Below are 279354 nucleotides of genomic sequence, written 5' to 3'. Positions count from 1 at the left end.
GCGGTGGGCAAATAGGCGTACCTGTACATCTCCTTTAAGATACTGTGCCCACGGGACCAGAAGACTTGATGTCCACCGGTCTCCCAGCGATCGTGTCACGGAGCCTCAGAACGGGGAACTGCCTATGTAAACGAGGCATTTCCCCCGTTCTGGCTTGTGTCATGACAGAGATCACCGCTCCCCGTCATCGGGAGCGGTGATCGCTGTCATGTGACTTGAAGCCCACCCCCCCACAGTTAGAATCCCTCCCTAGGACACACTTAACCCCTTCATCGCCCCCCAGTGGTTAACCCTTTTCCTGCCAGTGTCATTTACACAGTAATCAGTGCATTTTTATAAACTTCTGGTTTTCAAGATAAACTGCACCCACAATTGAACTCCCACCACTGCGCTCTAGGACAAACTAACCCTGATGTGCACAGCTGCCACTTATAATAAATCTGTGAATAGTATTTAAATCTCTATTTAAACCATAAAATAGTGAAAAAAATTGCTGTGCTAAATTAAAATAATCAAGAACATAAACGCCCTCTCTATATACAATGTGTCAGCATATATCAAAGAACTGATTTATAAACATAACATGCGCTATGCCTAATAAATCACCCTTGTGACAAGTGTAAAAATTCCTTTTTAAACCTCTATCCACTCAGTGAAAAAAAAAATATATAAATAAATGAAGAAGGAAAAATCCCCATTTTTTTTTTAAATAGAACAGTCCCAGTTTTGTTTATAGCACAAAAAATAAAAACCACAGAGGTGATCAAATACCACCAAAAGAAAGCTCTATTTGTGGTGAAAAAAAGGACATCAATTTTGTTTGGGTGCCACGTTGCATGGCCGCACAATTGTCAGTTAAAGCGACGCAGTGCCGAATCGCATAAAGTGCTCTGGTCAGGAGGGGAGTAAAATCTTCCGGGGCTGAAGAGGTTAATATGAAATTCGGAAGCCAGAATGGCCAATCCAGGATCCAACAGGATTTCTTTTTAGGAACCAACTCCATTGACAACAGCTATAGAAAACTTAAGATAGGTATCATCTGGCTACTTGGTCCCTGGGATTTGTCCAGCCCTGGTTTGCATCTCATTTCAATCAAACATAAGGGCTTAAAAAATTTCATAGGCAGTTGCTCAGCTATATGCATGTACATTCCTTCTGTGTAGGAAAAACTAACATTCTTATGCCCCGTACACACAAGCGGAATTTCCGTCTGAAAAATCTTGGATGGTTTTTCCGATGGAATTCCACTCCGGTTTTGGCATACACACGGTCACACAAAAGTTCTCTGAACTTTCGACAGTCAAGAACGCGGTGACGTACAACACTACGACGAGCCGAGAAAATTAAGTTCAATACTTCCGAGCATGTGTGGAATTGTTTCCGAGCATGCGTAGGAATTTTGCGCGTCAGAATTGGTACAGACGGTCGGAATTTCCGATCGGAACTTTTTCAGACCAAAAAATTGAGAACCTGCTCTCAATCTTTTGCTGGCTGGAATTCCGCCAGCAAAAGTCCGATGGAGCATACGCACGGTCGCATTTTCCAACCAAAAGCTCTCATCGGTCTTTTGCTGGCCAAATTTCCAATCGCGTGTATGGGGGTATTAGAGCCCTTTCACAGACAGCACGGGGGGGGGTTGTCGGCGGTAAAGCGCCGATAGTTTTTAGCGGCGCTTTAACCTTGTTTTAGAGGCGCTTTTCAGCTGCTAGTGCGGCGCTTTAAACCCTCGCTAGCGGCCGAATAAAGGGATGAAAGCTGCTGCGGCGTCCCAAAGATGCGGCTTTCAGTACCTTTTTCCACGCCCGGCCAGCGCACCGCTCCAGTGTGAAAGCACTCGGGCTTTCACACTGGGATTGCAGATGAGGCAGTTTTTCAGGCGCTATTTTTAGCGCTAAAGCGCCTGAACAACACCTCCGTTGTGAAAGGGGTCTTAAAGTTATTTCCGCTACTGAACAAACATTCTTTTATTATAGGTAATAGTAAAATACTGCATTATGGCCACTAGATGCATATGATAAGCATGATCGTTATATGTCTTTGTAACAACAGATACAATTAAGTTAAAAATTATAGAGAACGCTAGATGGAATTAGCAAATGAATGTAACCAGTGGGTACCTGCCCAATGTTACTCTAGTCCTGGGCTATAGAAGAAAACAATATAAATAACCAATAGATCTACTGGATCTAACACTTACCTGTCACGAGAACTTTGGTTTTCTGAATCGGTCCGCTCCGTGCACCGTTCACAATTACGTGGATCTCATATATCCCACTGTCCTCCACAAGGAGAGGACTGATCACCAGAGAGCAGTCCTCTTGAGCGGTATGGGTGGGATGTAGGTGCACTCTCAGGTTGTGGGGCATTTCAGGATGCAGCTTGATGTCATTGCGCTGCACGATAGTCCTATAACTATCGGATCCGTCCGGCGTGAATCCCCATTTAAAATCAACCTTTTCATCGCCAGTCACTCCTTCCGTGGTGAGGTCACATGGAATGACCATTTTGGAGCCGGCCCTAACCTCCACAATTCGATAGGGAAGGTTTGCAAGAGGCATTGCTGCAGAAAGAAGGAAAAATGCGTTTAATAAGGAAACATATTATTACATCAAAATACAATGAACAAAAAGGTTTTGAAGGTCACAGGGGGGACATGGCATTCTTCTTGGGTTTAGATATCCTTTAACAATTTTTATGATTTTGCACACATTTAAAAATAATTTTAGGCCTGAAGATTACTTAAAACCTCCAAAAATATATTTTCAGGAAGCAGACCCCCTGTAGTATGAATTGGTGGTAATTTTAATAGACCCCCCCCCCCCCCCCCCCGATGTCTCAACTGCACTCCATTGAAGCTAATGGAGGGCAGAGTGCACTGAAAGTGACAATAACGAGAAGTTATGTTATACATGTTGCTTCCGGGTTCTTTGCAGCGAGGGGGTATGGGTGAGCGAACATTTGCTGGTCTCCCCCCCTCTACTCAGCGACTATCCCCATACAGGTCCTGGGATCTCTAGTTAGACAGCGGAGCCCAGGAAGCATTGGGGCGGGGGGGTCACTCATACATGGGTTGGCGGTAAAAAGGGTTAATAGGCGGCAATGGATAGTAACATATGTGGTTTGTCACTGTTGCACTGGTGTACGCAATTTTAAAGCGTTGCATGTTTGATATTTATTTACTCGGCGCAAAACAGAAAATGTGGGTTATGTATTGTGGATTTTTTTGCATTATAACTAAAAAAAAAAAAAAAAAAATGAAAGGTCTTTTTTTCCAAAAAAAAATTGCATTTACTAAAACATAGGTACAATATTCTATTGAATTATTTCTATTCTCCATACTCATTCCTGAAATAAGAAGTATCTTCATTTTAGTCAGCTTTGTATCATCTACTAATTTTTACCTTATAGCTTATTTTAATTTATTGCTTATTATTAATTATTAATATAAATGTATTACTTATTCATTTATTACTTATTATTAATATAAATTGTATTTCTTATTCATTCATTACTTATTATTACTTATTATTAAATATTAATATAAATTGTATTACGTATTCATTTATTACTTATTACTTATTCCTTTATAACTAATGAAACTTAATTTCTATTATTTTCTATTCCCATCAAATATTGTATTTCCACATAAGATATTACTGTACATCTGTTGTTTAAACTTCTGAAAACATATTAAAAACATTTAAAACAGAAAAAAAATGCATTTAAAAAAAATTACACCCACCAAATTATTCTCTAGGGTCTCTGCTTTAAAAAATAAATCCATTTATATATATATATATATATATATATATATATATATATATATATATATATATATATATATATATATATATATATATAATGTTCTAACTAATTTGCTAGCAAAAAAAAAACCACAAACTGTCTTTACATGTAAACAAGAACTCCAGATAACATTGCAGGAATAGGATCTCCACCTTGGGCTCCCCACTACTACCAATACACAGCACAACCATTGCCAATCGTTATATACACTTACCTTGCTACCCAAGAGAAAGTGAAGGAAATATATATATATATATATATATATATATATATATATATATTTATATTTATTTTTAATGTGGTTTTGTGTCACTATGTGCTGTAAGGTGAATTCACAGACTGAACACACCAGGACATGAGTGGCTGTTTTCAAACCAACCGCCGTTTTGACAGTTAGTTCAGTGAGATTTAAAAAAAAAAAGTTGTATTTCTAAAAATAGAATTCCTCACCCACCCCCACACCCACCAGACACCAAAACAGAACTAACCCAACAATTTAGACATTTCCCCAAAAAAGAGCTGAGATTAGAAATGAATATATAAACTTACCTGCTGCCAGGTGCAGACAGCACAGAAAGATGAGCAATCCTTTGAAAAAGCTCATTTTCAATTTTATCACAAAGATATTAATGAAATGTGATAAAGATATTAAATAAAGATCCCTGTAATCGCTTTGCTCACAAAAAAAGCCAAATGTGGCAAAGATAAGAATCTGGAGAAGTGTAATCGCAGAGCAAATCACACGAGTACTGATTGCTCAAGTCAAAAGCTGTACTGACACTGATCTCCCAGCTGGATGGTTCTTTTATAACAGCCACCTCACTATGATGTCATAGCTTCAGACCAAGTTAACTGACACCAGACCAAGCTAGCCGATCTCAGATCAAGCTAACTGACGTCAGACCAAACTAGCCGATCTCAGATCAAGCTAACTGATGCCAGACCAAACTAGTCGATCGGTTGACCATTTTTTTTTTTTCCAAAAGGCTTATTTTAATTTATTACTTATTATTAATTATTAATATAAATTGTATTACTTATTCACATATTACTTATTATTAATATAAATTGTATTACTTATTCATTTATTACTTATTATTACTTATTCGTTTATTACTAATGAAACTTCATTTCTATTACTTTCTATTCTCATCAAATATTCTATTTCGAGATAAGATATTACTGTACATCTGTTGTTTAAACTTATGAAAACATATTAAAAACATTAAAAACAGAAAAAAATTGCATTTAAAAAAATTACAACACCCACCAAATTATTCTCTAGGGTCTCTTTAAAAAAAATAATAATAATAATAATAAATATATATATATAATGTTGTAACTAATTTACTAGCAAAAAAATCTTTCATCTTTGCCGCTGCCATGTATCCCGGAGTGACTTCCAAGTCTCACTGCTCCGGCACTGCGATTCGCCAGAGCCACGATGACATCCCTCCCACGCATGCGCACAGGAGCCGACACGAGCGGCATATCGCAGTGATCTGCGGCCTGCTCAGTGCGCCTGCGCACCGCTGTCTACGGTGCATGGGCCATAGACAGCGGTGCCTGTCTTTTTGTAAATATCTCCTAAACCGATATTTCTTGGACCTACAGGTAAGCCTTAATCTAGGCTTACATGTAGGTCAAAGTGGTTTGTAAGGGTTTACAACCACTTTAAACAGAGGCCAAGATAGCAGCTTCCTTGGCTAAAAACAATAAGATGGTTTAGTTCTACTTTAAATGTGGTGGCTGCATTAGTTTTCTCTTTTTATTCACCTGGTGATCTGGCCAGTAACACATCCCCAGTATTAGAGTGCCCCACTCTGGATGAAGGAGCACAGGGGGCACAGCAGGCAGTAGCATTGTCAGTCTGTGAAGCCAAACTCTAGCTAGTATTTGATAATATTTCATAATATATTCTTATATTTTTTAATATTTTATAAGCCATTACAGCAGAGTTTTTTTTTTTCTTTTGGGATAAAGGTTTTACATTAATAAATAAAAGCCGATTCCTGCAAGCACCCCAAATACGGTATATAGATCAGCACCACAGATACGGTATATAGATCAGCACCACAGATACGGTATATAGATCAGCACCACAGATACGGTATATAGATCAGCACCACAGATACGGTATATAGATCAGCACCACAGATATGGTATATAGATCAGGTATATAGATCAGCACCACAGATACGGTATATAGATCAGCACCACAGATATGGTGTATAGATCAGCACCACAGATACGGTGTATAGATCAGCACCACAGATACGGTATATAGATCAGGTATATAGATCAGCACCACAGATACTGTATATAGATCAGGTATATAGATCAGCACCATAGATACGGTATATAGATCAGCACCACAGATACGGTATATAGATCAGGTATATAGATCAGCACCACAGATATGGTGTATAGATCAGCACCACAGATACGGTATATAGATCAGGTATATAGATCAGCACCACAGATACGGTATATAGATCAACACCACAGATATGGTATATAGATCAGCACCACAGAAACGGTATATAGATCAGCACCACAGAAACGGTATATAGATCAGGTATATACTGTAACATAGATGTGATGGTCCAGTCTTCAAATTCCTATAGCAATATAGTGAAGGTGTGATGGGCAGATCGTCACATACTTTTGGCCATATAGTATAGATATGAAAGTTTGTTTTTTACATACTTTTGGCCATATAGTGTAGGGGGGATGGTCCGGTCTTCAAATGCTTATAGCAGTATAGTGTAGGTGTGGTGGTCAGATCTTTACATACTTTTGGCCATTATGTGTAGGTTTGATGGTTAGGTCTTCAAAGCAAACACTGGAAAGTGAACCTCCGCCCCAGCATGGGCGTCCACAGAACGTTTTTCAGGGGGGCATCATCTTAGGGTTACCCATGAGCCGCCCCTTTTTGAAAGTGTCATTATCATGGTCAGAGTCTGCAGACATAGTACAGTCCCTGGATAAGTAATGGATAATGGCCGACAGGCCCTCTTACCAGACCCAGCGAGACTACAGCAGTGATGCCTCTGGCTGGATGATCGCTCACTCTGGGTTTCCCTGGGGTGCCTCTGGTCAGTAGTGTAGCATGTCTGTACCCTGCCAGTGGCTTAGCCTTTCTCTCTGGTGGTGCTGGGCAGCGTGTCTCCCTCTCTGGTGGTGCTTAGTAGCATGGCACTCTCTCTGGTGGTGCTGGGCACGTGGCTCACTCTCTGGTGGAGCTGGGCAGCATTGCTCTCTCTCTGGTGGAGCTGGGCGGTGTGGCTCTCTCTCTGATGGCACTGAACAGTCTGTCTCTCTGGTGGGACTGGGCAGTGTGACTCTCTCTCTCTGGCTTCCGCCAAGCACACTCCTCATTCTTTGTCCTGTGGCACTCTCTCCCTCAGCTTTTTTCCAGACAATCTCTCAGTCGCTCTCTTGATCAAGCGGTAGCCTCCTCCCTGTGATAAATGGGGCCACAAATCTTGGGATTACATGTCCCATGATGCTGTCTTCTCCTCGTCTCCTTTGATTGGCTCTCAGTTATGGCAAATGGGGAAGGAACGGAGGGGGCAGGAAGCTGGGCGGGGAACCTAGTGAGAGCCACTGTCTCTTCTCCTTAACTGGAGAAAGGGGGGTGAGCAGGGAAAACCTCTGATAGCCTGCAGCTCGCCTTTCTCCTGTCACAGCACCACTGAGTTCTCTGCTGGACTGAGCAGGGAAAAGAACCTGCAGTCACACTACACTGATCGGGGGCTTGACAGCACCTTGATGGTATAGAGACACCACTGTGCTGAATTTAGCAGTGCTGATCCGACCCCTGATTCCAGGGGGCAGAGTTGCCAACCCTGCAAGGCAAAATTTACTGGCAGGATGCCAAAAATTTACAAACGGCACCAATTTTTTACTGGCACTGCAAAAAGGTACCTAAAAATTACAGTTTTCAGTGCTAAACAGTGCAAATATCAATATTTAAACTATAAACATATATCTAGTTCTTTTAGCAATGTGTTTAAGTTTAAAGAGGAAGTAAACCCTGATGTTAGTAGAGCAGTGGACGGTGTCAGTAGAGCAGTAAATGGTGTTAGTAGAGCAGTGAATGGTGTCAGTAGAGCAGTGAATGGTGTCAGTAGAGCAGTGAATGGTGTCAGTAGAGCAGTAAATGTTGTCAGTAGAGCAGTGTACAGTGTCTGTAGAGCAGTAAATGGTGTCAGTAGGGCAGTGGACGGTGTCAGTAGAGCAGTAAATGGTGTCAGTAGAGCAGTGAATGGTGTCAGTAGAGCAGTAAATGGTGTCAGTAGAGCAGTAAATGGTGTCAGTAGAGCAGTGAATGGTGTCAGTAGAGCAGTGAATGGTGTCAGTAGAGCAGTGTACAGTGTCTGTAGAGCAGTAAATGGTGTCAGTAGGGCAGTGGATGGTGTCAGTAGGGCAGTGGACGGTGTCAGTAGAGCAGTAAATGGTGTCAGTAGGGCAGTAAATGATGTCAGTAGAGCAGTAAATGATGTCAGTAGAGCAGTAAATGGTGTCAGTAGAGCAGTGTACAGTGTCAGTAGAGCAGTGTACAGTGTCTGTAGGGCAGTAAATGGTGTCAGTAGAGCAGTGGGCAGTGTCAGTAGAGCAGTAAATGGTGTCAGTAGAGCAGTGGACGTTGTCAGTAGAGCAGTAAATGGTGTCAGTAGAGCAGTGGACGTTGTCAGTAGAGCAGTAAATGGTGTCAGTAGAGCAGTGGACAGTGTCAGTAGGGCAGTGGACAGTGTCAGTAGGGCAGTAAATGGTGTCAGTAGAGCAGTGGACGGTGTCAGTAGGGCAGTGGACGGTGTCAGTAGGGCAGTGGACGGTGTCAGTAGGGCAGTGGACGGTGTCCGTAGGGCAGTGGACGGTGTCCGTAGGGCAGTGGACGGTGTCCGTAGGGCAGTGGACAGTGTCCGTAGGGCACTAAATGGTGTCAGTAGAGCAGTGGACACTGTCAGTAGAGCAGTGGACACTGTCAGTAGAGCAGTAAATGATGTCAGTAGAGCAGTGGGCAGTGTCAGTAGAGCAGTAAATGGTGTCAGTAGAGCAGTGGACGGTGTCAGTAGAGCAGTAAATGGTGTCAGTAGAGCAGTGGACGGTGTCAGTAGGACAGTAAATGGTGTCAGTAGAGCAGTAAATGGTGTCAGTAGGGCAGTGGACGGTGTCAGTAGAGCAGTGGGCGGTGTCAGTAGAGCAGTGGACGGTGTCAGTAGAGCAGTAAATGGTGTCAGTAGGGCAGTGGACGGTGTCAGTAGGGCAGTGGACGGTGTCAGTAGGACAGTAAATGGTGTCAGTAGAGCAGTAAATGGTGTCAGTAGGGCAGTGGACGGTGGCAGTAGAGCAGTAAATGGTGTCAGTAGGGCAGCGGACGGTGTCAGTAGGGCAGCGGACGGTGTCAGTAGAGCAGCGGACGGTGTCAGTAGAGCAGCGGACGGTGTCAGTAGAGCAGCGGACGGTGTCAGTAGAGCAGTGGACAGTGTCCGTAGGGCAGTGGACAGTGTCCGTAGGGCACTAAATGGTGTCAGTAGAGCAGTGGACGGTGTCAGTAGAGCAGTGGACGGTGTCAGTAGAGCAGTGGACAGTGTCAGTAGGGCAGTAAATGGTGTCAGTAGAGCAGTGGACGTTGTCAGTAGAGCAGTAAATGGTGTCAGTAGAGCAGTGGACGTTGTCAGTAGAGCAGTAAATGGTGTCAGTAGAGCAGTGGACAGTGTCAGTAGGGCAGTGGACAGTGTCAGTAGGGCAGTAAATGGTGTCAGTAGAGCAGTGGACGGTGTCAGTAGGGCAGTGGACGGTGTCAGTAGGGCAGTGGACGGTGTCAGTAGGGCAGTGGACGGTGTCCGTAGGGCAGTGGACGGTGTCCGTAGGGCAGTGGACAGTGTCCGTAGTGCAGTGGACAGTGTCCGTAGGGCACTAAATGGTGTCAGTAGAGCAGTGGACACTGTCAGTAGAGCAGTGGACACTGTCAGTAGAGCAGTAAATGATGTCAGTAGAGCAGTGGGCAGTGTCAGTAGAGCAGTAAATGGTGTCAGTAGAGCAGTGGACGGTGTCAGTAGAGCAGTAAATGGTGTCAGTAGAGCAGTGGACGGTGTCAGTAGGACAGTAAATGGTGTCAGTAGAGCAGTAAATGGTGTCAGTAGGGCAGTGGACGGTGTCAGTAGAGCAGTGGGCGGTGTCAGTAGAGCAGTGGACGGTGTCAGTAGAGCAGTAAATGGTGTCAGTAGGGCAGTGGACGGTGTCAGTAGGGCAGTGGACGGTGTCAGTAGGACAGTAAATGGTGTCAGTAGAGCAGTAAATGGTGTCAGTAGGGCAGTGGACGGTGGCAGTAGAGCAGTAAATGGTGTCAGTAGGGCAGCGGACGGTGTCAGTAGGGCAGCGGACGGTGTCAGTAGAGCAGCGGACGGTGTCAGTAGAGCAGCGGACGGTGTCAGTAGAGCAGCGGACGGTGTCAGTAGAGCAGTGGACAGTGTCCGTAGGGCAGTGGACAGTGTCCGTAGGGCACTAAATGGTGTCAGTAGAGCAGTGGACGGTGTCAGTAGAGCAGTGGACGGTGTCAGTAGAGCAGTGGACAGTGTCAGTAGGGCAGTAAATGGTGTCAGTAGAGCAGTGGGCAGTGTCAGTAGAGCAGTAATTGGTGTCAGTAGAGCAGTGGACGTTGTCAGTAGAGCAGTAAATGGTGTCAGTAGAGCAGTAAATGGTGTCAGTAGAGCAGTGGACAGTGTCAGTAGGACAGTAAATGGTGTCAGTAGAGCAGTAAATGGTGTCAGTAGGGCAGTAGACAGTGTCAGTAGAGTAGAGGACAGTGTCAGTGGAGCAGTAAATGGTGTCAGTAGGGCAGTAGACAGTGTCAGTAGAGTAGAGGACAGTGTCAGTAGGACAGTAAATGGTGTCAGTAGAGCAGTAAATGGTGTCAGTAGGGCAGTAGACAGTGTCAGTAGAGTAGAGGACAGTGTCAGTGGAGCAGTAAATGGTGTCAGTAGGGCAGTGGACGGTGGCAGTAGAGCAGTAACTGGTGTCAGTAGGGCAGTGGATGGTGTCAGTAGAGCAGCGGACGGTGTCAGTAGAGCAGTGGACGTGTCAGTAGAGCAGTGGACGTGTCAGTAGAGCAGTGGACGTGTCAGTAGAGCAGTGGACATGTCAGAAGAGCAGAGGACGGTGTCAGAAGAGCAGAGGACAGTGTCAGAAGAGCAGAGGACGGTGTCAGTAGGACAGTAAATAGTGTCAGTAGAGCAGTAAATGGTGTCAGTAGAGCAGCAGACGGTGTCATTAGAGCAGCAGACGGTGTCAGTAAAGCAGCGGACGGTGTCAGTAAAGCAGTGGACGGTGTCAGTAAAGCAGCGGACGGTGTCAGTAGAGCAGTGGACGGTGTCAGTAGAGCAGCGGACGGTGTCAGAAGAGCAGAGGACGGTGTCAGTAGGGCAGTAAATGGTGTCAGTAGAGCAGTAAATGGTGTCAGTAGGGCAGTGGACAGTGTCCTTAAGGGCACTAAATAGTGTCAGTAGAGCAGTGGACGGTGTCAGTAGAGCAGTAAATGGTGTCAGTAGGGCAGTGGACAGTGTCAATAGGGCAGTGTATGGTGCAGTGGACGGTGTCAGTAGAGCAGTGGACAGTGTCAGTAGGGCAGTAAATGGTGTCAGTAGAGCAGTAAATTGTGTCAGTAGAGCAGTGGACAGTGTCAGTAGGGCAGTGGACAGTGTCAGCAGAAAAGTGGACAGTGTCAGTAGAGCAGTAAATGGTGTCAGTAGAGCAGTAAATGATGTCAGTAGACCAGAGGATGGTCAGTAGACCAGAGGACGGTGTCAGTAGAGCAGCGGACGGTGTCAGTATCAGTAGGGCAGTAAATGGTGTCAGTAGACCAGAGGATGGTGTCAGTAGAGCAGTGGACGGTGTCAGTAGAGCAGTGGACGGTGTCAGAAGGGAAGTAAATGGTGTCAGTAGACCAGAGGACGGTGTCAGTAGAGCAGTGGACGGTGTCAGTAGGGCAGTAAATGGTGTCAGTAGACCAGAGGATGGTGTCAGTAGACCAGAGGACGGTGTCAGTAGAGCAGTGGACGGTGTCAGTAGGGCAGTAAATGGTGTCAATAGAGCAGTAAATGGTATCAGTAGAGCAGTGTACACTGTCAGTAGAGCAGTGGACAGTGTCAGTAGGGCAGTGGACAGTGTCAGTAGGGCAGTGGGCAGTGTCAGTAGAGCAGTAAATGGTGTCAGTAGAGCAGTAAATGGTGTCAGTAGGGCAGTGGACAGTGTCAGTAGGGCAGTGGACAGTGTCAGAAAGGGCAGTAAATGGTGTCAGTAGAGCAGAGGACGGTGGCAGTAGAGCAGTGTACAGTGTCAGTAGAGCAGTGTACAGTGTCAGTAGACCAGAGGATGGTCAGTAGACTAGAGGACGGTGTCAGTAGAGCAGTGGACGGTGTCAGTAGAGTAGCGGACGGTGTCAGTAGAGCAGCAAATGGTGTCAGTAGACCAGAGGACGGTGTCAGTAGAGCAGTGGACGGTGTCAGTAGAGCAGTGGACGGTGTCAGTAGGGTAGTAAATGGTGTCAGTAGACCAGAGGACGGTGTCAGTAGAGCAGTGGACGGTGTCAGTAGGGCAGTAAATGGTGTCAATAGAGCAGTAAATGGTGTCAGTAGAGCAGTGTACACTGTCAGTAGGGCAGTGGACAGTGTCAGTAGGGCAGTGTCAGTAGAGCAGTAAATGGTGTCAGTAGAGCAGTAAATGGTGTCAGTAGGGCAGTGGACAGTGTCAGTAGGGCAGTGGACAGTGTCAGAAAGGGCAGTAAATGGTGTCAGTAGAGCAGAGGACGGTGGCAGTAGAGCAGTGTACAGTGTCAGTAGAGCAGTGTACAGTGTCAGTAGAGCAGTAAATGGTGTCAGTAGGGCAGTGGACAGTTTCAGTAAGGCAGTAAATGGTGTCAGTAGAGCAGTAAATGGTGTTAGTAGAGAAGTTAATGGTGTCAGTAGGGTAGTAAATGGTGTCAGTAGGGTAGTAAATGGTGTCAGTAGAGCAGTGGACGGTGTCAGGTGTCAGTAGAGCAGTAAATGGTGTCAGTAGAGCAGCGGACGGTGTCAGTAGAGCAGCGGACGGTGGGCAGTGGACGGTGTCAGTAAGGCAGTAAATGGTGTCGGTAGACCAGAGGACATTGTCAGTAGAGCAGTGGACGGTGTCAGTAGGGCAGTAAATGGTGTCAGTAGACCAGAGGACGGTGTCAGTAGACCAGAGGACGGTGTCAGTAGAGCAGGGGACGGTGTCAGTAGAGCAGGGGACGGTATCAGTAGAGCAGGGGACGGTGTCAGTAGAGCAGCGGACGGTGTCAGTAGGGCAGTAAATGGTGTCAGTAGACCAGAGGACGGTGTCAGTAGAGCAGTGGACGGTGTCAGTAGGGCAGTAAATGGTGTCAGTAGGACAGTAACTGGTGTCTGTAGAGCAGTAAATGGTGTCAGTAGGGCAGTGGACGGTGTCAGTAGAGCAGTGGACGGTGTCAGTAGGGCAGTGGACAGCGTCAGTAGGGCAGTGGACAGTTTCGGTAGGGCAGTGGACAGTGTCAGTAGAGCAGTAAATGGTGTCAGTAGAGCAGTGGACGGTGTCAGTGGAGCAGTAAATGGTGTCAGTAGGGCAGTGGACAGTGTCAGTAGGGCAGTGGACAGTGTCAGTAGAGCAGTAAATGGTGTCAGTAAAACAGAGGACGGTGTTAGTAGACCAGAGGACGGTGTCAGTAGAGCAGCGGACGGTGTCAGTAGAGCAGCGGACGGTGTCAGTAGGGCAGTAAATGGTGTCAGTAGACCAGAGGATGGTGTCAGTAGAGCAGTGGACGGTGTCAGTAGAGCAGTGGACGGTGTCAGTAGAGCAGTGGACGGTGTCAGTAGAGCAGTGGACGGTGTCAGTAGGGTAGTAAATGGTGTCAGTAGACCAGAGGACGGTGTCAGTAGAGCAGTGGACGGTGTCAGTAGGGCAGTAAATGGTGTCAATAGAGCAGTAAATGGTATCAGTAGAGCAGTGTACACTGTCAGTAGGGCAGTGGACAGTGTCAGTAGGGCAGTGGACAGTGTCAGTAGGGCAGTGTCAGTAGAGCAGTAAATGGTGTCAGTAGGGCAGTGGACAGTGTCAGTAGGGCAGTGGACAGTGTCAGAAAGGGCAGTAAATGGTGTCAGTAGAGCAGAGGACAGTGGCAGTAGAGCAGTGTACAGTGTCAGTAGAGCAGTGTACAGTGTCAGTAGAGCAGTAAATGGTGTCAGTAGGGCAGTGGACAGTTTCAGTAAGGCAGTAAATGGTGTCAGTAGAGCAGTAAATGGTGTTAGTAGAGAAGTTAATGTTGTCAGTAGGGTAGTAAATGGTGTCAGTAGGGTAGTAAATGGTGTCAGTAGAGCAGTGGACGGTGTCAGGTGTCAGTAGAGCAGTAAATGGTGTCAGTAGAGCAGCGGACGGTGTCAGTAGAGCAGCGGACGGTGGGCAGTGGACGGTGTCAGTAAGGCAGTAAATGGTGTCGGTAGACCAGAGGACATTGTCAGTAGAGCAGTGGACGGTGTCAGTAGGGCAGTAAATGGTGTCAGTAGACCAGAGGACGGTGTCAGTAGACCAGAGGACGGTGTCAGTAGAGCAGGGGACGGTGTCAGTAGAGCAGGGGACGGTGTCAGTAGAGCAGGGGACAGTGTCAGTAGAGCAGGGGACGTTGTCAGTAGAGCAGCGGACGGTGTCAGTAGGGCAGTAAATGGTGTCAGTAGACCAGAGGACGGTGTCAGTAGACCAGAGGACGGTGTCAGTAGAGCAGGGGACGGTGTCAGTAGAGCAGGGGACGGTGTCAGTAGAGCAGCGGACGGTGTCAGTAGGGCAGTAAATGGTGTCAGTAGACCAGAGGACGGTGTCAGTAGAGCAGGGGACGGTGTCAGTAGAGCAGGGGACGGTGTCAGTAGAGCAGGGGACGTTGTCAGTAGAGCAGCGGACGGTGTCAGTAGAGCAGCGGACGGTGTCAGTAGGGCAGTAAATGGTGTCAGTAGACCAGAGGACGGTGTCAGTAGAGCAGTGGACGGTGTCAGTAGGGCAGTAAATGGTGTCAGTAGGACAGTAACTGGTGTCAGTAGAGCAGTAAATGGTGTCAGTAGGGCAGTGGACGGTGTCAGTAGAGCAGTGGACGGTGTCAGTAGGGCAGTAGACAGCGTCAGTAGGGCAGTGGACAGCGTCAGTAGGGCAGTGGACAGCGTCAGTAGGGCAGTGGACAGTTTCGGTAGGGCAGTGGACAGTGTCAGTAGAGCAGTAAATGGTGTCAGTAGAGCAGTGGACGGTGTCAGTGGAGCAGTAAATGGTGTCAGTAGGGCAGTGGACAGTGTCAGTAGGGCAGTGGACAGTTTCGGTAGGGCAGTGGACAGTGTCAGTAGAGCAGTAAATGGTGTCAGTAGAGCAGTGGACGGTGTCAGTGGAGCAGTAAATGGTGTCAGTAGGGCAGTGGACAGTGTCAGTAGGGCAGTGGACAGTGTCAGTAGAGCAGTAAATGGTGTCAGTAAAACAGAGGACGGTGTTAGTAGACCAGAGGACGGTGTCAGTAGAGCAGGGGACGGTGTCAGTAGAGCAGAGGACTTTGTCAATAGAGCAGCGGACGGTGTCAGTAGGGCAGTAAATGGTGTCAGTAGACCAGAGGACGGTGTCAGTAGGGCAGTGGACGGTGTCAGTAGGGTAGTAAATGGTGTCAGTAGAGTAGTAAATGGTGTCAGTAGGGCTGTAGACAGTGTCAGTAGGGCAGTAAATGGTGTCAGTAGAGCAGTGGATGGTGTCAGTAGAGCAGCAGACGGTGTCAGTAGAGCAGTAAATGGTGTCAGTAGAGCAGTGTACAGTGTCAGTAGGGCAGTGGACAGTGTCAGTAGAGCAGTAAATGGTGTCAGTAGAGCCGTGGACGGTGTCAGTAGAGCAGTGGACGGTGTCAGTAGAGCAGTAAATGGTGTCAGTAGAGCAGAGGACAGTGTCAGTAGAGCAGTAAATGGTGTCAGTAGAGCAGCGGACGGTGTCAGTAGGGCAGTAAATGGTGTCAGTAAGGCAGTGGACGGTGTCACCCAGTGAGAACTGTATATATGGATGGTGTCTGGGGGAGTGAAGAACTGTATTTATGGCGGGACTCTATATATGGATGGTGTATGGAGGGGGGTGTATGTGTAGTGTATGGGGGGGGAGGGGGGTGTATGGTGGGGGCGGGGTGTGTCTATAGTGTATGGTGGGGGGAGGGGGGTGTATGTATAGTGTATGGTGGGTGAGGGTGTGTATATAGTGTATGGTGGGGGAGGGGGGTGTATATAGTGTATGGGGGGGTGTATGGTGGGGGAGGGGGTGCATATAATGTATGGTGGGGGAGGGGGTGTATATAGTTTATGGTGGGGGAGGGGAGTATGTATAGTGTATGGTGGGGGGTGTATATAGTGTATGGTGGGGGAGGGGTGTGTATATAGTTTATGGTGGGGGAGGGGGGTGTATATAGTGTATGGTGGGGGAGGGGGGTGTATGTATAGTGTATGAAGGGGGGTGTATATAGTGTATGGTGGGGGAGGGGGGTGTATATAGTGTATGGTGGGGAGGGGGTGTATGTATAGTGTATGGAGGGGGGTGTATACAGTTTATGGTGGGGGAGGGGGTGTATATAGTGTATGGTGGGGGAGGGGGTGTATATAGTGTACGGTGGGGGAGGGGGTGTATATAGTGTACGGTGGGGAAGGGGGGTGTATATAGTATATGGTGGGGGAGGAGGGTGTATATAGTGTATGGTGGTGGAAGGGTGTGTATGTATAGTATATGCAGGGGGGTGTATGGTGGGGGAGGGGGGTGTATGTATAGTGTATGGTGGGGGGAGGGGGATGTATATAGTGTATGGTGAGGGAGGGGTGTGTATATAGTGTATGGTGGGGGAGGGGGATGTATATAGTGTATGGTGGGGGAGGGGGGTGTATATAGTGTATGGTGGGGGAGGGGTGTGTATATAGTGTATGGTGGGGGAGGGGTGTGTATATAGTGTATGGTGGGGGAGGGGTGTGTATATAGTGTATGGTGAGGGAGGGGTGTGTATATAGTGTATGGTGGGGGAGGGGGATGTATATAGTGTATGGTGGGGGGAGGGGTGTGTATATGGTGTGTGGTGGGGGAGGGGTGTGTATATAGTGTATGGTGAGGGAGGGGTGTGTATATAGTGTATGGTGGGGGAGGGGGATGTATATAGTGTATGGTGGGGGGAGGGGTGTGTATATGGTGTGTGGTGGGGGAGGGGTGTGTATATAGTGTATGGTGGGGGAGGGGGGTGTATATAGTGTATGGTGGGGAGGGGGATGTATATAGTGTATGGTGGGGGAGGGGGGTGTATATAGTGTATGGTGGGGGAGGGTGTGTGTATATAGTGTATGGTGGGGGAGGGGTGTGTATATAGTATATGGTGGGGGAGGGGGATGTATATAGTGTATGGTGGGGAGGGGTGTGTATATAGTATATGGTGGGGGAGGGGGGTGTATATAGTCTATGGTGAGGGAGGGGTGTGTATATAGTGTATGGTGGGGGAGGGGGATGTATATAGTGTATGGTGGGGGAGGGGGATGTATATAGTGTATGGTGAGGGAGGGGTGTGTATATAGTGTATGGTGGGGGAGGGGTGTGTATATAGTGTATGGTGGGGGAGGGGGTTGTATATAGTGTATGGTGGGGGGAGGGGTGTGTATATAGTGTATGGTGAGGGAGGGGTGTGTATATAGTGTATGGTGGGGGAGGGGGGTGTATATAGTGTATGGTGGGGGGAGGGGTGTGTATATAGTGTATGGTGGGGGAGGGGGTTGTATATAGTGTGTGGTGGGGGGAGGGGTGTGTATATAGTGTATGGTGGGGGAGGGGTGTGTATATAGTGTATGGTGGGGGAGGGGTGTGTATATAGTGTATGGTGGGGTAGGGGTGTGTATATAGTGTATGGTGGGGGAGGGGTGTGTATATAGTGTATGGTGGGGGAGGGGGATGTATATAGTGTATGGTGGGGGAGGGGTGTGTATATAGTGTATGGTGGGGGAGGGGAGGTGAGAGTACTATGAAATCCTGACATGGAAATAACTTACCTTACAAGCTTGGCTGCAGTCCCAGTGATCTCTGCACACATTCCAGAGCAGCAGGGAATGGGGAGGCTCCGCCCACCTCCTTGTCCCTTCTGTAGCCAGCCAGGGGATTGGAGAAGAGCACCTTGGAGGCTCCGCCTCTGCCTCTATGTCCGACTCCCGTCCTGCACTCAGACAGCTGAACAGGAGCTGAAATCAAGCAGTGCTACGCCACTGCGGATTCGAAATTGAGGAGACACGGCCGCGCAGGGAGCCACTGACGGGTCTGAAATGAATAATGTGCCCGGGTCTCAGGTGGTCAGAGACCCGGGCACATGTTTCAAAACCCGTACTGTCCGGTTGAATCCCAGACAGGTGGCAACCCTACTTGCAGTGCAAGGGGGAGCACAATCTGTGGACCCTGATGCAGTTGGGATCTCTGATGTAAAGGGAACACAGTGGACTCTGATATAAGGTGGTCTCTGGTCACCAGAGCCCCCTCTACATCAGAGTTCCCCGTTAGATCATGATTTGCAGCGTTCCCCTTTACACAGGTTTCATGCAGACTCTGATATAGGGGGGAACTCTGTGCTAGCTGGGGTATAGTAACCCGACCTTCATCTCATTGCAGAAATATACATTTTTTTAATTTTGTTAAACTTAAACACATTGTAGTTTAACCACTTGACCACTGGGCACTTAAACACCCTTAATAACCAGACCAATTTTCAGCTTTCGGTGCTCTCACATTTTGAATGACAATTACTCAGTCATGCAACACTGGACCTATATGAAATTTTTGTCCTTTTTTTCACACAAATAGAGCTTTCTTTTGGTGGTATTTAACCACTTTCAGACCGGACCATTTCGCTGGTAAATGACCAGAGGTCTTTTTACACTTTGGCACTGCGCTGCTTTAACTGGTAATTGCGCGGTCATGCAATGTTGTACCCAAACAAAATTTGCGTCCTTTTCTTCCCACAAATAGAGCTTTCTTTTGATGGTATTTGATTGCCTCTGCGATTTTTATTTTTTGCGATATAAACGTAAAAAGACCGCAAATTTTGAAAAAAAATGATATTTTCTACTTTTTGTTATTAGAAAAATCCAATAAACTCAATTTTAGTCATACATTTAGGCCAAAATGTATTCAGCCACATGTCTTTGGTAAAAAAAAAGTCAATAATTGTATATTTATTGGTTTGCGCAAAAGTTGTCACATCTACAAACTAAGGTACGTTTTCTGGAATTTACGCAGCTTTTAGTTTACGACTGCCTATCTCATTTCTTGAGGTGCTAAAATGGCAGGGCAGTACAAAACCCCCCCCAAATGACCCCATTTTGGAAAGTAGACCCCCTAAGGAAATTGATAAGAGGCATGTTGAGCCCATTGAATATTTTATTTTTTTGCCTCAAGCGATTGAATAATGACAAAAAAAAAAATTTTTTTTTTTTTTACACAAAGTTGTCACTAAATGATATATTGCTCACACATGCTATGGGCGTATGTGAAATGACACCCCAAAATAAATTCTGCTGCTTCTCCTGAGTATGGGGATACCACATATGTGGGACTTTTTGGGAGCCTAGCCGCGTACGGGGCCCCGAAAACCAAGCACCGCCTTCAGGCTTTCTAAGGGCGTAAATTTTTGAGTTCACTTCTCACTACCTATTACAGTTTTGAAGGCCATAAAATGCCAAGATGGCACAAAACCCCCACAAATGACCCCATTTTAGAAAGTAGACACCCCAAGCTATTTGCTGAGAGGCATGTTGAGTTCATGGAATATTTTATATTTTGCCACAAGTTGCGGGAAAATTACAAACTTTTTTTTCTTTTTTTTTTTTTTAACAAAGTTGTCACTAAATGATATATTGCTCATGCATGCCATGGGCATATGTGAAATGACACCCCAAAATAAATTCTGCTGCTTCTCCTGAGTACGAGGATACCACATATGTGGGACTTTTTGGGAGCCTAGCCACGTACGGGGCCCCGAAAACCAAGCACCGCCTTCAGGCTTTCTAAGGGCGTTACAGTTTTGAAGGCCATAAAATGCCAAGATGGCACAAACCCCCCCCAAATGACCCCATTTTGGAAAGTAGACACCCCTAAATTTAGGGGTACACTAGTCAGACTAGGTAATAAATGGCGGGTGCCCTGAAACTATAAAAAAATAACTAACCAACCAGCGTCACCTGTAACAGTTATATGGTGATCACTGGTGAAAGGGTTAACTAGGGGGCAATTAGGGGGCTTTATGCGGTAGTATATGGGGGTCCCTGGCGCTATAAAAAGCTGCAGCGAACCTAAATACCTACCTGCCTAACTAGCGTCACCTGTGACACTAATACGGCGATCAGAAAAATGATCGCTTATTAGGCTGGGTTCACACTGGAGCGATGCGGAAACGCCGCGAATCCGCGGCGGGTTCCCGCATCGCATGCCTCCCGGCGGCAGTTCACACTGCCCTATGCGAACTGCTGGGAGTGTCAGTGAAATGTTACTGACACCCCCAGATCAGTTCGCATATCGCAGTGCGATCTGCAAACTCGGATCGCATGGTGTGAACACCCATGCGATCCGATTCTGCTGCGGGCCAAAAAAAGGGTCCCGTGCGAATTTGCGGCGGGTGCGGCGGGTGTGGCGGGTGCGGCGGGTGCGGCGAATGGCTGAACTCGAATCGCACAGAGATCGGATGTGATTTGCACTGCAGTGCGGTGCGAATCACATTCGTTCTCATAAACCGCTGCAATGTGAACCCAGCCTTAGTGACACTGGCGACGGGGGGTGATCACGGGGTTAAACCTTTATTGGGGGGGTTAGGGGGGTACATTAGAACTAAAGGGGGCTAACTCTAACTGCCCTAACAGTTATTACAGTCACAAATGACACCAATGCAAAAAAAAAAAAAAAAAAAAAAAAAATGACATTGGTGTCACTGTGACTGGGGGGCAGGGGTAATTGGGGGGGTGATCGGGGGGTAAAGGGGGGGTGTGAGTGTGCCTGGCATGTTCTACTGTGTGTGTAGAGTGTTGGTGCAACTTACTGATCCGCTCTCCTCCGTGTCGGAACGAAAAATACCGACACGGAGGAGAGAATACATCACTTCCTCTCCTGTGTTTACATTACAGGAGAGGAAGTGATGTCACCGGGGATTTCTATTCGTCGGGAGCGATCGCGAGGGGGTGGCCATGAATGAATGGCCGTCCCCTCGTCCGGGATCGCTCCCGTACGAATACCGACCGCCGCAGGCACCGGGCGGGGGCCCGATCGGGCCCCCGACCCGCGGGAGGCAAGGGACGTACATGTATGTCCTTATGCCTGCCCGTGCCATTGTACCGACATACATCGGCGTGCGGCGGTCGGCAACTGGTTAATCACCGCTGGGTTTTTTATTTTTTGTGCTATAAAAGAAAAAATACAGAAAATTCTGTAAAAAAATGAATTTTTCTTCGTTTCTGTTATAAAATTTAGCAGATTAGTAATTTTTTCTTCATAAATTTTGGCCAAAATTTATACCACTACATATCTTTGGTAAAAATAAGTACAAATTGGTGGATATTATTTGGTCTTTGTGAAAGTTATAGAGTCCACAAGCTATGGTGCCAATATCTGAAAATTGAGTACTGACAGCCTATTTCAATTCTTGAGACCCTAACATGCCAGAAAAGTACAAATACCCCCCAAATGACCCCTTTTTGGAAAGAAGACATTCCAAGGTATTTAGTAAGAGGCATGATGAGTTTTTTGAAGTTGTCATTTTTTCCCACAATTCTTTGCAAAATCCAGATTTTTTTTTTACTTTTTTTTTTTTTTTCACAAAATTGTCATATTATCAGTTTATTTCTCACACAGCATATGCATACCACAAATTACACCCCAAAACACATTCTGCTATTACTCCCGAGTACGGCGATACCACATGTGTGAGACTTTTACACAGCGTGGCCACATACAGAGGCCCAACATGCAGGGAGCGCCATCAGGCGTTCTGGAGCACCCAGGACAATTCTGACATTTCTCTCCTACATGTAAAAATCATCATTTATTTGCTAGAAAATTACATAGAACTCCAAAACATTATATATGTTTTTTTAGCAAACACCCTGGAAAATACAATGATGGTCGTTGCAACTTTTTATCTCGCACGGTATTTGCGCAGCAATTTTTCGAATGCTTTTTTTGGAAAAAAAAACTGTTTTGTGCTTAAAAAAAAAAAAAACACAGTAAAGTTAGCCCAATTTTTGCATAATGTGAAAGATGAAGTTACACTGAGTAAATCGATACCTAACATGTCACTCTTCAAAGTTGCACAGGCTCGTGGAATGGCGCCAAACGTCGCTACTTAAAAATCCCCATAGGCGACGATTTAATTTTTTTTTTTACTGGTTATATGTTTTGAGTTACAGAGGAGGTCTAGGGCTAGAATTATTGCTCTCGCTCTAACGTTCGCAGCGATACCTCACATGTGTGGTTTGAACACCGTTTTCATATGTGGGCGGGACTTACGTATGCGTTCGCTTCTGCATGCGAGCACATGGGGACAAGGGCGCTTTAAAAAAAAAATATGTTATTGTTCATTTTACTTTATTTATTTTAGTTTGACATTTTTTTCCCCAAAAATAAATTTTTTGATCACTTTTATTCCTATTACAAGGAATGTAAACATCCCTTGTAATAGGAATATGGCATGACAGGTCCTCTTTACAGTGAGATATGGGGTCAATAAGACCCCGCATCTCATCTCTAAGCTGGGAAGCCTGAAAAAAAAAAAAGATTCTGGATTAGATCGTATTGGCGAGTCGGTAGAAGTACCGGAGGGCGGCGGGAGGGGTGGGGGGGTGTCTATGGCTGGGTATTGCAGGGTATCACCGACTATGGCTGGGTATGGCTGGGTATCTCAGAGTATGGCGTTGCAGAGTATTGCATTGCAGAGCATTGCAGGATATTGGAGGGTGTTGCAGAGTGTTGCACGGTATTGGCAGGTGTTGCAGAGCATTGCAGAGTGTTGCAGGGTATTGGTGGGTGTTGCAGAGCATTGCAGAGTGTTGCAGAGCATTGCAGAGTGTTGCACGGTATTGGCGGGTGTTGCAGAGCATTGCAGAGTGTTGCAGGGTATTGGTGGGTGTTGCAGAGCGTTGCAGAGCATTGCAGAGTGTTGCACGGTATTGGCGGGTGTTGCAGAGCATTGCAGAGTGTTGCAGAGCATTGCAGGGTGTTGCAGAGTGTTGCAGAGCATTGCAGGGTGTTGCAGGGTATTGCAGCGTAATGCAGAGTATTGCAGCGTAATGCAGAGTATTGCAGCGTAATGCAGAGTATTGCAGCGTAATGCAGGGTATTGCAGAGTAATGCAGAGTAATGCAGGGTATTTCAGAGTAATGCAGAGTAATGCAGGGTATTTCAGAGTAGTGCAGAGTAAGGCAGGGTATTTCAGAGTAATGCAGAGTAATGGCAGGGTATTGCAGAGTGTCTGCAGGGAATTGAGGGGTTAATTTTCGGTGAGCAGCGATGTGGGCACTGCAGATGCAGCTCACATCGCTGATGACACCGATCTCTTCCCCCTCCGCTGTTCCGATCGGTACAGAGAGGGGGAGGGAGGAACCGGCGTCATAACATGACGCCGGTTTGTTTACAAGTGATCACTCCGTCATTCGACGGAGCGATCACGTGGTAAACGGCTGCTATGAGCGGCCGTTTACCGTGATCCGTGATGCGCCGGGTCCTGTGGACCCGGCGGTCACGGATGCTCTCGAGTGCGCGCCCCAGTAAAAAATTGGTGCCGTTTGTAAATTTTTGGCATCCTGCCAGTAAATTTTGCCTCGCAGGGTTGGCAACTCTGCCCACCCGGAATCAGGGGTCAGATCAGCGTCTCTATATGGGTCTGGGCAGCCCGCACCCGGGTCCCACCTGCCAGTCAGGTGACACCATCAAGGTGCTGTCAAGCCCCCGATCAGTGTAGTGTGACTGCAGGTTCTTTTGCCTGCTCAGTCCAGCAGAGAACTCAGCGGTGCTGTGACTGGAGAAAGGCGAGCTGCAGGCTATCAGAGGTTTCCCCTGCTCACCCCCCTTTCTCCAGTTAAGGAGAAGAGACAGTGGCTCTCACTAGGTTCCCCGCCCAGCTTCCTGCCCCCTCCATTCCTTCCCCATTGGCCATAACTGAGGGCCAAAGGAGACGAGGAGAGGACAGCATCATGGGACATGTAATCCCAATTTTTATGGCCCCATTTATCACAGGGAGGAGGCTACCGCTTGATAAAGAGAGCGACTGAGAGATTGTCTGGAAAAAAGCCGAGGGAGAGAGTGCTACAGGACAAAGAATGAGGAGTGTGCTTGGCGGAAGCCAGAGAGAGAGAGTCACACTGCCCAGTGCCACCAGAGAGTGAGCCACGCTGCCCAGCACCACCAGAGAGAGTGCCATGCTACCAAACACCACCAGAGAGAATGCCACGCTACCAAGCACCACCAGAGAGAGTGCCACGCTACCAAGCACCACCAGAGAGGGAGACACGCTGCGCAGCTACACCAGAGAGAAAGGCTAAGCCACTGGCAGGGTGCAGACATGCTACACTACTGACCAGAGTCGCCCCAGGGAAACCCAGTGAACGATCATCCAGCCAGAGGGATCACTGCTGTAGTCTCGCTGGGTCTGGAAAGAGAGCCTGTCGGGCCATTATCCATTACTTATCCAGGGACTGTACTATGTCTGCAGACTCTGACAATGATAATGACACTGTCAAAAAGGGGCAGCTCATGGGTAACCCTAAGATGATGCCCCCCCTGAAAAACGTTCTGTGGACGCCCATGCTGGGGCGGAGGTTTACTTTCCAGTGTTCGCTTTGGAGACCTAACCATCAAACCTACACATAATGGCCAAAAGTATGTAAAGATCTGACACCTACACCCAGGGCTGGACTTACCATTGGGCTTGACTGGGCTCAAGCCCATGGGCCCCGCTCAATAGGGGGCCCCACCGAGATACATTGTTGAGTGTACTCGGCTCTGCTCCGCTCACAGTCACGCCCAGTCCCGCCCTATGACGGACATAACACAGGGACTGGGCGTGACTGTGAGCCAAGCTGAGTACACTCGGCTACTCTCGGGTCCGCTTAGGACTGCGAGAGGACCGCAGAGCCGCCGAGAGGACCTGAGAGCCACCGAGAGCTGCCAAGAGGACCCGAGAGCTGCCGAGAGACATTTTTAAACTTCAAGACTGCAATAACAAGGCTACAAATGACACTGATAAGGCTGCAATGACACTGGACAAGGCTGCAGATGGACACTGATAAGGCTGCATTGATGGGCATTTAAATGTAAGTTTTTTCCTTAAACTTCCCTCCTAAAAGTTTTTTTTCCTTAAAATTGCTTCCTAAACTTGGGGTGCGTGTTATATGCCAGCGTTTGTTATTTGCCAATAAATAGGGTAATGTATAGACGGTAGGGCCCAAAAGTGACTCAAGCCCAGGGGCCCCCACCACCCTAAGTCCTGCCCTGCCTACACCTTATGGCTATTGGTATGTGAAGAGCGGACCATCACCCCTACAGTATATGGCCCAAAGTATGTAAAACCTAACTTTCATATCTACACTCAACAGCCAAAAGTATGGAAAGTTCTGACCATTACATCTACACTATACGGCCAGAAGTATGTAAAAACCTTACTTTCATATTTATACTATACAGCCAAAAGTATGTAAAGATCTGACCACCACACCTACACTATACTGCTATAAGCATTTGAAGACCGGACCATCCCCCTACACTATATGGCCAAAAGTATGTAAAGATCTGCCCATAACACCTTCACTATATTGCTATAGGAATTTGAAGACTGGACCATCACATCTCTATCTCTATCTGTGGTGCTGATCTATATACCTGATCTATATACCGTATCTGTGGTGCTGATCTATATACCGTATCTGTGGTGCTGATCTATATACCTGATTTATATACCATATCTGTGGTGCTGATCTATATACCTGATCTATATACCGTATCTGTGGTGCTGATCTATATACTATATATATATATATACTATATATATATTTAGGGTGCTTGCAGGAATCAGCTTTTATTTATTAATGTAAAACCTTTATCCCAAAAGAAAAAAAAACTGCTGTAATGGCTTATAAAATACTAAAAATATAAGAATATATTATGAAATATTATCAAATACTAGCTAGAGTTTGGCTTCACAGACTGACAATGCTACTGCCTGCTGTGCCCCCTATGGTATATATATATATATATATATATATATATATATATATATATATATATATATATATATATATATATATATATATTTATTTATTTATTGATTTATTTTTTAAAGAGACCCTAGAGAATAATTTGGTGGCTGTTGTAATTGTTTTTTAAAATTTTTTTTAATTATTTTTTTTAAAATAATATATATTATATATATTATATATTTTTTTAAAGAGACCCTAGAAAATAATTTGGTGGCTGTTGTAATTTTTCTATTAATGCAATTTTTTTCTGTTTTAAATTTTTTTAATATGTTTTCATAAGTTTAAACAACAGATGTACAGTAATATCTTATGTGAAAATACAATATTTGAGGGGAATAGAAAGTAATAGAAATTAAGTTTCATTAGTAATAAACGAATAAGTAATAAGTAATAAATGAATAATTAATACAATTTATATTAATAATTAATAATAATAAGTAATAATAATAAGCAATAAATGAATAAGTAATACAATTTATATTAATAATAAGCAATACATGAATAAGTAATACAATTTATGTTAATAATTAATAATAATTAATACATTAAAATAAGCCTTTTGGAAAAAAATAAATAAATGGTCAACCGATCGACTAGTTTGGTCTGGTGTCATGGTGTCAGTTAGCTTGATCTGAGATCGACTAGTTTGGTCTGGCGTCAGTTAGCTTGGTCTGAAGTTATGACATCATAGTGAGGTGGCTGTTATAAAAGAACCATCCAGCTGGGAGATCAGTGTCAGTACAGCTTTTGACTTGAGCAGTACAGTACTTGTGTGATTTGCTCTGCGATTACACTTCTCCAGATTATTATCTTTGCCACATTTTGCTTTTTTGTGAGCAAAGCGACTACAGGGATCTTTATTTAATATCTTTATCACATTTCATTAATATCTGTGATAAAATTGAAAATGAGCTTTTTCAAGGGATTGCTCATCTTTCTGTGCTGTCTGCACCTGGCAGCAGGTAAGTTTATATATTCATTTCTAATCACAGCTTTTTTTGGGGAGGAAATGTCTAAATTGTTGGGTTAGTTCTGTTTTGATGTCTGTGGGGGAAGAATTCTATTTTTAGAAATACAACTTTATTTATTTTTTGAATCTTACTGGGCTAACTGTCAAAATGGCAGTTGGTTTTAAAACATCTACTCATGTCCTGGTGTGTTTGTTCTGTGAATTCACCTTACAGCACATAGTGACACAAAACCACATTTAAAAAAAACTTTCTCCTGGGTAGCAAGGTATATATGTGTATATATATATATATATATATATATATATATATATATATATATATATATATATATTATATATATATTATATATATATATATATTATATATATATTATATATATATAATATTTTTTTTTTTTTAGAGACCCTAGAAAATAATTTGGTGGCTGTTGTAATTTTTCTATTAATGCAATTTTTTTCTGTTTTAAATGTTTTCATAAGTTTAAACAACAGATGTACAGTAATATCTTATGTGGAAATACAATATTTGATGGGAATAGAAAGTAATAGAAATGAAGTTTCATTAGTAATAAATGAATAAGTAATACAATTTATATTATTAATAATAATAATAATAATAATAATAATAATAATTAATAATAATAAGTAATAAATGAATAAATCATACAATTTATATTAATAATAAGTAATACATGAATAAGTAATACAATTTATATTAATAATTAATAATAAGTAATAAATAAAAATAAGCCTTTTGGAAAAAAAATGAATAAATGGTCAACCGATCGGCTAGTTCGGTCTGGCGTCAGTTAGCTTGATCTGAGATCGACTAGTTTGGTCTGGCGTCAGTTAGCTTGGTCTGAAGCTATGACATCATAGTGAGGTGGCTGTTATAAAAGAACCATCCAGCTGGGAGATCACTGTCAGTACAGCTTTTGACTCGAGCAGTACAGTACTCGTGTGATTTGCTCTGCGATTACACTTCTCCAGATTATTATCTTTGCCACATTTGGCTTTTTTGTGAGCAAAGCGACTTTTATCGTTATTTAATATCTTATTTATCACATTTCATTAATATCTTTGTGATAAAATTGAAAATGAGCTTTTTCAAAGGATTGCTCATCTTTCTGTGCTGTCTGCACCTGGCAGCTGGTAAGTTTATATATTCATTTCTAATCTCAGCTCTTTTTTGGGGAAATATCTAAATTGTTGGGTCGGTTCTGTTTTGATGTCTGGGGGGGGGGGGGGGGGGGGGGGGGGAATTCTATTCTATTTTTTTTTAGTTAGAATACAATTTATATTAATAATTAATAATAAGTAATAAATTAAAATAAGCTATAAGGTGAAAATTAGTAGATGATACAAAGCTGACTAAAATGAAGATACTTATTTCAGGAATGAGTATGGAGAATAGAAATAATTCAATAGAATATTGTACCTATGTTTTTGTGAATGCAATTTTGGAAAAAAATACATTTAATTTTTTTTTTTTTAGTTATAATGCAAAAAAAAAAAAAACACAATACATAACCCATATTTTATGTGTTGCGCCGAGTAAATAAATACCAAACATGCCACGCTTTAAAATTGCGCACACCAGTGCAACAGTGACAAACCACATATGTTACTATCCATCGGCGCCTATTAACCCTTTTACCGCCAACCCATGTATGAGTGACCCTCCTGGGCTCCGCTGTCCAACTAGAGATCCCAGGACCTGTATGGGGATAGTAGCTGAGTAGAGGGGGGAGACCAGCAAATGTTCGCTCGCCGATCCCCCCTCGCTGCAAAGAACCCGGAAGCAACATGTATAACATAACTTCTCGTTATTGTCAATCTGCCCTCCATTAGCAGATGAGACATCAGGGGGGGGGGGGGGTCTATTAAAATTACCACCAATTCATACTACAGGGGGTCTGCTTCCTGAAAATATATTTTTGGAAGTTTTAAGTAATCTTCAGGCCTAAAATTATTTTTAAATGTGTGCAAAATCACAAAAATTGTTCAAGGATATCTAAACCCAAGAAGAATGTCATGCCCCCCCTGTGACCTCCAAAACCTTTTTGTTCATTGTATTTTGATGTAATAATGTTTCCTTATTAAACACATTTTTCCTTCTTTCTGCAGCAATGCCTATTGCAAATCTGCCATATAGAATTGTAGAGGCTAAAGCCGGCTCCAAAATGGTCATTCCATGTGACCTCACCACGGAAGGAGTGACTGGCGATGAAAACATCAACTTTAAATGGGGATTCACACCGGACGGATCCGATAGTTATAGAACTATCGTGCAGCGCAATGACATCAAGCTGCATCCTGGGATGCCCCACGACCTGAGAGTGCACCTACATCCCACCCATACCGCTCAAGAGGACTGCTCTCTGGTGATCAGTCCTCTCCTTGTGGAGGACAGTGGGATATATGAGATCCACGTAACTGTGAACGGTGCACAAAGAGGACCGATTCAGAAAACCAAAGTTCTCGTGACAGGTAAGTGTTAGATCCAGTAGATCTATTGGTTATTTATATTGTTTTCTTCTATAGCTCAGGACTAGAGTAACATTGGGCAGGTACCCACTGGTTACATTCATTTGCTAATTCCATCTAGCGTTCTCTAGGATTTTTAACTTAATTTTATCTGTTACAAAGACATATAACAATCATGCTTATCATATGCATCTAGTGGCCATAATGCGGTATTTTACTATTACCCATAATAAAAGAATGTTTGTTCAGTAGCGGAAATAACTTTAAGACCCCTTTCACAACGGAGGTGTTGTTCAGGCGCTTTAGCGCTAAAAATAGCACCTGAAAAACTGCCTCATCTGCAATCCCAGTGTGAAAGCCCGAGTGCTTTCACACTGGAGCGGTGCGCTGGCCGGGCGTGGAAAAAGGTACTGAAAGCCGCATCTTTGGGGCGCCGCAGCAGCTTTCATCCCTTTATTCGGCCGCTAGCGAGGGTTAAAAGCGCCGCACTAGCAGCTGAAAAGCGCCTCTAAAACAAGGTTAAAGCGCCGCTAAAACTATCGGCGCTTTACCACCGACAACCCCCCCGTGCTGTCTGTGAAAGGGCTCTAATACCCCGTACACACGATCGGAAATTCGGCCAGCAAAAGACCGATGAGAGCTTTTGGTTGGAAAATGCGACCGTGCGTATGCTCCATCGGACTTTTGCTGGCGGAATTCCAGCCAGCAAAAGATTGAGAGCAGGTTCTCAATTTTTTGGTCTGAAAAAGTTCCGATCATAAATTCCGATCGTCTGTACCAATTCTGACGCCCAAAATTCCTACGCATGCTCGGAAACAATTCCACACATGCTCGGAAGTATTGAAGTTAATTTTCTCGGCTCATTGTAGTGTTGTACGTCACCGCGTTCTTGACTGTTGAAAGTTCAGAGAACTTTTGTGTGACTGTGTGTATGCCAAACTTGAGTGGAATTCCATCGGAAAAAACATCCAAGATTTTTCAGACGGAAATTCCGCTTGTGTGTACGGGGCATAACAATGTTAGCTTTTCCTGCGCAGAAGGAATGTACATGCATATAGCTAAACAACTGCCTATGAAATTTTTTAAGCCCTTATGTTTGATTGAAATGAGATGCAAACCAGGGCTGGACAAATCCCAGGGACCAAGTAGCCAGATGATACCCATTCTGGCTTCCGAATTTCATATTAACCTCTTCAGCCCCGGAAGATTTTACCCCCCTCCTGACTAGAGCACTTTATGAGATTTGGCACTGCGTCGCTTTAACTGACAATTGTGTGGCCATGCAACGTGGCACCCAAACAAAATTAACGTCCTTTTTTTCACCACAAATAGAGCTTTCTTTTGGTGGTATTTGATCACCTCTGTGGTTTTTATTTTTTGCGCTATAAACAAAACTGGGACTGTTCTATTTTTTTTAAAAAAATGGGGATTTTTCCTTCTTCATTTATTTATATATATATTTTTTCACTGAGTGGATAGAGGTTTAAAAAGGAATTTTTACACTTGTCACAAGGGTGATTTATTAGGCATAGCGCATGTTAGGTTTATGAATCAGTTCTTTGATATATGCTGACACATTGTATATAGAGAGGGAGTTTATGTTCTTGATTATTTTAATTTAGCGCCGCAATTTTTTTCACTATTTTATGGTTTAAATAGAGATTTAAATACTATTCACAGATTTATTATAAGTGGCAGCTGTGCACATCAGGGTTAGTTTGTCCTAGAGCGCAGTGGTGGGAGTTCAATTGTGGGTGCAGTTTATCTTGAAAACCAGAAGTTTATAAAAATGCACTGGTTACTGTGTAAATGACACTGGCAGGGAAGGGGTTAACCACTAGGGGGCGATGGAGAGGTTAAGTGTGTCCTAGGGAGAGATTCTAACTGTGGGGGGGTGAGCTTCAAGTCACATGACAGCGATCACCGCTCCCGATGACTGGGAGCGGTGATCTCTGTAATGACACAAGCCAGAACGGGGAAGTGCCTCGTTTACATAGGCAGTTCCCTGTTCTGAGGCTCCGTGACACGATCGCTGGGAGACCGGTGGACATCGAGTCCTCTGGTCCCGTGGGCACAGTATCTTAAAGATGTACAGGTACGCCTATTTGCCCACCGCTGCCATTGTGCCGACGTATAGGGGCGTGCAGCGGTCGGCATGTGGTTAATTTATCCACCCCGTTCTAAACTAAATAACCCCAATGCGTGTCTGAGCCATATTTCTTTTTACCCCTGAACATTGCCCATAAAAATGTGTTAAAATGCTTGCATAGGCACATTGACTAACATGCAGATGCATTCAGAGGTGTAATAAATGCAAAATGCCACGGAAAACTGATTTATTTTTCACATCTGTGTGCATGAGGCCTAAGAAAAGACACCGAGCGCAATACAAATCTGAAAGAGTTTTTGATCCTCCCACACTGAATGCACGCCCAAGCTAGAAAATGTTTGATCTGCTGCTTCACTGTACATTTGTATGACCTCTCCTTTCATTTGTTTTATGCAGATTCTCCACTAATGAGTTCTGGCAAGAAATTCAGTGCAAGGCGTGAGGCCATGTTCAAGCTTCCAGAGTCAATACCGAATGCGAGGTCTGGGGACGAAGGACAGACCACTGGAGAGGAATACAACTCAATGCATATAGCCACGGATCATAAAGAACAAACCGCGGTTGTGGAGGAAGGACAAGCAAGGCCTGTGAAGGAAGGACAAGCAAGGCCTGGGAAGGAAGGACAAGCAAGGCCTGGGAAGGAAGGACAAGCAAGGCCTGGGAAGGAAGGACAAGCAAGGCCTGGGAAGGAAGGACAAGCAAGGCCTGGTAAGGAAAGACAAGCAAGGCCTGTGGACAAAGGACAGACCAGTGGCAAGAGATTAAAACCAAAGCGTAAGCACGCGGTTCACCGTCCAGTCACTACCACCATCGAGACAGAAACCGAGTACGAGGACGAGGACGAGTACGAGGACGAGTACGAGTACGAGGACGAGGACGAGGAAGAAACAACAACGGTTCACAAAAAACCAAGGAACCAAGGAAAGACCACTGGCAAGAAATTAAAAGCAAAGCATAAGCCCACGGTTACCCCTCCAGTCACTACCACGGCCACCAAACAAACAGCAACTGTTGGCAAAGAATGGGTTCTGCTAAAATACGTTGTCATTCTCTGTTTTTTCATCATTGCCATAATCTCATTAATATTCATATTCCGCTTGGGAACAGCAATCTACAAATGGTAAGTTGATTTTATATTTTCTATAGTATTTTATCAAAATACAAACCAAAGGTCCATTTTCTCTATTACCAGCAGTTTGCCCTCAATGTTCAGTCCCCAAATTTTAGCAGCAAAAGCTCCTCTTTGAGCATAGAGTTATCTTTCACACACCAACGATAGATCTATTTTTGCTAGTAATAAGGGCATTTTATAGCTTTAGCATGTGTGACAGGTGGATGGCTATGAGGCTGCAGGTAATAATAGCAAATGAGTTCCTGATGTATACCTGTAATTACCTTTTTTTTCCAAATGCCACATACACACGATCGGAAATTTGGCCAGCAAAAGGCCGATGAGAACATTTGGTCGGAAAATGCGATCATGTGTATGCCCCATCGGACTTTTGATGGCTGAATTTCGGCCAGCAAAAGATTGAGAGCATGTTTTCAATTTTTCGGACATGCTCAGATTCAACTACGAGACGAAAGCTATTGGCTACTGGCTATTGAACTTCCTTTTTCTAGTCCCGTCATACGTGTTGTACGTCACCGCGTTCTTGATGGTCGGAATTTGGTGTGACCGTGTGTATGCAAGACAGCATGAGCGAAATCCCATCGGAATTCCGTTGGGAAAACCATGAGAGATTTTTATGACCAAAATTCTAACAATTGTATGTGGCATTACAGTTTAATTTGCTGCACAATGTCTGCATATAAAATGTAACAAGGTCTATGCCAGGACACATTGACAATGGCAGCAGTATACCGTTAAAGAGGAACTCTCCTAAAATTGGTATCTCAGGCTTATATAGTGGAAAGTCAAACCTAAATTTAAATATGTCTAAACCAGTGGTGAGACATTCAATTCAGTGTTCCCAGTTCTTGCAGATGTCATAGCCAGCACAACATCAAATGATAATGGCAGAGCAAAGTAACTTAGAAATTTAACGGAAGGGGCACACTGGTTAAGCCCCCGTAGAGGGCAGATTTTAGGTGGAGTCAGTCTTTATTTCTGCTTAGTTCTGTTACTTTGTAAAGATTGCTTATATCGTTCTTACACTCTTTTTTTTTACATTTACAGTCGAAAGAGAAAATTATGGAAACAGAAGGCGTCAAGAATGGAAGAAGGAAGATTGGAACAGGATGATGACAGTGAAGATGAATTTTAGGGGGGCATTGTGGTTCAAGGGAGACAGGAGGGGCTGCTGCCCCAGGCGTTGTGGTATAATATAAGGTGGGGGGCTGGAGGGACGCCCCAGGTGTTGTGGTTTAAGGGGGACAGGAGGGACGGCTGCCCCAGGCGTTGTGGTTTCATGTGAGGTGGGGGGCTGGATGTGCGGTTGCCCCGGGTGTTGTGGTATAATGTGAGCGGGGCTGAAGGGGCGAAAGCCCCAGGCGTTGTGGTTTAAGGGGGACAGGAGTAGCTGCTGCCTCAGGCATTGTGGTATAATGTGAGATGAGGGAGACAGAAGGGGCTCCTGCCCCAGGTGTTGTGGTATAATGTGAAGTGGGGGGCTGGAGGGGCTGCAGGGGCTATGAGGTGGGGCTGGAGGGAAGCCCCAGGCTTTGTGGTGTGATGTGAGGTGAGGGAGCTGGAGGGGCGGATGCTCCAGGCGTTGTGGTTTAAGGGGGACAGGAGTAGCTGCTCCCTCAGGCATGGTGGTATAATGTGAGGTGAGGGAGACAGAAGGGGCTGCTGCCCCAGGTGTTGTGGTATAATGTGAGGTGGGGGGCTGGAGGGGGCTTTCCTAGGTGTTGTGGTATAATGTGAGGTGGGGGGCTGGAGGGGGGACTGGCCCAGGCATTGTGGTTTAAGGGGGACAGGAGGGGCGGCTGCCCCATGTGTTGTGGTATAATGTGGGGGGGCTGGAGGGGCGGCTGCCCCAGGCGTTGTGGTATAATGTGAGGGGGCTGGAGGGGCGGCTGCCCCAGGCAATGTGGTATGATGTGAGGTGAGGGAGACAGAAGGGGCTGCTGCCCCAGGTGTTGTGGTATAATGTGAGGTGGGGGGCTGGAGGGGGCTTTCCTAGGTGTTGTGGTATAATGTGAGGTGGGGGGCTGGAGGGGGGACTGGCCCAGGCATTGTGGTTTAAGGGGGACAGGAGGGGCGGCTGCCCCATGTGTTGTGGTATAATGTGAGGGGGCTGGAGGGGCTGCTGCCCCAGGCGTTGTGGTATAATGTGAGGGGGCTGGAGGGGCGGCTGCCCCAGGCAATGTGGTATGATGTGAGGTGAGGGGGACAGGAGGGGCGACTGCCTCAGACGTTGTGGTTTAAAGGGGATAGGAGGGGCGGCTGCCCAAGGCGTTGTGGCATCATGTGAGGTGGAGGGCTGGAGGTGCGGTTGCCCTAGGCATTGTGGTATATTGTGAGGTGGGAATACAATGTTCCAGCAGGGAAGGGGAGGGGGGATTCCTCCATCCACCTTATTTGTCTGGATGGATGGAGGAATCTGTATGGTTTTTATTACATCTACAGTATGCCTAGCTTTAGTTAGCTGCCTAGTGCACACTTTTAACCACTTCAAAACCAGGCCAATTTTGACATCTCTCTCATACATGTAAAAAGCTGAATTATAAGAGGTGATTTCACCACCACAGTTAAAAAAAGAGCATATGTGTGGAAGCATGGGGGCAACAGGGGTGGAGGAGCGATTTGCTCCTAACTTTTGCGGGAGGATGCCCCCATGCTTTGGCATATATAAATGGTGCACGTATGCCCATGATTAGAAGTGGGTGGATGAAGGGAGGTATTCTAATGGTGGGCATACCCACCGCTCAATCTCTTTTTTTCGTTCAGCCCACAGGCTGCATGAAAAAATAGGATTTTTTTGTACTTACCCTAAAATCCTTTTCTCTGCAATTCACCGACTGACACAGCTTCTCTCTTTAGACCATTGGGTTGTTATGCCACCTTCAGAAGTGGACTAGGCATTACATGTTAACATGTGATAATAAAACTACTGCAGGCTCAGTACATCAACAAGCAAAAAAAAAAAAAGAGCATATAAGCATGGGGGCAGCAGGGGTGGAGTAACTTGCTCCTACTTTTTGGGGTGGATGCCCTCATGCTTCAGCATATATATATTTTAGGCACAGGATGCAAATGTTTTATTTTTTACTATTTTTTTTTTTGTATTTGCTTTGCAGATATGGTAAGCCTTAGGCCGCGTACACACGCGGGGACTGTTCGCTCAACTTTGTTCGTCAAACAGTTTCAGCGGACAGTCCGCTCAAAATTAGCATGGACGGACATGGCCACACTCGACGTACGAACAGTTTGCTGAAACCGTGCGCGATGACGTGAACGGCACGTACGACGGGACTAGAAAACGACGTCCTATACACTGCAATGCAACCTTCGGCGTATAAATTCTTTCTGAGCATGCGCGGAACTTTGTTTGACGAACAAGCCTACACACGAGGGGACTGTTCGCTGAAACAAGGTTTCAGCGGACAGTTTTTCGGAAATTCCGAAAAACCTTGTTCAGCAGACTGTTCGCTGAAACTGTCCGCTGAAAGCCCACACACGAGCGGACTGTCCGCTGAAACACTGTTCAGCGGACAAAGTTGAGCGAACAGTCCCCGCGTGTGTACGTGGCCTTACTGTTATACTGTAATGTTACTTGTATTGTAATGTTATTGTTAACCATCATTTGATTAGCAGGTACGCCATTCGGCTGCAGCACGGATTTATTTATCTTGACAGCAACAGCGTTTGCTTCCACCATACATAAAGCCATGACTCCAGCGCTGTCGGAGGTGATTTCACAACCACAGTTAAAAAAAAGAGCATATATGTGGAAGCATGGGGGCATGGGGTGGAGGAGCGATTTGCTCCTAACTTTAGCGGGAGGATGCCCCCATGCTTCCGCATATATAAATGGTGCACGTATGCCCATGATTAGAAGTGGGTGGATGAAGGGAGGTTTTCTAATGGTGGGCATACCCACCGATCAGTCTCTTTTTTTCGTTCAGCCCATAGGCTGCATTAAAAATAGGATTTTTTGTACTCACCATAAAATCATTTTCTCTGCAATTCACCGACTGACACAACTTCTCTCTTTAGACTATTGGGTTGTTATGCCACCTTCAGGCGAGGACTAGGTATTACATGTTAACATGTGATACTAAAACTAGAACTTTCTAGTTAAGCCAAAGGGGCGGTCCCTTAGGTAACAACCCCTCAGCATGCTACTGCAGCCACAGTATATCAACAAGCAGTATAACGTAAAGAAAAATATGAGGGGCAGGTGATACCTACTGTGATAGGTAGTGAGGAGTAAAATCAAAAATGTATGCCCTTAGAAATCCTGAAGGCGGTGCTTGCTTTTCGGTGCCCCGTACGCGGCTAAGCTCCCAAAAAGTCTCACACGTGGTATCCCCGTACTCAGGAGAAGCAGCAAAATGTATTTTGGGGTGCAATTCCACATATAACCATGGCATGTGTGAGCAATATATCATTTAGTGACAACTTTATTATTATTCAATCACTTGGGACAAAAAAAAAAATATTCAATGGGCTCAACATGCCTCAGCAATTTGCTTAGGGTGTCTACTTTCCAAAATGGGGTCATTGGGGGGGGGGGGGTTGTACTGCCCTGCCATTTTAGCACCTCAAGAAATAAGTCATAAACTAAAAGCTGCGTAAATTCCAGAAAATGTACCCTAGTTTGTAGACACTATAACTTTTGCGCAAACCAATAAATATACGCTTATTGACTTAAATGTATGACTGAAATTTAGTTTATTGGATTTTTCTTATAACAAAAAGTAGAAAATATCTTTTTTTTCAACATTTTTGGTATTTTTCTGTTTATATCGCAAAAAAGTAAAAATCGCAGAGGCAATAAAATACCTATAAAAGAAAGCTCTATTTGTGGGGAAAAAGGGAAGAAAATTTTGTTTGGGTACAACATTGCATGATAGCACAATTACCAGTTAAAGCAGCGCAGTGCCAAATTGTAAAAAGTCCTCTGGTCTTTGACCAGCCAAATGGTGCGGGGCTTAAGCGGTTAACCAGTTGCCGCCCACCCTATAACACATTTACTGCTACAGGGCGTCATATACACGCGATACGTGCTCCCTGCACAATGCCAAGCCTGGGGAGCGAGTATCTGCTGGCCTGGCGGTGCCGTGATTTACTTCAGAACCAATCAATTTACGGGTCCATGCCAATGATTTTTGGCCTGGACCTGCTGATCGGTTCTGACGAATCAGCAGACAGCATGTGCCTCTGTTTACAAAACATAGGCACAGGAAGCGATGCAATCTTAGTTCCTGGAGCCCTCTTTGGTTCAAGCATGAGAAGAGATAGCATTAGACTGCGAATAAAAGCAGTACACTGACACCAGATCACATAGTTGGGCAAATTTAACCCCCTGATCGCGCCCCCCCCCAGTTAACCATTTCACATCCCTGTCACAATGTCAGGTACAGTGAACAGATTTTTTGCTGATCACTGTATTAGTGTCACTGGCAATGCTAGATAGCATTAGCAGAAGTTAGCGTCTATCCTAGATAGCACCAGTTTGGCCGCCACATATTTCCTAATGAAGTTTATCCCCCTGATTGCCCCCTAGTTAACCCTTTCACTGCCCTGTCATTGTCATTAGTACAGTGTACAGATTTTTTTGTGATCACTGTATTCGTTTCACAAGTGACGCTAGATAGCGCTAGGGTCAGCGCCAAACCCAGATAGCATCAATTTGCCAGCCACAAACTCACCAAGACCCCTTTCACACTGAGCTGCCCCGGGCGTCAGCAGTAAAGCGGCGCTATTTTTAGCATGACCTTGTCTAGGCGGTCGGCCCTTAGACTGATCACGGCACACTTGCGTAGCAACGCAGGATTGCGTACCTGCGCAGTGTGGGGAAACTGACCCAGTGACATCAGACGCCGGCCGCTGTCGGCGTGTCCTAATGTGCACGGGTTGGGGAGCATACTTAACGGGGCTTCCAGACCCGTTTGGTGTGCGGTACAGCCCAGGGGTGGTATACTGGTCGGTGTGGAGTTTGAGGTAAGATTTAGCCCCCCCCCCCCCCTCTTTTTTTGCAACCTGCTGCTGTCTCAGACTACACTGTCTTATCTGACAGTTTGATTACCATGTTTTTTTTGGTCATATTACTTTACAGTGTCCCTTGGCTGGATAGCCATAGACACTTTCTTGCTACAGGTTACATCTCCTCCACTACGGTTGGCTGTGTCCTGTCCCTAGTGTCTACTCCTTTCACCTTGACCTACTACCACCCCTGGTAATGTGTTGTTAATTTTACAACACTTATTGGTGAATTTTTATACCTATGCAATCCGTCTGTATATTCCAATCACTCTTATCCCCCCCAACCCTCCCCTCCCTTCCCCTTTGCCCCCCCTTTCCCCTTTTCTCCCCCTCCCTCCATCTCTTCCCCCCTTATTTTCCTTTCTTGTTTTTCTTCTTTCTCACCCCTCCCTTTCCTCTACCCCCACTTCCTTCCCCCCTCTCCCCTTTCTTCTTCTCCCTTTCACCTTCCTCTCCCCTTTGTCTCTTTCACTCTTCCTTTCCCTCCCCCCCCCCTTACACGGTTCACCCCCCATTGCCTTAATTGTCCCCACTATCTTGTGCAGCAACTGGGCCCTATTAATTAGATTACAATTGGCTTGTCTATTTACCATTATCATATCTATCCTTAATTAGATGTGGATCTTTTTATTACAATGTTTGCTGTATAATTATATTCCTTTTGATGTAATTATTGTATATTTTATTGTATGTATTTTCTGACTTATAGATAGTCCCTCCTGAAGAAGCTGTTTCAATCCCCAAAACTGGTAGAGGACCAGATTGTCTATAACCACATCAACAGTCTCCACTGGGGTGATCCCGTTAGCAGTTGTCTGTGGTTGAATTGTATTAATTTGTTCTTTGTACATGTCTTTTTTATATTTAATAAAATATATATTTTTTATATAAAAAAAAAAAAATGGTCATTTGTGTATCAGTACCAACATAGTCCTGTATAACCCGCTTGATGGGAATATATCCATGGCCAGCTACAGCTAACAGTAACTTGATTTTCAGGCCTAGGCAAATTGTCATACATCCCAGGAGTCTTCAGTTAAGCACACCCTCCTGCCTGCATGCCTCAGCTAAGAGCAGATGGATTCCAGGAAGTAAATGCTATATGAATCATCTGCCCTTACTCAATATGGCCACTGCCAGAAGTCCTAGTTTTTTTTTTTCAGTGATTTCTCAGCAAAATAAAGCATGCAGTCTTGAACATTAACCTTTCGCCAATTGCGCTTTAGCCAAATGACGGCTAGCACGGCCGGCTAGTTCTGGGAGGGCGTCATATGACGGCTCCTGTGATTGCGCCCACCGGGCACCGCTGATCACAGATTGAGGTAAACAGGTAATACAGACACTACTGATCACAGGTTGATGTAAAGAGTCAATCAGGGGCTCTTTACCATGTGATCAGCTGTGTCCAATATCAGCTGATCATGGATGTAAACAGAAGGTGGTCATTGGCACTCCTTTCCTCACGCTGACAGCATAAGGAGAGGAGAAGAGAGCTGATAACTACCTTGTGTAAAAGGGACAAGTACATCGATGATCAGGGCACTGATTATCAGTGCAGTCCCAAGAGTGCCCACCAATGCTGTCAATCAGTGCCCACCAGTGCCGCCTCATCAGCAATGGAGAAAATGTACCCATTTGCAAAATGTTTAAAAAAAGTGACATTTTTTTTTGTCCAAATTTTTGGTGTTTGTTTATTTAGCAAAAAAATAAAAAACCCAGTGGTGATTAAATACCACCAAAAGAAAGCTCTATTTGTGTGAAACAAAATGATAAACATTTCATATGGATGCAGTGTTGCAATTGTCATTCAAAGTTCAACAGCACTAAAAGCTGAATATTGGCCTAGGCAGGAAGGGGGTAAGAGTGCCCAGTAGGCAAGTGGTTAAAAATGAATTAGATAGTGTTCTTTAGTTTGTGGCGCTCAGATTTTTAAACATGAAGGTCAGGTTACACATTACGTCACTTCTGACGTTGTAATCTGTCAAACTAAAATTCCCGTATTCTTAGTAACCTCTTCACTTTCGACACGAGACTAGCATGCCACAAAAATCAGACGTTCTGTCATCCAAAAATCAAAGCGTGTGTACGAGGCTTTATACATGTCCTGTGGACAGATTCTCCCAGCTGTGGATCTCTGCAGCTCCTCCAGAGTTACCATGGGCCTCTTGGCTGCTCCTCTGATGAATGCTCTCCTTGCCCGGCCTGTCAGTTTAGGTGGACGGCCATGTCTTGGTAGCTTTGCAGTTGTGCCATACTCTTTCCTTTTTCAGATGATGATTGAACAGTGCTCTGTGAGATGTTCAAAGCTTGAGATATTTTTTATAACCTAACCCTGCTTTAAACATCTTAACAACTTTATCCCTGACCTGTCTGATGTGTTCCTTGGTCTTCATGATGCTGGTTGTTCACTAAGGCTCTCTAATAAACCTCTGAGGGCTTCACAGAACAGCTGTATTTATACTGAGATTAAATTACACACAGGTGGACTCTATTTAATAATTAGGTGACTTCTGAAGGCAATCGGTTCCACTAGATATTAGTGAGGGGTATCAGAATATAGGGGGCTGAATACAAATGCACGCCACACTTTTCACATATTTATTTGTAAAACATTTGGAAAACCATTTATCATTTTCCTTCTACTTCATAATTATGTGCCACTTTGTGTTGGTCTATCACATAAAATCCCGATAAAATACATTTACATTTTTGGTTTTAACGTGACAAAATGTGGAAAATTTTAAGGGGTGTGAATACTTTTTCAAGACACTGTACATACTTTTGCCGTATAGTGTAAGTGTGATTGTCAGGTCTTTACATACTTTTTGGCCATATAGTGTCAGGTCTTCGTATACTTTTGGCCGTATAGTGTAGGTGTGATGGTCAGGTCTTTACATACTTTTCAGCCGTATAGTGTATCACACCTACACTATACGGCCAAAATTATGTAAAGATCTGCCCATCACACCTACACTATACGGCCAAAAAGTATGCGAAGACCTGACAATCACACCGTGTGATAGGTAGGGATAGGTGTGATGGGCAGATCTTTACATAATTTTGGCCATATAGTGTAGGTGTCATTGTCAGGTCTTTACATACTTTTTGGCCGTATAGTGTAGGTGTGATGGGCAGGTATTTACGTACTTTTTGGCCGTATAGTGTAGGTGTGATGGTCAGGTCTTCGCATGCTTTTTGGCCATATAGTGTAGGTGTGGTGGTCAGATCTTTACATACTTTTTGGCCGTATAGTGTAGGTGTGATGGTCAGGTCTTTACATACTTTTTGGCCGTATAGTGTAGGTGTGATGGTCAGGTCTTCGCATGCTTTTTGGCCATATAGTGTAGGTGTGGTGGTCAGGTCTTTACATACTTTTTGGCCTTATAGTGTAGGTGTGATGGTCAGGTCTTTACATACTTTTTGGCCGTATGGTGTAGGGTTAAGGGTCAGGTCTTTACATACTTTTTGGCCGTATGGTGTAGGTGTGATGGTCAGGTCTTCGCATACTTTTTGGCCGTATAGTGTAGGTGTGGTGGTCAGGTCTTTACATACTTTTTGGCCGTATAGTGTAGGTGTGATGGTCAGGTCTTCGCATGCTTTTTGGCCATATAGTGTAGGTGTGATGGTCAGGTCTTCGCATACTTTTTGGCCGTATGGTGTAGGTGTGGTGGTCAGATCTTTACATACTTTTTGGCCGTATAGTGTAGGTGTGGTGGTCAGGTATTCGCATACTTTTTGGCCGTATGGTGTAGGGTTAAGGGTCAGGTCTTTACATACTTTTTGGCCGTATAGTGTAGGGTTAAGGGTCAGGTCCTCACACACTTTTGGCTGTATAATATAGACATGAAAGTTGGGTTTTTACACTCTATAGGCCATAAAGTGTAGGTGTGAAGGTCAGGCATCCCCGTACTTTTCCCCACATATATTATGACTAGTCAGCGGTGACTGGCAGACCTGTCAATCACGATCTTTTGATTTACTTAAAAGCTTCAGAAGCAGATCAAGTTGCTGATATGAGTATCCCCAGTCCATCCAGCTCTGACCCCCGTCTCCTGACCCCCGAGTCCTCCAGCCCTGCAGGTAATAGCAGAGGCAGCCGGAGTGCAGCCTGTTAGCATTGCATTGTTGTGAGTGACTAAACAGCTCCTAGGGAACAGCATACATATATCAGTGACACACGCAGTAGCAGCCTCTGTGCTGGGGGGGGAGTGACTGCTGATTGAAGTGAGAGGCTGGATTTCACCGCCATTGGCTCCACAATTTCCTGCCTACCTTGTGCTAAAGCATCATTATCTGTCTCACCCTGGCAACCAGTGTGCCCTCAGTCCAGGGACAGGACGGGGAGACAGGACTGGCATACTGGGGGATCCTGGGAGTGGGATCACACCGGGGACAAAGCTGCTCTTCTCACATTTTATTATTTTGTTGTGTTCTTTTTTGCACACTGCAGCTTTCTGGTGCCTTTTCTCTTTGCATGCTTCAGCGTAAGACCAGAGGCCAGCCGCCAGCATGAGTCACCCATACATCGGGTAAGTGGCTACCAAGTATTGTAGGAAATTCTGCGTCCGCCAAAAGCCCGCTCTCTGCCATCTCATCAATGCACGACGCCTCGTTTTTAACCCCCTCGCTGCCTGTCCCTCGCCACTCCAGTGTACCCTACTTGTTGGAGGCAGCGGACTTTACATCCGCGGGTCCGAAATTCGGTCAGTGGGTTTAAAAGATAAAAAAAAAAAATGCAACGCCAAGGTTGTCAAGGAGTATCAATCAATGCAGTTATATTGGCGGCTGTAGATTTGTGGTGACATTGCAAAATGTTGGCTGTAATTTGTAAATGATAGTAAGGGCAGCTTTACATTTCCTGACAATTATATTCCTTTTACTGAGGTGCAAACAGAGTTATATAGAACTATTAGGGTCAGTTCAAACCATAGAAACGCAGTCCGGATGTGTGCCGGTCTGCCAGATGCTTTTCTGCATGCGCGTTTCTGATTTTTTTGTGTGCGTTTTTTGACGCTGTTGGTCCAGTGCATTTTTTTCCCCCTCTTTTTTCTTAACCTTAAAAAAGGATATGTGTGTTCCAGTGCGTTTTTGGTGCGTTCCCGTGCGTTTTTGATGCGTTTTACAGCATTCCAGTACAGTCCAGTGCAGAAAAAATGCAGCACGTTCAACTTTTTTTCTGGAACTGGAACACACTGCAACTGCAAACACTGGTGTGAAGCCTTTAATATATATAGCAGTATATATATATATATATATATATATATATATATATATATATATAGCTAGTAAAACACAGACCAGTATATGAATATAGAATAGATGATAACATATATCGGTATATACATATAACTTAGATTAACATACAACAGTAATATATATATATATATATATATATATATATATATATATATATATATATATATATATATATATATATATATATACACACATACATACATACATACATACATACATACATATATATACATACACATACATACACACACAGCTTAGAGTAAATATAACAGTATATGCACATATAGATTAATACATAGCAGTATATACACACAGTATAGTTTATAATAAAACATAGTAGTATATACATATATTGTATATTACAGTATATATTTATATAGATAGTAGCACACAGTAGTATATACAGTACATATATTGTATAGTACATATAGGAAGTAAGAGATGGTAGTATATTCATATACTATCTTAAAACACATATAACAGTATATATACATATAGATAGTAACACATAGTAGTATATATATTACATGGTTGTATGCTTATAGTTGTAGCATCTTAAAATACATATTTATACACCTATAGGTAGTAACACATAGTATATCTTAAGCCCCATACACACTATCAGATTTTCTGTTGATTTTTTCCTTCAGATTTACCAAAACATATAATATGAGGCCAAATCTTAGGAGTTTCAATGTGTATACAATCAGGCCGGCCCCTGCACTACATGATTTTGGTAAATCTGAAGAATGTAACATGTAGCAGTATATACACATAACTTATAATACATAAAGCAGTATATATATATATATAGTATATATATATATATATATATATATATATATATATATATATATATATATATATATATATATATATATATATTATACATAGTTAGTAACTTTTACATATGACTCAAACTCTTCCTGGGATGAATTCACTGTCATTACAAAGTGTTCAACTCCCCCTCCCCTCTGATTAGGAAGATATTAAAGATAAAGATATTAAAGCTTGTTTTTTTTTGTTGTTTTTTTTAAAGTGTTACTCCACCCAAAAAAAAATACATTTTACTTTTTTGGTAGAATTTGTTGAGTTGAAGACCTTGCCTGTCTCTTTTATCCCATCCTAGGGACCCTACTGGTGATCTACCTGAATGGAGTTCACTGTCTGTGACCATTATGAGGGGTTCCCACCATCCCTGCTGGATTTTTCAGTGTATTCTACATCAGTGGTCATCATCCCTGTCCTTAGGGCCCATCAACAGGCCGGTTAGTGGGCCCTGAGGACAGGGTTGATGACCACTGTTCTATGCGTGTGTGTAAGGCTGGGTTCACACTGCCGCACGGAGAGGCTCACAGCAGGGGTCCGGTGCATCCCCGTCACCGTTTCAGGTCCGATTTCAGCCATTTTTGGCTGATATCGGACCTGAAATGGAGAAGAAATGGACCCCTGTGCAATTTGCAGCGGAGCCACTCTGGAGATGTGAGAATCGGCTCCATAGAGAGCCAATTATGAACTCCTAACATGCGAATTGGATGTGGAGAAAAATACACATTCGATTCGCAATAGTGTGAACCCAGCCTTATTCTGGATGTTACAGAAATCTGCCCATTATCATTATGCAAACACTTTTCTTCTATTAGAAGGGTCACTCCTCCCAAACATTATATTCTAGTTATCAGAGTCTGGTTGATTCAGTCCCTGGTTTTCCTATACTGTATATCTCTGATACCCGACTGTTCCTGTCCACCTGGAGGGGACGTTTGTTTCTGATACTTTAAGGCTGAGTTCACACTATTGTGAATTGGATGTGGGTTCTCCGCATCCAATTCACATGTCAGAAGATTGTGATCGGCTCTCTATGGAGCCAGTTCACACATCTCCGGAGCGGCCCCGATGCGAATTGCACAAGAGTCCGGTGTGTTTTCTGGTCCATTTAAGGTGCGAATTCAGCCAAAAATTTGGGCTGAAATGGGACCTGAAATGGTGAACGGGGACCCACCGGACCCCTGCTATGATCCACTCAGTTCCTCAGTGTGAACCCAGTCTAAATCTTTGGTTGGTGGCTATTTACCTTGCCTAAGCCCCCGTTCACACTGGTACGGCTTGACATGCGATTTGACAGTTCCAAATCGCATGACAAGTCAGAGCCCATTGTCTGCAATGGAAAGGTTAATATCGCCGCAACCTATGTCTCAGTGATTATAAAAAAAGGTTCCTGCACTACTTTTTGCCGATTTCATTGCAACTTGCATAGACTTCTGTTAAATGAAGTCACAAGCCACAATGAAATCAGCGACTGATCTGCGGCTTAGGAATCATGCTGAAGTAGCGCAATTTCAAAGCCACACCAGTGTGAACCAGGGCTTACTGCATTTTGCCTTGCAGCATACAACCTGATTGGTTGATTGGTTTGTACTGATATATTTCCAAAAAATCAGAAATTAGACTGTTAAAAGTCACCTGTGCCTCATCAGATGTGATAGGAGTGCGGTCCTTTTAAATTTCAGGACGGTATAGCAGAGACTGACAGGCGTTCCGGAGGTGCTACTGCCGCCTCCTAACTATTTTTTATTTATTTTTTGTCAATTTTCTTTTTAAACTGTCTAATGGCAATTAGATTCCACAAGACCTCGTCAAACGTGGAGCTTTGGTGAATTCACATGCCGCCGCCCCCCGATGCTTTAATTTGCAGTCGCTGCATTTTTTACACGGAGTGCAGAGCTTGACAGGTGGCACCACCTGTCAATCTTGCTCATTGAATTCAATGGAACCTTGCTGCAATTGCATGCAATGCACGTGAGTGAAGCACAGTAGTATTACAGGGTTAAATGAGGCAGTGAGGAGGTGATATTATGTCTCCTCGCTGCCTGACACCTGCTGAAGTTTCCCAATTCTTCACGATCCCCGGTTGGTGAGAATACTGCTCCGGTACTTGCTTCAGTTCTCGTGGTGGTCCCTGAAAATAAGATGGTTGGTCCCTTAGTGGTGACAACTTCCCCTCTACCTCTGACCACGACAGGTTCTCCGGCCAGCAGAATCAGCACTTCTAATTGGACTGCAAGCTGCGGCCCCAACCCTACGCTGCTCTCTTGCTTCTGCATAGGCCCCTCAGACAGCCTGGCAGCTGGATAGGCCTCAGGCTCTGGCCTGGCAGCCCGGGGCAATATAACACACGTCCACCCAGACAGCCATCCAGGTGGCACAGAACCCCGATCACCTGACCTCACCCAAATAAATAGGCTCTCCCAGCAGGCCAAGGGACCCAAGAAGATCCCTGCCTATCGGCTAAGATACCCCATTCATTCCCAATCTGTCTTTACAGTCCCCTTATTTTATCTAATGTCACCAGATAACCAGCCACCTAGTGACAGAAGAGAGAAGTGCATCAATTCCAGAATTAGGGTGGAATCTATTGGCCAAGGCAACTATACTTGGACGGTAAATTTACTAGCAACCTTGCCTAACCATCAGGGTGCTACAAACGTATAGGTTTGAACCGAGCCTTAATGCGTTGGGGTGCCAATCAAACTTAATGTCACCCCAACCCAACACACCATCGCATTGCAGAAAAGGGAATCTGACCCTAAAGCTTCAGCTTGCATCTGGCAACGTTAAAACTTTGACCTGAATCACATCGTGCATCAGACATGCTGAGTCTTGTAGTTCTACACCAGGTGTCAAGTTGTCTACCTGACCTTGGATAGTGTTTGTCCAAGCTGCAGTTTTTAAGCAAATATAAATTCCGAGTGTTCACAAAGTTTTCAGCAGTACCAAAATTTGGTGTGTGGGGAGAGGGGTTGGCAATGGCATAAGTTTTACTTTAAATTTCAATTGTGGGATATTGTTAGTGGTTAAGGGTATATTGACACCAGATGCACTGGGGTGCGTTTGTAAGCACAATCCCAACACATGCCAACCAAAAAATAATGGTTCCCTATGAATGAAGTGCACACCAGTGTGCTGCATTTCATTTGCCCAGAGCTGACACAAAGTACGGCACGCACTACTTTTCTCAGTGCAGTGCAACCGAACACGTTCAAATGCACGCACGCACGCATAAACACAACGCATTGCAAGGCAAAAAACATACAAAATGCACGCCGGCAAAGAAGGCAATGCAACACCCATGCATTAAGGGATGCGTTGTGTTGTGAATGAGCCCTAACCCGTGACCCACCCTAAAATTGATATTCTTCCAGAGAGAACTCTACACTCGAGGTGTACATGACTGTCCTGGCCATCATATGAAGGACTCCTACCCTCCCTGTTTTTTTTATTTTTTTTATAATGATTATATTATCATATTATGGAGAACGGATTTAGTGGAAACACCCAAAGGTCAAGGGCACCAAAATCTCTTCACTGGGGTCCCCAAAAGAAATAGAAAGACAGATGGAGATTGTGGTAGATAGAATAAGACCCCAGAATGGAACCAGTGTGTGGTCGGCAGAGGCGCCCATTCAATGAAAAGGTACTGCCAAGTGGATTCTTCGGGAAGGTTGGTATTTATTGATCACGAAAAACAAGTTAAAACACCATCAACACATTTCGTGGCTACTTCATCAGGAAAATGTGTATGAAATACATAAAAATATGACATAAACATTTTCAATGAGGATCCAAAGGGTGGAGGATATATACAGTATCCTCCGCCCTTTGGATCCACGTTGAAAATGTTTTTGTCATATTTTATGAATTTCATCCAGTGTACTATACACCTTTTTCTGACGAAGCAGCCACTAAAGAGCCGTGAAACGCGTCAATGGTGTTTTAACATGTTTTCATGATCAACAAATACCAACCTTCCCAAAGAATCCACTTGGAAGCAGCTTTTTATTGAATGGGCGTCTCTGCTGACCACACACTGGTTCCATTTTGGGGCCTTATTCTATGTACTTTTGCTCGCCCGATCTGATCGCAACCTAGTGTGGTGCAAGAATTTCCCATAAAAACCTTAATAAGCATTGAGTGCGACTGCCAACCCTCTGCGTGGAGACAGTCATAGTCTCCACATGTGCTAAAACAGGTCGCCTGACCCTAGGACGGGTATCCAGCAACCTTAGGAATGTGAGTATATGCCTACTACATATTTTGACTTACTTTTCCCATACGTTCAACTCAATACTACACCTAAAAGGATCGCTCTCGTGGATTTTAATCCCCTTTTTTTTCCCTTCCTCCTTGCCTCTGCTCATCTGGTGCACCACTGACTTATCTAGATGTAGACTGTTCCCACCACACTCCCCCTAGAACTGAAATGACGCTTTTGGTTGGAGTGGTCTTTCAACCGGGGTAGCTACACCTTTAGCTGTATCCCATTTTTAAATCTCTTGCTGAATTAGGACCTTTTCTTTAGTGACATTTGAGAGATAAGCAAGGCTAATGACCTGGGTGATAGTGGAAAGCATATGGCTGCTGACAAGAGATGAAGACAATGCGGTGCAAGAGTCGCTGCTCTGAAATGAGCGCATTGCATCCATCGGAGCCTCATAACATAACAAGTGTTCTGCTCTATGGCAGAGTCCCAATAATGCCCCGTACACACGAGAGGGATTAAGTCTGACAGACCTCCAAAGGAGTTCCGCCGGAGTTCCGCCGGAGTTCCGACGGAGTTCTGGCGGACTTTTCGACCGAACGGACTTGACCACACACCATCACACCAAACTCCGACGGAGTCGAACGTGATGACGTACGACTGGATTCGACGTAGGAAGTTCCTAGACAGTAGCCAATAGCTGCCCTAGCGTCGGTTTTAGTCCGTCGGAGTAGCACACACACGAGCGGATTTTTCAAAGGGGACCGGGTCCGGCGGAGTTCCGTCGGGAAAATTTAAAGCATGCTTCATTTCTAAAGTCCGTCAGACTTTAGCTTCGCTAAAGTCCGTTGCAGCCCACACACGATCGGATAGTCCGCCGGACTCAGTCCGTCGGAGTTTGGATGTCGAAAAGTCCGCTCGTGTGTACGGGGCATAAGAGAACTTTTCTAAAATGTTTCATTTTGGACAGGCACTGCACCCTCAGCCTGCGCTTTACTTATTTTTTGTGCGTTAGATAAGGTCGTTATATGAACAGATCTACTCACACCAGTTACTTGGGTCTCAAGTATCTTGTAAATATTTATTGACTTTGCAACAGTGTCTTGTGTGATAGCTAATTAACCAGTTCACGACTGCCCTATAGCATATATATATATATATATATATATATATATATATATATATATATATATATATATATATATATATATATATATATATATATATATATATAATTTTTGTGCCAAACAATCAATATATATGCTTATTGGGATTTTTTTTTATCAAAAATATGCAGCAGAATACATGTTGGCCTAAATTTATGAAGAAATTACATTTAAATTTTTTTTTTTTACTTTTTTACAAGTTTTACACATGTTCCTTACAAGTGCATTGTAAGGCATTGGTAATGTAATATAAGAAAGAACTATCAAGGTAACAATGACGAATACAGACTCGTCAACACGAGATCATCATGTTATGTATATGTAAATGTTGTAGTCCAGGGTTCTGTTCCAGGTGGGGCGGGGGGGGGGGGGGGGGTGGTAAAGAGGTGGTAGTAATTGGCTGTATATATCGACAAAGAGGTAGAGGGGTGATATTCAGTGAGGAAAATATTGACAAGCTTAGTGTAACAAAAGCGTAGCTATCAGAGTAATGCGGAGGTGTCCAGGTTGGAGTAGTTGAACCAGGGGGTTCTTGTCTTTCTGGAGTTTAGGCAAGGGTCTGGTTGGCTTTAGCGAACATAAGTTCCATCTGGAGATGTTGGTTGATGAGTAGGTGAACCAGTTGCGGAGAGAGGGGGGGAATTCTTCCAGATCTTTATGAGTGAGAGCCTAGCCGCAATTAGAACGTGAGTGATAATGGTGGGATATAAGTAGGGTCACCACCACCCTTTAAACATGAACACATATTAATTACATGGGTTCTGTGGCCGATTACCCTTACAAACCACTTTGACCTACAGGTAAGCCTAGATTAAGTCTTACCTGTAGGTCCAAGAAATATCTCCTAAACCTATATGGTTTAGGAGATATTTACCCGAAGCCAGCCTTCGTTGCGCGGACGACAGCGGCGCACAGATCGCCGCGAGTGTCGGCTCCCGTGCGCATCTAGAGGCTTTGCGGGTGAAGCTTGTTGCGCGGTGCCAGGAAGGTGGATCTGCCGAGAAGTTTCGAGATTTTTCCCATTGACGTTTTTTCTCGGTGTTCTGTGCGGAATTACGTTTTTTTGTAGAAAATAGAGGATACCTTTAGAAGTGATCGTAGATTTGAATGATGTCAAGAGCAAGGGGGAGGTCTGACCAGTTGATAGCGGCTAGGGCATGCCGCACTCTTATGCCGCATACACACGATTGGAATTCTCGTCGGAAAAAGCTCTGATGGTTTTCCCGACGGAATTCGGCTCAAGCTGTCTTGCCTCCACACGGTCACATCAAATTCCGATCATTTAGAACGCGGTGACGTACAACACATACGATGTGACTAGAAAAAGGAAGTTCAATAGCCAGTAGCCAATAGCTTCTGTCTCGTAGTTGAATCTGAGCATGTGTGATTTCTGGCGTGTCGGAATTGCATACACACGATCGGAATTACCGATAGAAAGTTTTTCCGTCGGGAAAATTGAGAATATGCTATCAATTTTTGGCTGGCGGAAATTCGGACAGCTAAATTCCGATGGAGCGTACACACGGTCGCATTTTCCGATGAAAAGCTCTCATCGGTCTTTTTCTGGCCGGAATTCTGATCGTGTGTACGCGGCATTAGGTACTTGTAGAAGTCCTTATTGGGGATGTTATATGTCTTTATTTCTTATGGAGGGCTTGGAAGGGGCAGAGTTCTCCTTCTTGTAGGATGTTCCCAACTGTGTTGGCACCAGCTGTTTACCAAGAGGCCAATGACATATCAGAGCACAGTAGTTGTAGCTCTGATAGAGGAAAAGACACAGCTTTTCTTGTGAGACCGTTAGCTTGTTGGTGGATTGAACTCCAGATTTTTCTAGTTGCATTTACTGCGCTTAAGAAGGACAGGTCCGGTCGATGTTGCATCCATATAGCAGCTAGTAAGGATTTGGTGGGATGGCTGAGGGCAGTTTCTTCTGTTTGTGTCCAGAGAGGACGAGAGGTGAGCGACCGCCAATGTTGAGTCTGGTTTAGGAGAGGGGCCTTGTAATAGTTCTTTAGATTGGAAACTCCCATTTCCGATTTAGCAGTCGCAGTGTACATGATGGAATGTTTGATCCCGGAATGTTTGTTTTCTCAATTTTTTTGTATTGGGTATGTTTTATAGCAGAAAGTAAAAAAAAAATGTTTACTTGTCTCTATCTAGTCCTTAAACTTACACAGTTCTACTACACAGCACTACCCCGTCTGACATAGCAGTAGACCTCATTTTTCCCTACTACAGTTCACTGACACTTACAGGTCTTGTCCCTCTCGAAGCCTGTGACTGCACAGCGAAAGGAAAAGCAGCACACTCACAAGCTCATCTCTGTCACCATCCTCTCTCCTCCTATCAGCATGCCCCTTGCACTGCAGCAAAATTGATTGACTGCTTGTGCTGCTTTTGCCTCAGTCCCTCTGCGCTTTGATATATAGGAACTGCAAGAGGATGACACCTGGCCAAATCAGATACTTACACTGCTTGCATTAAAAATTAAACAACATTTTTTGGATGTATTTGTAAATACAGAGCTGCTTTAATTTGTGTCCTTTATATCTGTCCAAAGTTCAGTTGTAGGCCTCTTTCACATGGGGCGGAACCCGGCTGCAAGGCCACTTGTTCAGTAGGGGATCTGTCTGCTGATCCCCCACTAAGCAGGTAGATAACAGGTCCATGCCCAGACATAGACACGGCCCACTGACCTCTAATGGCCAGTCAGATGCAAACACCCGACTGCCATCCGATCCAGCCAGGTGGAGGGGAACACATCTCCCTTCCATTTGTTTTTGCCAGATCAGATTGGAGGTAGCCGGATGTAAACAGGCACACATCCGTTTAGATCCGTCTACCTATAGAGGAGAATGAAAGGCTCTGCCTGAAAGGCTGGCCTGTGCAAAAGGGACCTTAGAAAACAAACACACCAAGTTCCATCAGCTGAAGACCAATGTAGTGCTTGGTCAGGGCCGCCTTTAATATTGATTGGACCCTGGGCAAAACTTTTCTTGCCCCCCCCCCCATGCAGTTTTGCTCTCCACCTTCTCTGAGACATACAATAAATAGCAGCTAGACTCAAAATCAGTTTACTGAATAAGATCAGGCAGCTATTGCGATTGGTTGCCAGAGGTTACATTGTATCATTATCGCTCACTGACTGGTTGCTAAAGGTTACAGCACACATTACTGCTCACTGATTAGTTGCTAGAGGTTACGGCACATGATTTCTGCTTGTTGATTGGTTGCTAGAGATTACTGTGACCTCGGGGGGCATGACCTCGGGGGGCATGATATACATCTCAATGCCATCGGCCACCCCTATTTACATATGAATGCCGGTAATGTACATGTAAACACAGGGTCTGCAGGTGAGTCATCTTTACACAACAATAGGGCAGAGCTGGGCAGCATTAGTAGTAGCACTTCACACTGAGATATTGGGACACAGCACAGGACTAAAACCTCAAGAGACGAGGGAATTTAAACCAGGATAGTTGGCAAGTTTGAGGCAGCTGCTTTGGGCCCCACAACAATGACAGGGCCCAGGACAGCTGCCGCTTTTGCCCTGCCTTAAAAACAGCCCTGTGCTTGGTGAACCCTTTATATAGCTATTAGTATATGATATATAGGCCAAGACAGGTAAGTGGGAAAAATGAATAATGTGGAGCCACAAATCTTCATTTCTTTTGTGTTCTATTTTCGGATTTTGTTTTTAAAGTACATAGATAACATTTAGATTCAGATCTTGTTTGCAGAAGATTATAATCATAATGAGAAAAGAACCTTTGTCTTTGGGGAGCGCACTAGATGGCAATCTTGGTAGTTCTTCAAGTCCCCATTGAGGATTTGCATCCCTGGTGATACTTTGTTCTATGTGGAAGAGGCACATATTGCAATCATTATCATTTTATATATAGAGTCAGCCCACACCCATGTAAGAGGATTATGGTTTGATGAGGATCCAAGTTTGGATAGGGACAACAAAAGATGATACAATGGTGCTGGTCAAAGGTAAACACAATCTCAAATACACTGATGTTTACATTCTTTGAGGTGAGTAAACCTAAAGTAAATGTAAAGCCTTAAAGTGGGAGTCCACCGGGACTCCGCGTTTTTTTTTTTTTTTTTAAAGCCAGCAGCTACAAATACTGCAGCTGCTGACTTTTAAAATAGTGACACTTACCTGTCCAACGCGCCCGCGATGTCGGCACCCGAAGCCGATCTCTAGATCGTGTCGGGTCCTGCCGCCGCCATCTTGGGTATGGGAATCAGGAAATGGAGCCTTTCGGCTTAATTTCCCGGTTCCCTACTGCGCATGCGCGAATCGCGCTGAGCAATAAGGACGGTCCCCGCTGCCTCTGGGATCTGTGTGTTTCCCAGCAGGCAGCGGGGCACTTGCGGGAAGGGGCGGGCACTTGCGGAAAGGGGCGTAAGTTACGCCCCTTTCCGCAGAGAGCTATCCCGGAAGTGGGTGCAGTTACCTGGATTATCCAGGTAACTGCACCCCCCTCCCCCCTGAAAGGTGCCGATTGTGGCACCGGAGGGGGGAGGGTTCCGATGAGCGGAAGGTCCACTTTAGGGTGGACCTCCACTTTAAGTTAGCAAACAAGTCACTGGTAGGTCATGACCAAGGTAGATCAGAGGTCACCTTCCTTTTAATTCACATTTGACCACCATCCCAACTCCATCTTCTCACAGCCCTCCAAAGATGACACAATACTCTAAAGTGAAATTAAAGTGGTTCTAAAGGCCGAAGGTTTTTTACCTTAATGCACAGAATCTTAGAACCTTCTGGGTGCAGCTCCCCCCCAACCTCCTCAGCCCCAACTTATACTTACCTGAGCCCCATCTTGATCCAGCGATGTGCATGAGAGCTCTCCCGGGTCTCTCTCTCCTCATTGGCTCACACAGTGGCAGGAGCCACTGTTTTCTACTGCTGCCTGTCACAGCCAGTGAGCCAATGAGGAGAGAGCAGTGGGTGGGGCCAAGCAGCACTCTGTGTGTGAATGGACCATGTCCATTCACAGGAGCGCAGTTCGGAACTTAGCCTGTTTGAGTGCCCCCATAGCAAGAGGCTTGTTATGGGGGGCACTCAGTGGGGGGGGGGGCAGGACTGCAGATGGGGGACCCAAAAAAAAAAGAGGATCGGGGGTTGCTCTGTGTAAAACTATTGCACAGAGCAGGTAAGTATAAAAAAATTTTTTTGTTTGTTTTTTCAACCTTTTGAATCACGTTAAATGGTCAGAGCAGTCTTTTATTATAAATAACATATAAAATGTCACACCGCATCTCCAATCTCGGTAAAGAGCCTATGACGTAGGCTCTTTACTATGTGATCCGCTGTGTCCAATCACAGCTGATCACATAGTAACCAGCAAGTGCAGGTTATGAGCTTTTCTTCTATTTGCGTTGACAAGGCGCAAGTAGAGGAGAGCCGATCTGCGGCTCTCCTGACAGGCGGGGTCTGTGCTGATAATCAGCGCATTGATTATAAGTGCAGACACATCAAGGATGCCCACCTATAGTGCCAACTTGTGCCCCCCAGGAATGCCAATCAGTGCCTCCTCATCAGTGCTGCCTGTCGGTGCCACCTATCAATGCCACTGCCCACCAGTGCCACCTATCAGTGCCGCCTATTGGTGCACATCAGTGCTGCATATTAGTGCCTCATCATCAGTGCCCGTCAGTGAAAACTTACTAACTTATAAAATGTTCTAAGAAACAAAGAAAACATTTTTTTTTACATTTTTGGTCTTTTTTCTATTAGTTTAGCAAAAAATAAAAAACCCAGCAGAGATTAAATACCACCAAAATAAAGTTCTATTTGTGGGGAAAAAAAGGATAAAAATGTCATATGGGTAGAGCATTGCATGACCGCACAATTGTCATTCAAATCACGACAGCACTGACAGCTGAAAATTGGCCTGGGCAGGAAGGGGGTGAAAGTGCCCTGTACTGAAGTGGTTAAATAACATAACATGACCAATCACCATATGACAGTACCAAAAACTTGTAAGTGAAACGGAGTGTGCATTGGTATAGCGTAAGATCCTCAAAATATCTAAAGTTAGTTAAAATAAATACATTGTACTTACTAAAGCAGGGGTAAGCAAACTTAAAGAGGGATTCCACCAAAAAAAAAATATTAAAAGCCAGCAGCTGCTGACTTTTAATAAATGGACACTCACCTGTCCTGGGTTCCAGCGATGCCGGCAGCCGAGGCCGATCGATCGCTCAGCTGTCGGCTGCTGTCGCCACCATTCTAGGTGAGGGAATCAGGAAGTGAAGCGAATCGGCTTCACTTCCCGGTTCCCTACTGCGCATGCGCGAGTCGCGCAGCGCAATAGGAATTCTCCGCGCTGTCACTGGGACCCGTGTGTGTCCCAGCAGACAGCGCGGCAGGACAGGAAATGGCGTAGACTCCCACTGGAGTCTATGCTCGGAAGTGGGTGTAAATACCTGTCTTTGACAGGTATCTCCACCCCCCTCCCCCCCTGAAAGGTGCCAATTGTGACACCGGAGGGGGGGGGGGATCCGATCAGCGGAGGTTCCACTTTAGGGTGGAACCCCGCTTTAAAGAGGTAAAGATCTACCTGAACAACATGGGAGAAGTCAAAGATCACAGGGCACAGTGTCACCCGTTGTCACCTCCTCATACCTCGAATTACTGAACTACCTTGCTGCAATAACATGCAATGCAATAACATGCATTGTACGACAATCATGGGTTTAAGTCAGGTATGATTAGGGAACATATCGCCAGCAGTACAGAGGAGGCATCTGCTTATGTGACTCTTCCTCCCTACTACAGCTCCAACTTTACAAGTAGTCCCTCTGCATTGCATCTGATGCTCTGGGATGGTGGATCAGCAAGCCCAGACTGAGATCCACCAGTCCCCTGGCTGTGATCTACTGGTTGCTGAAGTGATATAGTGAAGTGTAACAAGTAACAAGTAACAAGTGTAAGGTCACTTTCAGATGGCTGGATGGGGGTGATAAAAATGGGCGGCTGAACTACAGTTTTACCGCTCCCCTTTTGAATTGGCAAAATATAGCCAGACAGGGCTGTACACATGCCATACATACAATGCATTGCTTCGTGGCAGTAGCATTTGTAACACGGAGTGCAGTTTGACAGGCAGTACCGCCTGTCAAACTCACCCATTGAGCTTGTAGGCAGGTACAGTCTACTTTGTCCAGTGCAGGTGGTGACACTGCAGTTGGAGGGGAAGTCAGGAGCAACATGGTTCATCTATGGTTTTCTGGGTCCGATTGGATGCTGCCACCATGTAACTCTGGTGACCATCTTGGGCAACCATCTTCGGCCACCACCAACACCTTCCAGCACCTAATAGAGAGATGTCTTGGGGATTTCAATTTTGAGACTGTGCTTGTTTACCTCAATGATATTATCATTGTCTCAAAAGATATTCGAGGAACACGTGAAACATCTGGACCGAGGGTTGGTCAAAAACACCAAACACAAGATGGAGCAAGCTGGAGCCCATGTGGGAGCACACCCTGTACCAGGTGGTTGGGCAGCCTTTCTCACCAACCTCGGTCTATGACCTGGTCTCGGGGGCCCGATCCTGTGAAAAAGAGACTGCATTGGAACATGCAGAGACCTTGTGTGTTAGGGAGTGATTGCTCCAGAAGGCCTGCTGATGCGTTTGTCCTTCCTACGGTGCATGAAGCTCCAACTGACTGGTCCCTACCACCCATCATACTCGAGTCTCCAGCCTTCCAAGACTTAGAACCTGATGACTTCACTGACGACAACCCAGAGGGCTCGTCCACCCCATCCATTATCACAGATTTTACAGACTTGTCTGAGGATTCCATAGCTCCCAACTGTCCCTGATTTCGAGGGACTGTCCCTGATTTGGAGAAATGTCCCTCTGTCACTCATTTGTCCCTCATTTTGGTCTGATCTATATAGTTGTACATAAAATTCACTTTTTATCTTTCAAAAAGTGTTTCCCAGTGCTAAACATTTCATCTAATTTCTAAATTGCTGCATTCGTATATTTAAAAAGCCAATATAAAGGAATAGTAGTGGTAAAAAAAAAGTCCTTGTGGATTTAATTAACCTTTTTTTTGGTTAATGCTCCTTTAAGGGGGTGTGGCATGGGGCGTGTCCCAGGCCTACATACATATGCCAGTAGGTGTCCCTCATTCCAATCTCAAAAATTTAGGAGGTATAGGAGTCCACCGCAGGCTCATGTGAAAAAAAGTAGAAGACACTCTGGTCCCTTGCCTTCTGAGGCCCCGGAGTCACTAGTACTACCTGAGGATAGCCTTTTGCCAAGTGACCCAAGTGAAAAGAACTGTCACCCTTTGTGGCCAAACCACGGGCAACTCCCTGCAAGATATTCTGATTGTGGTTGGAAACTGTTCATTGCTCTGTCTTAACCACTTTCAGACCGGACCATTTTGCTGGTAAATGACCAGAGGTCTTTTTACAATTTGGCACTGCGCTGCTTTAACTGGTAATTGCGCGGTCATGCAATGTTGTACCCAAACGAAATTTGCGTCCTTTTCTTCCCACAAATAGAGCTTTCTTTTAAAGGTATTTGACTGACTCTGCGATTTTTATTTTTTGCGATATAAACGTAAAAAGACCGCAAATTTTGAAAAAAAATGATATTTTCTACTTTTTGTTATTAGAAAAATCCAATAAACTCAATTTTAGTCATACATTTAGGCCAAAATGTATTCAGCCACATGTCTTTGGTAAAAAAAAAGTCAATAATTGTATATTTATTGGTTTGCGCCAAAGTTGTCACATCTACAAACTAAGGTACATTTTCTGGAAGCGCTACGCAGCTTTTAGTTTATGACTGCCTATCTCATTTCTTGAGGTGCTAAAATGGCAGGGCAGTACAAAACCCCCCCAAATGACCCCATTTTGGAAAGTAGACACCCTAAGGAAATTGGTAAGAGGCATGTTGAGCCCATTGAATATTTTATTTTTTTGCCGCAAGCGATTGAATAATGACATAATGACAAAAAAAAATGTTTTTATTTTTTTTTTACACAAAGTTGTCACTAAATGATATATTGCTCACACATGCCATGGTTATATGTGGAATTGTACCCCAAAATACATTCTGCTGCTTCTCCTGAGTACGGGGATACCACATGTGGTCGACTTTTTGGAAGCCTAGCCACGTACGGGGCCCTGAAAACCAAGCACCGCCTTCAGGATTTCTAAGGGCATACATTTGTAATTTCACTCCTCACTACCTATCACAGTTTTGAAGGCCATAAAATGCCAAGATGGCACAAAACACCCACAAATGACCCCATTTTAGAAAGTAGACACCCCAAGCTATTTGCTGAGAGGCATGTTGAGTCCATGGAATATTTTATATTTTGCCACAAGTTGCGGGAAAATTACAAACTTTATAAATTTTTCACAAAGTTGTCACTAAATGATATATTGCTCACACATGCTATGGGCATATGTGAAATTACACCCCAAAATAAATTCTGCTGCTTCTCCTGAGTACGGGGATACCACATGTGTGGGATTTTTTGGGAGCCTAGCCGCGTACGGGGCCCCGAAAACCAAGCACCGCCTTCAGGCTTTCTAAGGGCGTAAATTTTTCATTTCACGCCTCACTACCTATTACAGTTTTGAAGGCCATAAAATGCCAAGATGGCACAAAACCCCCCCCAAATGACCCCATTTTAGAAAGTAGACACCCCAAGCTATTTGCTGAGAGGCATGTTGAGTCCATGGAATATTTAATATTTTGCCACAAGTTGCAGGGAAATTACAAACTTTTTTTTTTTTTCACAAAGTTGTCACTAAATGATATATTGCTCACGCATGCCATGGGCATATGTGAAATGACACCCCAAAATAAATTCTGCTGCTTCTCCTGAGTACGGGGATACCACATGTGTGGGATTTTTTGGGAGCCTAGCTGCGTACGGGGCCCCGAAAGCCAAGAACCGCCTTCAGGCTTTCTAAGGGCGTAAATTTTTGATTTCACGCCTCACTACCTATTACAGTTTTGAAGGCCATAAAATGCCAAGATGGCACAAAACCCCCACAAATGACCCCATTTTAGAAAGTAGACACCCCAAGCTATTTGCTGAGAGGCATGTTGAGTCCATGGAATATTTTATATTTTGCCGCAAGTTGCGGGAAAATTACAAACTCTTGTTTTTTTATTTATTTTTTCACAAAGTTGCAACTAAATGATATATTGCTCACACATGCCATGGGCATATGTGAAATGACACCCCAAAATAAATTCTGCTGCTTCTCCTGAGTACGGGGATACCACATGTGTGGGACTTTTTGGGAGCCTAGTCGCGTACGGGGCCCCGAAAACCAAGAACCGCCTTCAGGATTTCTAAGGGTGTAAATTTTTGATTTCACACCTCACTACCTATCACAGTTTTGAAGGCCATAAAATGCCAAAATAGCACAAAACCCCCCAAAATGACCCCATTTTGGAAAGTAGACACCCCAAGCTATTTGCCGAGAGGCATGGTGAGTATTTTGCAGCTCTCATTTGTTTTTGAAAATGAAGAAAAAAAAATAATGTATATTTTTTTTCTTTTTTTCAATTTTCAAAACTTTGTGACAAAAATGAAGGTCTGCAAAATACTAACCATACCTCTCGGCAAATAGCTTGGGGTGTCTCCTTTCCAAAATGGGGTCACTTGGGGGGATTTTGTGCTATCTGGGCATTCCATGGCCTCCGAAACTGTGATAGGCAGTAAGGAATGAAATCAAAAATTTACACCCTTAGAAATCCTGAAGGTGGTGCTTGGATTTTGGGGTACCGTACGCGGTTAGGCTCCCAAAAGGTCTCACACTTGTGGTATCCCCGTACTCAGGAGAAGCAACAGAATGTATTTTGGGGTGTAATTTTACATATAACCATGGCATGTTTGAGCAATATATCATTTAATGACAACTTTGTGCAAAAAAAATAAAAAATAAAATAATAATGTATTTTTTCCACAACTTTTGTCAAAATATAAAATATTCCATGGACTCGCCATGCCTCTCAGCAAATAGCTTGGGGTGTCTACTTTCTAAAATGGGGTCATTTGGGGAGGTTTTGAACTGTCCTGGCATTTTATGCACAACATTTAGAAGCTTATGTCACACATCACCCACTCTTCTAACCACTTGAAGAAAAAGCCCTTTCTGACACTTTGTTTACATGAAAAAATATTTTTTTTTGCAAGAAAATTACTTTGAACCCCCAAACATGAAGTGTTTTTTTTAAAGCAAAAGCCCTACCGATTAAAATGGTTGGTGTTTTTAATTTTTTTTTTTCACACAGTATTTGTGCAGCGATTTTTCAAACGCATTTTTTGGGGAAAAAACACACTTTTTTTATTTTAATGCACTAAAAATCACTATATTGCCCAAAAGTTTGATGAAATAAAAAATATGATCTTAGGCCGAGTACATGGATACCAAACATGACATGCTTTAAAATTGCGCAGAAACGTGCAGCGGCGACAAACTACGTACATTTTTAAAAGCCTTTAAATGCCTTTACAGGTGACCACTTTAGATTTACGGAGGAGGTCTACTGCTAAAATTAGTACCCTCGATCTGACCTTCGTGGTGATACCTCACATGCATGGTGCAATTGCTGTTTACATATGACACCAGACCAACGCTTGCGTTCCACGTTGCGCCTTAGCAGGGGGGGACAGGGGTGTTTTTTTTTATTTTATTTTTTTTTATTATTTATTTTGCTTTTTTATTTTATTTTTAAACTGTTTCTTTCATTTATATATATTTTTTTATGATTTTTATTGTTATCTCAGGGAATGTAAATATCCCCTATGATTGCAATAGGTAGTGACAGGTACTCTTTTTAAAAAAAATTAGGGTCTATCAGACCCTAGATCTCTCCTCTGTCCTCAAAGCATCTGACCACACCAAGATCGGTGTGATAAAATGCTTTCCCAATTTCCCAATGGCGCTGTTTACATCCCGCAAAATCTAAGTCATGAAATGCTCGTAGCTTCCGGTGTCTTAGGCCATAGAGATGATTGGAGCCATTCTGGTCTCTGATCAGCTCTATGGTCAGCTGGCGGAACCACCGGCTGCATTCTCAGGTTCCCTGTTGGGACAGGAGAGCCTGAGAAAACCATGGAAGATGGTGCGGGGGGGGGACATTCCCTCCCACTGCTTGTAAAAGTAGTCTAGAGGCTAATTAGCTGCTAGGATTGCTTTTACATAAAAGCCGACCGCTGGCTGAAAAGAATGATACCAAGATGATACCTAAACCTGCAGGCATCATTCTGGTATAAGCACTCAAAGTCCCGCAACATACCAGTATGTTGCTGGAACTGGTTGGGCATATATTGTAATTTTTTTTTCATGCAGCCTGTGGGCTGAACGAAAAAAAATATTGATCGGTGGGTATGCCCACCATTAGATACCACCCTTCATCCACCCACTTTTAATGGTGGGCATACATGCACCATTTATATATGTCGAAGCATGGGGGCATCCTCCCGCAAAAGGTAGGAGCAGATCGCTCCTCCACCCCTTATGCCCCCATGCTTCGGCATATATGCTCTTTTTTAACTGTGGTGGTGAAATCACCCCCGACAGTGCTGGAGTCGCGGCTTTATGTATCATGGGAGCAAACGCTGTTGCTGTCAAGATAAATAAATCCGCGCTGCAACTGAATGGCGTACCTGCTAAGCAAATGATGGTTAACAATAAAACAAAGTAACATTACAGTATAACAGTAGGACTTACCATACCTGCAAAGCAAATACAAAAAAAATAGCAAAAAATAACACATTTAACACAATCTGTGCCTAAAATATATATATGCCGAAGCATGGGGGCATCCTCCAGCAAAAAAGTTATGCCGCGTACATACATTCAAACTTTTCCACGGGCAAGCCCTCCGTCGGAATTTTGACTGTATGTACGCGGCATTAGGAGCAAAATCGCTCCTCCACCCCTTATGCCCCCATGCTGCGGCATATATGCTCTTTTTTAACTGTGCTGGTGAAATCACCTCCGACAGCGCTGAAGTCGTGGCTTTACATATCGTGGGAGCAAACGCTGTTGCTGTCAAGATAAATAAATCCACGCTACAGCTGAATGGCGTACCTGAAAACAAAAAATGGTTAACAATAAAACATTGCAGAATAGAATACAGTACAAAGGAACAGAACAATAGAGAGAGAATAGAGAGAGAGAGAACAATAAAACGACAACTATTTTTGGTTTTTTTATTTTATATATTTTTTTTTTTTTTGTTTTTTTTACTTTTTTTTTTTTTTAAACACTTTTTTATGTAACTTTAACACTTCTGTTGTAACGGTTCCAGCCGTTTGGGTCTCTCAAAATGCGATGGCATCTTGGGAGACCCTGTGAACGTGTGCCTAGCCTGTGCAATGCTGTACCCTACGCTAATACTCAACTAGTGTGTGGTAGCGTTCAAAACACTCACCCTGACAAAGACCAGGATTGCCAGGACAGCGGGGACAATAAGAACGGGTGTCACGCCTATATCCGCGCTTTCTGCAGACACGACATTTTCTTTGGGGGGCTAGTTGGGTAGGGGTACTCGGGAGGACATAAGAATAATGCCTCTCATGCAGCCGGCTTACTGCATCTGGTAGGGGAAGGTGAGGTGGAGCACCGCCTGGATACAGAAGGGCTCTGACGATATCCTCCTGGAATTTGAGGAAGGATCCAGTCCGTCCTGAAGCTTTGTGTAGTACATAAGCATTCAGTATAGCCAATTGGAATAAATAAACAGACACTTTTTTGTACCAGCGTCTGGCCTTACGGGCAACTAGATACGGCGCCAACAACTGGTCATTGAGGTCCACCCCTCCCATGTTAAGGTTATATTTGTGGACACAGAGGGGTTTCTCCACAATACCAGTCGCCGTAGGAATTTGGACCGTCGTGTCTGCATGAAGGGAGGTAAGAACGAAAACATTCTTATTATCCCTCCACTTCATAGCGAGCAAATTATTACTGTGCAAGCAGGCTCTCTCCCCCAGCCTAAGACGGGACTCTACAAGCCGCTGGGGAAAGCCCCGGCGATTAGGTCGCACGGTGCCACATGCTCCAATCTGCTGATCAAACAAGTGACTAAACAGTGGCACGATTGTGTAATAATTGTCCACGTACAAGTGGTACCCCTTTCCGAATAAGGGTGACACCATGTCCCACACTATCTTGCCAGCGCTTCCTATGTAGTCAGGGCAGTTCTCCGGCTCTACGTGACTATCTTTACCCTCATAAACCATGAAACTACGTGTATAGCCTGTGGCCCTGTCACAGAGCTTATACATCTTGACCCCGTATCTGGAACGCTTGTTGGGGACGTATTGTTTGAATGACAAGCGACCAGAAAACTTAATCAGGGACTCATCAACGCAGACAACTTGATCGGGAGTAAACAAGTCTGCAAAACGTTGGTTGAAGTGGTTTATGAGGGGCCGAATTTTGTAGAGCCGATCGTATTCAGGGTCTCCACGAGGACGACAGAGTTCATTGTCGCTGAAGTGCATGAACCGCAAAATCATCTCGTATCGTGCCCTGGACATGGAAGCAGAGAACACGCGCATATGGTGAATTGGGTCAGTGGACCAATATGACCGCAACTCACTCTTTTTGGTTATGCCCATGTTGAGGGAGAGGCCCAGAAAGATTTTAAATTCGGAAACCGTAACTGGTTTCCATTGTCTGGCAAGGGAGGACTGGGGAATAGTGGCGATGTGTTGAGCAGCGTACAAATTGGTTTGGTCCACAATAGATCTATAGAGATCTTCAGTGAAAAACAGTGAGTAAAAGTCAAGTGTCGTAAAATCAACTGTTTCCACGTTAATGCCAGGTTGGCCAGTGAATGGGGGAAGTATGGGTTCTGCAGAAGTGGTGGGCACCCAAATAGGATTGGCGAATTCTGCAGGAAGGGCACTATGGGTACGACGGGCCTGTCTTTGTCTTCTTCTTGGTGGCAGCGGGGAAAACTACTTGTGCTTGCCACCTCGCCAGCTTGAACTGCACTTATGGGACTCGCCACGTCACCACGTGTTACTGCAGTGCTGGATGTAGGTCCAGGGTGTACCAGGCCGCTGGTGCTTGCCAGTTCACCAGAAGGATGAGCGGCTCTAGTACGTCTCTGCTCCATACGAGTGACCTGCGGTTCCTGCACCTCAACAACAGAATACATTCGGGATTGGGCACACCTGTCCTTAACAGAGGCCTCATCTCCGTCGTCAGAGCTATCTGTCATGGAGCCGCTGTCCTCTACAGGATCGTATTCTGAGCCTGAATCTGACAGATGAGTGACGTCCTCTTCACTATCTGTCATACTCAGAAACGTGTAGGCCTCTTCACTAGTGTACCTTCGCTTTGCCATTTTGGGCTCTAAATTTAGGGGTACACTAGTGAGACTCACAGGTAAAAAAGCACCTAGCCTGTCAGCGACTGTTTCAAAACGCTACAAAAAAAACTGTTAGCGATCGCAGGGATCAAGCCTGACTCTGCGAACGCTGCAGTTATGTGTGTTGTGTTTTGTAAGTGACAGTGATCGATCGATACTGCACTTGGGTGGGCTGGGCTGGGCTTGGCGGAGGGGCTAAACGCAGGTGCTAGCAGGTATCTGGGCTGATCCCGCTAACAATGCGTTTTGGGAAACCTAAAATGCTGGCAACGCTAATATAGATCTGATCAGATACTATATTACTAAGGGAGGTGTATGCTTTGCGCGTGGGTGTTAGCGGTACTGGCACTAACCTGACGCTGGGGCGACGCAGACCTTATCTGACCCTCAAACTTATATCACCCGCCGGGTGATCAGGGGGTTAAACCTTTATTAGGTAATAAATAGCGGGTGCCCTGAAACAAAAAAAATAATGACTAACCAACCAGCGTCACCTGTAACAGTTATATGGTGATCACTGGTGAAAGGGTTAACTGGGGGGCAATCAGGGGGCTATAGTATATGGGGGTCCCTGACGCTATAAAAAGCTGCGGCGAACCTAAATACTTACCTGCCTAACTAGCGTCACCTGTGACACTAATACAGCGATCAGAAAAATGATCGCTTATTAGTGACACTGGCGACGGGGGGTGATCACGGGGTTAAACCTTTATTGGGGGGGTTAGGGGGGCACCCTAGAGCTAAAGGGGGCTAACCCTAACTGCCCTAACAGTTATTACAGTCACAAATGACACCAATGCAAAAAAAAAAGAAAATAAATAAAAAAAAATGCAATTGGTGTCACTGTGACTGGGGGGGGGGGGGGGGCAGGGGTGATTGGGGGGTGATTGGGGGGTGATCAGGGGGGTGAAAAGTGTGCCTGGCGTGTTCTACTGTAAGTGTAGTGTTGGGTGCAACTCACCGATCCTCTCTCCTCGGTGCCGGAATGAAAAAGACCGACACGAGGAGAGATTACTTCACTTCCTCTGCCTGTGTTTACATTACAGGAGAGGAAGTGATGTCACCGAGCATTTCTATTCGTCGGGAGCGATCGCGAGGGGGTGGCCATGAATGAATGGCCGCCCCCTCATCCCGGATCGCTCCCGAACGAATACCGACCGCCGCAGGCACCGAGCGGGGGCCCGATCGGGCCCCGACCCGCGGGAAGGCAGGGACGTACATGTAAGCCCTTATGCCTGCCTGTGCCATTCTGTCGACGTACATCGTCGTGCGGCGGTCGGGAAGTGGTTAACTATAGTCAATTGTGTGTCTATTGCTATTGTTGTTTTCATGTTGTTGTGATCCTGAGGACAGCCTCTGTTAAAGAGGCGGGGGGATGGATGGGGATGGAGGCAGGTGCAGTCTACTTTCTCCACTGCAGGTGGTGCTATCCACAGCGGCACTGCAGTTGTAGAGGAAGAGAGGAGGAACACATGGTTAAATGAGCCTCAATGTTTGCAGTATATAGTGTATAGACATTTTTCCTTCTGCGCAGACTAATCAGCACTTCTGCCAATTGCCCATCTTGCCAGTTTGCCATCCCAGCCTGGATGGAACCATGTACTATAGTTAACTGCTGGAAATTCTGGATTTTCAGTTTTTTTTTCATCTGTCATCTTGGTGCTTTTAATATTATCGTGTTACCTCAGTCAAGTGACACCTCGTTACTTTGTGTGCTGTGTAAATACCGGTAAATTACTCTGGTGTCACTTACCTATGCAACAGGTTAAAACAGTGCACAAACAGTGGGGTGATAGGATCAGAGATAGAGGCAGCTGGCATCAATGTGGGGAGAGGTGTCACAAGGACTACTAAAGGGCCACTCCACCTACAAAGGATATAACGCCAGTTTGTGTGAGGAAAGATAGTCTTGGACTCTCATCAGTCTGTATTTCTACCTACTACGGCCAATCAGATTTGTCTAGCAATAGTAGGAAAAGAAGGACCATCTTTTTAGCTGATACAGAAAACATAAGGAATTCTTTGTCGCTCAGATATGTTAAATGAAACCCATTACTGCAGTTTATCAATGCAGAAAAAAAGAGAGTTCGAGTGGATTTGGTGACTGACACATGCAGAGGGTCATTCATGAAAACAGTTGCTCGCTATTTCCAAATGTTGCACCAAGGCGTCTTCTCCTTGCCGGTGGTATAGGGCGCCTCATTTGTGATCAGTGCTCTTCATTGGTGGTCAGTGTCCCTCACTGGTGACCAGTGGCCCTCAATGGTGGTCAGAGCTCCTTTGTAGTAGTCAGTGCCCCTCAGTGGTGATTGGTGCCTCTCATTGATAATCAGTGCCCTTCATTGGTGATCAGCGTTTCTTAGTGGTTGCCAGTAACCCTCAATGAGTAACCTTTATTGAGGATCAATGCCCTTCATTTGTGGTGAGTGCCCTTCATTGGTAATCAGAAGGTGGTCAGAGCTTCTCAGTGGTTGTCAATTCCCCTCATTGGTGATCATTGCCCCTCATTAGTGGCAAGTGCCCTTCACTGGAGGTCAGTACCCTTCATTGGTGATCAGTGCAATTCATTAGTGGTTAGTGCTCCTCAGTGGTGGTAAGTGGATCTCACTGGTGATCACCAATATCCTTCATTGATTATCAGTATTCTTCATTGATAATCAATGCTGTTTATTGGTGGTGAATGCTCCTCATTGATATTCAGTACCCTTCATTGGTGATCAGTCCCACTAAATGGTAATAATTGCCCTTTATTGGTGTGAATGTCCCCCCCCCACCCCCCGCCATTGATATTCAGAACCCTTCACTGGAGGTCAGTGCCCCCCCTCATTGGTGTTTAGTGCCTCTCAGTGGTGATCAGCACCCATTATTGGAGCTCAGTGCTCTTCATTGGTGATACGTGTCCTTCATTGATAATAATTGCCCTTTATTGGTGGTGAATGCCCTTCATTGATATTCAGTACCCTTCATTGGTGGTCAGAGCTTCTTAGTTGTTGTCAATTCCCCTCATTGGTGATCATTGCCCCTCATTAGTGGCAATGGCAAGTGCACTTCATTGGAGGTCAGTGTCCTTCATTGCTGATCAGGGCTATTCATTAGTGTTTAGTGCTCCTCAGTGGTGTTAAATGGATCTCATTGGTGATCAGTATCCTTCATTGGTTGTCAGTGCCCTTCATTGGAGGTGAGTGCCCTTCATTGCTGATCAGTGTCTTTCATTAGTGGTCAGTGCTCCACAGTGGTGTTCAGTGCCCCTAACTGGTAATTATTGCCCTTTATTGGTGGTGAATGACCCCCCCCCATTAATATTCAGAACCCTTCACTGGAGGTCAGTGCCCCTCCTAAGTGATCAGTGCCCTTCATTGGTGAATGCCCCCCCCCCCATTGATATTCAGAACGCTTCACCGGAGGTCAGTGCCCCTCATTGGTGTTTAGTGCCTCTCAGTAGTGATCAGCACCCATTACTGGAGGTCAGTGCCCTTCATTGGTGATCAGTGTCCCTTATTAGTGGTCAGTGCTTCTTAGTAGTGATCACACTCCCTCATTGGTGATCAGTATCCTTCATTGAAAGTCATTGCCCTTTATTGGGGGTGAATGCCACTCATTGATTTTCAGGAGCCTTCATTTGTGATCAGTGCCCCTAACGTAATCATTGTCCTTTATTGCCCCCTATTTATATTCAGAACCCTTCACTGGAGGTCAGTGTCCCTCATTGGTGTTTAGTGCCTCTCAGTGGTGATCATCACCCATTATTGCCCTTCATTGGTGATCAGTGTCATTAATTGATAATCATTGCCCGTTATTGGTGGTGAATCCCCTCATTGATATTCAGTACCCTTCATTGGAGGTCAGTGCTCCTCACTGATGATCAGTGCACTGCCCTTCTTTTCATTGCTGGTTAGTGGGAGTAGTTGCCATTTACCTGATAATCACTGCAAAAGGCACTGCGCCATTTCCTCTCGGCTCATGGGCCTCCGGAGAGCAATGACAGACCAGAACAATGGAGACATCACCAGGCTGGATTTCCCTCCATCCATCAATACGTGCATAGAACAGAGCAAGTCACTTCAATAGTCAGGGTAATTTGCGCAGTTAGGTCTCACTAGACCTGGAGAGCTGATGCCCATGGCACCTGCACCCTTCAAAAGAAATTTGGAATTGGTGGCTCACATATATCAATCTCACGTATCATTTTATTAAACCCAAATTTTTTTTTAGCTAGTTGCAGAAATACAATAGCTGAAATTTGTATGGTTGCTGAGAGCAACTCCTTTATTTCTTCTGTGTTGTGTTTTTTTTTTATGCATAAAGCTCCATTGTTTATAAAATGATACAGCCAAGAACATGACCACCAGGAAGACTAAGCTTGGCTGACAAGGGACCATCTCCCAGGGACATTCAATTACCCTATTTAAATAGAAAGGTGACACCAGCTCTTCCAAGACTTTAATTATAAGATCTTTTCACAAACTGCTATTGGACACTTTCCAGGAGGCTCATTAAACCTGTAGCGGACTGAGCTATTGTTTTGGCAAGCGGGAATCTATAATAGGAATTTAAAATGTAAGTATTAGCAAACCTTTTTTTTTTGGAAAGAGTGAAGCGTTAAAACCCCTTATGGGGTTATTTTTTGCTGTCTGACTCTGTATACCAGCGGAGTTATTTTCCTTCACCCCCTGTCTCCTCAAAGGAAATCTCCCAAGGTCAAGGCAATGCCCCTCTAATGCCGCGTACACACAAGCAGACTTTTCAACAGACTAGGTACGATGGTCTTTCCGACAGACTTTTGACAGAGTTCCGATGGACTTTCCAAATGAACGGACTTGGCCACACGCAATCACACCAAAGTCCGACGGATTCGAACGTGATGACGTACGACCGGACTAGAATAAGGAAGTTCATAGCCAGTAGCCAATAGCTGCCCTAGCGTTGGTTTTCATCCGTCGGACTAGCATACAGACGAGCGGAGGAACTGGGTCTGGCGGAGTTCCGGCGAAAAAATTTGAAACATGTTCGATTTCTAAAGTCCGTCAGATTTTTGGACAGCAAAGGTCTGATGGAGCCCACACACGATCGAATTGTCCGACGTAATTCGCTCTGTCTGACCTTTGCTGTCGAAAAGTCCAGTTGTGTGTGCGCGGCATTAGACAGCTGTCCTCAGAACAGGTGTCCCCATTGGAAGCTATACCCTTACCTCCTATTCCGGGGACAGCTCTTGGGGACAAACCCTTTTCAGGTTTTTGTTTTGAGATTTACATGTGTAGATTTATCAAATTATCCCCAATCCTCCCCAAACAGCATAGATGGATGGATGGATGAATCGCCCACTGCTGGCTATTGTATCCTGACAGCCAAAGGTGATTGGCTAAAGTCACTGTTCGGCCAACTTTTTTTCTGCTCAGCTGCTTTCAATTTCCCATTTGAGGTTTGTCAAGCCAGGCAATATTATTAGGGTCACCCATGGCTAAAATTTTGTGTCTGGCCAGCCTGAGACAGTTATCACTGGCACAGATGGCAGGGGTAGCAAAATCAGTGGTTATGGAAAGAGTATATCAACACATTCTGAGATGATCCCTAGGAGGCCTTAATGGCCAAAAAAATGGCAATCAGAGCTCCCAAATGTCAGCACTGCTAGTCAATAATGGACTGTTACCGAACTCCTGGAAGGTTGGGGACCAGAAACAATCATAGTTACCATCAGGGCTTTTTTTTCTCAGAGAATAGGTGCAGGAACTCCCCCCTTCCAAGTCACCCCTTGTCTCCAACCTCTACCCACCTCCGAGCATGTCCCTTGGTTCCAACCCCCATCCACCTCCTAGTACCACTCCTTATAGAGAATACAAAACCAAGTATGATTTTGTGGTGCTAAGTAATGTGTATGGAATGTGTTAATGATAACAGGAAAAGCAGTAAAATAGACACCTGTAGACAGCAACAATAGATCCATCCCAGCAACAATAGATCTATCCCAGCAACGATAGATCCATCCCAGCAACAATAGATCCATCCCAGCAACAATAGATCCATCCCAGCAACAATTGATCCATCCCAGCAACAATGCATCCCTCAGCAACAATGTCATCCCGCAACCATTATTCTCAGGGACATATTTGCCTACTAAGGACCTGGTGCAAAAGCACCTAAGGTATGCTAACCACTACAATACAGGGCACTTTCGCCCCCTTCCTTTCCAGCCCAATTTTCAGCTTTTATCGCTCTCGCACTTTCAATGACAATTGCGCTGTCATGCTACGCTGTACCCGAGCCGCGACGTGCACCGTTACTGGCCGCGCAATCGTCTGGGACCTGTGATGTGTCCCAGAGGATCGCCTAGAAGGAGGAAGGAGAGGTGATCTACCTTCTGGTGCCGAGGGTGCGCCTGAAGGAAGTGGGAGCTGGAACCCTTTAAAAAGAGGGTATCCACTCCCCCCCAAATGTGGCATGTCAGGGGGTCACCTTCTCTTAAAGCATTCCATTCTTGGGTGGAATTCCGCTTTAAAGCATGTTAAAGTGACCTCGTAGTAACCTAGTCAATATTGCATACCTCCCAACATTTTGAGATGGGAATGAGGGACACCTACTAACAAACGTATGTAGGCATAGGACACGCCCCCTGCCACACACCCTTAAAGGAGAATTAACCAAAAAAAAGGTTAATTAAATCCACAAGGGCTTTTTTTATATCACTACTAATCCTTTATATTGGCTTTTAAAATGTACAAATGCAGCAATTTAGAAATCAGATGAAAGGGTTAGCGCTGGGAAACACTTTTTGAAAGATAGAAAGTGCATTTTATATACAACTATATAGAGATCAGACCAAAATGAGGGACAAATGAGGAGGAATGAGGGACAGAGGGACATTGCTCCAAATCAGGGACAGTCCCTCAAAATCAGGGACAGTTGGGAACTATGGTATTACCATGTCATTGAGCATAACTTAAAGGATAACTAAACCCAAGAACAACAATGCAGCTTACAGTCTTTAGATGTGGTGACTGCATTTGTTTTTTTGTTTTTTTTCAAGCTAAGAATGTTGTTGTCAGGTACAGAAAATCTCTGTTGATCTTTCCAGAAAGATCTGCAATATCTTCATCTCTTCCTGTGAGCTTCATTGAAGAATATCTTACTTTCTAGCTATCTTCTGTAAACGACCAATAGCCCTGCCCTCCATGTAATGGAGATGAAGGGATACAGACATATTTGTAGTCTATATCAAAATAGCAGCCTAGAATAATCCCAAAATAGCAGCCTAGAACAATCCCAAAATAGCAGCCTAGAACAATCCCAAAATAGCAGCCTAGAATAATCCCAAAATAGCAGCCTAGAACAATCCCAAAATAGCAGCCTAGAACAATCAAAGTTTTTGAGAATTTTTTCAAAAAAACGGATGAGGCATTCTGGTTTCAGCATGGATTGAAATTGATCTCACACCTACTTTTATCCGATACCTTCCACTCCAGTCCTGATTTTCATCCGCTTCAGCCCCGGAAATATTTAACCCCCTTCCTGACCAGAGCGCTTTTTGCGATTCGGCACTGCGTCGCTTTAACTGACAATTGCGCGGTCGTGCGACGTTGCACCCAAACAAAATTTACGTCTTTTTTTTTCCCCCACGAATAGAGCTTTCCTTTGGTGGTATTTGATCAGCTCATTGCTCCTGATGACCGGGAGCGGTGATCTCTGTCTTGTCACTAGGCAGAACGAGGAAATGCCTTGTTTACATAGGTATCTCCCCGTTTCTTCCGCTCTGTGACGCGTTCGCGGGCACCCAGCAGACATCTAGTCTGCGGGTCCCGCAGTCACGGAGCACGCGACGGGCACACGCGCATGTGCCCACAATGCTGCATTTTAAAGGGGACATACCTGTACGCCCATTTTCCCAGCCGTGCCATTTCGCCGACGTATATGGTTGTGCGCTGGTTGGCATGTGGTCAATCCGCCCTCCATCTTATTTTCAGTATCTGCAACCAGGACATACGGCCTAGGCTCAATTTGGCCTACGTAATATCTCTCCCATTTGGAATGCCATTTGGAATGCCTTTTGATTGACCCTTCTCCTTCTAAACTTATTTCTACATACTACTCCTCCCTGCTTCACTATAAAACTGATAGACTTAAAGTGTTTGTTACCCCAACACTTGATATTCCTGATATGTGCCCTCCGTACCATGTACCTGTATGAGAAAGTCTCCTGTTCTCTTTGTATTGCTTCCTTTATGTGAAATCCCTGGTGTTCCTGCCAGTCCCTCTGCTTTCCTATTAAAACCTGACCACACTAAGCACAGTGGTCAGTTCTCTAGCTATGCTGGGAACTCAATGTAGCTAGTGAACTTCTCCTGACCACCCCCCCGCTCAAAAGGTATTTTTAATGTATTTTTATACCTATACAAAAATTGTTTGCCTTTTTATCTCTAAAAATGTAACTGAATGGGTTGTTTTACAAGGTGATCGTTTACAATCACTTGAATTTCACTGAATCCAGATGGATTTACAGAGGAGGTGTGGCAGGAAATTCTCCCCCAAGACCCCATACACACCAGGGGCGGATCCAGAGCCTAATCTCGGGAGGGGCACTGCTATAAAATATGTTTTTGGGGGGCAATTTATATGGGAAATGGCTGGTATTGGCGCTTCAATCATTATGGCACCATGGTTGTTATGGTGTCAGGATGATTGAAGCGCATTATTTCTATTAATACATTGTAATATAAAATTAAATGGTTCAACTCACCATATTGCAGAATCAGTGGGAGCCCTGAGGATGTCACTTGCCATGTCGCCTGCCACCAAATGTGGATTGTCACTTGTCACCAAATGCGGATTGTTACTTGCCACGTCACCTGCCACACATTGCGGATTGTCACTTGCCACGTAGCCTGCCACACATTGCAGATTGCCACTTGCCACGTCACCTGCCACACATTGCGGATTGTGACTTGCCACGTCACCTGCCACACATTGCGGATTGTCACTTGCCACGTCGCCTGCCACCAGATGCGGATTGCCACGTAGCCTGCCACACATTGCGGATTGCCACTTGCCACGTCACCTGCCACACATTGGGGATTGTCACTTGCCACGTCACCTGCCACACATTGCGGATTGTCACTTGCCACGTTGCCTGCCACACATTGCGGATTGTCACTTGCCACGTTGCCTGCCACACATTGCGGATTGTCACTTGCCACGTAGCCTGCCACACATTGCGGATTGTCACTTGCCACGTCACCTGCCACACATTGCGGATTGTCACTTGCCACGTTGCCTGCCACACATTGCGGATTGCCACTTGCCACGTCACCTGCCACACATTGCGGATTGTCACTTGCCACGTAGCCTGCCACACATTGCGGATTGTCACTTGCCACGTCACCTGCCACACATTGCGGATTGTCACTTGCCACGTCACCTGCCACACATTGTGGATTGCCACTTGCCACGTAGTCTGCCACACATTGCGGATTGTTACTTGCCACGTCACCTGCCACACATTGCGGATTGTCACTTGCCACGTCACCTGCCACACATTGCGGATTGACACTTGCCACGTAGCCTGCCACACATTGCGGATTGTCACTTGCCACGTCACCTGCCACACATTGCGGATTGTCACTTGCCACGTCACCTGCTACACATTGCGGATTGTCACTTGTCACGTCACCTGCCACACATTGTGGATTGCCACTTGCCACGTAGTCTGCCACACATTGCGGATTGCCACTTGCCACGTAGCCTGCCACACATTGCGGATTGTCACTTGCCACGTCACCTGCCACACATTGCGGATTGTCACTTGCCACGTCACCTGCTACACATTGCGGATTGTCACTTGCCACGTCACCTGCCACACATTGTGGATTGCCACTTGCCACGTAGTCTGCCACACATTACGGATTGCCACTTGCCACGTAGCCTGCCACACATTGCGGATTGTCACCTACTGGTGGTCTTTTGTTGGGTCCCAGAGTGAAGATAGGCAGCAGAGAGATGATGCAATCTCTCTGCTGCACACAGCTTCCTACACAGTGAAGGCGGAACTGGAGGGATGCAGGGCAGTGAGAGATGATGTCATCTCCCTGCTCCCCTGCCTGCTGGCTTCCTGATTGGCCAGCAGCCCTCCTAAGCCGACCAGCCGCCCCCCCCCCTCACCCGTCCACTCAGCGCGGGTACCCGCGGAACCGACCGCGATTGGACCCGCGGAACCGGCCGCGGGTACCCGCGGAACCGGCCGCGATTGGACCCGCGGAACCGGCCCGCGGGTACCCGCGGAACCGGCCGCGATTGGACCCGCGGAACCGGCCGCGGGGACCCGCGGAACCGGCCGCGGGTACCCGCGGAACCAGCCGCGATTGGACTCACGGAACCGGCCCGCGGGTACCCGCGGAACCGGCCGCGATTGGACCCGCGGAACCGGCCGTGCTGTCATCAGCTGGCGGTATTCTCGGAGGGGGCAATTGACCCGTTGCCCCCCCCCTGGATCCGCCCCTGATACACACTATAAAACTTTTGTTGTCTGATCCTTCCTTTAGATCTACCTTTAGATTTACCAAACCGTGTAGTGCAAGGGCCTGCCTGATTGCATACACATTGAAACTCTAATGCCCCATACACATGATCGGAAATTCAGACAGAAAAAGTCAGATCGGATTATGTTGTTGGAAAATCGGATCGTGTGTGGGCTCTATCGGACTTTTTCTGTCGGAATTTCCGACGGAAAAAGTTTGAGAGCTGGATCTAAAATTTTCCGACAACAAAATCAAACAAAATGTGCAGAGAATTCCGACGCACAAAGTGCCACGCATGCCCAAAAAAAATTTGGAGACGAAAGCTATTGGTTACTGGCCTCTACGTAGTCCCATTGTAGGTTTTGTACGTCACCTCTTTCAGAATGATCGCATTTTCCAACAACTTTGTGCGACCGTGTGTATGCAAGACAAGTTGCGGCCAAAATCTGTCGGAAAAAAACGGATTTTGTGGTCGGAATGTCTGATCATGTGTACGGCGCATTATGCTGCGTACACATGATCGTATTTTCCGACGGGAAATGTTGGATGTAAGCTTGTTGGCGGTAAGTCTGACCATTTGTACGCTCCATCTGACATTTGTTGTCGGGCTTTCCACCAACAAATGTTTGCTAGCATGCTCTCAAATGTTCCGCCAACAAATGTCTGTTGTCGGATTTTCCAAGCGTGTGTACACAAGTCCGTCGGACAAAAGTACAAAGTACAAACACGCATGCTCGGAAGCAAGGACGAGCCGGAAGCGGTTGGTCTTGTAAACTAACGTTCGTAATGGAGAATTTCGAAATCTCAAACTGCAGCGCACAATTCTCTTCTTCTTTAATGAGATAATAATGAAGCTGCTTTGCTGGTGATACTGATGGAGTTATTGCAAACTTATTTTCAAAGGCTTTTTTTTTTAGAATAATAATATCAAGAAAAATATTATGCTTGTTTTTTTTTAATTTGGGCAAGTTATCACAACACCGTTATCCTGCAGTATTTAAGATCAAAGATACAACTATGTTGGTGCCCCTTGTCAATTTTACAATAATAAATAACACGTTATCTCCTCCAATTACGCAATGTGTCTGGTTGATGAACGGCCGTTCAGATACAAACTGAGGTGGGCGCAAAATGCGTCATCATTCCTTTCCCCCACTACTGCATGATATCCATGTATGGCTTTGTATGAAATAAAGCATTCAAGGTGCAGCCATCCAAATTGTGTTTGCATACTTTAGAATGAATACAGGCATACCCCACTTTTAAGTACACAATGGGGTTTATTTACTAAAGCTGGAAAGTTGCAAAATCAGGCTCACTTCTGCATAGAAACCAATGAGCTTCTAACCCCAGCTTGTTCAATTAAGCTTTGGTAATAAAACCTGGAAGCTCATTGGTTTCTATAGAGAAGTGAGCCTGATTTTGCACGTCCCAGCTTTAGTAAATAAATCCCATTGTGCACTTAAAAGTGGGGTATACCTGTACCAAGTGATCTACATTGTACTATATTGAAGCATTGATTTCTGGAGCTCAGGAATGCTGTGTCAATTCTTAACTTTGAAAGGACATACAGAAGACTGCAGATAAACAGGTACAACTTATGTAGGAGGATTTGTTTCATCTCTGTGTATATCTCCTGAGGCCAGTCACTTCCCTGGGTGTATGTAAAGCCCCGTACACACGAGAGGACTTATGTCCGACAGACTTCCGAAGGAGTTCTGCCGGAGTTCTGCTGGAGTTCCGACAGAGTTCTGACGGACTTTTCGACTGAGCGGACTTGGCCACACACAATCACACCAAACTCCGACGGATTCGAACGTGATGACGTACGACTGGACTCCAATAAGGAAGTTCATAGCCAGTAGCCAATAGCTGCCCTAGCGTCGGTTTTAGTCCGTCGGAATAGCATACACACGAGCGAATTTTTCGGAGGGACCGGGTCCGGCGGAGTTCCGTCGGAAAAATTTGAAGCATGTTCCATATTCTAAAGTCCGTCAGACTTTTGCGAATCAAAAGTCTGTTGCAGCCCACACACGATCGAATAGTCTGACGGAATCATTCCGTCGGACTTTGGATGTTGAAAAGTCTGCTCGTGTGTACGCGGCATAAGGGTTTACAACCACTTTATTCTTGGTGAATGCGGTCTTATGTTCCCCAAAGACTGGCTTTGAGAGAGAGGAGAAACAGGACAATAAGGCTAACTTTAGACCTGAGGCTGTTATTGATGCACCTCTGAAAAGTGATTCATGGTGGATCGCTATTCAAAGGCATTTCACAGGCATTGAGGAGATGATATGTCACCTCCTCACCTCCTGTTTTAGCCCTTAACCACTTGCATCATGTGTTTGCCCCTTTCGCTTGAATAGGTCTGGGTTCTGTGGCAGGGGGATCATTTTTTCTGCAGCATGTATATATCCTCATCCAGCTTAAACTGTTACTAAACCCACAGGCGTAAAATCAGTCTGTATATGTAGTAAATCATGCTTGTTATACTCACTGTGGAACCTAAGGGGTTAATGCTCCGCATTGTGTAAGAAGACTGTTTGATCCTGTCTTCTCTGATCCTCCCCTTCTTCCACTGTCCCCAATTCATCTCCAGATAGAACAGAGGCTAGGGGACAAGCTGTGCATGCTCAGTTTGGTGTGTATTGTTAGATAGTGTTTTTTTTTTCCTTTGGCAAAGTGCATGTGATTAACACAGGGCCAATCAGCACTGTCCAGCCAGAGGGTCAGCAGTCCTGCAGCCTCATAGGACTGTCAGAGAATGAAAACTTCTCCTACAAGCTTTCATCAGACACTGATAGAAGCATACCTCCCAAAATTTTGAGATGGCAATGAGGGACACCTACTAGAAAACGTATGCAGGCATAGGACACACCCCCTGCCACACCGCCTTAACCACTTGCCGACCGCTATATATACGTCGGCGGAATGGCACGGCTGGACAAAGTAATGCACACTTACGTTACTTTGAAATTCCCGCCATGTGCGCACGCACCTGCCGCGAGCTCCGTGGCCGTGCCCACGGGACCCGCAGACTCGATTGCTGCTGGGATACCCTCGATCGTGTCACGGAGCTGAAGAACGGGGAGATGTCGATGTAAACAGCATCTCCCCATTCTGCCTAATGACAGGACACTGATCGTCTGCTCCCTGTCATCGGGAGCAGCGATCAGTGTCCACGTCACACAAGCCCATCCCCCAGACAGTTAGAAACACTCCCCTAGGACACACTTAACCCCTCCCCGCCCCTAGTGGTTAACCCTTTCACTGCTAGTGACATTTTTACAGTAATCAATGCAAATTTATAGCACTGATCGCTGTATTCTAGATTGTAAGCTCTAACGAGCAGGGCCCTCTAGTCCCTCCTGTATTGATTTGTATTGTAAGTGTACTATCTGCCCTCATGTTGTAAAGCACTGCGCAAACTGTTGGCACTCTTTAAATCCTGAATAATAATAATATTAATGCCAATGGGCCCAAATATATGTCAAAATTGTCCGATGTGTCCGCCATAATGTTGCAGTCATGATCAAAAACGCTGATCACCACCATTACTAGTAAAAAAATAAATTATTAATAAAAATGCCATAAAACTATCCCCTTTTTTGTAGAAACTATAACTTTTGTGCAAACCAATCAATAAACGCTTACTGCAATTTTTTTTTTTTTTTTACCAAAAAATATGTAGAAGAATACATATCGGCCTAAACTGAGGAAAAAAAAAATTTTTTATATATTTTTGGGGGTATTTATTATAGGAAAAATTAAAAAATAATGAGTTTTTTTTCAAAATTGACGCTCTTTTTTTGTTTGTAGCGCAAAAAATAAAAAACACAGAGGTGATCAAATACCACCAAAAGAAAGCTCTACTTGTGGGGAAAAAAGGACGTCAATTTTGTTTGGGAGCCACGTCGCACGACCGCGCAATTGTCAGTTAAAGCGACGCAGCGCCGAATCGCAAAACGTGCTCTGGTCAGGAAGGGGGTAAATCCTTCCGACGCTGAAGTGGTTAAAGGAGAATTAACAAAAAAAAAAAGGTTAATTAAACACACAAGGGCTTTTTTTTTTAACCACTACTATTCTTTTATATTGGCTTTTAAAATGTACAAATGCAGCAATTTAGAAATCAGATGAAAGGTTTAGCGCTGGGAAACAGTTTTTGAAAGATAAAAAGTGCATTTTATATACAACTATATTGATTAGACCAAAATGAGGGACACATGAGGAAGAATAAGGGACAGAGGGACATTGCTCCAAATCAGGGACAGTCCCTCGAAATCAGGGACAGTTGGGAGATATGTAGAAGTCACAAGGCTGCTATATACTGCTGATGAGAAAAGGTATTTAGCAGTTTATATTTACTAAAATAATTGCATTTCCATGTTCTGTGCACTGTGGGAGACCAGATATAGCGAATGCAGGGTCCTGGGTTAAGTAAACTCTTTAAGGGAAGGGGCAGTAAGAACAAGGCTTGACCACCTGATTTTACTGCCCCCCAAGTGTAAGTCTAAATGAGCCCTTAATGGGTATGACTACTAAGCATGAAGCCTTTGCCTGCTCTCACATACACACACAATCACAAACTGGCCAGAGAAGCAATGCTTTTTTGCTGATCACATTCATGTTCAGAACTCAAACTCTTTAGAAACTCTGGAGACTCCCCTAAGCAGGAAATTAGTAATGGCTTACCAAAGCCCCCACCCCCACCCAATGCTATTAGTTTCTGATAAGCATCTCTGGACTTTTTCAAAGGAACCGGAATATATTATTGATAGTGGCATAGAATACACGGAGGTGTCTTCCAGGTTTATAGGTGCTGCAGTGTAAACACATCGGTGCATTTCCCGGTAGCGTGCAAACAAGTGCCAAGGTAACATTAGACTGTTGCTATAGAGCCATTGTAATCCTACACAGTGCAGAGTAAACTTTGTACCATTAATAGGAGAAGGCTGCAATCACTTGTACACTATGGGCTCCTATCCGCCCCCCGGCTTCTCTTATGGCTCATTCTGACTTGCAGTTGAGAGGCATTTATAACCCCCTTTTAATGTAGAACTAAAGGCAAAACTTTTTTCCCTCTATTTTGGATAGAGAGTGTTATAACCCCTGTCAATTTTTATTTTTTTTGCCTTCTGTGACCCATTGGAGAGATTTCCCTTCACTTCCTGTCCCCATAGCCACAACAGGAAGTGGAAGGAAATCCCTCCAAAGTGAGGGAATCTCTGGTTGTCACCAGGATTAGTGTCCTTATTGGAAGATTTCTCCTTTATCCCTGTTCTAGAATCCAAAATATGGGAGTTGCTTCTTTTTTTCACTGTTAGTAATAATAAGAAACAGGACAAATAGAGAGGGGACACATACAGCAATAAAAACCTGGCGGGTAGGGATACACCGATAGATCGGCCGCCGAAAATTATCGGGCCAAAAATAAGGTTATCGGCGTTATGCAGATAGGAAATTAAACGTGCTGATAATAGCATGCTGCGTCCCATTGACTTCAATGCAAAATCACATCCCGTTGACTTCAATGCAAAATCACATCCCGTTGACTTCAATGCAAAATCGCATTCCCATTGCCTTCAATGCAAAAACGTCCCCAATGAATGCAATTTAAAACCGCGTCCCATCGACTTCAAAGCAAAATTGCGTCCCATCGACTTCAATGCAAAATCACGTCCTATTGACTTCAATGCAAAAACTCCCCCTATTGACTGCAATGTAAAATCGCGTCTCATTGACTTTAAAGCGGTTGTATACCCCGCTTTCACATTTGTATCTACAGGTAAGCCTATAATAAGGCTTGCTTGTAGGTAAAATGAACATCTCCTAAACCTGTACGGTTCAGGAGATATTTACCTTGCATGCGGCGCATTCGCTCTGAAGGGCCGGCGGATGCTGCGAGAAAATCAGAGCTCCTTGCCGGAAAGTGGACTGCGCGTGAGTGACATCATGGCGCCTCCGGCCACTCACAACACTGGAGCCGCAAACTCGTAAGAAACGCAGGGGGAACATGTCACCTCCCTCAGCGGTGACCGGGAGGGGATGCCGGCGCTTCGTTCTATGGTAAGTATTTCATAATGAGCTAGTATGCGGGGCATACTAGCTCATTATGCCTTTGCCTTACAGGTTTTTTTTTCTTTTTTTTGCAGGTACACAACCACTTTAATGAAAAAACGCCTCCTATTGACTGCAATTTAAAATCACGTCCCATTGACTTCAAAGCAAAATTGCGTCCCATCGACTTCAATGCAAAATGGTGTCCTATTGACTTCAGTGCAAATACGCCCCCTATTGACTGCAATGTAGAATAACATCTCATTGACTTCAATGTAAAATCCCATCCCATTGATTTTAATGCAAAAACGCTCCCTATTGACTTTAATGCAAACACGCCAGCCACAAAAAAATGCTGTTTCATTTTGAATAGAGCAAGTGAGGGTTATAACCCCTGTCCGATTTTGTTTTTTGGAGACTGCTTCTGCTTACTTTCACTTAGTACTGGCTGTCATACTGATCCATTGGCTTCTTTGCTTTTTGAGTCAATGACACAGATTTAGTATGCAGATCAAGAGTTAAGGGATATTTATGGTCACAGCATACACCTTTATTTTATGCATTAGCATTGTAATACCAATGCAAGTATGCGCGCTCCCTACCCAGAATAGCCAGATCACGTATATATATACATATATATATATATATATATATATATATATATATATATATATATACATATACATATACATACATATATAAATATATATATATATGTGTGTGTGATCCCGCACACAGCTGCCGCCCTGTAGCAGTGAAACTACTATGGGACGGACAGCGAGAGGTTTAACAAAATCAAGGTTCCGTCCAATGTTGCCCAGGCAGGGGGCTCGACTTCACAAAGTAAAAGACTGGAAAAAATGCAGCGTCACCAGGTTCTTTTGCCAGCAGCGCCATTGTTCTCTTTGGTCTTGCAGATCATGGATTCTTCAGGCTCACTTGGCCCTTTTTGTCACAGTCCACTGCTGGCCCCCAGATAGGGTTCTTACAGCACCCCCCGGATTCTTGCACACTTCTCAGGGAACTTAAACTTCCTCCAGCCCCTTCTCTAGCCTCGGCTAGTCACCTCAGCTTTCTCAGTCTCTCTGGACTCATGTAGCCATCTTGACTCTCCCAGTCCAGTGGGCAAGAAAATCCCCCCCCCCAACATAGGGTCATGTCTCCCTGGTAGGTCACCCCTCCTCGCTGAAAAACGCACACACTTCTCAGACCTGGCTTATAACATTCGTGCACACCTGTGTGCTCACACAGACAGCAGGCACGCATCAAAGTCCGGACACGGGATTGAAGGTTCCGCCCCACCCAAGACACTTTAGAATCTTCAATCTCCAGGCCCAAATGTGGGATTGCAAAACCTGGAGAAAACTCAGAACACAGCTTCCTCCGCTCACAATACACACACTGGAGCCTCTCAAACCGTAACTTTGAGAACCTTATGTCCTTATCCCTTTCCTAATCTCACATAGTGGCAGGACCTCCCCTGCTTATGTATTCATATATATATTTATATACATGTGTATGTATGTCTGTATGTAGGCAGGTGCAGTCTGTTGTCTCCACTGCAAGTGGCGCTCAAGTGCAGCAGCAATGCAGAGGGAGAGGGAGTTGTGGGGAACAAGGTTCCTGTATGGCAGCAGTCTTGAAACTGTGGCCCCGGGGGCTGGATGTGGCCCTTTGCTTGCCTTTATCTGGCCCCTTGGCACTATTCCACCAGCTGACACCAATGATAGGGCACCATTAATCCTACTGACACCATCAATGGGTTACAATTCTTCCCATTGATAGTAACAATGGGGCACTATTCCTCCCATTAAAACCAATGATTGGGTGCTGGTGCCGGGTCATTTTCTACTCCCACTGGCTACAGTCTGGCCCTCCTAAAGCCTAAAGAACATTAAACTGGCCCTTTGTTTATAAAATTTGGAGAACCCTGCTCTAAGGTTTCCTGAGTCACTGGAGCAGCGATCCAATTGGATGCTGGCCGCCCATGGGACTCTGACAGCCATCTTATTTGTGGTGGAGTTTATTTAGGACCCTGGCCCCTGGAATTGGCACACTTGATGTGAGTGGGTAGTGCAGAGTAAGGTACCCCACCTGTTAGGAACCGTAGTAGTGATAGGGAAAGGTTCCTGATGAGAAGGGAAAGCGTAGGATTGCTACTCTTTTTGACATCTTCCCTACTGGGCAGTGGGCACTAGACGGCCAGGCCACATTCTGCCCCAATCCACAAACACTATCAGTCCGGCTAGTAACTGCTCTGTTCACGTTGTTGGAAACCGTGAGTGCACCCAGTTGGGCAGCCTGCCCCCCAGATTTGTTGTGAACCTGCATTACTTCAATACAAGTTTCCACTGCACCTGTTTGTGTGAACCACGTTGCTCTCCACCTACATGAACGTTACTGTTAGGCCTTATTCACATGGGATGTACTTAAGTGTACACCCATGTGAGGGTCATGGTTGCCCGCACAGGCATGGGATGCACAGGTGTTGCGTGCAACAATCGCTGAGGTAGAGATGTGTTAGGTGTGACTACTGCAAGTCACCTATTCACAAGTTATGTTACCGTTTCCCAATTATTATTAGAGTCTTATCTAAGCAAGGAGACACGGAAAAACTTCTCAGTATATCTGCTCAGACGGTCGCACTTGCTTACTCTGAGGTCCTTTATTATCACACAGCTCTTATATACACAAAGGAAAGACAGGCGTTAAAAATGTTGAAACAAAACAACTTCTATAAAAGGCAATGTCTTCTGCTCTTAGAGCTGATGCAGCAGTTGACCCTTATGACCTGGCTTCCTCTTTGTGTGTACATGACTGGATGTGACTGCACCCATCCGGCCTTTAAGAATGATGTCTTTAAAACAACTGAAAACAGACGAGATAAGCATTAATAAGAAATATACTGTCAACCATTTTTATTCTTATACCTTGATCCTCACAACTTCCCCCTTTGACATCACCCCTCCCTCTTACCCTGGGTCCACCTGAACAAGTTCTAGTCGGCCTATGTCCAAAGTACTCTCCCTGACCGCGAGTTGTCAGAGGGGTATACACCCATCCCCCTGGATAGTACCAACATCTAAAATTCAGGAAGAGTGGCCTTTCTGAAAGATGGGTGATGTCAAGAAACTAAATCCACCTATCTTATCCAACTTATCAACTTACAAAAGTTCCATCTTTTCTACAGCATTTACCTTGGCTTTCTTGCAAAAGCACATAAACAACTTAAAACACAAATAAATGAGAAATATGAATATAAGCACTACTATAATCGTCATTGCTGCCTTCTTGAACCAAGAAAATAACCCTGAGAAACTAAAAGTTCCACCAAAAGGATCCCAGTCACGGCCAATATTACGGGCCTTCTCCTGTAGATCCTTTACTTCCGTGCGGTGTTGTGCAATGATGTCATAATAATCGGGTACTTCGATGCTGGTGTTATGTATCCAAGTACAACATTCATAGTCTTCTGTGGTCTCACAGAGTCCTGTTAATGCTGCACTCATACTTTCAATCGCTAACTCATGTAATTCTTTTTGTTTTGTGATGGCTCTGGTCTCTAGATTTAACTTAGTAATGTCATCAGAGTTTTTCTCCAAAATATCATTAATTATTCCAGTATAGTTATTTAGTCGCTTCATTAAGTCTATACCCCATCCTGTCCAGGACGGGAACCAAGCCCATGCCATGTCCTGCTCTAAGAATATTTCTCTCTTGCTACGATATCTGAGGGGATATCTGGGGTGCATACTAGCTTCTAGTAGGTGATCACCTCGTTCATCACCCACTACTCCCATTACTGGTACCAAACTTGCGAGGTAGCACCATCCCTGAGCCCTTCTAGGTATCCAGGTATAACACTTATCCCCACAACAGATGTATATATTGTTTCCTAGAGCTACTGATCTTGAACTGATATCATTTCTATAACGAGAGGTGTATCCATAGAGGGATAAGTTGGATACTAACCACCTAACATTATTATCCACAATGTTAGTGAGGAAGTCAGATAATGTCTGGTGTGTGCTGGAATTACTGGGGTAGAAGCTTCCATTTAATACGACAATGGACAAATTAAACTTGCTGTCTTGGCATTCTCTATTTCCTCCCGTTGTGTTCCCTAAGTTGAAACACCAGGCAGGGGGAAAGGCGAGACCATTTGATTTAAACATTACTGTCTTGCTGGCATTTGTTTCAGTTATGTTAATGCTACTGTTAGCAAGATCAGTATAATTTATAGGAACTGCCATCAGTGGTATGTTTGCTGTACTGGGGTGTAATTTACTGCAAATCCAACATTTCTCATATCCTGACTTCCGAGCATAAGCATATTTAAACTTCAGTAATAAAATTTTTTTAGAAAATCCTTCATCCTTGTGAATTTCATTCTGTGAGGTAACCAAACTATTGGTCAGAATTACTGAAACAAAAAAAAATAAAAAGATACATGTTGTCATTTGCCAACTGGCTCCTTTTTACAGTGTGAAGCGTGGATCCAGGCTGCTTTACCCTCCAACTTGACCGATGTGGGAGTGGTCAGCAGTACTTGATACGGTCCTTCAAACCGTGGCTCTAAAGCTTTTCTGGTATGTTTCTTTACATAGACCCAATCTCCGGGGCTCAGTGAATGAGTACCTGCTATTGAGTTAGGGTCTGGAAGAGAAGAATACACACTTTTGTGGATCTTAGTTAGATGCTGTTGTAATTGTATCACATATGCAGTCAAACTATCACATTGCAATTGCATACTCTGTGGAAAGTATAAACCTAGTCTGGGTGCATTCCCAAAAAGTATTTCATATGGGGATAACCCTGTTTTTCCCGTTGGAGTATACCTTATGGAGAACAAAGCTAAAGGCAGACATTCTGGCCAAGGTTTTTTTTAACTCTTGCATAGCTTTTTGTATTTTTAACTTTATTGTCCCATTTACTCTTTCTACTGATCCTGAACTCTGTGGGTGGTAAGGGGTGTGGAAACTTTGTTGAACCCCTAACATAGCCATTACATTCTGCATGATTTCTCCTGTAAAGTGTGTTCCCCTATCTGATTCTATGGTTTCAGGAAGACCAAACCTAGGTATTAACTCTGTGATCAGTTTCTTCGCTGTGGCTTTCGCTGTAGCTGATTTCACTGGATAACTTTCTGGCCAGCCTGAAAATAAGCAGATGCACACGAGACAAAATTCAAATGGGCCGCTCTTAGGCATTTGGATATAGTCAATTTGCAGTCTCTGAAAGGGATACTGGGCCCGAACCTGATGTTTACGTGGGGTTTTCACTCTCTGTCCTGGGTTATTTAACAGACAGATTTGGCATGCAGCACAGTAGTTCCTTGCAGTACTACTAAATCCAGGGGCTAGCCATCCTTGGCTTACAATCCTATACATAGAATTGGAGCTGACATGAGTGGGCAAGTGGACAGCCGCTGCCATTGCTGGGTATAGAGAGGCAGGTAGGCATATTCTGCCTCCTTCCCTCCATATATTGTCAAGGCCTGGTGCTGCTCCCATTTTTACCCATCTATCTTTCTCGCTCTCTCCTGCTTGCTCCTGTAGTTTACTCATCTGCTGCCATGTCGGTTCTGGGATGCTCACCTTTACCGTAGCTAAGGTCTCAGGGCTTACTTCCCCTAGAGCTGCTTGTTTTGCAGTTAAATCTGCAAATGCATTTCCTTTTGCCTCAATTGTTTTTGCGCTCGTGTGTGCCGCTATCTTCATAATGGCTACTCTTCTAACTTTTTGAAGATTGTTCAGGACTCTTTTGATTCCTTCACCATGTTTAACAGGTGTGCCTGCTGCTGTAAGGTAACCTCTAGCTTTCCATATGTGGCCATAATCATGTGCAACACCATAAGCATAGGCAGAGTCAGTGTAAATGTTCCCTTCTTGTCCCTCTAAGTGTTCTAAGGCTTTTTCTAAGGCCGTTAGTTCCGCTTCTTGTGCCGACATGTGTGCTGGTAATGACTTTGCCTCAATTACCTGTGTGTCCGTTACCACAGCATAACCTGTGTGATATTTACCTTTGTCATCGGCAAATCTACTACCATCTATGTACAGTGTGTGTTCTGCATTTGCAATGGGTGTGTCTGTGACATGTGGGAACCCCGTGATCTCTTGTTCCATAAGTTGAAAACAATCGTGTTCATCAGATGTTATGTCATGAAATGAAAGTGTGTCAGAATCCTGAGTTTCTTGTGCTGTGCCTTCACCATTACTCCCCCCTGTCAAATCTGTCTGTAAGGGTAGAAGTTGTGCTAAGTTAAAGGAAGTGCATCGCTGGAAGGTAACATTGGGAGGTAGGAGCAAGGTGCATTGCAGACGCAGCTGCCTCGCCATTGATATGTGTTTTGGCTGAACCTGTGACAAAATGGCGTGTATGTCATGTGTGGTATGTACCACTACAGGATTGTCTAAGACAATTTCTGAGGATTTGTCAATGATAATTGACACTGCTGCGACTGCTCGTACACAGGACGGTGATCCTCTAGAGACAGGATTGAGAGCCGCTGAGAAATATGCTACCGGCCTTTGTTTGATGTGTTGTTGTGTCAACACCCCTGTTGCGTGTCCCGTGATTTCAGCAATGTACAAATGAAATGTTTTGGTATAATCAGGGATCCCGATCGCAGGTGCCAAAATTAGTAACTTTCTTAAGGTGCTAAAAGACTTATGACCTGCTTCTGTGAGTACATAGGGTACTATTTTCAAGCAATCATATAATGGCTGCATCAGAGAACTGGCATGTGGTATCCATTGTCTACAATATGATACCATTCCCAGAAACATACGAAGTTGCTTAAAGTTGCGTGGGACATTCATTTGTCTTATGGCCTGGACTCGTTCTTCAGTGAGGTGTCGAGTACCCTGGGATATACAGTGGCACAAAAAAAAAAACCTTTTTCTGGCATACCTGTAACTTAGTTCTATTCACTTTGCACCCTTTTTCAGCCAGGAATTGTAACAATGATAGAGTGGCTTTTAAACAAGTATCGTTATCCGGACAACATAACAATAGGTCATCTACATATTGCAACAATACACAAGTGTCAGGTGGTTGCCATTCCCCCAACACTGTCTGTAGGGCTTGCGAGTATAGAGTTGGCGAATGCGCCATTCCTTGCGGTAGGCGTGTCCAGGTCAACTGGCGGTTTTTGAGACGGAACGCAAACCACGGTTGACATTCCTCCGCCAGGGGTACAGAAAAGAAAGCATTAGCCAAGTCTATAACAGTAAATGAGGAGCTATCTGATGGTACTTCTGAAAGTAAAGTATGCGGGTTTGGTACTAGTGGCGTTATTGGGACCAATATTTTGTTTACCGCCCTTAGGTCTTGTACCATTCTATACTTTACTGGGCCATCCCCCAATGTCTTTTTCTTGACCGGATACAATGGGGTATTGGCTGGTGACTGTATTTCTTTTAATGCTCCACTTTTGAGTAGAGCCTCCACTTGTAGTTCTATAGCTGCTTCCTGGGGCGCACTGAGTGGGTACTGTTTCTGCTGGGGGAGAACTGCTCCTGGAATCAGCTGTAGAGTAACCGGGGGTATGGGCAAAAGCCCAACGTCTGCTGGATGTGTTTCCCATAGCCCTTCCGGAAGGCTAGACAGAATTTGATCTATTTCCGGCGAGGGTGTATTGGACAGTTCTGGTTCTACTTCCAAACATTGTATTTTATTACAGATTTCTATACCCTCTGGGTCATCTCCTATTGCTAAGGTGACCATACCATCTGGATGATAAGTAATGTTTGCTCCTATTTTCTGAAGAATATCTGCTCCTAATAAATTAGTAGGGGCTCCTCTGGAAATCAAAAAGCGTGACAAAAACATGTGATTCCCTATTTTTACTTTTAAAGGTTTAGTCAGTGGGGCATCGGACAAAAGACCGTCATAACCACTTATGGGTATGGTGTCACGGGATGTCATGTGTGGAGGGACTACTGAATCAGATAATAAGCTGCGTGATGCTCCTGTGTCAACTAAACAAGGAATATGTTTACCTTCCACCTTCATCAATATGTGGAGCATTTTATTCTCTGATTCAGCTAGGACTGGGGCAAGTCATGCGGTCGGATTGTCCCTATCATTGGTACGCCTCTGTCTGTAGTCCCTCGTGTCTCTGTCCGTGTTTCCTTCCTGTTCGTTTTTTATTCTTTTCCTACAGTCTCTTTTTATATGTCCCACCTTGTTGCAGTAATAACAGGTAAGAGGTTTACGGGAGGAATTCCCTCCTTCATTGACCCGGGCAACAGTGTTAACTCCCGGTGTCCTTCTGGGTTTCGTTTCTGCTAAATCAGCCTCTATGCCTTGTGCTTTCTGCAACAATGTTCCTCTGTCCCGTATGGCTCTCCATTCGGGAGTACATGCCTTCAGTTTGTCACCTATTTGGGGTACTAGTCCTTCCATAAACTGTCGATTGAAAGCCCTAATGGTGACGGGTAAGGCTAAATCTAGACCTTCGTCAGCCATCATGCTTTCCATGTTGAGGTAAAATTCTGTAACAGTCTGACCTGGGGCCTGTTTTATGGGCGCTGTCGAACCCCTTTCCTGCTGTTTCCCTTGGCAAAATTCTCGTAACTGATTAATAAACAGGGGTCTAGAGTCTATATGACGGGGGTGTATTCCTGGTGGATCTGCCGCTGGATCCCCTTGTGGTCTATGTGGAGCAATTTCATTCATAAATTGATTAAACATCGTTAGTGTCATTTTATGTCTACACAAATCTTCCCCATCTTGCCAAGTTGCTTCATGTGTGTCTAGTAATTGTGTCACGAATCTACAGAATGCGGCAGGTTTTGCTACGGGATCAGGAGCATTCTGTATTAATGCCATAAGAGTGTCAGCCGACCAAGGTGTCCATGTCCTCAGAACGACTTGTCGAGTCACTGTAGGTGGCTGTCCTGCTTGACCCGCATTTGGATTATTTACTTGTATTACCCTAGTCCGACTGTGGACTGGAGCTACGGACTCTGGTCTTTGAGCTCCGCAATGTACACATTCCTGTGCCCAGTCTGTATTCTGGGTACCGCATACTCGGCATACCCATCCTCTTCCTCTTAAGGAAGGATAAAGTTTTGGTCTTTCGCTACCTGGTGTGGTAGTGGTATAAGGAGGTGGAGTACCTTCCGTTTTTACTCCATCCTCGGGAGCAGAAGGGAGACTCTTGCGTCGGACCTTCATGTCCCATCCACCCTGTTCATGACAATACTTCCATCCCTCCTCTTTAGCCCTGTTGGAAACCTTAATTAAACATTGTATTTGTGATACCCATCTGTTCTGCAGGACCTCCCCCTGTCTGTCTCTCTTTATATTCTCCCAACCTTCTACACTTAGCCCATTTTCTCCATCCATTCCAAATTTCTTGAGAACCCTATTCGTGCCCTGTGCCTTATCCTTCCCATACAACATTGTAATTATGTCTTTAACAGCATAACATTTCTGAGATTCCTCCTGGGGTTTACCATGTGTCTGGCCCATTTTGACAGTCCTGCCTAGGTGGCGTTTGGATCACTTACTAAGTGTCTCGTTGCCTTCTCCTCCTAGGGTGCCAAAATACTAAAAACCTCTCCTGGATGAGATTTCTGAAATCGAATTACTTTATATGCTAGCCAACTGACAAATATTATGACCAGACTGACGGCTACAACATATACAAGCATTCCTTTTGGTGGCCAAACACATATAACTAGATCTCCGGGCTTTGTGGAGACCTTATTCCCTTCCCATTACCATGGAATCTCTCAGCATTCGTTTCTTATTCCTGCTTTATTGAGGCAGTCAGGACTTATACTTTCAACCCGTTTTTAGGCTCATGAATCAAAAAGCGTATATCAAACTTAAGTGTCGGACCCCCAAGTACTCTTACGAGTTAAGGGCGCATTCCGTTACCCATTGGGATGATATATGTTTCAATTCACACCATACAAACAGGGCTTATCTCAGTCACAACAGACAGATGACAAGGAGACAGACAAGAAACAACGGTAACATAAGTCAAATATTAAATTCAAGACCCGCTTACTACAGAGGTTGGTTTTACCTGAAGAACAATACAGACAGATCGGGTGGGCACAAATCTAAGAAGCACAGAGTTTATAAGAAAATAAAGCTTTTCTTACCTGCGCAGGATTTGTCTGTGGTTCCTGATGTGCCCGACCTCTTTGTTCCGTCCTTATGTTCGTTCGCCTCTTGTAGTTTCTTTAGCGAAGTCCCTTGTTCGTGCGCCAAAAATGTTAGGTGTGACTACTGCAAGTCACCTATTCACAAGTTATGTTACCGTTTCCCAATTATTATTAGAGTCTTATCTAAGCAAGGAGACACGGAAAAACTTCTCAGTATATCTGCTCAGACGGTCGCACTTGCTTACTCTGAGGTCCTTTATTATCACACAGCTCTTATATACACAAAGGAAAGACAGGCGTTAAAAATGTTGAAACAAAACAACTTCTATAAAAGGCAATGTCTTCTGCTCTTAGAGCTGATGCAGCAGTTGACCCTTATGACCTGGCTTCCTCTTTGTGTGTACGTGACTGGATGTGACTGCACCCATCCGGCCTTTAAGAATGATGTCTTTAAAACAACTGAAAACAGACGAGATAAGCATTAATAAGAAATATACTGTCAACCATTTTTATTCTTATACCTTGATCCTCACAGATGATAAAACAGTTTTATATGTGGAAGACAGATGGTGTTGAAGTCCTCCACCCTTCTTCAGGGATGGTTCTTCCAGTTTGCCATAGATGACCTGGTCCATGCCTCTTGTGAACCAGTTGTCCTCTCTCTTCATAATGTGGACCTCTCTGTTCTCAAAAGCATGTCTCTTTTTTTTTTTTAAAGATTTAAAATGATAGCAGGTTTTGCGCTGTAGAATGAAGCCCCCTTATTTCTGTTTTAGAAGTCATGGCTGAGATTTTAAATTCTTCTGACTGGCTGAAGAGCACTTTGTCCCATTGCATGTTGTACATCTTCCCTGTAGGCGTAATTCCTGAAAATAACCCTTAATGTGTCAATAACAGAGATGAAGTGAGGCAGATTATATCTCGCCCCCACATTCCCCTCCATTCACCGGCTCCTCCGCAAGACGTCACTCCAACCAAGAATTTCCTTTATAATTGGAAGAACAATGACAGTTTGATGCACCCTTGCGATGTGTGCTGTTCTTCAGATAATGCTGGTGTTCTCTGAATGTAAAACACACACAGGAGTAGATAACAAGCAAGCTTCCAAAAGAATCCACTTCTATCTACTGCAGATCGGATTGCCTCTCGATTTACTAAAGATTTGCAATCGTTTTTGTGTGTTTTTGCAACCCATGTTCATGCAATCATTGTTGGGACAAGGTGCATTTGTACCCAAGGTCAAAAAGGCCAAAGTGTCCCCTATGAGCTCTGACCTGCTTTTACAGTGTAGTTTGCAGGTCCTGCCCTTTCTGTACACCCCCTGAAGAAGTGTCCAACCTCCTCTTCTGCCTATCCCCTGGTCCACCCTGCCACCCATAACAGTGGACTGTAAGAGCCTGTTTACATGTGTGCTGGCCTGCACCACTGTGCCACAACATTAAACCGAAGCCCTAATTCATTGAATGGGTCCAATTCAGTCCAGTAGGGCTGCTGCGCAATCATTCATTGGTAGGAATGGCTGCACAGTACCTCTGCTGGTATGATGGGGTCTTGAGAAGCCTTCTCGATAGGTGTGGAAACTAAATGAGCATGGGTGTGGGCCAGGAGTACTCCCTTGACATAGAGAACTCCAAGGCCCAGTGCCTCCTGATCTGAGTGGCGCTACCTGGTCTGGACATGGGATGGAAAGGCAGAGAACCCAGGGTGTCTGTGCCCCCTGGGAGTGATGTTCAAAGGGTTCTCTTACTATCACTATGAATTTGGTGGTGAGTTTGGCAAACTCACCGTGAGAACAATGAACAAGGTCATGTCACCTCTTGTTTTTTTCTACACTGTGCCCAGGAGCTAGGACTTTTCAAAACCAATTTTTGTTATCAAGCAGCAAGGCCTAGCCAGTGCACCTACACTGGCACTCATATTTATTTAATCTTTTTTTCTCTTCACATGTTTGTCACTTGTATATTTGTCTATGTTTCTTTTCCCTTGGATGGAGGGTGTGGGTCCTCGGGCCTATCCCAAAGTCTAGGGGGAGAATGTGTGGTCATTAGGTTCCTTCCTTCCCTGAACCAGTGGGTATCTCTTTGGGAGAGCCCATCACCTAGTACTCAGTGGTTGGCTTTGGCAGACAATGAGGAGAGGGGTCTGCCAATAGTGATGGACGAACTTCCGACGGGACGTTTCGCGAAAGCGAAATGCGAACGGACCCAAACGTTCGCGAAACCGAACGTTCGCCGCGGGCCCCATTGACTTCAATGGGAGGCGAACTTTGCAAACCTTCATGTCGAATTTGCGGCCACGTGGTAATTATTAGGGGGTAAAACGTAGTCCCACCATCTGGACAATGACATAATACATGTATGAGGTGAATTTGGGATCGATAACTACAAGCATTTTTATTTTATTTGGGAAATTGTTCTAACAATTCAGGACTATGGAGCTAATGAAGGCAATGGAGGAGAGGGAAGGTCAGGGACCAGGGTAGGCAAAGAAGAGGGTGCAGGAGATGATCACCAGCAGCGTGACATACCGGAATGACACATGCACCGTGATAGAGGCATCTGACAGCAGCACCGTAATACAGAGCACTGACAGCAGCACCGTGACATACAGCGCTGACAGCAGCACCGTGACATACAGCGCTGACAGCAGCACCGTGACATACAGCGCTGACAGCAGCACCGTGACATACATCGCTGACAGCAGCACCGTGACATACAGCGCTGACAGCAGCACCGTGACATACAGCGCTGACAGCAGCACCGTGACATACAGCGCTGACAGCAGCACCGTGACATACAGCGCTGACAGCAGCACCGTGACATACAGCGCTGACAGCAGCACCGTGACATACAGCGCTGACAGCAGCACCGTGACATACAGCGCTGACAGCAGCACCGTGACATACAGCGCTGACAGCAGCACCGTAAGCAGCCCCAGGAGGAAGTCAGCACAGCACAGGGATGGTGTGATCCCCTCATAATAAGAACCCCCAGGAGGAAGTCAGCACAGCACAGGGATAGTGTGATCCCTTCATAATAAGAACCCCCAGGAGGAAGTCAGCACAGCACAGGGATATCATAAGCAGCCCCAGTAGAAATATGACACCGCTCAACCTCTTCAAAGAGGAGGGTAGGGGCATATAGTACGGTGTGCTTTTTTGGGTCAAGGAAGTGAGCCAAATGAATTAAGAAGGTCTGTGTGCTTGATTAAAAAAATAGTTTATAGACATATACATGGTCTACTGGTCACATGTGTTGAATTCCTCCGAGATCCATGCCTCATTCATTTTTAGAAATGTGAGGTAGTTAACACTGTGGTGAGCTAGGCGAGTACGCTTATCGGTCACAATCCCCCCTGCTGCGCTGAACGTCCTTTCGGACAGGACACTGGATGAGGGGCAAGCCAACAGTTCGATTGCAAATTGGGCAAGCTCTGGCCAGAGGTCAAGCCTGCCCACCCAGTAGTCTAGGGGTTCATCACTCCTCAGAGCGTCCACATCGGCCGTTAACCCAATGTAGTCGGACACCTGACGGTCTAGGCGTTCCCTGATGCTGGATCCGGATGACACCTGTCGATGGGTCGGCTGAAAGAATGACCTCATATCCGAAGTCACCAACACATCTTCAAACCGGCCTCTTCTTGCAGGCGCTGTTGGATTGGTACCCGCAAATCCTTCTCTGGGAGTGGGAATTGCTCCTCTGCCAGCGCACGCAAAAGCAGAATGCAGCATTTCTCGAAGCAAGGCCTGGAAGTGCTGCATTCTGACAGCCCTCTGCGACGGCGGTAACATTTCCGCCATTTTGTGTTTGTACCGGGGGTCTAAGTACGTTGCCACCCAGTACTGGTCCTTGACCCTCATGCTTTTTATACGGGGGTCCCTATTAAAACACTGGAGCATGAAGGCCCCCATTTGCACTAAAGTGGAAGCGGTGTGGTGGCCTGGCTCCTGCTCATCATCCAGGATAATGTCGTCCTCTTCATTCTCCTCTCCCCATCCTCGCACAACAGGGATCCCAGAAAGGTTTAAAGCATGCTCTTCTTGCTCCTGCTCATCCGCCCCGGCACCATCCTCCTCTGACTCCTCATCAGACTCCTGTTGTTGACTTGTCTCAGATAGAGTAGCCCCCCCTGGGAATTCATCCAGCATTGCGACTTCCTCATCTTCCCGCTCCTGCTCCTCCACAGCCTGATCAATGACACGACGCAATGCACGCTCCAGAAAGAAGGCATAAGGTACCATGTCACTGATGGCGCCATGGCTGCGACTGACCAGTTTGGTGATCTCCTCAAATGGCCGCAGAAGTCTGCATGTGTCGCGCATGAGCAGCCACTGGCGCGGTGAAAAAAAACCCAGCTCCCCAGAACCGTTTCTTTCGCAGAGTTCATACAGGTAGACGTTAACTGCACGTTTCTGCTGGAGCAGCCTATCAAGCATATAGAAGGTTGAGTTCCATCGCGTCGGGCAATCGCAAATAAGACGTCTGACCGGCAGATGGTGTCGCCGCTGAATGTCAGCAAGGCGAGCCATGGCCGTGTAAGATCTTCTGAAATGGGCCGAGATTTTCCTTGCCTGCCGCAAGATGTCCTGGACCCCAGGGTATTTGACAAGGAATCGCTGCACGACCAAGTTTAAGACGTGTGCCATGCACGGCACGTGCGTGATTTTGCCCTGTTTCAATGCGCTAAGCAGATTGGCACCGTTGTCACACACCACTTTACCAACTGTCAAATTGAGCGGTGTTAGCCACTCATCTGCCTGTGAACGCAAAGCTGAAAGGAGTGCCGGGCCAGTGTGGCTCTTTGCTTCCAGGCACAACAGACGCAGCACGGCATGGCAACGTCTCACCTGGCATGTGGAATAGGTTCTGGGGAGCTTGGGCGGTGCAGTGGAAGAGACGCTAGCAGCGGAAAAGGAGGAGGCAGCTGAGGAGGAGAGGGAGGAGGATGGAGTAGGAGGAGGAGAAGAAGAGTCAGGCCTGCATGCAATCCGTGGCGGTAAAACCAAATCTACACGGGTGCCACGGGTTACATGCTTGACGGCCGTCAGAAGGTTCACCCAGTGGGCAGTAAAACTGATATACCTTCCCTGCCCGTGTTTGCTAGACCACGTGTCTGTGGTCAGATGTATCTTGGCACCGACACTGTGTGCCAGAGATACATTCACTTGCCGCTGAACATGGCCATATAGCTCTGGGATGCCCTTCTCTGAGAAATACTTCCTTCCTGGGACCTTCCATTGTGGTGTTCCAATGGCCACAAATTTGCGAAAGGCCTCCGAGTCCACCAGTTTATATGGCAGTAGTTGGCGGGCTATGAGTTCTGACAAGCCAGCCGCCAACCGTTGGGCAAGAGGGTTATCCGGCATCATCATTTTTTTACGCTCAAACATTAGGCCCACGGAAGCCTGCCTTTTTGCAGAAAAATGTGAGCTTGGCGTGATGGAAGGTGGAGTGGAGGACAATTGTGAGGAGAGAGGAGAAGGAGAAGTAGAAGACGAGGCTGGACGGTGAGAGCCTGCAGTGTGGCTTTGTGTGTTCCGTTGCTCCCACTGGGCTCGGTGATGGCTGCTCATGTGCCTTCTTAAGGCGGTCGTCCCTAGGTGAGTATTGGGCTTACCGCGACTAACGCGTTGACTGCAAAGATTGCAGATGGCAACGCTATTGTCAGCAGCGGACACGTTAAAAAAAGCCCACACTGCGGAGCCATGTGCCGGTGTCCTGGGAGCGCCAGATGTGACCGTACATGGTCGATGACTCGCTCCTGATACATTTGCAGTCTGCTTTGTCCCTGCTGTGCAATGTAAGTCATTGCTGCTTCTCCTCCCTATCTGCTGGTCCATATCTCCCTCTGAACTCCCCTCCTCTTCCTCTCTTGTGGGCACCCACGTGACATCACTAGACACGTCATCATCAACGTCACCTTCCCCACCGCTATAAGTAGAGATCTCGGAGTAGGCAGCAACACCGGGGACCAACCTCCTCCTTGGGCTGATCTGGGTACTGGCGTCAGACTGCTGAGTAGCGCTTGTTGCTACCTCCTCTTCCTGATCCAATACCAAGAGTGGCTGCGCATCAGAAATGTCCTCTTGATATGGATCGGAAAATAATTCCAGTGACTCAAGCGGAAGGTATGTGGTGGTGGTGGTGGTGGTCGTGTTGTTGGTGGTAGTGTCTTTGGGGGTGCACATAGCAGAGAGTGAAGAAGAGGGTGCAGATCGAGAGGATGAGGAGGGTGCAGAAGAGTAAGGCTGAGCGAGCCACTCAACCAAGTCTGGTGCATCCTTTAAAGTAATTGAACGCACCTTCTGCAACTTCCCACTTTGGCTCAAGCCTGTTGCTCCTGCCCTACCCCTACCACCCCTGCGGAAGGGCCTGCCTCTTCCTCTGCCTGTCATTTTTTAAATGACCCTGTGACAAAACTCTTAGTCCCTATACCGCTGAAGGACTGCTGCAGTATAGGTGAGCGGTCAGCAGTGGTGCACGTCAACCCTATCTATTGTGGACCTATAGCGGTCCTTACAGAACAGCAGACTGTACCGCACTCAAGCCTATGTACCGTAGCACCCTATACCAAGTTACCAGTCCTTATAAGAACTTTTGTGGACCAAGCAGGTTGTGTATTAGTGTTTAGCAGACTGTACGTCAGTCCCTATACCGCTGAAGGACTGCTGCAGTATAGGGCAGCGGTCAGCAGTGGTGCACGTCAACCCTATCTATTGTGGACCGATAGCGGTCCTTACAGAACAGCAGACTGTACCGCACTCAAGCCTATGTACCGTAGCACCCTATACCAAGTTACCAGTCCTTATAAGAACTTTTGTGGAACAAGCAGGTTGTGTGTTAGTGATTAGCAGACTGTACGTCAGTCCCTATACCGCTGAAGGACTGCTGCAGTATAGGTGAGCGGTCAGCAGTGGTGCACGTCAACCCTATCTATTGTGGACCTATAGCGGTCCTTACAGAACAGCAGACTGTACCGCACTCAAGCCTATGTACCGTAGCACCCTATACCAAGTTACCAGTCCTTATAAGAACTTTTGTGGACCAAGCAGGTTGTGTATTAGTGTTTAGCAGACTGTACGTCAGTCCCTATACCGCTGAAGGACTGCTGCAGTATAGGGCAGCGGTCAGCAGTGGTGCACGTCAACCCTATCTATTGTGGACCGATAGCGGTCCTTACAGAACAGCAGACTGTACCGCACTCAAGCCTATGTACCGTAGCACCCTATACCAAGTTACCAGTCCTTATAAGAACTTTTGTGGAACAAGCAGGTTGTGTGTTAGTGATTAGCAGACTGTACGTCAGTCCCTATACCGCTGAAGGACTGCTGCAGTATAGGGCAGCGGTCAGCAGTGGTGCACGTCAACCCTATCTATTGTGGACCGATAGCGGTCCTTACAGAACAGCAGACTGTACCGCACTCAAGCCTATGTACCGTAGCACCCTATACCAAGTTACCAGTCCTTATAAGAACTTTTGTGGAACAAGCAGGTTGTGTGTTAGTGATTAGCAGACTGTACGTCAGTCCCTATACCGCTGAAGGACTGCTGCAGTATAGGTGAGCGGTCAGCAGTGGTGCACGTCAACCCTATCTATTGTGGACCGATAGCGGTCCTTACAGAACAGCAGACTGTACCGCACTCAAGCCTATGTACCGTAGCACCCTATACCAAGTTACCAGTCCTTATAAGAACTTTTGTGGACCAAGCAGGTTGTGTATTAGTGTTTAGCAGACTGTACGTCAGTCCCTATACCGCTGAAGGACTGCTGCAGTATAGGGCAGCGGTCAGCAGTGGTGCACGTCAACCCTATCTATTGTGGACCGATAGCGGTCCTTACAGAACAGCAGACTGTACCGCACTCAAGCCTATGTACCGTAGCACCCTATACCAAGTTACCAGTCCTTATAAGAACTTTTGTGGAACAAGCAGGTTGTGTGTTAGTGATTAGCAGACTGTACGTCAGTCCCTATACCGCTGAAGGACTGCTGCAGTATAGGTGAGCGGTCAGCAGTGGTGCACGTCAACCCTATCTATTGTGGACCTATAGCGGTCCTTACAGAACAGCAGACTGTACCGCACTCAAGCCTATGTACCGTAGCACCCTATACCAAGTTACCAGTCCTTATAAGAACTTTTGTGGACCAAGCAGGTTGTGTATTAGTGTTTAGCAGACTGTACGTCAGTCCCTATACCGCTGAAGGACTGCTGCAGTATAGGGCAGCGGTCAGCAGTGGTGCACGTCAACCCTATCTATTGTGGACCGATAGCGGTCCTTACAGAACAGCAGACTGTACCGCACTCAAGCCTATGTACCGTAGCACCCTATACCAAGTTACCAGTCCTTATAAGAACTTTTGTGGAACAAGCAGGTTGTGTGTTAGTGATTAGCAGACTGTACGTCAGTCCCTATACCGCTGAAGGACTGCTGCAGTATAGGGCAGCGGTCAGCAGTGGTGCACGTCAACCCTATCTATTGTGGACCGATAGCGGTCCTTACAGAACAGCAGACTGTACCGCACTCAAGCCTATGTACCGTAGCACCCTATACCAAGTTACCAGTCCTTATAAGAACTTTTGTGGAACAAGTGAGTTGTGAATGTTTAGCAGACTGCAGCAGAAGGGCAGCAGTCAAGTATAATATCCTTTCTATATTTGGAAGAAAGAATATTATACATGTACAAGCCTATTACTGTACCACTGATACCAGTCCTGAAAAGAACCTTTGTGGAACTAATAATAACAGCAAGTCTTTAAAATTACCCTCACTGCCTGACAACACTGCTTCCTTCCTGTCCCTATACAAATTGGCAAAAAAAGAGAACGATTAGTGGTTACTGGAACAGCTCTTTTGTGGACCTTGATAGTAACAGCTAATGATGATGATGATGATGATGATGATGAAAGACTAATCTGGCTGTCCCTGTAGCATACACCGTCCTTTCCCTTTCTCTAAACTAACAAAAGACACTCAGGCTGCTGCAAGAATCAGCAGCACAGCAAACCTATCAACACCTAACACCTATACCAGTCCTGAAAAGAACTTTTGTGTACCAAATAGCTAGTGGTTTATCTCTCCCTACTCCACACAGGAACCTGTCCCTATCGTAACAGAAGAAAGAATGTAAAATGGCCACCGGATCGGGTGTATTTATAGGTTAGGGGGAATGTCCAAGTGTCCATGTGCTGTCATGTCTCAATTGGCTGTCCTGTATCACATGATAAACGTGTCACCAAAGGTTAAAGTTCTTGTATACATTAAACACGTAAGTCCGCCGCGGCGAACGACGGAAAAAGGCGTTCGAACGTGCGGACCGCGAATGTCGGAAATTCGCCGCGAAACGACCGCCGGGCGAAACGTTCGTCCATCACTATCTGCCAAGCCTTTTGGCTAGGTGGACCAAGTTGAGTCTTGCCCCTGTAAGGAGCCTTGCAACCTGGGGCCTCAGGGTGAGGTCCTACTTCTTCAGGGGGAAGACACCTTAGGTGCACTTTTTATGTGTGTGTTTTTAAAATGCCCTTTTTTTGTACACTTAGGTGTCTTGTTTTTGCGTACCACCCCTCGTTCAAAAAATAAATAAAAATGTTTTTTTACTGCCTTCTTTCGACCTTAAGTGTAAACTAAGCCTAATAATCTTGGAAACATATTTGACATATTAGAGTGTATTGTTTACACAAATACTAAAATCTTATAAAAACTATAACTTGCTAATGTCCTTTCAAAATTCAGTTTCAATAATTTTTTTATTTTTTTTTAATACAAACGTTTTATTGAAAAAATTCAGCCAGTACAATAAAAAAGGTACAGCAGAAATAGTATAGCGTGGAATACATTCACTGGTAGGATCAACACAAGTATACATTGTAATAAGTGATGACAGTCGGGAGGAAGTCCAGTGCGGGGGAGGTAGGAAGAGGAAAGTCTCCACCGATCTTAAGGAGCAAGGCTACCCACTACTCGACTTACACCCGTATAGAGAAAAAAAGAAAAATCACAGATATCTGCCATCCATGGGCTGGTACAACAAATATAACAAAAATAACAGAAACACAATAACAGAATACCAAGGGAGCTACGGGTAAATCTGTAAGGAGGTACATGCACAGGAGGATCATGAGGCAGGGGGGTCCACCCATGGAAAAGGGAACGGGGTGTTCATGGGCCAGGAGGCCAGGATTTCCATTTCAGCTCATATGTGGGTATTGTGTCCATTATAGTGTGGAACACCCTTTCCATTAGTTGAATAGCCGCCCTGCGTTTGAGGATTTGGTCCCACGGGACTTCTGGGGTGCGCCAAATCAATATTTTTTTTAAAACAAATTGCAGATTTTGTTAAGGTAAAACATGGTGACCCTGCAATGAAGGCATTTTTTGTTGTAGGGTGGCAACACTTTGCCCATTTTGCTCCTAAATGTTCTTCTGCATTGATGTTGGGTCACATGGACTTTTGATAGGGACTACAAGCCATTGATTCAAAACCTTTTTCAAAGACATAGCCCACTGTTGTCACCAATAAATGCCAGACATCCCTGGCTGTTGGGAAATCAGTGTGTCATTCATTTAGGGTTTAAACTTCTTTAAAGGGTTAGCCAACCAATAACAGATATTTCAGTTTTTGGTAGATGTTTCAAAGATCAGTAATACCCAAGCGCAATCACTAATAGGCTTATAGCATATGAGAAAAAAGATATAGAAAAAACTTTTTACATATCCTCTATTCCACCAATAGTGCTTCAAACGAAATTATCTTAATTCGTTTATAGGTAGAGAGAGCGTAAGATGGGATTTTTCATCCCGACATGTTTCGTAATAGCTTCTTCAGGGGATGTACAAGCTATTGCGAAACATGTCGGGATGAATTGTTGCAAGTACCCCAATTCTCTGTCTCCAGGACCCCCTAAACATGTGTAAAATGCTAGATAATGCACTATGTGTGCTATTTTAATTGTACTCAATAAACTTAAATGTTTTTAATAAATAAATTTTTCATATACTCTTTTCAGTACAATTTGCATATAAGCACCGTAAAAATCCCATCTTACGTTCTCTCTACCTATAAACTAATTCTGCAATTGGGATGAGGTGCCTACTGCATATGGGTGTTTTCTGACAGCTAGGACCAAAATATATTTTCTTAATAAATCAGTACTGATTGATGCCTTTTTGGGCAACTGCCCTCCTGGGGTCCTTGTGTATGCAACTTTGTCTACATCTGACACCCCTGCCGGTCCGTTCACTGGGGGGATCTATATGCACATTGCCTCCTCCAGCACTGATCACTATATTTAAACCAGTTATGATGTGCAACATGTTTACTTGAATTTTAAAAAATATTACCCATTTTGACAATAGTCCGAAATGTGTGAGGTGTCTACGTAAGTGTGCATGACAACTAGCCCAACAGTTCTCTACGGGTAGCCTCAAGTTTGCCACGCTCCTGTGTCGTCAAGGGTATTCAGATGTTATGATTTTCAACTTTTTGCATATCATGGATATTTTTGTACTGTCTATTTGCTTTTTAAACTTTGATGTATAATAAAAACATGTTTTTACAGTATATACTGGTCTGTCTGAAAAGTCCATGAGGGGTTTACTGTGCAATCATGCACTAGATTTTCTTTTTTTATTGGTGTCAGTAACAAGAATAGCTTCCCATTGTTGGTGTCAGTGGGAGGAATAGTGCCCCTTGTTGGTGTCAGTAAGAAAATAGTGCCCCAAGGGCTGGATAAAGGCAAGCAAAGGGCTGCATCTGGCCCCTGGGCCACAGTTCAGAGACCACTGCTCTACATCCATCTTTATGCTGTTTTATTCTGCAGGCTTCTGTACCAATGGGAGAATTTTAGACTGCTGCAACTGATCGGCAAATAATAAACTGTTATGCATTTTCATAGCACCCAAAGATGAGTTATATAATATTTATAACAAATAGATAAAACATGTGGCTGAGTTGGACTTGGTGGAACTTTATGTGAGATGGAAAAGGGACAGAAGAGGTTTGACAATTTCTTGCAGCGTATCGCTAACAGTCTTATGTTTGTCTTGCAGGCCACTGTCCGCCTACAACAGCCTCACCGACAAACACCTAACGGGCTACTTCAACAACACCCGGATCAAGCGGCATCTTCAGCGGGCCGGTCTGGTAGGATAACCTTACCATTTTATACAGTTAATTCTCAATAATCAGATAGTCGCGTGTGTAAATCCTTTCTAAAAATGAGCAGTGTAAATAGTTATTTAGAGCTGTCTTCAGGCCGGTCATGTGACTCGCGGCCACTTTACAGTTCCGAGCATGTGCTGACTTCATCGGCACATGCACACTGACACAAACCGAATGTGCCGTTGCTTCATTAAGTGTGTCGTTACCGCGTGCATGCATGGGAGTGACGTCATCGCGGCTCTGGCCAATCACAGCGCTGGAGCCGCTATACCCAAAAGTAACCCCCGGGGATAGTGTCGCCGGCCGGTGCTGTGTACGGGCACCACAACGAGAGCTTCGATCTCAGGTGAGTATTACTGCTATTATTGCTATGCATACTACCTCATTATGCCTTTGTCTTACAGGTGTTAGCTTTTTTTTTTTTCAAAGTGGGATTACAACCACTTTAAGCAGGCCTATGCTGTGAGCTAGGCCTGTTTGTTTTGATATGGGGGCAGGGGAGTGGTTTAGTGTAGCAATAGATGACTGACATATGCCTCAGCTCTTGGGCGCCTCCTCTGTTTTCAGGGAAAAGTTTCTGGAAAAGGGACAGGGCAGAGAGGTGGAGTGACATGGGGTGCAGGTGGGAGCCCTGACCAATCCCCAACTAGGATTGGCAGAGGGCAGGCCTCCTATATATACCCATGGTCAGCCTGCTGGGGGGGAGGGGTTGTCGGCTGGATGAACTGGATTATGGAGTGTTAGACTGTTGTGTCTGAGGGAACCCCCTTTCTGGGGGGGTGTACCTCAGATGGGGAGCTGGGAGGGAGCCTCTCCTTACACGGTCCTGGAGAGATGTCCTGGAACAGGAGCTGGAAGGACAGTTGGTACGCACGTATAGTAAAGTCATTCAGGAAGGATCCAGGGCAGGTGTCAGTGAGTGGAAAGCTCCAGAAGAGGCATGCCAGGGGAGCTGGATGTAGAGCCAGAGGGAGAGACTGTGGGAGTTTTGTGTCAAGTCACTGCAGCCAGGAGGGTGGGCAGGATTTGCAAGTCAGACTTGCTGGGGTTAATAGTCCATTTACATTTATTAAGTAAATCCGTTGCTACCACAAAAGGGGTACTGCAGACCCAGGCCTATAAAAGGCTATCAAGTAAAGACACTGGGACTTATTCAGAGTGCATAGTTGTCAACATTGCAAAAAAAAATTTTGGGACAATTTTTTGGTTGTAGGCAGAGCCGTATTATAATTAGGGGGTGGGGCATGCGTTTGTAGGTGTGTCGTAGTAAAAAGAGGAAAAATGGGCGTGGTTTGCGATAAATAGTAGGCGTGGCTCAAAGGGGCGTGGTTAGAGTCTGAGATGAATGAGGTATGGCGAGGCAAAGGTGGGGGGCGGTAATAGGAAGCAGCAGTGGGTGGCCTTTATGGGACAGATGGCTGAAGGTGGACCCCCTCCTTTTCTACCCACCACCCCCATTTTGGGGGGCGAGTGTGATAGGAAGCGACAGTGAGAATGGTCTTGATGGGTTTTTTAATTTTTGTTGGGGGGGGGGAGATAGGAAGTGGCAGTAGGTGACCTTATGGGGACAAATAGCTAATGGTGGCCCTGTTAGATTTTTGTGTATTTAAACAATAAAAAATTAACAGGGTCACCCACTGCCACTTCCCATCTACACCCCCCCCCCCCATCAAGGCCATGCTCACTGTCATTTCCTATCACACACCACCAAAATGGAAAAGAATATATAATTTTTTTTTTAAAAGTCTACCTTCAAGCATCCAACCCCATAAAGGTCACCCACTACCGATTCTTATTACCGCCCCCACACCCTAGATTTTTGTGTATTCAAAAAAATTCAATTAGGGGGTGGTGGCAGTAATAGGAAGCAGCAGTGGGTGGCCTTTTCTTTAAAGTACAGAAAAATCTAACAGGGCAACCATCAGCTATTTGTCCCCATAAAGTGGGGAGTGGGCGGGGGGGCTCACCCCACTGCCACTTTCTATCTCTCTAAAAATAAATAAATAAATAAATAAAACACAGACATTCAAGGGCCCTGCTCAATTTTGCTTCCTCTAAATAAAAAAAATATCCCCTAAGTGAGCACACCAACCATGGTAGGGAGAATTTTTTTCAAAAGAAGCTGGGAGCACTTACCTGCCCAGTAAAGTCAGTCAGTCGCTCCTTGCTCGCTCGCTCCCTCCACGTGGCGCCGGAGGCCGAGTGTCCGCAGTCCGGCCTCAGTCTCTGCCTGGCTTGCTACAGTGGTTCTGACGTTAGTCCTCGTCCTCCTTGGTCCCTCTCAGGCTGAGGAGGCACTGAGTATCAACACAGAGGCAACCTCCTCCGAGCTCTGGCTCTGACGCTGCAGGCCCAGCAGTGACACAGCAGCACACACCTCTTCTTCCTTCCATCCACGTGGACAAACTAACCATGCCCCCGCTTGCAGTATTGGCAAATTAATGACATGAGAAACATCATGTGTCCTCCTTGTCCAATAGAAGACAAGGAGGACAAAATGAGTCAAGGGGGGACAGTCTGAGATAGAGGGAGGACCAGGCTGTTCTAAAAGCGGCAAAATAATTAACATTTGATTGCTCAAAATTTCAGATGCCCGGGACAATCTGCAAAATTCTGGATAATTAATGGGACAAATTAAAATCGGGACAAGGCTCGAAAATTCAGGAATGTCCCGGGATTTTCGGGACTATTGGCAACTATGAGAGTGAGGCCTAGTCATGTGCTGATGGTGTGACAGGAGTACTAAAGTTGGACATTGAAGTAAGCGCTTCTAAGTAGTGTGCTGGAGGAAGTGTTCTGAGGTAAAAGTCTGTCAAGTTTAGGGTCAGCCATCATGTCCTGCTGAGAAGTGTGATGCAGTATTCATCCTATGGACATCCCATGTCCCTTTTCCCCAACCAAGTTCAATCCCCTAATAAAAACAACAAAAAACAAATCAAAAGACTATTCATTGACTGAGAAGTGTGTCTAATGCCGCGTACACACGGGCGGACTGTATGGCGTACTTAGTCCGTCGAAACACATTTCAGCGGACAGTCCGCTCGTGTGTGGGCTTCAGCTGACTTTTTCAGCGTGCAGTCTGGCGTACTAAGTATTTCGGATTTTTCGAAATTCTGTCCGTCGTACTTTGGTTTCAGCGGACAATCCGCTCGTCAGTAGGCTAGTTCGACGGACTAAGAATGGCGCATGCCCAGAAAGGATTTACACGGCGGAAGGGTGCTTTGCTGTGTCTTCGACTTCCTATTTCTAGTCCCGTCGTACGTGCTGTACACGTCATCGCGCAAGCTTTCGACGGACTGTTTGTGCATCCGTGTGTGGTCAAGTCCGTTGAGTCGAAAGTATGACGGACTGTCCGTCGGATTGTATGACGGACTAAGTACGCCATACAGTCCGCTCGTGTGTACGCGGCATAATAGAGGCCTGGGAGCAGAGTGTGAATGCTGTAATACGTAGCAACCCTGCGGGGGCCATCGCTACATGTACATTTCCAATACATGTCAAACGCAGGTAAACAGCGCCCATCGATGAGGCCTAAAAGTGTTAGCTGCAGCTGGACATTTGATCCACTTAAAACTACGTGTCCATCTAAGATTAGATGCTTACACATGTACTATATTTGCAAAGGTGTGCAAACAAAACCCCTGTTTTTAAAACTGTTAAGCAGGATAATTTGGTTGGTTGCAGACTGGTTAGTAAGTTAAGCTGGGAATTTTCTTTGGTTTTGTTCCACATGCGTCATCCTTTCATGTGCTCCTTGCGGCAAAGGCCAGTTATAGGTAGGGGCAGTTGCCATTTGTTTGTACCATCTAAGATTACCCTAAAACATTTAGGCTTCATGTGCATGGCCATACAGCGTGGGGCTTGTTCACACATGCTTTAACAGGTGGTGAGGAGGCCTTCTCGCCACCTGCTTTAACCCCTTGATCGCTGCACTATCATGCTGTAACCGTGTGCATTGCATGGGATAGCAGGGCATTTAAAGAATGACTCCATTCATTTGAAAACGATAGAGTGTGTAATTTCTGCAGCAGCATTGTGGCTGTGTATGTGTACACTCCTGGCCACTGCCTCTGCAGCTAAAGCGTTTGGGGGCAGTAACATCACAGCTCAACCTTAGGGTTTTACTACTCCCTCAGCCGCTAGTGTGAACAAGACCAAATAGCGGTTAAAGGGAGTCGCAGGTGCAGCGCAAAGCCTTCTAGTGCTATGAATGGCTGTATACTTCTATGTGATGGTTTAAGCTAGCTCTTGCAAAAACCCATGCTTGCGCATGGGTGCACAACCCTGGAGGCAAACTATTTACATCTAGGATTGAATACCCCTGTGCATGCTCATATTTAAGCAGGAGCTGGCATAAATACCCATCTAGCAGCTTACAGCCATTCATTGCAATGGGAGGTTGTACCCTGTACCTGTGGATGTGAAACAGCGCCCATCAGTCAGCCCAAGAAGTGTTAGCTGGCGTTGGGCTTTTAAGTCCATTTCAAACTACATGTCCATCCAAGACTACCCTAAGACTTTTGGTTTCAGTGGGCGTACAGGGACAGTAAAAAGCTGATGTAAGGCAGCCAAAGGTGCAACATACAGCCTCCCATTTCAATGAATGGCTGAACGCTGCTATATGAGGGTTTATGCCAACGTTAATGCTGTACAAACTCATGCAAACTCACAGGTGTACTACCCTGGATGTAGACCGTCTGCATTTAGGATTGTACGCCCATGTACATGCAATTAAGAATGTAGAATTGGGCTACAAATCTCACTCCTAATCGGTCCTAGTTAAAGAAATAAGCCACTCTGCTGTTAGAAACTATATAAAGTATCTGGTTAGACTGAAGGGCTGTAATAATCTCAATGGGTTATGTTTCAGGTCACAAGAAGCGGTAGGATCTTGACCGAAAAAGAATACAGAATAAATGCCATGAGACGGGACCATCAGAAGTACATCCGGGAATGTCTGGCTCAGGCCATATTTCACAAAGTCCTCGACATGGAGGTGAGCTATACAGCACATTTGTCACAGTCATGGCCAATACTACTTCTACCTTCTCTTTTGCATTCCCTTTTGCAGGGGTCCTGGGGGAAAAAGTGTGGGAACTCCCACCTAAGATCCACTCCCCCACCAAAAAAAAAATGATACGCTCATATGAATATATATTTCACAGATAATACAGTGCGACATTTATTGTAAAGTGCCAGTTTACAAAAACAAAATAAGTTAACTTGTCAAACTAACAGAATAATCATGACAAGAACGGAGGGGGACAGCAGAACGGAGGGGGACATGGAGGAAAACTGGAGGGGGGCAGTAGCAGAACGGAGGGGGACATGGAGGAAAACTGGAGGGGGACAGTAGCAGAACGGAGGGGGACAGTAGCAGAAAGGAGGGGGGCAGTAGCAGAACAGAGGGGGGCAGTAGCAGAACAGAGGGGGGCAGCAGCAGAACGGAAGGGGAGGGGGGACAGCAGCAGAATGGAGGGGGAGTGGGGGACAGCAACAGAACGGAGGGGGAGTGGGGGACACAGCAGCAGAACGGAGGGGGAGTGGGGGACAGCAGCAGAATGGAGGGGGAGTGGGGGACACAGCAGCAGAACGGAGGGGGAGTGGGGGACACAGCAGCAGAACGGAGGGGGAGTGGGGGACACAGCAGCAGAACGGAGGGGGAGTGGGGGACACAGCAGCAGAACGGAGGGGGAGTGGGGGACACAGCAGCAGAATGGAGAGGGAGTGGGGAGACAGCAACAGAACAGAGGGGGAGCATGTTTACTGTAACTGACAAAGTGTGTGTAACAGACTAACCTGGAAGTTTGTCAATGACTCTGGCGGGCGGCAAATTCACGGCGGACCTCGTGGGCGGGAGGACTCAGAGGCTGAGCTCAGGAGAGGAGAAGTTGAACTGGAGAAGTCTGGCAGCTCAGAGTTGGGCTGCACTGCTGGCAATGTGCTACAGCGGCTGCGGGAGTAGTCGGCAGTGGCCCCGAAACTGTCGGGCACTGACTGGGCAGTGGGCACAGGCTGTGTCCTTATCAGCACTAAGTGTGGCTCTGTCTGATGTGGTGTCTGTGGCTGACTTCTCTCTCTCGGAGCCTAGCAACCAGTTACTCAGGCATATGCAGGACGCGGCTGCTAACGGGAACTGGGTTCCTGTTGTGGAAAAAGTACAGGAACCCCGTTCCCATGCGTTCCCGCAGGACTTGAGCCCTGCCCTTTTTGTTTTAAATGTGGAGCTTGGCTGCTCTTCCTTCTTGAGCGCACCCCTAAGACAGAAGTACCTTTCCAGAGTGGTAGGCATCTTTTTTTTTTTTTGCTAGAAAATTACTCAGAGCCCTAAACATTATATATAAATATATATATATATATATATATATATATATATATATATATATATATATATATATATATATATAATATATATATATATATATATATATATATATATATATATATATACACCCTAGGGAATATATATATATATATATATATATATATATATATATACATATATATATATATATATATAAATGGCGGTCGTTGCAACTTTTTATGTTACATGGTATTCGCGCAGACATTTTTTTGGGGGAAAGAAACTTTCATGAAAAAATAAAAAAAACACTTAAGTTAGCCCGATTTGTTGTATACTATAAAAGACGATGTTACGTCGAGTAAATAGATACCTGACATGTCACTCTTTAAAATTGCACACACTCGTGGAATGACACCAAACTTCAGTACTTAAAAATCTCCATATGCGACACATTATAAAAATGTTTACAGGTTACATGTTTAGTTACAGAGGAGGTCTAGTGCTAGAATTATTGCTCTCACGCTAACATTTGCAGCGTATGTTACCTGTGTGTATCTGGCTCTAAAACTAGCCAGTGCCTTACCAGCCACTCACCTCACCGCGCGTCCCTGATGAACATACATATATATATATATATATATATATATATATATATATATATATATATATATATATAGTTGTGCTCATAAGTTGACATACCCTGGCCGAATATATGATTTTTTGGCCATTTTTCAGAGAATGTGAATGATAATACAAAAACTTTTCTTTCACTCATGGTTAGTGTTTGGCTGAAGCCATTTTTTTATTACTCAGCTGTATTTAATCTTTTTTAATCATAATCACAGCAGAAACTACCCAAATGACTCTGATCAAAAGTTTACATACCCAGTTCTTAACGCTGTGTATTGCCCCCTTTAACATCAAATGTGAATGGGGCCTTAAAGTGATATTAAATTCTCAGTTTTTCAAGCACATTCAACAGCTGATTAATTCACGTACCGAGTATGCAGCTTCTTTAGATTTTAATCCTTGACTATGTTCGAGTTGGTGCCATGACGGCTGCCCCAGATCTATTATTTCAGCGTTATCCTTTCTCTTTCAGCATCCTACGGAGCCACCCTTGCATGCTGGGACTAGAGCTGTGTCTCCTACACTGTGTCTGTCAATAGAAACCCACAGCCCCCTAACCTAGGGTGGCATTCCCCTGCCCCCTCATCCCCCCTTCTATCTCCAAGCTAACAGACTGGCTCCAAACCACACTGTCCACTGTTAAAGTGATTGTAAAGCTTGTTTTTTTTTTGTTTTTGTTTTTTAAATAACAAACATGTTATACTTACCTCCACTGTGCAGCTTGCTTTAAACAGTGTGGCCCCGATTCTCGATTTCTGGGATCCCCCGGCGGCTTTCGCGGCTCCTCCCCACATCAGCTAACCCTATAGGAGAAGCGCTCTTCCAGGGGGTTACTTTGTGGGCGTGCTCCCGAGTCCAGCATTTGCATCCATAGACACAAATGCCGGACTTCGCCCTGCCCCCGCATCATTGGATTTGATTGACAGCAGCGGGAGTCAATAGCTGCACATAGATTACTGGGGACTACTGTTTATTGTAGTGTGCTCATGTGTTAAGCTAACAAAAAAAACAATGAGGGTTTATTACTGTCATAACTTGAATGTGGTGAAAATTCACTTTGTATTGAATACCCAATCAGATGTAAGAAATAAAAAAAACGACCGTATTTTTGGTTGCATATGATTGGACGATGGAAGTCAGCAGAGCTTCACCTCAATTCGCTAAGTAAGGGAAAATTCCCTTGCAAAGTTAAAGACCTATTTTCCTTTACTACAGTAAATCAACTCCGCTGAGTCAGAAAAAACAATATTACAGTTAGGGATATCTGACTTTTCTTCAACTTTCCTGACCAGCACACTTGCACTGCCTCAGCGATTTGGACAGTAGTGAAAATATTGGCTCAGCATAACAGCCAGGCAGCTACAATTTCACAATGATATCAGAAATGGTAGCCTTGTATTTCTCCAATGGCAGGTCTACGTTATTGGATCCTGAAGAGTCCGGTACACAGTTGCTTTCTCTCCATTTCTCCAATGACAGGTCCACTTTATTGGATACAGACGAGTGACAAGCTGCATCTGGTGGCCCTCACTCTGGGACCCAGTCAATGCACATGTGCTGAAAAGCTGGGGAGAGAAGCCTCTTTCTCTGCTGTCACTGTTGCCGGCCACCAAATTGCCTTTACATTTGAAAAGTGACAAGTTGCATCTGGTATTTTTTGGTGACAGGCAACAGTAGGAAGCTTCAGCTGGTGGTGGGATAGGGACAGTCCACATCTGGTGGAAGATGACGTGACAAGCTGCATTTGGTGGCAAGTGACAATCCGCATCTGGTGGCAGGCGACGTGGCAAGAGACAATCCGCATCTGGTGGTAGGCGACGTGACAAGCTGCATTTGGTGGCAAGTGACAATCCGCATCAGGTGGCAGGCGACGTGGCAAGTGACAATCCGCATCAGGTGGCTGGCGACGTGACAATCCACATCTGGTAGTAGGTGACCTGACATGCTGCATTTGGTGGCAAGTGATGATCCGCATCTGGTGGCAGGCAACGTGAAGTGACAATCCGCATCTGGTGGCAGGCGATGTGACAAGCTGCATTTGGTGGCAAGTAACAATCCGCATCTGGTGGCAGGCGACGTGACAAGCTGCATTTGGTGGCAAGTAACAATCCGCATCTGGTGGTAGGTGACGTAGCAAGGGACAAGCTCCATCTGGTGGCAGGCAACGTGACAAGTGACAATCTGTATCTGGTGGCAGGCGACACGGCAAGTGACAATCTGCATCTGGTGGCAGGAACGTGACAGGCTGCATCTGGTGGCAAAGTGACAATCCGCATCTGGTGGCAGGCGACGTGACAAGTGACAATCTGTAGGCAGGCGACACGGCAAGTAACAATCCATATCTGGTGGCAGGAACGTGACAGGCTGAATCTGGTGGCAAAGTGACAATTTGCATCTGGTGGCAGGCGACGTGGCAAGTGACAATCCGCATCTGGTGGCAGGCGACGTGACAAGTGACAATCTGTAGGCAGGCGACACGGCAAGTGACAATCTGTATCTGGTGGCAGGAACATGACAGGCTGCATCTGGTGGCAAAGTGACAATCCGCATCTGGTGGCAAGTGACGTAGCAAGTGACAAGCTGCATCTGGTGGCAGGCAACATGGCAAGTGACAAGCTGCATCCGAAGGCAGGTGATGTGGCAAGTGACACACTCAGGGCTCCTACTGATTCTGCATTAAGGTGAGTTGAGCTATTTCATTTTATATTACAATGTAATAATAGAAATAATGCGCTGCAATCATCCTGACACCATATTAACCATGGTGCTGGGATGATTGAAGCGTCAACACCAGCCATTGCCCCAAAAAATTGTCCGTGAAAAAACGCATTCCACACAACCGATCCACAGTGCCAAAAAGTTGCTTTCTCTCTATTTCTCCAGTGACAAGTCCTCTTTATTGGATACAGAAGAGTCCAGTACACAGTTTCTTTCTCTGTATTTCTTTAATGACACGTCCTCTTTATTGAATGCCCTCACTCTTTCTCTAATGACAGGTCTTCCATATTGGATACATAAAAGTCTAGTCTAGTACACACTTGCTTTTTCTGTATTTCCCCAATGACAGGTCCTCTTTATTGTATACCGAAGTTGCCTGCTTATTAGATGAGTGCCCTCTTGGTACTTCTTTCCCTGGGGATCTTGTATTTTAGGGATCAGGTTCTCAGGAGACACGGCCTGATCACCTTCTGAATTCCCCCAGTGCCACCTTAGAGAAGACGCAGCCTGAGCCGTGGCACGGAACCTGGCGCTCCTCAGAACTGGCAGGCTGTGAGATGGGACGGCCTTGTAACATTATTCCCGTGTGGGTGGCAGCATAGAATCACTGGACACTGACACGAGTCTGGCATTGTCCTCTTCTTCTTTCTTCTCACCGGTCCCCATTGTCCTGGCAGCCATGCGTTGTTGGGAGATGAATAATATATCAGCACAACGTGGCGTGCTGTTTGTCCCTTTATCCTATCCCATTGTCTCACCTGGTTTAATGGGGGGTTCTATCTTGCTTTTAGTTTTTTTTCATCTACACTGTCTGGGGATGATCCCTTTGCTGCAGGATTTAGGTTTTCATGCTAAACAAGCACTCTCCCATATTCATTCTACCTGCTTACAGCCCAGTAGCCGATCATTGATATAAAAAAAAAAATTCTATGCAACATACAGGTTCAATTCACACTAGTGCCATGCCAGACATCGCATGTGATTTGCAACCTCATTGCTGTTCAGATTGAATGCAATGTCTGTGCGATGCGATTTCAGCCATACAAACTGTATGGCTGAAATCGCATCACATTCGCACCAAAATGGTGCAGGACCCTTTTTTTGGTCCGCACAGGAATCAGATCACATGGGTGTTCACACTTATGCAATCCGAGTCCTGCACCATTTGACAGTTTGCACTGCGATCTGCTGACCAATCTGGAGGTGTCATTAACTTTACATTGACACCCACAGCGGTTTGCAGATCTCAGTGTGAACCACTGTGCGATTCAGCTGCGATGCGGGAACACACACTGGATTCGCACGGTTCTTGCATTGCCCTAGTGTGAAGCAGCACACAGTGCTAATATGTGCTTTTAGCCCTTGTACACATGGTCGGACATTCGGACAACAAAATCTGTCTGATTTTTTTCCGACGGATTTTGTCCGAAACTGGTGTTGCATACACACACGCTCGAAAAAAGGTGTTGGAAAATCCAATCATTCGGAACGTGATGATGTTCGCCCATTAGGACGGGACTAGGTTCAGGCTAGTAGCCAATAGCTTTGGTCTCGTAATTTGATCTGAGCATGCGTGGCACTTTGTCCGATTGGAATTCTCTACAAACGTTGTCCGATCGGATCATGTTGTCGGAAAATTTTATATCCAGCTCTCAAACTTTGTTGGTTGGACATTCCGACATAAAAAGTCAGATGGAGCCCACACATGGTCAGATTATCCGACAACACGGTCCGATCGGACATTTTCCGTCGGAATGTCCGACAATGTGTACAAGGGCTTAGGGAAATATGTTGTATATATAGATACCAGAGATACCAATGCTTTTAACTAGGGTTGAACCAATGCCTTTTTGTTATGAATTCCTGTCCGAATCGCATGGGCTTTCCCTCACTGCTCCTGTGTGTGTGTATATAGAAAGGGAAAAGCACTATCTAGGGCAGGTTAATAACCACTTTAAGACCGGGCCTATTTTTCAAACGTTAAAATCCTTTTTTTTTTGCTAGAAAATTACTTAGAACCCCAAACATTATATATTTTTTTTTCTAACACCCCAGAGAATAAAATTGCGGTTGTTGCAATACTTTCTGTCACACCATATTTGTGCAGCAGTCTAATGCCGCATACACACGATCAAACAATCGGGTGGAAAAGTCCTGCAAACTCAAGTCCGCCGGACAATCCCCCTGTGTGTAGCCTCCGGCGTACTTTTCTGACCCGAAAGTACGGCGGACTTAGAAAGTAGTTTTGCACTCCAATCTTCCCGCGAGACTTGCATTTCGGAGGACAATCCGGCCTTGCGTATGGCAGTCCGCCGTACTTTTAAAATGAGCAGACTTTTCCCGCCCGGAGAGCCGTACCAGGCCGCGTGCCCTCAACATGGGGGGGTGCCTTGGGGAAGGGGGGCCGCGCGGCCCCCCCACCCCAAAGCACCTTGTCCCCATGTTGATGAGGACAAGGGCCTCTTCCCGACAACCCTGGCCGTTGGTTGTCGGGGTCTGCGGGCGGGGGGCTTATCAGAATCCGTGAGCCCTCATTTAATAAGGGGGCCCCCGGATACCGGCCCCCCACCCTATGTGAATGAGTATGGGGTACAATGTACCCATTCACCTGTGAAAAAAAAGTACAAAAAAAACACAACACAGGGTAAAAATAGTTTATTGCACAGCTCCGGGGGTCTTCTGTCTTCGGGGGTCTTCTCGCCGGACTCCTCCGCTATCTTCTGCTAGCTCTTTTACTAGCGGAGGAGCCCGGCTTTCTTCCTCGCCGCCGCCCCCTCTTTGTCCGACTTCGGGGGTCTTGTCCCCCTCTTCGGTTCTTCTGCCGGGCCACAGCGCCTTCTTATAGCTCTTTTACAGGCAGTGGCCCGGTCTTCTGTCGCCGCTGTCGTCGCTGCCGCCGCCGGAGGGCAACAGAGAGTGGCGGGAGGGGGGGATAAAAAGTGATCTTGCAGCGAATTCCAGCACAGAAAACACTTTTACCTGAAAGCGGACCACCCGCTGAAGAAGAGGATGCCGTTTTTCTATTTGATTGACACTAAAGGATTCATATATATTAGGGCAGCACAGTGGTGTAGTGGTTAGCACTTTCACCTAGCAGCAATAGGGTTGCTGGTTCAAATCCCGACCACAACACTATCTGCCTGGAGTTTGCATGTTCTCCCTGTGCCTGCGTGGGTTTCCTCCGGGTACTCCGGTTTCCTCCCACACTCCAAAGACATGCTGGTAGGTTAATTAGACCCTGTCCAAAAAAGAATTGGCCATAATATGTGTATGTCAATGTTGTAAGTGTGTTGGGACTCTACAGGTTAAAGGACCGCATAAATAGCTGCAGATGGACACCGGTGGCAAGAAAAAAGCGCCCAGAGGCGATTCAGTTCGTATAGGTAGCGCTATATAAGTCATTCATTCATTCATTCATTCATATATATATTTTTTAAATAACAAACATGTCATACTTACCTCTACTGTGCAGCTTGTTTTGGCCCCGAACCTTGTCTTCTGGGGTCCCTCTGTGACTTTCTTGGCTTCTCCCCGCATCAGATAACCCACTGGGAGAAGCGCTCTCCCGAAGGGGTTACCTTGCGGGTGCATTCCCGAGTCCAGCATTCGGCGTCCATAGACTCGACTCGACCCCGCCCATCAGCAGCCATTGGATTTGATTGACAGCAGCGGGAGCCAGTGGCTGCGCTACTATCAATCTATCAAATCAACAGCCGAGAACCCCCTAGCAGAGAGACGGCACGTGCCTGTGGGACAGGTTCAAGGTGAGGGTTCAGGTGGATAAAACGGGGAGGGCTGGGGGGCCGGTCACTGACAGTTGTTTTTTCACCGTAATGCATAGGATGCATTAAGGTGAAAAAACATGGACCTTTACAACCCCTTTAAGGCATACTATGCTTTAAGATAAAAAAAACCTGTGTGCAATAGTTACCCCAGCACCATCTAATTACTTACCTGAGCCACATCTCTCTCCAGCGATGTCCACGAGTGTCTTAGCCATCCGGGACTCTCCTCCTGATTGACTGAGACACAGCAGTGGCGCCATTGGCTCCCGGGGTGTCAATCAACGTCAGTTAGCCAATCAGAAGAGAGAGGGGGTGGGGCCGGGCCTGGGCTCCGAGTGTAAATGGACACACAGAGCTGTGACTCAGCTTGGGTGCCCCCATAGTAAGCTGCTTGCTGTGGGGGCACTTGACAGGAGGGAGGGACCAGGAACACCGAAGAGGGACCCAAAAAGAGGAGGATCCGGCTCCTCTGCTTACAGAGCTAGAGGAGAAGTTCCGGGACACTGTGGGTATAGGGCAGAAGTGATGTCAGCTTGGGGGCAGACCCTTCCAGCCCTGTAAGCACCTCCTGCCACTGTGATTTGGGCGCTTTTCCCTTTCTACACCCACACCATGCAATTCGGACCGAAATTGCACCACATTCTAGTTAAAATCTACAATTCATTTTGTATTGACGCAAATCAAACTGCAAAATATCATTTTAGGTATCGGGAGCATTTGCGTAAATGCTTGGTATCATAAGCAGGTGCATCCCTTTTAACCCCCAGAACAGGACTCAATCAATATTCTTACCAGGAGAGGGCTTGTAGCTTTAAAGGCAAAGAAAGCAGGAGAGAAATGATGAATGATGAATAATTTGTCTCTTTTATATCTGCCTGGAGTTTAGCTTAAAAGCCTTTTAATGATTTTAATATTTACCAGGTGAGGTCAAAGGATGCCTTTTTTAGGGTGTTCACATATGTAAGTGTAGCAGGTACCTCTCCAAGCTGATTGAATCCACAAAGGAGAGAGAGCTGCCTGCTAGCAGCTGCATGGGCTTTTCACCCCCTTACACACACACACACACACACACACACACACACACACACACACACCTGAAAAGTAGTCTGGAATATGAAGTAAGGACTATGATACTCTGGGCGAAAGCTCTGAGGAAAGTGTTTTTACTTCAAAAGGGACTCTTGAGGTGCCTGGTTCTTCCACCATGCATTTGGTGGAGGACAACCCCAACTCACCCCCTGGCACATCTAGCTGGTTTATACCAACTCTAGTGGCCTGTAGACAGCACAACCTCCCCTCCCATGCTAAATGGTGGGAGGCTCCTCTGCCAAGTTTTTATGCAGATGCAAACTGTCTGATTTCCTGTGCACACTAACTTGCTTTCTCCACTTGTATATAAAAAGCATGTAACAGGTCAAAGATTTTTTACTTTCCTTGGGGACCAAAGGTTCTTTGGTGGGGGGGGGGGGGGGCAACAGGTACCTCTCCCAGCTGATTGAATCCACAAAGTAGAGCTGTCTGATAGCAGCTGCATGGGCTTTTCACAACAAAGTCCTGGCTAATTATACAGGACTTGGCGGACTAATATCAGTTTAAACCTTTCTCTGGTCCAAGTAAACTTGAGAGCGCAGAACTGTGTTTGTGTGTTCTTACTGTGTTATTCCATTAATCATATTGCTAAGTGTGCCAGGGGGCTGAGAAAGTTCATTGGGGTTGAGAGGCAGTGTAACAGACTGAACAAACAAAAGCATCTCCTTCGGGGGTATCGCTACATAAGCTATTCCATTCCATACACCACCGAGTGCCCATACACAAGTATGACCACACAGGCTTCCTCACTCCAGTGTTCACATATTTAAACCAAACCCCGCATGTTAAATACTTCAATCCTCTGCTGAGCATCCACAGAGAAGTATGACCACAAAGGCTTCTGCAGTGTTCACATACGTAAGCCACACCACTCCATGCTAATTACCCCAGTCTTCCAATGAGCACCTACACACAAGTTTGCCCACACAGCAGGGACGTTCGATGAGGTCAGTAGCTGGTGAGGCACTGGCTAGTATCAGTGCCAGGTCCACAGAGGTTACATACATCGTGATCGTTAGAGCGAGGGTAATAATTCTAGCACTAAAAAAATTGAAATTGTCGCCTGTGGAGATTTTTTAAGTACTGAAGCTTGGCGCCATTCCACGAGTTTGCACAATTTTAGCGTGACATGTTAGGTATCTATTTACTCGAGTTATCTAATGTTTTTTTTTTAATATATTCATGAAATAAAAAATAAAAAAAATGCTGTTTGAAAAATCGCTGCTCAAATACTGTGTAACATAAAAAGTTGAAACAACCACCATTTTTTTTTTTATATTCATGAAATAAAAAAAATAAAAAAACGCTGTTTGAAAAATCGCTGCTCAAATACCGTGTAACATAAAAAGTTGAAACAACCACCATTTTATTCCCTCTGGTATCTGCTAAAATATATATAATGTTTGGGGTTTCTGAGTAATTTTCTAGCAAAAAAATTATGAGAAGTATTACATGTAGAAGTGTCAGAATTGGCATGGGGGCAAGGGGTTAATTACCATAAGTAATATACAAATAATTATTATATATTGTTTTTAAGGTAATTTACTATATTTTCAAAAACTGTACTCAAGCAGGTGGCTTAACAAAGAAATTAATGAAGTTTTAAGTTATAACTCAAACCAGTAATTTCACTGTAAATAGATAAATAATAAATTATTACGTTATAACATATAGCATAATAATATATGATTTAGCTTGATTATTACAGTACCTTTTCAACAGCAGCAGATTCTCATTCTCCTTCGTAACTGTGTGAGAAAAAACTGGGATTATGGGTAAATCTTATACCCATAAACTCATGTATTTGCTTCTAGTTAAGAGGACTGGGCTGGAAGGGAGCATTTGTCTTTTAGACACATCCCACCTTCTATGACACTGAAGTGAGATGTGTGCCTCCACTGCAGCATTTTTATTGGACAGCTGGGGCTAATGGCACCATTGGTCCAAGACTCCTAGCTGTCTATTGATCTCAGTGCTTCTGACTAGAAGTGAGGAGAGGCACTGTGAGCTCATCCTCTCAGTCTGCTGCAGTGTGCCAGCTTGTATTTAAACTGGCCGCTTTGTATGCAGCTTCTGACAGGCTGCAGAAGGAGCCCCGTATCTCCAGCTTCTGACAGGCTGCACAAGGAGCCCTGTATCTTCAGCTTCTGACAGGCTGCACAAGTAGCCCCGTATCTCCAGAACCATAGGTCGTAGGAGCCCCAGTTGTGGGGTAGGACTTAGGCTACCTACCCCTCAAATTTGGGGTCTCTGTAACTTCGGGACCCCGAGCAACGACCCTTGAAGCTTGTTTTTTTTTTTTAATGTTCATGGCTCTGCCTTACCTGCCTCCCCTAACTGCATGTCCCTGCCACACAGGCTTCTAAAATCCAGTGTTTACATATTTCAGCCAAACCCTGCAGGCCAAATCCTCTACTGAGCATCCAAAGAGAAGTATGACCACAGGCTTCCACATTTCTGCAGCGGCTCTCGCACAACCGCAAGCGCCTCCCGATCTCCCAGAATGATCGGTGTGGCGGGGAACAACTGTGATCACCGATCTCCTTTGTATCGATTTTTGGCTGACAGCCACAGAAGGGAGAAAAGGAGAAGCGGCTGTCAGCTAAAAAGCTATACAGGGAGATCGGTGATCACAGCTGTCCCTCCAGCCACACCGATCATCCCCAGCTGCTTTGTGTGCTCCTCCCGGGCCACCTCCATGTCCTTTTCCACCCCTGTTCTCCTCCGGCCCCTCCATGTCCTTCTCCGCCCCTGTTCTCCTCCGGCCCCTCCATGTCCATCTCCGCCCCTGTTCTCCTCCGGCCCCTCCATGTCCTTCTCCGCCCCTGTTCTCCTCCGGCCCCTCCATGTCCTTCTCCACAACTGTTCTCCTCCGGCCCCCTCCATGTCCTTCTCCGCCCCTGTTCTCCTCCGGCCCCTCCATGTCCTTATCCGCCCCTGTTCTCCTCTGGCCCCTCCATGTCCTTCTCCGCCCCTGTTCTCCTCTGGCCCCTCCATCTCCTTCTCCACAACTGTTCTCCTCCGGCCCCCTCCATGTCCTTCTCCACAGATGGATCCTTTCCTCTCCTCTACCACTGGCTGCGGGGAGAATTAGTTAATGGATACAGTGAGCTAGATCTCTCCTGTGTCCTGTGATAAATGAGCAGAGTAAATTGTTTACTCTGCTCAGTTTATGAATGGACAGGAGCTCTGTCTCCTGTACATTCATCTTTAGTGCCAAGAAAAGGACTAGGGGAATGTGTGTCCTCAGTCCCTTTGTCTGTCTCAAAGGGGAGATGTCAGGAGTTTAGACCCCTGACACCTCACCAAAGCCCCCCCAAAAAATATTTAAAAAAATTCTACAAAAGTGTAAAATTATAAAATAAAATAAAACACCAACAATACTCTCCCCTGCCCTACCCTACCAACACCGTCCACTGCCCCAACCCCCTCCCCCCAAAAAGCATTGTGACTTTTTTTTTTTTGAAGTATCTGACCAATTCTCTCAATTTTTCTCCAGGAAAATAATCTATATTTTTTTCCTTTGCCAGAGACGCCACCAAATCGACATCAAGAAAAAGCTGGAAACGTTCGCAAGAAGGGAGCGGGTGCAAAGAATTAAGGTAAACATCCAGCTAAAATATGGGGAAATTTGGGCTTTACAGTTGAAGTTTTGTTTGTGCTGCCTAGCTAGTTAAAGAGGAACTGCAGTCTGCTCACATAATTTATAATAAAAACATCTTTTTCTATTCTGAAAGTTCCCTCCAACCACTATGTTTCTGTTCTTGCCAAATATGCTGCAGAAATCTCCCTCCACTGAGTCTGGCTGTAACCATTTTAACTGTGGGCAGCTGAAGCCCGTGCCTGTTCACTTCCTGGATATACACAGAGACACACCTCCAGCTTAGGGTTGCCACCTGTCCAGGATTCACCCGGACAGTTCGGGTTTGGAATCATGCATCCGGGTTTCAGACTGCCTGAAACCCGGACACATTATTTAGACTGGACTATAGTTTCCCAGCAGGGTTGCTGGTTGCTGTTGTCTAAGCTGAAAGTGTCTGTTAAACTCTTTCACACTGCCCAAAGCCAACACTAACAATTCCCCCCCCCCCCCTGAAACACTCACACACAGACGGTAGAGGAGAGAGGGCTCAATCAGCACCTCTTCCCCCTACCCCTCTGTGTCTGCCTCAGAAAAGGAAAGTGGGGGCCGGAAATTTTCAATTCAGTAGCCTCGGATACATCTGGATGAGATGTGCTGACTGCCAAGGGATGAGTGAGCTCACCATCCATCCCTGTCTTTCACTGAAGCCCCCCCCCCCCCTCTCTCCTGCCTCTGAGTGAGTACACTAATTCATGGTTCTCAGAGCACCCCTTATATCACAGTTCCCCTTTACACCAGAAGCCACAGTGTTCCCCCTTACATTAGAGTCCTCCCCGTACATCAGAGCTCTCAGTGTTTCCCCTTAAATCAGGGTTCCCAGAGCATCCCTTATGTTAAAGGCTCCAGAGTTCTCCCTTACATCAGAGTCTGCAGAGTCCCCCTTACAGTGAAAGGGAACTCTGCGAGTTCAGATGTAAAAGGGGAACTCTGTGTGCTCTGATGTAAAGGGGAACTCTTGTTATTAACTTCATATGATTAGAAATTTTATTTAATAGCAAAATATATGTATAGTTTATACTATAAAAAAAAATTGGCGTGCTACGCTAAAGTGTTCGGGTTTGATTTGAACAAAAGGTGGCAACCCTACTCCAGCTCTGCAGCGCTGATTGTCCCTTTTATGACTCATCCCCCTTTCTTCCTGGCAAACTCTCACCAGAGTGAGAGAGAGAGCTGTGTATGATGCCATAAGCCTAGGCTAATGACCAGACAAGAAACAGGAAGTGGGCTGTACAGGCAGTCCCCAAGTTACGAACAGGTTAGGGACTGCCTGTTTGTTCTGAAGTTGGATTTGTTCGTAATTCGAACGCGCATGCGCAGAATGGCATTTTCCAATGTTTTCGCTGTTTTCCAATGTCGCTTTCCGCTGTTTTCTCATACTCTAACCTCCCATGTGTGGTCTAAAATATTTACCAAACCCCAAAAGGCTAAAATCTAATATGGATTGTCAGGCTTGATTCACACCTGTGCATTTTCCGTGCTTTTTGCATTTTGCAGATTTGCACTACAGAACGCGTTCCATAGAAACCATGGTAAATGGACTGTAGTTCAAATCTGCAAAATGCAAAAAGCATGAAAAATGCTTAGGTGTAAATAAGGCCTTAATCCCTGTGCTAAAAAAAAAAAAAATCCAGATACATGTGAGCATTTCTTTTTTTGGACTAATTTATTGCAGCAAAGTGTGTGTGCCTTACCTGGATTTTTTTTTTTACAGGTTTCTGGATGGTACATGAGCAGAAAACATCCATTAGGGGGCAGTGTTTACTCACATATATCATTCTCTACAATTTCTAGCTGTGTTTCTTCCTATTTGCTGTAATTGTTGTATTACTCTCTTCCGATAAGCATGCACTTTATATTGTTTCAAAGGAAAAATTATTCCTTGTTCCTCTTGTGTGATGTATTTTTAGGTGGATCATTCCAGCAGAGGCAGAGAAGAAACACTTCCAGCTTTTTCTCCTCGTCCCCCTACGGGACCTAAAAGTGGGGTGAACCCGCGTAGGCGAAACTACGAACATTCAGACTCATCTGAATCAGTGAGTGATCAAACAGTGCGAATTACGTGGGCTTATTCAAAGTGTGCATCTGACTCTCACTGATCTGACCCTATAATTTACCATCTACAGCCCTGAAACCTGATTGGCTCTGTCCTGCATAGCATGCTCTATCATCAGATGTACTAACATTATAACACAGTGTCACCGTAAGCTGAGCATCCCACCATGGGGAGTATGGGTACAGCGCTGGTTAGAATGGAGGATTTTTATTTTATTCCTCTCTGTGGCTCTCATAGGGGGATTTTTCCTCCCTTCCTGTCTGTGCAATCCATACAAAAATTATGGGAAGCATCATCACAGGGACAGAGAGGTCCTAAAAACATTGTCACAAGTCCTGATCTATGCCCACTCTATTTAACCACTTCAATACCGGGCACTCCCCCCCCCCCCCTTCCTGCCCAGGACATTTTTTAGCTTTCAGAGCTGACGCATTTCGAATGACAGTTGCGCGGTCATGCAACACTGTACCCAAACTAAATGTGGCTTTACGGACAAATTACTGAAGTTTGAAGTTATAACTTCAAACCAGTAATTTCACAGTAAATAGATAAATAATAAATTAATATGATATAGCATAATATATGATTTAGCTTGATTATAATAGTACCTTTTCAACAGCAGCAGATTCTCATTCTCCCTCTTAATTGTGTGAGGAAAAACATGTGTGAGGAAAAACATGGGATTATGGGTAAATCTTATACCCAAAAACCTGTGTTTTTTCCTTGTAATTAAGAGGGCTGGGCTGGAAAGGAGTATTTGTTTTTTTAGACACAAGTCCCCTTTCATGACACTGCAGGGAGAGGCGTGCCTCCACTGCAGCATTTTTATTGGACAGCTTGGGCCAATGGTACTTTACCATTGGTCCAAGGCTCCAAGCTGTCCATTGAGCTCAGTACCTCTGACAAGAAGTGAGGAGAAGCACTGTGAGCTCATCCTCTCAGTCTGCTGCAGAGTGTGCCAGCTTGTATTTAAACTGGCCACTCTGCATGTAGCTTCTGACAGGCTGCTCAAGGAGCCCCCGTATATCTGAAACTATAGATGATAGGAGCCCTGTATCTCCGGAACCATAGGTTGGGGTCTTTGTGACCTCTGATGGAGTCTCTTTACCACGTGATCAGCCGTGTCCAATCACGGCTGATCACCATTTAAACAGGAAGAGCCGTTGATCGGCTTTTCCTCACTCGCTTCTGATAGACACGAGTAGAGGAGAGCCAATCGGTCAGGTCTGTGCTGATTGTTTATAAGCGCAGCCCCCTCTCGGATGCCCACCCAGGACCACCAGGATGCCACCAGGACCACCAGGGATGCCACCACCATACCTTCCAACTTTTTGAGATGTGAATGAGGGACACCTATAAACAAAAGTATGCAGGCATAGGACACACCCCTTGCCATGCCCCCTTAAAGGAGAATTGTACAAAAAACAAGATTGGTTAAACCCACAAGTGCTTTTTTTTACCCCTACTATTCCTTTATATTGGCTTTTGGAATTTACAAATGCAGCAATTTAGAAATCGGATGAAAGGTTTAGCACTGGGAAACACTTTTTGATGGATAAAAAGTGCATTTTATATACAATTATATAGAGCAGACCAAAATGAGGGACACATGAGGAGGAATGAGGGACAGGGGGACATTTTTCCCAATCAGGGACAGTCCCTCAAAATCAGGGACAGCTGGGAGCTATGGCCACCACACTGAACCACAAGGCATGCCACCCTAGACCACCAGGGGAATGCCAATCAGTGCCCAGGCAACTGCCAATCAGTGCACAGGCAGCTGCCAATCAGTGCCCATCCCCAATGCTTGCCAGTGCCATCAGTGATGCCTATCAATGCCATCTATCAGTGCCCAATATCAGTACCCATCAGTGCCACGTATCAGTGCCCAGCAGTGCTGCCTATCAGTGACCAGCAGTGCCCAGTAGTGCAGCCTATCAGTACCACCCATGAGTGCCCATCAGTGCAGCCTTTCAGTGCCCATCAGTGTCGCTTATCAGTGCCACCCATGAGTGCCCATCAGGGCTGCCTATCAATGCCCATCAGTGCCACCATCCATCACTGCCGCCTACCAGTGCCCATCGTCAGTGCCACCTCATCAGTGCCACCTTATCAGTGCCCATCAGTAAAGGAGAAAACATACTTATTTACAAAATTTTATAACAGAAACAAAAGAAAAACTTTTTTTTTTCAAAATTTGTTTAGCAAAAAATAAACAACACAGAGTTGATCAAATACCACCAAAAGAAAGCTCTATTTGTGGGAACAAAGTGATAAAAATTCAGTTTGGGTACAGGGTAGCATGACCGCACAATTGTCATTTAGACAGCGCTGAAAGCTGAAAATTGGCTTGGGCAGGAAGGGGGTGTAAGTGCCCTGTATTGAAGTAGTTAAAAATTTCCATAGAAGAAGCTTTACATTTTTTACACATTTACAGTTGCAGAGGCGGTCTAGTGCTAGAATTATCGCTCTCGCTCTAACGATGGCTCTGACGCTAGCCAGTGCCTCACCAGCCACTCACCCCACCGCACGTCCCTGAATTTAAGAGATGGAAAACTCCAATAATATAAAACCCTAAAGCCAACCCCGGAGGGCATTTGTACATAAATAATTTCTGAAGTCAGAATTTACCAGTTTTTTATTTCTATTTGACAAATACCGAGCTCAGATTAACATTCCTACAAACACGAAACAAAAAAGTTTGTGTACCAAGTGACAACTCCTTGACAACTTGTCATTGATGTATTTCACTTTCCTGGACCCACAACACACATACCACAAATACGACATCGCTTGATTAAATATTTAACCTTCATCCGCTCACAATACATGGAACGTAATGCTTCAACAACATCTAGGCAGGGAAATCACCCGCGCTCCTGACTTCCTTGTCCGTGTGCGGTGAACCGCGCTTAATGCACGTCTACTATATAATGTTTAATGAAACGCTATTATGATAATTTTCTCTGGATGGCACACAATAGAGGATCTGTGCCATGAATGAATTCAAGCCGGGTTTCACAAGGTACAAGTTGAGGTTCTTGGGATCAGCGTGGAATTGGTTCTATAATATTGTGACGGCTGCAGCCAAGCCATTCTCCTAATTCTCGGACAAGCCGGATGACATTTTACTGTAATAAACGTCTACCGGAGCCACTTGTGTAGTGAGTGGTTTCCCGTCACTGGCCGTGGAATCAGATTTGTCACGGAGGACGTCAAGTGGCCATTGACACGAGATGGTGACTCAAAGGTCAGACCGATCAGACCATTAAAAGATTTGGCTTTTCAAAGATGAGTTCGCATAAAGAGACTGATGAGTGCGATTTTTTTTTAAGGTGCCAATCACCTAGAAAACCGTGATATATAAAAGGAATTATTTTATTTCGTGTGAATATTAAAATCATATATAAAAGGGTTCAAATCCGACCTTCAGATGGGGATCATTAGTCCCCCCCATATAAACTGGATATTGCCTGTTGATCAGCTACTTTTGTATACCTTCAAACTTATATTTCCAAAAAAAAATATATATATATACGGGGTGTGACAATTTAATTACCAGAATGGACTGTGAAAAAAGTGTTTGCTTACTTATACACTAGCAGCTGTTGTCTCCTTCATAACAGTCCCCTTGTGAAGCGAACTACTTTTCTAGATGACTCCACTTCTGGAAATATTTGTGGAATTCATTCTGCAGAATGCTACACAGTATCTTTAAGGCGGTACGCTGGATGTCATTAAATCTGTACTCTTTTAAGGCAAATTTTAATTTTGGATACAGCCAAAAATATGTGGGGTGCTAAGTCTAGGGAATAAGCAGGGGCATACATACAGGGGATGTAGGGGTCACCATTGCAACCCGCCCCCTTTACACCTGGATAGGAGGGTGGCGGGGGCGGTGGTATGTAGAGGAACCGATCTCTCCATGCGGCAGCTGAATGCTCACTTCTCCTCCTCTCCCTTCCACAGACATTCAGTGGCTGCAGGAGGGAAATGGAGGGCACTGGTTCATCCATATGCCGCACTCGCCACCTCCCTATCCCTGTCCTGCTGCCCCGGGCCCTTGTGTCCTTTCCTGGCACCCCCCGTAGCACTCCTGGGTTTCCCCCTCCCACCTCCCGCTGGCTGCTGCGGAGGATCTATCAGGATGAAGAGCGGGGAAGAAGCCAGTAAATGTGTCATTTACTGGCCCCCTCCTTGTTTTAATGGTACCGATTACTGACTGTTTTTTTTATTTATTTATTCATCCATAGCTGAGGCATAGGATATGGAAATGGTTTAACCGCTTCAGCCCACGGAAGATTTTACCCCCTTCCTGACCAGAGCGCTTTTTGCAATTCGACACTGCGTTGTTTTAACTGATAATTGCGCGGTCGTGCAAGGCTGTACCCAAACAAAATTGACGCCCTTTTTTTCCCCCACAATAGAGCTTTCTTTTGGTTGTATTTGATCACCTCTGTGTTTTTTTATTTTTTGCGCTATAAACAAAAAAAGAGCGTCAATTTTGAAAAAAAAAGCGCAATATTTTTTACTTTTTGCTATAATAAATATCCCCCAAAAATGTATAAAAAAAAAATTCAGTTTAGGCCGATATGTATTCTTCTCCATATTTTTGGTAAATAAAATCACAATAAGCGTATATCGATTGGTTTGCACAAAAGTTATAAGGTCTACAAAATAGAGGATAGTTTTATGGAATTTTTATTTTTAATTTTATTTTTACAAGTAATGGCGGCGAGCTGCGATTTTTATGGGGACTGCGACATTATGGCGGACACATCGGACAATTTTGACACATTTTTGGGACCATTAGCATTTATACAGTGATCAGTGCTATAAAAATGTGTTGATTACTGTAAAAATGTCACTGGCAGTGAAGGGGTTAACACTAAGGGGTGATAAAGGGACTAATTGTGTTCCCTAGTGTGTGTTCTAACTGAAGGGGGGAGGGGACTGTATAGGGGAGATGACAGATCACTGTTCATAATCTGTATGAACAGACGATCTGTCTCTTCTCCCCTCAGAGAAACAGAAACTGGATCCCGGTTCTCCGTGTGTCAGCAGCGATCGCGGGAGCCCGGCGGTGATAGTGCCTGCTGGGCACTCGTATCGGCTCCACAGGGCGAAGCGACGTCACATAACGTTGTTTCGCCCAGCCGTTCCCATTCTGCGGCAGTACAACTGTGGCGGTTGGTCAGCAAGTGGTTAAGGGTTGATTCACACTAGAACATGGTGCAGGAAAGGTACGTTCCTTGCAGGTTTCCCACGCCTCATGTAAACTTCTCCTGTGAGACGCACACAGGAGCTAATATTATAAATGGTACTCCAAACGCATCTCACAAACATGGCGTCTTTGGGGCCACCAAACCGCATGGCACTGTACGATGCCGTTTGGTGTAGTCCAATTTGCAGAAGCAGTGCATGCACTACTTTTTGCATGTTCTTGCGTGTTTGCCCATTCAAATGAACGAGCTGTCAAAACCAGAATCCGAGGGACCGCACGGGAATGTTCCACTGTGAACCAGCCCTAAGACAACAGAGGAAAAACTTCAGTTGATAAATGAATTCCACATAATCTTAAGCTCATCAGAGTCCCTACTTACATAAGAGTCCTTATCAGAGCCTCCTTATAGCAGCGTCTCCAATGGAGTTCCCCATACATCAGAGCCCCTTGTTACATCAGAAGGGCAGGGCAGGACTTACCATTGGGCTTGACTGGGCTCAAGCCCATGGGCCCCGCCAAATAGAGGGCCCCGCTAAGATACATAGCCGAGTGTACTCGGCTCGGCTCCACTCACAGTCACGCCCAGTCCCGCCCTATGATGGACATAACACCGGGACTGGGCGCGAACGTGAGCCAAGCCAAGTACACTCGGATACTCTCTGCTCCACTCGGGACTGCGACAGGACCCGAGAGCCGCCAAGAGGACCCGAAAGCCGCTGAGATGTATCTCAGCTGCGTCATTTTTAAACTTCAAGACTGCAATGACAAGGCTGCAAATGACACTGGGGCAAGGCTGAAAATGACAAGGGTACACTGACAAGGCTGCAATGACACTGGACAAGGCTGCAGATGGATGGGCAAGGCTGCAGATGGACACTGATAAGGGTGCATTGATGGGCATTTAAATGTAATAATTTTTCCTTAAACTTCCCTCCTAAAAGCCTTTTTCCTTAAAATACCCTCCTAAACTTTGGGTGCATGTTATACGCTGATAAATCTGATAATGTATAGAAGGTAGGGCCCGAAAGTGACTCAAGCCCAGGGGCCCCCACCACCCTAAGTCCTGCCCTGCAGAAGGGCACATAAAATCTCACAGAAGACCAGATTTGGCCCACTGGTCATAGTTTGGAGACCCCTGTCCTAAACCACAGGCGCAAACTAAAAGTTATATACAGTATCTCACCAAAGTGAGTACACCCCTCACATTTTTGTAAATATTTTATTATATCTTTTCATGTGACAACACTGAAGAAATTACACTTTACTACAATGTAAAGTAGTGAGTGTACAGCTTGTATAACAATGTAAATTTACTGTCCCCTCAAAATAACTCAACACACGGCCATTAATGTCTGAACCACTGGCAGCAAAAGTGAGTACACCCCTAAGTGGTAATGTCCAAATTGAGCTCAAAGTGTCAATATTTTGTGTGGCCCCCATTATTTTCCAGCACTGCCTGAACTCTCTTGGGCATGGAGTTCACCAGAGCTTCACAGGTTGCCACTGGAGTCCTCTTCCCCTCCTCCATGATGACATCACGGAGCTGGTGGATGTTAGAGATCTTGCGCTCCTCCACCTTCCATTTGAGGATGCCCCACAGATGCTCAATTTGGTTTAGGTCTGGAGACATGCTTGGCCAGTCCATCACCTTTACCCTCAGCTTCTTTAGCAAGGCCGTGCTTGTCTTGAAGTTGTGTTTGAGGTCGTTATCATGTTGGAATACTGCCCTGCGGCCCAGTCTCTGAAGGGAGGGGATCATGATCTGCTTCAGTATGTCACAGTACATGTTGGCATTCATGGTTCCCTCAATGATCTGTAGCTCCCCAGTGCCGGCAGCACTCATGCAGCCCCAGACCATGACACTCCCACCACCATGCTTGACTGTAGGTAAGACACACTTGTCTTTGTACTCCTCACCTGGTTCCCGCCACACACACTTTACACCATCTGAATCAAATAAATTTATCTTGATCTGATAGGACCACAGGCCATGGTTCCAGTAATCCATGTCCTTAGTCTGCTTGTCTTCAGCAAACCGTTTGCAGGCTTTCTTGTGCATCACCTTTAGAAGAGGCTTCCTTCTGGGATGACAGCCATGAAGACCAATTTGATGCAGTGTGTGGTGTATGGTCTGAGAACTGACAGGCTGATCCCCCCACCCCATCAACCTCTGCAGCAATGCTGGCAGCACTCATACTTTTATTTCTCAAAGACAACCTCTGGATATGACGCTGAGCACGTGCACTTAACTTCTTTGGTCGACCATGGCGAGGCCTGTTCTGAGTGGAACCTGTCCTGTAAACCACTGAATGGTCTTGTGCTGCAGGTCAGTTTCAGGGTCTTGACAATCGTCTTATAGCCTAGGCCATCTTTATGTAGAACAACAATTCTTTTTTTCAGATCCTCAGAGAGTTCTTTGCCATGAGGTGCCATGTTGAACTTCCAGTGACCAGTATGAGAGAGTGAGAGTGATAACACCACATTTAACACACCTGCTCCCCATTCACACCTGAGACCTTGTGACACTAACGAGTCACATGACACCGGGGAGGGAAAATGGCTAATTGGGGCCATCTTGGACATTTTCACTTAGGGTTTACTTACTTTTGTTGCCAGTGGTTTAGACATTAATGGCTGTGTGTTGAGTTATTTTGAGGGGACAGCAAATTTACACTGTTATACAAGCTGTACACTCACTACTTTACATTGTAGTAAAGTGTCATTTGTTTAGTGTTGTCACAAAAGATATAATAAAATATTTACAAAAATATGAGGGGTGTACTTCCTTTTGTGAGATACTGTATGGAGTCCTGGAGCTTCAACAACCCGATGGAATTCCAGTAAACCTAATCTGACCTTATCATACTCATTCATTCAAAGCAATATGAAGAACTATTATTACCTAGAAGCCTGTATGATAAAGTATGCAAGAAATAACTCTAGTTTTTAATGTAATGTTCTAACAAAGGGAGAATATACGGGATTTGCTGGACTCCCAAGCAAAAAGCTATAGATACACTATATTGTCAAATGTATTGGGACGCCTGCCTTTACACACACATGAACTTTAATGGCATCCCAATCTTAGTCTGTAGGATTCGATATTCAGATGGCCCACCGTTTGCAACTATAACGATTCCAACTCTTCTGGGAAGGCTGTCCACAAGGTTTAGGAGTGTGTCTATGGGGATGTTTGACAATTCTTCCAAAAGCACATTTGTGGGGTCAGGCACTGATGTTGCAAGAAAAGGCCTGGCTTGCAGTCTCCCCTCTAATTCATCCCAAAGGTGTTCTATCTGGTTGAGGTCAGGACTCTGTGCAGGCCAGTCAAGTTCCTCCACCCCAAACTCACTCATCCATGTCTTTATGAGCCTTGCTTTGTGCACTGGTGCACAGTCATGTTGGAACAGGAAGGGGCCATCTCCAAACTGTTCCCACAAAGTTGGGAGCTTGAAATTGTCCAAAATGTCTTGGTATACTGACACCTTAAGAGTTCCCTTTCATTGGAACTAAGGGGCCAAGCCCAATCCCTGTAAAAAAATTGACCCTACATCCCCCTCCACCAAATGAATTGAATCACTAAACAAAGCAAGGTCCATAAAGACATGGAAGAACGAGTTTGCAGTGGAGGAACTTGACTGACCTGACCTCAACCTGATAGAACACCTTCGGGGTGATTTAGAGCGGAGACTGAGAGCCAGGCCTTCTCATCCATCATCAGTGCCTGACCCCACAAAGGCTCTTCTGGAAGAATGCTCAAACATTCCCATAGACACACTCCTAAACCTTGTGGACAGCCTTCCCAGAAGAGTTGAAGCGGTTATAGCCATGGGATGCCATTAAAGATTATGTACGTGTAAAGGCAGGTGTCCCAATACTTTTGACAATATAGTGTATCTCTAGTGCTTTCAACGCCCCCTAGTGCTACAATGTAACACTTCAGCACATAATATTCTCACCTGGGAAAAGTTATGCTTGCATTAACCTAAAATGTTTAAATGACACTCGGATAAGGTTCAGGAATGTATTTAATAATGGGAAAAAATAAATTTTACAATTTTTCTCATCAAATTTTCTTCCATTTAATTTCCCCACAATTTATCAAGGTGTAAAAAGTTACTTGGATATTCATAGAAACAGAGAGGAGTAAAACACAAAGTGGTCCATCGAGTCTGAGCTAAGAGGGTGAAGGAGTCTTTTGGACCTCTTACTAGTATAATGTTAGTACAGAAACTGCCTTAAAACCTGTAAGAATATCTACCGGCACAGTTTTCATTGAAGAAGATTCATCATTTTTAAAGTCTAATTCCAGGAAATTAGACACTTTGTAAAAAGTAAAAGGAGCAATATGAGTTAAGTCCAATGAGCTGCATTTTTACAAAGTAGCTGAAGGTATAATTTCTAAATAAGACCCCATCCTCACCCAGGGTCGTCTTTAATACTGATTGGACCCTGGGCAAAACTTTTCTTGGGGTCCCCCCCACCATGCAGTTTTGCTCTCCACCTGCTCTGAGACATACAATAAATAGCAGCTAGACTCAAAATCAGTTTACTGAATCAGATCAGGACCTATTTCCATGGGTTGCCAGAGGTTACAGTGTATCATTACCGCTCACTGACTGGTTGCTAGAGGTTACAGCACACATTACGTCTCACTGATTAGTTGCTAGAGGTTACAGTACATGATTTCTGCTTGTTGATTGGTTGCTAGAGATTACGGTGGATATGACCTGATGGGGGCATGATATACATATCAATGCCACTGGTCACGCTATTTACATATGAATGCCGGTAATTTACATGTAAATACAATGTCTGCAGGTGAGTCATCTGTACACAACAATAGGGCAGAGCTGGGCAGCATTAGCAGCAGCACTTCACAATGAGATATCTGGACACAGCACAGGACTAAAACCTCAAGAGATGAGGGAATTTAAACCAGGATAGTTAGCAAGTATGAGGCAGATGCTTTGGGCCCCACAACAATGACAGGGCCCAGGGCAGCTGCCCCTTTTGCCCTGCCTTAAAAACGGCCCTGTCCTCACCTATCCTATAATACTAGTAAGAAAAGTTGTACAGCGAGTGCTGCAATGATGAATGGAGGAGGGAGAACTCAAGGCTCCATTCATAAAACAGAAACCTAATTTTCTTCTTTGCGACACTGGACTTTGCTAAAAATGCACTTTGCTGGCTTAGAGGAAACCTGTACCAAGAGAAAGACAATGTCTGCAGCTGCTGACCTCCTTTTACAAAATACTACTTGCCTGGTCTTTTTTTTTTTTTCCAATAAATTCTTTATTTAACGTTATTAGCAGAATGCAATGGTATAAGAATACAAAACAGCAAATCAGCAGGGGGAAACCCACGTTCCAAAATGGAACAAAAAAAAAAAAGACATAATAAAAACGATGTTACTCCGAAACAAGACTGTAGAGCTCCTGAAAATGAACCAGAGCATATCAACCTACTACAAGAGGGTTTCCAACCACAAAGAAAGCAGGGTCCCCTCCACCACCATCAGGGTTTGCCTCCCACTTACATATTGAGCTATAAATCTGGGTCACCAGAGTGCGGGAAAAAAAAGAGAAAAGGAGTGGGGACTGTATTGTGCAACCAGAGGACCAACCTCTGGTCTGGCAATACAAAATCGCCCTTGAGGGCAGAAACCGCCAAGGGGCATGGAAGATGACTTCTCCAATGTACACTTCAAGGCTTCCAAGACTGGGGGACAGAGACTGACCAGTTTCAGGTGGCAAGGTCTGCGATATAGCTGGAGGAAAAGGTATAGCCTGTCCAGTAGAACCATGTTTTGTGAAACTTCTCCTCTCTGTGATCTGCAGAGGCAAGGCTATGTTCCATTCTGTAAATTTCCTAAATTTGGTGTAACCAAACACTGAGTGGAGGAGCAATAGGTTGCTTCCAGAAAAGCGGGATGCAGGTTTTGGCAGCTTTAAGTAACTGAATTGTAAGGGACCTTCTGTAACGCTTGGATGACATGGAGTCATCAATTAAGCACATAGGCTGCCGGATCATCTCCCAATTAGACTTCAGTGAGTTTGAATATGAGGTCACAAACCCTTTCCCAAAAGGGTTTCAAAACCGGACAACTCCAGAACATATAGAGAGCTTGGCTCAATACTTTCTGAGCCACTAACCTGGAACAAATAGGCTGATCAGAAGGTCAGAGCACAGGCAGAACTGTTATCATGATAGCCAAGCAACTACCATTTTAAGAAGGAAAATTCGGCAATGGCCATCTCCATAGTCAGCATTCGTTTCCTGCAGCCTCCCTGGCGGTATGATTATGTCCGATTTTTGCGTCTCAAAGCGGTACATTGTTTTACATAGAAATTTGGTGTTTTATATTCTAGGCCTGTAATTCTTAAGGCCCATACACACGATCGGACTTTTTGACAACAAACATGCAAATTAGCTGTTTTGGAGCAACATCCGACCGTGAGTACGATACATCGGACAAACTTTTTCGTTTTCCATCGAACTTTTGTTGGCTGTGCGAACGGACAAACTTTCTGGCAACAAAAGTCCGATGGAGCAAAGTCTGATCGTGTGTACAGAAAACCTTTGGACTTTTGTACAAAGTACAAACAGGCATGCTCAGAACCAATGCAAAAGATCGGACAACAATACAGAAGTTGACCAAAGGTGGCGGTAAAGAGCAGAAAAACCACATTATTTGGTGAAAGTTGGCTGAAAAAGTCCTGCCGTGTGTATGCAATACAAGTTCTCGGCCGACGTCCTTTGTACAAAAATCCACAGGAAAGTTTGTACAAAGTCCGATCGTGTGTATGAGGCTTTAGTAATAAATCAGTCCAAACCAGATTCTAGGAGACATCCCGGGTATGATATAGTTTGAAACACAAAATCATAAATTATAATATAATGAATAACTATAAATAATTATAAAAAAATGATAATATAATAATGATAAAATTAATTTCCCCACTATTCACTATCGTTCAATTCTGCAAGTATTATCATTTACTATCGCTGTTTTCTAGCTCGTCTAAAACCAATTATAAAAGGGACACTTTTTGGTTGCTATGGACAATCTCAAGTTTCCAGGCAGAAAGAACAAAATATACCGTATATACTCGAGTATAGGCCGACCCGAATATAAGCCGAGGCCCCCAATTTACCCCCAAAAAAACTGGCAAACTTATTGACTCGTGTATAAGCCGAGGGTGAGACATGCCTGTCCATCCCTGTGTGTGTGTCCGTCCATCCCTGTGTGTCCGTCCATCCCTGTGTGTCCGTCCATCCCTGTGTGTCCGTCCATCCATCCCTGTGTGTGTGTGTGTCCATCCATCCATCCATCCCTGTGTGTGTGTGTCTCCATCCATCCATCCATCCATCCCTGTGTGTGTGTGTCTCCATCCATCCATCCATCCATCCCTGTGTGTGTGTGTCTCCATCCATCCATCCATCCATCCATCCATCCCTGTGTGTGTGTGTATCCATCCATCCCTGTGTGTGTGTGTGTCTCCATCCATCCATCCATCCGTGTGTGTGTGTCTCCATCCGTGTGTGTGTGTGTGTGTGTGTGTGTGTGTGTGTGTGTGTGTGTGTGTGTGTGTGTGTGTGTGTGTGTCCAGCCTACCTGTGTCCCGAGCCTTTGTCCCGAGCCTCCGTCCCGTGTCGTGCCTTGCCTTGCCTTCGTCCCGTCCTGTCCCGTGCCGTGCCTTGCCTTGCCTCCGTCCCGTGCCCTCTTCGTCGGCGGCCATTGTAAAATTCAAAAGCCGCGCCTCCTCCTTCGCCTGTGATAGGCGGAACACTGAATTTCCCAGCAGCCTGTGTTCCGCCTATCACGGACGTCGTATCATCCTCGTCCGTAGTACGAGGATGAGACGACGCCCGTGATAGGCGGAACACAGGCTGCTGGGAAATTCAGTGTTCCGCCTATCACAGGCGAAGGCGGAGCCGGAGGCGCGGCTTTTGAATCATAGAATGGCCGCTGTCTGTCTGCTCGACACGCTGATCGAGCGGGCAGACAGCGATGACTCGAGTATAAGCCGAGGGGGGCACTTTCAGCCTCAAAAAAGAGGCTGAAAATCTCGGCTTATACTCGAGTATATACGGTAATATAAAACAGCATGCAGGGCATTAGAGAAAGCATTAGGGACAAAAGGGATGTGAAATGATTTCATACAATAATGAAATCGTACAGATTACAGTGTACTGTATGTATTATGAATTTTGTAGTTTTTGAATTTGCCACCAGGCTCCGCCCCCCACGCGTCACGACGCTCACAGGGAACGGAGTCCGGCACACAGAGGCATCGGGCGGAGGTCACAGCCCACACACACAGCGGGGGACATCGCAGGATCCTGGTCCAGGTAAGAAACCTGGACCAGGATCCTGAGATGCAATCCCAAGTGTGGCTCGGGGTTACCGCTAATGGTACTGAAATTTAACCCCTGAGCCACACTCGGGATTGCCGCCAGAGAGGTTAAACATCATTGTGCGATAAATTATTTCCAAAACAAAGATTGGTGTAATGCCTCGTACACACCGTCAGATTTTCTGACGGAAAATGTTCGATGGGAGCTTTTTGTTGGACCGTGTGTAGGCTCCATCGGACATTTTCCATCGGAATTTCCATCACACAAAATTTGAGATCTGATTCTCAAATTTTCCGACAACAAAATCCATTGTCAGAAATTCCAATCGTGTGTACACAATTCCGACACACAAAGTTCCACGCATGCTCGGAATCAAGCAGAAGAGCCACACTGGCTATTGAAATTTATTTTTCTCGGCTCGTCGTACATGTTGTACGTCACCGTGTTCTTGATGTTCGCAATTTCCGACCAACTTTGTGTGACCGTGTGTGTGCAAGACAAGTTTGAGCCAAAATGCGTCTGAAAAAATCCATGGATTTTGTTGTTTGAATGTCCGATCAATGTCCTATCTTGTGTACGCGGCATAAGTCTCTGGAAAAGCAAAATGTATTAGCAGAGACATGGACTCCAGAGAGAGATATACTTTTGCCTCTGTACAAATCATTATTAAGACCTCATCTGGAATATGCAGTTCAGTTTTAGGCACCAGTTCTCAAAAAGGATATCAGGGAACTGGAGAAAGTGCAGAGAAGGGCAACCAAACTGATAAGAGGCATGGAGGAGCTCAGCTATGAGGAAAGATTAGAGGAACTGAATTTATTCCCTCTAGAGAAGAGGAGAATAAGGGGGCTATGATCAACATGTATAAATACATAAGTGGTCCACATAGTGAACTTGGTGTTTAGTTATTCACTTTAAAGTCATCACAGAGGACAAGGGGACACTCTTTATGTCTAGAGGAAAAGAGATTTCATCTCCAAATACGGAAAGGTTTCTTCACAGTAAGAGCTGTGAAAATGTGGAATAGACTCCCTCCAGAGGTGGCTCTGTCCAGCTCAGTAGATTGCTCTAAAAAAGGGACTCAATTCCTTCCTAAATGTACATAATATAACGGGATACTAACATTTATTGGTAAAGTTGATCCAGGGAATATGCGATTTCCACTTGGGGGGATCAGGAAGGAATTTTTTCCAATGCTGGATCATGCTTTACTGTTTTTTTTTTGCCTTCCTCTGGATCAACTGTGGGTATAGGATTTTAATTTTCTTCCCCTTTTATTGGTTGAACTAGATGGATTTGTATCTTTTTTCAACCAAACTAACAATGTAACTATGCATTTTTTACCAGACTTTATTAAACACGTTGCATGGTAAAATGCCTATATTTTGCATGTAATGTATACATCTGTATTGTCAGCTACAGGGTAAAGTTACTTTTTCTTTCATTTAACTCCTAAAGGTCTCATCGCCGCGACCAAACACTGCACCCGGTCAGATGCAGCGACCAGCCCGGCTGCAGCCACTACCAGCACACACCTCATTTGGAAACGGAACAAAGATGTCTGCGGGGTCCCACCACAAGTATGTTTCTGAAGACGACAATCATCGATATCACAGCGGGGTAAGACACTGATATAATATATATATATATATATATATATATATATATATATATATATATATAATAAATCTTTATTCCAAAAGAGTTGTTGAGTAACAATTTCTTCTTCATTAGTTGAATTTATTTAAAGTATATGTAAAGCCAATAACTAAAACCTCTTATATGCTTTAGCTTCTCGTAGCTGCTTTAAAAGTTATTTTCGATATTTTTAAAGCTGAATTCCAGGTACTTTTTTGCATAGTTACATTGGTCTAGCTTGGAACATTGTAACTATGCATGTACCATAACTAGCCAATACCTGTGGAAGCTAGAAATCAGTGTAGTAGGCACCACTACTTCAGTGAAGCTTGCTGTCTTCAACATCCTGTGCTGAGTGACTTTCCAGGTGAATAGAGAACACAGAGGGGTTGACCACTCAGCTTGGGCACCATTCACAGAACCCCTTGTATTTTTCACAGTGAATGCAAAGTGTTCACTGATTGGATGAGGTAGAGATTTTGATTTTATCATCCCAGCCTCCCTCATAGAGCCATAAAACATGCCACTCTAGTGCCTCACACCAGGTCCCGTGCACCATCTTCTATATCAGGAGTCTCCAAACTTTCTAAACAAAGGGCCAGTTTACTGTCCTTTAGATCTTAGGAGGGCTGGACTGTGGCCAGTGGGAGTAAATAATGCCACATCTTTGGTATTAGGGGAAGAAATAGTGCCCGATCATTGGGTTCATGGGAATAAATTACAGTATGCCCCATTGTTGGTGTCATTGGGTAGAAAAGTGTCCCATCATTGGTGTCAGTGTGAGGAATAGTGTTCCACTGTAGGTTGAAAAACATCCGATTGGTTGTTTTGGACAATGCCTCCAAATTTTTATATATCTGTATAATCTACAAAACTATGCACTATAAGGACAAACCTGCACAATCCATTTTAATTGTATCCAATAAGGCAGGCCAGGCCTTCATAGGGTTTAACAAAAATGTAAATGTATTTTGGTGGCATTTTATGTGATAGACAAACACAAAGTGGCACATAAATGTGAAGTGGAAGGAAAATTATAAATGGTATTCAAATTTGTTTTACAAATAAATATATGAAAAGTTTGGCAGCATTTGTATTCAGCCCCCCTGAGTCAATACTTTGTAGAACCACCTATCGCTGCAATCACAGCTGCAAGTCTTTTTGGGGATGTCTCTACCAGCTTTGCACATCTAGAGTGACATTTTTGCCCATTCTTTTTTGCAAAATAGCTCAAGCTCTGTCAGATTGGATGAAGAGCATCTGTGAACAACAAATTTTCAAGTCTTGTCACAGATTCTCAATTGGATTTAGGTCTGGACTTTGACTGGGCCATTCTAACACATGAATATGCTTTAAACTAAACCATTCCATTGTAGCTCTGGCTGTATGTTTAGGGTCGTTGTCCTGCTGGAAGGTGAATCTCCGCCCCAATCTCAAGTCTTTTGCAGACTCTAGCAGGTTTTCTTCTAAGATTGCCCTGTATTTGGCTCCATCCATCTTCTCATCAACTCTGATCAGCTTCCCTGTCCCTGCTGAAGAAAACCATCCCCACAACATGATGCTGCCACCACCATGTTTCACAGTGGGGATGGTGCGTTCAGGGTGATGTGCAGTGTTAATTTCCGCCACACACAGTGTTTTGCTTTGAGGCCATAAAAGTTCAATTTTGGTCTCATCTGACCAGAGCACCTTCTTCCACATGTTTGCTGTGTCCCCCACATGGCTTCTCCCAAACTGCAAACAGGACCTCTCATGGCTTTCTTTCAACAATGACTTTCTTCTTGCCACTCTTCCATAAAGGCCAGATTTGTGGAGAGCACGAATAATAGTTGTCCTGTGGACAGATTCTCCACCTGAGCTGTGGATTATTGCAGCTCCCCCAGAGTTACCATGGGCCTCTTCTCTGATGAATGCTCTCCTTGCCCGGCCTGTCAGTTTAGATGGACGGCCATGTCTTGGTAGGTTAGCGGTTGTGCCATAGGCTTTCCATTTTTCGAAAGTTGGATTGAACAGTGCTCTGTGAGATGTCCAAAGCTTGGGATATTTTGTTATAGCCCAACCCTGCTTTAAAACTTCTCCACAACTTTATCCCTGAACTGTCTGGTGTGCTCCTGGGCCTTCAAAATGCTGTTTGTTCACTAAGGTTCTCTAACAAACCTTTGAGGAAATTACAGAACAGCTGTATTTATACTGAGATTAAATTACACACAGCTGGACTCTATTTACTAATTAGGTGACTTCTGAAGACTAATTGGTTCCACTAGATTTTAGTTAGGGTTATCAGAGTAAAGGGGGCTGAATACAAATCCACACCACACATTTTAGTTATTTATTTGTAAACAAAAATGAAAACCATTTATCATTTTCCTTCCACTTCGTGTTGGTCTATCACATGGGTCTTCAAACTATGGCCCTCCAGTTGTTCAGGAACTACAATTCCCATCATGCCTAGTCATGTCTGTGAATGTCAGAGTTTTACAATGCCTCATGGGATGTGTAGTTTCACAACAGCTGGAGGGCCGTAGTTTGAGGATCCCTGGTCTATCACATAAAATCCCAATAAAATACATTTACATTTTTGGCTGTAACATGACAAAATATGGAAAATACTTTTTCAAGGCACTGTAGTTGCCGTTAGATCTGATGGTCAGCTTCAGAGTAGTAATCGCTGAGAAACATCTAACCAGCCAGCTGTTCTTCTGTCTTTCAGACTGAAAAGGATATTTTCAAGACAATGAATTCCACAGATCATTCAGTAGGCATCTCACCTTATCGCCTTCCTATCATTAACAACTTTGTGATGCCCGTGCCACCGCCACCCCAGAAACAACCAAAGAAGTCAGTGAGCACCATGTCAAGAGGGAGACGGTATCGACCCACCACTGTGCCAAATGAACTTGATGTTACCGCTAAGGTAGATATTGCCACTGTGTGCAAATTGTCACTTGGTATCTGTAGCATTTCTGTCAATGGGAATACCAATACAATTATCAGGGATAAGATAATGCATGCTATTCATTAGGGACATTCCTCACCTTGCAGTTCCCTTTACAGAAAGGGGTTGGGGGGTGCTCATGACATCAGTGGTCAATGTCATTGTGACCATGTTGGATTAATAATGTCATGAGCATACTCTCCCAAGTTCAGACCAAACTCAAGGTCATCACTAGTAGAGAAGAAGTAATCTACTGTTAGCCCTTGTACACACGGTCGGACATTCCAACAACAAAATCCATCGGATTTTGTCCGATACTTGTATTGCATACACACGGTCGGACAAAGTTGTCGGAAAATCCGATCGTACGTAACGTGATGACGTCATTTCTTTAGGACGGGACTACGTTCAGGCTAGTAGCCAATAGCTTTGGTCTAGAAATTTGATCTGAGCATGCGTGGCACTTTGTCCGATCGGAATTCTCTACACACAATCGGACAAAGTCCAATCAGATCATGTTGTCGGAAAGTTTTATAGCCTAGCGCTAAAACTTTGTCCTTCGGATATTCCGACAGAAACAGTCCGATGGAGCCCGTGTGTACAAGGGCTTAGACTTTTTTTGCAGTCTACAATAACCCCCCCCCCCCCCCCAAATATGAAAGATTGCCCTTCACCCTCAGTCCTGAAGACACAACAGGAAGTGACAAGGAATCTCTTTAAAAAAACAGGGAAATTCCCTTTTAGATAGTTGTCACCAGGACAATTGGAAGTTTTACTCTCCTCTCCTGTTCCAGTGACAATTTCCATCACTTGCTATGTCAATGACAGTGGTCACCAGGTCTAATAGATTGGGTGAATCTCCCCACTGGGGTCACAGACAGAAATATAAGGACACTGAAAAGGATGACTGCTAAATTTGCTTGGCATAATAAAACAGTGATTTCAGTGATTAGGGCCATAGCAAAAGTGTAGAGCTGGGTATACTCCAGTAGAATTTATTACGAACATTTGTACAAAAATTCTCATTCGAATGGCACCTAAAAGCAGTTCAAGACTTTCTTTGCTTTTAACATTCAATTTTGGATTGTAAAGACTTTACCAAACAAAAACCACAAACAGTGTTAGAAATGGATTTGTTTGAGAAAATTTTTCCATCCTGCTCCTTCTCGGTGCTGCAGTTGAAAACAAACGTCAATTTGACCCCCAATAATGATTAGAAAAACAAACAAACATTCTTACAACATTCTTATAGTGAGTGAAATTCTACTAGCGTATACCCAGTTTAACACACACATTTGATTTATTTTTTTTTTGGGTAGAAAGAGCAAACAAAATTTATTAAAAGATATCACTTTTTATACCTATGTACAGTATATATTCTTCAACCAATGGTCTACTTCCCCCGGAAGAGTGAAGAAGTTGAGTATTAGAATAGCATAATGTCATAAAAGTATTATAAAATCATTGATAGGGTTTGTGGATGTGGCCATGAATATCATCTAAATCCTAACAGGGCCTTCCTCATACCAATTGTACAATAACAATCTACAGCCACATGTACCTCTGTCCTGTCTCAAAGGACAAGGAAAACACCCTAATTGCCGACATGTTGAATTGCACAGCTTTTCCACCACCAGGTGGGCATGCCCTACCCAACCAAAGACATTCAGTTGGTGGGGCATACCCACCTGATGGTGAAAAATTGTGCAATTTCACACAACGGACATTGGGGATTTTCCTTTTTCTTTTGAGATAGGATAAAAGTATGTGTGACTGACTATAGATTGAGACTGTGCAGTTGGTTTTAGAAGGGCCCTGTTAGGATCCAGGTGAACAGTATATTCACTGCAAGTTTTTCTTTATTATGATATTTCAAAATAAGCAATGCATTCATTTGAAGTATCGTTGAAATAATACATCCCAAAAAATCAGCAAGGGAGATCTGCAGAGGCAGCCCTGAAAAAAGAAGATGAGACTTGTGTATGAAGGAACATACATTAAACATCATCAACGCATTTCATAGTGGTACACTGGGACACTTTTTAAGCTGCAGAGTTATTTACTCTGATGTTCTTCATAAATCAAAAACTCGGCAGCTTCAAAAGTGTGAGGAAGTGGCCAGTGTAGTGCTACAAAATTAATTTATGGTGTTTTATATATGTTACTTGACTTTCCTTGATGTACAAGTTTCCTCTTTCATCACGCCTCTGTAGAGCTCCTTTTCTTATTATCTATTGCATTGGAATCCAACTGCTCTTTAGCACAGGATCATCCAGAAATACCATGCAGACCACCTCTGCATGGAGACAGATATATTCTCTGCATGCTCCTCCTTTTGGTTGTGTGAGGCCTTAGGCCAGTCATACACAGTGCAAATTTCTTTCCTGCAACCATGGGCTGCTAGAAAGAAAATTGCATGATTCCCTCATCAACACAGACAGTGCTGACAGGGGAATCAGCAATTGTCTTCTCCCAGTAGGAAGGTGGGGGCAGGCGGGGAAAGCTTTCCCCACTGGGAGAAGGAAGTTGATTATTGCTAGCAATTAATTGGATAATCGTAAGTGAATCCAGCAGGCTGGTTGTACCCAAGTTGATCGATCGATCAACTAGGTACATTCAGCCTGCCCATTAACAGTACAAATCTCCGGCTGTTCTTGCTGAACCGGCCAAGATTCCAACTGTGTATGGCCCTAGGGGTATCCAGCAAACCCAGGACTGTATAAGCTTTCCAATCATCAGTTTTTTTTAACCATATTGCCTCCAGATACTACAAGAGTATTACATTTACACGGTTCTCTCAAATGGCTTTTTGTTGAGTCGCGCCTGGTGTTCAATATTCTGGGGGGGGGGGCGACAAACAAACCTGGCCCCCTCCTTACCTTAGCAGGACGATAACAAGGTGGCTGTGTCGGTGCTGGATCCAGGGTAGGGCTCCTGGAAGCTGGAAGAGGCTGTTGCTGCCCCTCTGTCCCTCCAACTGCTGCTCCTCACTGCACCTGACCCGAAGCTTGCAGAGGGAAGAGCCGGGGGCCATTGAGTCTTAGGACTCCAGGCCAATTGGGTGTCAGGACCTGCTTCCTGTGCGGTCGGGAGGAGAAGCAGGAAGACATTAGCAAATATTAATTTGCTATTGTCACACAACTGGGTGCCCTGAGCCCATCATTTTTGAGGCCAATTATAGCCTCAGGTTCTAATCATGTGCTTCAGAAAAAAAAATACTTTGAAATCCATGCGTCTGGTGCCCTGCATGGAGATTAGGGGCCAGGCGCACAGATTGGGGAGGGGGCACCCCTGATGGATGGGCCGCCGCTGTTTTTGTTCCATTTTTCTTTCCCTTTCTTCAGTTTTCTAAGGATCATCACATACCATTGCAATAATTTGGAGGTTGAATTAAAGGTTTTTTCGAGATATGTTTATTGAATTTTCAGGGTTTTATACAAAACCTGGCTTACAAAGAAAAAACACAAAAACAAACATGCCTTGATATGTCGCTCCATAGAGATGCATGGAGCGCCCATTCAGGTCCACCTGATAAAACTGACAGACGGACCTGAACGGTCCACATGTGTGAAAGGGGCCTAGGTCCTTTTCACACCAGTGGACTGATCGCCTAAGGGGGGGTGAATGTCAGCGGACATGTGTCCACTGACACCCAACGGGCATCCGATCCAATAAAACCTGCTAAAAATAGATGTATGGTGATACATCCAGTGAATCTGATCGGATGACAATCAGCTGGAAATGGACCTGCAGTCCGTTTCCATCTGATGGCCCCATAGAGGACAGTGGGCTGTGTCTGTGTCTGCTCTGCTTAGCGGACACGGACCTGTCATCTGCTTGCTCAAGGGGGGGATCAGTGGAGAGATTGCCTGCTGAGCAGGGCGAATTCCGCTTGGATGGATCCGCTTCATCTGAAAGGGCCTTGCCAATGCCACCATATTTAAAAATCAAAGTACACCAGCACAGAGTAACAGATAGGGCAGACTTAACAACCTGGATCTAGAGAGGTTCATGTAAGGTGGACTGGAAATGCATAAGTTTATCAAAAATACTTGTCTTTTTCAAAAAGTTCAAAAGTTAGCCTATACAAAGAATGTATCCTTAATTCGTTTTAGCCAGGAGTTTAGTATAGGGAGGGTTTTCCCTTTCCAGAACAATAAAGTTGTTTCTTTAGTGAAGAAATATAAAATGTGTAACAACCTTATACTGTAGCATGTTTAGAAATCACCAGATCACCAAATATTCCCAAAAGACAATATTTTGGATGCAGAATATTAGGAAGGCCCAACCCCAATGAAATAAAGAACCCAACATCTCTCCAAAATTTTTGGACTACAGGGCAAGACCAAAGTGTAAGAAATCAGCAGTGTGCCCAAAGCATCTAAAATGGATGTACATGTAGGCAGGTGCAGTCAATTTTCTCCACTGTCGGTGTTGCTTGACTACAGCAACATTGCAACTGGAGGGGAAGTCAAGAGGAACATGGTTCCTCTATGGTTTCCTAGGTCACTGGGGAAGCTATCTGATTGGATACTACCATCCCATGTGACTTTGACTGCCATCTTGAGTCATGCAGAGCCGCCAATTTAAGGCCATGGTTCCCAGGCTAGGTGCACTTTTTTTCCGTGTGGGTAGACAGGTCACCCGTCTGACGGGACAGTGATTAGTGGCAGTGAGAGGTTTCCGATGAGTAGAGGATGGGGACATGCCAACCTCCTTGAAGACCTCCCCATTTGGGCACAGTCTGGTCAGGCTGCGCTCCGCCCCTCAAGACAGATACTGTCGGCACGTCCGGAACCTGCTCTTCTACTCATCGCATTCTGTGAATGTGCCTGGTCAAGCATGTTCCCGCCGGGCTTGTTGGGAATTGCCAAACTTTAACTTTAATAAAAGCTTTATATCTACAACTGGACTATGTGTGTTTACTGCTACCGCACCACGCTGCACCACCCACATATGTAGTATATTTGGAAGTCACATTGTACATGTTTATAGAGGTTTACTTATTAGACCAATAAAGAGGGAAACTGAAAAGAAAAGAGGGACAGAGGTTTTGGGTTCCAAAGAAGGGCCAGTTGGGAGCCATGCATATGGTCACATCCATACCCTGTTCTGGACTTTCATGGCGACAAGACATATTTTTTTCAATGGAAGGAGAGGTGACCTTTAACTTTTTGAATGAGAAACAGCAGGTAAAGCATTTTTAAGGAATATATTTCACCCTTGTGGTTTGTATCAGAAATTTCCAATTTGAGGTTCCTTTAATGTCATGGACCGGTATATAATTCAGCCTCTGTCCTCACAAATCACCGGCATTGCATGTCAGGAGCAGCTCCGGATTATTAAAGTTCTTGGAAGCCGGTGATCTGAGACTGTCCTAGGACTGCTTTGTGACACGGATGTTTTATAGCAATACCCAGCCTTGTGCTGATTTGCCGGGAGAGTGACGTGATTTATCTTCTTCTTTTTTTTTCCAGGATACGGGAAAGTTTCATAAAACGTCCTTGCACAGTAATGTAAAAATGACCATGGTTTATCTAGGAAAAAACGTGCATCTATCACACGACGATGATGACTACAGAGACGAAATTAAGGTCTTTCAGCAGCACTGTGGCGGGGAGAACCTCTGCGTTTTTAAAGGAAGTCTTCTGGAAGAAGGTGAGAATTGGGAAATCAATCACTTTGAGTGGGGAAGGGGGGGGGGCACTAAGCAATGTAGCAGTTTTGCCACCCCCATCCTTTGGGTTATAGATAAGCACAGAGGAGCCACATCATTTGCTTTTTCTGTACTAATGTGACCCAATAAGGTACTATCTGCCTACCAATGCAACCCCCTTGACCAGTGACAGGCAGGCGCACAGGTATGACCAAATTTATTATCCCCCCTGGTTACTGTAGGAGCTGAATTTTTCTAGCTGGGCCTCCTAGGTATCCAATGGATCCTAAGTTCCTTCCTAGGCTGTCTTGTGAATAATCCAACTCTGGCAAGTAAAATCAGTCAGTGTGCTGGTACGTGCAATTAGGCATTACGGCAAGCTACTACATTCTATTTGGGTGCCTTATTTAATAAAATTCATAAAGAGGCCATTGGTTAGAAATGTGTAGCAATCAATCAATGTTCAATAATCCAAACCAAGCAGCACCACTCCAGACCAAAGCCTATCTTTCACCGTGGTCACTTCATGAGCGGGCAAAGAAGCCCATCCACACTCTTAATTCTGTGGAAACAATGCAACTCAAGCCACACACTGAAGACATCAACTACCCTTAAGATCTTTTTTGGGCTACAGACAGTATACAGAGTATTCCCTCCTGGTTGCAGCTATGGCATGCGTTCCAGCCACGTTGCAGCCAAGATGCATATTGGAGGAGCAGATAACGGACAGCATTTTTAATCTACTTTGAATAACATAAAGAGTAAAATAGCAGCATTGGAAAGGCTTCTTCTGCTGGTCAGTACCGAAGCTCCGGATTGCCATGTTACTACCCTGTTTCCCCGAAAATAAGACCTAGCATTATTGTCGGTGATGACGTCAAAATAAGCCCTACTCCCCAAATAAGCCCTAGTTAAAGACCTTGTAGATCTTATTTTCAGGGTAGGGCTTATTTTCGAGGAAACAAGGTAGGGCTTATTTGGGGAAGAGGGCTTATAATTCAGCCATCGCTGATAATCACTCTAGGTCTTATTTTCGGGGAAACAGGGTAGGGTCCGTTTCCCCTTTATATACCAACCATCACTATTCATCCTACTTCCTCCTGTAAGTTTTTTTCGCTCCCCATTTTTACTTGCTTGTGTAATATTGCAATTAGTGTTTGCCTTTAATAATACCATCAGTTTGGCTAAGCATATGGGCTTGATCAATGGGATGGGCTGTTATTTTACGATTGTTTTTGATCAATGGAGCTAGAGTCCACACCCATTGGGCGTGGACGAGACACTCCCACAACACCCACGCTATGTCACATTTTGTTATTTAAGTATGAGAACTACACACAGTTCCGTTGGCTCTGAGGAAGAGGTGAAGCTTCGAAACGTGTTAGCCCTTGTACACACGGTCGGATAATCCGACTGTGTGTGGTATGCATCGGACTGTTTCCGTTGGAATATCCGTCGGACCAAATTTTCCAACTTGCTGGAAATATTTTCCAACAAACTGGTCCGATCAGACATACTCCGATCATGTGTAGAGAATTCCGATCGGACAAAGTGCCACGCATGCTCAGATCAAATTCCTACATCAAAGCTATTGGCTACTAGCCTGAATGTAATCCCATCGTAACGAAATTACGTCATCACGTTCTGAAAGATCGGATTTTCCGACAACTTTGTCTGACCGTGTGTATGCAACAGTTTCGGACACAATCTGCCAGACAAAATCCGTCGGACAAAATCCGACGGATTTGGTTGTTGAAATGTCCGACCGTGTGTACAGGGGCTTAGTCTGTTGTGTGCAGGACACTCTGTTATGTAACATGTTGTACCGTGGACGGAAAGCTGCTGTTTGTTTGAAAAGCTGTATTACGAGCGTACTTTTGTGAATAGATCACTGTGTCTTTTATTCATTAAAGTTTTTATTGAGGATAATACACTAGGGCTGTGCATCCTCTATTCTATTTCATATGATTCCAGTATACAGAGTGTCCCTGCCTAGAGACTGCCCCTCTTTGATGCGTTTCACTGTAATAGGCTTAGCCATAAGGAGAGCTAGTTGACATCATCAGTGTGTGGCTTGAGCCGTATTGTCTCCAATCGATCACTTTTGTTAGCAAGTAATCACTAAACATTTTAGTAGCGTGATAATGCTGCAAAAGATTTCCCATGAACTAGTAAATATCACGACTCTGTTATAGTGCACATTTGGGTTATTTTGTACTGTATGTCCATGTCAGACCAGTCTGATTTCAAATTTACCCTCAACAAGGCTTACCTGGCATGCACATTACAAAACACTTAAATTAAATTGACCTAAAGCCGTTAATGTTTAACCACTTGCCGACCGGGCCATAGCCAAAAGACGGCTACAGCGTGGTTGTGTTTTTCTGGATGGACGTCCTCCCAGAATCTTGTTCTCACGCGCCCCCTGAGGCATGCTCCCGCAAACATAAGTACCACAGGTAGCGGCTGTTTCCCACAGGTAGCTGCTGTTTACCATGCGATCGCTCCATCAAATGATGGAGCGATCACTTGTAAACAAACCGGCGTCATGTCATGACGCTGGTTCCTCCCTCAGCTCTCTGTACAGATTGGTACAGTGCAGGGGGAGAGGGGAGAGATGGCAGCAGCGCTGTGGGCTGCATGTGTAGTGCCCACAGCGCTGCTCAGTGCCAATAATCTGCAGTACTCTGCCCATACTGTGCAATAATCTGCCAATACTCTGCAACACTGTGCAATATTCTGCAACACTGTGCAGTACTCTGCCAATACTCTGCAACACTGTGCAATACTCTACCAATACTCTGCAACACTGCAATACTCTGCAACACTGCAATACAAAATAAAGTTCTATTTGTTTGAAAAAAAGGACAAAAAATTCATATAAGTACAGTGTTGCATGACTGAGTAATTGTCATTCAAAGTGTGAGAGCACCGAAAGCTGAAAATTGCTCTGGTTAGGAAGGGGGTTTAAGTGCCCATTGGTCAAGTGGTTAAATCTAAATCTACATTTTTATAGATCCAATTGTCAGTTAAACAATGGAAAACATCCCATGGGTGATCATTATTTTTTCTTAAGAAGTGAGCACTGGACTCATGAATCATTGTTTTATCTGCACCTGAATAGAAAAAAATGTGGTCAAAAAGCATAGAAATAAAGAAGGCAAGGTAATAAAAAAAATAAAAAATAAAAAGCAGAAAGGGATAAACAAGATACTAAATTGAAAGTCAATAAATGTGAAATCCTCTTTATTACATGAAATAGATTTTGCGTTTATGGTCATACATTTGCGCCTTGTGACAAGTGTGTTTACGGTTTCAGAGTATTTCAGTATGGTCTCCAGGCGTCACCGTGGCTTCCCGTTTAGCCTCACCTTCTACATTAATGGGATCCAGGTGGACCGTTTAAGCTCATGCTGTGAGTACAAGCACCGCAAAGGAGCGCGCCTCGGAGGCAAAAACGGGTATTTCAGAATCATCAACGTCGAAGGAGCTTCTCCTTGTTACAGGTAACGCTTGACCCGAGGACAAGTCCTGAACATAAAATGTTTCAATCTCAGTAAAAGCAAAGGAATGGTAAAAAAAAAAGACATTTTTGTTAGTAACTCACATGCTATGTTACTCTGTGTCTAAAGTGAGCTGTTACTGATTAAAGTGAATGTTTACCAGGTAAGGAGGCATCAGGCACTAAATGTAGGTCATACCCACCTATGGACCTCCAACATACAAGATACCCAACACACCTACATTAGAAGTTCAGGCAAACTGCTAAATTCACAGCTTAAAGTAGAACTAAATGCAAATTGTTTTTCATTTTGGATAGCGTAAGGTTGGTTTATAACCCTAAAAAAGAAAAATACAATTATAAAACAATCAATTTTATTAAGTATTACATAAAACCATAATAACTGCTGCCCTGGGAAAGCTTTGGGGATTCCATTCTATAATACGGTTTGAGTTTATGCATTGTTGTTCTTCTGGGGTTTGATTGGTTGTTGCCCGTCCTCGGACATTAATATCAGTTGTTGCTCAAGATGTTCATTTTAGCAGACGCTCCTTATTTTCCCTCTGTTTATTTTCTGTGTAGGTCTTCAGCAGTCTTTGTTTTGTGCTGTGTATACTCATGTAGTTGACACTAGTGACCACCCATCTCTCCCTGAGGAAGATTCTTTAGGAATTGAAACACGTCAGACTCACATGTAACAGTCGGTCAAAATCTGTTTGTAAAATTGTATTGATGTAACGTGTTTTGATTGGTGGTTTAACAAACAATAGTGTCAAAAACACCTTTCTTACCACCCTTGTTTTTATTATGCTTTTATGTATTATTTAATAAAATTGATTGTTTTATAATTGTATTTTTTCTTTTTTGGTGCTTTCAAAAACTCCCATTTTTTTTTTTTTTTTTTTTTTTTTACTTTTGTGGGTATTGTGTACACTTGGGATATGGCACCTTGGCTTACCTCAGACTGTTACATGTAAGGGTTATAATCCCTGTCAGTTTTTTAATTTTTGGCCATCTGTGTGCCATTGTGGACATTTCTGTTCAATTCCTGTCCCATAGCCACAGCCTGCAGGAGGAGATCCCACCAAAGTTCCCTGGTAGTCATTAGAGTCATAAAAACTAGTGTCCCCTTTGGTCTCGGTGTTGGGCAACTATTCCAGCGCAGTCCCACCACAAAACTAGGCAAAATGCCATGTCTCCTACCTGACCAGTCTACTCCACCACGTTGTAGCAGTATGCACTAAAAAAAAAAAGTACAACGTACAGGACATTTCCCAGTCCACCATGTGGGAAACTATGGGAGCCTAGTGTGAAGACAGAATGAGGTACTATTAAAAATAATGTTTGATGTATTTGTAGCCAAAACCTTTAGTTTTGGATAAAGCAGGGAATAGATAACATCTGTGAGGTTTTTATTGCTCTCTGTGTTTCTTTTGGGGAGATTCATCCTCTATTTGTTCTGGTGACCATTGTCACCAGAGCGGAAAGATGGGAAATCCAAAATCTTACATATATTATATGAATGGGAGAAACTCATGCCCATGACAACTGTTCGAGACTTGCCCTCACGTTGGAGAGATTCCCTCTTTTCATGTAGTATTTCCGGGAATAGGAAATTACACGTTTCATTTACACATTGGTTTTATTGCAGATGTATCATTGCAATGGGCCTAGATAAGAAGCCATCTCCCCCACCTCCAAAGAGCAAAACCGCCCTAGACAAGAATGGGGAGGAGGAACAGAATGACAAATCGGACATAGATAATGAGCCTACGGTAACATACTATGATGAACCTGATGGTAAACTAGAACAGGAAATGTCCGTCCACGAGGATGATGATCCAAAGGAGCATAATTCTAATATGGACTATGAAGAGGATGGAGAAGAGGAAGAAGAAGAAGATGGAGAGAATAAGGACAACAAGACGGACGAGTATGAAGCAGATGACGAAGCCAAGGATGGTAAGTTCAAAGAACATTTTTAAGAGGTATAATTTAAAGGAGTTGTAAAGGCAGAAGATTGTTTATCTTAATGCATTCTATGCATTAAGATAAAAAAAACCTTCTGTGTGTAGCAGGCCCCCCAGAACCCCCCCCCCCGAACACTCACCCTGAGCCCCTTCTCTGTCCAGCGATGTCCACCATTCCCTTTTGCCACCTGGGACTCATAGCGGCACCATTGGCTCCTGCAGCTGTCAATAAAAGTCAGTTAGCCAATCATGGGAGAGATAGGGCAGGGCTGAACGGCAGCTGCGTGTCTGAATGGACATACAGAGCTGCAGCTCGGGTCAGGTGCCCCCATAGCAAGCTGATGGTCTATGCGGGTACTCGTCAGGAGGGAGGGACCAGGAGCATGAAGAGGGATCCGAGAAGAGGAGGACCCGGGCTGCTCTGTGCAAAACCAACTGCACAGAGGAGTTAAGTATAACATGTTTGTTTTTTGTTTTGTTTTTTTAAAGCAAGATATTACAATCACTTTAAATGGAATTTAAACAAAACAGATCAATACAAAAGTGAAAACACTCTAAAGCCATTAGGGTGACACCACTGCTCATAGTTTCAGATCTGTAGCTTCTTCTATCACCTTCCTGGTCCCTGGATGATGAATGAAAATCATTACACAGGTATGGTCCTATGCTACCCTTCAGGCTGCATTCACACTATAGAGTTTCATAAACATGCACAAAATCATTCAATTTTGCCAAAAGCACTTAAAAAGCACATGTCACACTTGTGGTGCCATCCATTGTTAATGGCATCCCAAACACGGCAAACAGATGCATATTTTTTTTGTGGTTAAAAAACATGCAAAGCTTGAAGCTCAAAAAGGTGCATGAGCTACTTTGCAGCGTTTGTTGCCTGGTGAACATCCCACTGAAATGAATGGACTGCCCTATATTCATAGTGCAAAAAATGCACATATGCATGATGCCCGGCGTTGTGTGTCACAGTGTTAATGGAGCCTCACTCTGCTGCCTAAATACCTCTTCTGCCCCCAGTGCCTGAAAACATGCACTGTGATCTGATTTTTACAATGCACGGGGAAGTGGGAAGATAATAATATAATGTAGACCTCAGGTAGTTATACTAGCAATACTTGATGATGCATAATATTATATTGCACACAGTGTTGAAATAAAGGGAGCTTTTGTGTTTGCCAGAAATTCTGGGATGAGTTTCTGACTTTCTGAAAAGCAAAATGCGAGTGTAGAAGTATGAAAACTGCCATGGTGGCTCCAAAGCCGTCATCCCTATCCTGTATTCATTACCTGGAGGAGTGGTGATCAACTTAAAAATAATAGAGGACCCTAAGTGCGGACCTTGACCCATCCAGAAAGCTACACAATAGCAGTGTGTCTTTGTGAGGTCAATGGTATCGAGTTGGGCAGCTCATTTATTGATGAATTTAAAATGAATGGGCTGTACCTTAACACCCCAAAATTTTGGTCATGTTGATTTTTTTTTTTTTAGCAATGCACATCAATTCACACTAATAATAAAGTTAGAATGATCATTGGCGTCAGTGGCTGCAATAATAACCCCCAGCAACGGGTATCAGTACAGTGACAATGACACTGCGGCAGTGAAGCCAACCAATCCAAACCTCCTGCCCCCCTTAATTCCCTGGTGGTCAGTGCAGTGGCATTGAAATTTGCCCCCCCCTTTACCCCCAAACTGATGGTCTTTGCAGCAGTAGTGAAACTTATTGCCCCCCCCCCCATCTACACTGGACGTCAGTGAAGTGACATTTAACCCCTCTTACCTGATCATACGCTGTAGCCATATGCCCCCTCTCCCCATCCAAGACATGTACTGTAATGCCACGTACACACAACCAGACTTTCCGGCAGACTAGGTCCGACAGTCTTTCCGGCGGACTTTCCGAATGAACGGACTTGCCCACACATGAATGGACTAAGTCCGTTCGAAAGCTGGTAAGTTTTGAATGTGATGATGTAAGACGGGACTAAAAAAGGAAGTTCAATAGCCAGTAGCCAATAGCTTCCCTTGCATCGTATTTGGTCCATCGGACCAGCATACAGATGAATGGTTTTCCTGATAGGAATTGAGTCTGTCGGACAGATTTGAAACATGTTCTATTTTTAGGTCCGTCTGATTGTTTTAATGAAAAACGATCGGATTAGCCCACACACGATCGGATTGTCTGACGGACTGATTCCTTCAGACCTAGTCTGCCGGAAAGTCCGGCTGTGTGTACGCGGCATAAGTAGATATAATTGCTCACCTGAGAGTATTGTGTATTTCAATGCCAGGTGCAGGAATGCAGAGCGTTTAAACACCTGGCACCCCGCTGCCACTTTGCAAAATCCATCAAGGTGCCCCACAGGTACACAGTGGTCCGCACAAAGACAGCCAGCGGTCCACATGTTGATCACCGGAGACCTAGAGAGTCAATGAGCTGGAGCACACTGGAGCTCAGACTTTTTTAGACTCCACTGTCTGCGTGCTTGCAGCAGCGGTGTCCCAGAAAATTAACCTTTAAAAACAGTCCAGCAGGGGCAGCTCCCCAATTCTTATACTCACAGGTTCAAGTTAAGGTCAATTTGCAGTACCTGTTGCTACCTACAGATGGCAGTGTTGTCATACTATTTCTTCTTTTCTTTTCTTTTTTTTTTTTTTTTTTTTTTTTTTTAGCTAAATAGGAAGTTGAAAAACATGCATACAAATTTATATACATTGGTGAATATAGTCATTAAAGGTTCCCTGTGTGAGACTTTTTTTAGGGCATTCAAGCACTGCCCAATGGCAAATATTTATTCATTCTGTATATCTGGAGAGATAGACATATGCAAATAAAAAGTTGTCTTTTTGATACACTGAACTCCACCATGGGTTCCAAACTCCCAGAGGGACCCTTGTGGAGCTGCATAGTCTGCACACTTGGTATGTCTGCCCCGGCAAAATATATAGGTGCACTGTCAAAAAATCTTCCTGGATATACCATGTTTTTGTTTTAGAAAATGGTAAGCACTAGAGGAAGGAGACCAGTTCTTACAGGTTAAAACACAAAAAAAAAGACTGGAAAATGCTTAAAAAATGCAATTTGATTTGGCATTTTAAGTAACTCCCAGCTCTGTGGGGCCAAAAGTGGATTATTCTGCCTCAGAATTAGGCTACTTTCTGCTCATGCAACTTTTAGATCAGCTGCCGCTCTACATGCATCCATCGCTCATATCTGAACAGCCATCCTTGAAATACATTGAATATCATATTGGGTATAATAATAGGTATTCGAGCTACAAAACACTCAGGTGTGAATGGGGTCCCACTGAGTCCCTTTATTGGCTAACTCACTGAGAAATTTATTAGGAACATCTGTGCACCTGCTTATTTATGTAATTATCTAGTCAGCCAATGACGTGGATGTGTGTGGATAAAATCCTACAGATAGGTCAGGAGATTCAGTGATTGTTCACAAAAAAAAAAAACAGAATGCAAAAAAAATTGATCTTGTTTATTTTGGCATGATTCTTGGTGCCGGATGGGCTGGTTTCATTATTTCTGTAAATGCCCATCTCCTGGGATTCTCACATACAACAGTTGTTAGGCGGCGTACACACGGGCGGATTGTCTGCCCAAACTTTTGAATGAACGAACTTGCCCACACACGGCACTTTTTGAGCGGACTAATACGGCAGACTTCGCCATACTAAGTCCGCCCAACTTTTGAAATGAACGGACTCGCCCACACACGTAGAGGAAAGTCCGCTCATTTCGAGCGCGTGTCAAGGTAGGCGGGGCCCGCGACGGAGACGTCGCGGGCCCTGCCGCCTGGAATGGACTTAAAGGGGAACCCCAATGCCGAAAAAAATCGGCGTGGGGGTCCCCCCAAAGTCCACAACAGACCCTTGTCCGAGCACGCTACCCGGCCGGCCAGGAAAGGGGGGCGAGCGAGCACCCCCCCCTCCTGAGCCATACCAGGCCGTGTGCCCTCAACATGGGGGGTGCCTTGGGGAAGGGGGGGCCGCGCGGCCCCCCCACCCCAAAGCACCTTGTCCCCATGTTGATGAGGACAAGGGCCTCTTCCCGACAACCCTGGCCGTTGGTTGTCGGGGTCTGCGGGCGGGGGGCTTATCGGAATCCGGGAGCCCCCTTTAATAAGGGGCCCCCGGATACCGGCCCCCCACCCTATGTGAATGAGTATGGGGTACAATGTACCCCTACCCATTCACCTGTAAAATAAAAGTACCAAAAAAAAAACACAACACACGAGATAAAATATTTTATTGCACAGCTCCGGGGGTCTTGTCCCCCTCTTCGGTTCTTCTGCCGGGCCACCGCGCCTTCTTATAGCTCTTTTAGAGGCGGTGGCCCGGTCTTCTGTCGCCGCTGTCGCTGTCGCCGCCTTCCGTTCTTCTTCTTCTTCTTCTCCAGGAGATGTTGACACGACGCTCTCTCCGGCCAGAATGCCAGAGCCGCGCTGCGCGGCCACTTATATAGTGACAATGGGGCGGTGTCACATGGTATATGTCACATGGGTTGGTCACATGGGTTGATGTCACATGGGGACTATGACATCGTAAGGGGGCAGGGTCACCATGTGACCAACCCATGTGACATATACCATGTGACACCGCCCCATTGTCACTATATAAGTGGCAGCGCAGCGCGGCTCTGGCATTCCGGCCGGAGAGAGCGTCGTGTCAACATCTCCTGGAGGAGAAGAAGAAGAAGAAGAAGAAGAACAACAGAAGGCGGCGGCGACAGAAGACCGGGCCACCGCCTCTAAAAGAGCTATAAGAAGGCGCGGTGGCCCGGCAGAAGAACCGAAGAGGGGGACAAGACCCCCGAAGTCGGGAGAAGAGGCCGGCGGCGGGGAGGAAGAAAGCCAGACTCCTCCACTAGCAAAAGAGCTACAAGAAGATAGCGGAGGAGTCCGGGCGAGAAGACCCCCGAAGACGGAAGACCCCCGGAGCTGTGCAATAAAATATTTTAACCCTGTGTTGTGTTTTTTTTTGTACTTTTTTTCACAGGTGAATGGGTAGGGGTACATTGTACCCCATACTCATTCACATAGGGTGGGGGGCCGGTATCCGGGGGCCCCCTTATTAAAGGGGGCTCCCGGATTCCGATAAGCCCCCCGCCCGCAGACCCCAACAACCAACGGCCAGGGTTGTCGGGAAGAGGCCCTTGTCCTCATCAACATGGGCGGCCCCCCCTTCCCCAAGGCACCCCCCATGTTGAGGGCACGCGGCCTGGTACGGCTCAGGAGGGGGGGGGCGCTCGCTCGCCCCCCTTTCCTGGCCGGCCGGGTAGCGTGCTCGGACAAGGGTCTGTTGTGGACTTGGGGGGGACCCCCACGCCGATTTTTTGCGGCGTTGGGGTTCCCCTTTAAGTCCATACCAGGCGGCGGGGCCCGCGACGTCTCCTTCGCGGGCCCCGCCTACCTGGAGACGCGCTCGAAATGAGCAGACTTTTCTCCGGGCGGGAAAAGTCCGCTCATTTCGAAAGTACAGCGGACTGGCACACACACGGGCGGACTGTCCGCTCAAACCAAGTTTGGACGGACAGTTTTGCGGAAATTCCGTAAGACTTTGTTCGTCAGACAGTCCGCTGAAAAAGTCCGCTGAAGCCCACACACGAGCGGACTGTCCGCTCAAATGTGTTTCGGCGGACTAAGTTGGGCAGACAGTCCGCCCGTGTGTACGCGGCCTAAGAGTTTACAAAAAACATCTAATACAGGCATACCCCACTTTTAAGTACACAATGGGGTTTATTTACTAAAGCTGGAAAGTGCAAAATCAGGCTCACTTCTGCATAGAAAACAATGAGCTTCTAACCCCAGCTTGTTCAATTAAGCTTTGGTAATAAAACATGGAAGCTCATTGGTTTTTATGCAGAAGTGAGCCTGATTTTGCACTTTCCAGCTTTAGTAAATAAACCTCATTGTGTACTTAAAAGTGGGATATGCCTGTAAATGGAAGTTCTAAGGACAGAAATCCAACAGAGCCGACAGAGGCCACAGTGACCCAAATAACCACTTTATACAACTGCTGAGCAAAAAAGTAGGATGGACTACACCAGGGGTGTCCAACTTTTTGACCTTCCTGGTCTACATTGGAAGAAGAGGAATTGTCTTGGGCTCCACATAAAATACAATAACGATAAGGTTCACTGATGAGCAGAAAAATTCGGGCAGATCACAAGTTAACGATCACTGATATGTAATATATAGATAATGATATAGCTAATCTGAGTAATAAACATTGTTTTTTGTAATATTTTTTATTATACAGTGCCTTGCGAAAGTATTCGGCCCCCTTGAACTTTTCAACCTTTTGCCACATTTCAGGCTTCAAACATAAAGATATAAAATTTTAATTTTTTGTGAAGAATCACCAACAAGTGGGACACAATTGTGAAGTGGAACGAAATCTATTGGATATTTTAAACTTTTTTAGCAAATAAAAAACTGAAAAGTGGTGCGTGCAAAATTATTCGCCCCTTTACTTTCAGTGCAGCAAACTCACTCCAGAAGTTCAGCGAGGATCTCTGAATGATCCAATGTTGTCCTAAATGACTGATAGTGATAAATAGAATCCACCTGTGTGTAAACAAGTCTCTGTATAAATGCACTTGCTCTGTGATAGTCTCAGGGTTCTGTTGAAAGCGCAGAGAGCATCATGAAGACCAAGGAACACACCAGGCAGGTCCATAATACTGTTGTGGAGAGGTTTAAAGCCGGATTTGGATACAAAAAGATTTCCCAAGCTTTAAACATCCCAAGGAGCACTGTGCAAGCGATCATTTTGAAATGGAAGGAGTATCCGACCACTGCAAATCTACCAAGACCTGGCCGTCCCTCTAAACTTTCAGCTCAGACAAGGAGAAGACTGATCAGAGATGCAGCCAAGAGGCCCATGATCACTCTGGATGAACTGCAGAGAACTACAGCTGATGTGGGAGAGTCTGTCCATAGGACAACAATCAGTCGTACACTGCACAAATCTGGCCTTTATGGAAGAGTGGCAAGAAGAAAGCCATTTCTCAAAGATATCCATAAAAAGTCTCGTCTAAAGTTTGCCACAAGCCACCTGGGAGACACACCAAACATGTGAAAGAAGGTGCTCTGGTCAGATGAAACCAAAATCGAACTTTTTGCCCACAATGCAAAACGATATGTTTGGCGTAAAAGCAATACAGCTCATCACCCTCAACACACCATCCCCACTGTCAAACATGGTGGTGGCAGCATCATGGTTTGGGCCTGCTTTTCTTCAGCAGGGACAGGGAAGATGGTTAAAATTGAGGGGGAAGATGGATGCAGCCAAATACAGGACCATTCTGGATGAAAACCTGTTGGAGTCTGCAAAAGACCTGAAACTGGGACGGAGATTTATCTTCCAACAAGACAATGATCCCAAACATACAGCAAAATCTACAAAGGAATGGTTCACAAATAAACGTATCCAGGTGTTAGAATGGCCAAGTCAAAGTCCAGACCTGAATCCAATCAAGAATCTGTGGAAAGAGCTGAAAACTGCTGTTCACAAACGCTCTCCATCCAACCTCACTGAGCTCCAGATGTTTTGCAAGGAATAATGGGCAAGAATTTCAGTCTCTCGATGTGCAAAACTGATAGAGACATACCCCAAGCGACTTGCAGCTGTAATCGCAGCAAAAGGTGGCTCTACAAAGTATTAACGCAAGGGGGCTGAATAATTTTGCATGCACCACTTTTCATTTTTTTATTAGTTAAAAAAGTTTCAAAAATCCAATAGATTTCGTTCCACTTCACAATTGTGTCCCACTTGTTAAAATTTTATATCTTTATGTTTGAAGCCTGAAATGTGGCAAAAGGTTGAAAAGTTCAAGGGGGCCGAATACTTTCGCAAGGCACTGTAAAGGAGAGCAACATAAAATGAGTGCGATATTTCACAGTTTTCCATAAACGAATGCATTAATATCTGGTTGGATGGATGGATGGAGTAGCAAATCTCAAGGTGTTCATCAGATATTTTGGTTTTAATTTTGCCCTTCATGTGCTTCATAATTGAAAATAGTTTCTCACAAACAAAAGTGCTGCTGAAAACTGATGACATGAATAAGGCGTGATTGTGAAGAGTGGGAGATTTTTCTTTGGGAAGATAAAACTTAGAAAAGTTCAGAAAGGAGACACTGTAAAATTTTTCTTCGGCCCGTATATGTGTTCATAGTCATCTTGGGTCGTATGTGGCCTGTGGGTCACAGGTTGGACACCCCTGGACAACAACATCAGAAGACCGTGTTGGGTTCCACTCATATCAGCCAAGAACAGAGGCTGCAGTGAACACAGATTTAATAAAATTGGACAGTTGACTGGAAATATATAGTCTGATCTGATCTTGATTTCATCTGAGGCACATAGATGGTAGGGTCAGAATTGGGTGTGAGCCATGAATCCATGGACCCAATCTGCCTTGGGTCAACAGTCCAGGCGGGCATTTTTTTTTTTAATTTTTTTTTTTTTTCAAATAATATATTTATTTATATTCAAAGAGTGCATTACACGTCATGCATTACTACAACATAGTAGAACAGTCAGAACAGAGAAGAGAGGGCTGCAGGGACCACCCAACCAGTGGCCCATTCCAGTAGGCCCCCCAGGGCCGGCAACCGCCAGGCCCGGGGGGGCCCCCCGCGAACAATCGGGCCGACCCTGTTAATCAACAAGTGGTGTTGCCCACCTTAGGGTCCAGTAGGGTAGCCCCTCACCCGATCATAAACAGCTACCAACAGTATTAACCTCTCATGAGTAGCAGCATCTACGAAGTAGTGTGCTAGAGGAGCAGCAAGGCACATAGGAACACCAGCCATGAGGAAAAGGGTGAAAGAGACTGGCAGAGAGATATAGGAGTACCAAGCAGTAGAGAGAGAGGAAGAACAAGAGGAGAGACGAGAAGGATAGGAAGTAAGAGGGGTAAGGAGGATGAGAGGAGAGAAAAGCAAAGGAGAGAAAGAGAAGAGAAAAGAAAAAGGAGGGATAGGGGAACGTGGGGAAGGAGGGGTAAGGAAAGGTAGGGGGTATAGTCACCGTGTGTGGTCCCTGCGGCATTTTCACCTCCGGAGCTCCCGTAGGTTCCATGGGCTCCAGACCACATCATGGGCCTCAAGCCTGTCCCGTATCCTGGCGGTCATCCTCTCCATCAACTCCACGTCCTGAACTCTAGCATGGAGTGCTCCGAGAGCGGGGGGCAGTGCCCTTTTCCAATGTAGTGCTATTAGGCATCTCGCCGCTGTCAGGATATGTCGTGACAATGTCTTGCGGGACTTCGTCAATTTAGGGAAAGGGATGCCCAACAAGAAGGTCTTAGGATCCAGGACCACCCGCCGGTCCAAGAGATCCGACAAAAGGCGCCGGACCCCCTCCCAGAAGGGAACCACCAGGGGACATTGCCAGAAAATGTGGAACAACGTGCCCTTGTGGGTCAAGCACCTCCAGCATCTGTCAGAGGTAGTAGGGTAAATGGCGTGAAGGACGTCTGGGGTCATGTACCAGAAAAACAAAATTTTGTACGCGTTCTCCCTGTAGAGTGTGCATAGAGAGCTTTTCGAGGCCTGGGACCATATCGTCTGCCATTGCTCATCCGTTAGCTCCTCCCCCAGCTGTTCCTCCCACTTGAGCATGTAAGCATGTCTGCATGCCGAAGTTAACGGGGGTGCATTAAGGATTTTATATATAGCTGATATCAATCCTCTTTGGGCCATGCCCTCTAGGATTATGGTCTCAAAAGCGGAGGGAGGGGAGAATCGCAAGTCAGAGGATATGGTCTGGGCAAAGTGCCGTATCTGCAGATAGCTGTAGAAGCTCTGTCTCGGGAGGTCAAATTTGGACTGAAGATCAGCATAAGACAACATTCTCCGTGATCTGGGGTCCACTAAGGTCCCCAGATGGAAGAGGTTTCGGGACGACCAGGGGTGGGACATCGCATACGTCAGACTGTCTGGCATCTTAGGGTGGTACAGGAAGGACGTCAGGAGCGATTTGTCCGAGGACAAGACATAGATCTTAGTAAGCTTGCGCCATAGGCACTGTAGATGGGACATAGATCCTAGCAGCTGGGTCCGGGGAGTCAACGCTGGGGCGCTCCATAGCATACTATTAGGATGCACTGGAGCCATCCAGAGCTTCTCAATTTCCGTCCACCTGTTGTACGACCTCTGGGTGAACCAAGAGGTCACTGCCCGGAGCTGAGCTGCCTGGAAATACTTTACAAGATCCGGAAACGCCAGTCCCCCGGCCGAGCGAGAGGCTGTCATGACCGAGCGGGGGATTCTATGACGCTTGTAATTCCACGTAAAATCAAGCAGGTCCGCCTGTAATTTTCTCAGGTGGTGATATGGTACTGGGATAGGAAGGGTCTGGAAAAGGTAGAGGAGCTTCGGGAGAATCGTCATTTTCACCGAAGCTATCCTACCAAAGAGGGAGATCTGGTGCTTCCGCCATTGGGAAAGTAATTGCCTAATAACACCATATAGGGGCGGGAAGTTTGCCTGATACAGAGATTCAAAGGTCTGGGTTATATGTACCCCCAAGTATTTCAGGGAATCGGTTTTCCAGTGGTACGGAAAGGTGGTTCGGAGATGTTCAACTTCCTGGGGCGGGATATTTACCGGTAGGGCTTCCGATTTGGATGCATTAATTTTATAGCCCGATAGGGCGCTGTAGCGGTCCAACTCCCTATGTAGGTTAGGCAGGGATATTCTGGGCTGGGTCAGGGTGAGAATGACATCGTCCGCGAACAGGGACACCTTAAATTCCCTGTCCCGAACCGGGACGCCCCTGATATCCGGGTTCCGCCGAATGGACGCCGCCAGGGGTTCCACACAGATAGCAAATAGTAAAGGCGATAGGGGGCAGCCCTGGCGCGTGCCATTGGATACCGAGAACGCCGAGGATGTGGCGAAGGGGGTTTTAACCTGGGAGGACGGGTTGGAATAAAGGTGGCGTATGGCCCGCAGAAACGGTCCCCTCATCCCCATGTGCTGCAACGTAGCGAACAGGAAGGGCCACCCCAGTCTATCAAATGCCTTTTCCGCATCTAAACTCAGAAGCAAAGACGGGGTGCCCCCCCTATTCGCCACGTCGACTAAATCTATGACCCTTCTGGTATTGTCGCCGGCTTGGCGAAGAGGGACAAATCCCACCTGATCTTTATGGATGAGGGAGGGGAGAACCCTATTGAGCCGGAGGGAGAGGAGCTTCGTAAAGATCTTTAGATCTGTATTTAGGAGTGCAATGGGCCTATAATTGGCACAGAGAATGGGGTCCTTATCGGGCTTGGGTATCAGGGTGATGAAGGAGCGTTGCATATCGGAAGGGACCGGGGTATTTAAGAGAAACGCATTAAACAGTCTGCTCAAGTAAGGAAGCAGAAGGGGCAGAAACGTTTTGTAGTATTCGTAGGGTAAACCGTCCGGGCCCGGGGATTTATGAGCCGGTAGCGACTTGACGGTCAGCTCTATTTCCTCCTCCGTGATGGGCATATTCAGGGAGGCCAGATCCAGGTCTCGGATACGGGGGATCCCACTGTCCGTCAAGTATTGGCGCATGCTCTGGGAGAGCTCCTCCGACAAGGGAGCACTGGGTATGTCGTCACTGTTGTATAACTCCGCATAAAATTTCGCAAATGTGTCTGCTATCTCCTTAGGGTGAGAGACTACGGTGTTGTTTTTAGTTTTAATCTGATGTGGAGTGGATAGGAGGGTTTTATCTTTAAGTTTCCTCGCCAAAAGAGAGTGCGCCTTGTTGCCCCTGTCGTAATATAGCTGCTTAACCCGCAGAATGGCCTTTTCTACCCGGCGAAGCGCGAGGTCCTTAAGCACCATGCGAAGCCTAGTGATCTTCCGGAGAAGTCGTAGCGAAGGAGAAGCCTGCATATCCCTTTCTAACTGCCCCAGTTCCCTTTCCGTCCGCAGTTTAGCGGCCCCTGCATCCCTCTTTAAAGCAGAAGAAAGAGCCATGCACTTTCCGCGGATGACCGCCTTATGGGCCTCCCACAAAGTGGGGAGAGTAACGTCCGGGGTCGCGTTCTCAGTGAAGTAGAGTTTCAGGGTTGAGGCCATTTCCGCCTGTGAGGGGGAATGTTGTAGGAGAAAGGTGTTAAGTTTCCAATTGTAGGGTCTAATTACAGGGGCCGCTAGATCTAGTGTTAACAGGATCGGCGCGTGGTCCGACCATGAGATCGGCAGGATATGGGCTCGGCGGGCCACTCTCAGCGTTGAATTGTTAGTAAAGAAGTAGTCTATGCGGGAGTGCAACTGGTGCGGGGCCGAGTAGAACGTGTACTGGCGGTCCGCCGGGTGGAGGGCCCGCCAGACGTCAAAAAGAGCGTGCCTACGGGTCAGCTGGCGGAATAGTTTCGAATCCCTAAGAGCTTTAGCAGAGGGAGGTCGGGTCGTTGTCGCCAAACGGTCCGCAATGGCGGAGTGAGCCAGGTTAAAATCACCCCCCACCACTAAGTAACCATGATCCGACTTGAACAGACGGGACAGGAGTTTGGAAAGAAAGCTATGTTGGCGGACATTGGGGGCGTACAGGGTGCATAGAGTGATCGGCTGTGAACCCCATTTGCCCTTAAGAATCAAGAAGCCTCCCCCGGGATCACCATAGTGATCGAGGTAGGTAAATGGGGCTCCGCGACGTATCAGGATGGCCACGCCGGCCTTCCTGTGAGGGCCCGAGGATAGGTAAGCTAAGGGAAAATATCTAGAGGCGAAAGCAAAGGACCCCCCCTTATCAAAGTGTGTCTCCTGGACAAAGACTATATCCGCTCCTGACTGCCTGAATTCCCTAAGTGCCAGATGCCGTTTCCCATTAGAATTCAGTCCATGGACATTAAGGGATAAAATCTTAGCCATTAGTCATGTCAGGGGGGTAACAGTATAAGTGGGGACTTACCCATATTCCACCTTGTAGGACGACCGCCAGGAGCCAGGAGGTTGCTCGTTCTGGGGAAAGGGCTCCACGTTGCCCACCTGCCATGACACGGTGAGAGAACAGGGAGGGGAGAGGGAAAGGGAAAGGTAGAAAAGGAGAGAGAGAGAAGAGGTTAGTATCGTAAATAAAGGTATACACAGCAAATAGACAACCACTGTACATTACAAAATTAAGCCATAGGAGACCATGAACAGGCAGATCGCTCAGGTCCAATCGGATTCCCAGGGGGCCACCAGAACCCAAACCCGTGGGTCGGGCCTGGCGGCCGCATGGGAGTCCAGCCCCCCCCATCAGGAGGCGTAGATAAGGCCGTTGACATACGGTGGGGGGGAGCTGAGGAAACGCCCCTGCGACAACAGTCGCCAGGCAGTTCCCAAAATCCCGGATGTAACACCAATGCATCCGGGTAGAAGGGGGGTGACTCAGAGACTGAGAAAGACCCATGATCTCAATCTCTCAGATACATCAGCCTTAAGAAAAACATAACTCAACATGAAGGCACTTAATAGGGGGAGAAAAAAAACAAATAAAAAACGGAAACTCTTGGGGCTGAAAGAAAAAAAAAAAAAAAAAAGGCAAGTTCGGAGAGTCCGGACATCAGTCCATCGGCCAACCAACAAACAAAACGGGCCACGATCCCTTGCGCCCCGCGGGCCTACGGGATCAAAAAAGGAGAAAAAAGAGAGTACACAAAGATTGCCGCCTTACATAGCCTCAGCCCTTTCCTTGGCGGGCCGTTTTCTTAGGTGCCTCCCGGTTGCGAGGGCGTTGGCGGGAGGGGACCTTCTGCCACAGGGCGGGTGCGGAAGGCTGGGCAGCCACGAGATCCCAGTCCGGCAACTGGGGGGGATGAAGCCCAAGATCCTCACAAAAGGAGTGGAGATCCTCCGGGTACCGCAAGGTTGCTGTCTTGCCTTGATGTTTGGCTGTGAGAGCGAACGGATATCCCCAGCGGTACGGGATATGGGCGTCCTGCAACGTGCGGAGCAACGGTTGAAGCAATCTGCGCTTCTGCAGTGTGAGCCAGGATAGGTCTGGGAAGAGCTGGACTTGGATATCGCGAAAGTTCACCACCCGGGCCAGGCGGGCTTGTCTCATTATGTCCTCTTTGATGTGGAACGAAGTGATTCTACAGATGACATCCCTGGGGGTAGAAGTCGCGCCTTTAGAGCGCAATGCCCTGTGAGCTCTGTCCATTTCAATAAACTGGGTGGGGGGTTCCCCAAGAAGGTTATTAAATATTTCTTGCAGGATAATCTGGAGATCTTCCGGTCCGTCCGCCTCTGGAATCCCCCTCACCCGTATGTTATGCCGACGCCCCCTATTATCCAGGTCCTCCACATGACGCTGCATGTCCCTCAGAAGCATTCGATGGTCGGCCCCTTGTACTTGGGTCCTGTGGATCGCGATTTTAGTTTCCTGTATCTCCTCCTCGGCCATCTCGACCCGATCCGCTAAGTGCTTGAGACCGGAGTGCAACATTTGTATTTCCGAGCGACAGGTTGATTTAACATCTTCTATCAATTGCTTAAAGTCCTCCTTAGTGGGGATTGCTTGTAGGTATTGCTGCCACTGCGGGTGTAGGGGCGGGGGGGGCCCTCCAGGGTCATCCCCAGTAGGAATCAGAAGGGGCGGCTGTGGAGAACCATGGGGTCCGTGTGCCTCCCGTGAGTCTGGGGGGGGCCCGATGTGAGAGTCCCACACCCCGGGCTGAGGAGGTGGTGACTGCAGGGGAGTCGTGCGGGTCTGCCTCACTTCCCGATACGGGTCCAAGCCTGTTCTACAGCCGACAGGGGCCGGGGAGCCACTCCGGTGTCGCTGTGGGCCAGGAGCCCACGTGGAGGACAGTCTCTGGGACTTGGGTGGTGGGGACCGGACCCCTACGTCCATTCGGGGCTCCGCCACTCCCCCACGTCCCCGCCGAGGCCATGGCAGTGGGTCTCCCGGAGGGGGGAGGGCTGGGAAGTCAGTGTCCTCAATGGAAGGGGGGGACCCCAGTGAACTAGTGGGGAGGAGGGGGTCCGATGTCGCCCGCAGCAGCCTAGGGAGGTTCCCCGTGCATTGCGTGTCCGTAGGAGGGGAAGGGGGTTCATGCTCCAGGTACCCCGAGTTCTGATCCAGCCTGGTGCGGCCTCCTGCCATCCCCCAGGCCTCCCCGCTGTCCTGCTCCCAGTTGGCCGCCCTGCGTGGAGGGGACCTCTGGCCCCAGCGCAGCGGGCTCAGATCCCCCAGGGCCGCGCGCTGCTCTGTATGCCGTGGGGGGATGGGTTCACATGCGCCCGGATTGAGGGGCCTCGCAGTAGGCCTCGGGCCTAGGCTGGTGGGCTGATACACGGGCGGGAGCGGGGTGTCACTCACCGCTGCGGGGGTCCGGTCGGCTGCGCTGGATGGAGGAGGCGTCCCGTCCGCCCCGATCTCCGCTTGATGTCCGCTCCTCATACTCGAGGCCGGGGATGGGGCCTGGCGCGTCGCCTCCGGCGCGGTCGGCGCCATCTTGGGAGGCCCGCCGGCCGGAGCGTCTGGCGGCGAAAAGTACGTCCGGAGGTCCGCTGCGGGCCCCGGAGGGACGGCGGAGGGTCGCCTGCTAGTCGTGGATCGGGTGGCCCTCGATCTCCCCATCGGATGGGTGCGGATTGTCCCCCTTTTGTGCCTGTGTAGCTGGGCTGATGAGAGAGCTACCTCAGCAAGCGTCCATGCAGGTCCGCTTCCGGTCACGCCCCCCCCAGGCGGGCATTTTAATGGTGTGGAGGATGTTTTCTTGGCACAATTTGGGTCTTTTAATACCAATCATCACTTGAATGTCACATGCATCCCTACAATTTCGTTCACAGTTGCAGCCATTTTTTCCACCCTCTGTGGTGTATTTCTTTTTAGAGGGAGGTTGACAGACAGCTAGGAAAATATATGTTGTCTCCTCACTGCCTATTTTGACCCTGAAAAGCCTGAAATTACCTAGGCTGTTGCAGTGTGGCCCCTCTCACTTGAAAAGGTTGTATTTGACAGTGGTACTGCCCACCAAATGTGACACGGGGTATAATTTTTGACTTGGCCTTGGCTGCAAAGCACAGCAACAGCATGTTTACAACCCCATTTGGCTGCTTTGCAGCTTTCACAACACTTAAAGTTTATCTGTTTTCGAGGTAAACTTTATAGTTAGACTCCAGGAAACGTGAAAGTGCTTCCTGTAGTGCACCAGCGCTGCAAGAGTTAACCACTCCTTCAGGTCTAAGGGGCATAGAATAGTAGATATACATATTTACTGAATCTTCTGCTCCTCCACACTGCTAGACTGGTCTTCCCAAGTGGTCTAAGCAGTGCCGGGACAAGGTCACCCAGCATTTAGGGCAAAGATTCCAAACTGCGCCCCCCCCTCCCCGCTCATGATGTGCAAGATTAGGGGATCCTACAACCTGCAGTCACTTGCTTGTCAAAATCACTGCCGCTGTCACTACTCCTGTCAACCTTGCAACAGAAGGAAGGTGCCCCCAGTAAACCATTGCAACGAGGGCAGTCATACCTTCTGCCCACCCCTTGTCCCAGCCCTGGGTCTAAGGTCCTGACATCTTTAAGACCATGACCCTGCATTAGACATGAGGATGCCAAGGGCCAGTCCACCGCTGGAACACGGGTAAGCGTCATCTGCCAGGGGGGCAGAGGATCAGGTAAATAAAAGTGCCTAATTTTGGTATCCCTAGTCTAAATAAGCAGTTAAACCTTGCAGTGCAAACGCAGCTCCACCGCAAGAGGGGGTTTCTGGAGTTGGGCTTTAACTAACTGGCTGGTTCTCTTTAAACAAGGATTATCTTCAAATCCTGTAAAAGAAGCAATTTTTTTTCTTTTTGAGTGCATCTTGTGTCTTTTCTTTTCCCTCTACCTTTGGCAGACTATGATGAAGATTTTGAAGCGGAAGAATACAAACCTGACAATAAGAGTAATAAAGATCGACAGGCTGATGATCAAGTGGATGAAGAGTCAGAGTCATCTTCAGATGATGAAAAAGATGATTTAGACCAAGAGCCGGGAAGGAGCACACCATCAAAAGCGGAGCCCGAGGCCTCTGACAGCGACAGAGATGAAAGGGAAAGGCACTGTGACAGCGACTCTGAAGAGCATAAACAAGGTCGGTTTCTGTATTTTTTACTATTTAAATCTATCATTACCGAAATGTATTCAAAACCTCTTCCTGGGTATGGAGTTTCGTGAGGCCAAGTTCGGCTTTGCCTGTAAATACACATCTCACTTCCAGAGGGAAGACTGGGTGTTTTGTAAACAGCGACGAGGCGTTTCACACACGGTGAATTTGTGCGTTTTATAAAGAGGCAAAATTATTGGTTTTAACTTTGCTGCACTGACTTCACTTCAGAATCGTTCAAGCTTTCCTTGTTTTTCTAAAACTTTGATGCGGAAAGTTGTGATGTCAAAGTGACATGTTATTAAACAAGAAAGCAACAAGTACCATTGTGCCTCTGTTTATGCAACCACTGTAGCAGAGAAAGAACCCCCCGGGTGCTGCCAAACCTGCCCACCTTTCCTCCCCAGGTGCCAATGACCATCCCTACTGATGACAGAGACTCACTAGGGTTGACTTACTAAAGGCAACTAGACACGCTGCAACGTGCAGTTGCACTCTGCAGCAGATGCAGTTGCTCCGGAGCTTAGTAAATGAGGTAAAGCTTCACTTTATAAAGAATACCCAGTCACATGCAAGAAAAAAAAAAACATTTTTGCCTGTACATGATTGGATGATGGAAGTCAGCAGAGCTCCCGATCATTTACTAAGCTCTGGAGCAGCTGCTCTTGCAATAAAAGGAATTGACAAAAACTTGTGTACTGTCTATTCACTTTTTACACATTTTTGGTGAATGAGTAGGATTACTATGTACCCCATATGCATTCACATAGGTGATCATTTTTCGACCGATCCAAATTGTTCTGAAAATGTGTTATTCCTTAGAAAATTATGAATATTATAAAAATGACATCGAATTCATCCATTTTTAAAAAAAATAACAAACATGTTATACTTACCTCCACTGTGCAGCTCGTTTTGCACAGAGTGGCCCCGAACCTGGTCTTCTGGGGTCACTCGGCGGCTGTTTCAGTTCCTCCCCGCAAGAATTAACCACCTTCATGCCAGCTCTCTTGCATGGTGGTTAGTTCTTGCGGGCGCGCTCCCATGGTACATCCGGCGGCTATAGCCGCTCACTGTATCACTCGGCCCCACCCCAGGGTGCACCGCATCATTGGATGTGATTGACAGCAGTTTTGAGCCAATGGCTGCGCTTCTTTCAATTCATCCACTGTAGCCAATCAACGGCCAGACTGAGTGGCGAAGAGAACATCGGGGGCGAGCGCAGCATAGATTACGCCCCTTTCCGAAAGTCCCCCGCTGCCTTCTGGGAAACACACAGATCCCAGAGGCAGCGGGTCCATTCTTATTGCGCAGCGCGACTCGCGCATGCGCAGTAGGGAACCGGGAAATGAAGCCGAAAGCCGAAAAGCTCCACTTCCTGATTCCCATACCCAAGATGGCGGCGGCAGCACCCGAGAGACGATCGAGAGATCGGCTTCGGATGCCGACATCGCGGGCGCGCTGGGCGGGTAAGTGTCACTATTTTAAAAGTCAGCAGCTGCAGTATTTGTAGCTGCTGGCTTTTAAAAAAAAAAAAAAAGCGGACTCCCGGCAGACTCCCGCTTTAATGCATAGGATGCATTAAGGTGAAAAAACGTGTACCTTTACAACCCCTTTAATTTCAGAGTTCTTTTATGATCCATTGTTTGCAGAGCATGCTGGGCTCTCTAATAGGAAACTACAGCACTAGCTTTGCACTTGTTGCCTGCACCTGCAGATAGAACGCCAAGTACACTGTCAAGAGAGAAGTGACTGATGCATGACACTAAGAACAAAAGAAATCTCACTGTATTGTGTTATTTTCATAATTTGTTTAAAGTGAAATGTAACCCTCTAGATTTACTGATCTGCATCCTATGGCACTGTGTACCATGACCTGCTATACAATGCACAATGCGAGTCCTTATAAATAAAGAATGTACAATCTGGAGCAGCAGTCTGGGTCTCCAGCAGTCCTACATGCCCCCTGCACAGTGCTCCAATCAACAGTGTTACTTTAATATGCAGTAGGAATATTCCCCTGCCTAGAAGCATGCACTTTTCTTGCCCTTTGACCTCTTTTTTTCATAGACTATCAGTTTTCCTGGCTCACTATGCATACATCTAATGATGAATGGTGTACACACTCTGACTTCAATAAATCATCTTCCCTTTGAACTCAGAAGCTGCCTTTGATATTGTCTTTTCCATGTTGAATAGGCAAACTTAGCGTAGCTGACGAGGAAATGAATTCAGCTGCCATCAAAATCCAAACTCTTTATAGACAACAGAGGAACCATCAACCAAACGGCGGCAAGAAGAAACCAGGTTTGAGACAGAGCGGTCGCTGACCAAAAATTAATTTTTCTGGCTAATCGAGCCTCCGACTTGTCATTTTCTTAAATTGTCTTTCCCAAGTCGGCTAAATCTGCATGTTCCACAATCAGCACTTCTCCTGTGATTAAGCCTACTTTTTTTTTTAATTATCCATTAACTGAATATCTATAATCATGGCTGGAAATAGAGTAAGGAAAATTGTGTTGCAAATATATATTGCTATGATTTGTGCTTGCTGAACTGCTTGGGCATAAAATACAGTATTTTTTACCTTGCTAGAATAAATGTATACATTATTTAAGGTATCGTATATTGTAAGATTTTGAGATTTTCCTGTTATGGGTGGATGCATGGTGGCAACATTACGGCAAGCCCTGGCTGACCATGCAGACAGGCCCTCATCTTCTTCTGTAGTGAAGTCAATAACATATGCTAAAGGAAAATCCAACAGTGTGTGATGCAGTTCTTGCAGAGCTTCAAACTCTGTTGAAGAGGGTCCCCAAGCAATTAAAGGAGCGCATTCGTGATTTGTCCTTTACCCATACACCGCAAAGAAAAATGGCAGTTTTAGTTAGGATAATCCAACACTTCTAAATCTTTTTCAGTAACAGCACCCTTTAGAAGTACGCAGAATCTCAACACCCATGATGTAAACGTTATTTACCATCAATGGGGAACGTAAGCCTGGGACAAGGCACATAACTGTCTTGATGAAAATAGCATCACATCAAAAGCCCTGCCTTTACATCAAAGTTCCCCCTATCACTTTAGAGTCATCCCCCCATCATCACGTCAGAGTCCACCTCTCATCACATCAATAGCGTCCCCCCATGATCGAAAGGTCTCATCACATCAGAGGCCTTCATATGCATCAGAAGCATCCCTATACATAAGGGTCCCCAATCCCAGAGTCCCCTCTTCCCTTCAGACCCTTTCCTTACAGCAGCAGCATGGCAGAGGGCCGGAGACAGAGCAGGGCTGGACGAAGGTGCACTTTGTATTCTCCTGCATGTTGCTTGCCCTGCATTAACATCATTTATTGCTATGGTGCAGACAGGGCACTGTGTGGGAGATTTACTATAATTGGTGGCCTCAGAATCTGGTGCAGCTGTGCAGAGTAACTTCAGATTGTTCAATTAACCTCCCTGGTGGTATGATTCCATCCGGTTTTAGGTGCTGAAAGTGGTACAATTATTTTGCATGGGAATTTGGCGTTTTATTTTGTAGTCCTGTAATTCTTAGGAATAACTTTCTTAAATCTGTTCAAACCAGAGTCTAGCAGACATCCCGGGTATGATAAAGTTTATAATATAATAAAGAATACTAAAAATGATTCAATAATGTAATCAAATCCAAAAACACTGAAAAAGGGACACTTTTTGGGTGCTATGGGCAATCTCCAAATTCCAGGCAGAAAAAACAGTATTTATAATATAAAAGTGCATGCAGGGCACTGCACAGACCACTAGGGACAAAGGGGGTGTGTGTTTTTAATACAGCACTGTAATCTGTAAGATAACAGTACTGTGTGTGTTTTGTGTATTTTTACTTTTTTGAATTTGCCGCCGTTCTCCGCTCCTGTGCGCCGTAACGTCGCAGGGAACGGAGCTCGGCGGCATTCGGCACTGTGAATCGAGCGGAGGACATCTCGATCACACAGCGCGGGGGGACATCGCTGGATCCAGGGTACAAGGTAACTAAGTCTCCCTGTGTCCTCCCAGCATCCAGCGAAGCGATCCCGAGTCTGGCTCGGGGTTACCACTTCTATCAGCAAATTCCTAACCCGAGCCAGACTCGGGATTACCGCTAGGGGGGTTAAGCTTTGTCAATAAAACCTGGAAGCTGATTGGTTTCTATGCAGAGCTACACCAGATTCTGTGTGCACCAGTTTTAGTAAATCTCCACCTGCGTCTCCTGCCCCTAGCTCTTCATTGGTAGTTATGGTTCTAGTGGCCAGCCTGCCCCAATGCAGAGCATGATGCTGATCCAAGGCAAACTGCATCCTGTGTGTTCACAGTACCCCAGGAAAATGTTACCCTGGTTGAGAAATGGTGGGATTACCCTTTAAAGCCACCTGTTGATTCTATACTGTAGGATCCATTTTATTGGTTTCAAAGTGTTGAATGTTTTATATATCATTGGTTACTAGAGCATAATATAACCAATGCTCATTGGATATTATGCACCCATTTCCAGTTGTACAGTAATAATTTGATTCTCCACCAGGTATAGACAATACTTATCTACCTGCGCTTATATATCCAAGTTGCCGAAAGCTGCTGTATCAGGCACCCTATGGTGTCAGTGTGTTAAAAATGTTTATATGTGCAGTGCTAATAATATGTTATAAACATATAATCATCTACATACTGTATGTGATTATACCAGTGTCACAGAAAATAAAAAATATATGCATACTCCATATAACACAATATCCATTACTACTTACAAACATGTTCAGTGCTTTACATAAGCAAGAACTCGTTAGTGGAGGTGTATGCACAGAAGTTACCACAGGTGGAAAGGAGCACTAATTGGATATTGTGTTATATGGAGTATGTACATATTTTTATTTTTTGTGCCACTGGGATAATTACATATGTATATGAGTAATATATAATTCTTCATTAGTGATATATATATATATATATATATATATATATATATATATATATATATATATAAAACATTTATAACTGCACCAGTGACTACCATTACAGTTCCACGGTGACTTGTATAAAGGTTCTTTAAAAGTAAATTGGTCACAAAACTGGTCACAAATAGACATAAGCAGATGTAACATTTAATAAAAAAAGTACATTTCAAAACAACCATAGACAGCCAAAGTTATGAACAGATTCTGATGTTTTCTTTTAATATTCCAACCTGGTTCCACCTCCCAAGTTTTTTTGTTGGTCAATGTTGCCACCTTACTCATTAAAGGACCAACATAGAGGTTCGAAGGAAGCTCTTTTACTCGAAAAGTCATCATATAAAATGTGTAAAGACTTAATTTTATTTTGTCTGGTTATGTCACAGTCATCTTTTTCAAAACGAACTGTTTCCACATTGTATAACTCAATCCCACTTGACAAATGCAAAACTGGTCCTCAAGTGTCCATTCAAGTCATGTAAGTTGTCGTTAAAGGGAAACTACACTCAAAATTGGATGTGCAGAAGTGTGTTACATTACCCAGAAGATACCTATATGTCTCAGAAATTTTAGTGGTGAATGTTCCCTGGGGGCGGTTGAACTTCTGTTATCTATCATTCAGCCTAAAAGCAAACCTACGATTTTCCCAATCAGAGCAAAGCACCAGGTTTGCTTTAATCCCCCTCCCAAGCAGCAGATACATTTCCTTCACTACCCTGTCACTATGTTCAGCAAAGAAAACAACCCGGGCTTATGGACCGGAAGACGCATGTGACTCACTCTTCATAACATCAACACATGGAGAACATCTCTAGTCCTGTGTAAGCCAGCAATTGATTGACTCATAGCTTACACATGGTGACTTCTGTTGCTACCAGCAGCTGGATGGAGCAGTTGGGGAGCAAAGAAAAGAGGAGTATGTGCTACTGGTGAGGGGGAAATAATCTATTGCTTTGCGTTGCATAGGCAGTATACAAGCTCACTTTAAAGAGCCTCTGACAAGTCTCCAATCATATAAAAAGGGTCCTAATTCTGCAATAGAAAAGGTAATATAATCAGTTCTCCAGTGGCCTGTGTCTACAACCATCCCTCTGTTCAAGTGTTGCAGCCTTGGTAGCTGGAACTTCTAGAAATGTTGGATGTCTGGTTCTGTGGTGCTCACTGTGGTTCTTTCCTTTGGCCCCTTCACAGCAGTGACACATAGGTTAGAGAATGGAACTGAGGGGGGCACGAGCATCCAGCATTGCAAGAAGTGTTGAATGCCTTAGAGCAGCCATTCTCAACCAGGGTTCTGTGGAATCCAATGGTTCCGCCAGAGGTTGTTGGGGGTTTCCTTTAGCTGTGGCTGATTGGCCTCCCATTTGATGATATCTGCTTAGTTCCAGGGCCAAGGCCATTTGGTAACATCAGCAGCATGACACCAGTGATCGTTTTAACTATCTGTAAGGGGGACATTCTGATTACTATGTAAGGGGCCATTCTTCCCACTAACCCCTGAAGAATTGGTTTTAGCCGGGAATACCCTAAAATCTGAAAATTATTTCAAAGGTTCCTCTAGGGTACGGGTAGACAACCCAGGTTGTTCTGCAAGAGGCAGAGTCTGTGCCCCCCCCCCCCCCCCCATACACAGAAAATACCGGAAGAGTCAAATCAGAGATTCAACATGGTACAGCACTGCATTATGACAAATGGCGTAGCCGTAGACGGTCAATCTGTTGAGGTTGTCTTAGCCCTTGTACACACGGTCGGAGAATCCGTCGGAATGTGTCCTATCGGACCATGTTGTCGGATAATCCGACTGTGTGTGGTATGCATCGGACTGATTACGGCGGAATATCCGTCGGACCCAATTTTTCAACTTGTTGGAAATATTTTCCGACCAACTGGTTCGATCGGACATACTCCGATCATGTGTAGAGAATTTTGATCGGACCAAGTGTCATGCATGCTCAGATCAAATTCCTACATCAAAGTTATTGGCTACTAGCCTGAACGTAGTCCCATCGTAACGAAATTACGTCATCACGTTCCGAATGATCGGATTTTTCGACAACTTAGTCCGACCGTGTGTATGCAACAGTTTCGGACAAGATCCGACGGGAAAAATCTGACAGGCAAGATCCGACAGATTTGGTTGTCGAAATCTTCGACCGTGTGTACAGGGGCTTAGAGAATGACGTAGTCTTTTGCACTGGTAGAGAGGGAAGGTTAGAGACACGGGCTGCTAGAGTGGTGAGTATAATACTTTTTGAAGATAATGTTCCTGGATTGCAGCTGCATCTTCCAGATATTTAGCACACATCATGAAGAATGCAACAACATCTTTGCTTTATAAAAGCTGTGGTAGTTCGGATCAACTGGGATTTCTGGTGGGGTATCTCGATCGAATTTCCAGAAAATATAGAAATCCAGCATATGAGTCAACTCGACAGCACTATTGAAACATCAGAGCTGGGTGTTAAAGCAGATAAATGGGGATAAGGATTTTCAGTGCTGTCTATGAGTAGAGTAGTACATGGTGATGGATTTCACCACCCTTTTTGCAGGCATTGCAGATATGACCATATTTTCTTTACAGACTAAAGCTACATTACAATTTCACAATTTTCTCCCATTGTAGATAGGAAACACACAGAGTCCTATTCATCCAACAGTTCTCTAGATAGTAGCTCAAGTGAACATGAGGCAGAGGATGAGGCAGAGGATGTTAAGAAGAAAAAAGAAGTGCAAAGAGAATCAGAAGAACTTCCTGAGCCAGATGAACAAACAGCCATAGCGAAGGAACCAGAGTTGGAGGATTTGATAGGCAAGAAGGAAGAGACAGCCATTGATGAAGATGATCCGGACGTTTATGACAACATGGAAGGTGATGATGGTCAACAAGACTTGGAGAAAGCAGAAGATGACACTGAAACCAGCTTTAGAAACCCCATAGAGAATGAAGAAGGTGGAATTTCAGATCTTAAGGATGAAGATAAGCCTAAGGCAGAAAATGACCTAGGTAGTGAGAATGAAGAGGAAGGTGGTGAGTATAGACTGTGATCTGAGATGTTCCTCTCAGCTTTACAGCATGCCTTCTTTGTCTTGGTTTTGGTGTGTTCAAACGCATGGAGTGACTCTTCCATTGTCCCAGATGTAATGTAGACTTGGACGCATGGACCGTGTGGCATTGTGGTGATTTATATATTTATATTCCTTTGAAATGCAAAAAATAAATAAATACTATAATTCTGTATCCTTGAAAAATATTAATTTACAAACTTAGTATAAAAGAGTATTTTCAAAGTAATCTAAAGTAAGATTATGTATAGTATATTTGTTGTCTAAAAAATGAACTCTTTAAGTGTTTAAAACTAACTCTATTTCGGTATGGTGGCTACTGGTGGGCTGAAACACCTTTTGGCCTATTATATCTTGAAAGATTCTAGTGGTTTCCAACTGTAATGTGTGTCTTTGCCTCCTCCTGCAAGCCCAAGCAGTAACCATTATAGAAAATCCACCCCAGGAGAAGATATAATTTCCCAACTGCTGGGAAAAAAATCAGGGATATAACAAGCTAGTGTGTTCAGCACTAGGGATGAGCCGAACACCCCCCGGTTCGGTTCGCACCAGAACTTGCGAACGACCCCCGCGTTCGAAACGAACGTTAGAACCCCATTGAAGTCTATGGGACTCGAACGTTCGAAATGGAAAGTGCTAATTTTAATGGCTAATATGCAAGATAGTGTCCTAAAAAGGGTTTGGGGACCTGCCTCCTGCCTCAGGGGACATGGGTCAATGCAAAAAAAAGTTTTAAAAACTGCAGTTTTGGCGGGAGCACTGATTTTAATGACGATTAAAGTGAAAAAAAAAAGGTGAAATATTCCTTTAAATATGGTGCCTGGGGGGTGTCTGTAGTATGCCTGTGAAGTGCCACGTGTTTCCCATGTTTAGAACAGTCCCTGCACAAAATGACATAAAACGGAAATAACACCATTTAAAACTGCTTGCGGTTTTAATGTTATATCTGGTTCCTGCAATATGGTTGAAAATCATTGAGAAACATGGCATGGGTAGCCCTCCCTGCCCATTACCAGCCTATTTGGGTCTTGTACGCATATTAAGGGGAACCCCGTACCCATATTAAAAAAAGGAAATGCGTGTGGCCCCCAGGCCCTATATACTCAGAACAGCAGTATACAGGCGGTGCAAACAAGACAGGGACTGTGTAGGTTTGTTGTGTTAAGTTGAATCTGTTTATTCATTTTCAACCGGTACATTTTTAAAGTGTAGCTCCAGTCAAAAAAACGATTTTTAAGCTTTTTGGAAAACATAGGGAAGGGTTATCACCCCTGTATAATTTGTTTTGTCGTCCATCTTTTTTCATCTTACTTGCTGCTGTCTCCTTGCGTTTGCAAGTAGGAGATGTTTGTAAGTTGGATGTTTGAAAGTAGGGGCCTGCCCTATATTATAGCCGTATGTACTGGGTACAGAGCACGCAGACAGCACGCACTATCTCCTAACACTACTGACTGCAAGCTCTATTATTAACCACTTGACCACTGGGCACTTAAACACCCTTAATAACCAGACCAATTTTCAGCTTTCGGTGCCCTCACATTTTGAATGACAATTACTCAGTCATGCAACACTGGACCTATAGGAAATATTTGTCCTTTTTTCACACAAATAGAGCTTTCTTTTGGTGGTATTTAATCACCTCTCAGTTTTTTATTTTTTGTGCTATAAAAGAAAAAAGACCGAAAATTCTGCGAAAAAAATGGAAAATTCCTATCAAAATACTTACCGTAATTTTCCTTTCCTGATGGACTCCATGGCAGCAACGTGTGGGTTAAGTCCCGCCTCCACTACCCATAGGACACTACTCCCATAAATCTTTGCTCCCTGCCCCTGGCCGTGTTCGGTAACTAGCCTACTCCAGCCATTTTGGGAGGGAACTCCTGCTGCCATGGAGTCCATCAGGAAAGGAAAATTACGGTAAGTATTTTGATAGGAATTTTCCATTTTCCTGACAGACTCCATGGCAGCAACGTGTGGGAAATAACTCGCCAAACACACCCGGGTGGGCAAAAAATGCTGAACAAAAGATTTATTTAACACTGTCGGCCGACAGGACTTTCAAACCAAAATCAACAGAGGATAAAGAAGCTGGCTCAACACAATAGTGAGACATGAAAGTATGAATAGAAGACCAGGAGGCCGCTCTGCAGATTACATCAGGTGCAACGTGGCGTGAAGCCGCCCATGAGGTTGAGAGACTTCTGGTAGAGTGAGCTGTAACCGCCTCAGGAGGAGCCAAGCCCTTCTCTCTATAAGCCCATTGAATTGCTTGAACCACCCAAGCAGCGATGGATCTAACGGAGGCCTTGGCGCCTCTACTTTTCCCGTTAAATAGCACGAAGAGGAAGTCAGATTGACGAAAAGAAGCTGTAATATCCAGATATTGTTTTAGAGTAACTCCCAAATCGAGTGGATGTGGATCTTGACTTCCAGCAGAATTGAAGGTAGGAAGAGTGATTTCCTGGTTTTCATGGAAAACAGAGGTCACCTTGGGATTTGTCCCCAACATCGGAATTAGGACCACCCTATCTGGAGAGAAGGTGAGAAAAGGTTCCTTTGCACCTAGAGACTGAATTTCGGAGATTCTCTTCGCCGAGGTTATGGCTACCAGAAAAGAGGTTTTAAGGGTTAATTCTCTGATTGAGAGCGTTCTGTCAAGTTGAGAGAAGAAATCTAGAACCAATGGAAGATCCCATTTGGGGAATCTAGGCTTCCTTTGTGGCCTAAGCCTGACTGCTCCTTTGAAGAATTGTTGGACCAAGGGATGATTGGCCCATGCGACTCCGGAAAAGGCTGAAATTGCTGAAACCTGGACCCGGAGAGAACTAACCGAAAGGGAGATATCCAATCCCGATTGCAAGAAGCTTAAGACGTCCCGGACTGTCAGGGTATTACAGGAACTGGATCTTGAAGACAAGTGATCTGCAAACTTCGCCCAAATTCTCTCATATACCCGGTTAGTACTGCTTCTTCGAGCACTAAGAAGAGTGGGAATGACTTCTTCAGGACAGCCTAAAGCCTTCAACCGTCCCCTTTCAAAAACCAAGCCTTTAGGCGCAGGTGATCCGGGCAAGGATGTAATCTCGACCCTTGAGACAGAAGGTCTGGCCTGGATGGTAAAGGAATTGGATCCCTGACACTGAGGAGCATCAGAAGCGGAAACCAGGGTCTGTTGGGCCAATAAGGGATTATGGCTATCACTTCTGCTGTCTCTGACCTGAGTCTCCTCAGGAACTGATGAATAATAGGAGTTGGGGGAAAGGCATAGGCCTTGTGGAACCACCATTTCTCCGTCAAGGCATCCACCCCGTAGGCTTGAGGATCCCTGTACCTTGAATAATACTTCTCTAGTTTTTTGTTGCAAGGGGAGGCAAACAGGTCGACTTCTGGGGAGAACCCCATTGTCAGGATCCAGCTGAACACTTCCTCGTGGAGAGACCACTCGTTGTTGTCCAGAAGTATCCGGGAAAGAAAGTCTGCCTGAACGTTCTGAATCCCTGGGACATAAGATGCTGTCAGATCCTTCAAGTTCCTCTGAGCCCAGGTCATGATCGGTTCCACCTCCTGGAGAAGGGATAGACTTCGGGTACCCCCTTGCCTTCTTATGTACGCCACTGCTGTGGTATTGTCTAGCCTGAGAGAGACCGAGGCTCCTGAAATCAGATGCCGAAAGGCTAGCAGAGCTTGAAAGGCTGCCCTTAACTCCAGGATGTTCGACACCGTCCCTCTGGAGGGGAGAATCCAGGTGCCCTGAGCCATTTCCGCCAGACAGTGGGCGCCCCAACCCCTGTTGCTGGCATCTGTTGTTATGGTGACCCATGAGATGGGGAGAATGGAATGGCAGTTGCAGAGATTTTCCCGTTGGAGCCACCACAGAAGGGAATTCCTCATGGATAAGGTGATCCGAATCAGCTGGGTTTTGCTGCCTGACCATTGAAGAAGGAAACCCCTCTGAAAGGGCCTCATCCTCCACTGTGACCACCTCACCATCGGAATTGTCGCTACCATAGTGCCTATAATTTTCAGGCACTGGAGAGCCTGGAGATGAGAGGCAGAGAGGGCTGGACGGATTCTGTCCCTGACCACTGACAACTTCTCTTCTGGCAATGAGATGGTGCCTCTGACAGTGTTGAATAGGGCCCCTAAGAACACCAGCCGCTGAGATGGGACCAGCTGGCTCTTCTCCAAGTTCAAGATCCACCCGAATTCCTGTAGGGTGGAGATGACCTGCTTCCTGTGTACCAGAAGTTGATCCTTGTCTTGAGCCAACAACAGAAGGTCGTCTAGGTAGTGATGTAGACGAATCCCTTTGGTTCTCAGGAGAGCTACCACTGCCAACAATACTTTTGAAAATACACGAGGAGAAGTTGATAGCCCGAAGGGAAGGCAAGTAAACTGAAAATGGCTTTCGCCCACGGAGAAGCGGAGATACTGCTGGTAATTTTCTGCAACTGGGACATGAAAATAGGCGTCCTTGAGGTCTATGGAGACCATCCAGTCCCCTGCTTGGACCGATTGTTGAATTGTGGATAAAGACTCCATCTTGAATTTTTCTTTTTGATAGAACTGTTCAAGTGGGTTAGATCTATGACCGGCCTCCAGGCCCCGCTCTTTTTCCGGACCATAAACAAAGGAGAGTAGATTCCCATGCCTCGCTGAATGACTGGAACATGGATAATGGCGCCTTGAGCCAACAAAGATTCCACGTAGGCTAGAAGAATTAGCCTTTTTTCGTCTGAGGCTGGGAGAGAGGTGGGGACCCATCTGAGTCTGGGAGATTCCTTGAAGGTCCAAACATGACCTGAGGAGACTGTCTTGATGGTCCAGAAGTCTTGGATCGAGGCCGCCCAGACATGGCGAAAGTGGAAAAGACGAGCCCCCACCTGCCCTGTCTGAGCGGGCCCAACCTCAAAAGGATTTAGTTGGTTCCCTCTCTCCCTTCAAATCACTTTTTGTAGATTTTTTAAAAGAGGATTGTCTTGATTTCCAGGACCTGGAAAATTCACGGCCTGGTCTGTAACTGCGAGCTTCCCTGGCTCGTTCCTGGTACTGTCTCTTTGGAAAAGACCTTCTCTGGGCTTGCAAACGCCGGTCCTGGGGGAGGAACCCCGACTTTCCACCAGTGGCTCGGGTAATAGCCTCATCCAACTTATTGCCGAAAAGGGAGGACCCTTCAAAGGGGATGCGGCACCATACTTGTTTTGAGGCTGGGTCTGCCAGCCAGGGGCGGAGCCAAAGAGCCCGTTTAGCCGTAACAGAAGAAAGCATCACCCGAGCCACCAGGCGTATAATGTCGATAGAGGCCTCCCCAAGAAAGGCGGAGGCCAGCCTAAGCTCTTGGATAGGCGAGCTCTTAGCTGTATCTTCAGAGATATTTCTAAGTGTCTCATCTACACTATCTGTCCATATCTCCATTGCTTTGGACATAGCGGCCAGAGCCAACGCTGGCTTACAGGCCATTCCTGCTGTGAGATACACTCTCTTCAAATCAGCATAAATTCGTCTGTCCAGAATGTCTTAAAAGACACGGTATCCTCTAAGGGAAGTGTGACATGTTTCACCAGCCGCATGACTGCTGCGTCTACCAACGGTGCTGACTCCAAATGCTTCACCTCTTCTTCATTGAAAGGATAGAGTTTCGAAACCTTTGATAGCATGGAATTTTTCTTCTCCACCTTGCCCCATTCATCTGTGATAATCTCACCTAGCTCAGAAATAAAAGGAAAATTAATCCGTTCCTTCTTTAATTGCTTAAAGAATTTTCTTTGTTTGGAAGGAGCAGCCACAGAATCTTCCCAGTTCAGTGTCTCTTTAACAGCTCTGACCAGAGGAGGCAGTAGAGCGAAATCAAAGCCCACACAGGGATCACTTTTATCAGAGTCACTATCAGATATGGCAGCTGAGGGGTGGCTATGCGCAGAGGATTCCCGAGTATCCTGCAGCTGAGTCTCCCTTCCTGGAGAAAGTGGCAGCTCTGCCGGGGGAACATAGGACTGGCCCTCAATATTTCTGAGGGACTCCTTAACAACTTTCTCCACCAGGGTTTTAAGTTGTTGATCCGCGTCACCCCTTTCATTAGAAGCCTTGGCATAGCAAGGATCGCATAAAGATTTTCCTGCCGGTACAAGAGCTCTGCACCCCCAACAAGCACTAGCTGAGTGACTAGATTGAGTCCTCGAGGAGTGCGATCTTTCTTCACTACGGTGTCCTGATTTTGAGGAGGAACCATAATGTTTAGATTTGGAAGAGGAGTGCCGGTGATGCGACTTGGAGGAGTCGCTCCCTCTATGAGAGTTGCGATGCTGTTCTGACCTGGAAGGGCTGAAAAAGACACAAGACAAGAAACCACAAGATACAAGACATCAGGACAGAGCTAACAGATACATACCCCTCCCCCACCAGACCTTCAGGTGATCATTAGAAATACCTTTTATGAGAGGGCTGGCCACAAGCAGGCGGTAAGGAATCCATGTCCTCAGCGATATCCATACGCGCTGAAAAGATGACAAGGGATCAGTGCAAGGGACAGGGAAGGGATAGCCTCCCTATCCCAGAATGCCACTTACCAGTGGATGCAACACAGAGGCAGGGGGAAGTCACCGCAACAGCCCGCAAGCATTCCCAAAGCTTGCAGACAAATTCCACATTTAAATAGCCCGCCCCTGTGATGTCACCGCCGTGCCTGTGCGCATGCGCGAAACAGCGGCATTTTGCCGCTATCGCGCATGCGCGAAACCAAGCCTCGATCTCAACCGCGTTCGCGCATGCGCAGTACGGCCGAAAACGCAAACCCGGAAGTAGAACGGCGGCTGGAACGCGGAAGAACCAGCCGCCATGCCTGCACATACAAACAAACAGAAACAAACGAAGACAAATAATAAGATACAAAAACTGCTGCCATAAAGAACTTTTAGAACCTCTCACCACTCCCACCACGATCGATCACTCGGCCGAAGATAAGGTAAGATGACACCGGACTTTCCAGGGGGCAAAACAGGTCACCTGCTAATAGCTGGCTATCCGACCAATGCGCAGCCTGCCTGCCAGTGGCCAGGACATGTGGCTTCTTCACAGCGCCTCTTCCACTGCCCACTCCATACCCTGCTAATAGCTAGGGCTTAGCGGAGTAATGCGACTTTCCAGACCCAGAGTCGCAGACCGGCCGACCTCGATCGTGGGGATGATAAATCTTCAGGTAGGAAGACCACTTCTGGGTCCTTCGGAGGAGGACAAAAAAAGAACACGGCCAGGGGCAGGGAGCAAAGATTTATGGGAGTAGTGTCCTATGGGTAGTGGAGGCGGGACTTAACCCACACGTTGCTGCCATGGAGTCTGTCAGGAAATGAATTTTTCTTCGTTTCTGTTATAAAATTTAGCAGATTAGTCATTTTTTCTTCATAAATTTTGGCCAAAATTCATACTACTACATATCTTTGGTAAAAATAAGTACAAATTGGTGGATATTATTTGGTCTTTGTGAAAGTTATAGAGTCCACAAGCTATGGTGCCAATATCTGAAAATTGATCACACCTGAAGTACTGACGGCCTATTTCCTTTTTTTTTTTTTTCACAAAATTGTCATATTATCAGGTTATTTCACACACACAGCATATGCATACCACAAATTACACCCCAAAACACATTCTGCTATTACTCCCGAGTACGGCGATACCACATGTGTGAGACTTTTACACAGCGTGGCCACATACAGAGGCCCAACATGCAGGGAGCGCCATCAGGCGTTCTGGAGCACCCAGGCCAATTCTGACATTTCTCTCCTACATGTAAAAATCATCATTTATTTGCTAGAAAATTACAGAGAACCCCAAAACATTATATATATTTATTTTTTTAGCAAAGACCCTGGAGAATACAATGGTGGTCGTTGCAAATTTTTATCTCACACGGTATTTGCACAGCAGTTTTTCAAACGCGTTTTTTTTGGGGAAAAAACAGTTTTGTGCTTAAAAAACAAACAAAAAAAACAGTAAAGTTAGCCCAATGTTTGCATAAAGTGAAAGATGAAGTTATGCTGAGTAAATAGATATCAAACATGTCACTCTTCAAAATTGCACATGCCCGTGGAATGGCGCCAAACGTCGCTACTTATTATTTTTTTATTGTTCATTTTACTTTATTTATTTTAGTTTGACATTTTTTTCCCCCAAAAAATATTTTTGATCACTTTTATTCCTATTACAAGAAATGTAAACATCCCTTGTAATAGGAATATGGGGTGACAGGTCCTCTTTACAGTGAAATCTGGGGGGTCAATATGACCCCACATCTCACCTCTAGGCTGGGAAGCCTGAAATAAAAAATAAAAAAAAGATTCTGGCTTTGATCGTACTGGCGAGTTGGTAGAAGCACCGGAGGGCGGTGAGGGGTGGGGGACGTCTATGGCTGGGTATTTCAGGGTATCACCGAGTATGGCTGGGTATCTCCGAGTATGGCTGGGTATGGCAATTTATGGCAGGGTATTACAGAGTATTGGCGGGGTACTACAGAGTAATAGCAGGGTACTGCAGAGTATTGGGGGGTACTACAGAGTAATGGCAGGGTACTGCAGAGTATTGGGGGTACTGCAGAGTAATGGCAGGGTACTGCACTGCAGAGTAATGGCGGGGTACTGCAGAGTAATGGCAGGGTACTGCAGAGTAATGGGGGGTACTGCAGAGTAATGGCAGGGTACTGCACTGCAGAGTAATGGCGGGGTACTGCAGAGTAATGGCAGGGTACTGCAGAGTAATGGGGGTACTGCAGAGTAATGGCAGGGTACTGCAGAGTAATGGGGGGTACTGCAGAGTAATGGCGGGTACTGCAGAGTATTGGGGGGTACTGCAGAGTATTGGGGGGTACTGCAGAGTAATGGCAGGGTACTGCACTGCAGAGTAATGGCGGGGTACTGCAGAGTAATGGCGGGGTACTGCAGAGTAATGGCAGGGTACTGCAGAGTGTGCACTGGTATTGCAGAGTATTGGCAGGGAATTGAGGGGTTAAATTCGGTGAGCAGCGATGTGGGCACTGCAGATGCAGCCTACATCGCTGCTGACACCGATCTCTTTCCCCTCCGCTGTACCGATCGGTACAGAGAGGGGAGGGAGGAACCGGCGTCATAACATGACGCCGGTTTGTTTACAAGTGATCACTCCGTCATTTGACGGAGCGATCACGTGGTAAACGGCCGCTATGAGCGGCCGTTTACCGTGATCCGTGATGCGCCGGGTCCTGTGGACCCGGCGGTCACGGATGCTCTCGAGTGCGCGCCCCAGGGGGCGCGCGAGAGCAGAATTCTGGGAGGCCGTTAATTAACGGCCTCTCAGAGTTAAACAACCGCCCTGAAGCCGTTAATCGGCAATGGGCAGTTGTTAAGTGGTTAAAGCTAGATCACTAGCTATATAGGTGAGGTGAATATAGTGGTGTATACTGCAGTCAGGGCACAGACAACAACCACTACACAGCAGCAAGATAGGAAATCAGCCAAAAACGATTGGTGTGTAACTGTGTTGAAGGTACACAGAACACCCACTGCTTCAGATGCTAACTAACACACTACACGAGGCCGCCTCAAAGGCGGCCTTATATAGTGTGGGGCGTGCACTACACAGCCTGAGCTATGATTGGCCACAGGCAGGATGCCTGTGGCCAATCATGGCTCTCCTCGCTGCCAGCGCTGCGATTGGCCAAGCATGCGGGGTCACAGTGCATGCTTGGCCAATCATGGGGCAGCAATGCACTGCGCCACCAAATGGTCGAATTTCGAAAAAAAAATTCTTTTGAAAATCAGAAATTTCGTGCATTTTGTGATCCGATGGTGCCACCATTCATTGATTTCGAAATTTGACCAAACAAGCCTTCAATTTCACCTCCTGTTGCTACAGAAAATAATTTTCGTGGCTGGGAATCTTCTTTTCTTTCTGGGAATTTTCGTTTCTTGTACATTTCTTTAATTTTTCGTACCATTCTCCCATCATTGATTAGAAAATTGTTTGTTTTTCAAAAAATGTCCAACATGCCCGATTACTCAAATTAGATGGCCGCACAAAAATCAGCTGTTGCTGCAGCCCACCAATGGTGCAAAATTCAAACGAAAATTCTTAGATAAGATTTTCTAAAGAAAATTCTTTCGAAATTCGATGTATGGCCTGCTTTAGACAGATGGGGAAAATAATTTCACATTCTGGATTTTCCCTGTCTTGAATGTCACTGGTTACCGATTATTATGTTGGCCTCCCATTTAGTCATTTCTCCATTTTCCAAAATAAGAATGGTAAATGTTATAGAAGCAAAGGCTGATCAGACCGGGGGGGGGGGGGGGGGGGGGTACTCATTCTCAGTCACATGACCTAAACTCAGCATTAGGTCACATAGGCCACTGTGGACACTGAATTAATCAGAGTTTTACTTTAATTAGACTCTGAGTTGTCCTGCTCATGCTGCTGTGGCATTACGCCATCTACTGTATCCCCAAATGTTTCCACTATGTCACAGGATTATCAGTGATCTGAGTGCAAGGTATGACAAAGATGTAGCCTGTAGTATCTGTATCAAAGAGGAGACACAAAACACTGTTGCTCACTTGCTTTCCAAGTATGACCACTTAAATTCCGCCCCATAGCAGTTTTACTGCTACAGGGGGGGCTCCCCTGTGCAGAATCACGTGTGCATGTATATATATATATATATATATATATATATATATATATATATCGTATTTATCGGCATATAACACGCACCGGCGTATAACACACACCTTAACTTTAAGAGGGAAGTTTCAGATAAAAACCTTAAATTTTAAAATAGGGATCAGTGCTCTGCAGCCTCACCAGTGCCCATTAATGCAGCCTGATCTATGCCCATCTGCAGCCTCTAATATGCCAATATTTGCAGCATGTTTAGTGCCCATCTGCAGCCTCTAATATGCCCATTATTGCAAGAGAAGGTAGAAAAAGGAAGTGCCACCTAAGTGCAGTTTTAGAGGATACTTTAACGACACAATATAAGGTCACACTTACAGGAAACAAAGGGTTAAAAAGGCTCATCTGCATTAAGAAGGTGGTCCATGGTGCAGTCCTCAGTTCAAGGTCCGGTATTACTCTGCCCGGTGGTGCTGCAGTGATGTTTCTCTGCCCTAGAAACCTGTGGCCGCTAGGAAGAAGCTGGGGCTGGCGTGGAGCGCACGTGACATCATGGGTCATATGATGACTTCTGGGACCACTTCCGGCGGGGGGGCTTCAACCGAGGAGAGAGACTTGATAGGCTACACGCTCTGAGTCACTGCTCCTTCAACAGGCCTTCTCTTGCCTGCCACAGACCCAGCTCTCTGAACCAGCCATGATACTACCTGTTTAACCCTTGAACTGCCAGATACCTGCTTAACTCTTGAACTGCTATATTTAATGAAAAAATATAAAGAAAAATAAATAAGCTGCGCTACACCGGTAACATACAAATTGAATAGATAAGTCTTATAAATTCCCCTATGTGCTACACTGCACCGGCCACATCAAATGGCCAGAGCAATGCCAATGCCACAGTAACCACTCTGTGGTAAACCCATATATGTGTTAGACAATAAATCTAAACTCAAACAAACTCTATAAATGAATAATGATATCTGTGAAAAAGACAAAATGACATCAAAATGAATATAAAGGAACGTGCAAAAAAGATTCCTATAAAAGTGATGACCATTGAAATAAAGTCCAGTTACAGGTGATATCAAAAATAAAGATTACACCCGTGCATATTTAACGAAAATAAACATAAGAGTCCTGCGATAAAAGGAAAATCAGCAGATTCCTCCACTTGTGAACTGTGTGTGATCCACCACCAATATGTGAAGATTCACTTCTTACCAGAAGTCTGTGACCCCCCGTTACAGAGGGTCGCAGAAAGCGTGTATAGATAATGTGTTTCCCAAGTTCTCAAAACAATCCTGCTGGTCTCCTTAATACACCATCTCCACCATATAAACTGTATATCCGAACATCTTCAGCTTATCTCATATAACCCAAGACTCATGGATGCGTATGAGCAACATGGAAAAAAATATAATGGCTCCAATAGTGTAAAACCTTCAATTTATTTCAATATAAAAATACAGTAGTGCACTTACAATATGCGAAGAAAAACAGAAGCCTCAAGTCCGATGCGCTGGCCGGCACACGCGGACAAACCCGTCCTTCCTGGATCCTCTAACCACTAACACCAGGGGGTCATAGACGTTCCTTTATATACATTTTTATGTCATTTTGTCTTTTTCACAGATGTCATTATTCATTTATAGAGTTTATTTGAGTTTAGATTTATTGTCTAACACATATATGGGTTTACCACAAAGTGGTTACTGTGGCATTTGCATTGCTCCGGCCATTTGACGTGGCCGGTGCGGTGTAGCACATAGGTGAATTTATAAGACTTATCTATTCAATTTGTATGTTACCGGTGTAGCGCATTTATTTTTCTTTATATTTTTTCTGTAGTTATGTGGTACAGTTAACCTGCAGCTTCCAATAGGTTCTCATGTAGACCATTTTCCACGCATTTGCGTATATTTAGTATATTTGCATACCGTAGTGCAGTTTCTTCTCCAATTTTTGCTATATTTAATGCTATGGACTAATTGTCTAGCTACCTAATACTCCAAGTATTGTATGCACTTGTGTATCTGCGCTTACAGTTACCATTACCTCTTTATTCCCATTATTGCAGCCTGTTTAGTGCCCATCTGCAGCCTGTAACATCCTCATCTGCAGCTTCTAATGTGCCCATTATTGCAGCCTCTAACATGCCCATCTGCAGCCTCTAATGTGCCCATTATTGCAACCTCTAACATGCCCATCTGCAGCTTCTAATGGGACCATTATTGCAGCCTCTAACATGCCCATCTGCAGCCTCTAACATGCCCATCTGCAGCCTCTAATGTACCCATTATTGTAGCCTCTAACATGCCCATCTGCAGCCTCTAGCATGCCCATGATTGCAGCCTGTTTATTATACATCTGCAGATTCGCCTTTGAAGATGATTGCAGCTGCACCAGTGCCGGATGACACAGATCCACAATCACCTGTGTATCCGTCGCTCAGTCACTCACAGTTCTGCCCAGCTCATATGATGGACAGAGCAGTGGTCCAATGCCGGGCCATGGGGGTGGGACTGTGTGTGACAGCGCCGGATACACAGGAGATTGCGGCTCTGTGTCACCCAGTGGAGCTCGTCCCCTCCTTCCACTCCGAGTAGCAGGGATTGCCGTATAACACGCACACATGATTTCCCCCTGATTTTCAGGGGGGAAAGGTGCATGTTATACGCCGATAAATACGGTATATATATATATATATATATATATATATATATATATATAAAATGTGTGTGTATGTGTGTATGTATATATATATATATATATATATATATATATATATATATATATATATATATATATATATATGCGCCTTCAGCGGGCCACTTCTGCTATGAAGTATATCAGTGGGTGCCGGGCACTGGATTCCTCCGGCACCCATCAATTGTTGGTAGTACACACAGAATTACATATTACTGTTTCTATTGGAAGTTACAGTACATATTTATTACGGTATGTATGCTGTTTTTGGTTAGGTGTTTTATGCTGGGCATGGAATTTTTTCATTGTGAGGGAGCTACAACTCTGTTTCTATTTATGATTGTTATTGCAAAATGACATTCAATTTTCTGATTCTGAGAACAGGGAATTGCCTGTAAACAAGGCAGATCTCCGTTCTGAGTGCCGTGACTGGCGACTCCCACACTCATGCTCGGGAGTGACGTCATGCGGCTCTAGCCAGTCACAGAGCTGGAGTCTGCAGCCCCAGAAGGAAGAGGGGCAAACATGGATGCAGCGGGGACAATGCAGGCTTCGTTTACAGGTGTCACATAATGTGCTAGTATGTGATGCATACTAGCACATTATGCTTTTACTTTGCAGGGGCAAAGGAAGGAAGTAAAACCCATCAGGGTTTACTTCCTCTTTAAAGGTAAAACCCTGTGAAGATGTAACCTTAAGATACATGCAGTATTGTAGCCTGAGTGTCTAATGGGTAGTTCAGTTCTTCAACCAGGCATCGTTATGCCTCATCAGTAAACCGCTGTCCCATTTGTCTGTGTTCCTGGGGATCATGAAATATACTTGCTGGTAATGTTGGAACACCTTCCCTGCTAGTTCTTACACCCAAAAATAGGTGTTATGGATTCTGAGGATTAGGAGCCATAGGTTTTATGGATGCAGAAGAGTGTATTTCTGACTTTAGAACAGTTGAAGCATTAGGTCCCGTTTAAGTCTAACCAAAGTTGGTTTCTTCAGACAAGAGAGGATGTTAGTGGTTTAATCATCTAATAATAATATAATTTGGGAATAGATCTGCCCCATCCCATTACGATTAGAGAATGGTGACCATAAGATCCCTTCACAAGGTTCCTGGAAGGTGGGTAGAGCTGGTAACCTAAAGGACAACACAGCCACAATACCTCTTCTCAATAGTCCTAGCAGGTGGGTGGAGCTGGGATCCTCAATTTTTAAGGACAGTACAACCAGAGTTCCCGAGGAGTACAAAAAGCCAATGGGTAATCCATCCAACCTAAGCCCCTGTACACACGGTTGGAGATTCTGCCAACCAAATCCGTCGGAATTTGTCCGTCAGATTTAGTCTGACGGATTGTGTCCGAAACTGTTGCATACACACGGTCGGACTAAGTTGTCGAAAAATCAGATCTTTCAGAACGTGATGACGTAATTTCGTTACGATGGGACTAGATTCAGGATAGTAGCCAATAGCTTTGATGTAGGAATTTGATCTGAGCAAGCATGGCACTTGGTCCGATCAGAATTCTCTACACATGATCGGATTACGTCTGACCAGCCCAGCTGGTTGGGAAATATTTCCAACATGTTGGAAAATTGGGTCGAACGGAGATTCGGACGGAATCAGTCCGATGCATACCACACACAGTCGGATTATCTGACGACACGGTCCGATAAGACGCCTTCCGACGGATTCTCCGACCGTGTGTACGCGGCTTTAGACTAAAGCTGGCCAAACACATGGCAATTTTCAGTCAGTTTCTACCACTTGCGAGAATTGGGAACCTCCAGAAACGAAGCAATCTACAGTACTACCCATGAGTTTGATTGGCCACCAGAATGTGTTTGATTTTGAACTCATAACTGGGCAAAACTTTGCAATGGAATGGAAACTACAGCAATTTTGCTAGACAAGATCGTAGTTTTCCATCACTTGTTCGATCATGACAATGTTAATATAATTTCCTTGCAACGCATTAAAAATTCAATTTTATGTCTTCCATTGTTTTGTGATTTCTTTTTTTAATCCAAAAAATATAATTGATAGTTCAGTCACTCCATTAAATTGCTGTGTGTATGGCAAGTTAAAGTTTTTGGAGGGCAGCTTGTATTTTAAACAACTGTACAAAAAAAATTACATGTAATCATTAACTTTGTGGTGTTGCTACCATTGAATTGTAATAATGCTTGTATTGTATTGCTGGTTTGTTTTTTGATTTGTGTTGTATTTGACCTATTTCAGCATGTTGGAAATAGCATTGCATGTGTGTAATAAATCATGGACTGAGCAGTTTATCCTGTATATTCTCTCCTGTTCCATCTTGTGTGTTTGGCTTTTCCTTTGTTTTTTAGCAATGCATAGATAATTTGTGAGCTTTTCATGGGCAGAAACCTGATTGTTTTCAGGATTTATGAAGACAGATCTCCGGGAAAGCAACATTAAACTTTTAACATGACAAAAAAATATAAAAAATCCTCATCGTTCCCAAACGTTTAAGGATAAGATAAATCGCTAATTACCGTCATTCTGCCAGACCATATTCCTACTCGTTAAACTCAAAATCTTATCTGTATGATTGATTCCTCAGACTCAGTTTATGGCAGCACAGAATGAAAAGTAAAAGACGCAGAGAGTGCAGAAATTTTCTTTTTGGTACAATGTAAAATTGTTCTGCATTGGATATAAAAAGTAGAAATGCTGCAGGATTTTAGGGCTTTTCTACAACATGTGCTGTGACCTGAGTAAATCTGCATATATTTTCTATGTGCTTTGCTCACACAACAACTTCCGCCTTGAAGTAGGGTCCAGTGCGTTGCATAAAAATGCTACATTTTACCGAAACGCATCGGACCCCATCCTATCTCGCTGCTGGTCAACGCAAAATAACTATGCTGTGGTGCGTAGGAATAATTATATGTCATTTGTGACATTTCAATACAGTTTAAAAGAAAAAAGGAGGTAAATAGTGCCCCAAACCACCCGTACACAACAGATGCCAGTCCTCGTGCTAAAACAGATTGTTTTAGAATGCAGACTGGTGTGAATGAGCCCTTAAAGTAAGCCTGCCACAAACTGAGCACACTAGTGAAGGCATTATCTGAGGTTGTTGAAAAATGCATATCAAACTAATCAGTAGATCCAAAGATGAAGACAGCTGACGTTATAAGCAAATCTTGACTTTTCACTTGAAACTCCCTCCTTATCTTGCTTACCCTTCCTACTGGTCTTTAGAAGTGGACACAGTCAAGCTTTTACAGTAAAAGTTGAGCGTTGCATATAAGTTTCGCTGTCTGTATATTGGGCTCTACTGGTCATATTAACATGCCGACTGTCTCGTGGTTGGATAGTTTTTCATCATATGCTTAATTTGACTTGTCCAGGTTTGAGTCATATTTATGTTAGGGCCTCATACATGTGGTCATAGTTTGATCTAATATTGGTCTAAAGCAGTGATTCTTAACCAGAGTTCCGTGGAACCCTAGGGTTCTTCCAGAGGTTGCTAGGGGTTCCTTCAGCATTGGGCAATTTCTGCCTCTCAGATAAGTTCCCACCGACACCATTGATCTTTTTAGCTATCTGTAAATAGGTTATTCTTCCCAATGACCACAAGTGTAAGGACCATTCTTCCCACTGACCATCACACTAATGTATCATAAGTTGTAGATTTCCAATTTTTAGCAGGGGTTCCCCGAGACTGGAGAACTATTTTAAGGGTTCCTCTGTGTTGAAAAGGTTGAGAAAGGCTGATCTAAAGGGTGTCAGATTCGGCAAGTATATACAAAACCTATAACAGGTTTCAATCAGTTCCTTAAAGCACCTTTTTAGTTCTAGTGTTAGATAAAGCTGACTATATCTTTTAACAAGCTTTTAGCAGACTTTAGCAAATTATAATCAGGGTTTAGCTTCAAGCTTTGCATTTTTTTGCTGAACAAGGATCTATTTTCACTGATATTTACAAGACAATGACACACAACATGCATTTTGATCAATATTACTTTAATTGTTGGGTTTAGGACACGATTGAACTAACTGGCACCTGGACAGTTTCCTTACCTATCCAAGAGATTCATTATTTTTGTTTATGATTTAGTCAACAGTAGCCCAGCACCCACAAATTTGTGCTAACATTTTTTTCAATTAGTCAGCCTTTCTCAGCCATTTTATGCTAGAGCAGTGGTCTTCAAACTGTGGCCCGCAGCCTGGATGTGGATCTTTTCTTTATCCGGCCCTTGAGGCACCATTCCTTCCACTGACACCAATGATGGGTCACTATTCCTTCCACTGACACCAATGATTGGCCACTATTCCTTCCACTGACACCAATGATTGACCACTATTCCTTCCACTGACACCAATGATTGGGCACTATTCCTTCCTCTGACACCAGTGTTGGAGGCACAATTCCTCCCACAGACACCAATGATGGGGCACTATTCTTCCTCTAAATAACAGCAATAGGACACTATTCCTCCCACTGATACCAATGATAGAGCACTATTCCTCCCACTGCTACCAACAATGGGGTACTATTTCTGACCCTAAACCTAAGGAAGGGGCACTATTCCCCACTGACACCAGGGTGTTTTCTAATCCCACTGGTCAGTCTGGCCCCCCTAAAGCCTGAATGACAGTTAACTGGACCTTAACTTTTAGCTCCCAGGAAACACTTGCTAAAAATTATATCTGCAGTTCATAGTACATTAGTTTTATGTGACAAAATTATTTTCAATAATAATTGATAAATAAATGGAATGAAACAAATAATAATATTGATGACCAGAAAATGAACATAGATGTTGAAATTTGTATTTTTCCCCTTTACAGTAGTGCCCATTTGTGAAATGCCCTCTTACACACTGGTGGTTGTGGAAAAGTTACCCCATATACTACTGGCCACTTACTGTACATTACATGATGTCAGTGGAAAATTCCTTCTTGTATTGAGAGGGAAGCGAAGCTGGGAAAATAATATCCACCATTATTCACAGCTCAAGGAACCCTTAGGAACCTATGGATGAGCCTTAGGGTTCCATGGAGCCCTGGTTGAGAAAATCTGGTCCAACTGAATAGAAATTAAGTATATAGTCCAAAATATATAAAACATTGAATAAAATGAGCTTAAACATCACACACTGGTCTAAAAACAAAGGTGTGCCAATGTCTATGTCCCTGGTCACTGCAACATAATTGATGTTTCGGTTACCAATTTCCTGTCACAATTTCTTATTTGGTGCCACCAATAGTTTATCAAGTCTATTATGTTTTCTAAATTATCTTTATAATGCCAACATTAAAATCAGCTACTGTTGTGAAATGGATCCGTAGTAAGTCCTAATCCTAATACACATACCGTATATATAAAATTTACAGAGTCATAAAGAGAGCACAAACCACACTGGAATTTTAAATGAAGATGAAGCCAATTTTTATTGTTTTTTAGAAATTAGGAAAGGGTTGAAACCCTATAAAGTTGTTGTTTTGCTGCCTGTGTCCTGCTTGGGAGATTTCCCTTCACTACCTGTCCTAGAGTTGCAACAGGAAATAAGAAAAAGTTCATTTTAGACTGTCTGCATTATATGATTTATTCCTCTTATCCCTCACCTCTTGCTCTGATAACAGCTGGAATTCTTTGAATTTCCCCTCCCAAAATTTCAGTGATGAGAATTCCTATATAAGTTTTTTTATCTCTTCTTCATCCAATAAAATGTTGTAATGAGGCAGGAAGAAGGGTATGACATCATCATTCCAATTTCTACTGGCCATTTGTCAGAAATGGGAATTAGCTCACAACTGGTGTTCCCAAGAGATAGAAAGCACTTGATTACACATGCCAACAACCATGGAAAACTGAAATATTCATTTTTGTATTGAGTTCAGCTTCAAAGGAGATCCTTGGTCAAAACAAAAATTAGGAGGTAGTTTGGGAAATGTAAAGTATTCACTTTTATAAACTATCAATTTTCTTTTAAACAAAGTTGCACATGGGATAACATGCCAAAGGACCCCACTGTGAGACTGAATTGCACCTTCTTGCATTTAAAGTGCCTAGAGAAAGAACAATGGGATGGGACATTGTTGACACAAAAACGGGAAACTGTATCAAATACTTACCATAATTTTCCATTCTTGGAGCCAATCAATGCATACATATGGGATAGTACCCCTGTCTACTACATATATGTTGCCATAGTGGCCCCAGGAAAACAGTAAAATTGTATCAAATACTTATACTATAATTGTCCTTTCCTGGTGCCAATCTATGGCAGCATACATTGGGGTAGTATCTCCACCTACTACATATATGTTGGCATCAGGAAAACAGAAAATTGTATCAAATACTTACTATATTTTTCCTTTCCTGGTGCTAATCCATGGCAGCATACATTGGGGTAGTATCCCACCTACTACATATATGTTGTCATGTTGGCCATAGGAAAACAGAAAATTGTATCAAATACTTACTATAGTTTTCCATTCCCGGTGCCAATCCATGGCAGCATACATTTGAGGTAATATCCCCGCCTACTACATATATGTTGCCATGTTGGCCCCAGGAAAACAGAAAATTGTATCAAATACATACTATAGTTTTCCTTTCCTAGTGCCAATCCATGGCAGCATACATTGGGGTAATATCTCCACCTACTACATATATGTTGTCATGTTGGCCCCAGGAAAACAGAAAATTGTATCAAATACTTACTATAGTTTTCCTTTCCTAGTGCCAATCCATGGCAGCATACATTGGGGTAATATCCCCGCCTACTACCATGTTGGCATCAGGAAAACAGGAATTTGTATCAAGTATCTTAATTTTCCTTTCCTGGCCCCAATCAATGGCAGCATACATTTAGTAGGCAAGGGTATTACCCATATGTATGCTGCCATCATATTTAACCTGTGTGATCATGACAACCAGTTCAGGATGGGACTGCGACTAAAGGGGCATTTTGGGACATTTGGTGCATAACTAGCCACATTCTAGAGATAAAAAGGATAAGCGCACAACATACTTAATACTAGCTGGTGTGCGTTTGACAGGAGCCCTTCAAAGTACATGAATAATAATGTTATGTATGAGCACACGTGTAAGCAATCTATGCAGTGCACTGCCCAGGTAATTTTTCCTGCATGTTTTTGTGCCGTGGATACGCTTATGAATCATCTGCTTGAAGTTTGCCGCTACCCAGCTTGCTTTGCTGCCGCCTGTTTGCAATCATAAAAAGCGTCAAATTTGCCCTCACAAATATTCTGATACCCCTTGCCCCTTCTTTTTATAATTTGTGATTTCCTAAAGATTGCAAATCAGTTCAGGAGAAAATAGCGGAGGCAATCGACAGCAAACAATTGGCGGATTCAGATCCAGAGCCCAGCGACTCAAGCACGGATGACGAGGACAACTTAAGAGGAATCGCCAACGCGCAGAAACGTAAGATGGCAATAAAAGGCAATTTTGCTGTGAAACACTGACACATTTTAAAGGTATTTATAGATCACATAGATGATACACTTCACCTATGCTGCGAATCCCGCCACACAGGACATACTATATTTATGGATAAAATATAACTTATTTATAGCTAAAGTTTTAATTTATCCAATAGTATCAAGAACAATTAATTGACCCCTTGATTAATTTTAGTGATGTTGAAACTTTATCTAATTGTTCAAATGTAATTTTCTATGGACTTTGAGGATATTTCTCCTCCTTCCTTCGCAGCTTTCATTTTTCCCCTTATTAAAGTGTTACTAAACCCACAGCAGTAAAATTAGTCTGTATATAGTTTCATAGTTAGTAAGGTTGAATTAAGACACCAGTCCATCCAGTCCAACCTGAGGAAGTGTCTACAATTGTCCCCATCCCTGTACATTGCTACACCCACATTGGTCTCTATGCTCAAGGAGCCCACAATCCAAGGTCCCCATTCATATACTAGGGCCAATTTTGGACAGAAGCCAGAAGCCAATTAACCTACCTGCATGTCTTTGGATTGTGGGAGGAAACCGGAGTACCTGGAGGAAACCCACGCAGGCACAGGGAGAACATGCAAACTCCAGGCAGGTAGTGTTGTGGTTGGGATTTGAACCAGCGACCTTCTTACTGCTAGGTGAGAGTGCTAACCACTACACCACATATGCAGTCTGTATATGCAATAAAGCATGCTTGTTAAACTCACTGTGGAACCTAAGGGGTTAATCCTTGGGCAGCACAGTGGTGTAGTGGGTAGCACTCTCACCTAGCAGTAAGAAGGGTCGCTGGTTCAAATCCCAACCACAACACTACCTGCCTGGAGTTTGCATGTTCTCCCTGTGCCTGCGTGGGTTTCCTCCGGGTACTCCGGTTTCCTCCCACAATCCAAAGACATGCAGGTAGGTTAATAGGCTTCTGTTCAAAATTGGCCCTAGTATATGAATGGAGACCATGGATTGTGGGCTCCTTGAGGGTAGGGACCAACATGAGTGTGCAAGGTACAGGGATAGGGACAATTGTAGACACTCAGGTTGAACTGGATGGACGGGTGTCTTTATTCAACTAACTATGAAACTATGAATCCTCTGCATTGTGTACAAAGGCTGTGTGATCCTGTCTTCTCTGATCCTCCCCTTATTTTACTGTCCCCAATCCATCTGCTGATAGAACAGAGCCTTGGGGTCACTCTGCACATGCTCAGTTCGGTGTGTATTGCTAGAGAGTTTTTGTTTTGTTTTGTTTTTGGTTGGGTCCATGTGATCAGCACAGGGCCAATTAGACAGATAGTCAGGGGTCATGCAGCCTCATAGGACAGTCAAAAGAGAATGAAAACTCCTCCTACAAGATTTAACCAGAGCTCGGCTGGACACTGATAGTTATAGAAGTTACAAGACTCCTATATACTGCTGAGGAGAAAGGGTATTTGGCAGTTTATATTTACTAAAATAATTGTATTTCCATGTTCTGTGTACTGTGGGAGACCAGATATAGTGAATGCAGACTCCTGGGTTTAGTAACACTTTAATTTGATCCCTTTATTCTGAGTAAATCATTGATTAAAGTGTATTGTGCTCAAAGACATTCTCTCTCCAAACCCAACATATTTCACCACTTATCATGGCTTCATTAAGGAACTTTAAATGTATACAAGTGCTTAAGTGAACATGCAGACAAAAGTGCACTTGGCACTTTACTCTGTAATTTTGAAGTTATGCCAAGCTGTGTTTTTTTTTTTTTTTTTATCGTAAGGCAATTTGCCCAGTGAAAGCGCATGTACATTTTTTTTCGTGAGCATATGGCAAAGAAAAGGGTCGGATGTTATGAGGCTATTTTCTTTGCTGGAATGTTTTTCATGGATTTACAGTGGAAAATAATGAATTTGGCCACTAGATGGTGCTAAGGATCATATGAAAAGGCATTTAGTAGCATCTAGTGGACAGATTTGTACTTAGATTAGGTACAAATGTAAAAAGACACATAAAGATATCAAATTAATTATTGAGAGAGACATTGGATTCCACCAAGTCCCTGTAAGGTGCTATAATATAGGAAAAAAGTGAAAGTCCTGCTTTAGGGGTTCTCAATTTTTTAATTGTAGGGCAGATGTGGGGAAAATTAGGTAATGGATAGGAATAGGGAATATCTACAAGGGATTGTTGGAGAAATAAAGGGAAAGGGAAGAAGGTGGAGGAAGGAGCAAAGGAAGGGTACAGGATGATGCGGGAGAGGGGATGAAACTCTTGTGGCTTTTCCTATCTAGTTATACAGTGCCTTGAAAAAGTATTCATACCCCTTGAAATTTTCCACATTTTGTCATGTTACAACCAAAAACATACATGTATTTTATTGGGATTTTATGTGATAGACCAACACAAAGTGGCACATAATTGTGAAGTGGAAGGAAAATGATAAATAGTTTTCCAAATTCTTTACAAATAAATATGTGAAAAGTGTGGGGTGCATTTGTATTCAGCCCCTTTTACTGTGATACCCCTAACTAAAATCTAATGGAACCAATTGCCTTCAGAAGTCACCTCATTAGTACATAGAGTCCACCTGTGTGTAATTTGTTAGAAAACCTTAGTGAACAAACAGCATCATGAAGGCCAAGGAACACATCAGACAGGTCAGGGATAAAGCTGTGGAGAAGTTTAAAGCAGAGTTAGATTATAAATAAACAAGTTTTGAACATCTCACGGAGCACTGTTCAATCCATTATCTGAAAATGGAAAGAGTATGGCACAACTGCAAACCTACCAAGACATGGCCGTCCACCTAAACTGACAGGCCGGGCAAGGAGAACATTCATCAGAGAAACAGCCAAGAGGCCCATGGTAACTCTGGAGGAGCTGCAGAGATTCACAGCTCAGGTGGGAGAATCTGTCCACAGGACAACTATTAGTCGTGAACTCCACAAATCTGCCCTTTATGGAAGAGTGACAAGAAGAAAGTCATTGTTGAAAGAAAGCCATAAGAAGTCCTGTTTGTAGTTTGCGAGAAGCCATGTGGGGGACACAGCAAACATGAAAGAAGGAGCTCTGGTCAGATGAAACCAAAATTTAACTTTTTGGCCTAAAAACAAAACGCGATGTGTAACGGAAAACTAACACTGCACATCACCCTGGACATACAATCCCCACTGTGAAACATGGTGGTGGCAGCATCATGTTGTCGGGATGTTTTTCTTCAGCAGGGACAGGGAAGCTGGTCAGAGTTGATGGGAAGATGGCTGGAGCCAAATACAGGACAATCTTACAAGAAAACCTGTTCTGCAAAACACTTGAGACTGGGGCGGAGGTTCACCTTCCAGCAGAACAACTACCCTAAACATACAGCCAGAGCTACAATAGAATGGTTTAGATCAAAGCATATTCATGTGTTAGAATGGCCCAGTCATAGTCCAGACCTGAATCCAATTGTGAATCTAGGGCAAGGAAATTGCTGTTCACAGACGCTCTCTATCCAATCTGACAGTCTGACAATCTGAAACTAGATGTGCAAAGCTGGTAAAGACATATCCAAAAAGACTTGCAGCTGTAATTGCAGTGAAAGGCGGTTCTACAAAGTATTGACTCAGGGGGGCGCCATACAAATGCACACCAAACTTTAAACATATTTATTTGTAATACATTTTGAAAACCATTTATCATTTTCCTTCCACTTCACAATGATGTGTCACTTTGCGTTGGTCACATAAAATCCCAATAAAATACATTTACGTTTTACATTTTTGGATGTAACATGATAAAATGCGGAAAATTTCAAGGGGTATGGAAACTTTTGGAAATTTTTTTTTATTATTGTATTTTTTATTAAAAGATATCAAAATACTGAAGGAAAGGAAACGTCAAACATTTGTCAGAATGTGATAAATACAATCAATTCGTGTAGCACATAACATAGGTCCGAGTCTTAAAGGTAGGGTTACAATGCTACCAACTCAATAAGATCACAATATGGCAAATGTATAGGTCAGAAGAGGGAGGTAAAGGAAGATGGAAGGAGACCCAGGGAGAGGGCGACATAGACAAAATGACATTTCACACAATAGGAATTATTGCTCACTGGGTCTGAGCTTAGTGGGGTCCCAGGAGTGCCTATACCAGCCAGACAGAGGCACCCTGTGGGAGTCCCACCTGGAGGAGGCACCATGGAATCATTAAGAAGATATGCTAGCGGAGTTGAAGATGTAAGTTATTTAACGTATACATTTAAGAGGGTATTGTACTAATGGAAGACAATAGAATAGCACCAGGGTTAATCTCTGAGTGGTCCCACAGGTCCCAAATCTTTGAAAATTGAGGAAGTGTGTCATGAACAGTTGTTGTAAGGTGTCCATTCTGCGGATCTGTTCCAATATGTGTAGTACCTGTAAAAGGGCGGGTGGAGAGGGAGATAACCATCTCAGGGGTATAGACCGTTTTGCAGCCAGAAGAATAAAGCTAGACAGTTTTTGAGTATGTTTGGAGATGCCTGGAAACGGCAGGCCTAGAAGGAATTGAATAGGATCTAAAGGGAGATTTGTTTCAAAAAGGTTTTATAAGTGAGTATGGATAGAAGGGGTAGAATAATGGGGCATTCCCAAAATATATGAAAATGGGAGCCAATGTCCCCTCGGCATCTCCAACACACCCGGGGAACCTTGGGATCACATCTGTGTAAGATCTCTGGGGTTCTGTACCAAAACAGCAGCATCTTATAGGTCGTCTCCCTCTGCTCCACGCACCGTGAAGATTTAGAAGCAGCTTCCCATACAGATATGGGTCTCTTGATAATCTGGGACCACTTTTTCACGTAGGAATGGTATGTGTCGGCAGGGCCGTCTTTAACGCGGGGCAAAAGGGGAGCTGCCCAGGGCCCTGTCATTGTTGGGGGCCCTGTGCTGGCCACCTTTTGAGGCCCACACTGCCCGCCGGAGTTTGGCCACCTCTGGTGCTGGTTGCATGTTGGCTACTTGCTAATGTCACTTGGAAAAACAGAAGCGCTGCTTCCGTATTTCCAAGTGACAGTGCTCCTCTCCCGGCGGCCGCTCTGATAATTCTGATACACACACGCTCTATGAGGGCAGAGGAGGAAGGGGGCGGGGAATCTGCACAGGTGAAGCTACCTCAAACTGGCATGCTGCACAGACACCGGGGGACTGGACAACATGCCGTGAGTAGCATTTGGGACAGAGGAAAACTCTGTACTGGAAAGTTTTACCTTGTACTTGGGGGGAGAGTGGAGTGTGGAGCTCTGTACTGGAATCTGGAGGGGAGGAGAGCCATGCATCCCTACACTCTGCACCCACCTCACCACCTGCACTCTGCACCCACCCCTCACCCCCTCCCTGCACTCTGCACCCACCCCTCACCCCCTCACCCCCTCCCTTGCACTCTGCACCCACCCCTCACCCCCCCTGCACTCTGCAACCACCTCACCAGGTGCACGCTGCACCCACCTCACCACCTGCACTCTGCACCCACCTCACCACCTGCACTCTGCACCCACCCCTCACCCCCTCCCTGCACTCTGCACCCACCCCTCACCCCCTTCCTTGCACTCTGCACCCACCCCTCACCCCCTTGCACTCTGCACCCACCCCTCACCCCCCTACACTCTGCAACCACCTCACCACGTGCACGCTGCACCCACCTCACCACCTGCACTCTGCACCCACCTCACCACCTGCACTCTGCACCCACCCCTCACCCCCTACACTCTGCACCCACCTCACCCCCTGCACTCTGAATGAATGAAATACTTGTATAGCGCACAATGCGAACTGAATCGCCTCTAGGCGCTGCACCCACCCTTCACCCCCTGCACTCTGCACCCACCCTTCACCCCCTGCACTCTGCACCCACCTCACCCCCTGCACTCTGCGCCCACCCCTCACCCCCTCCCTGGACTCTGCACTCACCCCCTTCCTGCACTCTGCACCCACCCATCACCCCCCTGCACTCTGCACCCACCCCTCACCTCTGCACTCTGCACCCACCTCACCACCTGCACTCTGCACTCACCTCACCACCTGCACTCTGCACCCACCCCTCACCCCCTGCACTCTGCAAACAGGACAAATAGTGAGGGTGAATCTCCTTAATCATTTTTTTATATATTTTTTGGGGATATTTATTATACCAAAAAGTAAAAAATATTGCTTTTTTTTCAAAATTTATGCCATTTTTTGTTTATAGCGCAAAAAAATAAAAACCACAGAGGTGATCAAATACCATCAAAAGAAAGCTCTATTTATGGGAAAAAACAGACGTTAATTTTGTTTGGGTACAACCTCGCATGGCCGCGCAATTCCCAGTTAAAGTAGCACAGTGCTGAACCGCAAAAAATGCTCTGGTCAGGAAGGGGCTAAAATCTTCTGGGGCTGAAGTGATTAAGTAGCATTTTCGAAAGGAGAGCTGCATCTTTCACTAAAATAATAAATAATCCTACCATGAAGCTCCTAGTTCAGGCATTTCCTGTTAAAAGGTGACAATACTCTCGCGCACAGAGCGAAAGGGTCAGAAGTGCATAAGACACAGAGTGCATAATACAGGAGTGCATATCACACAAAATACTGCATAACACACAAAGTCTAGGGGTCAGGAGTAAGTAAAAAAAAAAGACACAAGTCCATCAAGTCCAACATATGTGTGTGATTTTGTCAGTATTACATTGTATATCCCTGTATGTTGCGGTCGTTCAGGTGCTTATCTAGTAGTTTTTTTAAAATTATCGATGCTCCCTGCTGAAACCACTGCCTGTGGAAGGAAATTCCACATACTTACCGCTCGTACAGTAAAGAACCCTCTATGCAGTTTAAGGTTAAACTGCTTTTCTTCTAATTTTACTGAATGGCCGCGTGTCGTATTAAATTCCCTTACGCTGAAAAGTTTTATCCCTATTGTGGGGTCACCAGTACAGTATTTGTACATTGAAATCATATCCCCTCTCAAGCGTCTCCTCTCCAGAGAGAACAAGCTCAGTGCTCGTAACCTTTGCCCATAACTAAGGTCCTCCAGTTCCTTTATTCGTTTTGTTGCCATTCTCTGGACTCTCTTCAGTTCCAGTACATCCTTCCTGAGGACTGGTGTCTAGAACTGGAGAGCATACTCCAGGTGCGGCTGGACCAGAGTCTTGTAGAGCGGGACAATTATTGTTATATCTCTGTAGTTAATCCCATTTTTAACCTCGCTGGCAGTACGATTATTTCAGATTTTAGGTGCTAAAAACGGTACAATTATTTTGCATGAAAATTTGGCGTTTTATATTGTAGTCCTGTAATTCTTCGCAATAACTCACTTATATCTGTCCAAACCAGAGTCTAGCAGACATCCCAGGTATGATAATGTTTGAAAAATGAAATCATACATTTTAATATAATAAATAACTATAAATAATTATATCAAATAATAATATAACAATAATAAAAATTATTCAATAATGTAATCAAATCAAAAACACAGAAATTAACTCAGTTGCAGAATTGTCACTGTCATTACTTTTCAGTATTTGATGACGGATCTCCCCACAAATCACTATCCCTCAATTCTGCAAGTGATTCCAATTTATTATCGCTGTTTTCTAGCTGGTCTAAAACCACGTTTGATGTAAAGGGACAGTTTTGGTTGCTATGGACCATCTCCAGTTTCCAGGCATGAAGAACAGTTTTTATAATATAAAACTGCATGCAGGACACTGGGCAAACCACTAGGGACAAAGGGGATGTGAAATAATTACATACAGCAATGTAATCTGTAAGATTACATTATACTGTATGTAATGTGTGTTTTACTTTTTGAATTTGGCGCCGTTCTCCGTCTCCGTGTGTCGCAACGCTCGCATGGAACAGAGCTCAGCGAGGTGATAGATCGAGTGGAGGACGGCTCGCTCGTACAGCGGGGGGGACATCGCTGGATCCAGGGGACAGGGTAAGTAAGCTCTCCCTGGATCCAGTGATGCGGTCCCGAGTCTGAATCGGGGTTACCGCTAATGGTACTAAATTTTCACCCCGAGCCAGACTCGGGAATACTGCCAGGGGGGTTAATACATGCCAATCGGGATGGCCGAACTATTCGGCAGGCGGTTGGTTCGTGGCGAATTTTGCGTGTTCGCGATTCGCCAAACAGGCGGATTATTGCCGCTGTTCACTCGGCGGACATATGTGTTTACAGTGTGAAAGAACTTTGACCCATGATGACACATCCATCATGGGGTACAGGAAAGCCAATTGAGACATTTCAGCACATGGACAATTGGACATTCCCCCACCTTATAAATAGACCTGATCTGGCGGCCATTTTACATTCTGTCTTATGTCAGTGTAGGGAAAGGACACTGTGTGGAGCAGGGAGAGACTGTAGTGACACAAATCACTGGCTATTAGGTCCACAAAAGTCCTTTTAAGGACTGGTATAGGTATAGCACAGTATATAGGGTTCAGTGCTGTGCTGGTGATTGCAACTATCTTTTGTCAGTGTAGGGACAGGACGCTGTGTGGAGCAGTCAGTTTAATCACTAGCTAGCTATTACTACTAGGTCCACAAAGGTCCTTTTAAGGACTGGTATAGGTGTACAGTATATAGGGTGCTGGTGCACTGCTGCTGACTGCTGCCCTATTCTGCAGCAGTCTTTTATCAGTGTAGGGACTGTCTGCAAATCACTAGCTACTAGGTCCACAAAGGTAATTTTAAGGACTGTTATAGGTGTACAGTATATAGGGTGCTGGTGCACTGCTGCCCTATTCTGCAGCAGTCTTTTATCAGTGTAGGGACTGTCTGCAAATCACTAGCTACTAGGTCCACAAAGGTCCTTTTAAGGACTGGTATAGGTGTACAATATATAGGGTGCTGGTGCACTGCTGTGCTGCAGATTACTGCTCCTTTCTGCAGCTGTCTTTTATCAGAGTAGGGACTGAGGGACTGTCTGCAAATCACTAGCTACTAGGTTCACAAAGGTCCTTTTAAGGACTGGTATAGGTGTACAATATTTACGGTGCTGGTGCACTGCTGTGCTGCAGATTACTGCTCGTTTCTGCAGCAGTCTGTTATCAGAGTAGGGACTGAGGGACTGTCTGCAAATCACTAGCTACTAGGTTCACAAAGGTCCTTTTAAGGACTGGTATAGGTGTACAATATATAGGGTGCTGGTGCACTGCTGTGCTGCAGATTACTGCTCGTTTCTGCAGCAGTCTTTTATCAGAGTAGGGACTGAGGGACTGTCTGCAAATCACTAGCTACTAGGTTCACAAAGGTCCTTTTAAGGACTGGTATAGGTGTACAATATATAGGGTGCTGTGCACTGCTGCTGACTGCTGCCCTATTCTGCAGCAGTCTTTTATCAGTGTAGGGACTGAGGGACTGTCTGCAAATCACTAGCTACTAGGTCCACAAAGGTCCCTTTAAGGACTGGTATAGGTGTACAATATATAGGGTGTTGGTGCACTGCTGCTGACTGCTGCCCTATTCTGCAGCAGTCTTTTATCAGTGTAGGGACTGAGGGACAGTCTGCAAATCACTAGCTACTAAGTCCACAAAGGTCCTTTTAAGGACTGGTATAGGTGTACAATATATAGGGTGCTGGTGCACTGCTGTGCTGCAGATTACTGCCCATTTCCTCAGCAATCTTTTATCAGTGTAGGGACTGAAGGACTGTCAGCAAATCACTAGCTACTAGGTCCACAAAGGTCCTTTTATGGACTAGTATAGGTGTACAATATATAGGGTGCTGGTGCACTGTTGCTGACTGCTGCCCTATTCTGCAGCAGTCTTTTATCAGTGTAGGGACTGAGGGACAGTCTGCAAATCACTAGCTACTAGGTCCACAAAGGTCCTTCTAAGGACTGGTATAGGTGTACAATATTTAGGGTGCTGTTGTACTCCTGTGCTGCAGATTACTGCTCGTTTCTGCAGCTGTCTTTTATCAGTGTAGGGACTGAGGGACTGTCTGCAAATCACTAGCTACTAGGTCTACAAAGGTTCTTTTAAGGACTGGTATAGGTGTACTATTTGGTGTATGGGTGTGTAATACACATATAAAATACTTGCACATATAGAAAGCATAGTATAGTGCATTTCCACTGTGCAGCATTGTGACTGCTGAGCAGTTCTGATACTACAAAGAGTGCCAAACGCAATAAAAAAAAGGTATTATAACTGGTGTGATAGACCAGTGGCCCCCAAAAACGACAGTTTGAAGCAGGGTGTTATATACCTTCTTCCACATACATACTGCACTTCTCTAGAGACTTTTGTCACAGGGTCATTTAAAAATGACAGGCAGAGGAAGAGGCAGGCCCTTCCGCAGGGGTGGTAGGGGTAGGACAGGAGCAACAGGCTTGAGCCAAAGTGGCAAATTGCAGAAGGTGCGTGCGATTACGTCAAAGGACGCACCAGACTTGGTTGAGTGGCTCACTCAGCCTTACTCTTCCACACCCTCCTCATCCTCTCGATCTGCGCCCTCTTCTTCACTCTCTGCTATGTGCACCCCCAAAGACATTACCACCTACACCACCACCACCATATACCTTCCGCTTGAGTCACAGGAATTATTTTCCGATCCATATCGAGACATTTCCGATGCGCAGCCACTCTTGGCATTGGATCAGGAATAGGAGGTAGCAACAACCGCCACTCAGCAGTCTGACGACAGTACCCAGATCAGCCCAAGGAGGAGGTTGGTCCCCGCTGTTGCTGCCTACTCCGAGATCTCTAATCGTCACAAAGGTGATGATGTGGACACTCTGAGGAGTGATGAACCCCTGGACTACTAGGTGGGCAGGCTTGACCTCTGGCCAGAGCTTGCCCAATTTGCAGTGGAACTGTTGGCTTGCCCCTCGTCCAGTGTCCTGTCCGAAAGGACGTTCAGCGCAGCAGGGTGGATCGGGACCGATAAGCGCACTCGTCTAGCTCACGACAGTGTTGACTACTTCACATTCATAAAAATGAATGAGGCATGGATCTCAGAGGAATTCAACACATGTGACCAGTAGACCATGTATATCTCTATAAACAATTTATTTAATCGAGCACACAGACCTTTTTTCTACATTTGGCTCACTTCCTTGTACAAAAAAAGCACACCGTACTATATGCCTGTATCCTCCTGTTTGAAGAGGTTGAGCGGTGTCATATTTTGAGCCACTAGGAACTTTTTGAGGAAAAATGGAATGTGGAGTTTAAACATTAGTGGACTTTAAACATTAGTTCAAATGTTTTAGGCTAACTACTCTAAATTATGAGAAACTCCATGTCCAATTATTCAAACCGATAATTAGGACTTTTAAAAGCTCAGTGGCATACAAAAATGTTCATGGTTATATGAAAGAAGAAACTTAATGAAGCTTAGAGAGATAATGAGAGAAAACATTTAAAAAATCCATATCTGGATTAAATTCTGAGAAATAACGATGTCAGAAGTTTTTCTGACTCAAGAGCTCCAAGAACAATACTTGTCCTCTACTGTGACAACTGTTACCAGAAAAATGTAGATGGCAAGCTCCATCTTCGAGAAGAACTGAGGAGTTAGAATACAATATTCAGTTTGAAGTTAGTGGTGAACAAAAACCCAAACTGGTAACTAAATGACAGAAAACCAGTCAATGGTTTATTTTTAGTAATTGCACAATTTAATTTTCAAAACAGAATTAATAAGGGTAGAAAACACAAAAAAATTTTTTTGGATCAGTGTATCTAGAATATAATGTTTTTATTACGGGGTCTCCAAATAGCCAACTTATGTTGGTACACTTCAGCCATGGACCAGTGTTTCACCACCATGCCTTTGAAGGGACAAGATCGGACTCTGCACCAGCCCCTTGTAGACTTGACTAAAACACAGCATATCATTGAGGGCAAGGGGGTGGCTAGCGCCTCTACACAGTGAATTTCTATTTGCTTATTCTTGCCTCTGCTAAATTACTGACATCTCTTCCCTTCTTGTAGAAAGAGGCTTGGATATGTATGGAGGATCGCTGGTACATAATTTCATCACTTAAAGGACTTTTTGAAACATTTAGATTGAATAAATTTTTTTTATTATTATTATATGAAAGTAAAAATATAGTGGGGGGTACAAAATAAAATAAAGGGGGATATCAGGTAAGATAAGTCATAATTTCAATATCTTCTAAATTGTTACATCAGATATTAAAGCAACCCATTGGAAGAAATAAAAAAAAAATGTAAAAGGAAAGAGGGTGGAGAGAAAGAGAGAATAGGAAGTAAAAGAGAAGGAATGAATAGGTTATTGGGTTGGTTGACAAGATGTGGTCTGTAAAAATCGTTTGACTATCATAGGTCACCTCTAGATGGGTAGGCTCATGGAGAGAATGAAATGAGGAGAAGGGCAGGAGGAGGCTTATTAAAAGAGAAGAAGGTGGGAGAGGAAGCAGGTAAAGCCAGTTATTTGTACCCTGCATTCAGGCCAACCATCTACTTGTCTAAGTGAAAAATTTTCTATGAAACTTTTCCGAGGTAGAATAGTGAAGCCAGATGTACCACAATTTGTTATGTTTTTCCCATGCGTTTAGTTCCTTAGCTTGCATTTCCTCCATAAGCATAATGTCGTTCAATAGGTCTACCCATAGATTTAGAGGTGGCATGGTAGTGGATTTACAGACCCTGTAAATAAGCTGTCTTTCCTGATAGGAAAAATCTGAGAAGGCTGGATTTCTGAGATTTAATGGAGCCTGGTAAGATGGACAAAAGCACAATCTCAGGAGAAGGGATGAGAGACTTATCATAAATCTCATTATATACCTGAAATATTTGTTTCCAAAATGGGTGGATCCGATCACATTCCCACCATACGTGTAGGTATGTTCCGCTCACTCCATTACAGCGCCAACATATGTCCGAGTACTCGGGGAAGATCCGCTTAATGGATGCCGGAAACAGATACCACCTGGATAGCAGTTTGACATTTATCTTCCGCGCATAGCAAGAGACCAAAGACTTATGCATGAATACAAATGTGTTGTACCAATCCTCAGGGGACATCTTAATCTCCAAGCCTCTTGACCACCATTTCTTGTAAGTAGGGAGTGTGCAATGGGTATGGGATAGGATCACCTTATATATCAAGGATAATGTATGGAGAGGAATCTTTGAGAGAAGACACAGTCTTCCAAAGGCCATTAAGGGTCTGTGGATCTGTCTCGATAGGTGTAGTGATTTACAGTATCTCATCAGGCGTAAATTTGTTAGCCAGTTTAAAGAAGCTTAAAGAGGAAGTAAACTCTCTCACTCTGATGCTTCTTTTCATTTAGTCCATTATAATAAGTAATTATCAGACTATAGCCACTGTAATCCAGCCCAAATCGCATATTACTTACCGTTTAAAGAAACTTTAAAAAACTTGTTTCCAGGGGTTAGGCAGCACCATTTTAAGTATTGTTTACTGAGTGTATTTCCGCCCTTACATTGAGCACTTCCTGTACTGTTAACCAAGCCCCCTTCTCAATCCAACGTTTCTATGGCAACCCTGCTTCCCTACTCATAGCTTACTTTTTTATTTCATAGTATTTACTTGTGCCAATGTCTAATGTTTGCCTTTGTCAGACTTATAAGCTTCAGCTGATAAGACTGCAGTAATGGCCAAGTTTAGACTGTATGTGAGGTTACATGGTCACATGGTGTGTAGGAGGAAGCTCTGAGTGATTAGCAGAGTTCAGTGTTGTGCCGTAGGAAGTCCTGATAACAGATAGATAAGTACATAAAGAGTGTGCCGTAAATCAGAAGGAGATCTGGGCATGCTCAGTGACTTCATTCTACATAAGGTATAAGGACATGCCTTTTTTTTCTACCCCCCCCCCCCCCCTCTGCATTTTTTTTTATTTTTTTTCGTATCCTCCCGCCTCTCTTACGCTATACAGAGACCGGGAAAGAGGGATGAATGGTACATTTTTCATAGGTTCTCTATAGGATTTTTATAGGTGCCCCAGCAAAATAAAATCGCAGAATTTTCAATTCCATCTAAACTAGGGGGCCTGAGAGGGTTAAGTGACTGGAGACATAAGAGAGGTCTTGATGGAGCAATGATTTTGTCTGAAAACTATGAACCCATGAGATCTATGAAATTTAATGGTTTGTATGAACTGTATTAACGAGAGGACCTATTTAAATATCAATGACTGCCTAATAACCCTAGGAGCGGCTCAATTGATTAAACGCTGGAATTACTAAACTGATAGTTGAAACTAGTACTGAGTTTTAAGCTCACTTAAGGACTATGTATTGATACAGCTTAGTACTGACTGAAAAGGTTATGAACTATGTCTAAGCTGCAAATTAAATGATGAACTCTGCGATTTAACTATGCGATAAGCTCGGAGCGATATCTACTGGAGAGTAACTTTCCATTATGTGGTGGATAGCAGCTGATTAGACAATTGGGTCAAGCTGAAATAGAGCTGCAAAAGTATAAGGACATTCCCCTTTTTTTTTTTCCCTATGCGTTTTTTTTCCTCTCTCTCTACGTGTCCTCCCGCCCCTCTTACGCTATATAGAGATCGGAAAAAAGGGACGAAGGGTACGTTTTTTTATAGGTCCTTTACAGGATCTTTACAGGTGCCCTAATAAAAAAAAGTAAAAAAAAAAAAAAAATCCAATAAGTCGCAGAATTTTCAATTCTTAAAGCAAAAGTAAAGAGAAGTATTCCATTTAAACTAGGGAGCCTGAGAGGTGAAACGGCAGGATATTCTTCTCTCCCCTTACCCCTCCTTTCAAATCAATAAAAGCAAAGATTGGAACCGAGAGGTACTCCCCTCTATACAGGACAACTATTTTGTCAAACAAGATAAGTGAACAAGATACATGATGAGGGGAAGATCACATAAAACAACAGAACCTAAAACCCCGAGGGAGAGTTTAAATACTAGTGTAACTGCTAGTTCAATACAAAAATACTTGACAACTAAAGAGGGTAACCAAAAAAGCCCAGATGTAGAAAAAAAAACATCCTTGCCAACCAAAAATGCAAAAAAGGTAATGGCTAAGTTAAAAGGAGCCCAAGGAGATAAAACAAGAGAAGAAACACAAACAGAGAGAGAGATGGAAACTTACGAGGGGGAAGGGGAAGAACAGCGAAGTATAGCTCAAAAGCCCACAAAGATCGAGATGATGGCAATGTTTGAAAGGATGGAAAGTTTAATTAAGAGTGAGATTACAAATGTCCGGATGGATCTGGGCCATTTGCTGCGGAGAGTAGAAGAGGCTGAGGAGAGAACTGAGAAACAAACACAAGAAATCGCAGAATTAAAATCGCAAGTGAAAGCACTGCAAATAAACCAAAGAAATACCTTTTATAAAATGGAAGCACAGGAAAATCAAAATAGACGCCAAAACCTAAGGATAAGAGTCCTCCCAGAGCAAAATGGAGAGAAACTGGAAGAAAAAATAAGGAAAATATTTAACCCCCTACTAGGACGAGAAGAGGACGAGGAGTTAAAGATCGATAGAGTACATAGAATCAGAAAGCCTCTAGGAATGAAGGAGGAAACCCCACGAGATGTCATTGTTAAATTCCATCGGTACACAGACAAGGAGAAAATATGGAGGAACCTCAGAGAGAGTCACCCGTTGCAATACGAGCAAACAACTTTGCAAGTATTTGCGGACTTGTCAAGTGAAACATTATCCAGAAGAAGACAATTAAAACCATTACTAGAACATTTAAGACAAGCTAATATTAAATATAGTTGGGGGTTCCCTGCAGCATTGATAGTACATAGGGACGGAAAGACGGTTAGATTGAAATTTCCGGAAGAAGTACAGGACTTTTGTACAGAGTTACAGATTCCAACCATTAGTATACCTAAGCGATCGGAAAGAGAAGAAAGACTAATTGAAGAGGGAATAGGGCAGAGAGCTCAATGTGGGGGGGGGGGGGGGTAGGGGGAGAGGGGGGAGGGGGGGCTGGTGTAATTTATTACAAAAGAAACAAGATGGGAGAGGTAAAGTAAATAAAAGTTAATGTGGGTATGGGTGGAAACGGGAAGAGCCTCCCTGGACTATCTGCTCCCTCCTCTCCCTCCCTATGTCTACCGGGCCTTCATGGCCGGGGGGGAGTGGAGGGACACGGAATGCCGGGCTTGGAGCTTCACCCCAAGGGGTGAGGTACATATTCCAGGATGGGGATATATTGGGGATATAGGTATAAGGACCAAAGAGGGGTCTGGGAGGGTTGGGAGGAGGTTGGGAGGGGGGGTGGGGGGGGGTGGGAGGGGTGGGGGGAGAAAGAAGACCCGACAGCAGAGAACCTCGTTAAGTGAGAAAAGAGAAAAAACCAGCCTGACTAAAATCTATGTCCATAGTTAATTGTTTGTCATATAACGTTAGGGGGCTAAATGAATCAGCAAAGCGATTTCAAATTTTGAAAGAAATAGAACAATATGAAGCGGGTATAGTGTTCTTACAGGAAACCCATCTATCATACGAAAGCAAGATTAGAATATATTCCCCTAGGTTCCCGGTGTGGTTTTATGGAAATTCTTACTCAAGGAACTCAAAAGGGGTAGCAACCGGTATAGGACGGGAGGTATACTATAAAATAGAAGAAAGATTAGTCAACCCGGAGGGTAGATTCCTCTTTCTGAAGGGGAAACTATGGGGAGTAGACTATATCCTCGCTAACATATACTGCCCAAATAGAAGTCCAACGGTTTTTCTGAAAGGAATATTGGAGAAATTATGGGATTTTAAAAGAGGAAGAGTAATTATAGCTGGAGATATGAACTTTTGTATGAATCCGCAAATGGATAGTTCGTCCCGTGTGCAGGGGATTGGGAAGGAGCAGAGGCAGTGGCGGCCCGCCCATAGGGGGCGCCCGGGCGCCGCCCCCCCTCTCCCTAGGTGTAAAAAAAAAAAAAAAAGTTAAAAAAAGTAAAAAAAAAAAATATGTCATTTAACAATTTAACACAGTGTACTGTGGCGCCGGTCACAGTGCACTATGAGAAGCGCCACGTCGATGCAATCACAAGATTGCATCCATGGCGCTTCATTTGCGGGTTAAAAACCCGCCTTGCGGCGCACTGCAGAACGCCGACTAGCTTCCGCCCGTAAAATCACTGTGATTCTACGGGCGGGAGCATTGTCATTCTTAGACAGGCAGTCACTTCCGGCTTTCGGCTGCTTCACAAAACCTGGAAGTGACGTCGGCAGCTCCGTTCCTTAGCCCGAGCGGAGCTGCCAGACAGTGAGACAGGTGAATCACAGCATAAAGGCTTTCTAGTTTCTACTTTGTTGAGAATGTTCATGCATTTAGCTGAATGAATGCAAAAAACTTTCACAGCCAGAAAGGTTTCCCCAGGCCAGGCGACTTTTGCCGTGGCCAATCAGAGAATGAGCTCTGAAGGGGGAACTCCACGCCAAATTTCTGAAAAAAAAATTGACGTGGGTCCCCCCTCCGAGAGCATACCAGGCCCTTAGGTCTGGTATGGATTCCAAGGGGAACCCCCTACGCCGAAAAAACGGCGTGGGGGTCCCCCCCAGATCCACACCAGACCCTTATCTGAGCACGCTACCCGGCCGGCCAGGAAAGGGGGTGGGGACGAGCGGGCGGCCCCCCTCCTGAGCCGTACCAGGCCGCGTGCCCTCAACATGGGGGGGTGCCTTGGAGGAGGGGGGGCGTGCGGCCCCCCCACCCCAAAGCACCTTGTCCCCATGTTGATGAGGACAAGGGCCTCTTCCCGACAACCCTGGCCGTTGGTTGTCGGGGTCTGCAGGCGGGGGGCTTATCGGAATCCGGGAGCCCCCTTTAATAAGGGGGACCCGGATACCGGCCCCCCCACCCTATGTGAATGAGTATGGGGTACAATGTACCCCTACCCATTCACCTGTGAAAAAAAGTACAAAAAAAAACACAACACAGGGTTAAAATATTTTATTGCACAGCTCCGGGGGTCTTCCGTCTTCGGGGGTCTTCTTGCCGGACTCCTCCGCTATCTTCTTGTAGCTCTTTTGCTAGCGGAGGAGCCCGGCTTTCTTCCTCGCTGCCGGCCTCTTCTTCTGACTTCGGGGGTCTTGTCCCCCTCTTCGGTTCTTCTGCCGGGCCACCGCGCCTTCTTATAGCTCTTTTACAGGCGGTGGCCCGGTCTTCTGTCGCCGCCGCCGCCGCCGCCGCCGCCCGTTCTTCTTCTTCTTCTTCTTCTCCTTCTTCTCCAGGAGATGTTGCCTCGACGATCTCCCTGGCCAGAATGGCAGGGACGCGCTGCGCTGCCACTTATATAGGGACAATGGGGCGGTGTCATATGGGTTGATGTCACATGGGTTGGTCACATGGGTTGATGTCACAGTCGCCATGTGACATCAACCCATGTGACCAACCCATGTGACATCAACCCATGTGACACCGCCCCATTGTCCCTATATAAGTGGCAGCGCGTCCCTGGCATTCCGGCCAGGGAGATCGTCGAGGCAACATCTCCTGGAGAAGAAGGAGAAGGAGAAGAAGAACGGGCGGCGGCGGCGGCGGCGGCGACAGAAGACCGGGCCACCACCTGTAAAAGAGCTATAAGAAGGCGCGGTGGCCCGGCAGAAGAACCGAAGAGGGGGACAAGACCCCCGAAGTCGGGAGAAGAGGCCAGCGGCGAGGAAGAAAGCCGGGCTCCTCCGCTAGCAAAAGAGCTACAAGAAGATAGCGGAGGAGTCCGGCAAGAAGACCCCCGAAGACGGAAGACCCCCGGAGCTGTGCAATAAAATATTTTAACCCTGTGTTGTGTTTTTTTTGTACTTTTTTTTCACAGGTGAATGGGTAGGGGTACATTGTACCCCATACTCATTCACATAGGGTGGGGGCCGGTATCCGGGGGCCCCCTTATTAAAGGGGGCTCCCGGATTCCGATAAGCCCCCCGCCCGCAGACCCCGACAACCAACGGCCAGGGTTGTCGGGAAGAGGCCCTTGTCCTCATCAACATGGGTACAAGGTGCTTTGGGGTGGGGGGGCCGCACGCCCCCCTCCCCCAAGGCACCCCCCCATGTTGAGGGCACGCGGCCTCGTACGGCTTAGGAGGGGGGGGGGGGGCCCGCTCGTCCCCACCCCCTTTCCTGGCCGGCCGGGTTTTTTCGGCGTAGGGGGTTCCCCTTGGAATCCATACCAGACCTAAGGGCCTGGTATGCCCTCGGAGGGGGGAACCCACGCCAATTTTTTTTCAGATTACATAAGGGGCGTGTTTTATGAGAAGTGGAAGGGGCCAAAATGATGGGCGGGGTCATGATGGGCGGGGTCTGGCGCCCCCCCATCCAAAAACTTCACCAGCCGCCACTGAGCAGAGGAGAATAATAAAACACAGGCTATATCAGTATCAGCTTATGGATGCGTGGAGAACTATGCACCCAAGGATACGAGACTACTCGTTCTATTCCCCTGTACACGGGACGTACACAAGGATCGACTACTGGTTAGTAGAACATAGGGTTCTGGACGAGGTGATATCCACAGATATAGGAATTAGAACATTGTCTGATCATTCTCCAATATGCCTGAAGATCAAAATCCCAGGATTTCAGAAATCTCCTTTTTCCTGGAAATTGAATAGGGAACTGTTGGACGAGAAGGGAGAGGAAATAATTAGAAAGGAATTGGAGTTTTTTTTTACCACTAATTTAAATGAAGAGAATATGGAAAATATTATTTGGGAGACACATAAAGCTTATATAAGAGGGATATATATTTCACTAGGTACAAATAGGAAGAGAGAAGGTATTAAAAAGAGTAGGGAGTTGAGGGAGGAAATCCATGGATTAGAGCAAGAACATAAAAAGGCAAATGGCAGGGAAAGTGGACAGGTAGTGGACCTATTACATAAACTGGCTATGAAAAGAGAGGAACTCGGGGAATTAATGGAACAGGAAATGAGGACGATATATAATAGGATTAATAAAGAGAGATATTATAGCGGCATTAAAAATAGTAAGATCTTAGCAAAGATATTGAGGAAAAAAAGATCGAAGATTTATATAGTGAAAATATTAAATAAAGAGGGAGAGTCGGTCTATAAAACTAAGGAAATAGCAGAAGTTTTTAGAGAATATTATGGGCAGTTATATTCCGTGAGAAAAAAAGAGACAGAAAAACAAGAGATGAAGATAAGGGGAAAAATCAAAGACTATATATTTTAAGCAAATATCCCTAAAATACCGGGAGAATTGGCGCAGGAATTGGAGAATCCAATCTCAGTCCAAGAAGTAATACAGGCAATAAAAGAGACCAAAGGAGGAAAGAGTCCAGGGCCTGATGGCTATATAATAGAATATCTAAAAAAGTTTGGAGACATACTAGCCCCAATTTTATGTGCATATTATAATGGACTAGGTACAAAATATGGACTGAGCGAGGAGGCCTCCACTGCGACAATCTCCACGATATTGAAAGAGGGAAAAGAGAATACAATATGCTCAAACTATAGACCGATCTCACTACTCAATACGGACGTTAAATTGTTCGCAAAAATATTGGCCGCTAGAATAAAGAAGTTAATGCCTAGCTTAGTCCATGCAGATCAGGTGGGATTCATTGAGGGGCGAGAAGGAAAAGATAATGGAGTAAGGTCAATATTACTGCTTCAGAGGATGAAGGAGAGTAGAATCCCCAGTCTACTCCTATCAATAGATGCTGAGAAAGCTTTTGACCGAGTAGACTGGGGATTCATGATGGGTACCCTAAGGGGAATGGGGTTTGGACCCAAAATTTTGAAGTGGATAAAGGCACTATATAATAGCCCCAAGGCAGTGGTAAGAGTTAATGGGGTACTATCAACAGCCTTCAGAATGAACAATGGGACTAGACAGGGGTGTCCGCTGTCCCCCCTATTGTTCGTTCTGGCATTGGAGCCACTCCTGGAGACGATAAGGAGAAACCCAGATATAAAGGGGGTTGAGATAGAGGGGGAAATACATAAGACAGCCGCATTCGCGGATGATATTCTGTTTTATGTATCTAGCCCACGAATCTCCATGCCAAACTTGTTAAAGGCTTTACAGGAATACGGGGAATTATCTAACTTTAAAATTAACCCAAGCAAGTCAGAAATCTTAAACGTAAATATAAATTCGAGAGAAGAACTTGACATTAAGAGAGAATTCCCATTTCTATGGCAAAAAGAAATTAAATATTTAGGGATTAAACTGACTGCATCAATAGAAAAAATATACCAAATAAACTATATCCCCCTTCTAGAAGAATTGAGAGAAGAAATACGGAGAATGAGAACAAAGCCCCTGTCATGGTTAGGAAGAATTAATGCCTTAAAAATGATTATTCAACCTAAAATCCTTTATAAATTTCAGCTATTACCAATATATACCCCCCCCCCCCCCCCCCATATTTTAAAATGATAAATTCTTTAATTTCTAAATTTATCTGGAACAACAAGAAACCTAGAACCCCACTGAAGACTTTGCAAAAGGGAAAAGATGAGGGGGGTCTGAATGTCCCAGACTTTAGAAAATATTACGAAGCAGCAGTGTTAACACGGGTGGTGGAATGGGCAAAATTAGAAAGTAAAAAAAGATGGGGAAAAATAGAACACAGTTTATCAGGCACAAATCTAGGTAGAGAAATCTGGACTCCTTTAAAATATAGATCACTAGGGAAGACAACACCTTTGGTCACAAAAAATGTGTTTAGAGTATGGGAGGGAATACACAAACATAACAAGTGGAAATATAATTCCCCTTTAATTTATTTAAAAGATAATGATTTTTTTGCACCTGGTAAAAGTATAATAGGAGGGAAATGGATAAAACAAGATAATATGCAATTACGACACATAATTAAAGAGGGGAAATTGAAAACACTAGCAATATTACAGAAAGAAAATGATTGGATGGATTTGAATGAGTGGCGATACCTGCAGCTTAGACATTTCGTCTCAAGACTACCACAACCGTGTAGAGATGGAGAAAATTTGACTGCCTTGGAGCGGATATGTGAGGGGAAATCCCCAAGGGCAGGTATTGCCCAGTTTTATAAGGTCTTGAGATGGGAATGTGAAGCGGAGGTACCAACTTTCATTAAAAAATGGGAAGAAGAGATAGGAGCACGGGGTGAAAACCAAAATATAGAAAAAATATTGAAGATGGTGCACAGATCCACGGAAAATAGTAAGATGATAGAAACAAATTATAAAATTTTAGTAAGATGGTATAGGACCCCAGATATAATGGCAAAGTACCAGGAGGGACAATCTGGGAAATGTTGGAGGAATTGTGGACAAACGGGAAGTTTGGCCCATATATGGTGGGACTGTCCCAAGATTTAAGAATATAGGAGAGAAATAATAAGATATATAGAAGTAATAGCTAAAATACAGTTACCTGAGAACCCATGGTTATGCCTATTCCATGCAGTAGATACCCCAATTAAGGAGTATAGGAATTCCCTCACAAGCTCATTAATAAACGTGGCAAAAAGTCTGATTCCGAAAAAATGGAAAGAAATAGAAGCACCCAAAGTAAAGGAATGGCTAGGAAAAGTTGAGGAAATGTATAGTATTGAAGGGCTGGGAATGGAGGAAGAAAGAGAAAGAAAGAGATTCCATGTGAAATGGAAATACTGGAAAATCTTTAGACAATCTATGATTTTTAACGAGGTAATGGGTCGGTAGGGGTGGGGAGAGGGGTGGGAGGGAGATATTTTAGAAGAACTCGAGAAGTAAAGAAAGAAAACCAGGATAATGTGAAAAATTGAAGGGCATGAATGTATTTTGGTCCTATGGTTTTCTTTTAATACTTGATTATGTTTTGTACGCAACTTAAATGAAAAATTTAAATAAAGAATAAAAAAAAAAAAAAAGAAACTTTAAAAACTTGTTTCCAGGGGTTAGGCAGCACCATTTTAAGTATTGTTTACTGAGTCCACAATGGAGTGTATTTCCGCCCTTACATTGAGCACTTCCTGTACTGTTAACCAAGCCCCCTTCTCAATCCAACGTTTCTATGGCAACCCTGCTTCCCTACTCATAGCTTACTTTTTTATTTCATAGTATTTACTTGTGCCAATGTCTAATGTTTGCCTTTGTCAGACTTATCAGCTTCAGCTGATAAGACTGCAGTAATGGCCAAGTTTAGACTGTATTTGAGGTTACATGGTCACATGGTGTGTAGGAGGAAGTTCTGAGTGATTAGCAGAGTTCAGTGTTGTGCCGTAGGAAGTCCTGATAACAGATAGATAAGTACATAAAGAGTGTGCCGTAAATCAGAAGGAGATCTGGGCATGCTCAGTGACTTCATTCTACAGAACAACAAGGATTACAACAATACTAAGCAAGTAAGGAGATATTTACAAGCAGTGTTCATTAGGGTTTTTTATGCTGATTTACATGGGACAAAGTTGTGGGGGAGGGTTTACAACCACTTTAAGGAGCATCTGCTTGAGCATTAAAGAGGCCTAGTGTAGGGTACACAAACTAACGGGCTATGGTCCAGGATAATCTCTCATATGTGCCGTAAACTGAGGTTTGACCACCATCAGGTAAAGCCGGATTATCAAATAATGGAATTAGTGAGCTTTGCTTAGTGGAAAGGGAATAGGGCCCTTTATTTCTAAAGAAAGTTTATTGAACAAAAAAATAGTAGCATATATCGTACATACTGATATAGGCACCTCAAAACCAGTCCAGAGTCATTACATCATAGGAGTGAACAGAGCTGGAATACATCTTAGGCTGGGTTCACACTATTACAAATTGGATGCGGGTCTCCACATCCAATTCACATATCAGGAGATTGTGACCAGCTCTTTATGGAGCCGGTTCACACATCTCCAGATGGCTCTGGTGCGAATTGCACAGGAGTCCTGTGCGTTTTTTGGTCCGTTTCAGGTCTGAATTCAGCCAAAAATGGGGGCTGAAATTAGACTTGAAACAGTGAATGTAGATGTACCAGACCCCTGCTGTGAGCCGTTCCGTTCATCAGTGTGAACCCAGCCTTAAAGTATAACTAAAGGCAAAACAATTTTTTCTTGTGGATAAAGTGTTGATGGGATAGAACACTTGGCAGTTTTTACTGCTGTCTGTGCCCTCGTTAAAAAGGTTGTAAAGGCAGAAGTTTTTTTTTTTTATCTTAATGCATTCTATGCATTTAGATAAAAAGTCTTCTGTGTGCAACAACCCCCCCTTGGCCCCCCAATACTTACCTGAGGTCCCTCTAAATTCAGTGATGTTGCAGGAGTGTCTCGGCTGACTGGGACTCTCCCTCTATCATTGGCTGAGACAGGAGCATGGCGCCATTGGCTTCCGCTGCTGTCAGTCAAAGTCTGTCAGCCAATGAAGGGAGAGAGGAGGTGGGGCCAGGCCACGGCTCCATGTATGAATGGACACAAGGAGCAGCAGCTAGGCTCAGGTGTTCCATAGCAAACTGCTTGCTGTGGGGGCACTCAACAGGAGGGAAGGGCAAGGAACACCAAAGAGGGACCCGAGAAGTGGAGGATCTGGGCTGCTCTGTGCAAAACCAATTGCACAGAGCATGTAAGTATAACAGGTTTGTTATTTTTAACTAAAAAAAAGAAAAACTCGAGACTTTACATTCACAGTCCTGTTTACCTTTATCATTGAAAGTGAAGGTAAAAGAAAAACCCCAAATTTTGGGTTGTCCATAGAAAAGGGGAAATATTCCAATAGGGTCACTAGTTCTGGGGACCTGGGGGGCCCCAGGGAGTTCTCTTAATTTGCAAGGAGTTCTTCTCACTTCCTGTTTGGCTATGGGACAGGAAGTGAAGGGAAATCTGCACAATGGGACACAAATGGGGGGAAAAAATCCTCCCTTGCTCTATCCAAAATGAAAAAAAAAGTTTTGCCTATCGTTCTACTTTAACCACGCAAGCAGTAGACATCAAGTACTACATGGTGTAGAGTAGCAGGGCCCAAACAGTGTAAATAGAGAGGAGGTTGGCAGAGTTATAAAGCATACCAAAATTCAGTACAACAATGGACAACACAATGCAGGAGACACATTATGAAAAGATTATATCCATAATAAGGTCAATGGGTGATAAACCCGGCACAGCTAGCCATTCCTCCATAACTTGTAATATTTACTGGGGCAACTTCTATGCTGGTAAATAAGCTTTTCTAGAGTGTGTCCCCCATGTGATTAATCCATTCTCTATTGGTCGGGGTCCGGATCAGATTTCCAGTACTGCAAGATAAGCTTTCTGGCCTGAAATATTGCTCTTTGTATGGCTGCCTGTTGATAATTATTTATTTTTATCTGGAGTTCTGCTTTAATCATTATAGTAATGTTACAGTATACTATATTTCCTGGAATTATTCAGTGTTGTACAGTTGTCAGTAAATATTCACACACACATATGTATTTTTTTCAATATTTAATTATTTTCACAGTTTTGACTGAAAGCACCATTCAAGATACAGTAGATGAGGCTTCAGAAAAAGAGCAAGAATCTGGACAAGAGCAAGATGAAATAGAAGCCAAAGATAGTGTGGATTCAAAACATGAAGAGGTTGAGAAGGATTTCAAAGCTGACACAGAAGATGAAATAAAAGAGGCAGCAGGAGATTTAGATCAAGAAATGTCTGAGGATAAAGTTGAAATACCAACTGAATATCATTCAGAAGAATCCATACCCTTCGATTTAAAAGCAGAAGATGCAGAATTAAATAACATCAATGAGGATAAAGTTTTGGAAGAGAACATTGGTGAAGAGGAAGCAGTGGAACTTGAATGTGAAATGAAAACAGATCCAGAAGATGATAAAATAGAAGAAACTCTATCAAGTTCTTCAGTAGAACAACTGAAAACAGAAGGAGACCTAAAGTCTGAAGAGGTTGGGGTCAAATCTGATGATGGGAATAACGAGAACAAAGAGGCATCTGGTGACCTCAGTGTCGAGGGTGAAGATACACTTTCTGAAGAGAATGTGGAGAGTCAAGAAGCACCAGAACATGAAGATGTACCTCCTAACATAAATGCTGAAAATGAAAAAGCATCTGTTACTGTCAATGAAAATGACAATGAAGCACCCACTGCTGTGGATGCAAAGCATGATGAAGAAAGTGCTGATGTCAAAGTGGAGAATGAAGAAGCACCTGCTGATGAGAATGTGGAGCATGTTGAAGAAAGCCCTGATGCCAAAGTGGAGAATGAAGAAGCACCAGCTAATGTAGATGTGGAGAACAACAACGGAAGTGCTGATGCCAAAGCAGAGAATGGGGACGCAACTACTGATGAGACTATGGAGAATGATAAACCACCTGAAAATGTGGAAAGTGAGAAAGTTGAAAAGGAGGAAGCACCTGGTAATGAAAATTTTGAAAAGGAGGAAACACATGATGAAGAAAATGTTGAAAAGGAGGAAGCAATTGTTGATGCAAATGTTGAAAAGGAGGAAGCACCTGGTGATGAAAATGTTGAAAATGAGGAAGCACCTGGTAATGAAAATGTTGAAAATGAGGAAGCACCCGGTAATGAAAATGTTGAAACACCCCCTGATGTGAATGTGGAAAATGAAGAGGAGCCTGCTGCTGAAAATACAGAAAATGATAAAGTACCTGAAGAGCTAAACATTGACAATGAGGTGAATGTGGAAGATGAAGAAGCACCTGCTAACGTGAATGCAGAGAATGAAGAAATGCCCAATGAGGTGAATGTGGAGAATGAAGAAGTGCCCGCTGATATGAATGCTGAGTCTGGAGAAGAACCTGAGGAAGTAAAGGTAGAGAATGAGGAAGTTCCTACATCTGATGATCAGAATATGGAGAATGAAAATGAAGAAACACATGATGATGCAAATGAAGAGAATGCAAACGTTGAGATGAGTGATGAGAATAAAGAATCATCTAGTGAGACATTTGTTGAAAATGGACAAGAATCTGTTGACTTGATTGGTGAACATGAAGAAACGGCTATAGGTGATATTAATGTTGAAAATGAAGATGCACCTAGTGATGTGAATGCCAACATTTCAGAACCATCTGATGATGTAACTGTTGGGATTGAAAAGGCACCTGCTGATGCAAATGCAGACAATGAAGAGGTACCTGCTGACGCAAATGCTGAGAATGAAGAAGCACCTGGTGATGTAAAGGTGGAGAATGAAGAAGCACTAGCTGAAGAGAATGCAGAAAAAGAAGAAGCACCTGCTGAGGAGAATGAAGAAGCACCTGCTGAGGAGACTGTGGAGAATGAAGAAGCACCTACTGAGGAGAATATAGAGAATGAAGAAAACCCTTCTGAGGTGAATGTGGAGATTGAAAAAGCACCTGCTGAGGAGAATGCAGAGAATGATAAAGCACCTGCTGAGGAGAACATGGAGAAGGAAGAAGCACCTGCTGAAGAGAATGCGGAGAATGAAGAAGCATCTGCTGAGGAGAATGCAGAGAATGATAAAGCACTTGCAGAGGAGACTGCAGAGGATGATAAAGCACCTGAAGAGGAGAGTGTGGAGAAGGAAGAAGCACCCACTGAAGAGAATGTGGAGAATGAAGAAGCACCTGTTGAGGAGAATGCAGAGAATGATAAATCACCTGCAGAGAAGAATGTGGAGAATGAAGAAGCACCTGCTGAGAAAAATGTGGAGAATGACAAAGCCCCTGCTGAGGAGAATGTAGACATTGAAGAAGCACCTGCAAACATGAATATGGAGAATGAGGAAGCACCAGTTGATATGAATGTTGAGAATGAAGTTGCATCTGCTGATAAGAATGGGGGAATTCAAGTAGCAACTAATGATGTGGATGAGCAGAATGATGACTTACCTGGTGAAGTAAAAAAGGAGAATGAAGCATCACCCAGTGTGGTGGATGTGGAACATGAAGACATAGCTGGTGAGGTGAATGTCGAGAATCAAGAAGGGCCTGTTGATGAAAGTGTGGGGAATGAAGAAGCATCTGGTGAGGTGAATGAGGAAAATGAAGAAGCTCCCAGAGCTATGAGTGCTGCCGATGCATCAGGAGACAAAGCTGAAGGCTCCACTGATGAAGTAGTTGAAATAAATGAACATCCTGGTGATAATACAAATGTTGATGCACCTGATGATGGGAATGAAGATGCAAGTGCACCTGGCACTAGTGAAGAAGTGCAAGAATCTGAGACTAATGAAAATACTGAACCCAATGATGACAATCAAAATGCAGGGGGCAGAGAAGGTGATCATGTGGTCACTCAAGTGGAGCCTATAGAGATCAATGATGAAACATCTGAAACAAACCAACAAGCTAATGATTCAAATGTTATTGATGAACCAAAGGCAGAGGAAGTCAGCCAGGAGCTGGACCAGGGGGAAAGAGCCCAGGAAGGGGGTGAGGTCACTCAAGTAGTCAATGTGGAAGAAGAAAAAAAAGAAGCACATACTGACCAGCATGGTGAGGCAGAATCATCAAGCATTCATGACATTGAAATGACGGATGTCCAGTCTAATTCTGAGGACCATGGAGACACAACTACCCATACAGAAGACTAAGAATGTGTGAAGTTGAAGACCAGCTAGACATTTAGACTTACCAGGTGAGTATCTATATTCTAAATCATATAAATCATTAAACCAGGCATCTATACTAAAGTACGATGGTTCCAGGAGGGTGGCTTTCTGGGAATACAGATGCTGCGTACACACGATCGGAATTCCGGCCAGAAAAAGACCGATGAGAGCTTTTCATCTGAAAATACGACTGTGTGTATGCTCCATCGGAATTTAGCTGTCCGAGTTTCCGCCAGCCAAAAATTGATAGCATGTTCTCAATTTTCCCGATGGAAAAACTTTCTATCGGAAATTCCGATCATGTGTATGAAATTCCGACACGCCAAAACTCACGCATGCTCAGATTCAACTACGAGATGGAAGCTATTGGCTACTGAACTTCCTTTTTCTAGTCCCGTTGTACGTGTTGTACGTCACCGCGTTCTAAATGATTGGAATTTGTGTGACCGTGTGTAGGCAAGACAGCTTGAGCGGAATTCCGTTGGAATTTCATCGGGCAAACCATCACAGCTTTTTCTGACGAGAATTACGATCGTGTGTACGCAGCAATAGACTTTCAAAAAAGAAGATATACTGCGTTTTAAAAATGATCACATGGTTTTGCTGATTCCTAGCACCCACTTTAAACATTATTACCCCACTAAAGTCACTGCTAATGGGGCTTCACAGTCCGGAATTAATTATTGTCAGCTTGGGTGGATGTCCACACAAGCCTAGAGTATAAAATTGGCATTTATTTGTAGTGCTAATAAACGTGAGCAGTTATACTGGCAAAATAGTTTTTGCCCCAAAATTACTGAGTTCATCAGTTCCTTTACCCAACCTTAACTTTGTATTGAACTGTTGAACTGAATTTTTTGGCGTCAAGAATTTCCCAGTAGGGCAAAAATATTTTATTTGTAGCTGCCTAGAACTGAAAGTGGACCTTCCATGAAAATGGAAAAACCCCAATAACCCAAAGTATAATGACCTACAAATGTAATTTAAAAATTAAACTTCCAGGACGTCACCAACTCACCACTCCCTCCTGGGAAAGCCTGGGCACTTAAAAAGCTCTTCTGCAATGGCCTAAAGTGCATTCTCATGGGATTTTGAGTGTCCAGCTATCACAGGAGACAGCAGCGAGGCGTGTTGACACCACAGAAGCATTGGAAGGCAGGCAAGTATTTTTCTCCCTTATTTCCCTATCAAAAAAATGTACCAAAAAAATAAATGGCTCCAGCAGCAAAAGGGTTACAGGTCAATTTTTGGGTAAACAGAATTTTATAAGGGTTCCCAAAGTGTTTTTTCTGATTCTGTTAAACAAAGTAAATTTCTGTTGACCATTGACTAAAACTGCACTGATCACTTTTCAGCTTCATCGGCAATCCATTTAGAAGAAGAAATCGGTGAATGGAGGCCTTGTGTTTTTTTATGAAGACATTTTGTGACTTTAAAAAAAAACATATATATAAATATATTATACAGTTCCATATGAAAACACATATAAAAAAGATATCTATTTTTTAAACTATAATATATATTTATATAAGCATTTGAATTGTGTAACTGTTTACCTCTATCATAAGTTGATTACACATTCCTATCTAAAGACTTTTAATTAGAACCAAACCGACCAGGGCTCTTTAATAGAGTTTTGGATAGAGTGGGGAAGTGTTATGGACCCAGACAGTTTTTTTTTCTTGCTGTCTGTACCCCCACTGGGGAGATCTGCTCTCAGTGGTGAACGGGACTGCAGTGAAATCAGGTTAGAACCTCTGTGAGGTTTTTATTTTTGTCTGTGCAGCACCTGGAGATTTTTCCCCCTACGTCTTGTAGTATCACTGGGATCACTGGCATACAGGGGCAGACAGACAGCTCATGGGACCCCTGGGCCAAACGAGGTCATGGGATTTCCTGTTTCCCTGCCCACAATCAAGTCACACCCACACAAAGCTCCACCTACATATTGCTGCAGGCCCTTGGGCAGTGCCCAATTGCCCAAATGGTCAGTGCGCCCCTGAAGGCATAGCAATAGTCATAGCAGCCCATGGGGCTTCTATGGGGCCTAGGGGTGGAGGGAACCCCATTACGGGAGCTGTTGAGGCAATTTAAACATAGAACATCCGTGTAAGATAACACTTACCTATCACTGTATTATTAAGGATTACAGAGGTTGCTGCTGACACTGTCCATGGCACTGGATCCCCGGATCCCCAAACAACATCTTTGTTTGGGACTTTTTTTTCATATTCTTTATTGTATCATCACTTTATGTGTATTTGGATTATTTATTTTTTCACAGAGGAAGGAGCATTAGTAATTGGTTATATAGCACATTCTTTATTGTATTTCACAGTGTTGTGCGGTAATTATTATCATGTATAGTTGTGTTCAGGGCTTTTTTTCTCAGAGAATAGGTGCAGGAACTCCCCCCTTGTCTCCACCCCCTACCCACCTCCAAGCACTGTCCTTTGATTCTGACCCCTACCGTACCCTCCGCGCAGTATTGCCCCAAGTATCATTTGTGAAATAATTTGTATGGAATTTGTTCTTGTCTAATAACAAGAAAAGCAGTAAAAATAGATGCACTAGAGCCAGCATCAATAGACCCCGCCCCAGTAATAGATCTTCCCAAGAAACAATAGATTCCCCTCCCACCAATAATAGATCCCACCCCTATAACAGTAGGTCTTCCCAAGCATCAAAAATTCCCCTCCTAGCAACAATAGATCCCTCACACAACAATTGACTCCCCCAGCAAAAATGGATGCCACCCCAATAACAATAGGTTCCCCTCCCAGCAACAATAGATCCTTCACACAACAGACTCCCCCAGCAAATATAGTCCCCATCCCAGTAACAATAGTTCCCTCCAGCAACAATAGACCCCACCCCAGCAACAATCGTTCTCCAAACAACAATAGACCCCCCCACACAGATACAATGGACCATCCACAACAAAATATCACCCTCAGCAACAAAATATCCACCCCAGCAACATTAACCCCCTCCCAGCAGCATAAACAGATCTCCCAGCAGTCAGCATTATTAGACCCTCCAGCAGCCAGCAAAAATAGACCTCTACCTCAACAGTAGATCCCTACAAGCACCATAAGACAAACCCCCCTTCCCAACCAACAACAGATCCCCCACAAGCAATAATAAACCCTCACACAAATTTAGATACCCACCAGTGACCATAAATCCCCCTGCGTTCCCCCACGTTCCCGATGAAAAAAAAACCTTAGTTGGGTTTATGTGCACTATTGTTATTATTGTATTGTTTTTGCATGTGGCAACAGAGCACATTTAAATAGTTGCAGCTGAATCAGTTTTTTACCCAATTAATTAGGTCCATATCAGCGCTTTAGTAACTTTCTACTTTTAAAGTTGAAGTTTATCTATATATACATTTTTTGTACATCTTTAGTCATATTGCCTACCAGTAATGAAGTACTGTATGCCTCAAGTCATTCAAAGATCTTCACTACAGGGATGCCCTGTCCTCTTCCTGTCTCTGAACTTCCGGCGCTGTGATAGCTAAAAGCTTCAGGCTCTGGGCTGAGCTGCTGTGAAAAAGATGTGCCAGGGACTCACCCATCCTCCCTTCTCCTCCATCGAGAAAAATGATTTTATTCTTAAGACTGTATGAAACAGAAACTGTGATTGGGCAGAGTCTGAGGAGCCACAGGATCCTCCCCAACATTCAGAGATCGTGCTCAGGACCATTTTTAAGGCAGGGCAAAAGGGGCAGCTGGAGGTGTAACCCATCTTAAAAATAAAACAGCACCCTGAATTCTGGTGCATGTGAATACGCAGGCAGGCAGTGAGGAGATGATGTGCTGTAACCTTTAGCAAACAATCAGTGAGCAGTAATAATGTGCAGTAGCTTCTAACAACCAATTAGTGAGTGGTATAGATGTTCAGTAACCTCTTGAAATCAATAAGTGAGCAGTATTGATGTACAGTAATCTCTAGCAACCAACCAATCAACAAGCAGAAATCATGTGCTGTAACCTCAAGAAAATAACAGTGAGCCTTAATGTGTGCTGTAACCTCTAGCAGCCAGTCAGTGAGTGGTAATGATACACTGTAACCTCTGGCAACCAATCACAATCGCTGCCTGATCTGATTCAATAAACTGATTTTGAGTCTAGCTACTATTTATTGTATGTCTCAAAGCATGTGGAGAGCGAAACTGCATGGGAAGGGGGGCCCAAGAAAATGTTTGCCCAGGGTCCAGTCAATATTAAAGATGGTCTTGATCGTGCTACAGGCAGCGAAAGTGATAAAATAACCTTTCTCAATGGAGGAGGTGGGAGGAAAGGGTGGGTCCCTGGCATTACTTTTTCACAGCAGCTCAGCTCCAAGCTAATAATCATTGCAGAGCTGGAAGTCCAGAGACAGGAAGAGGACGGGGCATCCCTTCAGTGAATATATCTACAGGATCCGGCTGCCTGCAGAGCTTGGGACATCCTTCATTACAGGTAAGTATTGTGACTAAAGCTGTACAAAAAAAAAATGACACTGAAGCTTTATTATTGCTGTTCATTCACAACAAGTAAATATAAAACAGCCAACGTGTTTCGAAAATTGTACATAGTGAGGAGCACTCAAAAATGGCATTGTCCCCATACCTAATTATTTGGAAATAAATGGAAAAAATAAAAAAAGAATGACCAAGGAGCAAATTAGGAGCAGCACCCGTTGAGGTGAAGGTAAATCTTCCCTAGGCGACAGGAAATAAAAACAGCAAAAAAAAACAAAAAATAAAACATTTCACGGTGTGGTTTAATCATTCCCTACTCTATTCAAAAAAGCAAAACTGGCTATAGATACGTTATGGAATGGCACAATTGTATCAAAGATGGAGTGTGTGATCCTTTACATCTATTTTTGCAGACTCTCAAATTACAAATTGTATTTATTGTCGTTTACATTCAAGGAAAAAAAGCACTTTGGAACTACAATTTATTTTTGTTTGTGATTTATTTTGGTGTTATATTCCTAAAAATGTTTTGTATCAGGTAAAGGAGACTTCCAGGAATAATGGAGGAATGGATGAACTTCTGAGACCCTCTGAGTTCTAAAACATTGGTGTGCCCACCTTAGCTTCTACTTTGTATAAAAGAGCAGGGCCCATGTCCTGCTGTTGTTTTCAGTGAAACAGTGCTTTGAAAAAGTATTCACACCCCTGAAAATTTTCCACATTTTGTCATGTTACAGCCAAAAATGTAAATGTATTTTATTGGGATTTTATGCGATAGACCAACACAAAGTAGCACATAATTGTGAAGTGGAAGAAAAATTATAAATGGTTTTCAACATTTTTTAAAAATAAATATGTGAAAAGTGTGGGGGGTACATTTGTATGGCGCCCCCCTGAGCCAATACTTTGTAGAACCGCCTTTCACTGCCATTACAGCTGCAAGTCTTTTTGGGGATGTCTCTACCAGCTCTGTACATCTAGAGGGTGACATTTTGCCCATTCTTCTTTGCAAAACAGCTCAAGCTCCAAGCTCTGTCAGATTGGATGGAGAGCGTCTCTGAACAGCAATTTTCAAGTCTTTCCACATATTCTCAATTGGTCTGGACTTTGACTGGGCCATTCTAACACATGAATGTGCTTTGATCTAAACCATTCCATTGTAGCTCTGGCTGTATGTGTAGGGTCGTTGTCCTGCTGGAAGGTGAACCTCCACCCCAGTCTCAAGTCTTTTGCAGACTCTAACAGGTTTTCTTCTAAGATTTCCCTGTATTTGGCTCCATCCATCTTTCCATCAACTCTGACCAGCTTCCCTGTCCCTGCTGAAGAAAAGCATCCCCACAACATGATTCTGCCACCACCATGTTTCACGGTGGGGATGGTGTGTTCAGGGTGATGTACAGTGTTAGTTTTCGACAAATGTAGCGTCTTGCTTTTAGGCCAAAAAGTTACATTTTTGCTGTGTCCCCCACATGGCTCTTGCCAGGATTTCTAATAGCTTTCTTTCAACAATGTCTTTCTTCTTGCCACTCTTCCATAAAGGGCAGATTTGTGGAGAGCACGTCTAATAGTTGTCCTGTGGACAGATTCCCCCACCTGAGCTGTGGATCTCTGCAGCTCCTCCAAAGTTACCATGGGCCTCTTGGCTGCTTCTCTGATTAATGCTCTCTTTGCCCGGCCTGTCAGTTTACCATGTCTTGGTAGGTTTGCAGTTGTGCCATACTCTTTCCATATTTGGATGATGGATTGAGCAGTGCTCAGTGAGATGTTCAAAGCTTGGGATACCGGGATCTGACTTTAGCGGTGGCTTGTGAAATGACTTCTGTATAGAAGTCAATGCAAGGCGCCCCAAAAGTCGTACAGGAACCTTTTTCTAAGTCGGAGCGACTTGAGTCGCTCCGATTAGAACGGTTCCATTGCATAGAGCAGGACGCGACTTGTCAGGCGGCTAAGTCACCTGACAGGTCGCCCTTGTGTGAACCGGCCCTAAATGGGGCTGAATACAAATGCATACCACAGTTTTCAGATATTTATAAACATTTTGAAAACCATTTATCATTTTCATTCCACTTCACAATTATGTGCCCCTTTGCGTTGGTCTATCACATAAAATCCCAATAAAATACATTTACATTTTTGGTTGTAACATGACAAAATATGGAAAATTTCAAGGGGTGTGAATACTTTTTCAAGGCACTGTAGGTTGACAGGTTATGTCGGCTTGTTCAGGTAAACCCGAAGTAACAGATATTAATCAACCAGATATACCCTTTCTCAATGGAGGAGGCTTTTTCACAGCAGCTAGTAAACATTTTTAACCCCAAGCTGTTAACCATTTTTTCTCTCATATTCAAATAATCTTCATGCAGAATAAGGAAAATAGTGCATTATGACCACTAGAGGGAGCTGATAATTACAGTTAATCAGTATTTATTTCCATCTAAAGGCCATAATGTGGTATTTCCCTGATTCACACTATGAAGAACATTCAACCAGGAGAGAAAAATGCCTAATAACATTTGATTTTGTCCCCATTCACACAGAACAAATGTACATTCAGTTTCACAGGATGAATAGCGCTGCAAATTTGTTATAGATACCCCCTTTCGTTTGCTAAAGCCCTGTGTATCATAACCAATTGTCATGATTTTTTTTTCACACAATATATTTTTCACATTTATTTTTTAGCCTTTTCTGCATTTCTCATGCTGCTGCTCTCTTCCAGCCTCGTTTAGGCACTTCCTGTCTCCATGCTCTCACTCCAGCATTGACTGCACAAGATTTTTCCGGCTTCCTGATAGTGATAACACTGGACTATGCTTGTGCAATATGTGTTGGTGTGGCGGCTTGTAGTCTCCATCAGGGTCACAATGTCATAGGGTGACAATGCAGGTGCATAGTTGGGAGACAATTGTCAAATTATAGCAGGAAGTGCCCGAACAGGGACCTTCATGGTATGATAACCAGGTGAAAATGTAATCAAAGCTGCATTTTGAAAAAATAAAACAAATTTTAAATTTGCAATAACTTGCTAAAGCTTTTTAGGAGAGTTACATGATTGGTTTTACATATGGAAAGGTATGGCACATGGATCAGCTAGAAACTTCAAGCAAACCTATAATCTAAATTCAGTTTTACTATAAGCATAGCTCCCAACTGTCCCTGATTCCGAGGGACTGTCCCTGATTTGGAGCAATGTCCCTCTTTCCTCCTCATTTGTCCCTCATTTTGGTCTGATCTATATAGTTGTATATAAAATGCACTTTTTATCTTTCAAAAAGTGTTTCCCAGAGCTAAACCTTTCATCCAAATTCAAAATTGCTGCATTTGTACATTTTACAAGCCAATATAAAGGAATAGTAGTGGGGGAAAAGCACTTGTGGATTTAATTAACTTTTTTTTGGTTTGGTTTGTTTTTTTTTGGTTTTGGGTGTGGCAGGGGCGTGTTCTATGCCTACATATGCTTGTTAATAGTTGTCCCTCATTCCTATCTCAAAATGTTGGGAGGTGTGCTATAGGCCTAGTTCATACGGGCGTACTTAAGTGTATACCTCTGCAAAGGGCCACGTTGGCACTCATGGTATACACAGGTGATCTGTGCATTCCCATGCAGGCAGTCCAATTCATGTCAATGGGGATACAGCAGATGCACGGACACAGCCACTGGTCCCAAATTCACAGCTGTGTGGGTGCTTGCCCTAAATGCAGACGCTGTTTTTCTGGCGACACTCACCCGTGCACACTTGCCCCCCGCACAGCTGTCAAATTGGGAGCAGCAGCCGTGTCCTTGCAACCACAGCGTGGCAAAATGTCATCAGCACACCAAGGATTCCTCAGAAGGGTCCAAAGCCTTATTCACATGGTCACACGGTACACATACGGCAATGTTTAACCACTTCCCACCCGGCCAATGCATATATACGGCCAGGTGGGAGCCGTCTACTTCTGATAGGACGTTCAGGAACATCCTTCAGAAGGAGCGGGATCGTGCGGGCGCGTGCCCGCGCAGCGGCGCGATCCCGACGTGCTCGTGTCACCCGGACACGGCACATCTCAGATCGGCAGGAGGGCTCTGTGATTGGCCCTCCTGATCATATGACGGCCGTGTCCAATCACGGCCGTCATGTGATGTAAACAAACAGCCGGTTGCTAGGCAATCGGCTCCTCCTCTCCTCACACAGAAGTCATCGCTGAGGAGAGGAGAGCAGATCGCTACAGCCGGCTGATGATCAGTGAGTATGAGCTGTTTTTACAGCTTTTTACTCACTGATCATCAGTCTAGTGTAAACACACCACACAGTGTAAACACAGTCCCCACATATGTCCCCATAACACACATGTCCCCAAAACATACATGTCCCCAAATAATAAAAACACATGTCCCTAATAATAAAAACATGTCCCCTACATATGTCCCACTAAAATCACATGTCCCAATGATTATGTGCACACATATGTATGTGATCACCTGCACACATATGTACATGATCATTTGCGTACATATGTCCGTGATCACACAAACCAATTATACACTTAACAGAATTTTTTTTACCAAAAACAAGTAGCAGAATACATTTTAGCTTAAATTTATGACAAAATTTGATTTTATTGGATTTCTTTTAAAATAGAAAAAAGAAAATATTGTTTTTTTTCCAAATTTCCGCTTTTTTGCGCTTATATCGCAAAAAATTAAAAACAGAGTCGTGAATAAATACCACCAAAATAAAGCTCTATTTGTGCGAACAAAGTGATAAAAATTTCATTTGGGTACAGTGTAGCATGACCGCGCAATTGTCACTGAAAGCGCTAGAGCAATGAAAGCTGAAAATTGGGCTGGGAAGGAAGGGGGCGAAAGTGCCCTGTATTGTAGTGGTTAAGAGCCATTTAGGGCCCCTTCATTAGGCAAGTGACAGTGACTGTTGGACCCTTCTGAGGAATCCTTGGTGTGCTGATGACATTTCTCCATTCAGATTGTCTGCGATTTCCAGCCGGTGGTCATTACAGCACCCAACACAATTACAGCCATTTCCATGAATGTGTGCATGGGAAATATTGCGTTTGGACTTGCAACCACTGCGCTCCGATTGACATAAATGGGACTGCCTACACAGGGATGCATGGAACACCTGTGCATCACATGCAGGCAAACAGCCCTTCACATGGGTATACACTTAAGCTGTGTGAACAAAGCCCAAAAAGGTACACAATTGAAATTAAGCTTGTATGCATCTAGATTCCCTAAAACTGGAGCACTCAGAATCTGGTGTAGCTGTGCATAGCAGCCAATCAACTTCTAACTTCAACTTGCTCAATTCAGTTTTGACAATAAAACCTGAAAGCTGATTGTTTTCTATGCAGAGCTGCACCAGATTTTGCATGCTCAGGTTTTAGTACCCCCCCCCCCCAATACTTCATCTACAATGACTGAAGTGCACTTTTAAAGAGGAAGTAAACCCTGATGGGTTTACTTCCTCTTTGATTCCCTGCAAAGGTAAAGCATAATGGACTACTATACATCACATAGTAGTCCATTATGTGTCACTTACCTGACACAGGAGCCAGCGATGTCACCGCTGTCCCCTGTAGCACGGAGCGTCCATCTTCCCGCTGTCATTCGGCAAAGCCGCGATGGCGTCACTCCCATGCATGCGCACGGGAGCTGCCACTCGCGGCATATCACCGTTGACAGAGATGTGCTCAGTGCGCCTGCACGCCGCTGTCCACGGCGCATGCGCCGTAGACAGCGGTGCCTGCCTTCCGGCAAATATCTCCTAAACTGTGTAGGTTTAGGAGATATTTCTTGGACCTACAGGTAAGCCTTAATCTAGGTTTACCTGTAGGTCAAAGTGGTTTGTAAGGGTTTACAACCACTTTAATGTTATGGTGCTGTCACAGACTACAATTATATTTGGTGGTTGAAATACCAGATTTAATCATCAGGTGGTGCTGCAGGTAAAACCTGTAATCACAGCTCCTGGTCTAATGCCCCATACACACGATGAGATTATCGCACGAATCATCGCCTTTTTTTCTTGCATGCTAATCTCACGTCGTATCTGATGAATTTACTAAAGTCACGAAAATTCTCGTACGACAGAATAAAAATTCGGAAGAGATGTAATGTGTTATAATACATTTGTATTGCATTTTCGAATGACAGCTATACTGATTAATCTAAAATCGTACGATCTGGCATCATTCGAAAACAATTTCCGTGCATGTCCGATAGAATAATATCGGATGAACTGTCCTGATTGGCTCTCGAAAGCTCTGTACTAACGATCTGATTATTGTAAGATTGATTTGAATGCAGCATTTTTCATGTGATTTTCGGATCGTGTGTACAGTGCTTTAACCAGTTCCCGACCAGCGCACGCTGATGTACGTCGACAGAATGGCACGGGCAGGCATATTGGCGTACAGGTACGTCCAATCTTTAATGCCCTGCCATCGCGAGCGCGCCACCGGCGGCGCGCTCGCGTGCTGGTCGGGACCCCGTGAGTCCGGTCGCGGGTCCCGTGGACTCGATCGCCGCGGGCGTACCCGCGTTCGTCTCACGGGGCTGCTTAACAGAGAGATGCCGTTGTAAACAGCATCTCCCCGTTCTGCCTAGCAACAAGTGACTCTGATCTCTGCTCCATGTGATTGGAGCAGAGATCAGTGTTCAGTAAATGAAAGCCCAGACCCCAACAGTTAGTAACCACACCCCTAGGAACACTTAACCCCTACACTGCCACCCACTGGTTAACCCCTTCACTGCATTTGTATAGTCGTGATTGCTGTATAAATGACAATGGTTCCAAAAATGTGTCAAAAATGTCCGATGTGTCCGCCATAATGTCACAGTCACAATAAAAATCGCTGATCGCCGCCATTACTAGTAAAATTAAATTATTAATAAAAATGCCATAAAACTATCCCCTATTTTGTAAACTCTATAACTTTTGCGCAAACCAATCAATAATCGCTTATTGCGATTTTTTTACCAAAAATATGTAGAAGAATATGTAAACTGAGGGGAAAAAATGTTTTTAGATATTTTAGGGAGATATTTATTATAACAAAATTAAAAAATAATGCGTTTTTTTCAAAATTGTCCCTTTATTTTTGTTTATAGCGCAAAAAATAAAAACCGCAGAGGTGATCAAATACCACCAAAAGAAAGCTCTATTTGTGGGAGAAAAAGGACGTCAATTTTGTTTGGGAGTCATGTCGCACGACCACGCAATTGTCAGTTAAAGCGACGCAGTGCCGAATCGCAAAAAATGGTCTGGTCTTTGGCCAGCAAAATGGTCCGGGGCTGAAGTGGTTAAAGTATAACTGAAGGCAACTTTTTTTTTTTGTGTTTTGGATAGAGGGGAGAGGGATTAGAACACCTGACAATTTTTATTACGGTCTGTTCCCCCCGTTAAGGAATTTTACGCTCTCTATTTGGTCTGTTAAACAATATTATTCAAAATGAAAGTAAAAGAAAGTCCCAAATTTTGGGTTATCCCCAGAAAAGTAATGAAGAAGGAGTCTTTCAATCGGGACACTAGTTCTGGTGATCTGGGGGTCCCCAAGGAATTCCCTTACTTTTCTGGGAGTTCCTCTCACTTCCTGTTTGGCTATGGGGCAGGAAGTGAAGGGAATGAAGGGAAAGTGGACACAGATGGAGGAAAAAAAAGTCTGACGGGGGTTATAACCTTCCCTTACTCTATCCAACATGACAAAAATAGTTTTGCCTATAGTTCAACTTTAAAACTGCTTTGGGAAGGGTGGGGGGGGGGGGGGGGGGGGCATCCAAGTTGCAATAGTCAGGGGTCACAAATGAATAGAGAACATCATCTAAGAACAGTGGACCTAATTTATGAAAATGGAGGAAACAATGGACTTCAGTAGTCTGTTGAGTGAGGACTAGCCAAGAAATGGAGTTGACTTCTGATGTAACTAATTGCCTGATGAAAAAACGTTCACATCCATTGTTTTCTTAGCCGCCAGATAGAATTGATATGCAGATCATCATCTTCTCATCTAGAACACTTTTATTATTTTTTATAAATCACCATGGATTCAATTTGCAATTCGTGAGAAGATTTTAGAAGACGTGTTTGGTGCCTTAGGAGTTTTCAAGCATTGACCTCATTTGACCTCACTCAAGTGCAACCCGGGGAAAATAAAAGAAAGAGAATTTGAAACACTTACGGATTATTTCCTAATGATATTAAACAAGCATTTGGTTGAATAGCTTTAGTACAGCTAAATATACAATAATATAAAATGATTTTCTTCCTTGACATATTCATTACCATCTGTCCTTGTTCTGCACTTTGGGTTAGGGCCAAGGTGCCGTCTGTTACTTTGTATGAAGCTCAGAAGACACATGGGAACTTTTTGGATTGCAAATGCTCCAGTTTGTAAATAAGTCATATATATAACTAAATATAACACAAAGGAAGCGCAGTTGGCTGCTTCAAAGGGGTACAGAGTAAAGAGTTAAACCCTTTCAACGTACTCGCAGACGGGGCCTCTTTAGTGACTGGCAGTCTGTTTGTTCACAGCTGGGTGCAGACTTCATACCGTTCTCCGTTCTTCCATGGAACTTAGTGAGCTGAGGCTCTGATGTCAGCCAGACAGTATCGGTGGCAGTGGCTAGTCTAACAACACCTCTATTACAACAGTTGATTTGAAGGATTTGGACAACCTTTAGTTGTCATGTATAAGTTAATGAGCTGAGGACTAGTTGCCGTCTAGCTGCAATATTGACCAAAGAACCTATTTTATAAAGTCTAAGCCCTTGTACACACGGTCGGAGATTCCGACGGAATGTGTCCTATTGGACCGTTTTGTCAGATAATCCGACTGTGTGTGGTCTCCATCAGACTGTTTCTGTCGGAGTATCCGATGGACCAAGTTTTCCAACTTGTCCGTAAAATTTTTCCACAAAATGCTCCAATCGGACATACTCCGATCATGTGTAGCCTACTCCGATGGACAAAGTGCCACGCATGCTCAGATCAAATTTCTAGACCAAAGCTATTGGCTACTAGCCTGAACGTGGTCCCATCGTAACGAAAAAACGCCATCACGTTGATTTTCCAACAACTTTGTCCGACCGTGTGTATGCAACAGTTTCGGACAAAATCCGTCGGACAAAATCCAACGGATTTGGTTATCAGAATGTCCGACCGTGTGTACAAGGGCTTATGAGTATTTATTACAGTGCCTACACTACCAACCCCTCTATAACAACACAGATGATTCAAGGGACTTTGGACAATCTTTAGTTGTCATGTATAAATTACTGAGCTGAGGACTAGTCGAAGTCTGGCTACTAGTTGAAGTCTGCCAGCAATATTGTGGTGGTGTATCTGGATTTTGCAAAAACATTTGACACAGTTCCCCATAAAGTTTACTGTGCAAAATAAGGTCTGCTGTCATGGACCATAGGGTGAGTACATGGATTGAAAACTGGCTTCAAGGGCGAGTTCAGAGGGTGGTGATAAATGGGGAGTACTCGGAATAGTCAGAGGTGGGTAGTGGGGTCCCCCAGGGTTCTGTGCTGGGACCAATTCTGTTTAATTTGTTCATAAATGACCTGGAGGATGGGGTAAACAGTTAATCTCTGTATTTGCGGATGATACTAAGCTAAGCGGGGCAATAACTTTTCTGCAGGATATGGAAACCTTGCAAAAAGATCCGAACAAATGAATGGGGTGGGTAACTACATGGCAAATGAGGTTCAATCTATAAAAATTTAAAATAATGCATTTGGGTGGCAAAAATATGAATGCAATCTATATACTGGGGGGAGAACTTCTGGGGGAATCTAGGATGGAAAAGGACCTGGGGGTCCTAGTAGAGGATAGGCTCAGCAATAGCATGCAATGCCAAGCTTCTGCTAACAAAGCAAACAGAATATTGGCATGTATTAACAAGGGGATCAACTCCAAAGATAAAACGATAATTCTTCCGCTTTACAAGACTCTGGTCTGGCCACACCTGGAGTATGCTGTCCAGTTCTGGGCACCGGTCCTCAGGAAGCATGTACTGGAAATGGAGTGAGTACAAAGAGGGGCAACTAAGCTAATAAAGGGTCTGGAGGATATTAGTTATGAGGAAAGGTTGCGAGCACTGAACTTATTCTCTCTGGAGACGCTTGAGAGGGGATATGATTTCAATATATAAATACCGTACTGGTGACCCCACAATAGGGATAAAACTTTTTTGCGAAAGGAAGTTTAACATGACTCGTGACCACTCATTAAAATTAGAAGAAAAGAGGTTTAACCTTAAACTACGTAGAGGGTCCTTTTTAGAGCGGCAAGGATGTGGAATTCCCTTTCACAGGCGGTGGTCTCAGCAGGAAGCATCGATAGTTTCAAGAAACTATTAGATAAGCACCTGAACGGCCGCAACATACAGGGATATACAATGTAATACTGACATGTAATCACACACATAGGTTGGACTTGATGGACTTGTGTCTTTTTTTAACCTCACCTACTATGTAACTATGTAATATTAATCAGAGAACCTACTTTAAGGTGGAGTCCTGCCAAAAAACAAAATGTTTTTTAAGTCAGCAGCTACAAAAAGCGTAGCTACTGACTTTTAATAATCGGTCACTCACCTGTCCCATGGTCTGGCGATGCGGGCGTACGAAGCCCCGCTCCTCTCCCCCTCCTATCCACATTGCCAGCATTCTTACTGTGAGCGCCTGGCTGTGGCTTCACAGCTGGGCACACACTGCGCATAAGCAAGCCGCGCTGTGAATGGCCAGGCAAACTTCTGGGGCCTGTGACGTGCCCCAGAAAATTGCAGGGAGGGAGGGGGGAGAGGTGAACTTCCTTCCGGTGCCACAGACCCCCAGGAGGAAGTGAGAGCTGGATGCCTCTAAAAAGAGGGTATCTGCTCCTCTCCCCAAAAAAAAAGACACACCAAATGTGGCATTTCAGGGGGTCACCAACACTTAAAGCGGAAGTTACATTTTTGAGTGGAACTCCGCTTTAATACGTTTTTTGGAGTATCTATGGCAGTGCCTATCCTAACAACCCCTCTATAACCACACAGTTGATTTGAAGGATTTTGCACAGCCTTTAATTGTCATGTATAGGTTAATGAGCTGAGGGCTAGTTGAAGTCTGGCTGCAATATTAGCCCGATTACCTACTTTATTAGGCTTTATGAGTATTTATGACAGTGCCTACCCTAACAACCTCGTATAACAACAAAGTTCAAACAGATTTTGTACATTTATTTGTCATAGTTGTACATATTGTACATATTTTGTAATATTGTATATTTATTGGTCATAGTTAAGTTAATGAGCTAAAGGCTAGTCGAAGTCTGGCTGCAATATCAACCAGGCAACCTACTTTATTAAGTTTTATGAGTATCCTAACAACTCCTCTGTAACACTATTGTTCATTCGAAAGGACTGCACACAACTTTTCATTGTCTCATTTAAGTTATTGAGCTGAAAGATGGGTGAAGTCTGCCTTCAATATTAACAAATGACCTGCTTTATTAAGTTTTATGAGTATGTATGGCAGTGTCTACCCTAACAAACCTTCTGTAACAACCTGGTTGATATGAAGAACTGCACAACAACCTTTAGTTGTCTCATATAGGTTAATGAGCTGAGAGATAGGTAAAGTCTGACTGCAATAGCCAACAGAAGACTCGACTCATTAAGTTTTATAAATTTCGATAGCAGTGCCTACCTTATAAACCCCTCTAGAACAACACGATTTAAAGGACTTAAGACAACCTTTAGTTGTCTTGTATAAAGTAATGAGCTGAGGCCTAGGGAAGTGTGGCTGCAATACCAACCAGAGAGCCTGTCTATGGCAATGCCTACCTTAACCACCTCTCTGTGACAGAGATGGGAAGGCATTATCATGATACAAGGCACTTCAAACAGCCCTATCTTCATAAGTGAGGCTAATGCTGGTGGCTAAAAGGGTCAGTCCACCCAAAAAATATATATTTTCAATTTTTTAAATATATTTTCAATTTTTTTAGATTCTGGAGAGTTTATCCGGCCCTGACCGTTTCTTCCATGTCCCGGAGAGTCTGTTGGTGAGATCTCTGCACTGATTTCTTGGGTCTGCACATGTGCTGTGTCCATTATGAGCTCCCATCATTCCCGTTGGAACTTTTTATTATTAATTTTAATGCAGAGCGTAACAGGAGGAGCTGGGACACACAAAGGAGAGCGGGAACACTCCAAACTCCCAGGTTGACAGTTAAAAATGATGGCATGGAGATCTCATTACGACAAGATCTATAAAAGGCCAGAGGATGACTTAGCCCTCCAGGCAAAGCCGGTGTTCTGTCAAGAAGTGCCCCCCATCGAAGAGTGCCCTGTATGCACTGCACGTGCACCGTACGGAACAGCCCAACAGCTGATTTGCCGATCAGCTGGGCTGCCATAACCAGGGCGCATGCGCAACATTGTAGAAGGCATCTCTCAGTGGGAGATACCATTTCACAGGCACAATTTAAACCTATACAAATAGCGGGGGAGACCATAGTTCTCAGATTGTGCATTGCTGCTTCTGGAGGGCGGCTAGTGGTTGTGTTGAAGAGCTGGTGTTGTCTGTATTGCAACCCGCCCTTTCACACAGGCAAAACCAGCCATTCAACGCAGCAAACCTGCCCTGCAACACAGAGAAAACCGGACCATCAGCACACTGTAAAGCCGCCCGCAACAGCGAGGCACAATGTGAGAACTACGGTCCCCCCCTGCTGCTTGTATAGGTTTCAGTTGTGGCCATGAAATGGTATCTCCCATTGAGAGATGCCTCCTACGATGTCCTCTAGCGCCCTGGTCATGTCACTCCAGCTGATTGGCAAATCAGCTGAAGTGCGGCTCTGTCCTGCACATGCACGGGCGCTAAACAATGGGGGGGCACTTCTCCACAGAACACCAGGACAAAGGGTAGGCAGAAGAGCCAGCTGCCCTGGACTCAGGGTGTGGGATGGGGTGTGGCAAGTTCCTTTTACTTTAAGGCTGACTGGAGTAGTGACAGTGGAGTTGCTACTTCTGCCAGCCCGGCGCTGGAAGCAGCAAGGGAGGAGGCGAGAGCCAGGAGGAGGTGCAGGCTGTGCTCTCTCCCCACCTCCACCTCATAAGCTTGCACACAATGAAGGGAGGGGGCGCACAATGTGGCATCCTTGCCCTGGGCACTGGATGATCTTGTCCCGGCACTGCCTCCAAGTACCATTAACTCAAATATCACTTTTGGGTGGGCTGACTCTTTAAACTAGTATTGAACTCAAAAGCAATTATTTATTATTGCAAAATAATAATTCATTTTGGACCGCAGTCCATGAAGCCCCTTGTAAGGAGACGGCGGCACTCCAAATGAATGATATTCTGCAGGACTTATGATTGCTGTATATTGTGAACATTACTGTATATCCCAATAGGGGGCATCACCCTTATTGACACATAGGTACAAATATGCTACTGTCTCTTTTGGAGTTTTAATTGATTTTAAATGTGCATTAATAAAAAAATAGATATTTTTTATTAATAATTAATTTTTAATTAATTAAATTATTAATTAATTAATTAATTAATTAATAAAAAATTATTAAGTGTTGTGTGCCCCAAAATTCCACAGGCTCAGGTCCAAAATTATTATTTTTTGTTCCATACCAATAGGATGTGGCACTTGTACCTTTTAAATAAACGAGAATCCATAGTACCACCCAGTGATCTCTCATTGTTTACTCATTTTTGTGATTTATTATATTGCAGCTTACAAATTCTGAGATGTGATTTCTGCATTAGGTTTCTTTTTTTAGGCTTTTTTCTTTTATTATCACCTGGTGATCCAGCCAATAAGTCTGTTGATTTTTAACAGAACAAGCTCTCCTGCAAATGTAGTGTTTACGATAAACCATTTACCACTGACAGGTGTGCTTGCAATGATCAACTTTTTTTTATTCATGTAAAACCTTTATCCCAAAAAAAAAAAAAAAAAAAAAGAAGCTAGCGTTAGCTGGGGTTTGACTTCAATTTGTTAGTGTATCTAGATCTGCTAGTACATTTAACACTCCCTTCCCCCAGACTGACAATGCGGCTGTCCAAAGGTGCCGCCTGTGCTCCTTCATCCAGAATGGGGGCACTCTAATACAGAAAGAGTCTTATTGGCCAGAACACCAGGTGAAAACAGAGGGGGGGGGGAGCATAAATCTAATGATTGGTAAGCTGCAATATTTAACATTTTGGGTTTTGGGTTTAATAACGCTTTAAAATCTTTGCACTTTCAAAGCCAAATGATTTTGGTAACAAAATGTCAGTGTGATTTTATTTTTATTTTTTTTCATTTGTTCTGTGTGTTGAAAAGGAAGTATAAAAAAGAAATAACCCGTGTTATTAACTACAACATCCAATTTATGTTTGATAGAAGATTACTATAGTATATAGTATATAATATTATTATATCGTAATTAAATTATTAAAGAAAATTTTCTATTTTTCATGTTGACTTTTGTGTTATTTTTACTGTGATGCCCCAAATAATAAAACTATATTTAATAAATCCAAAGTGAGGGTTTGCATTATTTGGGGAAAATTTGCTGTTTGGGGAAATTTCATTTGGGGGGGGGGGGGGGTCGAGGGGTTATTTCAGATATGCGATGGAAGCTGAAGTGTTGCTAAAAACCAGTAGCAAAATTGCAGAAAATTAGAAAAGTATCTAAAACCAAAACTTTTTATTTTTGGATAGAGCTCTGTTTCTCAACCTTTCTTTCTTTTAAAGTGGTTGTAAAGTCAATGAGTACCATTACTGCCAGCCCCTCTGTTATAACAAGGTATAATATACAATGTTAATGTTTTGTTTTTTTAAATGATGAAGCTAAATACCTTTTTTCAGAGCGCCGCTGTGCGGGCACGCGACCTCCCGCCACTCTCCTCCCCCGATCCAAGGATTACAGTGGGAGGGGCTGAGATTCCCCTCTGGCATCACTCTGTCTGCTTGGCCCCTCTTGCTGAAGCCCTTAGATCGGGGAAGGAGACTGGCGGGATGTCATGTGACCTCACAGCGGCGATGTGAAAAAAAGTGTTTAGCAGGATAATAAAAAAAAATGTAACACTGTTGATTACACCTTATTTAAACAAAGGGGCTGGCAGTAATGTTACTTACTGAATTTACTGCCACACAAAATAGCGGCAGGATGGGAGGGGCAGGTTTGGAGAGAGGAGAGACTCTAACACAGCGGGATGGCACATAAACTGTATCATGGATCAGCAGCCATGATTACCATGATCAGTTCACACAGGGGACACAAGAACACGCAGGATCAACCAGGTATTTTACAGCATAGAAAGGGACAACCGGCTTGCCAACCGCTGTCTGCAAATATACGTCGGCAGAATGTCACGGCTGGGCAAAGTAACGTACCCGTACGTCACTTTGAATTTCCCGCCGTGCACACGCGCGCGCCTGCCACGAGCTCTCCGTGACCAAGCCCGTGGCACCCGCGATCGTGTCACGGAGCTGAAGAACGGGGAGATGCCAATGTAAACAGCATCTCTCCGTTCTGCCTAATGACAGCACATTGATCATCTGCTCCCTGTCATCGGGAGCAGCGATCAGTGTCACGTCGCGCACAGCCCATCCCCCAGACAGTTAGAAACACTCCCCTAGGACACACTTAACCCTGTAACCCACACTTAACCCCTCCCCACCCCCTAGTGGTTAACCCCTTCACTGCCAGTGACATTTTTACAGTAATCAATGCAATTTTATAGCACTGATCGCTGTATTAATACCAATGGTCCCAAAAATGTGTCAAAATTGTCCGATGTGTCCACCATAATGTCGCAGTCACGATAAAAATCACTGATCGCCGTCATTAATAGTAAAAACAAAAATTATTAATGTAGCGCCGGGACTCCTAACGAGTACGCGTTATATGTTTCAATTTAGTTTTTGCTCAAAACTGTAATGAGTTTTGGGACTATTTGTGCTAAATTGTACTTTGGCATCAGTTTGGCTGGGCTGTATAGAAGTTCTGCCTGGTCATAGGTGGGGTAGTACACCTGTGGAAGGCTATAGAACGCAGTCTGGTTGGACGCATTGAGTACCAATCTCTATCTCAGAACCAATCAGTGGGCGCGTTTGTCTCACTGCGTAATCCGGGAAGGGGTACTGAAGTCACGTGGTTCGGGGTTCCGGTCCAGAAGTTGTTGCTGACTCCGTGGTCCTGGTCCTCCTGACCAGCCCCCAGGGGTCCTCATGGCCTGGGGTGTGAATCCATCCGCTTCCGAGCCTCAGAACTGGCTAGTTCGAGGCACAGTAACTGGAAGGAGGATTCTAAGGTGTTCCGGTGCCGTCTCAGGTTTTGGAGAGGCCCAGCAACTCTACATGCGACCAGGGGAGGACTCTTCAGTAGGAGAGCCACACACAAGGCTGGCTGCTTGGGAAGAGCCTGGAAGCTGAGCTGCTATGGACATTGATTGAATCCACAGTTCTTACGGTATCGCTGGACTGGCTGAAAGATTCTGGTACAGTAAGAAAAGTTCCTACTTCTACCCTTCCAGTTGTAACTAAGTTTCCAAGTTTCCAACCAAGTCTGTGTGAAAGACTTTGAAAAGCTAGAATTACATGTTGGCTGCTAAACCCAAAACCTAAGGATTTATCCAACAGGTAAAGAGTCCAGTTGCGAGCGGCTGTTCCCTGGATTGTGTACATAGAGAGAGACTTTTATAGAGAGGCCACGGAGCAGCAGCCAAAGGCTGCTAAGCGCAGGGACGGCATGACAGTTCGTTTGGATGCACTGTCGCCGCTTTAATAGCTGAAATGTGGGCTGCTTTAAGAGGCCGGGTAGGCGGAGCCAGAGGGCGGAGCTACAAAGTTTGGCCGGGGAAGCCGAGCGGAAGCCAGGCCACTTGGAGAGCGGAGGAGGAAGAGATTCCCACCCACCCTCCCACCCTCCCCTGTGCTTGGTAGGATTTGGTTGTTAGGGGGTGTTGGCAGGGTGTGCTGGTTGTTTGGGGGTCAGTTTAGAAGGGTAAGTGGTGCAGGTGGTAATTAGGTTGTACCCATCCATGGGGATGGGGATGGTTGTTGATGTACTTCCTGGTTACAAGAGGGTAACCGGAGGAGAAAGGGGGTAGGTCACTGCATTGGTTTGGGTTTAGCCTCCGAGACAGGGGATGCCGTCTGGAGGTCAAGAGGTCAAAGATATGGTGCAGTGACCAGTAGGGTCTTGGATATGCTAATGACCCATGTTCCAGTGTTAAAGAAAAAGTTTACAAGTTATTATTATTAAAAGTTATTTATTAAAAGTTTATATTTTATATTTATATTTTGGTTAATAAATCAAGGCCTTTGGCCCTTTACTCCAAACGTAGTCTGGTCTGGTTTAATGGGGTGTGGGGGTTTGGAGGAAAGGTGGGTGATGGATGGGGGTATGTGGCAAAAGGTGGGGGGGTGGAAGTGTCAGACAATACAAATGTCATGAAGTCAGCAGGTCCAAGCACCTGAGCTAAACTCTACTCTGATACCAGGGGCGTAACTAGAAATCACAGGGCCCCATAGCAAAAGGTTGTATGGCCCCCCCCCCCACAAAAAATGAACTAATGCCACTGAACAACAGATTATTACACTCATGTGACACAGTACCCAGGCAACAGTAGAGTGTATACAGCAAACTAATTTTGGAGGGCTGGAGGGTGGATGTTATCTATGTGTACCTGCTATCAGTATGCCTTGGGTTTTGCCAGTGTTTCCCACAATACAGTAGCCAATATTTGTTTGCCCATACTGTAATAAATAAGTATATGATGCCATTATACTGTACACTGTGAAGTCTGAATATGATTGCATCAGCTACAGACTGTGTATAAGGCTGGGTTCACTTTGCAGCGATGCGGGAATGCTGCGAATCCGCTGTGGGTTCCCGCATCGCATGCCTCCCGGCGGCAGTTCACACTGCCCTATGCGAACTGCTGGGAGCGTCAGTAAAACGTTAATGACACCCCCAGATCAGTTCGCATATCGCAGTGCGATCTGAAAACTTGGACAGGAATCGGATCGCATAGTGTGAACACCCATGCAATCCGATTCTGCTGCGGACCAAAAAAAAGGGTCCTGTGCGAGTTTGGGCCGGATGCGATGCAAATTCAGCCATACTATCTGTATGGCTGAACTTGCATCGCACAGAGATCGGATGTGATTTGCACAGCAGTGCGGTGCGAATCACATCCGATCTCATAAACCGCTGCAGTGTGAACCCAGCCTAAAACTGTCTGTCTACAGCTTGAGCCAGGCAGCAATTATTGCAGGACACACTATCTGACTGACACACTGTGTTACACAAATGAGACTGTGCCAATTACAAGCCACACTGACACTGTTACACATCAGACTGTCTGTACCTTCTCTTCTTCTCAGCTCTAGCCTGAGCCTCCATTCCAAGCTGCAGACTGTGTGGGACAGCCAGCCAAAGCACTGCGCGGGCTCCTCTGCACCATTGTGGGTGGGACTGGAGGAGGGAACGACATCACGATAAGGCGGATAATTCACCGCGCCTGCGCTCAGCACCTCATTGGCTGTCACGGCACCTGTCACTGGGCACACAGGAAGCAGCCTAATTGTAATCGTGATGGGCATTGGCGGAGTCTGGCGGATGACGGTGTCACTTCTAATTCAATTGGCAGACACAGACAGCACTGATCGGACAGCACACTGCATGGTCAGCAGCAATGCAGAGTCAGAACACACAGAGGCATCACTATGCGGCGGAGCCGTGGCCGCCACCGGGCCCCGCAGACTGACATGCCACACTCACATGATGTTTCATCAAGGTCGGCCTGCATCCTCCCAGCTAGTCCAGGCAGCAGTGCGCCTGTAGGCAGCCACCTAGCAGGAGATCGCCCTGCATTCACAAGTGAGATGTCTGCATTCCTCATCCTCACTGGGCCCCTCTCAGCTGTGGGCCCCATGGTGCCCGCGTGTGTCGCTATGGCGGTAGTTCCGCCACTGTCTGATACCCTCTATTCCCAACTTAGAGACTGAGTTTGTTCAACCGTTTTATGCAAAATAAAAATCCTGACAAGGAATTCAAGTGTCGGTCTCTACAGTTACTGGGTTATCAACCCTGGGAACCCCTAGACAAGAACAGCGAGTACGAGCTGGAGGAGGTAATCGGTAAGCCCAGAAAAATTCAGCCGCTCCTTCGGGGGTCAGTGCTACATTAATAAAAATGCCATAAAACTATCCCCTATTTTGTAGATGCTATAACTTTTGCACAAACCGATCAATAAACGCTTATTGTGATTTTTTTTTTTTTACCAAAAATATGTAGAAGAATACGTATCGGCCTAAACTGAGGAAAAAAACTTTTTTTATATATTTTTGGGGGATATTTATAATATTAGCTCCTGTGTGCGTCTCACAGGAGAAGTTTACATGAGGCGTGGGAAACCTGCAAGGAACGTACCTTTCCTCCACCATCTTCTAGTGTGAATCAACCCTTAACCACTTGCTGACCAACCGCCACAGTTGTACTGCCGCAGAATGGCACGGCTGGGCGAAACAATGTTATGTGACGTCGCTTCACCCTGTGGCCCGCTGCTCATCCCTGGAGCCGATACGAGTGCCCAGCGGTCACTATCACCGCCGGGCTCCCGCGATCGCTGCTGACACACGGAGAACCGGGATCCAGTTTCTGTTTCTCTGAGGGGAGAAGAGACAGATCGTCTGTTCATACAGATTATGAACAGTGATCTGTCATCTCCCCTACACAGTCCCCTCCCCCCTTCAGTTAGAACACACACTAGGGAACACAATTAGCCCCTTGATCGCCCCTTAGTGTTAACCCCTTCACTGCCAGTGACATTTTTACAGTAATCAACACATTTTTATAGCACTGATCGCTGTATAAATGCTAATGGTCCCAAAAATGTGTCAAAATTGTCCGATGTGTCCGCCATAATGTCGCAGTCCCCATAAAAATCGCAGCTCGCCGCCATTACTTGTAAAAATAAAATTAAAAATAAAAATTCCATAAAACTATCCTCTATTTTGTAGACCTTATAACTTTTGTGCAAACCAATCGATATACACTTATTGTGATTTTATTTACCAAAAATATGGAGAAGAATACATATCGGCCTAAACTGAATTTTTTTTTTTTATACATTTTTGGGGGATATTTATTATAGCAAAAAGTAAAAAATATTGCGCTTTTTTTTTTTCAAAATTGACACTCTTTTTTTGTTTACAGTGCAAAAAATAAAAACTACAGGGGTGATCAAATACCACCAAAAGAAAGCTCTATTTTTGGGAATAAAAGGACATCAATTTTGTTTGGGAGTCACGTCGCATGACTGCGCAATTGTCAGTTAAAGCAACGCAGTGCTGAATCGCAAAAAGTGCTCTGGTCAGGAAGGGGGTAAATACTTCCGGGGCTGAGGTGGTTAACCGCTTGCGGACCGCCACACGCACAGATACTGCAGCAGGATGGCTGTTCTGTGCCAGAACACGTACCTAGTATGTGATCTGACACTTCCAGGTCTGGCGCACGTGCCGCCGGCGAACCGCTACCTCTGTGATTGGACACAACGGGAGCCAATCAGCGGGTCCGGCGGACGCATTGTCTGCCAGGACCCGCCAACCATTTGGGAGACCGGCAGAACGGCGATCTGCCTTTGTAAAAAAAGGCAGGCCACCGTTCTGTGAGAGGGGAATGTACTGATCCTGTGGTTCTGCTAAGCATGAACACAGATCTTTATGTTTAATTAAACCACATCCCCCACAGTTAGTAAGCACTCCCTAGGAACACATTTAACTCTGTGATCGCCCCTGATGTTAACCCCTCCCACGTCAATGTCATTAGTTCAGTGACAGTGCATATTTTTCAGCACTGATCACTGTATTAGTGTCACTGGTCTCCAAAAAGCATCAAAAGTGCCATTTAGGTGCCCGCATTGTCAAAATATCGCAGTCCTGCTACGAGTCACTCATCGCCGCCATTATTAGTAAAAAACAAAAAAAAAATCCATAAATATATCCCATAGTCTGTATACGCTATAACTTTTGTGCAAACCAATCAATATACGCTTATGCCCTGTACACACGGTCGGACTTTCCGACAGATAATGTGCGATGGGATCGTGTCGTCGGAAAATCCTCTCATGTGTGGGCTCCATCTGACTTTTTCCGTCGGAATTTCTGACACACAAAGTTTGAGAGCAGGATCTAAAATTATGATTGTTTAAATTCCAATCGTGTGTAGACAATTCCGACGGACAAAGTGCCACGCATGTTCAGAGTAAAAACGAAAGCTATCGGCCACTGACCTGTTTATAGTCCCGTCATATGCGTTTTACGTCACCGCGTTCAGAACGATCGGATTTTCCAACAACTTTGTGCGACCGTGTGTATGCAAGACAAGCTTGGGCCAAAATCCGTCAGAAAAAAACAGACGGATTTTGTTTTCGGAAAGTCCGACTGTGTATATAGGGTATTATTGGGATTTTTTTTTTTTACCAAAAATATGTAGAAGAACACATTTTGGCCTAAATTTATGCATAAATTAGATTTTTTTACATTTTTTTTGGAGGTGTTGTATAACAGAAAGTAAAAAATATATATATTTTTTTTTCAAAGTTTTCAGTCTTTTTTTTGTTTATAGCTCAAAAAACAAACAAAAAAACGTAGAGGTGATCAAATACCACCAAAAGGACATACATTTTATTTGGGCACAGCCTCGCACAACTGTGCAATTATCATTTAAAGTAACACAGTGTCGTATCGCAAAACATGGCCTGGTCATGGTCATGAAGGGGGGTAAACTTTTCGGAGCTGAACTGGTTAACATGCTTTAAAGGATCTTTTTTTTTTTTTTTTTTTTTTTTTAGGGTTACAACCTTTTTTCAGTCAAGGCACCCTTTAAAATTCTGCACAATCTCGAGGCACCCAATTCTAAAATGTAAAAAACAAAACGAATAGTTTTACATAATGCAACAACATCCACACACGTAAAGTAAAATATCCTCGCGCCACTAAATAGATAAAAACGACACTGCTGCCACCACTGAAAGGTTGAACCGAAAACCCCAAAGTAGAAAGTAAAAATAGATTGTGCTGCGCTGTATGATCTACACATAAATATCCATAATGAGGTGAACTAAATCAATACACAGTAAAGTGACAATGTGCTATATATTAAACAACCATAACTGTGCCAATGTGCGTATGTGCATAAGTGATAGATAAACTAGAGTATCACGTTCCTCAGAGCGATGCTCTAATGAGAAGAAAAAACCTAGAAATGTCCTTATCTTCTTAGGCCGCGTACACACGCGCGGACTGTTCACCCAACTTTGTCCGTCAAACAGTTTCAGCAAACAGTCCGCTCAAAATTAGCATGGACGGACATGGCCACACACGACGAACGAACAGTTTGCTGAAACCGTGCGCGATGACGTGAACGGCACGTACGACGGGACGAAAAATACGACGTCCTATACACTGCATTATAACTTTCGGCGTGTAAATCCTTTCTGAGCATGCGCGGAACTTAGTTTGACGAACAAGCCTACACACGAGGGGACTGTTCGCTGAAACAAAGTTTCAGCGGACAGTTTTTCGGAATTTCCGAAAAACCTTGTTCAGCGGACTGTTCGCTGAAACTGTCCGCTGAAAGCCCACACACGGGCGGACTGTCCGCCGAAACACTGTTCAGCGGACAAAGTTGGCCGAACAGTCCCCGCGTGTGTACGCGGCCTTAGTGATAAATAAATAACATGGAATAACATAAAATATCTATAAACTGTCCTTTTCTTCTTTGTGGTGAATAATAAGAAAATGTGCAAAATTCATGAAAATTCCTTCTTCTGTGCCAAGAGTCTATAAGTGCAGAAAGTGACTTCTTATCTTCAGTGCTATACATAGTGTATAAGGTGTCCCCTTACCTTCTGGCTGTAAGGTAACAGCATGTAAGTGTATGTTTGACGGGTAACGGATATGTTCCCTATGTATCCAGGTGTCCACCGACCTCCGGATCTGGCCTTTTAAATATGGTGGTGTGTGTCCGCCTTTGGAAGCCAACAGCACTCTGCCAGACGTGGCCAGTTCAGCGTGACCTCAGTGGGTGGGTGTTGAGGGTATAAAGCAGGGATATGCAATTAGTGGACCTCCAGCTGTTGCAGAACTACAAGTCCCATGAGGCATAGAAAGACTCTGACAGCCACAAACATGACACCCAGAGGCAGAGGCATGATGGGACTTGTAGTTATGCAACAGCTGGAGGTCCGCTAATTGCATATCCTTGGTATCAAGGGAAGAAGAGGAGTGGATGCTCGATGGTGTAGTACGTTTACAAAGTAGGTTTATTAAAGTTAAAACGACTAGACTACTCACATTTCTTTACATGTACAATTCAAAACAAGCACGAGCAGGCGAGCTCGCCTACGTCACTTCCGGTGCCTGTGCGTCCCTTCGGGACCAATCTTCCCCAATCCTTCTGAGCAAGCCAGAAGTAGTGAAACATGTCAAGGAAGGTTGGTTCCCAAGTGGAGACATTGTTGTATGCTGTCACTTTGTTGACAACTAATACATATGGTGTAGCACCCTCTACCTAAAGGTAGGTGCTAGAATAGGATTTTTGCTAAGCTTAGGAAGTATAGGTAAATTTAGGCAGGATTATGCTGCACGTTGGGCCTGTTTCTTTTGATTTTGGGACTGGGAGTGTTCAGCGTAGTGGTGGGTGTGGTCACCTGTGCTCTGATTCAGAGATGCCTCCCCTCATTCCAGAAAGATGGTTCTGGAATAGGGGTTGGACCTGAAGTCTGAGTGGCAGGCAGCTTGTGTCAGGAGAAAAGAGAAAAAGAGGGCGCCCTGGCCTTTGAGTATGTATTTATTGAAAACATAAAAAAGAAAACTACTCACAAACGATCTCATAAAATCTTGCGATAAGACAGTAAAAGTAGTCATCAAATAGCAGCATCAGATACTAGACAAACGGGACCCTGATTCAGGGACTGCCGAAGGAGAGCCCACTACTGAGCTCTGAGGAAGAGGGGTTGGTCCCCTCGAAACGCGTCAGTAGGTAGTGAATGGTGCGACCTCTGGAGAGTCCCGTTTGTCTAGTGTCGGATGCTGCTATTTGATGACTACTTTTACTGTCTTATCGGCAGATTTTATGAGATCATTTATGAGTAGTTTTCTTTTTTTATGTTTTCAATAAATACATACTCAAAGGATAATGCACAAGGCCGGTGCTCCCTCTTTTTCTCTTTTCTCTCTTTGACTTTTAGGGTCTCCCACCCTTGAGGGCAGCAAGGCCAGTGTTGATTTTTCCATAGCCGATCTGGTGTTCCGCTTATGCGCAGGAGTGTTTTCATTTTGTTGTTGTAACAGCTTATGTCAGGAGCCCTAACCAATTATCTCTTGGTATTGGCAGGGGGCAGGCCTCTCATATAAGCTGGGGTCACATGCTGCCTCAGAGTTCTGAAGTGCAGGAAAAGACAGCATGGAGTATTGAGTTGCTGTTCCGAGCATCCCCACGTGGGGATGCGCTGAGTGCGGCGTAGGGATGGAGGAATCACTAGGAGGGAGCCTTAGATAAAGATCTTCATCTCTGAAAAAGTATCAAGCTGCTGTAACCGGGGGAACACGGGACTTGCATGCTAAAGAAGATCAGTACGGGAGAAGTAGTAGTAAAGCGGAAGAGAGTAGATCAACGTTGTGTGACCGGGGACACAGAACTGCCAAGTAGCAAAAGGTCAGTGTGAACGGAACAAGAGAAGAGAAGCTATCAAGAGTAGTGTAGAATGCTGCGGCCGGGGAAAGCAGCATTGACAGTATAGGACTGGCTGGGAACAGTAGTTCACCTATTACCATGTGTCAGGCCATCAGGGGGAGGTACCGTGTACCTCTGGTCTGGTTAGCACATTGGTAATATCTTCCAAAAGACTGTATGGCTGTTTGATTCATTGATCCATCAGGGAGAGGCTGTGTTAGGCCTCTGGTTCTTTTATCACTGAGGCAATACCATTATGGTCTGCAAGGTGGAATTATTCAGAGTGATCCTTTCTTGTCACAATGGAAGTGAAGAAGGAAACCGGGAATACTAGATGTTCCTCAATTTTAAAGCCAAGGCTGCCAAGTAGTGTTTTGCAATACACTAAATGCTATGGGCATCTCATATCACCCCTTGTTCCATCCAAGTTGTATCCCGCAATAAACATAACAAAATTGACTCTTCATTGTCTTCACTGATAGATGAGGGTCTGGCAGCAGGGTGATTGCGGATTGCTAAGTAACAAAGTGGCGAGGCCACCGCTACAATGGAGGAGGGCAGCTGATACATTTTTTTCATATTGACCTGATATGGCCATGTGGTCAGGGCCGTTTTTAAGGTAGGGCAAAAGGGGCAGCTGCCCTGGGCCCTGTCATTGTTGTGGGGCCCAAAGCAGCTGCCTCATACTTGCCAACTATCCTGGTTTAAATTTCCTCGTCTCTTGAGGTTTTGGTCCTGTGCTGTGTCCCAATATCTCAGTGTGAAGTGCTACTACTAATGCTGCCCAGCTCTGCCCTATTGTTGTGTTATTATTATTATACAGGATTTATATAGCGCCGACAGTTTACGCAGCACTTTACAACATTAGGGCAGACATTACAATACAATTCAAGACAGGGGGAATCAGAGGGCCCTGCTTGTTAGAGCTTACAATCTAGGAGGGAGGGTCAAGTTATACAAAAGGGTAATAGCGGTGGGGGATGAGCTGATGGAGAAAATAGTGCAGTTGTTAGATGGAGGCAGGACAGGCTTCTCTGAAGAGGAAAGTTTTCAGGGATAGCCTAAAAGTGGATAAATTTGGAGACATTCTGACAGATTGGGGTAGTGAATTCCAGAGGGTGGGCGAGGCTCGGGAGTTGTGTAAAGATAACTCACCTGCAGACCCTGTGTTTACATGTACATTACCGGCATACATTTGTAAATAGAGGTGGCCGGTGGCATTGAGATGTATATCATGCCCCCCGAGGGCATAGCCACAATAATCTCTAGCAACATTCAACAAGCAGAAATCATGTGCTCTAACCTCTAGCAACTAATCAGTGAGCGGTAATGTGTGCTGTAACCTTTAGCAACCAGGCAGTGAGCGATAATGATACACTGTAACCTCTGGCAAACAATCGCAATAGCTGCCTGATCTGATTCAGTAAACTGATCTTGAGTCTAGCTGCTATTTATTGTATGTCTCAAGCAGGTGGAAAGCAAAACTATATTAAAGATGGCCCTGCATGTGGTCGTATTAAGTCAAGGATGTTACGGACATCCTTGCACCTTTATGGGCATGCAGCTGCGGGATGCGTAATCCCCTGCCCACAGCTCATTGGCCTGGTACTGACAGCTGACTTCCAGCTCATCCACACCCAAGATCCTCTTCAATTGCCAAATAAAAAACGAAATCTGGATTCAACGCTACATTGCATTAGTGTCCTCAGTACCGAGTCCAGTGGTGCAGACACATCCTGCTGGGTCTGGGTCAAATACACTCATTTTGCCCTCTTGTTAAAACAGCTCTGAGTACAGATGGGTAATATTTCAGACGACAAATAAAAGTGAATGTCTATATTTAGGATTTTGTTGTGCCGTATATGAAGATTATCTGATTAATCTGATTACAGACTCAGCATCTGGCTGTAGGATGTTGTGTAGGAGGGCATATTGCAACGTTCAGTACAAATGTCAAGCACTCGCATATGTGTTTGGAAACTGCCACGTCATTCATGGAGGATTATCCCGTGTTTAGAGAGATCTCTTCAACAATAACAGAAATAATTGAATTATTAGAACAGAGTGGGAAACAATTACATTGTGTTCATAGTACGAGCATCATTAGACTTATCCATGTTGTTTTTAGCAGTAGCAGAATGTTGTACCATTATAGCCATCAATTAATGCACAAAGTTTGGAGTTTTAGCGATGCCCTTTATTAGACAATTTGGATTATTAAGGACACAAGCTTTCAGAATAACTCAGATCCCTCTACCAGACTTTATACATTGCCTTTTAAAATTAATTCATAAATAAGACCAACTATCTTTGTGGTTTGTCATCCAGGTGAATAGTAGGAGTGCAGGAAGGTAGAGGCCGCAGTATATCCAACAACCTGATGGTGGCACTGTGCCAGTATATCAGGCTGGTAGGAGCCCCATGAAGACTAATTGGGGTTGATTTATTAAAGGCAAATAAACTCTGCAGTTGTACTCTACAAGTGCAGTTACTCCGGAGCTTAGTAAATGAGCAGAAGCCTTGGTGACTTCCATCATCCAAATTATATGCAAGCAAAATTGCTGTTTTTTTTCTATTTTCCTTGCATGCGATTGGATACTCTTTGCAACGTGAAGCTTTACCTTATTTACTAAGCTCTGGAGCAACTGCTCTTTGCAAAGTATATTTACCTTTAGTAAATCAAGCCCGTGGTCTCCTTCTATGGGTTCCAGGCAGCCAATATAACAAGTATAGGCGCAAAACAAGTCAGACATCATAAATATTCAGATACAAATCTGCTAAGAAAAAAAAAAGGGAGTAAAAATAGAGTCTGATCAGTCCATAAAATTATTATCCGCTAAAAGAGTCTATTTAAGAATGGTGACAAGGAAGAAAAAGCGTCCAAAAGATGCAAACAGGGCTGCCATCATGATAGGGTAGAAACCACTTCCTCAGCTGCAACAAAGTACAAGTGGAGAGGCGCCTCTGGGTGCAGTCGTTTAGAAATAACGCTTTTAATAATAGATGTAGATCAACTCATATTTTTTTGAAATAAACAGGCATGGTATTAATAATCCCCGAGTCCTAAGCGGTAGGGATTCCTTGCTGACAACTGTGGGATCTTCCGGCAGATGGAGGACGCCGGCTCCGGAGAGCATCCTCAGAGCGACGCGTGGAACGCCCAGGACAGTTTGCTGTGGGTGGATGACGTCATCAAAACTGGATGCATTCCGAGAGCGTGCGCACTTGACGACGTAAGCAGGTCGCGCTCCTTTGTCAACATCTGTTGTCAAAGGAGCGTGACTTGCTTACATTGTCAAGTGCGCACGCTCTCGAAAGGACAGGACAGCTTGCTGCGGGTGGATGAGGTCATTAAAACTGGACGCGCTCCGAGAGCGTGCGCACTTGACGGTGTAAGCAAGTCGTGCTCCTTTGTCAACATCTGTTGACAAAGGAGCGTGATTTGCTTACATCGCCAAGTGCGCACTCTCTCGGAACACGTCCAGCTTTGATGACATCATCTGCCCACAGCAAGCTGTCCTGTGCGTTCCATGCCTCGCTCTGAGGATGCTCTCCGGAGCCGGCGTCCTCCATCTGCCAGAAGATCCCACAGTTGTCAGCAAGGAATGTGTCACTATTATTAAAGTGGTTGTAAACCCTTACAAACCACTTTGACTTACAGGTAAGCCTAGATTAAGGCTTACCTGTAGGTCCAAGAAATATCTCCTAACCCTACACGGTTTAGGAGATATTGCGCCGTAGACAGCGGCGCTCAGGCGCACTGAGCGCGCCACAGTTAACGGCGATACATGCGATACTATGCGATGCATAGTAGTCCATTATGCTTTACCTTTGCAGCGAATCAAAGAGGAAGTAAACGCATCAAGGTTTACTTCCTCTTTAATACCATGCCTGTTTATTTCTACAAAATGTGAGTTGATTTACATCTATTATTAAAAGCGTTATTTTTAAACTACTGTACCCAGAGGCGCCTCTCCGCTTGTGTTTTGTTCCAGCCAGCCATCCTGGGGACAAGGGCAATCCTATTGGACACCAAAGTCCCACTAGATTCGGGCAGTCATTTTGACTAAGAATTTTTTAAAAAATAAACAGGATACTGCATTATTCAATGTGCCCGCAGTGTGGGAATAAGATAGGGACAGACTCCTTACTGGTTAGGTAGAGAGTAGGGACGGTGTTAGGCAGAGGTACCTGTTGAGGAGGGAAAGAAATTGATTTACTATTACAGGGTCTTCTCTGTCTCCTACTGGAAGGCAGATATCTGCAAGAACATTTGGGGATCACAGTGTGAATAAGCGGTATCATAGGTTTCGCTGTGAGGAAACACAATCAAGAACTGAGTCGCACAGGGAGGGGCGGGGGTTGATTGTGTTTCCTGTCATGTGGGACCAGTCATCTCTCAGGCTGCCGTCCTGGAAGACAACTTGAGAAATAATCCATTTAATCCATTTTGGAATAGGGCTGTAACATAAAATGTGCAAAAAAAGTAAAGCGTTGTGAATACATTCCGGATGCACTGTATACACTATAGCAGTGATGGCGAACCTTGGCACCCCCAGCTGTTTTGGAACTACATTTCCCATGATGCTCATGCACTCGTCAGTGCAGTTGACCATCATGGGAAATGTAGTTCCAAAACATCTGGGGTGCCAGTGTTTGCCATTGTAACGACATATTCGACATATTTGCTACGGAAGTGACTTTCCGTCACCGCCATCTTGTTACACCCCACACTCGTCCACAGTAAGGCCGCGTACACACGGGCGGACTGTTCGCCCAACCTTGTCCGCTGAACAGTGTTTGGGCGGACAGTCCGCTCGTGTGTGGGCTTTCAGCGGACAGTTTCAGCGGACAGTTGGACGGACAAAGTCTTTCGGAAATTCCGAAAAACTGTCCGCTGAAACTGTGTTTGAGCGAACAGTCCGCCCGTGTGTGGGCCTGTCCGCTGTACTTTCGAAATGAGCGGACTGTTCCCGCTCGGAAAGTCCGCCCATTTCGAGCGCGTGTACAGGTAGGCGGGGCCCGCGAAGGAGACGTCGCGGGCTCCGCCGCCTGGAATGGGCTTAAAGGGGAACCCCAACGCCGAAAAAAATCGGCGTGGGGGTTCCCCCCAAGTCCACACCAGACCCTTGTCCGAGCACGCTACCCGGCCGGCCAGGAAAGGGGGGCGAGCGAGCGCGCCCCCCCTCCTGAGCCGTACCAGGCCGCGTGCCCTCAACATGGGGGGTGCCTTGGGGAAGGGGGGGGCCGCGCGGCCCCCCCACCCCAAAGCACCTTGTCCCCATGTTGATGAGGACAAGGGCCTCTTCCCGACAACCCTGGCCGTTGGTTGTCGGGGTCTGCGGGCGGGGGGCTTATCGGAATCCGGGAGCCCCCTTTAAGAAGGGGGCCCCCGGATACCGGCCCCCCACCCTATGTGAATGAGTATGGGGTACAATGTACCCCTACCCATTCACCTGTGAAATAAAGTACAAATAAAAACACAACACAGGGGGAAAAAATATTTTATTGCACAGCCGGGGGTCTTCCGTCTTCGGGGGTCTTCTCGCCGGACTCCTCCGCTATGTGTGTGTAGCTCTTTTGCCAGCGGAGGAGTCCGGCTTTCTTCCTCCCCGCCGCCGGCCTCTTCTCCCGACTTCGGGGGTCTTGTCCCCCTCTTCGGTTCTTCTGCCGGGCCACCGCGCCTGGTCCGGTGGCCCGGTCTTCTGTCGCCGTCTTCCGTTCTTCTGTCGCCGCCTTCGGTTCTTCTGCCGGGCCACCGCGCCTTCTTGTAGCTCTTTTACAGGCGGTGGCCCGGTCTTCTGTCGCCGTCGCCGCCTTCCGTTCTTGTTCTTCTTCTTGTTCTTCTTGTTCTTCTCCAGGCGATGTTGACTCGACGAGCTCTCCGGCCGGAATGCCGGGGACGCGCTGTGCGGTCACTTATATAGTGACAATGGGGCGGGGTCACATGGTATATGTCACATGGGTTGGTCACATGGGTTGATGTCACATGGGGAATATGACATCGTAAGGGGGCGGGGTCACCATGTGACATCAACCCATGTGACATATACCATGTGACCCCGCCCCATTGTCACTATATAAGTCACAGCGCAGGGCGGCTCTGGCATTCCGGCCGGAGGGAGCGACGTGTCAACATCGCCTGGAGAAGAACAAGAAGAACAAGAAGAAGAACACGAACGGAAGGCGGCGACGGCGACAGAAGACCGGGCCACCGCCTGTAAAAGAGCTACAAGAAGGCGCGGTGGCCCGGCAGAAGAACCGAAGGCGGCGACAGAAGAACGGAAGACGGCGACAGAAGACCGGGCCACCGGACCAGGCGCGGTGGCCCGGCAGAAGAACCGAAGAGGGGGACAAGACCCCCGAAGTCGGGAGAAGAGGCCGGCGGCGGGGAGGAAGAAAGCCGGACTCCTCCGCTGGCAAAAGAGCTACACACACATAGCGGAGGAGTCCGGCGAGAAGACCCCCGAAGACGGAAGACCCCCGGCTGTGCAATAAAATATTTTTTCCCCCTGTGTTGTGTTTTTATTTGTACTTTATTTCACAGGTGAATGGGTAGGGGTACATTATACCCCATACTCATTCACATAGGGTGGGGGGCCGGTATCCGGGGGCCCCCTTCTTAAAGGGGGCTCCCGGATTCCGATAAGCCCCCCGCCCGCAGACCCCGACAACCAACGGCCAGGGTTGTCGGGAAGAGGCCCTTGTCCTCATCAACATGGGGACAAGGTGCTTTGGGGTGGGGGGGCCGCGCGGCCCCCCCCTTCCTCAAGGCACCCCCCCATGTTGAGGGCACGCGGCCTGGTACGGCTCAGGAGGGGGGGGCGCGCTCGCTCGCCCCCCTTTCCTGGCCGGCCGGGTAGCGTGCTCGGACAAGGGTCTGGTGTGGACTGGGGGGGAACCCCCACGCCGATTTTTTTCGGCGTTGGGGTTCCCCTTTAAGCCCATTCCAGGCGGCGGAGCCCGCGACGTCTCCTTCGCGGGCCCCGCCTACCTGTACACGCGCTCGAAATGGGCGGATTTGCCTCCTCCTTACGTGGGCGAGTCCGTTCATTTCAAAAGTTGAGCGAACTGTTTGCCCAACCTTGTTCGTCAAACAGTCCGCTCGTGTGTGGGCAAGTCCGCTCATGCAAATTTTGAGCGGACTGTTTGACAAACTGTTTGCCGAACAAGGTTGGGCGAACAGTCCGCGCGTGTGTACGCGGCCTAAGAATACACTAAAAAGGGGTAAAGCGGACATGTTGTTACACCGACCGGAGTTTTGTATTTTACACGTATTTATAATAGTAAAGTCAGTTTATATAGTGAAATACAGGACTTACAACTCTGTATGACTACTTAGATCTTGAATTTTAAAGGCAGCGGCAACCCTGCTCATCTCATAGGTTTGCTAATCTGACAGAAGTTCACAGCTTTTAACCACTTTCAGACCGGACCATTTTGATGGCTTAAGACCAGACCACTTTTTGCGATTCGGCACTGCGTAGCTTTAACTGACAATTGTGCGGTCGTGCAACGTGGCTTCCAAACAAAATTGACGTCCTTTTTTTCCCACAAATAGAGCTTTCTTTTGGTGGTATTTGATCACCCCTGCGGTTTTTATTTTTTGCGCTATAAACAAAAATAGAGCGACAATTTTGAAAAAAACACATTATTTTTTACTTTTTGTTATAATAAATATCCCCCAAAAATATATATATAAAAAAAAAATTTCCCTTAGTTTAGGCCGATACGTATTCTTCTACATATTTTTGGTAAAATAAATCTCAATAAGCGATTATTGATTGGTTTGCGCAAAAGTTATAGCATTTACAAAATAGGGGATAGTTTTATGGCATTTTTATTATTTTATTTTTTTTACTAGTAATGGCGACGATCAGCAATTTTTATTGTGACTGCAACATTATGGCGGACACATCGGACATTTTTGACACATTTTTGACACATTTTTGGGACCATTGTCATTTATACAGCAATCAATGCTATACAAATGCACTGATTCCTGTGTAAATTACACTGGCAGCGAAGGGGTTAATCAGGGGGTGGCAGTGCAGGGGTTAAGTGTTCCTAGGGGCGTGTTACTAACTGTGGGAGGCTGGGCTTTGTGTTAGTAAACACTGATCTCTGCTCCAATCACATGGAGCAGAGATCAGTGTCACTTGTTGCTAGGCAGAATAGGGAGATGCTGTTTACAACAGCATCTCCCCGTTCAGCCGCCCCGTGAGAAGATTGCGGGTACCCCCGCAGCGATCGAGTCCGTGGGACCCGCGACCGGACTCACGGGGGTCCCGACTGGCATGCGAGAGTGCCGCGATGGCAGGGTGGCATATAGAAATGGACGTACCTGTACGCGAATATGCCTGCCCGTGCCATTCTGCCGACGTACATCGGCTTGCGCCGGTCAGGAAGTGGTTAAAATTCAACATCTAAAGAGTCAGACGGAGTTCTAAGTCCTGTATGTCACTATAGAAACTCACTTTACTGTTATAAATACGTGTAAAATGCAAAACTCCGGTGGGTGTAACAACATGTCCGCTTTCCCCCTTCTTAGTGTATCCTTACTGTGGACGAGGGTGGGGTGTAGCAAGATGGGTAGCATGCGGTGTAGTGGGTAGCACTCTCACCTAACAGTAAAAAGTTGCTGGTTTGAATCCCAACCACGACACTACCTGCCTGGAGTTTGCATGTTCTCCCTGTGCCTGCGTGGGTTTCCTCCGGGTACTCCAGTTTCCTCCCACACTCCAAAGACATGCAGGTAGGTTAATTGACTTCTGTCCCAAATTGGCCCTAGTATATGAATGGGGACTTTGGATTGTGGGCTCCTTGAGGGTAGGGACCGATGTGAGTGTGCAATGTACAGGGATAGGGACAACTGTAGACACTCACTCAGGATGGATTGGTGTCTTTATTCAACCTTACTAACTATGCAACTATGTGGGGTGTAGCAAGATGGCGGAAACGGAACGTCACTTCCGTAGCAAACTGTGATGGGTCGCCGAATATGTCGTTACACCATCACTGCACTATAGGATATATTTTGCATTTCAGAGGTCTAGACAAGGAGCTAGGTATTTATTCTGTCACCATGACTTTGGAAACCTCTCCTAACTACAAGACCTGAGATAAATGTAAAAGTCCATGTCTTCTGGGTCAAATCCTGAATGTTCCTAGGTATGGCCACAATGCAGCCCGTGAATTATCCTACGTTTCGTAATTACCCACAATTCACTCCGCAAAACTTGATTTCTGTTTATTCCAGGCAGCTTGCGTTTTTTATTCTCTTTAGTAATCGAGGACAGAAAATGACTTAAGTACGCAGTCATCTGCAGTGTTTCCACGGGTTCAGAACAAAGCCACCGTCTCCTTTTTACAGTAAAATCAATATAATGCGTGTACAACAATTTGATCTCAAGGAAAATTCTAGGAGGGATATTACTCATTGTGTAGGAGAGCCTGGTGGTGGTTTACACAAACTATTATCTATACAACTCCCCGCTGGCTTCTAAAAGTGTCTGCGAAGATCTTAAATTTAACATATTTGTACCAGACCCATGCATTATTACTGGTTTTACTGCTATCTCTGCATTGGAAGTCGGTATATAAAACGGTTTGTCATTGTAAATTGTACACAAAAACTGCAGGGTCAATGGAAAGCTAAAAAAATAAAAAATAAATAAATAAAAAGAAAAAAAAGGGGTGAAATAAAAACCAACAAGCACGATAAAAAACAAAGATTAAAGTTTATGTAAACATTACCGTATATACTCGAGTATAGGCCGACCCGAATATAAGCCGAGGCCCCCAATTTACCCCCAAAAAAACTGGCAAACTTATTGACTCGTGTATAAGCCGAGGGTGAGACATGCCTGTCCATCCCTGTGTGTGTGTCCGTCCATCCCTGTGTGTCCGTCCATCCCTGTGTGTCCGTCCATCCCTGTGTGTCCGTCCATCCATCCCTGTGTGTCCGTCCATCCATCCCTGTGTGTGTGTGTGTCCATCCATCCATCCATCCCTGTGTGTGTGTGTGTCTCCATCCATCCATCCATCCATCCCTGTGTGTGTGTGTCTCCATCCATCCATCCATCCATCCCTGTGTGTGTGTGTGTCTCCATCCATCCATCCATCCATCCCTGTGTGTGTCTCCATCCGTGTGTGTGTGTGTGTGTGTGTGTGTGTGTGTGTGTGTGTGTGTGTGTCCAGCCTACCTTTGTCCCGAGCCTCCGTCCCGTGCCTTGCCTCCTTGCCTCCGTCCCGTGCCGTGACTTGCCTCCTTGCATCCGTCCCGTGTCGTGCCGTGCCTTGCCGCCGCCGTCCCGTCCCGTCCCGTGCCGTGCCTTCCCTTGCCTCCGTCCCGTGCCCTCTTCGTCGGCGGCCATTGTAAAGTTCAAAAGCTGCGCCGCCGCCTTCGCCTGTGATAGGCGGAACACTGAATTTCCCAGCAGCCTGTGTTCCGCCTATCACAGACGTCGTATCATCCTCGTCCGTAGTACGAGGATGATACGATGTCCGTGATAGGCGGAACACAGGCTGCTGGGAAATTCAGTGTTCCGCCTATCACAGGCGAAGGCGGAGCCGGAGGCGCGGCTTTTGAATAGAATGGCCGCTGTCTGTCTGCTCGACACGCTGATCGAGCGGGCAGACAGCGATGACTCGAGTATAAGCCGAGGGGGGCACTTTCAGCCTCAAAAAAGAGGCTGAAAATCTCGGCTTATACTCGAGTATATACGGTACCTGAATGACATTTAGTTTTCTAAAGCACTGTGTATCATAAACAATTGCCATTTATAAAAAACAAAAAAAACAAAAAAAAACTTATTTTTTTTCTTTGTTTCATCTCAGCAATGCTGATCTCCCGCAGCCTCTTTGCAGCCACTGCCTGTCTACATTCATATCAGGGGCGGATTCAGAGTCTAGTCTCGGGAGGGGCACTAAAATACTTTTATTGTGGGCAATTTATCAGGGAAATGGCTGGTGTTGGCACTTCAATCATCCCGGCACCATGGTTGTTATGGTGTCAGGAGGATTGAAGCGCATTATTTCTATTATTACATTGTTATTTAAAATGAAATAGTTCAACACACCATAATGCAGAATCAATGGGAGCCCCGAGTGTGTCACTTGCCACCGTCGTTTGCCACCAGATGCGGATTGTCACTTGCCCCGTCACCTGCCACCAGATGCGGATTGTCACTTGCCACCGTCGCCTGCCACCAGATGCGGATTGTCACTTGCCCCGTCACCTGCCTGACACACGTTGCGTATTGTCACTTGCCACCGTCGCCTGCCACCAGATGCGGATTGTCACTTGCCACCGTCGCCTGCCACCAGATGCGGATTGTCACTTGCCCCGTCACCTGCCACCAGATGCGGATTGTCACTTGCCACCGTCGCCTGCCACCAGATGCGGATTGTCACTTGCCCCGTCACCTGCCTGACACACGTTGCGGATTGTCACTTGCCACCGTCGCCTGCCACCAGGTGCGGATTGTCACTTTCCCCGTCACCTGCCTGACACACGTTGCGTATTGTCACTTGCCACCGCCGTTTGCCACCAGATACGGATTGTCACTTGCCCCGTCACCTGCCTGACACACGTTGCGGATTGTCACTTGCCACCGTCGCCTGCCACCAGATGTGGATTGTCACTTGCCACACACAAATGCCCGTGCTGGCGCTCGTGCACGCAATTGCCGGCCACGTGCATGGGGTCCCCCGCAGTGCAGCTGGCGAGTGCCCTCTGGCAGCCCTTAAAGCAACATCATACCCCTACAGGGTTTTGCACAGGGGAGGTATTCTGCCCCTGTAAATAGACATGAGCCGGTTGGGAACTGGTTAAGCAAGGTCCACCTTTCCGGTACAATAATTTTTATTGAATAAATATAACATCATGACAAACGTTCACCCATGCAGGGGTGTAATTCAATGAGCATAACGATCATATAACATTGATAGGTGGGAAGTCCACCTTTCAATCTCTTCCAGTCAGCCAGGCTACCAGAGTTGATGGAAAAGGAAAAGATTCTGGTCCAGTTTGTAGCTGGATTTAAAAAAAAAGCAATCGTGAAGGTTCCAGTTGCCCAGAGGAGATGAGGCTTGAGGCTTCGGTTCACCTCTGTTCCTAGCAAAAAAAATAAAAACTCAAAATTAGGTAATCTGTGCCCAGTGCTAAAGTTGAAGGAAAAAAAAAACTCAACAAGCACAGGTTGGAGTCGTGCAAGAGGGAAAACCTCCAATCAATTATATTATTCATAAATCTGGGAGACTGGATGCTCTGTAGGTTTATCAGACACATACTTTTCCCAATTCATCCTCAATTCCTCTACTAGTTTCAGTGCCTCCCCTTCGGTCTGTACATCTCCCCCAGGGCATTCACAAACGTCTTAGCCCTTGTACACACGGTCAGAGATTCCGACGGAATGTTTCCTATCGGACTGTTTTGTCGGATATTCCCGACTGTGTGTGGTCTGCATCGGACTGTTACCGTCGGAATATCCGACGGACCAATTTTTCCAACTTGCCGGTAAAATTTTCAGACAAAATGCTCCTATCGGACATACTCCGATCATGTGTAGCCTACTCCGACGGACAAAGTGCCACGCATGCTCAGATCAAATTCCTAGACCAAAGCTATTGGCTACTAGCCTGAACGTAGTCCCGTCGTAACGAAATAACGTCATCACGTTATGTACAATCGGATTTTCGACCGTTTGTATGCAACATCACTTCCGGACCTCTTCCGGAATTAATCCGTCGGAATTACTCCGACGGATTTGGTTGTCGGAATTTCCGACCGTGTGCATTAAGACCCCTTTCACACTGCAATGCTGCAAAAACAGCACTAAGTGACTGTAGTCCCATTTAAAAAAACAAAAAAAAAACTGCTTCTGTGCAGTCGGTTTTGCACAGAGCAGCCCTGATCCTCCTCTTCTCGGGTCCCTCTTCGTTGCTCCTGGCCCCTCCCTTCTGTCAAGTGGCCCCACAGCAAGAAGTTTGCTATTGGGGCACCGGGGCAGAGTCACAGCTCTGTGTGCCCCGCCCCCTATCTATTCTGATTGGCTAACTTTGACAGCAGCAGGAGCCAATGGCACCACTGCTATGTCTCAAGAGGAGAGTCCCCGGTTGGCTTAGACACTTGTGGACATCGCTGGATCGAGATGGGGCTCAGGTAAGTAATAGGGGTCTGAGGAGGCTGCTACACACAGAAGTTTTTTTTTATCCTAATGCATATAATGCACTTAGATAAAAAAAAAAAACCTTCTGCCTTTACAACTGCTTTAAGCTATGCTAGACAGCGAAGGTAGCGGGCCGGGTGAAATCAGAAGTGTTTTTATTGAAAAGTTTCTGCAATGACACAAACACATGACCTTCACACTGATAGACCGGGTAGCAACTTCTATTCCATTTATACATAATACTACACATCTATATCTATAATAATATCATTCTCATATACAGGAATAACGTCCTCATAGAAAATAATAAACAATTGCACATGTGTGGAAATTTTCCTAATCACACTCAGCGACAGCAGCCTTTACTGATCACAGGGGTGTAAATTAAATCAATTTCACCCTATTTATAGCCTTAAAGAGGAAGTAAACCCTGATGAGTTTACTTCCTCTTTTTTTCCCTGCAAAGGCAAAGCATAATGGATTACTATGCATCGCATAGTAGCTCATTATGTGTCACTTACCTGACACAGGAGCCAGCGAAGTCGCAGCTGTCCCCTGTAGTCCGCCGCATCCATCTTGCTGGTGGCGTCTCGCAGCTCCGCCGCTGTCATTCGGCGAAGCCGCGATGACGTCACTCCCGCGCATGCGCACGGGAGTCGACAAATGCGGCAGCTCCATTCTCGGAACTGCCACGTTCAGTGCGCCTGCGCGCCGCTGTCTACGGCGCATGCGCCGTAGACAGCGGTGCCCGTTTTCAGGCAAATATCTCCTAAACCATATAGGTTTAGGAGATATTGCTTGGACCTACAGGTAAGCCTTAATCTAGGCTTACCTGTAGGTCAAAGTGGTTTGTAAGGGTTTACAACCACTTTAAATATGCTCCCTCTTACCTGCGATGACACAAACACATGACCTTCAGACTGATAGATCGGGTAGCAACTACTATTCCGTTCCCACCAAAAATAAAGGTCAGTCTTTTTGGTTCCCCCTGCTATTAGTATTCATTAAAATGTGTTCTATGTCATTCAGGCTTGTCACTCTATGCTGCCATCTACTGGGGATTTAATAGAAATGCCATGCGTTTTACTTTCTCCTTTAGCAGAACTATAATCCTTTTTTATGGGGTACCTGATTTTGACATTCCTAAGGCCCCTTTCCCACCGGGGAGGTGGGTGCAACGGCGGTAAAGCGTCGCTATTTTTAGTGGTGCTTTACTGTCAATTTCGCAGCGCTATTTGGCTGCTAGCAGCCGAAAAAGGGTTAAAAACCAGCCTGCGAAAGGATTAAAACTACCGCAACGCGCTCCTGCAGCAGTGCTATGCCGGAGGTATAGCTGTGCAGCCCCATTGATTTCAATGGGCAGGAGCGGTGTAGGAGCGGTGTATACACCGCTCCTTCACCACTCCAAAGATGCTGCTAGCAGGACTTTTTTTAGCGTCCTGCCAGCCCACCGCTCCAGTGTGAAAGCCCTCGGGACTTTCACATTGGAGAGACAGCAGCGGCTGTTTCAGGGTGCTTTGCAGACGCTATTTTTTGCGCTGTAGCGCCTGCAAAGTGCCCCAGTGTGAAAGGGGTTTTACATATTACGCACCTTCCTGGAGGCTGCCGTCTTAAAACTCCAATGTATAATCGGATTCCTGATTGCTCAGAATTTTAGGTCTGTACAACACCTATTCCCCCACTGAACGTTGTGTTTCCTTCCACCGGCTTGTATGTCCTGTAGTGATATAGTAGCAGGGGTGGGAAAACTACAGCATACAGAGAAGAAGCATGTGTTCAGCTCACTTGAACTGATTGAACCAGGGCTATGCCAGAGGCAGATACCACCCAAGTTGGCCATTTGTGCCACCCCTGCAGCCTGCTTGATAGACACAGTGGCCAGCCAGAGTATAGTGGCGCTGAGCCTGCAGTTTTACCAGGGTCGGCATTACTGAGCTGCACCGGTATGGACACTCTAGCCTCAGTTCTGTCCCATCATTGTGTTGTATCTCAGTGAGTGCCATCTTAGCCACCTGCCTCAATTGGCCGCATGGGTTGCACAGTCTTGGGTAGACCACTGCACTCAATAAAATGGTCACTAAGGATGTATTTATAAAGCAGTGAATCTGAAGAGAGGAGACATTATCCCTATCATGCCTGAACCAATTGAGTCCACCCCATCGACCAAAAGGTACCCCAAGAAAGCCAATGACCAAGAGCCAGAAGAAGGACAGTAACAAATGGAAGTTGGGCAGGAAGGAGAGTTATGCCAAGGTAGAAATCTGCCATCTACCTGTACAAACATTGGATGTAAGTGAATCTTCCCAGTGCATGTAAACTCATAACAATGATTGATTCACCACCAGTGAATATTTAGAGTAAGTCACATTCACTGCTTTATAAATATGCCCACAAAACAGGTAATTTGATTTTGGAACAGTAACGCAGATTGTCTTATGTTTAGAGACACTAAAATGATAATGAACTCCAAACCGAAATCATGCAAATCTTCAAAGTGTTTATTTGACATAAATACATTTCTATTTTAGGATACCGAGAGGAATATTTAGTTCCCCTTCTGGTTCAGGACTTGAAAATGTGTATATACATATTATACTAAAGAGTGGAACCTCATCAGTATGATATAGTGTCAGCATTGCAAAAGACATACTCAGCAGTGTATGTTTTCATCCGTAACGAGCGTGAAATCGCCAGTCATATGTATGTACAACATTATATGTATATGATTTACATTTACATGTCCGCGTGAGATTTTTGCATAATAAATGTCTCCTCACAGCAAGCGCAAATGATTGGGATTTCACAACCGCAAGGAAAAAAAAAGTAAATTAAATTTCAACTGAATAATTTATTCATTGCGTGTTCAGAAAGCCAACTGCTACCCACCGCCACTCTATAAACTAGTAGGGCTTTGTTTAATAGGGCTTCGTTTATTAAAGGAAACCTGTCAGGATAGAAATATGAGGGCTGCCACTGCTGATGTCTCCCTGAAAATGCTTGGCTTGGCCATAATTATAATAAGAGATGAGCAAAGTCTAGCTAACAAATTTCGACAAAATTCTCATTTACAGTAACTCAGATTTACTCTTTTTTTCTTCATTTCTTTTTTTTTTTGTTCTGTATTGAAGTCAGTTTGATTTTTACTTATTTAATTTTATTTTTTGTTTTCTATGTATTTGTGTTTTTCCCTTTATTCGCATGTACTGTTGCTTCAATTTGCTTAAAGTGGTGTTGCCACCAAAAAAGAAAAAATTGTTTAAAATTCTTAAAAAAAAATAAAAAAAAATAATTGGAAATTATTTTTTTTACTCACCTCTAAATACCCGTTAGGGGGTCCCTCGTAGTCTGCCTTCTTCCTTGCCCGGGCTGGTGACATCACTTCCCCTCGTGCTGCACGTGTCCCAGGTGACTGTGCGGCGTATCACGGCGCCCTGCGCCACTCGCGCATGCGCAGTGGGTTCCCGGCTGTGAAGCCACAGCCGGGTGCCCACAGTACGAATGACGGCGCTGCGAGCGGAGTGGAGAATGAGGGAGGGCTTCGTTCCCCCGCATCCCTGGACCCTGGGACAGGTAAGTGTCCGATTATTAAAAGTCAGCAGCTGCAGTATTTGTAGCTGCTGCCTTTTAATTTTTTTTTCTTTAGGGGCACCCCACTTGAATTTTTTTCCCCTCACTGTTTGCCTGTTTTCATCTTTTTATACTAAAAAGGTTAAATTATAACCCTATTGAGGCATCTGTTTACGGCATGAGAAGAGCTCTGGGTTAGTTGAAAGGAGCTTCAATAAACCTCAGGAGCCATTTAAAGCCCATTGTACCCTTAAAGTGGTATTAAACCCACAATCTAAAATGTAATATAATTCAGCTTACCAATCGTTAGATGTGGTGGCTGCATTAATTTACTTTTTTATGCTTTTCTGCCTCTAATTTCACCTGGTGATCTGGCAAGTAACACACTTCATGTATTAGAGTACCCCCCACTCTGGATGAAGGTGCACAGGGGCCACCTTTGGACAGCAGAATTGTCAGTCTGATAGGTGGAAGAGTGTTAGATTTAGATAAACGAACAAAATGAAGCAGAATTCTAGCTAACACTCTTTGAAGCGGAGGTTCGCTGATTTTTTATTTTTTTTTAAGTCAGCAGCTACTAATACTGTACTGCATTTAAAATAAGGACACCTACCTGTCCAGGGTGCCCACGTGGCACCCAAGGCCGATCTATCCCTCGGCTGTCGGGTGCTGCCACCTCCATCTTCAGTAAGGGAATCAGGAAGTGTGGCTTCACTTCCTGGTTCCCTACTGCGCATGCATGACTTGCGCTGCGCTATCCCACTGGTCCCTGCTGTCTTCTGGGACCTGTATGTCTCCCAAAAGACAGCAGAGGGGATGGAGGGGGTACCGGACATGGCGTAGATATCCGCGGGTGGCTCAGGTATCTATGCCCGGAAGTGGGAGCAAAATACCTGTATTAGACAGGTATCTGCTCCCCCCTCCCCCCTAAAAGGTGCCAAATGTGACACTGGAGGGGGAGAGGAACCGGAAATGCAGAAGTTCCATTTTAGAGTGGAACTCCGCTTTAAGCAGTTTATTTTTATTCCTTATGGGGTAAAGTTTTTACCTAAATAAATAAAAGCTGATCATATAAATGAATAAATAAAAGCTGATAAATAAAAGCTTCTCTGTCAATGGTAAATGGTTTGTTGCATCCCTGTAAACTGATATATCTGGAAGATATATTGTTCTTTTGAAGAACAATGCACTTACTGGCTGGATTGCCTGGTGAAAATAGAAGAAACAAACAATAATAATGGTTAGAAAAGAAATGCAGACATTTTTAATGTGCCCCTAACAATGATGATCAATGGAGAAATGACACCTTTCGCTGGTGGTCAGGGAAGAACCCTTCACATTGATGGATAGTGGGATAAGGACCACCATTGTTTTTAATCGTTGGCCACTCTGTAGAGTCCAAGGTGGTCAGCGGGAAAAAAATGCATCCTTAAACTGGTCAAAGTGAAGAATGTCAAGGACTGGTAAGCTGCAATAAATGTTTGCTTTGAGGTGTAGCGGTACCCCCATATGGGACTCACTGAAGAGATGATGATAACTTGAGTTCTTACCTACTTGTACAGAGGCGCCAGCACACCAGAGCACAGTCCAAAGCACACTGACGCAAGAAAGCCATCTAGGGGAATTTCTTATTTTATGATTTATTGCTAGAACTTGAACAATGAGAGAGGGTGCAGACTAAAGTTCAATAAGAGGACATTCTCTTCTGTGCTGCACTCCTCAAATATTGATTTTCCGTGAAACCTCAGGATACAGTTCCCTGCAACAGGCTGAAGGAAAGCCAGAGATAGGTACCCTATAAATAAGAATTACTTGACTTAGATATCCCAAAAGTGCATAACCACCAGGATCTTGTAGAACAGTCAGTACTCAGGCCAGGGAGCGGTTGTGCCCATTCAGCTGGCTCCAGATGCCGTCTACTGAGGCTTTGCAGATCTGCCAGGTGAAGTCTTGGGGTGTTCAAGATAACTTTAGGTTTAGGCCCCAAGCTTTGCTACAGATGGGACCTTGAAGAGCATCAACCTGAGTAGAATTTTCTACTGAGGAGGGGGGTAAAAATCTCTTCAACAGGAAGACCTTGCTATTGTGGAGTTCACACTATTTAGCAGCCTCTCCAGCCACCTACTGGGCCATCCCATCCCAGGGATTGGCTGGAATTCAATAGGTTTTAAACTAACTATTTGACTCTACCCTCCCTGAACCCACTAGAAGGCAGGGGGATAGTCAAACCTGCAAACTGTGAGAACCAGAACAGCCTAAATATATCAATAGCCACTACAATGATTATAGATGAGCCAACAAAAAGAAAAAGTTTATTCAACATCCAAGCAGCCTATCTAGGAGGGTGCTACATCTGTTAACATATGTTTAAGTGTTACTAAACCCAGGACCCTGCATTCACTATATCTGGTCTCTGGTAGTACACAGAACAAGGAAATGCAATTATTTAAGTAAATATAAACTGCTAAATACCTTTTTTCATCAGCAGTATATAGCAGTGTTGTGACTTCTATGAGTGTCTGATTAAACCTTATACTCTGACTGTCCAATAACGCTGCAGGAATCCCGACCCTTTGTCTGGATAGTTCTGATTGGCCCTGTGCTGATCACCTGCACCCTCCCAAGAAAAAAAAAAAACTCTTTATCAATACACACCAAACTGAACATGTGCGAGTGACTCCAAAGGCTCTGTCTTGTAAGCAGTTGGATTGGGGACAGTGGAAGAAGGGGAGGATCAGAGAAGACCGGAACAAACAGCATTTTTGACATAATGTGGAGGATTAATCCCTAAGGCGGCGTACACACGGGCGGACTGTCTGCCGAAACTAAGTTCGTCAAACAGTCCGCTAAAACTTTTGAATGAACAAACTTGCCCACACACGGCACTTTTTGAGCGGACTAATACGGCAAACTAAGTTCGTCGTACTAAGTCCGCGCAACTTTTGAAATGAACGGACTCGCCCACACACGCGGAGGACAATCCGCTCATTTCGAGCGCGTGTCAAGGTAGGCGGGGCCCGCGACGGAGACGTCGCGGGCTCCGCCGCCTGGAATGGACTTAAAGGGGACCCCTAGAGGCGATTCAGTTCGCATTGTGCGCTATATAAGTATTTCATTCATTCATTCATTCATCCAACGCCGAAAAAAAATCGGCGTGCGGTTCCCCCAAAGTCCACATCAGACCCTTGTCCGAGCACGCTACCCGGCCGGCCAGGAAAGGGGGGCGAGCGAGCGCGCCCCCCCCTCCTGAGCCGTACCAGGCCGCGTGCCCTCAACATGGGGGGCGCCTTGGGGAAGGGGGGGCCGCGCGACCCCCCCACACCAAAGCACCTTGTCCCCATGTTGATGAGGACAAGGGCCTCTTCCCGACAACCCTGGCCGTTGGTTGTCGGGGTCTGCGGGCGGGGGGCTTATCGGAATCCGGGAGCCCCCTTTAATAAGGGGGCCCCCGGATACCGGCCCCCCACCCTATGTGAATGAGTATGGGGTACAATGTACCCCTACCCATTCACCTGTAAAATAAAAGTACCTAAAAAAAACACAACACACGAGATAAAATATTTTATTGCACAGCTCCGGGGGTCTTCCGTCTTCGGGAGTCTTCTCGCCATACTCCTCTGCTATCTTCTTGTAGCTCTTTTGCTAGCGGAGGAGTCCGGGCTTTCTTCCTCCCCGCCGCCGGCCTCTTCTCCCAACTTCGGGGGTCTTGTCCCCCTCTTCGGTTCTTCTCCTGGGCCACCGCGCCTTCTTATAGCTCTTTTAGAGGCGGTGGCCCGGTCTTCTGTCGCCGCTGTCGTCGCCGCCTTCCGTTCTTCTTCTTCTTCTTCTTCTTCTTCTCCAGGAGATGTTGACACAACGCTCTCTCTGGCCGGAATGCCAGAGTCGCGCTGCGCTGCCACTTATATAGTGACAATGGGGCAGTGTCACATGGTTTAAGTCACATGGGTTGGTCACATGGTGACCCCGCCCCCTTACGATGTCATAGTCCCCATGTGACATCAACCCATGTGACATATACCATGTGACACCGCCCCATTGTCACTATATAAGTGGCAGCACAGCGCGGCTCTGGCATTCCGGCCGGAGAGAGCGTCGTGTCAACATCTCCTGGAGAAGAAGAAGAAGAAGAAGAAGAACGGAAGGCGGCGACGGCGACAGCGGCGACAGAAGACCGGGCCACCGCCTCTAAAAGAGCTATAAGAAGGCGCGGTGGCCCGGCAGAAGAACGGAAGGCGGCGACAGAAAACCGGGCCACCGCCTCTAAAAGAGCTATAAGAAGGCGCGGTGGCCCGGCAGAAGAACCGAAGAGGGTGACAAGACCCCCGAAGACGGAAGACCCCCGGAGCTGTGCAATAAAATATTTTATCTCGTGTGTTGTGTTTTTTTTGGGTACTTTTATTTTACAGGTGAATGGGTAGGGGTACATTGTACCCCATACTCATTCACATAGGGTGGGGGGCCGGTATCCGGGGGCCCCCTTATTAAAGGGGGCTCCCGGATTCCGATAAGCCCCCCGCCCGCAGACCCCGACAACCAACGGCCAGGGTTGTCGGGAAGAGGCCCTTGTCCTCATCAACATGGGAACAAGGTGCTTTGGTGTGGGGGGGCCGTGCGGCCCCCCCTTCCCCAAGGCACCCCCCATGTTGAGGGCACGCGGCCTGGTACGGCTCAGGAGGCGGGGCGCGCTCGCTCGCCCCCCTTTCCTGGCCGGCCGGGTAGCGTGCTCGGACAAGGGTCTGTTGTGGACTTTGGGGGGACCCCCACGCCGATTTTTTTCGGCGTTGGGGTTCCCCTTTAAGTCCATACCAGGCGGCGGAGCCCGCGACGTCTCCTTCGCGGGCCCCGCCTACCTGGAGACGCGCTCGAAATGAGCAGACTTTTCTCCGGGCGGGAACAGTCCGCTCATTTCGAAAGTACAGCGGACTGGCACACACACGGGCGGACTGTCCACTGAAACTAAGTTTCAGCAAACAGTTTTACGGAAATTCCGTAAGACTTTGTT

General features: G+C 45.0%; 1 protein-coding gene across 6 annotated transcripts; it reads left to right on the top strand.

The window, feature by feature from the left end:
• Window positions 1–43016: 43016 nt before the first annotated feature.
• Window positions 43017–246846, top strand: LOC143926583 (uncharacterized). Of its 6 annotated transcripts, none has more exons than XM_077450456.1 (16): window positions 43017–43363; window positions 104421–104514; window positions 109403–109528; window positions 122589–122660; window positions 124609–124734; window positions 139798–139959; window positions 142688–142891; window positions 148390–148570; window positions 151888–152074; window positions 153722–154032; window positions 170895–171131; window positions 173343–173450; window positions 178733–179137; window positions 199809–199940; window positions 225302–228422; window positions 244870–246846. In XM_077450456.1, exons 1-15 carry the CDS (start codon window positions 43344–43346, stop codon window positions 228376–228378), a joined length of 5442 nt encoding a protein of 1813 aa, XP_077306582.1. In that variant the 5' UTR covers window positions 43017–43343; the 3' UTR covers window positions 228379–228422; window positions 244870–246846. The 6 variants fall into 6 exon arrangements, with proteins under 6 accessions (XP_077306582.1, XP_077306581.1, XP_077306580.1 ...); XM_077450455.1 differs by lacking the exon at window positions 244870–246846 and adding an exon at window positions 239982–240632; XM_077450454.1 differs by lacking the exon at window positions 244870–246846 and adding an exon at window positions 229752–233348.
• The last annotated feature ends 32508 nt before the right edge of the window (window positions 246847–279354 follow it).

The sequence above is a fragment of the Lithobates pipiens genome, unplaced genomic scaffold, assembly GCF_037356315.1.
Source record: "Lithobates pipiens isolate NorthernLeopardFrog02 unplaced genomic scaffold, aLitPip1_a1.2 Scaffold_23, whole genome shotgun sequence".
Taxonomy (NCBI): Eukaryota; Metazoa; Chordata; class Amphibia; order Anura; family Ranidae; genus Lithobates; species Lithobates pipiens.
The sequence above is the reverse complement of the archived record's forward strand: the minus strand, read 5'-3'. Positions and strand labels throughout refer to the sequence as shown.

What these genes read in the sequence shown, in the direction of transcription:
- LOC143926583 (XM_077450456.1), top strand. Translation starts at nt 43,344, where the DNA reads ATGAGTCACCCATACATCGG. An exon ending in ACAAAGTCCTCGACATGGAG is followed by an intron (nt 109,529 to 122,588) that starts GTGAGCTATACA and finishes TTCCTTTGCCAG; the next exon opens with AGACGCCACCAAATCGACAT. An exon ending in TGAGAATGAAGAGGAAGGTG is followed by an intron (nt 179,138 to 199,808) that starts GTGAGTATAGAC and finishes GATTTCCTAAAG; the next exon opens with ATTGCAAATCAGTTCAGGAG.